General features: G+C 31.5%; 2 protein-coding genes across 2 annotated transcripts; one reads left to right on the plus strand and one right to left on the minus strand.

Annotated features, from left to right (window-relative positions):
• Positions 1 to 62,161: 62,161 nt before the first annotated feature.
• LOC130895337 (inhibin beta chain) lies at positions 62,162 to 174,294 on the minus strand. The gene is made up of 4 exons (XM_057802571.1): positions 173,350 to 174,294; positions 67,212 to 67,435; positions 65,336 to 65,712; positions 62,162 to 62,571 (listed from the first exon to the last, which is right to left on the minus strand). The coding sequence occupies exons 1-4, from the start codon at positions 173,867 to 173,869 to the stop codon at positions 62,334 to 62,336; spliced, it is 1,359 nt and encodes a 452-aa protein (XP_057658554.1). The 5' UTR covers positions 173,870 to 174,294; the 3' UTR covers positions 62,162 to 62,333.
• Positions 69,043 to 86,460, plus strand: LOC130895336 (myrosinase 1-like). Its single transcript, XM_057802570.1, has 9 exons — positions 69,043 to 69,163; positions 74,379 to 74,473; positions 75,751 to 76,005; positions 77,445 to 77,753; positions 78,375 to 78,469; positions 78,528 to 78,827; positions 82,169 to 82,303; positions 85,810 to 85,916; positions 86,134 to 86,460. Exons 1-9 carry the CDS (start codon positions 69,090 to 69,092, stop codon positions 86,276 to 86,278), a joined length of 1,515 nt encoding a protein of 504 aa, XP_057658553.1. The 5' UTR covers positions 69,043 to 69,089; the 3' UTR covers positions 86,279 to 86,460.
• Positions 174,295 to 263,640: the final 89,346 nt, after the last annotated feature.

Here is a 263,640-nt window from a genome sequence, read left to right on the forward strand (position 1 = left end):
CCAGAACATTAATTTTCTGTGATCCGCATAGAAATGCGTTTATTTTCCTATGCTCAATATTTGGTGGATGGCGTATGTTTATGATCTATCTAAAAGTAGATTCGATTTTAAATTTTCAATCATAATTTAAAGAAATTTGTTTATTTTTTGTTGCAACGTTTCTAAATGTGTCGAGTAGATTTCGATCTAATTCGATTTTAACCAGAACATTAATTTTCTGTGATCCGCATAGAAATGCGTTTATTTTCCTATGCTCAATATTTGGTGGATGGCGTATGTTTATGATCTATCTAAAAGTAGATTCGATTTTAAATTTTCAATCATAATTTGAAGAAATTTGTTTATTCTTTGTTGCAACGTTTCTAAACGTGTCGAGTAGATTTCGATCTATTTCGATTTTAGCCTAATTAGTTTATGATTGTATTGAAATTTGAAACTGTGGATTAAATTTAGTTGGAGCCCTTCCTTTTTTTCTACATCACTCTAGCTATCACTACATCTTAGTTCTACGATGATTGTTCCAGTAGTACCTGGCACAACAAATAAAAAAAAATTGTGAAAAATATATTTAACGTAATCTCCTTTTAGCACCAAACACTCTTCCCAGCGATGTTCAATAAGTTCGATTGTTGGAAAATATTTAACAACCGAGCTATTTTTTCAAGTCTAGAAATATAAACAAATCCGAGGGAACTAAATCTGGCTAAACTAATTTATCAATTTTGGCCATTGCAATAACGGATGTGTGAGTTGGTGCATTGTCTTAATGAAACAACACTTTCTTCTTAGCCAGAAGTGGCCGTTTTTGCTTGATTTCTTCGCTCAAATGTTACACTAAGCTCGTTGATAGTTTTTTCTTTTTCAAGATAGTCAATGAAAATTATCCCACGCGCTTTCCAGAAAACTGACTCCATGACCTTGCCTACAGAACGGTCTTTAACTTTTTTGGAGCCCTTTTCAGTTCGTTGTTTTGATTGTTTTTTTGTTTCGGGTGTGAAATATACCCACGTTTCATTCAACGGCGCAAAAATTCGACTTTGTTTCTGTTAAACTTTGGCAAGCACTAGTTGGAAATATCTTCACGACACTCTTTTTGTTCCATTGTGAGCAAACGTGACACCCATTATTTCCATAAGTAATATTAGAGGCACAGACGATGTGTTTTTGATTTTGCAAAACGATTAATAACATTTGATATCTGATATCGTGATGAATGTGCAAAAGTTCAAGTCCAACCTATCTTCTCTGCACAATCGTTGTTTTGGTCTATGACTTTGAGCGTCGCAATTAAGAACTTCTATATTTTTAGAGCTTTATGGTATATAGGCTGTAGAGCAGAGACCCTTGACAGTGATACAACAAAACATATTCAATGCATCCAATCTAATTTATTGTTTGTTTTGTTTTTAACATTTATATCTTTACTAAACTCAAAATAGTATCTATTACAATTTATAGACCTATCTAATTAGTATTTCATTTCAAAAATTCTTAGTATTGTCTTCTATTGTAAAATTGTGAATATTATGAATTTTTTACTGAAATTGTGTAATTTCTTTGAAAAGACATTCGTTGAAGAGGATATTTAGAGAAAATCATTTGTTTGAAGAGATTTCCAAACAAATATGTGAATATGTGGATTGGGTATATTTAAAAATTATTAAAATTGACATAAGTTTTATAAATATTTCATAAATAAGAGGCAAAAGAAAAATTCAGAGATGTACAAGTACAATCAAGTACATCTGTATCTTTATAAATATGTTCATTAGCAACATTAGTGGGCGTAAAATCATTTTTAATAGTTAACAATTATCAACATAAAACTTAAACACTTGATAAAATTTTCTTACTCGGTTCAATTTTCAACGACTTTCCTTTGGTATCAAAAATAATTTACAATATTGTTTGAAACATCGAAAAACTGCATCGAGATCATAAAATAATAGTAGTCACGAAAACAATGCTTCCGTCACATAAAAAACGAAAACAGAATATTTGTAATAGACTGAAAGCTATAGTAGTTGTTGTAGTACTAATGTAATGATCCATATTTAATGTATATAAAGGTCTATCGTAGTGAGTGATGTGGCTACGAGACGCCAGTGTGACGTCACGAGACGTCTCCGGCGACGCTTAGTCCGGACGGACGCCGATGCCCCTCCTCCAGACGCAAGACTGTCGTTCCCGCAGCTCGACATGCTTCTCGCACTGTGCCAAACGCCACGATGCCAATGTTACACAACCCTAACCCTGTCTCTATGAGAAAGTGCGGATTTAACGGCTCTTTCCGCTGTTTCCGCTTTATCAATTCGACAGCTTATATGTTTGTAGGTTTACAAATTGATGGTATAGGTAAATTGTTATTTGTTGTATGAATAATTTTCTGTGAACTAACTACGACCTATAAAAAATAACTTTTGATTTTTATATATCAAATTACAAGTTAAAATTAATTTCTTTTAGCAGATTATTAATGAGAGTAGCATTTAAAGTACTTTTTATGATAATTATATTGATTAAGATCAATAATAATAATGATCATACTAAGACAACGAATTGTAAAAAATATGTAACAAGATAAACAGGTAATATAGAATGCGTTAAATAGATTAGGCTAGGCATTACATTGTAGTCCTGGGGCTAGCTGGAATTTTGAGTGAGTCATTTTAAGAAAGCTAAGATTGTCTGAAAAGTTTCCAACCTCTACTTGAAGCTATCAGCACCTATCAATTTTTTTTGAATCCACGTTTTCACGACGGATTTATGAAAAAAATATGGGAATAAAAAAAATTAAAACTTATATTGGTTAGGTTAGGTTAGGTTAAGGGGGTGTGCTAAAAATACATAACAAATGTCCACATTTAATCTGCTTTTCAAGTAAACCCCCCGGCTCCCCATCCCACTCGAAATTCTCTTTAACAGTCAACCTTAATAAGATACCACTTTTTTAATGCTCAATTTTTCGAGAAGTTAACTTCTAATATTGTACTTGCGATTACAATAAGTGATTTTAAGAATGTTTTTGATCATATAACTTTAATGATTACTTAATAATAAATGTACAAACGATTATATGTAAAAAAAAGTCAATTTTAAGAAAAATTGTTATTATTTTTAATTTTAAAAGCATGATAAATCGACATTTTTGTATAAACTTTTTCTTCAATTTGTTCCTTTTTTGTGTAAATTTTGAAAAAAATATTACAACTTCATTTGATCATTTGGAGAAAAGTTATCAACAATTATACGTGAATAAGTGCATTTTCATGAACATTTAAGGCCCTGAAACCAAAAAATTTCCATTTTTTGTTATTCCCATATTTTTTTTTTCGTAAACTCGCCGTAAAAACGAAGTTTTAAAAAAAATTATGTAATCCGATGATTTTTCGTTTTTCTAGAGCCAAAAAAACGAGGGAACCGCGAAAGTATAAAATTACCAAATATTTTTACATTCATTAGGAAATTCTTACTAAAATTTCGGCCGTTATGGATACTTAGCTTCGGTTTGAAAATCGTACACGTGAGCATCAGACCGTGAAATTTTGAGCAGCTGTATTAAAACACCCATAGTGATCCATATGGCTAGAAATCACTAATTGGATTTCAAATTGATTGATCACTCTCTGTTTTTTAGAAAAAATATTTTGTTTCTCTGTTTTAGATTGGGAACTTTTTAAGCAACTCTTGTGAGAAGTCGTTCGGGCATCGGAGTTAATAATTGAACAACCGCAAGAATGTACAAGGTGTATCATTTACAAAAATATAAAGAGGATTTTTGGCACTTCCATATCTCTTCTAACATAAAAAATGACAGTTCTCAATTAATATAGCGTAGATAAAATATTACCAAATGAGTCGTCTGACTAACTAGAAAAACACATTTGTTTGATAGAAATCGATTTCTTTTATCAATGTTAATCTCCTTCAAAAGCAATACAATCATTCTAACGCTTCTCTAACTTCTCGATGCCGTGCTTGTAGAAGGATTTGTCTATTGCCTCAAAATAGCCTTCATCAGCGAATAGCTAGTAGTCACTGGGAGCGAGATCTGGGCCATACGGAAGCAATTCGAAGTGTAATTTGTTCAATTTAACCATCAATGCCATAGACTTGTGCATCACTGAATTGTCTTGGTGAAATAGTGGTTCTTTCTTCGACATATGAGAACAATCCAACAAGCATATATTCGCTATTGATTATGTCTTCCCTTTGGGAGATAGTTGATGAACAATATTCCGTGCTCATCCCAAAATACTGAAGCCACAACCTTCTCAGCTGACTGTTGTGCATTTGGACGCTTAGGACGGGGTTTGCCTGCTGCAGTTCTTTCAGATGTTCCATCCATTGTTACGTATCGACACAAGAAATCTGATTTATTACGTGTAAACATGGCCAAACACTGCTCTGAATCAAAAAACGCGGCACCCATTTTTAAAAAAGCTTTTTTATAGTCAAATGGTCATGCATAATATTGTGAACACAATGTCTTCTAATATCACCACGGCCTCAGTTATCTCACTCAATTTCAATTTACGATTAGATATAAACAATTTCTGGAGTGACTACCTCAATTGGATGACCAGAACTTTCATCATCATCGGAGTCTGTATGGCCACGTTTAAAATTAGTAAGCCAATAACAAATGATTCTTTTCGATGTAGCAGAGTCCGGATAACCATGAACCATTGTTGAACTTGTACAATATTTTTTTATCAAGAAGCAATGATAAATTTACACAGAAGATATATTTTTCTTGAATCCATTGTTATGAAAATAACGGAAGTAGCTTTACTTAAATGAGTGTCACTTTTTTCCAACTAATCAAAATGCGATAAAATTTCACACATAGTCTCAAAGTTAGTACTCCTCAAACGTCATATGGATTTGAGAATGGCAGCGTCATTTTTGTGTGAACCACAAGACTTACTGAGTGATGTAATAATTATCATTGAAATACTCTTTATACCAAAACTATCAAAGTTATTTAAAAAGTTTCTGTTCTCGTAATTTGCGAAGGAAATAGAAGATTTTACGAGCCTATGCTTCGTGAAACAGTAGAAGGAATGAGAACGATAATTTTAAATTCCCATCTAGAAACGGATATAGTGAGAAATCTAACAGAACGATATCTCGATATATTTTTGCATAAATTACACTGAAGTGATTATGGGGTCATTGGAATTATTTCAAAAAGGAAGACAAAATATTTCATGATGAATATTAAAAAAAATTATATTGATCATCTATATAACACATTACAATGTGCAGAATGAACGAGTTACCTGGTTTATAAAAAAATACTGTATTGAAAATATTGAAGATCTATCTATACTCTCCAAATTCAACATTTAGTTCAGTCTCTCCATATATCAAGGAAGAGAAGGATTTTCATAAGTTACAGCAATGTACTTTTTATACGTTGTTTCCTTAAGCTAATGAGGAAAATATCCACAATGTAAACAATCTTATATGAACAATGCACTGTGCTGTGCTGTGCTGAATTTCTTACCACCAAAATCACTATTGCATAGATGAACATTAATGTCATCGTGCTACAAAATGTGAGGATCGAGTTGTCCTGTAATCAAGAAAGCAGGCATAAAATATTTATTGAATATGATGTGGTTATATGTATATATCAATCACTACAAACGAAGACTGTAAGTTTCGTTCATTAACAGAAATCATGGATAATCTTTATAGAACTTTATACTCAACTTCTGATATCTCTCCAAAATCCATTGTTAATTAATAACATACTATACTGAACGCACTGCTCACACAAACAGTCACAATTACACTGTCTGATTATCGACTGAAGTTTGTAATTATTAGTACTGATTTAGTGATAGTGTGAACAATTCAGTATGAGTATCACCAATGGTTGCAGGAACTTCAATTCAATAACAATAATCTATCTCGTCACAGTGACGATATTTGCAATATCACCAAAGGCAAATCTCCAACCACTCAATGCATTTCATCCGCACCTCAAACCTGTAGCACACATTATATGTCCGAAAAATTGTACGTGATTATTGATTTCGACCGATTATAGATTTCAGTAGGATTTTTACCAACTTGCACTCAAAAATCAATTCAGTGTAGTCTCATTCTACTATGAAACAATCACTGGTTGTGCCAGGCGTATTTTCAACAGACCAATCCATTCTATATACTGTCTGAAATCATCCTGAAACCATGGTAATTGAGTGCCTTCATGGAACTATCAATATTACTAGTAATATGTTCATGTTATTTTCTCCTTTGAAATCGTTATTAATGTTAATCGATCTCTATTCTGAGATTAGCGATCTTGTCTATTCTATTATCATCGATATGTCGATTTCATTTCGTCGAATTTCATAGTAATGAACCCGCCAAGTCACCTACAAATCGATCTAAAGCAGCAACCAATAAATCCTTCATAGTGATATCTCATAATTAGAATCCATTTATTATAAATACGGTTCCCATTTCATTATTTCATTGGAACGTTTACTCCAACTTTCGCTTTTAGCGCGTTTCGGAACTCCACCGTTAATATTTGTAATATTTCAGAAAATCAACACGAGAGACGTTGTTTCAAAATTTAGCAAAAATTTCTCAAAAACATTTCTAAAAAATTGATTATCATGTCCATAGTAAAATTAAACCAGTATGCAGCATGCCCGGAATCAAATATTATTTTTAGAATAGATTTATTAGAATTATTTAGAATTTTTACTTTTTCCAGTAAATATGCCCTCAAATGCGGGAAAAAATTATATTGACTTGATTTCAATTTGCAAATGATTGTGCATTTTTTCGTATTATAAAATATTGAGCTCTTTACGAATTCTGAAGGTAAAGGTTGTGCTCCGCGTTCCTGAGTGGATAGCCGTGCAACGACCTTCCTGAAATTGGAGAAGCGTGCTTACGATTTAGGCAAACGGATTTAAAGATGTAGGAAGGAAGAAATAGTCAGAGAAATGCGAATCAATAAGGGCATAATAAACTGTTAAGGAAGATAGATTAGGCGGCAATATGTAACTCTCATTTCAAGGAATAGTCCACAACAAGCCCTAAGAATTTAACAGACTCAACGACGTCAATGGTGGTGTTATTTAATAAAAAAAGCTGCAATGTATTTTTATATTGATAAAACTTCAGTTTTAGAAACGTTGAAACAGAAAAAATTAGAATCGTACCATGATTTCAGGGTGATTAGGTCACTAGATATGGTCCTATGAAGTGCCGGGAGATCATGGTTACTCCAATTTTCTGTGGCAGATTGTGTGAAACCACAAATTTTTAGTTCTTGACTAAACAGTTTTAAGTAATCTTTCACACCAACATGTTTTATGGACGTTGAAAGTTGAAATATTGATTAGGGTTATTAATTGATATAACAGGGTGATAATGGTATATTATCAGGTATTGAAAATGTCATGATATAGTGCCAATAATTTATTTTCACTTATAGTTGTTTTTCTGTTATTGTTTGAAACATTCGTGTAATTGCTTCTAATTTGGCACATCAAGGACATTGTGTTAAATTACTCATTCTACTTTGACATGGGATATAATTTATCTTTACTCGCTGTGCTTATAATCATTGATCTTTCGTTACAAGAATATTGGATAATCAATTCGTGGTGAGTTGAGATAACTTTTATATTAAAAAATTCGAGTAGAACTTATATTTATATAAGAAGCATCCTTCTTATGCCAATAAGTCGTTTCCCTCCAGGAATAAATTTTCTCTTGGTAATTTGTCAAACAAAAGGCAATAAAAATGAAATACGGGAACCTTTAAAAATGATAAATAACAGATCCCGCAGAAAATATTAGGATAAAAATACATAAAGATAAACAATATCCAAATTAGTTTTTAGGTACGCTATGGGCTAGATTTAAAATCTTTTTCTCAGTCACTTTGTTTTAGTATGTGAGAATATGGCAGTGCTTGAAAGTATTTGATTTGGAAATGAAATTCTACCAGAACTTTTGTTTAAAAAAATGATCTTGTCTGTTTTGACAATATAAACGGAAGAATATTTGCCCAACGACACTAAGACCTAATTTTATAAAACTGTTCTTTCCTATCAACATTCCGGAAAAATAGTGGATTTTCAGTTCCGAGCTGAAAATTTATGTCAAGTTGGAGGTGACCAAATCTCTGAGTGAGTCAGTATTTTACTAGAATATATAAAGGAAACACCATCCCAACCGCAAAGCTATTGTTTCACTTTTCCCATGCATCATCTATTTTATGCGATATATCGTTTGTAAATATATTCATAAAGGCTTTGTGAACCTCCTAGGATATATTTGTGTCTCCTTTTTTTATTTATAATACCCTATCTGACCAATAATAAACATCAGATCGATTCAAACTGCATTTCTTTCGACCCACAACAGTATTTTGACACCTGTGTCTAATAGCATTTCACATATATCTGACAAACAGATTAATTTTAATACCCATAACTCGTTGACTGAATATGAATTTAGAAGGTTAATAAAACGTTATTATTAATATGGAAATACATTTAAGGATATCAAGAAAAAGTTTGAACTAATTTATAGAAAATAGCAGAGTAGGCATTTAAAACATAACAGGAACAGAATATGGAGTCCAGCAACGTGAATAAGCATTATAATAGTGTGTAAGCTGACCAAGAACATGGTCTCAGATGCAAAGGTTGCGATATTATTTAAAAATTATGAAATAACGAAATCGGCTGCAATGGAATGACTCGAATTTGGAAAGAGGAGAAATGGAGGCAGACATATATGATCCAAGCTCGCTATCCCAAGGCAAATTTTAATTGCGGACAACACAACGATTACAATGCAAAGATATTCATGTTATCAAACAGCTAAGCGGCTCTCCAAGCCAAGAGAAAATCTAAAGTAAAGCCCTAGGCCTGCAATTATACTAACTGGATCCAAAAATCTTTTCATTTATTAAAAAAAAGGGGGGTTATTTGATTATTGGACATTCAACTAAGAGACCCATCCATACCTTCCCTACTGGAAGAAAGAATTTGGACATTCACTTAACTATACCCTGATCTAGTAAAAAATTCCTTCATCTTCAGTGCCAAATTATTCAATCAGATACCTTCAGAATTAAAAACGACAAATTCATTTAATAATTTCTGAAGATTGACAAAGGCATTTCTGCTTGAAAGACCTTATTATTCTGTGGCAAAATTCTACAATTTACCATACACTCGATAGAATGACAAATTTAATTTAGTGTGAAGTAAGATATTATATTTATTATAATTACTATTATTAAGCCAAATTGTTATTTTATATTTTTATATTATTTATTAGAAGATTGTGTCTCTTTGTCTATGAAATTGTGAAATTTTCTAATGACAATGAAGCTTATCTCTCTCATTATCCGTTGAATTATCACATGAAGAACATTGGACCCCTAGTTATTGTAGTTTTCTGAAAGAAAACAAAAGAAATAGCCAAGAACCTACTCGATACGTGCGAGGGTATATATCAAAAGACTAGGGTACTTAGATTCACTATTCTTAAAACCAGAAGAGGTAACACGTATTGCTCCCAGACATGTAGATCTGGATTCTCTGCTTTTACTGTAGCTACTCAAAGCAAAACTGGTAAAATCCTTGCCATTCAACCTTCCTGATATGTACTATACTGAAGAAAAATTTACACGCGAAGAAGCAGGTTGCCGAGATTGCTCAATTTTTCTCAGCTCACAATATAACCAATTCAACTGAATATTTGGGTATCTTCAACGTAATCCAATCTATCGGATAATGTCACAATAGATTAAACGATGAAAAGAAACATAAATATAGTTGGAATAATGGACTTCATCCAAGGAAGCAAAAGCCGTCTTTTCGGCCAATTATGTCATATTAACAGTGTTTCTAAATGTTGAATATTAATTGTTTATTTGGAGGTAATATGATAACTGGACAATATCATGATGGACACGTTTTGTTTGGATTGGTGGCAAGTGATTATAAAACAATGAAGAGGTATTTATATTTGTTATGGTTGGAAAAAATTAGATACTAACTGTCTGTAAAAAGGAGATGGTTTTCCATTGAATATTGCAATATAAAGATAATAATAAAATTTTATCCTGACTTAAAGTATAAAACATGGAATATGCAAACGTTGTGTTGTTTATTTACGTGGAGGAACTACTGTATTGCTAGATATAAACAGATATGGCGATGCCATTTACTTCATACGTACATTGGTTATATAATAGGAGAAATTTTATATCAACATAAAAAGTGTTTTATTGCGAACACGTTGATAAAGGTTGGTACTAACAGAGGATTGCGTATTTTAAAGATTTAAATTTCACCGCGTGTGTTTTCATGAGTATCGATTTCTGAAATTTTTGTGGCATTGAGTTTCCAATTAAGTACAAAAAAACCTTATTATTCCGATAATATTGGTGGGTTCAACCATTTCTATTTGAGATTTTAAACTGAAATTTTATTCTTTATAATAATAGCCAGGAGTCCTTATGGATTGTTTCATTTTTGGAGAAACTTTTTTATTTTTGACTTTAGTCGAATATTGATAAGTGAAATTTACGATTTTGTTGCGTTTAATTGGTTTTTCAAATCTATCGGGAGTTGACATCCAGAAGAAAATCAGTAACTTGCGGCGATGTAGCTTTACTAATAGACACAACAATTTTTTATCGGTGTCATCTTCGAAAGGGTCTACCGCTTATTTGATCTTTTATTTAGACTATAGAGTCTTTATCTATCTTTTTCAATTTTGCTCCTCTGCAAGGAGTGCCTTCTTATGAGTCCAATATCTTTTTTAATTATTTCTTTAATTATTGTCTATATTTTCGTCCTCATACTGTGGCTGAGCGCCCATCGTTGACATGCAGATATTCAGTAATCGTTGATGGCCTGTTCATGTGTCAAGTTTTTTTATTCATCTATCGAAGACAAGTTTTTATTATACAATTCGATCAAATTACTTGAGTAATTCGGCTAGTTAAGCGAAAAAAATAAATCAGTAATGTTATAGATTAAGTCCAGGGTGTCCAGTGGCAAAATTTTAAATCTATCTATAATCTAGAACAAAAAAACTACGCATACATATGCATTTCTAGTTCCAATCAATATAAGGTAGACAAATGCGGGTGTTATTTTTTAAAAATTACATCATCTAAAAGGCCGTTACGTCACACACGTTACGACACATTCTTGGAATCTCGCTTCAGTATTTTTTGCACCTCGCTGGAGAAGTGCCGCCGAGATGCCATTGACTTCGCGAACTATATTTTCTTTCAATTCAGAGTTTGTTGCCGGAGTTGTTCCGTCCGTTTTACTTTTGAGATACCCCCTCAGAAAAAAGTCCATTGGGGTAAGATCGGCGGACCTGCATGTCACCGAACCGGCTTATCAATTTGCTTGTTGGAAATAAATAATCGTTAAGCATCGCCCTAGAAACAACACCGTCTACAGAAATTGATTGCCTTTGACGTTTTTCAAAAAAATAGTGTCCAATTATTCCCCTGTTTGAAAACGCACACCAACCAAACCGTCACTTTGGGACTGTAATTTGGCTGCTGATGTCGTAAGCGGGGTTTTGTCTTTTAGGGGACCAATAACGACAATTTTGCTTGTTTAAATTTCCATTCAAATGAAAATGGGCTTCGTCACTCCAAAAAGATAGTGGCCACTGTGCGAAATCGCTCCAACATTGTCTCACAAAAAATTTTACGCATTTTGTGATCATTAGGCTTAAACGCTTGCATAATTTGAATTTTAAATGGATGAAATTTAAGACCCTTCTTCAATATTTCGTATTTTTGGAAGCCAAAAGGCCGCCGCTCTCTTGCGAACGAACTGACGCGGATTAAGCGCGAGGTTGCCGCGACGAGTTCAATGTTTTCATTCGTTCTGCTGGGCTGTTTTCTGCTGAACTGGTTGCTCGGAACCTTCGCACCCATGATCGTATCAAATCTTCACTTCACTCCAAATTACTGCCGCGGATACTTCTTGAAACCCGAAAGAATACATTAATTAGCTCACAATACTAATAGTAGAATTGAGCGCTGATTTTAAGATCGAATTTTTTGCAGACAAGCCTAGATCAATGTGTTTGCATTAAAACACTGCTTATGTTGATAAAAATTTTTTCTATCATTCATTCAAGTGAAATTAAGTGGAATAGAAATATCTGTTTATAGCTGGTAACCCAGTAGTTCGTACATGTAAATAATAAACAACCCAACGCTGCTCATTCTATATGTTTCATACTTTAAGTCCTGATAAAATTCTTTTATCATCTTGATGTTGCAGCATTTATTGAAAAATCATTTGTTTAAAATAAATTGAAAATGTATCGTCCAGGATTTTTTTTGCAAATCCATTTTTAATATATTTTTTAATAGATCTATCCAAATATCAGATCCTGATTTAGATGCTTAGCTATTCAAAAAGCAAAAACTGTATTGAAAGAAAATAATTATCCGGAAAAAATGATGAATAACATATATGTACAAGAAAAAGATAAACAGACACTATAATCAATTTAAAAACAAAACTGAAACGAAACATCAAAACATAAAACATTTTTCCTTACCATATGTACAAGGAGTTTCCCAACAATTATCGAATTATTTCAATAAATTTGATATAAGTATAGTATAGTCATAGAAGACATGATACATTATCCAAAAATTTCACTAAATTAAAATCTAAAACACCAAAAACCAAAAGAAGTAATATTATATATCAAGTACCTTGTACTAATTGTGACGCTGTCTACTTAGGACAAACATCTCAGTATTTAGAATACGACTAAGAGGTCATCAATACGATAAAATAATAGAACTGCATTAACGAACTATAAAATATCAAAAAAACATAAATTCAATTATAAAAATTCAAAAATTCTTGAAACGGAGTCTAATACACGGAAAAGAGAATTTTTAGAAATGTTTCACATTCATAAGAACGGAAAAAGCTATAAATGATAAAAAAGATCTATATAATTCAAGTGAAATTTATAGCTCTATTTGATAAATTCCAATAAATTTAATATATTTGAGATGTGGAAACCAAGGAAAAATTAATTTTTCTTATTGGAACAAAGTTCTAAGTTGATTTTACTATTATTTTGATATTCATGATGAAGGTGATCTATAGATCAATATAAATAATCAAATTGTCAGTGTCAATATCATATTTTGGATAAAGAATGAAAAGTCGAAACGTAAAAATTTATCTTTCTTTTAAAAACTATCAAAAAAAACTAATTTTGAAACAAAAGAGAGCTAAAATCAAGAACATTTAGATTCATTAATATATCAAAAGGTCTAAGAAATTGAAAAATTTTATATTTTTTAATATACTAAATTTGTTACAAAATATATTTTTTATATTATTTACTGCATTCAAGTCGATTTAGGTTCGTGTCTTGAACTAAATTAAAAATATATATGACTAGAGATTTTTTTTAGTGTGTTACTGTAGAAGAAGTCTTCGCACAATTAAATGCAATTAAATTCTATTAAACTCAAGTCTACAGAACTATTGAAAAAATTTATGTAACTACTAAATATTTTTACATCTCTATCTGAAGCAATTGGGTCAACGAAAATCGTATGTGACATAAATCTAGAGAAGCAATCTCGTTAAGATAGATAAATAGAAATACTACATTGTCGATGCACATGTTATTTGTACTATGTAAATCGGCACTGAAAAATTCTGTTTTAAACTAAATATTTATGTGGTTTAGGTGTAATCGATTACATTCGAAATTGTGATTCTTTTTAAAAGTAAATGTAAATTATTTCTGTTATTTTTTATCGAACTTAATGTGTTATTGTCAACATTTTTTTAATTTTTATTATCAATGAAATGATAACATTATAACAATTATGACCAAGACGATAAACATATAATTGAAGAGGTAAGCCACAATCGATTATTTGAGAAATTGGTAAAGAAAACTCGAAACGAATTAATAACAAACGAGAATCCTCATTCGTTGGTTGAAATCCTGCATGAAAAAAGTGAATAACAACTAAAGTAGGAGGAGATATTGGAGAAGGTACTTCGACAGATATTCACAGTGTGTTCTAAATAGATAACTGCTTTATTATAAAGTTAAGAAAAAAAGACTCCGCATATTCTTAATCTATTTATCAACTGTATCATTTTTCTCAATCGTATACAAAATATGAATTTTATTGGAGAATAAAGGATCCTAATCATAGATATTTGAGCTTCTGATAACAACAGAAGATATCTACTTCTACTTTAGGGAAATTTCTATTTAATTTTTAATTTAATACATAAATGATAATTTTGAAATTTTGATAGTTATTCGTCCATTTCATTATGTTGAAGAGTATACAGGTTCAAATGTTGTTCATAAACATTGGTGGAAATCTCACAAATAAGAGTCTTCCTCAGGAAATGGCATTTGACCTCAGTTAAAGTACGTAAATAACTGATACACAAATGGGGTCCATAATTAATATTAAATTGGACGCCACCAAATTTTTAACGAGCGATATTAGAAGTGAATAAAAAAGGAGAATATTCATTACTGTGAACAATAAAAAAAGTTTCAGTAACAAATAAATTTATTGCAATATTGCAATAATTAATTCGCATTAATTGCGTATCCAAAAGAGCACAGCGAATAAAAAGCAGATATAAATTAAAAACAAATTATTGGTATATATTAAAAATGAAATTGCGACTAATCTATAGAAATCCGGATTGGTTGCAACCCTCAACTGAATTCCCAGTTGTTAGAGTGGAGTTGGATTTGATGTTTGTGATGCACCAGATTCCTGAAAAAAAATTGCAATTTCAATTGTATCAAAATTTAATCATAATTCTATTTTTTGATCACAGTAAAAGCATAGATTCATAAATATGAAAATAATGCTCTATTGGAAAGAAAATAACTTTTTTTTCTATAATGAAATTAACCAGGTAGCTGGTAAAAAAGAGAGTTACCCAAAACAACTCCTTTTCACCAGGAGTCACTTGATATTGTCAACCAAACTACCTCTCCTTTTTGTACCTTCATTTTTTTAACATTAAACTTTTCTTGAAAACTGAAAAATTCTTATTCTTAGAAAATTGCAACTTTTCATGCACCTTTAGTTGCATTTGTCACTTATTGGTTAATTATATATTGTGAACAATTTTGATGTAGAACCATTTCCAATATGAAAATAAATTTCAATATTTGTATTATTGTGTGGTTTTCAAACTTATTCTAATAATTCTTGAGAACAAGTTATGTAGATCCTCTCTATTTCGACGATAAAAAAGATGTTTATTTGTGAACATAACGTACAGAAAAACAGATTTCTGTTAAATTTAAACATTGTAAATTCAGTTTCTTGGCGGGTGCTCCTTTTTACTAAGACCTGTTTCGTTCTTCAGATGTTCCCATTTGTAAACGCGTTTTTTATATAAAATATACATTAAAAGTAAATTCAAAAAAAATATAAGACAAAGCTTACTAGTATTAATAAATAAGTATCGCTTTAAACTATTCGAACTGGATGGGAAGTCAACAAAGTGATTTCTTTCAGATATCGGAGGTTATACAACACAAATCACTCTGATGTTACAAATTAATCAGAAATATGGGAAACTATCTGACAAAAAATGTGACAGACCTAATGAAATGGAATATATATTTCTTAATCTTGTATATAATAAATATGATTCAAAATAAAATGGATGGACCAAATAAGACAGAAAGACGATGAGAAGAGAAAATTCCTGATTGGAATGAAAAGATTAACAGGAGACACGAAAAACTGGAAGCAAGAGAATCCTTCTCGGGCACAAGAAAAGGAAGAAAATAAAATCTTTATTGCACTATAGCAATGTAGGAAAACCAAATTAATTATAATTATCTTGGTTTCATTTTCATTCTTTTAGTTTGTGGACTCGTGCCAAATTATTTTGGCAAAAAGTTTTGTAGTAGATTTATTAAATATATGTCAAACGTAGGTCTAATGAATCTAAAGAATGAAATGACCGTGAAGTGACGGGTCAGTATCTGGGAAATGCGTTTCTCTTGTTTTGTATTTTACTAGACATGATATAAATGTCTTGAAAATGCATTTTCATGATTTCAATTGTAGATAAAGAAAAAAATAAAAAAAACTTGTTTTTGGCATTCTCTCATGTTACATGAAATATGTAGCAGCCGAAGTTATTCTACGAGGGCTATTAAGGAAGTTGTTGGTTCAATGAAAATTTATCGGCAAGTAAGGAAAGTAACCTAAAATAAAGTGATTAATGAGATCTGTCACAAAATAGCGCATTTATTTTAGGAGTGATGCTTAAGGTGAAGCTTTTTCGCAACAGTTGAATTTTTGTTGATATTTCTAGCAAATTATCGAAGAAAGGTTACGCAATCACGAATATGGTGCAAGCTTTTGGTCGCATGTAAACATAAATCAAGTGATCAAATGGAAATATTCTTGACATGTCTGGATGTCTATCCTACAAGGTGATCCATTACTGAATCGAATCATTGTGACGATACGTAGATAAACATGTCAATTTTGAACATAATTAGAGTCCATGATGTGTGATGAAAATGAAAATATTTGCAAACATTTCCAAATTAAAATCAAAGTTGCTGTCTTTTGGTATAGGTAGGGTGGTTTTTAATGGATTTTCCTGAACGTCGGGCCATAATTCTCTCACAGAAACTGGCACTCAAACTCAATTCAGATCTCTTTCGTTTCCTTTCGGATTATTGTCCCTATCTTACACCCCGTGATTTCTACTTGTTTCCAACGATTCAGTAGAAGAGATCAAAATAATTTTTACAGCGATAGGTCTACTTACCAGAATACAAACTGTAGGATTTCCAATGCTTTGTTGTCTACGGATATGAATCACAACATAATTATTAAGCAAAAGTTACTCAAAGTCGGTCGTACAAAAATGAAAGCTGATTGTTTGCAATCAACTATCGAACGAAGGCTAAAGAACAAAGATATAAATGTTCATACAGAGTATGACCAGCTCGAAAAAAACCAAATTCATTTGATGTAACCTACCTCAGCTAGCTGTTTGATTAATTGAGATTGCCGCAATGAAGATCACCAACAGTCGTACCTACTCTGTTCACTCAACTTACAAACCTTCATGAAAATAGAAGAAAGTTTACTGTCAGAAAGTTCGAAGAACTGCATTATTTAAAGAGATCATTGACTGAAGATTATTGAACTTTCTAAGACAATTTACCCCACGAGTCTGTTTTGAATTCATAAAAACAGCTTATACAACAGTATAAAATCAGTTGTTTTCCTTAATTTGTAGGTTCTCATCTAAAATTTTTCTAAATACACCAACTACTTATTCTTATCCTAAGTAACAATTAAAAATTGTACGAAGTTTTTTCTCTTTCCTGTAAAAGCAATTTGAAGTACATTCAGGTTCACGGGAAGCTTTAAAACAAGAGTGTACTTGAATTTCCATAGTTAGATCTGATTCTTCGACATTATTTAAACTTGGATGAATATCCACGAATATATTATGTAAATTGCTTAGTACTATTTACTTATTTGCTTAGTACTATTTTCTTATCTTGTGAAATGTGGATTTATGGAAAAATGTTCTCGCAATATAAGCTGAGCCGATCAATGGATCGTTGTGGATATTTTTGAAAAACATAGCATATAATCTGATGTAAAAACTTATAAATTTTATTTCAAAATTTGTATTAGTCCTTCATTTTATCCCACACTTCGTCATATTAAGTAATTATGGAATATTAAAGTTAGGTAGGTATTGTATGTTGAACAAAAACTAGTTTATGACTCTTTAAATGTTAAAGTTGCAGCATGTATGTAATCGAGACATCATTTTCCACTCATTTTGTGCCACGATGGCCACCTGTTGCTTATTACTTTACCAAGCGTTTTATCAAATCTGATGTATTCATTGAATGAACTATTATATTACAACAGTTTGTTACAGGATGCAGAATTATTAATGAAACAGCTTAATAGATTTTTGAAGCCAGACTAGAGGTAAATATTTTTATTACAATATGCAATATAGAAGTCGTGCGTAGGTGTTCTTATTTAAGTATGTAAGTTAATCATCTTATTAATTGGAATTAGTCTTGATTACTCTTACTAATTAGTTTCATCATAATTCCAACAAAATTTGTGTTTCTTTTCCTTTCGAATGCTATGGTCAATTTTATCATTTTTTTTAATACGCTTATATTAGCTTCACCTGTATGTGAGTTTTTTTTGAGAACTTGATTATTTGCTTCCTTTGTGTCGTCTATCGTGAGTTCAAAAATGGTTAATGCCGCAAATTTTTTCTTTACATCGAAACAAACTTCACAACTGTCTGCCCTCTGTTGGAGATTTACAATACTAATGACTACAACTTGAAAAAAAATTTATTTTTTATATTAAATCGATAGAAAAACTGGTTAATATAGTTATGACGCTAAACATTTTTTAATTTGATGAACTTAAGAAGCGTGTTTTTTAGTTTTTTAAATTATATTTTTAAAATTGTCACTTGACTCCTAGAGAACATAAATGTTTAGAAATATTCTATTATTTCGTTTTTTATTATATATAAGAATAAATAAAAAAATGGGAATCAAGCTTCTATTGAGAACACGGGAATAAGTAATAGACAACAATGTGTACGAGCACTCATATGTTGCCTGATTCTATCTGAATATTGCCTTCGTCAGACTAGAAGACAACTGGTTATTGTTGTTCTATAAATGAGAGTCAATTTACTATTAATTCATTTGGAAGATAGAAATATATCGTTAATGAGGATAAAATAGTGAACATTTCATTGATGAAGATTCAGTAATGGTTTGGCGTGGGAAGTTGCATGCACAGAGATAGATTGAAGATATTCTACAATAGTATTCAACTACAGAGTTGTTCCATTTGTGCAATACTACCTCTACCGTAAACCAATAAATTGTGTTAATACGTTGACAGGAATAGATGGTAATAATTTAGTAGGTCCATATATTTTTAATAATAACCTAAATGGTCAGCGATACTTAGAATTTCGTCAATATGATTTCCCACATATGTTTTGTGATATTCCTCTAAATATTTGCCGACACATGTGGTTCTAGCTCGATGGAACCTGTACCCATGTCGTAAATGATGATAATAATCATCTTAATAACATGTTCCTAATAAGTGATTGGTAGGGTATGCCCATTAGCATAGCCTCTACGTTCCCAAGAATTAAATACAATGAATTCATTTTTTTGAGGATATCTTATAAGTTTGGTATATGCAACTCTAGTAACAACAAAGAACGAAATGATAGATATAATAAAATTTCATTGTGATACTATAAAGCAGAATGCACTTCCAAATATCCTCCGTAGATTCTGGAAGAGTGTAGAAGTACAAGGAGCCTACTTCGAACATTTGTGTTTTAATACCTCATGTAAATATTTTCAATAAATAATTTAAATTTGTTATAATTGTCTCTTGATGGCGAAAGGTTTCCTTGGAATGTATAACGAAACAAAAATCTACATATCTCTTAAACCATAAATTTATTATTGAGTAATTCAATATACGCATTCATCCATAAAAAATTCATAATGGTCAAATGTATAATTTAGAAAATATACTTAAAAATAAGTTCTGATTTTGCAACTTTAAGGGCATATAAATCAATAAAATGAGTCGTATTAGATAATTATTTCACGTCATCTACTCACTCCCGAATTTTTTGTATTGAATCCTGGAACACTCTGTATAATTAGTTGATAAAAAATATACATATTTTGATAAAAGCCTCAAATATTTTCTTGACAAAAAAGTATCTAGAAAATAAACGAGGTTTGATTTAGATTATAGTGAGAAGCAATCACTATGTTTGTAATAGCCATTTTGTTTTACACCATTATCTCTCTAATGGCAGCTTTTCAGTCTTATTAATCGATTATAATGAAATGAAGTATTGTCAATTGGCTGTTTTTCCAGACGAATGTTTCAACTAAATTTTGCAATTGATCTCCGAATCAGCCTCTGCATGAGATCCATTACGGATAAATTCTACAAGTCATCTTTATACTAAAGCACATTCAGTATCTGTAATGTTTACTACCCAAAAACTCAAAGTCACGCCGAAAAATTATTACAGTCTATTGTATTTCCGGAAGTAACGCTAAGATTACGCAGCTATTGATTATGGGCACTGCTTTTTATACGGCTTAATTACCTTTCTTTGTGTTTAAATATTTTTGCGTTTTCAAACATATAATAAAATACACACATTTAGAATTTCATTTTTAATGCACATAAGAATCCTAACTTAAAAACAGAAACCATCTATTCTTATAATTACCTAATTCTTAAATCAAATCTGATTTTCTTTGAAGACTTCATCTACTTAGACTCTTTTAGGAATGGATAAAATCTGTGTTAGGCATAGATGCCAAATAAAATATGATTCGACCTGTCCAAAAAGACAAACATGAAATATTTGGATTGAATGTGATTTCACGACGATTTACTCATAACATATTGATTACAGTTTTTGGATGATAATGATAATTCAAACGATTGCATTAAATACAAAACTGTCTGAATCAATTTCACTATAAACACTTGAATTATTTGTATGAAAACTGTACTGAATGTTCTGTAATGACATTGTAGAACGATCAATTATTCTGATGTTTACAGTCAACAATTGATGAAACTGAATGAAGGAAAACGATAATAATTGTCAAATTGGAAAGGTTCAGTGTCCCACCATGATAATGCAAGGTCTTACACATCTTTGGCGGAATGGTCAAACTTTCCAAAATGAGAAGCTTCAATCGCACCTGGTTCAGTTTTTTCTAAGGACCGGAAATTTTATGAGCGCGGAATCGTTAAGCTGAAAGAAAGTTGGCAAAATGGAAAATATATAATTCATTGAAAACGATTCTTTGTTAAAAAAAGTGTTTCATTAAATACTACAAAGCCGAAAGTACTTTGTCACCAAACAATATATTGCAATGATGGTTCCGAAGAAGACTGGATGCTTAAGAATTAATAGGTTTAGATGAATTTCGCTATTCAATTGATTTGTGAAACAATGTCCAATCCAATTAAACTAAAAACTTTGGTAATAACTCTAAAAATGTAAATGCTTTCACTATCCTCATTTTAACTAGTTTAAAATAGCAATACTATTTAAACAGGAACAAGCTCTCAATCCATATGAATCACAAATAAAAATTAAAATTTTATGCATTTTTTTGAGGTCAATATAGAAATAGACTAGCATACCAAAAATGTAACAGAAAGCTATAATACGGTTGCAGTAACGCGGTGACTGTCATTAATTTACTACCAAAAAAATGGGTGTGTTATAAAGTCAGTAGTTCAATTCGAAATTGAAATTACGCAAAGTAAAGTCCCGTGTACAAATAACTAATAAAACAAAGAATAAGTCACTTCTAATTGACATCACCATTTGCTTACTAGTATTGAAATACCTGCATGTACTACATATTCGAAGAAAGCAGTGAAACATTTTAATTTATTACCCTATATGTGAAGAAGCACGACCGAGAAAGAATATATCAAGCACACTGGTGGATACTAGTGATAATTATTTATTAGTATTTTGAAGGATAGACACTTCTCCGGACAGAGTAATCCATCAAAAGGTTTAAGAAACTGTTACTTTTCATATTCGACTTTAATTATAAAATTTTCCAGCCTATTAAAAGAGAATAACATAATATTTTCAGCTTTTATATATAGGATGGTGAAATATTTCCATACTTTTAGTGCTTCAAGGTACGAGAGCACAAAAATGACAGAAAAATATGGACGTTCTGGACGTTTAATTATTGGACTAAATTCCATCAAAGAAATGAAATGCTCAGCATTTTCTAAAGAACATAATAGGAGTAACTATAGATATATAGCATATGCCGCTAATAATTCTGTGGAAACAATGTGCTTTCATGTTATCCTAATTTTTATTTATTTTTTTGAATCACTTTTCCAGGACTAAAGAAGCTGTACCACGTGGATTCTGTTAAATTTTTATGCATAGGATTCAATGAATGCTCTGGCATATTATCGGAGTGAATTTTTCAATCACTACATGTTCAAAGCTCTTTCTTCTGACTTCGTCACGTAATATTACCAAAACTTCAACGCATTATTATATATCGTGTGATATCTTAGAGTATATGAGTGGGACCCCACCTTCTTATCCGAGTCAATTGTCAAAATTGTTTCCACTTCTCCTCAGTTATGACGTTCTTTTTTTGTTATTTGCAATTCAAAATTTTCTCTATGTTTCTAGTCCTAGCCTCAAACCTATGATAGTTTTGATATAAGCAAAATACAATCTGGTTTTTCTAATTTTTCAGTCTTCACAAAAAATATATACTATATATTGTTCACGAATTATGAGTTATTGTGAAGACCAACCAGTAGGGGAAGACTTACTGCTGACGCTTATAAGCCACAGAGCTCACTCGGAAGTTTTTAAGTGATGATATGAAGGTACATTCAATAATTTTGGAATAAAGCAATATGCTTTGCCGATAATGAGTTTCAAAGATCATTAAATACCTCCAATTTCACAGGAAAACAATATAGTATGACCTTCTCCGCTTAAAAAATCATATACATGATAACATCAAAAGATGCAAATTAGAAGTAGAAGGTCAATAGGATAACAGAATAATATTCAAGTATCTAGAAATTGATAGACCAGTTTGGAGACGTAGAAGACAAGGTAAGAGGACAAATTACAGAAATGAAAATTCGCGGGTGTATTTCGAGAAAAATACTATTACGCCGATAAAGAAGCAAAAATTCAGTCGATCATGTGACTTGAATAACATTATCTAGTTGAATGACAGACGGTAGACTGGTAAAAATAGTAAGCATAAGTCTCCAAGTGGAACACGAAGCAGAGGTTGACAACGAAAGAGGTGAAGTGACAAGTGAAGTTGTGATGGTTACTGTTAATATTATAAAGTTCATTCAAAAAGTTGGAGGTATATCTTATAACTGAATACTGAGCGCCGTTATAAATTATAATAAATAGTTCGCATAGGTAGATTTTCTTGAGCAAAAAAAGGTAATAGACTAACAGGACTGCCTTTAGACAATCGTTACTAATAAGCACCAAATCTATAAAGCACGCTGTCTCGAACCGAACAAAAAAGTATCAACTATGTTTGAATGTAGTTTCAAAAATTCAATACTATACACCAACATCAATAGATAATCGAATAGTTAGTTAGTGTGTTATTAACAGTTTCCAGAAACAAAGAGACAAACTACGTTGAAATGTGACAATCACCCAACTTCCAGTTCACATAAATGTTTATTATTTATCTGTAATTTTACTATCAAAAATTGGCACCACTGGTTTTATTCAATCTAGAGCGTTTATAACCGTATTGATAAAAGCCCTGGCAAATCCTAAATTTGGCATTAAGCCTAAAGTTTATGAATATTTCTAGCTTTTCTCTTTGTTCTGTCAAAATTTAGAATTATTTCTGTATTATTCTACATCACATGGGAGATTGTGAATGAAATCAAATTTAAGTTATAGAATCAACTTTTCATATTGAATGAATTACTAGGTATACGTACAGTAAACTCCATTGAGAATTTTTTAGTTTTTCAATTTTTATAAGATAGATACTTCCCCTGCTTCAGATTTTAAGTACAGCATACTGAAAACACTGTTCACATTACCACTACACCAACACTCATAATTACACTACCTGATGCGCGTTTCGATAACCAAATTCTCGTCTTTAGAGACTTAAGGTAAACTGTTCACCTTGAGCTGTTTACAGATACTTGAATCATTTATCTTGCACAAAAAATTGAATCGGGAACGTTTTTGTGCGATTATTTTCGACGTGGATTAATCCAACAGCAGTGTGCCAATAAACTCGCTAAGAGCTGATATTGCAAGTTCGTCAAGTGACATACAGTGAAATTGAAGCATATTTCTGCATTACTTTCACTTGCATACATTGAAAAAACTCGTGCCGATTTATGCAAAGAAATTCTGAGCAAATTCAATTGCAGTGATTCAAAAGACGACTATAAGATCATGACAGGTGACGAATCATGGATTTATGCATATGGACCCAAAACTAAACTGACTGTATGAGTCGAGTCAAATCCAACAAAAGTTGTTCGCGCACTCCTGCAGATGGTTATAGAATGGTTAGTTCTGAATGATACACTACCATTTGTTTGCTAGAATTTTTCGAAAAAAATCAGTCACACATCAGTTTAAACCAAAACGTTTCTGAACAGTCAAAATATTGAATTGGTCATCCGCCGTACAGTCTTTATTTTGCACCAAATGATTTCTTCTTATTCCCGCAGATTACAAATAAATTGCGATGTTAACGTTTTTCTACACCCAAGGAAATGTTTGATACGTTAAAATCATATATTTTGGAGGCACCTCAATCAAGATGGAAAAAATACTTCGACAAAAATTGAGGCACAATTATGTAGGTACTGGAGTATTATTAAAGGATAAGTAACGTCTTTGTAATATTGAGGAGTTAGTCTTGCAGTATTGGTTTGGAATTGATCTTGAATTCAAAGATCAAAACTAAGACCTACTGGTAAAAAATTCACGCCAAGACCTGCGTTATTGCATTCTTCAATTGATTTTCGCGAATAAACATTCCTTTCAAAAACCCTGGTTTTTTATATATAGGAATCATTTTAAGGCATGTGTGAATTAATAAATATAATATAGTCAAAGTTCGATATACAGACTCTTTCCGGAATGACTGGTTTGACCAAAGCCTTCGACTAAACTCGAAGTAAATTATAATTCTATTCTGCAATACTTTTTGGTCACTATATTGTGAATTTTGTCAAATCATAAGAGATATTATCTGATTATTCGTCTGTTTTTTCTGTAGGAACCTTTTCTGTATTTGTATCATATTCCCTGTCTGCCTTCAATGTAGTTAATTTTCTGCTTTGATTTTTTTAAATCTTTGTAAATTAATATTTATAAAACTTTTGGTAAATTTTCGTTAAACATATATTGCTATATATAAGATCTATGATAAGTTGTCTGAAAATATTACAGTACATGCTAATAATTTTTTTCTGTTTAAAAAAAAATGATATTGAATACATCAGCAAATGAAATGATGAGAATATTTATTTGAGCTAAAAAATGTTTCATCTATCAGATAGTTTTAATAATTATTTGATTACAATATATTAGACATTTTCTTAATTTGTACTTAAGCCATGATATTAATATATCGTCTCAAATATATTACTTCCATAAAGTCCGTAACCCCCATTAGACAGATTATAGCTGCTAAATATTCTTTATTATACCAGACATATTTAAACATGAATTTGTCTGGGAAAGACATACCAGACAAACTCATTTAGTACCCTGGTATTTTCTCATATCCATTTTTACACAATATCTATTTTAGCGCGTTGGTTTGTTGCCAAAAACGGGTCAGCTCGCAGAATAAATTATTGGTTACAAATCTTTTATATGGAGAACTTACAATAGTTACTGTAGTTTGTCGCCCTCAAAGAAAAATAGGAAATACTAGGAATGGGAAGCAGTAGCGTTCTACTAAAATTTAAACGGTATTAGAAAATCGATTGAAAATAGGTCCCTTATTTATATTTGTTAATTTTACGTAACCGGAAGAATTACTAAAATTAATGACATGATTTTAAGCAGTCATGGAAGTCCTCATTATAGTCAAGATTGATAAAGTGAATGATAAAATCGTTTGAGTCTTGAAAGATATAAAAGTAGGACAAGTTTCAGTGAGGCAAAGATGTATGAATGGCTGTGAGTATGGATTGTTTTCCAAAAACCGTATATGACGAATCCATCATATATTTTTTTACAAATATAGTTAAAAACCAAAAATATAACAATTTTGACCTAAGGGTACTAACCAACATATTGAAGCAGCAGAATAGGGACAAATGGCCAATTCCTTACAGCCCACGCTTTAGTTTAGTAGTCAAAGAATAAACATAAATATTCCCGTCAAGGAGTTTTTTCCCGTTGGAATTAATTTTCACAGGAGGTGACTTATTGGTGGGAAAATTTAGTATAAAACAGGTATGTCAAGTTATTAGATTTCAGTCTACCTTCAGTCTCTGAAGACGATAATTTGGTTAATAATTAATTGTTAGTATTGCTATAGTGGTGGTGTAAACAGTATATTCTCCTTATATTTGTTTGTAAAAAAATTGTATTTTTGGCAAAAATACTGAAAATGTGAATTTTAGTTAATATTAGAAAAAGTAATTAGTTAATAAAGGAAAAATTTATGCTAGTATTTTCTTCCTTCTTTTTAGTTTCAAAGGCGTGAAACGGAACGGAAAACGGAATAGAGATACATAATATTGTAGTTTTCCGTTTTAAATATTGGTGTGAAATAAGGAGCAAATAAGAGGCTATCAGAGAGTCCTATTCATAAAGACTTTCCAATGGACTAAACATCCTTCCAGTAATTGTATACTTTTTATCTTACGCATAGGATCAGTAGATGGTTTTATCAATAATGGCTTGGATGCTCTTAGAATAAAAACGGAGAGAGGTGGAGATGGAGTACATTTTACTATAGTAAGCGATTGAATAAATATCCAAGAACGGCAGATAAGAAGCTATAATTTTAAAATGGCTACCTTAGAGTAATAGAGAACTTGATTTAGAAATGTCGCAAGTAGATCTACTGATCCTAATCAAATCTTTTGGAGTAGTAGAAAAACACTTCATAGAGAAAATGGTGGCACTAACATCGCACAGTATTAAGTTTGTCACCTTAATATTGTAAATTAAATCCAATAGAATTAATTGGTCTCAAATTAGGGGTGAGGTGGAAAGAAATAATACTATACACAAAATGAAAGAAATTATTTATGAGTTATGGTTGATAAAATATGTGAATAAAAGGGAAAACAGTATGAGATGGTTAAAATCATGCACGATACAGAACCCCGCGATTATTAATATTCGGGAATCTAAATCAAATAATATTCCAAATCCTACCTTAACCAAAGTGGTGTCATAAGCTAGTGACTTGACTAAGTAAATGATAGAAAATGCCGTTAATTAATTATAGAATTCATCAGGATTTTTTGAATTGAGCTAATATAAATTATTCATAAAATATTATTTTTGTACCTAAATTCAAGTACGCTCATGGTTGCTGGATGCTAACTTTGTGGAATATTCTACAAATTGGTTGAAAAAGGTTCATCCTAATCTGCGCGATTACTCCACGTACTTTCCAATTGAACTGTTATGTCGAAGAAGATTCCGGCGAAAATTCCGTGGTAGGTTTGTTAATATTAACATTATACTATTGATACCATATAATCACATATAGAGAATAGAGAATCACACTTAAATGACACTATTAAAATTATTATTAAAAATATAAGTTACTATTTCTTTTGATATTTCCACTATGAATGAAAGTCGGGGTTACGCATCTTTAGCACTTCTTTCGAGACAGAATTTTAAAGATTCTTGCATTGGTAAAGCTGGACATAAGAGCTTTGAACTGCACGCCATGACATGACGCCGAGATAAAGTGTGCAGAAACCTGAAACTTTTTGCTCTATTAGCGTGATATATTATTTTTTTTGTATGTACATGTATACATTCAAATTTTACACAGTCTACGTAGTTTTTTATTGTTCTTTCGAATAAATATTGTTTAATTTAAAATTTGTACATTAAACAAGAAACATGATGAGGAGTATCTAATTTACACCACTTTCCACAGATTCAGGCGCAATTTATAAACGAAGTGAAATAAATGTTATTATCACATTCTTGATAAACGGCTATCACATTACAAAAAATCGATGTCGATAACTAACATCGATTTACCGATACAAATACTTCTAGATTGCCTCGAGTAGAATTTTTATTGCCAGCAGTATAATGGCCAAAAGCTCACCGAATCATATTATATATATATATATATATATATATATATATATAATCATATCAGAGTGAGAAACCTATAAAAAAATTATGTTTAATATATTTCAGGTCACTATACTGTGTGATTCAATGTTTAAAATATTTCACTGCTTACATAGAATATGAAGTATTAAATCAATACACTCAAATAAATTATCGCCGTTCAACGAAACTGTTTTTTAGGTCGAAATATAAAAGTGGCTTTGTTCGTTTCTTCAAGACTATTGGATTTTTTGGATCATAATTGGCAATGAATATCAGCTTACGAAATACAGGATGTTTCTCTCTTTTCCTATTTATCACCATTATCGGCCATTACAGATGTTTGTTAATTTTGCGAATTTGAAAAAATAAGACCATTTTGGATAAAATAACTTTACACCTGTTCAAAGATAATTACCAAAGGATCATTCTGTGGAATCCAATTTGGTGTGGAGTTGTCGGAAAAAGTTTGTTTGCGGATTAGAATTAACCACAAAATTTTAATATGTGCTGTTATTTGCAGCTTCAAGTTAACATTGAAAATATCAGTTGCTGATCAAACAACTTGACAAACATTTCATTGCAATGCATTCATTCATTTGTATGTATAAGATCAATTTATAATTAATATTGTACATTTTAATTCAGTTCGTTTCGCTATATCAATAAAGTATCTGTTTCTAAAGTTATTTTTGAGGCAATAACCCTTAATATTTGTTGAATGGGTCTCCACATTATCATGTAACTATTTAAACGATTGATTTCCGACTCATTGGATTGGCAGAGGAAACAAATTTCTTTAGTTTAAGCGTAGTTCAAGATATAATAATTCAGATTTTCATTTTTGAGGACATATGATATCTGACAATATAATCTGACAATTACGGGACCGATTTGTCGGATTACCAAAAAACGTCGGATTATCAAATATTTTATCTCTGACCGATTTCAGCCGCGCATACGCATTTACATTGTACATACTCAAGGAAAAATCTACTATCTTTCATTATTAATACCTAGCCTATGAAAAAGTGAAAAACATACACACATAATTAGTTTAGGCATTCTTTTTAACATGTTTTATTTTAAGCATTATGAAAGTTTGTTATTTTTATTGTGGTGAGTGTTAGTCAAGGTTTTTTCTTGAAGAGATTTTAGAACCAAGTTCCCACTCTTCGCATCAGCGTTTTAAAACATTTGCAGCCGATATAGCTTCGTCACAGCTGACAAAATGTTTAGCGTTCAGAAGCTCCTCTAATGTTTCATCTTCATTCGATGTGATTTCTTTCTTTCTCTTCGTTTGTAAAGTCGGCGTTCAAGTTATCTTCTATAATCCATATTCTAAGGTCTTCTGAAGATTCTGAAGGAGCGTTAATTTTATGTCTCATGAGGGTCTCATTTATAACTTCGTTGCTGTCATGAGCATTCTCTTTACCGTTTTCTTTTTGTTTGCGCATTGGATTTTCTGGCCCAATATTTTCCTAGGATTTAATTAGAGTTTACGGATTCACTTGTTGTCATACAAATGCTGCATTAATAACCCCGTCTTTAATGCTAAATATCTTCAAAAATGAAGTGATGTCTGCGTCTGGTTGGTACACAAAATCCATCAGTAGATACTTTTTATAATACATAACCAAAAACGTTCGAAACATTGAAAAAAGTGCTATAAACCAAAGAAAAATTACCTATATGTATGTCCAGAAGTGTTATCTAGCAGTAAAAGGGCTATAAACTTTCGACTCAACAGCAGATAATTTCTCACCGCTCATATGTATGAAACGAATACCATGGCGCTTCTTAAAATTTTCGAACTACCTAACCCTAAACGCGAAAATCATCTTTTTTCGTGATTTGTTGATAAAAATACTTGGCTTTTCTTTTAGAATGTCTCCAGAAATGAGGGCATGTCTTTTTCTCTGTTGTTGGAGCTTCCTCAACTTTTTGTATTTTCGCTAGTTTTGAGAGTTTTTGCTTTGGAATCGCTTTCAACTGATTTTACGAATTTCAGATATGGCTGTAGGATTTTCACCACGATCGTATCTTTCGATTATTTCCAATTTTTTAGAAAGAGTTAAGGTTTCATAATTGCGTTTTATGATAGTATTTTTGCTCAATATTATAAAAACTTAAAAAACGCTACCGAGCTAAACACTTGATGTTAATGTCACCTATTTCCTTCCATTGTTATTGTGTTATATTTACAGCTAGAATAAAGAAATAATCATAAAACTAAGAAAAAACAAAAACTTTTGACTCAATTGGGGTGACGTCTTATTACTGAGTGTGTCAGACTAACACGTTGTCGGATTATGAAGTTTCAACTGTAGTTGCCAGGAGTTATGTATTTTTTTTAATTTCAGTTTAACGTGCCTCGACAGCGCTGGTCATTGGTACACAAAAACAATCATAAGTTGAATACAAGACTGTTACAAAATCTATTACAATGTATAAATTAAATTATATTTTCTTATACAGCTTGGCGGCTTTAAGAAACTCCACGATTTTCCTCATTTCCGTCGGGCAGTTAAGTGTTTCCTTGAGGTTGGTTTTCATATCAAACTGTTGATATGCGGTAGATAATTCTCTGCAGTCGGTGAAGATGTGCTTAACAGTCACAGAAACTTGACAAGTTCGGCAGACTTTGTCCGACTTTCTGACGACATCAAATGGCCGTGAGTGAGTTTCGTGTGGTTGATGCGAAGTCTTCTTATTGTCACAGCTTCTCTCTGTAATACTCTTGCTCCATGTATCGCACCAAGATTTTTTAATGAGGTGTTTGAAGTTAATCTTCAGATTATTGGCTAGCTGTACTGGGATTTCAGGATGATTCTTTGTGGCTTCTTTGGCATGACGATCGGCACATTCGTTTTCAGCAATTCCAGTGTGCGATGGAAGCCAGATGAAAGAGACTGTTATATCAAGAGCACTGAGAGTTTGGTGGATGTCATGAATGTTTTGGACTGTTGAATGATCGGTAAATATGGTTGTGATTGACTGTATGGATGGAAGAGAGTCGGTACATACGGCGATATATGGGGAGGAGAAATATATTTGAAAGCTTGAAGGATACTGTGTAGTTCACCAGTGTAATATTTGGATTGGTTTTTGGTAGTGAGGGAAGTATACACATATTGCTGTGATCTTGGTTGCCAAAATCACAGCCAATAGTTGAAAAAAAGAGAAACGGATCAAATATATAAATAAATTTCAGCTCGAGAAAAACCAAACAGTCTGTGTCTCAGTAATTAGCCTATTGATTTCCGGATACGTAAATAATTTTAAAGTATATTTACCAAATTTTATGATAAAAACGCTGCTTCAACAATTTGTGGTATCACATTTAAATTATAACAAAAAGCGAAGAATTTATTATTGTTGGGATTTAACTTAACGATCTGAACTTGACGAGGTATACAGAAAGAATGACCCTGTATTTGTTTTGTTTCAAAATGTTTATTCCAGACTGTAGCTAATTACTATTTAACAGATTATATTACATTGATTTACTGTGAAAATTGTCTTGTTTAGAAGTGTATTTATCGAAATTGTCCGATGTGGTTTGTATTCATCAAATGCAATGTTATGATGACAATAAGTCTTGCTATGTAACGTCCATATTAAACACCGATTATCTTGTGAATGTGTGAATGGAAATATCACGAAATAGTAAGTCAAGACCAAGTAAATTTTAAGTAACAATTCTGTCAATGTCGTGGAACTTCATTATATTTTTATATGCTCAAATCGATAGCTAAGTGCGATAGAAGGATATTAAATGACAATTGTCTTTAGATGGCTATAATTATACCTCTGTATAAAGGAGGACATAAAAATTACAAAAAAGTACAATTGCACTCCTTCCTACGTTATCTAAGGTCCTGGAGACATTGATCAAAAAGAAGCTTTTATCATTTCTGTTGAAATATAAAATAGTTACTAGTCATCAATTTAGGTTTTTAAGTAAAAATCTACAAATGACTCTATATTCTTCCTCTTAAATAATATCTACTCTAGCTTAAACAGCCATCATTCCACTGCAACAACTTTTTGTGATTTTTCTGTGGCTTTCGATTGTGTTAATCATATTTTAATCAGCAAATTGCAGTATTACGGTTTAAGTCATACTTTACAACAGAAGTCAGCTTGTTAGTGTTGATACAACAATGTGCAAGCCAATAGAATGTGGAGTGCCGCAGGGCTCAGTACTAGGCTATATTTTGTTTCTTCTGTTTCTCACGGTAATTCGTAAGACCATATCTATTGACCTAATAAACCTTAAATAAAGGTGCGATTATAATCTTCTCTGTCTTTTCTAAAACTAAATTATATCATATAAAAATACCTTGCAGCCCTTTCTATTGGACAACACCACCATTGATGTCGTTGAATTTGTAAAATTATTACGGCTTGCTGTGGTCAATTCCTTGAACGCCCTTATTGAGTTGCATCTCCGATGTGCTCTTCCCTTCTGGAGTACGTGTGGCGCGACTCAATTTGAGCGAATTTTCAAACAACAGAAAAGAGCTGTTGGATATTTACTCAGACTAAACAGTAGGGCTCATTGCTAGGACTTCTTTAGAATATTAATAATTCTGACTCTTCCTGCCTTATTTATCTTTGAATCCGTTTGTCTAATTCGTAAGCACGCTTCTCCAATTTCAGATAGATCGTTACACGGCTATCCACTCAATATTTTACAATGCAAGAAAAATGCACAATCAGTTGCCTATTGAAATCAAATCGATATCATCTTTTCTCACACTCCGCAATAATTTGAGGGCAGTTTTACCTTCTACTCTGTAAACGACTTCTATTCTAATGATAATATTTAATTCCGAACATGCTACATAATGGTTTAATTTTTATATAGACTTATATACGACTTATATACTAATGATTACCTATTACTATTACCTATCATTTTATTACTCATTGTGGTTTCCTACTTATTTTATTTACATCTGTATTTAGTAATTGTTATGTTTGTTTAACAATTATTACATACTTTTGTCTACAAATTTTAACAATAACAATTTTTCGACAATAAAGCATTTCACTCCCCCTCTCTCTCTCATTGAGTGAAGGAACAAAACCGATTACTATAATTTTATTTAAAATACCCTGTACAACAGATTGGAATATTTTATTCAGTACAAAACTTCATAGATTGTGGATCTTCTTTCTGTAAATCTAACTTTGGAACTTTGATTGAAATACAATCACACTTAAAAACTTAAGACTATACATTTTCAACACGCTATTTAGCTCAATTGTGACCAGCGCTCCTCATGTCTACTATTTGTATAGAAAGACTTAGCATTACAAGCTAACGACCACGAAACTCACGAGCAATATAATAATAAGAAAAACTACTTCCAAACATAATGTAGCAGTTCTACAAAATAAGGCATTTTCCATTTAAGGCAGAATTCGCGTGGTATGGTTTTATTTCTTTAGGTACTAGGTTTTTATAATAAATGTGGGAGGAGGAGAAAAACTAAATAGTATTAGATAAATAATTCTAACACTTTTTCCTCTGATTTGTGAAACCGATTTATTTGAAACCACTCCAAAATATCAGCACTTAAGATTTCATGAACTATAAATTCGAAGGTTGTGATGATTAGTAAATTGAGGAATTCCATGATATTGGAAATAAGTGTATAGTAAATTATTCCAAGTAGTTGTAGCCTACTTGAGCGTACCATAACACTTGTATATACCAAATATTTAGTAACGATATCAGTATAGCAAAGCACTCAAACACTCAAAATGTTCGAATTAATATACTTAGCAAGTTCAGAGGTAAATTCTAAATGTAGTACTATTTATTTATACTTTGTAATTAAATTCAAACACAGAAAGTATAATTTATAATGAATATACAAAGTTTTTCAATAAGATTCATCACTAGGTTCCTTTTTACGATTGCCTCGTCCCCTTAGCTTCCGATAGTACTGGTTCCTATCCCTCTTTAGTGGTCAAGCTTACTATAATCCCTCCAATTGTGAGCTGGGATGCATAACTCTTCTACAACTATTTCAAAAATTCAAGTCTTCAACTACCCACCGTAGATTTCTTTTCTTTCTTTTCGAGAAGTGAAGGTATGATTAGGTGAATATAGCGTCGTTACCAACGAAGAAATTCGAGATACCTTAAAAACTTACCTAAAATCAGTGGTGGCAAAATTTATTGAAAAGAGTATAGAAAATCTGGTTACTTTTCAAGATAAATGTGTAAATCTTCATTGGGGTAATTGTTGGAAAGAAAGTATGAATGTACAAATCCTTTGGTAATAAAATCATCCTATCTGTTAAACGTCTCTTATTTTGATTATTTGTAGAAATATTTCAAATTTTTGTTTAAACGTTCAACTAATTGTTTTTCTGATTTTTCAATAAAACTATCATGAAAAATAGTGTGAATCGTATAAATGCTTGCACATGTTGCAAAGTACTTATTTTAAAGTTTTCGTGGAAATCATAAATCATCTTCACATTTTCCAAGAGAGAAATTTTGGGTTAATAAAAAGCGGGTTAGAAATTTTCCATGTTTTTTTTATTAATGGCATTATTTTTACAATTTATCAGGAACATTTTGTTTGTCTCTTTTTAATAAAAATTGCGTATCCTCTATACCTAATGAGCTATTATTATCAAATGATTTATATTTTTATATTGCACAAGCTAGTTCATTTATTGTACATTATTGCAATTTTCAGAGAACAAATCTCAAAAGAACTTTATTTCAAAGATAAATTGATCTTTTCAATATGTAAGTGAAGCATTGACGACGAAATTGAACACATTAAAATATGGGATTATGAAATTAACACAAAATCAAAACAAGTTACATGCAAACTACTGGATAGAAACCAAAATTTATCATTATAAGCCCACATTACAATATTTGTATAAGAAACAATGTTTACGGATTATGAAGAGTACGATTAATTAATTTGATAATCATCCAAAAACATTAAAACGCAGAGTTTCTTTTAATTAACATGAGATAAGATTACAGTGTTTTGTTGAGCAATTTTATAAATATATAAAACAATTTTGGAAAAAGTTAATTGAATGCGTTGTTATGGAAGAAATATAGAAGTACCAAAATTATTTGTGAATGAAACGGTTTACGGAGGTCAGAAATATTGTTCCAATTCCAGACTCAGGCGATAAGAGAAATTTCAAAGATAAGCAATAGTTGATTTGGTATCGTATGGTTAAATGAAAATGAGAAAATAATTGTGAAAGGAAGTTATTTGTGAGTTGATTAGTAGATAGTATAGAAACAGTTGTCACCAAACAGATCAAGCTCCGTTATTAAAAAAATATAGAAAAGTGTGTGGAAAAAAGATTTGAAGCGAGGCTTCATTAAATTATACAAATTAAAATTTGAAGTAATTAGACTAGAGGTTGGCGAAAGGAAGCCCAGCAATTAAAGTGGTGCAAATGATGTGGAAATTAAAGAACATCATCATTGCCAAGCTTTCAGTAAATAGATTGGTAATCCAACCTCTTGTATTGTATGGATGCGAATTTTGTGTAAATGTAGGAAAAAGATAGAACGGTATGAGTTTTGAGGTATTGAAAGAACTTTATGGATGTGTAGAAGACGTAAGAATTTCATAAAATATGATTATATTTATCTAACAGCGCACAAAACACGACTATGAAAAGTAGATTTACAAATAAACCTGCGAATAGTTTAGGTAAGGAAATTCGTTCAAATCATATCAACATAAATTTATGTCAAAACATAAACTTTGAAATCATTCTGCCAAAATACAATCTATAAACCCCATTGGTTGAGAGTTTTCTAGCAATTTGTAGCCTAGAATAATATTTTTGGTCTCCTCCTAAAAGTGGATACATTGTGTTCACTTTATAATATCATGTATTCGAATAAACAACATCCTTTATTTTTATGTGTTTAATAACGTCACATTTTCTACTTTCAATGCTTGCTCTAACTGATTGTGGATATTAATCATGAATATACTTTAAATAGTTAAAAAAAAATGTCAACGGGGACATCTCCTAAAACAAACAAAAATGCGATTTTCCTAAAAAATACACCAAACAAACGGCATGTTTCAAAAACACTATATTAAAAGCTTCTATTATTTCCAAAACTTATCCCAAGAACATCGTTTATTGTTAAATATATTTATATACCGTTTTTTTTTTTAATTAATGAATCATTGAATGGAGTATTGGAAAAATATAATATAAAATATATTATAACAGTTACATTGCGACAAAATATAAAGTTTGGCGACAAATTTCATTATATATAAGATCTTGATAATATGAAAATCCAGGAAACTTCCCCATTATTTTAAATTTTCTATACTGACTGTCAACTGTTGAAATAATATATTAAATAGTAATTCGTCAACTCTCAGTATAGTAACTAGACTCATATGGCTAAAATTTTATATTCCATTCAAATATATACATTAAATTTAAAATTTTTCTTCGATGCTATTAAAATTTTGGTTAGAAAATTTTAACCATACAATATTTGTTAATTTAGAATATAATACTTCGAGGCAGAATAAATAGAGATGCATAGGTAAGTGCAGGAATATTTACTCAACAGATTTATAGTAACTTACACTAAAATATTTTTGAAATACTAGAATATGAAAGTCATCTTTTGACGATTAGTAATTGCCACAAAATCTACAAAATTAATTATCTATTTAAATTATAATCAATCTAATCATTATTACTAACCAAATAGAGATTTTTATACTGTGTAACAAAACAAAGAAAAGAGAAGAGTGGACAGATGTACGGAAAATAATTCCTGGAATTTTCCCACATATTTATCTTTCAAAAAATATGCCCCTAAGATAATCTGTTCAGCAAATTTCCATATTTATTATTCACTTGTATTAAAAAGCTATTTCATTATATAGGAATATTATGGGAGTAGTCGACTAGTATAGAATACTTACAAGTTATTTTTTGCAAGGTTTTTATGATAATATTATATTATAAATACTAAGTTTGACATAAGGGATTAAGCATATCTATAAAACGGAAACAAATATCAAAGTTTCAATTTGAATATCTTAATGTACGTATTGAGTTTGGTTTAAAATTAAAGACAGTCGTAGCATTGAATTTAGTAAGTAAGTAAGAATATTTCGTTCATAATGATTTACCAATCTCAAATCAGTGAAACAGAAAGAAATTTCAACGGTTACTAACACTAGATCAATACTCAAAATTTCATTGTCTGCACTATCGCATCTTCTTCAGATCACTAGGTCAACTAAATTGCTCATTTTCAAGACAAAAGAAATGCATAATTAACAATACAGCTAGAGGAAAAATGGGACGATGTTATCTGACGGACATAATAGAAGATTTTGATAAGAGAATTAGATAATATTGAAGAGTGATTAACAATATTGAGAGAAATGCACAGTTTATAAAAACCAAAATCACAATTATATGATAGTAAATAAGAAGTGATAACATCTTTGAAATTGAGTTGTTTACTGAATTATAGAAATTTGAGAGGACAATTGTAAATAAAACAAAAACAAATTCATAATGCGCTGATTAAAACGTGGAAATTTTCGATTGAAAAATAAAATTAACAACAAGAATGAAAAATAAAACACATATTTGAATATATGAGATCAATTCCGAGACAATTGAAGATTCGAGCTTGAAGTTTGTGGAGTTTTCACATCATAAAAATAAAAATATGGAGCACAATGAAAAAAAAATCCTATTTGTACTTGGAAAATGTACTAGTCAATTCTATTAAAAATTTTGCACATGGATCTATGATGCCAGTTTCATATACAGATCTTTACAAGCAAATAATGTAGACCGAGAGAAAGTACAGTAGTAGGTATAACAAAAATATTAAGAATGAGAAATGATAGAACAACTACAATAGTTGAAAACCTACTTGTGGATATTGGTGTAGATGATCAAATATTCAGTCATGAGAAGTACTTATCTCCATATTATCGCTATATTGCCTGGAACAATTTAAAGAGAAGCAAAAGTATTTTTTCAATTCCTATCATGGAGAATATAGACACACAAAGTCATTTGATAATTGGTTGATTTTGATTCCAATGCATAGTAATCTTTTTTATATAAGTAAAGAGCTGACGAGAACATTTCTTCAAGACTTATTTAGAACATTTATGTTGAATCTTCAGAGGGTCAGAGATGTTGTGTGTTGAACCTATATTTTTAAATTTCCAAGACATGTTTTGCTGTAACTTTTTGTGAAATATGTGAATTAAAAACATGAAATTTCCAAAATATTTCACTTGTCTTTTACTAAAATGATAATAATAACAATAATAAAGAATATTATCATAAAAACCATATTTTCAAAATATGAAATCAATTTTTTTTTCATATTTTTATTATTGTCAGTTTTTCAATTGTCATTTTTTTTTCTATCAAACGAGGCAGTGAAAATAACATGAAATATTTCAAATACATACTTACGTAAAATCTAAAACATATTCATCTAAAAATTTAACGCTATTTCGTTAGAAAATCACAGAAATTGGTAAACTGTCTTAAAACTACTAACACAACTCATCACTGATACAAAAAAATATAATAGCTAGAATATTATAATTATTATAGTCAAAAGTAAATGGAATATACGGGAATGTTTATTTCATACCCCAGTCCAAAACATTTTATAAAACAACAAAAAAGTATCTAATTTATCTCTGTCCATATTAGAGAAAATAATTTTGATTAAATAATAAATTAATTGGTAACGAGTGATAATTCAGCACATTTAAAAAATTTTAATAAGAATAGTCAATATTTGAGTCTAGAAGTTATGAAAGCTTGATATACTTTGAGACATTTGTAAGAAAATTGAAGCACACGTCGGAAGAGTCATCACAAAGAATAGAAGTGAGCTTCAACGGACAGACATTTTTTGACTTGTTTCTTCTCAATACTTTCAGTGGAATTATGCTTCATACGCAATCGCTTCATAAATTTGTACCTCTTATTTATCTGTATATATCTGTATTTACGAAGTCCATTATAGACTAAAAATTCTTGGAATCAGTTATTAGCAATTTTTTGTAAAAGGATTTTCAATTGAATTAATCATTCCAAGGACCAACTGACATTTTTTGATTATTTGATAGATTTTATCAAACAATGAAAAGAACAAGACTTATATGACCCCTCGCCGCAAATTTGAATTGAATACGTTCAAACTTCCTAAGCAGAAGCTATTGGACTGTAAAACAGCAATATAGGGGTGTTGCTAAATACTAGTTTTGGTTGAACTTCCATGTAACAGTTATAAGATTGATTGTTGCATGTTTGGAGTACAGAAAACGAAACACACAGTTGGACATTTCAAAACTTAACCTCTTAGCTCTCCATCTAAATATTTTACAAAGTATAAATTGTTTATTAATTGAATGGTTTGAGTTCAATTTGTGAATTTTAGAATCCCTAGAGATGAGTCAAAATATTTTGTCTACTTCTTACTATAGGCTTGATCGTTGATTTATTTCAGTGAAATGAATAATTCTGCTGTCAAATTGTGTCCAATGTTTTTTGCTGCACTATGCAATAATATAGGTTACAACAGAGACAAATCTTGGAAATTAAAGTCGCAATAACGAGCTCAAGTACTTTTTGACAGTAGTAGGTGACAGTGAGGAATAACTAAAACAAAGGTGATAGATAGTTTAATTGCGAATAATTTCGAAAATCAAGAGAATAAATCAAAAGAAACAGGTCCTACTTGTCGTACTTGAGTCTAAAAAGAGCAGTCGAAGTCTATTATAGTTACAGATTATATAGTACTCTTATTTATTTTCATAAAACCTACAATTCAAAAAATTTTTTCTGTAAACGCTCAACAGTCGGAAATAAGGAGCAGAAATAACTTCACTTTGAATAAATTGGGGAAATTATTTTCTAAAATATGCCCTTTTGCAAAGATGTCAGTCAATGTTATTGTTCGGAGTAAAGATAGTCCATTTCGATGCTTGTGTTTAGTGATAGAAGCAGTTGATTATGACGTAGAAGGTTCAAACAAACCCTCAAAATATGTTAAACAAATACCAAGTCTATTCTGAGATTTTCGACGTACTTGACTAATTATCAATTTTTCGCACATTCTTTCGCTATTTTTTGCATGAATTGATCAATATTGGGGTGTTTTATTTAAAAAAAAATATAGTCATTTCACGCTATTTCCGGCTATTGACTAATGCATTGATGTCTTTGTCCTATCCAACGATTAAAAGAAGTATCATTCAAGTGTTATTCAATGGATCGTTTAAAAGAGATATATATCTATCCTGCTGAAACTAAATAACATTCTCATCAGTTAGTTTTAATTGCAGGTTTGATATTATTTTCTAATGATCCTATATATGTTCTCCCTTAATAAAGAAAGGACGTATGATATCTGGATCCAATATACTATTCCTGATGTCAAAACCCCACGATGTTGAGAACTCTTAATGAAACTTAAATTGCATAATTCGAAAATTTTCTGCTAGATGTACTTTCTTCGAAAAATCCGATAAAATTAAGGTCTAAGTTAAGCTGATTTGAAATACTGAAAAAGTTGCAGAAAAAACCATTTTGAACTTATATTTCTCAGAAATTTATAGACGTACCGACGGTATTACAATTTGTGATTTTGCATTTTCGATATTTCAAAGAAAATACATTAGTATGTTGGATACTCGACTCGAAACTCAGTTGTCTTGGACAATTGTAAGACCGTAATTCACAGCATTGAGTACATTTCCTGCTCGCGGTTCTTTTGGTTTTTTTATGGGACAAATATCGAGCTATATTTGATTTTGAATAACTTCTGTTCTATAATTGCTAAACTAGTGGAAAAATCTATTTCATAGTTTTTTAATATTAATAAGTTATAATAACTTTGATTTCGAAATTGAACCTTCTGCGTCAAAATTAACCATTTCCATCAGTGCGATATATTTATCGCAATTCTGTCAGAGATAAAGTAATTCACATCCATAGAAAATTTCGTTTTTTTCCTAAGAAGCCAATATTTAAGATTCTCTGATATCCCATGATAAAATTTTCTAGTTCTAAGATCCAATCACCATTCGGTATGTCAGATTATTTTAATTATTTGTTAGACATAAAAATGACATTTATACATGATTTATCTTTCCTAATCTTTCAAAAAACTACATAAACTATTCAAACATATTCATAAAATGCACTATTTTTAAGTAAATGTACAAAAAAAACTTACTTACGGATAGATAATTGAGCAGATTTAAATACAGTTTCAGTATAACATTACGGATAATCAAAATTATATGAAAACAAACGAAGAAATGATATATGTATTATAATGAATGTATCACTAAAAAGGAACAAATCTTCAGTACGTTCCATAATATTTATAAAAATTTCTTAAGACGTGCACAGAATGAACGCGAACATGACGTGCTCTAGACGTTACGAATGTCAAAAATACACCCCAATATAGTTACACAGAATGAATGCGAATATGACGCTGATTCGCTAGTAAACATAACCACAAATGTATATAAAGAAATTTGAACGGTGATCAAGGATTTTGAATTATTTGTAATGAATTATTTACTTAGTTTACTGTATGAAATGTGTAGAGAAATATATACAAAGCGACACTTGATACGGTGTTGGTGGGTGAGACCCCTAAATTTGAATGAAAATACCTACAGTTACCCTACCACAACATATTTTAGAATCAATAAAATAGATCCAGACGATTTTTTTTCACCATAGATGAATATATCGGGTTTTATATGAACTTATTGAGCAGAGACTTAACAAAATCAATGAGAAAACTGTATTCTGTATTATATATAATTTTTTTTTGCATCTAGCTGACTGTTTGTTATTTTTTCCAGAGTATCTGCAACTACAAACTACACTAGAAACGTGAGGCTAAGTTTTTGACGTTCAGCGACGATCAGTTCGTAAAAGCTAGAAAGTTGGCTAACTTTAACGTCAAGAACGCTTACAAGCGGAATCATGGTGTGCGTTATTATAGTTTCCCAACAAGTTGAACCATCTTGACATTTATGAAGGTTCGGAGCTCGAGTTCAATTCTGTGTACCGCTTTATACCGTTAATGCCAAAAGTATTTGTATATAGAATCAAGGAATACTGATTGGTTTTCAGCATATTCACTAATTCTGTTATATCTTTTTAAATTCTAATAGATAATATAGATAACGTCTTTTTTGTTGATTAAAAATGTTTTGACATGATTCGTTATGACAGCGTTCTCGATGAATTAAAATATATAAAAGATGATGTTCGAATTTGTTGTTTTATTTCTCATCACTGGTTTTTTATGATTGTACTTGAAATTTGTACTTCCAAATTTGACGTTTATTTTAATTGACTACGCGATCTTTGAGAATTGACATATGTATTAAAAATTACTAGGATTTTCATCAACGTTTTTGACAAACGCTTTTATATACTATAATCGGAAGAAGTTTTATTTCTGTATTAGATTGGCTAATACTAATACATCGAAAGAAAAATAAGACAATAATTCACCTATCATGTAACTACGAATATTAATAGATGTCTGAAATAATTTAGAAAATCAATTTTAGATAGAAAAATTACTTAGAAAAAAACCTAAAGCTCAGTGGAAAGACACACTTATCCTGCAGAACAATTAATTGAAGAAACTTTCTCAATATTAACCTTAAAAATGGGTTAAATTATGGAAATAATCTGAGGGTTAACTCCACATTGTACGTCAAATCTGCTTACAATTATGTGGTAATTTGCAAAACAAACTTTCTCGATAGAAAGAATGGACTATAAGGGAGAGAGGTTACCAATCCATCGTGTTGTTCGAAAATGTCACGTCTCTTAGTTGCCGAGATATTCTTGGGAAACCTCTTTGTGCTGTATAATAATTGATTCATTTTTCTATTGGAAATAGTCAAATTAGCATAAAACGATTGCGCTCAATCAAATTATGAGGTAGGAAATTTTAATTTATGCAAAACATTTATTGTTTCCCAATTTACCAGAAATAATTACTTTTACTGATAGTGTAGCTGATACAGCGTCTATCGCATTCGCAGCACATCACGGCAGAGCCCAAACTAATGCAAAACATTTTTATTCAAAAGTTTGTTCAAATTCAGCAGCAACGAACGAACTTTATGTCTATTTATTCTACAATTCATTATTCATTTTTATTATTAGAATCCGGGCATATGCATTTGCCCTACGCTGTATCAGCTGTGATGACGGCAGAAAGTAATTTTTTTTCTTAATTCCAAAACAGGGAGCGTTCTGCATGATATAAAATTTTGTCCTTCATAATTTGAATGAGGTTTTTCAACAATATCACGGCAAATAGGAGACCCAGTTTTTTTTGATGATAGATTCATAACGAGCAGTTCACGCGGAATTTTTTGACACACACAAATGCTATGAGATCACGGAATGGTAATATACATGTCTAGTTACAAATAAACACCAGTTATGCTGAATTTCTGATTATAATTTGAAAATAGATTCGAAATTCTGAAATTGAATGAATATACACTGAATATATATTATGTTTAACAGCTGACTGAAATTGTATAGGAGTATACGGGCACAGAACCAAACACTTTGAAAGCCAAGCAGAAGAAGAAATCTATACAATTGAAAAATGTGTTCAGGTCAATTTAGAGAGGAGCTATCGCCAATAGGAGATCATCATCCTGTCCGATAGTCAAGCAGCCATTAGACTGTCGTTTGGGATAGTGTAAAAAAATTAAACGAGAAGAAAAATAAAATTAACCTACAATGGATTCCGGGACGCACCGAAGCGAAAGGAAATGAAATAGCTAATAAGCTCGCTAAAGCGGGGAACATGTGTTCTAAGGTGTCAGATACAGAACAATGGGAAAGAAGGTAAATAGGAACAAAACCAATTATTAGGACAACCTATAGGGACTGAGACAGGCAAAAAATCATGTACATCAAAATAAGAGTAAAATCAAAATAGAAATTTGATCAGGGATAGTTAATGTTGAATAAACGCATCTGTGCAAGAAGCATTTTGATTTAATAACTGTACAATTTAATTCTTTTGATTTCAAGAAAGAAAATCTTCAAATTCTTTTATTATACTTTGGTTAATATATTAATTCATCGAGAGCATTAATGTTGATATAAATTGTTTTTTATGAATACCTTATATCAATGTGAAAACGAGTGAGTCAGTTATAAACTAATTATTCATAAATTCACATCACTACTATTTGTATAATTTATTTTTAATTTTGTCCATAAAATGGCTGGACACTAACTGATTTGTAAATATGATACTTTTTTCGACATTATTGATAGCAAATATAATTCTTAAGAAACTTTAAAAACTAAATTTATAACCGCCACACTATCTTCAGAATCAATGATTTTTCAGATGAATTTTCTCTAAGCTTAATACTTATTATAAATACGGAATTTGACAATATTTGGATTATTTATTATTGCTATAAATATGGACATGCAAAAAGTATAAATCAAACTAAAATTTTCATCATAATAATATAAGTTTTTTTAAGTAACCTTGTTTATATTATTCTATATATAATTTTATATAATTTTAACAGAGTTCAAATAAATTTATTTTTGTGAGAGAATAAAGCGAGCAGATTAGCCTTCATAAACCCTCTTATTTAAAGCGATACAATCTAAAATAGTAGTGGAATGTAATCTACTACATATAGTTAACAAAAACTAGGGGAATAGAAAAAACTCTGTTGTAGTTCCATAACAACTATAATATACAATAATAATTGATCATAGAATTATTTGTTTTCTCTTGAATATCTTTCAAATGAACTGAAATCTAGTCCTTTAATATTTAGAGCGTTTTTCAAGTAATGAAAGTCATAGATATATTTACCCTGTCTTCTTTCAATGAGTGAAAGCAATAAATACATAATGGGAAATGGAAAACTTAAGAAACTATCGGAGTCAATAAGAAACTTAGGAAGAGTTTATGAAAATCAGGAATTTGTGGAACAGATAAATTGACTTTATTATAAGAAACGTTTTCAAAGTTTGGCTTTTGTTATTATTTATAACCTAATATACATGCAGGTTACCTCTTCGGTATTATATCGACTCCAAAAATTATACATGTACGTTATTGATAAATATTTCATTGCAGTGTTGTTGTTAAGTTTCTGTCATTATTGCCATTTATTAATAAACTTGCTATTCAAGGGTGTTGCGCGACCGCTCCGCCCCGCAAACGCTCGCAAACCGCTAGCATGATAAAACTGTAAATGCTATGGGAAAAAGGTTCTGATGAAATTTTTAAGAAATTTCATTCTCTACACATTCAGTTACTTCTATTTTCAATTTATCACGAACCGTTAACTATTTATTTATTTAAAAAAACCATTTTGTACAAAGTTTGAAGCGCTATAATAGAAAACTATGCGTTATAGAAAAAGTTGGCAAAAATCATTATCTATAAAGATGAGCGGTTCGCGAGATATTCTTCGATAAAACGAGTTTTTCAAGATGGCGGCTGACGCGGGCGCCCTCATGACTCCCACTTAGATTTACATTCAGGGGACACCCCTGAACATATTCCAAAGAAAAAATCCGCTCCTTGCATTATGAACTTACATTTTTTGATCTGGAGCTTGGACAGGGAAAATTTGCAATATTCAAATTAATAGCCAAGTCAATCCAAGTTCGATTTGTGATTTTGGACTACAGTTTCATGAATAATGTTTTTGTGTCTTATTCTTTATTTAAATTTGCACACTGACTACTGATTCTGGTAAGATGAAATGTATTCGCATTAGGTAGTAATTTGCATATTGAACTTCTTTTGGAACTATAAATGAGAAGTCACCATTTGGGTGGGTTGGTGTGAAGAAAGAGCCATTAAATTAAATCACTTTGGAATATCCAAATGATATCGTTTATTGCATTATCGATATAATATGAAAGAATGTCACTCTCTCTAGTTCCATAAGTGATAATTGATATGCTCCAGTAATTCATTTGATAAATACAGGGTGTTTCTGTATTCGATCGACAACGCTCTACCACAGAGAGTAACCCTGACAACGCGCCACTGCTTAAATTTTTCTAAAGGTTGATCATGTCAAAATATTACTTTTTTAAGTCACCAAATTTGAAAACAAAATTGGATGGTGTTCTTGATTTATAGCAAATTTTTTATTTGGATTTAAAATTATGAACACCTTATATCTCAGCAACTAGGCCCCGTAAGGGTTTGTACTCCTATATCAAAAATAATTATTCATTGAGATCTCTCTGTGGTAGAGCGTTGTCTGTCGTATATAGAAACACCGTGTATAAATTAGGCACTACATCGTTGAGCTAATTTTGATAAAAAAATCTTCACGTATAGCGTTGCTTTTTTCACTATCAGTACTTTGACTAAATAGCAAACCTCGTAAGTATTTGGCGATAAGGAGGTTAACACAGGTATTGTTATTATTTGAGTGAGCGGCGTTGATGACTTAGTAGATAGTACATTAGAGTGAACCCTATACTTTCACAGTATAAAAATTTTTTCCTCACTTTGAAGGTAAGCTTTCATAGTCTTGATATGAGATGCTCTTTTTATAAATATAAATTTCGAGGTATAGTAGATTAGATTTTTTGTGGCGTCGTTTGGCATTTTTAACCGCTCTACACCTACACATAAAAAGATATTTTGCGCATGACGTTGTATCTCATTGCTCTGCTTCCAAAATAAGATAACTCCCTCAAAAGGTTGCTACTTTTGAGAATTTTTTCATCCTATTTCTCAAAGTGAAAGCACTGCTCTCCTCCGAGGTAGCCTAAGCCTTTACGGAAATGGGCAAAGTAGATGCTCTACTGCTTCTGTCGTTATCAAGGTGTTATTGAAGACTTGAACTGAATCGGTGAATTCGTTAAGATAAAGAAATTACAAAATTCTCGCAAAAATTATGCAATAAGAAGGTAAATCCAGGTATTGGTACTATTTGATAATACAGTAAGTCCCATAATATTTTTTTGTCATTTCATAACTTTGGTTTTATGAAGACAGTTGGTTTCTTGGGTCTCCCTATATTGTAGGCATTTCATACCAAAGCTTTTCAGGACATTCCTTGACATCAAATTCGGAGCTTTTGTTTTTTTAATTTAAACAAAATGTATTATTTTTTCGCAAAATTTAACAGATATGTTGCAAAATGCTTGAGGTATAATCACAAATTTTGTTTTGAATTGTATCAAGTACAGATATTATTTTCGAAATATTCTTATTATGCCAATTTAAAGTTGCAGCAAAGAGCAGCAAATTCAAGTGCATTATGCAGATATGATAAATTTCACATTTATTTTTAATTTTACCAGTTAGTTATAAAATAATCGATTTCATAATAGATTTTAAGCGAATGGTATGAAACTCAAGATTATAATCAATGGGTGTTACCAATAATAAAAATATTTCAATATGTTCTTGAGTTTATTTTATGTAGATTTGTTAATTTAATCCAAGAGGTAGATACTCCATATTATGTGTTGTAACTTTTTTTTCCGTATAACTGTGACTTTCGAGTCAATTGAAAAACAAATAATTTATGAACATTGTATACCAATCGAATAAGTAAACCAAAAAATATGTGTTGACTTGTTTTAAAACTACGACTTGCCCGATTTCCCAGACAATGTAGATTGATAGGGGAGAAGAAACTAATGAGTTTGAGAGATGGAATAACAAAACGTTAACTTTACGTGACTAGCAAAAATAATGATGGATATTTATTTTGGCTTAAGAATGCCCGACTGGCTTTTTTACCAAAAGATGATCTAGTCATGATAAGATGTTTTGAAATGAGTCCATATTATTTTAGCTCTAATAAATATTAATTAATACAATTTTATTATTGAGTAGTAAAGCTTATAACAGCTTTGAAATATACAATTCACGTAAAAATATCATAGATATATTTACTGCTTTACAGTCTAACTAATAATTTTTTATTTTAATATTCAGACATTTAAATGCGAAACATAAATAAAACAGTTTTTCGAAAATACTGAATTTCCTGATATAATCAGGCTACATACACATTTTATCTATAAGGCCGAATATAAAAATAATTCATTTCCTAAATTACATTTGAAAATGATGAATATTTTTCATTACATTTTACTCATATCATCGCTCAGAATGTGATCGAATTCAATTACTTACAATCATCATTTAAAGTAAATAATAAAATAGTTAAATATACCAAATAGGTTAAACTATGATTAATGTATATGTTACGGTGAAACATCGAAATCTGGAGAATGTCGACTTTCAACGATGAATGTCAACATTCACATTGTCGCTTGGTGTATGTCCGAAATAATTGCTAAATACACTTATTTCTGATCTAAATGATTCACCATGCACTAATGGGGAATATTGGGAATATGTTCGAGTTCTATATTTTCTTCTCCGTAATTAATTCGCATCTCTTTTTAAGAGGAATAATAAAGAACTCAAAACACACAGTGCATTTAAAATTAGAAAGGAACATAATGGAAGTTAAAAAGTTACACTATGTTCTAAATGAGAAAATAAAATAATAGTAAAAAATCTTTATAAATAATGTGATTCAAATCTTATTTATTGAAACAACTCAAACTATTATGGCACTTTGAATTGCATAAGGGCATTTGCTGTTACAACTGTATTTATTTGTGGAGCTCTTCCATTTGCAATGACAGCGTGTATAGCCTTGCCTACCGCTTCTCGAATTAGCTGCATCTGTTTCTCTTAGCGACATTTCATGAAAATAATTCTTATTTATGGAAAATAACGTTTGTTTACGAATTACGAACTGATTACGTGTGTAAAGCTGTTTGCGGGTACTCGTGTTCTTCAGTCATAACTTGATCTGAAGACGTGGTAGATAACAATATTTTTATTTGGAATATAGTCTTCGGTATGACTACCCTCAAATTTTTTCTAGAAGTATTACCATTTCATTTCAGCTGTGCTTCGGTTGGAAAGTACTAACAAGTTGTTCTTCGGTTTCAATATTTGCGATTTATTCGCTATGCAAAAAATACGCCCCTTTTTTGGCTCTAATGCCAAACATGGCTTCATAAGGAGTTTGGCATATTCCTTCGGGGTATGTAGTATTCTTGATAAATTGAACAATATGTAAACCTTAAAACCATTTCTTTGTATCGTTATCTTTCATCCATATTCTGGACATCGTGGAACTATTTTAACATCTTTTCACATAGCGCATATTTTGGATATGATTTGATTACTGAATTCTCCACCATTATCTGATTGCAACCTTGCTGGAGCCCCAAATGTTAAAAATATTGTAAGAAAGTGATACGCTTCTTCTTTCGCCCCCTTAGTTCTCAATGTTTGTAGCTGGACAAACTAAGTTTGATGATGTTAATACACCATTATGAACTTATATTCGCCATCTCTGTTTGCCTGCAGATCTATAAGATAAAATTTTTATCATCCACATCCCAAGTTTAACTCCAAACTTATTGTTTCACAACAATACTTTTCTTAGGTGCACTGTGCTTCGTTTGGCACTGTCTGCATAAATTTGAATACATCACAAGTTGTGTTGCACTTAGTTCTGGCAGACACCATTTCAGAAAGTTTTTAGAGTACCTGAAGTGTCTATTCTGTATAAATTAGGGTATTCGAAAGAAAATTAAAGAAACGTTGCTCTCATCATCAAACTTTGCATAACACTGACAAAGCTGAATGACTCCAAGCAGAACAAAGGATTTGGCAAGAAATAGCCAATAGCATCTTTGTCGGTTCCGAATGGCATAGAATGGAAGGAAATATTCGATCTTCCACGAAAACGTATTTGATGTTTGTCGACATTCTCCAATTTCGGTCTTTCACGGTAACATATACACAAGATTATCCAGAGTTCTATCGCGTAATCTAACTAAAAGCTGCACCTGTTGATATTTCGATTTTTATTAAAAAAAAAGAGTCAACTACAGTCCAAACTGTGGCGGTTTGTAGTAGCGTAGTCTAATGATTCTTTTCTAACCCAGCTAGTATTTTCAACCACTCCTTTAAGAATCTTAAATGGTGTTTCGTCTAGAACTGAAATTATTTTCCTCAAGCTATTCATATTCTATAAGAATATTTGCTGTAGCTCCTTGCAAATCAAATATATTCTTTATAAATTAGAAATATTGTTATGAATCTAGGAATCACGTACATTTGACTTACTTTTTAAATAATCTTTTTATTGCTCTTTCCTATCATTGAAAGCACTAGAATTATGGAAAAAGAAGATTGAAACCACTAATGAAAGCCCTTCTAGGATGAAATTGCGACATGGTGGTGAAAATTTTACAATTGATCCAGCAAATACCTATATCGAAATATGTGTACAGATAAGTTATGGCAGCGTTTTGCAAAATATGTGTCATGCCCTCTGAGATAGGGGCTCCACACGGAAGTCAGGTCAATACTGCTTGTTTTTTATGATATTGGTATTGTTTGAATTGTAACTATAAATGGATTTCGTCAAGAATCGCAATGTTTGGATATTGCACTTTATCATAGTTTTTGACAAGAGTATCTAGGCTCGAATATAAGTTATAATAATGAGTACAAACATGTCCTTTTAGTGTGCCGCCGCGCCACGAAGAGAGCTTAAAACCTCTTTTTTCAGCTCTTCATCGGTTGTGAAATTTGTTCCTCCTAAGTGATTCTTTAATTCAGGAAAGAGATGGACAGTATTCCCTCCAAATCTGTACGTTCATCTTTGAATTCTCTGCACCTACTCCGCACATATTGCATACTCATACATTTTTCCCCTTTACACCTGAGACAGTTGGAAATAAATGTCCAACAGAAAAACGTTATTTGTACAGATAAAACGAATCACAGTGTATTAATCACACCAATCATCCTGCTTATTTTTCGGGCAACCCTCGTATTTTCGGGTATAAAAACACTAAAAGATAAACATACAGTACAATAATTAGTGAAATAAAGTTATAGTTAGAAAATTCTCATATATTACATGGACTCCGCAACGAAATCGGTACCAACAATTCTTTTCTGGAGTTCTGAAAATGAAGAGAGGACGATCAATCCCACCGCCTGCCTCCAGACAACACGTTCTACACCTAGTGCTACTATGAGACCCATGGCATACGGATTATTACAACTTTTATACTTGAAAGCCGGTCAGTAATTTGAAATCTTCACCGACATCATGAAGCTTCCAGATTTCCTAGGTAAGTACAATTGTTTCATAGATCGGCGATAATTTCCCATTCAATCAAATTCAGCATATTTTTTCCTCAAAATTTTCTGACCATATTATACAGTGGTTGTTCTGATGAATTCTAGGGAATAAAAAATGATATCAAATAGGTAGTTATCGTAAACCCGACATTTGATTTTGTTCTTTTTGCTAGTTTCTGTACCGAATATTTTCCAATGATAATTTTAAAACTGCCAGAATCATGCATACGAGGAAGTATATACTGCGAGGGAAGCTACATGATTACCTTTGCTCAGATAACATAACCTCGTTTATTGAGTATTAGATTCATGGACTAAAAACTGTTAAAATTCTAATTTCAATACGTTGTCAAATTTGAAATGAGTCTGTTGAATTGAAGAAGTGCAAGAAGAGCTTACGAAATTAAAATTATTATTATAATAGTAGGATATCTGAAACATAAGCACAAACAAGACCGCGAAACTGTCATCAAAATAAAAATCTAGCTCAATAGTTAAGAAAACAATTAGGTATCTTCATACAAGATAGGATTTAATGTGAGAAATTATTTGATACTAAACTATATTTTTACTCGATGATAATGAATTTTGATTGTGAGAAACAGATAATATAAATATTTTAATTGAATTATTGTTGAATGAATATTGTTTCTTTCAACAGACATTGTAATACCAGCTTTGAAATATGAATACTGTATTGCTGTAACATTTTATTCGGGAAAAACATCTTTACATAAAACATATTATTGATTGAAATTGGCTAGAAATTATATCCATTCATTCAAGAAGAATTAATAGCCTATCTAAAAAGCATCAATTATTATAATATATGGTGTTGATAAAAATATAAAGAGAAGTATTAGGCTAACTTTGCCAATTTTCCACACGTTTCACATGTAGAGGGAGGTTATATTTTTATGAATGGAGTTTTGTTGATCAGTATGTTTATCAAAAATTCTACACCCTTTAACGTGAGTTGTAGTTTTGTAGAAGTAAACGGTTCTTTCCGAAAAAGGCTATAACGCATTATGCAGAAAACGTCCTTCAGAGCTTCAAGACGCATAAAGCATAAACTTTAATGTCTTCCATAATCTACCATGGATGTATATTCCTTTTATCACTTATAACAACTTTAACACCTTCAGTATCGTTCCATCTAAGATCCGAGGTCGCATCAAGTATTATTCAGATGTCATCAGTTTAAGTGAAAGTTCTGATGAAATCTTCTTTATTCTGTATTATAGGAAAGGCTAACGTACCACAAACATGTGGATAAATTTAAACTATGTAAGATGAAGATACTGAAAGTAATCGAATTATATATTCAGCTTTTCAAGCGATCTCTGACAAATTAGACATCAATTTCCAAATTGATCAGAATCTTCCGAAAAAGGCTACATAATAAAAAAGATGTTAAAGTGCTGCATATATTGACTGCAGTAAATTGAATTGATTGTGTCCAAAATTTGGATACTTACCTGGCCAAACGGTTGATTTAGACGTATACTGTCAACAATCAAATAGATTACAAAAGAAAAGTCCAAAAAAGTGCCGGGAAAGAAAACAAATATAATGTCAGGTGACATACATCGTTGATGACTCTCCAAATTTTGATTAAACTTAGTTGAGAATTTTCAATAGAACCATCGCATAGCTTGGATATTATACCGTCTGAATATCATTTGTTTTGGTCTTTTTTATTAGAGAAAATAGGCTATGATTAAAAGGTCGAAAATCATGAAATTAATTCATAGCAGTTCTACACCAATGAAATTGGAATATCATCCGAAAAGAGAATAATACTACGTAATTAACATCTTTTTTTAGCAGAACAATATTCTCAAAAATTAAGGATAAATCGGACATTACTTTCTAGAGGAATATTTGGATATTGTTAGTCTTTCTTTTCAATAAAAATTATAGAGGGGCATTAGCTTTTCTAAATAAATTATAGTTCTATTGACAATCAAGTTTAGATGATTTTATGAAGGGGTAAAACTTCAAAAATTACATGAAAAAAATTATATTCACACTATATTATATGTTCCTAATAAAATATTTACTGTTATTGATGTAGAAATTTGATATTTCATAAGAAACAAGAAGTTATTCTGCACTTTATTTGTTGAACTGCAGGAATTTTATGGACTATATAACTTTCGCTCATCGATATTTATACGCTTTTGATTGATATTATGGTAGAAATATAATAAATCTTTGCGAAATATATTTTATGAAATCATATTTTTATGTTGATATAAATATAAATGTAAGGTGTGTTCATTAAACTAGTTTAATGTTTTTTTAGTTAATTGTCTTATGAGTCCAGATCTAAACCAGATCAGTCTTTGTCGGAAGATTCCCCAAATATGGGGATGAACATATTGAACTATGAAGCAATTATAATCTATTTCCTATAAAATATTCCACTCTAGTTATCTAATATTGTTATTTAAAAAATACAATCTCCATAGTACATGATCTGAAATGTAATATAATTTTCTTAAATTTCACTCAGTTTCCCGAAGAAACTAGGGAATTTAGGAAGAAAACACTCGATCTCAAGCCCATGAAGCTAGAAAGGCAAGTCATTGAATGGAAAATAAAGCAGAAATATCTGGAACTTGCACCAGGTAGTGAACTTCTCTGGAACAAACACGACAAGGAGATAACCACAAAAGACTAGCTTGCATATTACTGGAAATCAAGGCAAATAATGCGGCGTGCAGATTCTGTTGCACAGAGGATCCTTTATCAACATTCTCTCGAAGTGTGAAACACTATGGAACTCCAGAGCACTACACCTGGGAACGTATGGAATAGAAGACGAAGATCTCTAGCAGCTACAGCCATCCCACATTCTGAACTTTCTAAAAGGAGTAAAATTAACAGATTAGATGTAAACACTAGGTTCCCCAGTATCACATCAAGAAAGGGGGACACAATAGATCCTTTGGGTCGCAGTGTATATAATACCCCAATAATACCCACATACATACATACAACATTAATATTTTTTGACCAACCTGGTGTATTGCTCAAAAAAATTCATATCTGTTATGTTCCTAGTTTGAGAACAAGCGAAGCTTTTCATTAAGAATAATTTTTTCATGGTTTCGACTTAGTTGGATAAAGTATATTTTTTGTATAAATCAAATTCAGCAAAAGTTTGAGAGTTAAGCAGGTCAAATAATATAAATAAAATTCTATCTTTGAATTCAATTTTTGCATAGTTTTGTAATAATATTAGTAGAAAAATAACAAGGAACATTGTAGAAAGAGTGAGTCATTTGAACTAAGTTGTCTGTATACAAAAACATACGAAGGAATATATTCCTAATTTATGATCACTATAAGTTTAGAAGCGGATTGCTGTTCGACGAAGTGTTGTATGTTTATCGTCGCACAAATTATGTTTCCTCAATTGAACAATCTACAAAACGGCTATATCGTAAAACCACTCAGAATCTTGCAATTAAAACTGCATTATTACAATATCAAGAACTAGGCAACAAGCCAAACATATCACATTTCATATATATAACTGCTCATAAAATAAGTACTAATGACACTATTAATTTTGGTAAGTATAAAAGGCTGCTAAATATTTTGAACATACGTTTAAATTTAAATTCATATTCTCATTAGAATTAAAATTTTCATTCATCTTTCTTAACATAAGAGTGTTTTCATACAATTGTATTTGATTCCGATCTAAAAATGTGTACTATGTAAAAACTTCACGTAACTGTTCAATTTCAAAGAATAATTTAATAATTACTGTAAAGAGTGACGATTATTCCATTATTTAAACTGACAATTAACTCTATTTTAATTCAATAGTATTTAAAGATGTATAAAGATTCAAAACAACACTATAAGTGACGCAGTTATTGAACTAGAATATCTGTGTATCCTTTAACATTCGGTAGACCCAGCTACTGATCAACCTTTGCTGCTAATTTTCTAATGGTATTTAGGCCCACCGGTTGTATGCCACATTTTCCATTATATCACACAAAAATCTGTCGTGCTTCACAGCAGAAGGTCTAATATTTCTATATTTTTGAGGAGGTCAACAAGATTGCCACCAGCAATATTTTCAGCAATCTCTATTATCATTGCACCCTAAGGAATAGATTTATTTGGTAATAAATTATAAACATATCGTACTTTTGCTAATAAAACTATTTCGTCTTCTATCTTCCTACATTTTCCTTTGTCCAAATCTCTGATTTTTTGCACAGTATCCTGCTGACCGTCTCTTCAACCAAGCCAAAAACATAGTGTAGTCTTGATATCGATATTTTTGCGCACGGCAAGTTCAGATTTTAACATTAAATATGTAGTTCACAAAGTCGACGCCTTTAATGTTTGGTAGTTTTTAAAATAAGCAAGTAGTAACTTTTGGTTGATGTTCTTTATATTTTTCATATCGCAGCATTTTTCCAATTGTTGATAGGCCAGGGCGTATCTATTTTTTAAGTTTTTAGGTATTAAACTACTCACTACAGCATTTTCAGTCTCTCTTACTTCAATTGGAATGTCTGATTCGCTATCTGAAGACATTTCAAGTAATTACTTCTGACTTGTTTTGATTTATTTTGAAAAATCGTTGTTTGTAACAATACTTCTAACACCATTTTGTTTTTGTTTTCACATTAATATATTCATTGTAACTGAAGATTCTATTAAATATTATGAAAGCGTGGAACTAGATAAAACATTGTACGTAAACAATTTATGATAAGATCGACATTGTTCAAATCGTAATTTCTTTAACTCGCTGGCCCTCATTTTTGCAAATATCACGCTTGCTGAACAACATCTTCCTTTTAATAACTAATTATGTAAATAGTTATTTCATAATTATAATATTCAATATTGAAAGCTGAATCAGTTAAAGTAGCTGTACAAATGACAAAATCTATTTTCCTTTAAGTTTTTTTCGAGTATATTATTGAACGTATTGTGCGAAGAGATGTCTGAGCTCATTTTGTAGATTTAGACAATGTTTAAAAAAATATTCATCATTTTCCGTTAACCTCCACCACTACTAACAATTTTCAACGATAAGTTTCAGTAAAAATACTGTTCAGTCCTCAATCGAACGAAATGGTAACACAATATCAGAAACTAAAATCACCACAATATTTTCTTAATTCAATATATAGTTCTATTCATTATTTTGATCTTAACTACATTTGTTTAAATTCATATTTAGACTTGAAAAAATGCGGCAGTTGAAGGTTTGTTAAAATTCAGTTCCTGTCATATTTGTTATATTAAAGCAAGTGTAAAAATAGCATGCAATTTACCTGTACCATATTTTCTTCAAATTTCAATTTTCTGTAGGGAAACTAGAGGTTCCTCAATTGTAACAATGTGATGTAGAAGAAAATTAGAAAATATATATCAAAAATTAGTCAAATAGCAAACTATAGAAACATTGTTCTTGTAAATATTGTTCCCCATTATTACTTACATTTTTTTAATCGAGAATATTATGAGTATATTGTTTTAGAATGAGTGAGAATTTATAGAAATTGAGTTTATCTTTAAGAAACGTAGTTTATATATCTTCAATGTTAGTTTGTGATTGGTTGATGTTCTGTTAATTATCACATTGGTATGAATGTATGATATTAAATTAGAATTGAACTTCAAATATGTATTCCCATTTCCCATCTTTTCATTCCATGAATCCTATTTGGTATTTGATAATTTCGCGTTTTGTTTGCATTAAGATTGTCAATTTGGACTCTAATTTAGCATTGCCATAAGAAGACGCTAGTTATGGTTATTTGTGTGCAGTAAGTACGCCGAACTAGGAAAAAAAACTATAAAAACATAATAAAAAGCGTAAAAAATTTCTTAAGTCATGTATAAGAAATTAAATGAATTAAAGTTTCACTAAAATAATATCTTTCTCAAAATAATGAATTCATAAACAAAAATTAAAAAACTATAATTTCCAAGTGGACCCATGTGTGAGAATAAAACTTATTATTATTATTCATATTATTTGATATTAATAAGAGTGAGTGTTATATTGGTTTGAGTTCTTGAAAAGTAAGTAATAGGCAAGGGTAATCAATATTTATCAAATAATAGCTAGGCAAAACGATTTTCTCAATAATTAGACTAGCGATAATGTATATAAATAAAATTTTGAACAAATAATAACAACATTATCATTAATTACTTAGAGCCTCCAGGACTATACCAGTTGATAGTCTACAGTGGGAATTATGAAAGTTACCCTTAAGTCTAATTCGAGAACTATACGGTAGAAATACAGTTACTATTCTTACCAATAAACCAAACTCAACATTTGAGTATACTTATTCGAATAAATTAGGATGATTAAATACTGGAGATCTGAGGGTAACAAAACCGTTTTATGATAAAATTAAAAAGCTCTTTCAACAAATTTACTTATGTTCACCAACAGTTTACTCAATTGTCACGTATAACATAGAACTTTGATTAGTAAAGATTCCAAATAGCGACGAAAGCCAAATAGCGACGAAAACTCAACAATTCATGATAAACAAAGCACAAACCCAGATTATATGCGAGCCAAATTTATCAAAACTCTAGAAAATTAGCTGAACTACCCAGAAAGAGAGAGAGCAGCTGTCGTAAATGATTCAAAGAAACTTCTAACTAAACTTCCTTCCAATAGAATGATTCTCTTAGCAAAACTATGCGCTATATAACAATCGTCAACACATGTAAGCCAAAAAAATTTCGCCATTCTCACATACTCACTCAATTTCTTCCTATCTATACAAATAATTCATTCAAAACACTCTTATATTCATCACTTTAAGAACGAGTTCTACATTACCATAGAAGAGGCAATCTTTCTATTAATCTCATCCTCTATTGGTATTAGTTGAAACAAAGAAGCATGCGTAATGCATGCAATTACAGTTGTGCTGTGTTAATTTCTAAAATGATTAGTTCGGATCTAGAAGTATTTGGAATAAAAAAACAATCTTATTATGACAATCTCAGTGGACCGTAAGTGAAATCTACGTGAAATCAAACCTCGGCTTCCCTTTTACAATAACAAACAGCACCAAGTGCATATTTCAAGTTTTCAGCTAGGGCATACAATCTTACCCATAGTTAGCTGATAATGAATAAAACCCTATATGTGATCTATGTAATGTGAAAATATGCGCACAGAATGTTTAAAGGAACATATAAAAGAAAAAACTGTGAACATTCGGGGACCTATTTAAGGATAATAGCTTCCATAAACTGATGTTTTGTCGCTAACAACTTTCCACGGTTAGTACGACTTCTTTAAATAAAAAAAAATAATGAGTTTGAAGTATTGCAGCCCAATATAAATTGCTAAGCTCTCTTTTCTATCTTCAGGATTTCAATTTTCAAATATATTTTCTTAGAGCACAGTCACATCACGTGGACAATTCCATAGTTCTGGACGATCAGCTATTCACTTATCTCCTTCATACAGATGAAAATGAATTATTTCGATTTGATGAATCATAAAAATCACGAAAAAAATGGATCCCAGGTCAGCTCATTCCTAATTTCCCAGCCAACAGATTGTGGTCATTAACAAGGTGTCGTATCACAAAGTCTCACATTCACTACAACCAAAAATATGATGCAATATTGGTTGTTGAGCAGAAATATACCCTTTTCGACAGATGGAACCCTGATCATATAATCAATTATTGAGAAACTTTTCCATAACGTCTTAAGATTGTCGTCTAACCACCGATCTTAATCCTAGTGTGGACCTCCATTTAAAGTTAAGTGTGATCTATAAACACTCAGCTGAACGTAAATGGTGTAATAAAACTGATGGATGCATTTTTTCGACTTTTTCCAGAGAAGCAGTGAATCGCATTATGCGGAAGTAAAACAGTTTAAAAGGGAATTCATGTAGAGTGGTTCAGGACTTCGATTCTTCCAACGATGATTTTAGTTATGGTAGTTATGTATTATTTTTCCATTTTATTGCAGCATTTGTTTTCAAAACAAATAATACATAGATGATAGAAACCCAATTATGTATATTTCTTCGATTATTCATTGTTTTCTCTCTTCTACACAACGCTATGTACCAACCAACACTGAATTTTACTGCAGAAGTCACTAGGTAATAGTAAAACGGTTTGTGTAAGAACAACAGACCTGATAGGTGAAGATGAGATGGGGTTCACGGAAAAATTTTTATGCAAAACTTGTTGATCAGAAAAATAAATTACGGAGCGTATTCTATATTTCAATGATAGTTCAACAAATGTATTATCATCGGTACTTGGTATAGCAAAGCAACTGGCTAGGAATTAAATGGAATAGTCGGTCTTTGAGGTGATAGACTTTATAAGAAAGAAATAAGTTGAAATTATAATTTATATTAAGAGAACCACTATAGATTTGAGAAGATCGCAGTGGGGTAGGCCACAAAGTACCTATACAAAATTCTTGTGATATTAAACAAGTGAGAAATGCATCTCCTACCCTCAGGTAGTCATAAGCACGAGAATATGTAACAGTTTTAATTAGATAGTTAGAAATATTCGTAATAAAGAGTAAAAACTAACAGACCTTATCATTTTGTACCTATCGGTCCTTTGAATACAAACAACATTTGGTCCGTTTCTAGCCGGATTGAATCTACTTATAAGTGAAAGTTAAACATATCAGAAACATCAGTGAGAACAACTCTATTAACAACAAGGTGACGGCGATGAAACCTTTTCGTTAGAATCGCGAGTTTGATACCTTAAAACTTATAATTCGGTACAAACTGATAGTTAATGGTTGATGTTTACACCTACACAAAAACAAGAGGAAGCCATTGCTTTGGAAGAAGAAGCTAATTTATAGAGACAAGAGGTTGAAAATCAATATTATACAATAGTTTCAAACATAAAGTCGATTCTCTCTCGAACTAATCGCAGGATAAGCCTCTAGTCAAAATTCAATCGTTGTAAATATGAACATAAATGGTACTGAACTAGAAAGCAGCACATTCTTATAACCTTTGCTACTACTTATCTTTTCTAGTAATTAGAGCGATTGGTTCTCTTTCTATGATTCATTTAAGGCCTTAATATATGGTGATATAAATCCGTCAAACACGCAAATTCCATTATTCCATTGTTTTAAGGACGAAGCAGCACGCGCCATAGAATCATTAACCATTTCGAATGATAACCAAGAAAATGCTATCAGTTTGTTGAAAAAACATTTTAAGAATAAACGATTGATAGTGAACCAACACGATCAAACACATTTAAACATTCAACCCGTAAGTTAATCCACGTACATTGAATTACGTCAATTATTGGATATGATTAATAATAATTCAGCTGCACCGAGTATATTAAATCTACCAGTAGATTCATCCATTATTACAGAACAAAATCAACTAAGCTACAAAAAAGAGTTGCAATTTACTCTTCAAAAGAATTTACCTTAATTTAATTCATTGAATAACTTTATCAAATATTACATCATCATCATACAAAATTCAAAACCCGCTAATCTCAAAGCTTCAAATTAAACTTACCATCAACCCAAAAGAACTAACAACCGCAACAACAATAATCATTATAGATTTTCCACAAATTTAATTACAAAAAATAATTGCGTATTCTGTAAAAAATCACGCAGCAGTTTTCAGTGTAACGAATTTTCACAATTAGCGGTAACAGAAAGATTGAAACAGCTAGAAACTCAAAAATTGTGTAGTAATTGTTTAAGATCCAGCTACACCACAGATCAATGTAAATCAAATTCGTTTTGTGAGGAATGTAACAGCAAACATCATATACTGCTGCTACTTTACATGTCTCTTATCCAAATCAAGTTATCCTATCTACTGCAAAATAATGGACGGCTTTGGTAACTTTTACACTTGTGCTTTATTAGATCAAGGTTCAAAAACAAACAACAAAACTCAGCTTAAAGGGGAAGCAAATCAATAGTACAATTATTACTGGCGTTAATCTAACCGAAAGTCATGTTTCCGAAAAGGTTAACTTAACTATTAAATCTCGTGTCACAGATTTCACGACTAATCTTAGTTGCATAGTTTTAAACCAAATCAAACCACGAACAACACCTTCCATTACCTTCAATAAATCTTTGATCGAGCTCTCGTCCACTATAAATTTGGCTAATGAACAATTTTCCGTGACTCAAAATGTGGACTTATTAATTGGAGCCAACCTATTTAATAAATTCTTTGTAGGCTGTCCGATTCAATTAAATCAAAACCAAAACACTAAAATAGGCTGTATCTTAGGTAGTGAATCATCTCTGGAAAAGAAATCAATTAATTTATCCACAAACTTAATAAATACTTAGTCAGAATCCAATTTAATAATTATACCGCAATTTGCATTGAAACCTATGGATATTGGTCCGGATTCATGTTGTAATTCGTCTCTGAATTTTGTTTATCACATATTTTAATTTTTTTACTGTTTCTATCAAATATTTTATTTTTTTTATTCTACTGTTTATTGAAGTTCTTATCATTTTTTAACAAATAGTTCCTAAACCTAGGTAGTAGAATGTTTTCCTACAAAAAGTCAACTTACACTAACTCAGTAGTATACTTTCTCTAGTTACAGTCAATTCTAATAGTTTTCACTTTTTTTCCTACAAAAAAAAAACTATAATAGTCGACTTTACTAAAGTCGAGTTGACTTTGTTGTGAATATACTATTTCAATATATGCAGCTTTTTGAACAACCACAAACATTTCCATTAGTGGAATTATGGGGCATATCATGATCTTAAATTTGATACCTATGATATCTATAAAGGAATATTGAATATAAAAAATACCCGTCTGAAATTTGTTATTTTTACACTTTGCCAAAATATCAAATGTTACGTACAAACTAATAACATATGATTTAATACTTCAACTGTCACTATTTTTCTAAGAGCAATACTTTTCTGGAATCGCTCCTCAGTAAATGAAACTCAAAAACCAAGTTCACTTGATTAATTTATTTACGGACAACCGCATTCGTCCACTACCATCTTAGGTAAGTCTCTTTTGATGATGGTCGAGTCCGGTCCGTAATATATTAAACTCATGCTGGAAAATTTCAAGGGAGCGCAACATGGTGTCATACCTGAAAGATGCTGCGTTTTGCGCACTTCCTCAATGACGTGCGTATGGTACGTGACGTACGTGTCTGGGGTACGATGATGTCCACAGTCACCACGACAGTAATTTGCATAGTACCTGGAACAATTAAAAATTTTATTGAATTTTCTATTAGGTCCGCTATAGTAATAGTATGGAAACCACTTATGCAAATAATGTATTATGCATATATTTGTATCCTTATTCCAGAGATGTGAGCCTTAAATTGGAGAACGCGTATTTATCTTTCTTCTACATTCAGCTCGTAAAATAAGGAGTGTAATAAAAATTAATAAACAACAAAATAAAATGTCCATAAATAGAAACTGTGAATTTAACGTAAAATAAGAAATGTGACATAAAATCGGATGTAGATAATTTAGTGATAAAACCTGTTGACAACGGTAAGGTTGAGAGATAACAGCTGTTTATACCGGAACGAGGCGCTGACCGAAAAATAAACGGTGTTAAATTTGAAAGAAATAAATAAAAGAACTTGCAGTTTGAACACAAGTGAGTTCGACTCCGAGAGATTGAATCGGTCGTCTCAGTTACTCATTTACAAGCTAATTTTTCACTACCACTACACCTGCAAAACACGATTTATGAAATTGGCTCTAGTAATTGTGGCAAAAATATGGTCGCACCGCAAAATTGAGTATTGCTGAGCACATTGTCGTAATGATGAAATATGATATTGACACTGACAATTTGTCTATGTAGCTAGCAACCAGTTGCCACCATTCTTCTTTATGCAGCATCACCTTTATCAGTGTTTATACTGCCAACAGTTTTATCAACTTCCTCTCTCGAACCCCTCTAGTGGTTACACACGAAGAACGTGTGTTCGGCGGCATTATCTGAGTCGTGTTCACAATACGTACATTCAGTTGTACTTTCATCATTTTTTGGAGATATCGTCGGAAGTGGTCATGCCCCGTCAGTAGCTGGTAATATAGAGGTTAATAACTGCGAACATTCTTTCGGTCCACAGTCGCGTCCATTCACCCGATTTTTCTTCTGTCCACCACTGTTACCATATTGTTCTAGTGCATTCGATGGTTGCCGCATCTTATCGTGTTATATCTGAGTTGCTTCTGCATATCATCTTACCCTAAAAAGCCACGAGGTCTACGAGGATCATACCCGCCACCACTAGGACAGTCTGTCCAGAGACAGTCCGGTAGGAGCTGGCCATTCTAAGTGCACCTTGTCTCTGTACCATCGTCATCGCTTCGCAGTAATTGTTTATTCTCGGAGCGTCTGACAGGACCTCCGCCCCATACAGAAGAAATGAGTGAGTCGTTGAAATCAGCAGTGATAAAAGAGCACTTTGTATCAATAGTTGACATGGGAAATAAAGCTTTATTTTTTGTATTTGAATTGAATTTATAAAGTCAGCTATTGGTGAAGCTTTAGCGAACGAATTCACTTAATAATAAAGTTAATAGCAAAGTATCTAAATATTACAATTAATTTGAATTTACGATTCTAGTTTTCTCTTGCATTTTCATCTCATATTTCATTTTAGATATTTGTCGTAGCAACGTAGCAAATACGAATATTTTTACTAACATTAGGAAAATCACAATCTTAAGTATAATTAATGCACTTCACTGTAAATTTCTTGCACAGTTTGTTTATATCGCTTGAGCAAATTTTGTAAACTTTTTGCGAAATTACTCCATGAAAAATTTATCTCCATTTATCGTGTTGAACATTGTTCGTTCAGTTATAATGAAGTGAGTGCTCATCTAACTGGCCAGGACCGGATTTAGCACCCTGTATTTTTTGACAATTCTATACAGCCTATTTATTATAACATAAATCATAAATAAAAAACTGGTTTATTATTATTTATCTCAAAAAAAGTGTCAATAATTCTTTGGTTTAATGAGTAATTCTATGCATCTTCAGTAAACATAACTTCATTAGTGAACAGCAAGGAGAAAGAATGTTGTGCAGCTCATGTATCAAATTTTCGTTAAAGTATTTTTGTTTCAATCAATTTTCAAACATCTTTTAATATGTCAGTGAAATGAATCAAGATTTATTTAAATTAAAATCGATTTTAAACATTTGATATATAACAATTGTCAAATGTAAAAGGCTCAATATGAAGCATTAAGAAAAAAGTACATCCAGTTTAAATTAATGCTTTGGGATTGAAAAGAATTTATGGTGTTACAGTACCTTAAAGTTCAATTCAAAATTGTGTCAAGAGATTGCGGATTCCCTCAATTAAACTACGAAGAATAGAAAATAATTTAACATAATTACAATGGTAACTATTAATAGTGGGTGTTATTTTGGTGCAGTTATTTTTAGCCAACAAATAATAATTTTAGTGTCATTACAATTGGTAGTATGTGTGGCCCTTCTCACCTGCAGGAATATCGCATAGTACGTATTCCTTTAAGTCGCCTCCGTCTGATAAAACTACGGTGAATATATAGCTTAATATTCTAAAAAGAACGATGAGATGAGGAATCGGATTGCCCATATTGAATATGCATTAGTGAATAGGGCATTTAAAATGAGAATAAGTTGTATAATATCGAAGTGTGTAGCAAATGACGTTGACAGATGAAGAGAATCAGAAATATAATCGGGAGAATGGGAGGAAAGATTCATTTTTGTTATACACATTCCAGCTCAATCATCGAAAGAATAGAAGATACTTTGTTTACAAAAAACTTTAAGATGAAGAACACTTCCAACGAAGGACCGCAAGGAGAAAAGTTTCTTTCAGTTTCAGTCACATACAAAAATTGTTAGTTCTTAGTGATAATCAGTTGAGGATAATTTTACGAAAAATAAAAACACTAATTTCATGTCCATTAATTTATAAGTATCAACTTACCCTTGAGGTGCTATTACCCAGTCGTCCCAACCTAATGCTCTAAAACTAACATAAAATCGTTGTTTGCAACAAGTGTTGCCAGAATCTTCGGCACAATCTATTGCTCTTCGTCTAACTCTTTTCGCTGTACTGGGATCGGTATGTATAACTAGAAACGGCCTATTGATGTTCGTTTTTCGATTTTTCTCGTTTTTATTGTTAAAAAGATGGATGTGCCAATTTGAACAACAGCTACAGTCAACAAAAAGTTTTAATTTTTGATCTTTGGACTTAGCTAACCATTCACGAACAATTTCTGTGAGGTCGACTTTCTGCCAGCCAGTGTGCGACTCCTCTAAGGCTATAGAAATGGGGTCTGACGTAAGGCGATCGAAATCCTGGAAAAAAAAATTTCTTACACATAATTATATAGTGACTTGTGAATATTCTACTTAATATCACGTTAAAATTTAGGAATTTGGTTATAGTATTATTCCTAGTATCTAGTAGTATTCCTATATTGATGTACTATCTTGATGTTGATTGCGAATCTCGGACATAGGAATTCGTTTAACACAGAAATGATTTACATGATTTACATAGAAAAAATCTACACTACTAGTGTAGTACTACTAAGCACTAGTGCGGTAAAGTAAAATTATGCAAATTTTGACCTTGTTACTACAGGTAAATAAATATTTACGAAGTAGACCATCAAATAAAATTTAAACCTTTTCTAGCTTTTTGTAGCATTTTCAATTTTTTTAAAATATAAAATAATAAAGATATTTTTTATATAACCTTGTACATTCTTCAAAGGAGTGTCACAAAACAACCCAGGCGTGTAATTGTTATTAAAACGTCAAAGTTGTTCAAAACGTCTTGGAAGTGGAAGTGAAAGAAAATAATGTTCCTAACTAATGCGTAAAGTGTCTTTCCGCACTTGACCGCTTGCCCGAACTCCGCTCCGCGTCGTTTGGGACAACTGCAGTCGCATGCGAGAAAGTATCACTTTTCGTACGTTAGGAAAATAACTATTCTAGAGAGGGCATCATAAAATACGAGGCTTTTAATTCTAATTCTATTTATAGTCCAGTCATTTGGTAGTTGTATCTGGAAACTTCGAAAATTGTTGATTTGTAGATTTCAGTGTGTTCTTTTCGAATTTTCACTTTGGCACCTTATATGGTGGTATGTTCTGTTATTTGAGCTCTGTCAATCGATACATACATTGTAGAAAGTTTTCTCTATATATAGTTTAATTTATTAAATAACTATTTTCATCGTAAATTGAATTGGAAAGCAGTTATTGTGAAAAAACTGGCACGCCATTTTTCCAATTCAAAGATACAAGATGGCAAAGTAAAAATTCGAATAGATCACTTCCAAATCTTTTAATGCACTAATTTTCGAAACTTTTCCAGCACAAAATGACTGTATTATAATTCAAGACAAAATTTTTTGATAACAAATTATGCAATATCCACAATCATGTTTTGAAAGTATTGTTATTAGAGAAATTATTTCGAAAAAATTATTGAATTTCACTATCTATGGAATATAAATGAATTAATTGAAAATTTTGAATGGAAAATCTGTCCTTTATTGAGTTATGCTTGGAACAACCTAGTAGATTCTTTCAATTGGTACCCTTTGTATCGGATGTCACTTCACAAGACAAGTTGATTCAAAATTATAGAGAAAAACAGTAACAAAAGTTTTTTAGAACATTCTGTAATTTTACGACCTTCTATTCTTTTCACCCATATCATGTTTTAATGAACTTTTCCCATTTTATCAGTATTAAATAATATTTACAAGTATTCGATAGATTAATATAAATGTTAACTTCCCCAATAGTATTTTATCAATGGAGTATTGAATAAAAAACACTTACTCTCGAACTAAGGGTGATAGATTCAGGCAACGTCCTCGATATGACTTTAAAGACGAACAAATCGGTTGTACGACACATGTTCGTCGATGTAGTTCCGTAGCGATGTTGCACGTCCGCCTTCAGCCACAGCGTCGCCGACCTCACCTGGAATTCCTGACCCACTTGATTGGATTCCTGAATGGTGGCACGAAATTCCAATAATCGGTTGTGGTTGACCTTTGGACCTGTAACAGATGAGAGTTCGTTGGATAATTGAGTTGAGTACAGGGAACACATAATATAGTAATCGTTTGTATGTATAGTACAGGCGAATTTGCTTTTGAAATATTTTCACCATTTGATAATTTCATTAAATAAACTCCTGAGAAGAGTTCAGCAGTTTTCACTTGAAATATGATCAGTGTCAATTTGTATGTGTGAAATTCTTGTTGGTTATTCGAATCTTAAATTTACTAATACAATAAGCCTCTCTATAGATAGAAATAGATATAAAAACTTTGATGCCTTAGATATAAAATACATATGAAGTTACTAGTTATTTCACTTTGACTAGATTGATTATATTTACTTGAAGTGTAGAGCTCTACTTTTTAGTCCCGTCTGTGTCACCCAATTTTTACGTTTCAATATGCTGACTCAAAGTCCATATTCATAGTTAACAAATCTTAAGCTAGGATAAACAATTTACAAAAACACTTGTACGTGATATATTTCAGAGTAATCATATAACTAATTAAGCCGGTACTACACGATGCGTACAACATTTGCGCCAACATTCACCTTCCAACGTATGGCTGAATACTGTGAGGAAGGCTGGATGCAGTGCTGCAACTACACTATGCGTCCAGTGCTTGCGCCAACATTCACCTTCCAACGTTGACTGAATATTAGACGAAGGCTAGAACCTTAACTAACCTTACCTAAATAAATGAGAACGTGGCAAAAAGTGATAAACAGATATAAATTCTTTTTTCCATAGAAAACGCGTAGTGTTCACGCGTAAGAGGACAAGAAGAATTGGTAGTTGTATCATAAGTATTGGTTGCAATTTCGTTTCGATGTTGGGTACTCCTTCAGCGCGGTTCGAAAAAACCTACATTTCTTGGTCAACTTTCTAATGCTAACGTTAAAAGCAAAACATTCGTCGAATGACATGCGCACTTCGACCACACGACGCCTCCAATCATACTCCAAACTTAACTAAAGAAATGAAAACGTGGCAAAAAAGTGAGAAACAGCATACAACAGATATAAAATAAACTGGATGATAGTGGCATACAAAATTTTGGGTACTTCTTTGACACTGGTCAGAAAAACCGATTTTCTATGGCCAATGAATCTTCTCCTGACGATTCCTATCCAAATATTAGATTTTTTTGTGGCGTTGGGCTGGTTTTGTTTTGTTTGAATCAAGTGGGGACTATTGTGTCGATTTACTGTACAACTTGGAGAGTTGCCTCGTCTGAAAATAATACACTATAAAAAATTGGGATTCACATCACCATGTCTCCTAATGATTCCACAAAATTCCAAACGTCTGTCCCGATCATATCGTGGGAGATCGTGAACAAGTTGAAATTAGTATGGGTGCAGTTTTCCTTCAATACAAACGGATGACTAACATTTTGTTGCAATGCCATTTCTGTTCTATCAACTTGAGGGGGGCAAAATATCTATCTTTGCATCGTCGTTTCCAGATTTTGGAGCATCATCATTCTAGCAAATTAATTGTATATTTTTGGCTGAATAATATATTATGAAAGTGATATTTCATTTTCATGTTGCGATAATGTTATTGGTAATATTAATTACATTATTTTGTAAGAGATTTGTTAGTTAGTGATAAGAAGTTGAAGTGATAACATTATGCTCTTGTAAATGTATACATATAGGAAAATTATGAAGATATTATTGGGAACAGCATGTGTCTTGTGTTTATTATTCAGAGCAAGGTAATTTGACAATTGTTATGGTAGTGCCATTTTATGAATGAGATATTTTGCTAAGTAGATCGCATTTATAAAAATAAAACGAATTAAAAAATTGATCACGTTATTAGGAATTGTATATTATAGTTGGAACTATAGCGAAAAAGACATTTAAAATAGACGAAATAAACTACAATTTTCATGTACAGATATATAAAGTTTTATATTTGCAATTATATTAAGAAAACACAATATATTGAAGATTTCTGGAAATTGAAAAAGTATATTCGCCCCTTTTAGACTCTATAAAAGCATGGTTTTTACACTTTTTGCTCTTGTCTAAAGATTTGGCCAACTCGTTCATTTTTCCGTTGTAGTACTCCGTCTACTAATTGATTCAACTTACAAAATCTCATTTCCTTATTTATTACGTAAAAAAATAAAAACAATGCAATTTGTTTTTAAAAATGAAATACTTATTCTTTTTAAATTTAATCACAAAAGATTTCACACTTTCAATCATTTGATTTTTTCTTTCATACTTTTTGATTTTGATGTTTTTGTTTGCAAAACGAAGTTTAATGGTTTTGTAAGATTAGAATTTAACAAACCGAGCAATGTACATATGGCTGGCTCATTATATTCAAAATGTTTGTCGTCATTGAATGGAATGGATATTGAATTTTTAGGTAGTAGAAGTGTAGTGTGAAAAGTTTTAGCTTAAACCTATCATCGAAAATGCTTAAAAACTTCGTATCAAACTGGCTACGTTTTCCTTGCAAGCAAATACTTTGTAAAAGGATACTGTTGGGTCTGATGTGCAATTTCTTGGAAACCAGATAGTTATATGAAGAGATGTACAATTTTATAATGTGAATATAATATTGTACAATACTGATTATTGAGTAAAAAAATATTAAAATTGCTTATTTCAACGCAGAAGTGTGTGTGAAAGTGTATTCAAAAGGGGATGATTGCAGGAACCAAAAAGAAAAAGGAAGACAAGAAAGTTGATGCACTAAGTAAATAGTTTTTACTCAAGGAAAGTAGGTAAAGTAAAAATAGGGAAGCAAGATTTCATGAGTTTGACGATTTTGAATATTTGAGCATTCATAAAGAGTAAAGATCAATGTAGAGATAGACTTGAAATAGGAAGTTTATCAAATGGATTAAAATATAGTGCGAAATTAATAATTAAGGTTGGCTTGCTCTTTATAATATTATAATGGTATATAATAAATGAAGGAAAAAGGTTGAGGAAGTTAGTTTTACTATTTTCTGTACAACTACCATCAAAAGTGACACATTTAATGACAGCCAATAGTTTATGTGGTGGTGTTCATATTAGCTGTTAATACAGTGTTGGGACTATTTGAATTTGAAAATGAACTTTTAGCTTTATTGTCAATACAAATTCGCCTAATCAATTATCAAAATCGGGCAGTTACACAAAAAATATTGTATGACATTTGTGTTAAAAGTGATTTCATTTTGCTCATGAAACTTTTCCAGCATTGTAAATAACTATTACTGTTTCACATTGTACAGACCATAGATTGGGTAACTTTAACAATCTATCAGAGAAAGTCAAGTGTCACATGCTTCGATCGGAGACGGAAATACTACTCAAACCTAAGAATTCGAAATATTTAGCGAACTATACTTCTAAACGTATTCTTGATTCTCTCAGTTTTTTTATCAACTCGACTTCTGACCTTATCACAGTCCAAAATACACTTTTACATTATCTTTTAAACTAGACTTTAAATTAATTTATTCCAAAAACAATAATTGAACAAAAAAATTTAGCGGATTTACAAACATAAATAATGAAAGAATAATTTGTTACGATCAACACTATTGTTTTTTAAAATATTCCATCCGTTTGAATAGATTTTCAAGGTTTTTTTGAAGTAACAAAAAGAAGTATTGAAACAGTTCAATATGGTGGATAGATGATCAACTTGAACCTCTTGCTATTTAAAAATTCAATTGTTTGAGCAAAGATGCGAGAACTTGCAACGGCATGATAAAGAATGATTCGGCTCTTCTGTTTTCAAACTTCTTCAAAGAATCCTGGCAAACAAATAGATCTGTCTCATTCAGAGTCGATATCGTTATTTGATTTACTCTATGTTACCCTACCATAGGGTAATACCAAAGGAACAGTCAACCATTTATTTCTATATTCCTTTTCCATCAGTAATGTTTGCTATTTTTGCCTCGCATTCAAATACATACCAATTGATTCTTGGTTAACTAGTACAATAAGGAACTGTTTTTCTATGTCTAAGCTATGGAGTGTAGAGAAGGAGGAACATCTATTATGGACGGTACGTTTAAAATATGGTCTGAATTCTGTAGGGATAATACGTGGCGCTGATTGTACTATGGGATTGAGATCTGAAGTTAAACACTTACTGTATAAGAAATTATCAAAGTTGTGACTGACGTTTGATTATATTCATGTGAAAAGCTGTGCAATCCTCAATATCTTATTAGATTTTTATTTTTTATTAAGAACTTGATATATTTCTGTACCTGCTTGCATAAGCTAATTACCAATGATATTTTAACAAAACTATAATTATTATATTTGTTGCGGATAAAGTTCAATATTTTATTTCTAGGAACCAAAATGTTTTATTTTCAATTATTTTATTATTCTTATTGATATTTTTATATGACTATAACTATTATATTAGTTGCTAATGAAGTTCAATATTTTATTTTTATGAACCGAAATATTTTTTTTTATTATTCTATTATTTTTATTGATCTAATTATATCGCTATAATTATTATATTAGTTACGGATAAAATTCAATATTTTATTTTAATCAACCAAAATGTTTTTTCATACTATTTCATTATTGTTACATGATTCTACTTTTTTTTCATATTAGAATATATGTATTATCTAAACCAAATAAATAGCTAAATAATAAAGTTAATTTAACGAGATTCTGTTTTGTTAATCGTTTCATTATTTTAATACTACTTATTTCATTATCACGGTGCATTATTTAAAGCATTACTATACAGTTATTTTCAAATCAGCGCGTAAAATTCAAACGAATACCCTCTATAATTAGCGCCACCTATTTTCCCATCAAAAATCAGCTCACATTTTTTAACCCAGAGATGTTCCTCCTTCTCTACACTCCATAGTCTAAGCCTCAACAAGAATTTACTCTAGTAATACTTGATAGAAGTCTAGCTTAGTATTATCGGCGACTACGCTAGATTTCTACTTGATCAATGCTGGAAGTGAGGATGGCGCCACTTAGCGTTCTCTAGGAAATGTTCAACTACATGTACCAACTACCATGTACTGGTAGGTAACCTGTGTAGATTAAATACAATACAATTAAATACAATTCCGTGATGAATTCCAGATGAGGTTGGATAGAGTGTGTTATTGTATTTTACAGGCAAAGATCTATTGGTAAGGTATTATTTTAGTAATTCGTAGTGAGTATAAGGTAGATATTTTTTCAGTTTGTAATATAATCTTTCGTGCCTTACTTTGTCGAAGGCTTGTCAGATGTCCAGGAAGGCTGCCGCAATATTTTTTAGCTTCAAAATCATTATTTATTTCGTTGATTAGTCGATGTATCTATCCTAATGTGCGATTTGTGTTGTGGTATAACTTTTGTTTCTTTTATAATGCTATTTAGTCTTTTTATGTATATACCTTGAACAATATGCAAGCTAATAGGTCTATAAGTTGTCATAGTTATTTGAGCTACTATCCAGGTACTTGGATAGTAGTTAATCCGAAGTATATTTACATTTACATTTTGAGCATTTGCTTTGAAGTTTTTCATTTTTGTTTACAAATTTGTTATTGTTACATATTTAAGGAATAATAAATTTTTTTATGAAAAAATTAAAATTTATTGAACAAATAACTCGATAACCGATTGAATTACACGAATCAAAGAAGAGTAACTTTCTTTTGTAGAATTTAACGCTTTTTAATATTTTAGTTGTAAGTTTAGCCCAAAAAAAGTTTACTTTGATTTAATTAACACAAACAAGTGTAACTAGCGCCTTCTATTAGCAATATTAAATTAGAGTGCAAATTATGATTCCTCATGCCAAAAATTATAAAACTGCCAATTTTCAAAGAGAAATTGTGAAAACATGAAAAATTATTGCGAAAATCAAAATTTAAACTTTAAACAACCCGTATCTCGGAAACTAGCAATATTTGCATAAGGCATGTTGAACAGAATCATCATATTTTGAGGTCTAGAATCTACAGTCCAGAGATTGGACATTCTTAATGATTCACCCTGTATATTTCGATGGTATTTGATATGTACAAAATGTATCAAAATAAATGATTTCTACTATTCACTTCTGAAATAATTTCGAAAATCAATATTTCGAAAATGTATTTCGCCATTCTTCAAAAGGAAAAACATATACCCTTTTGTCGATATTAACATCCCCAATGGCTCGCAATTGCAAGAAGTGGATGTAACTACTGACTAGCTTCGACGTTATTACGTCTCATCATAGCAGTTTAACACCCCTCGGCTTGAGATCTGAACTAAAGACAAAGTCGCATTTGGTACATATAGTTAAACAAGAGATGCACTGTTGAATGCTCCCTAGAGCTATCGTCAGACCACACATCAGTTATAATCATATACACTGAAAATTTGCGTATTTATATTAATCCATAAATCACGTTTTATTAGATTATACAAAATAGATCTATTAAAAAGATTATATTTTTATAAAGATTTAAAATTAGTCAAAACATCAATATTTATCTTTCTTTTAAAAAATTATACCAAAAAAACCAATTTTGAAACAGAAGAGACCTAACATCAAGAACATTTTTGAAACATAAACATATCAAAAGGTCTAAGAAATATATATATATATATATATATATATATATATATATATATATATATATATATAAATTTCTTAAATTTTCTATTTCTTATTTATACTACTATATATATATATATATATATATATCAATAACGATGGAAGACGTGCTTCATTTCATAGAAGCTCTTTTTAAATTGCGACTAATTGAAGCAGAGATATTTGGTATCCATATTATAAATATTATAATACTCTCAATAGAAACTAATATATCCCTTAAAATTTCAGGGAAAAATGGTATTTTTCTGATTAAATATATTTTCATAGATTAAAAAAAGTTTTTCGAGGAAGTTATTGACAAAACTTTCTTAATATTTGAATTTTTACAGAGCTGATGGCATTGGTAAATATAAATTTACCGAAGATTTCTTGTTTGGGATTGCATCTAGTGCTTATCAAATTGAGGGAGGATATAAAGAGAATGGTAAGATTCGTATTAGCCCAGTCGATGGAAGCAATTTTTCACCAAAAGAAAAAAAAATATAAGCAAAAAGGTTGTTATATATATGTACTCCAAACTATACTTATTGATTTAGGAAAAATCCTAGAGGTCTGTCGATTTCTCAAACTCAAAAAAATTCAAAAATCATTTTCAAAATTTTCCATTATTCCAATCTGTGATAAAAATACAAGACAATAAAAAGTACCAAGTGTTAGGGTAAATTTTGCTCGATAATAAAAGGTTTTCACACTTTTTTTGTAAAAGTTATAGTTTTCTCGGAAAAAACTCGTAAATCTATCAAATCGTTTTTCTAAGACAATCAAGCTTATCAATTTTTATTGAATAATTCATAAAATTACTTTCGTAGAAATGAATATTTCTGTCTTTTTAAGCAAACAATTGAAAATAGAAAAAAATTTCAAAAACTTTTCCGATAAAATCGAAAAGATTTCCAGTTTCAAAATCCATGGTTTCAACATTCCATTCAATTTACATACTATGCTTCTATGCGGGATTCGTATTTTACGTAGCCAGTACGTCTCTTGTGCGCGGGATGCATTAATACTTTTTAGAATTTTCTCGGAGAAAACTATAGCTTTTACAAAAAAGTGTAAGAGACCTTTTTAACGAGAAAAACTTACCCTACAACGTAGTGTTTTTTATTTTCTTCTATATTCAAACTGAAATAATGGGAAATTTTTTTTACTTTGAAAAGTCTATCGACCTCTGAAGTTTTTCTTATATCAATTAGCCTACTTTGAAATAGGAAAATTTCAGCCTATTTGCTTCTAAATGTGCCAGTGGTCTCCAGCAACTGGGTTATATTATTATTAGATGACTATGATAGGGTATGAAAAGGGATAATGCTAATCAACTAAAGATCTAGGTAATAGCCCCGCACTGTTTAGCAATTAGACTAACATCTCAATAAACCCTATCCCCTTCCTGTATATTAGATACTTCACTTGCCTTTTTTAATAAACACGAACTATGATCTCATATTCTCATAAAAAGAATAATGTTAGTGTGAATACAATACATATACAAGAATTTCGATTCAAAATTATTGAAATATAGCAGATACCCCATACACTTCTTTCTCTCGTTCAAAAGAACGTTCATTTGAAAATAATATGAGGTATGAATACATTTCAATATATTATACATCTTTGAAATATTAGGAATAACTTGGAATAATTAATTTCCGAAAGCTTCTTAAAGGCATGAACGCATTATATTAATCTATAACATGGTTTCAGGTAAAGGTGAAAATATATACGATCACTATACTAAAACTGATCATAAGAAATTTTATAACGGTAGTAATGGAAATATAGCATGCGATTCTTTTCGTAAATGGAGAACTGATGTGAAGCTTCTTAAAGAATTAGGAGTTCACTTTTACAGATTTTCGATTTCTTGGTCCAGAATACTACCAAGCGGGTACGCCAACAATATTAATGGGGATGGTTTGAGATATTATAATGATCTGATCAACGAATTAATTGAGCATGGTAAGTTATATTATTTGGGTTTCGAGGGTATTTGTTTCACAAATGTATTGTTGCTCTATTCAGTTCCATTTCATCATCTATTATTTTTTAAGTTCGTGAACACATAGTTCTGTAACTTGTGATGCTATTTCATTTTGAATGTTATCTATGCATTAGTTCGATTTGTGAATAGAAAACAGTTGTAGTCCACATGGAGTGGTTTTTATCTAAAAAATCCTGTTTCATTGAAAATATCAAATTTGTCAAAAGTGCAAGTAAATGAAGAGATAAAATTATTTTGATGAATAATTTATGATAACTTTCATAATAAAATTGTTTATTTATTTATCAAATATCATTTTTTTCCTGGAGATTATAAATTATTCATGATTCTAAGAGGATCATATAATGTATCGTTAAATACGAGAGGTTGAGAAATTTTTTCACAGGAACAAAACATGTAAAAACAGAAAAAAACTACTTTGAGTCATTAGAAATTTTATAGAAAAGCAACAAAGTACTGTCAAAATAATTTCAAAATAGACAAGAGCGGGGAATCTTGAATTTTTTTCAACAAATGGATTGATTGTAATTGAGGCATTAGTTTCTTCGGATAGAATTTCGTTGATAATTAATTTTTGATATTATAAAAATAAAAAATGAAGGTACTTTACTTTTAGATATAATTCATATTTTCACCTCGCATGCGTTATTGAAAGCATCACCACATCTGAAGCATGGAAAATTAATAAAATAGAAACATCGTGTGGCTTTTTTGGAATGTTGGTTTCTCGCTTGAAAGTTACTTCTAGAAAAGTTCGTCGGTTAATTGGTTCGCATATTGGAAACACTAAATGCCAAAGGTTGCCTTCTGATATTTGAATAAAAACAAAACCGCGGTAACAATTTCATGGAGAAATGAATTTAATTACCAAGAAATACTCCTAATATTATCCTAAATTAATTTTGAAAAGTAAATAGTTCGACAGTTCGATGCAAAGCAAATACTATTGTGTAGTACGAGAAAGATTCATTTGCTCAGTTTGCCTCTCTTATTGCTTGTTAGGTCCAGTATTTTAGAAGTATATATTGCCTGGAAAAATGGGATCAAAAATGTCGTAAATAGATTTTTCAATTTATAATCATGTAAATTAATTAGTATCACAAAAAGTGGAATGAGTGAAAAACATTAAACATTAATATTTTTGTGGACCATTATATTTTAGTTTTTTTTTTTTAATTAAAAATTGAATCTATTCTAAACTACGTCAGTCCACTAGACACATTTTAACGATTGCCCCTCATTGAGTATTCCATTCTATCGACCCATGTTATCTTTTTTCTTTTTCATTTATAACGAATTTATATAGGATTGTTTATATTTAATCCTAGTACATCTTAAGGACTTTCTTCGTATGATTGAACAAGATCGAGTTTAAAATCTTAAACTGATATTATAGATATTCAACCTATGGTAACAATGTATTACAATGATCTACCAATGACTCTTCAACAACTTGGAGGATGGACTAACCCATATATGGCTTACTACTTTGAAGATTATGCCAGAATCTTATTCAGCTACTTTGGAGATAGAGTGAAACTTTGGATAACGATGGATACTTCCCAAAAAGGATACGGAGACGATAATTATCCTCCATATTTGAATCAACCCGGCATTGCCAATTATCTATGTCAACATGTTATGCTTTTAGCACATGCGAAAGCTTACCACTTGTATGATGATGAATTTCGGACTATTCAAAAAGGTATTTGTTTTATATTTTGGTTTTTGCTATATTATCTGTATGAACTGTAAATCGGTTCAGTTTCTAAATCAGCTGTAGTTGAAATACTACTAATATAAGTGTGAAAATAAAAAATATTGTATCATTTCTTGAAACTTCATTATATATTAAATTAAGAAATTTCCTTCATATGTTATTTTTCTACAGCCGCATATCTGTAACATTAAACTACTCTCTACTGTAAGTGTCTATGATGCTTGAACATCCCGTGTCTAGTTGCAGCTAACAACTTCTTCCAGAAACATCTAGAATAATAATTAATTTCCTACCAAATAGATGGAGCCACCATTACTTCTACAGTTTCCCTTTTATTATGACCAGCGAAGTCAAGTGTGTCTCGTCACAATATCAAATAACATAAATTTCCAGTTTTCGAAGAAATTAGGTCGTTTATTAAGTTGTTGAAGAGATATAGTAGAGTAAATAAATTTTTTCATCTAGTGAATCTGTGAAGTATGGGAAATATTCAAAAATATGTATTTCTGAACGGATAATCTGAAAATATTTGATTCATATTTTAAATAATTTTGTACAAATGTTAAAAAAACTTACAGAGAAACTTTAAATGGAGAAAATTTCTAGGAAAAGTTGGTATCGCTATCAATTCAACATGGTACGAACCTGGAAGTTTCTCTCCCGAAGATATTGCAGCCGCTGAGACAGCTCGTGAATTCAAGGTAACTATTCACTTTCTCGTAAGTTTGCGATATATTAGTAACAGTATATATCTCTTAGATTGGATCTTTGATGAACCCTATTTTCCATACTGATGGAAACTATCCAAAAATTGTATCAGAGCGGGTAGACAATGTAAGTAAAAGTGAAGGTTACCTTCAATCTAGGATGCCCAGTTTACTGCCTCAAGAAGCAGATTACATACAAGGCACATACGATTTTGCTGGTTTGAATATATATACTACTTATTTGGTCAAGCAAGGTTATACTGGAAATAACATCACTTCCTTAAATAAAGATGCAAATGTTACGTTCTATCAAGATCCGGAATGGACTAAAACCAATTCTGATTGGTTGAGAGTAAGTATTTATTCCTTTACGTGGTATCTAGTTTATCGAACGACATTAGTATATATTCAGTTATTTGAGAATCCACTTTATGTTACTAATGCAAACCCAGGAGTTGCAAAGACCGGTGTGAAAGCTCAAAATGATTAGCAAGCTTTATATATCAAAATAGAAATTGGTTTTTGGAATGAAGTTGCAAGTGGAATAATAGATGAATTGTGCACCCCCACTTCTAGATAAGATACTAGAAACACTACATAGTTAGCTACAACATCCTTGGAAAGTCTATAACGACAAACCTATTGCGTATGTACGAAGTTGTATCTAACCCAATTGGATCTTCAAAAGACCATCGATACAACTCATCAGTCCTCATACCTCTTTAACCCTTTCTCATAATACCAAAAGTCAGATCACAATATACTCAGTACAGACTTGTAAGTTTTAATACGACTTAAATTAAGGAACTATTGTCTTCGTAGTCTAGTACAATTGCTGCCGAATGAAAAATACCTTGATGTACCATTTACTACAACGTGAGAAATATGCATCCACCAGGAGCTTTGGCGATAGAAAACATCCAGCCTCGAAAAACCCCAACCGCTGAAAATATAAGTATTGTGTTGATTATCAAAGGCTCACGAGCCCAGGGATAGCAGTTCAGATCAATAAATCTAGGGATCTGATTATGAGTATTTCTACGGTGAAAAGAAGGAGGGGAGCTTGCCTTTTCAGAAGGGTTGTAGAGAAGAAACTTTTTTTAAGATGTCAAAATGAAATTAAGAAGTTGCAGTGGGCTAAAGAACATATAAACTGGACTCTTGAGTGGGAGAGAGTTTTATGAAGTGACGAGTCAAAATTTGAGGATTTTTGGTTTAAGAGAAAAGTGTTTGTGGTGAAACATGGCGAAGGCTGAGTGATGGAATGTGGAAGAAAGACAACTGGAGACCTGGTAAAAACTAGAAGATTTTGAAGAGAGGCTATACAAATATTAAATATAGTGCGTTCCGACCAGCGACTGATCGGCAAAAAATTTATCTTCCAGTATGACAACGATCCCAAGCATTCCTCGAAGCTGTGCAAAGGGTATTTTCAAGGATTGGAAAGGAAGAATGTACTGAATGTAATGATTTGGCCGCCACAGTCGCCCAACGTCAACCCGACTGAGTTGTGGGATAAATTGGATAGGAAAGGGAAATCACAAAGCAGTGTCCTTCTAGCACTTCTATATCCTGTAAAATGGATTTAATCAAGTTTACAACAATTATTTGTCGAAACATATAATACCAAAATTGTGCAGCAAAAAAATATAAGCTGGAGGGGGTTACATCTATGATTCAAAAATCAACAAATCACAGACTGTAGTTTTATTACTACTGTATTCTTATTAATATATGTTTTTTCAGATGTAAATATCAAAATTATTTTTTTATATGTTATGTATCACGCAAACTATAGGGGGAGCAAAACGTTTTGACCCGTAGTGTATATTCGATTTACTCATGGTACACAGTCAATTAAACATATTTTCGTAGGCTGAAATTTCAAGAAGAAAGAAAAAAAAACAAAATCTTAAGTGATGTCAACAAAAATATTTATAACCACTTCAAACAATAAGTACCTATAAGACATCACCTCATATAATATACCAAAAATGTCATATACAAAGTACATGAACATAGTTTGTGATATTTTTGAATGTGAATGTTCCTTAACGGTTGAAGTTATAAAAAATGTGTAACTGATGAGAATTGTAATGTGAGAATTGAATGATTATCATAATTGTTTAGAGAGGTTAACTAATTCATCAAATTGGTATGCAGTGGAAGGAAACCGTTGGAATGATAGAGGATATAATAATGGCAAGTAGAGAAGCTGTGTCAATAAAAAAATTTCTAATGAATTGAATGGAAATGTGAAGGGTTCTAATAAACCCTTAATTCTTTAATCGATCGATGACTTGATGGTTATCAGAATGAATGACTAGCTGTTGGGTACCTACAGTAAACAGAAGCTTGAGGATTGTAAATTGTTTGGTGAATTGTTTGGGCTTTTCAACCACTCTTCACTTATATCCAAAATATATATTGTACAATACTTTGCTTCTCATTGTTCTGTTTGAAAAAAACAAGATCCACTCAAAGAAAGGTATTTTTCTGGAACTATTGTGCTCCAAGGTGTTAGCCTACTTCTTCAAGGTACCTAAACCGTTTATTGAAATGGGCAGAATAAATGTTTTACGGTAGAAACGTGAGGAAATAAAAGATTTAAAAAAAATTATTTTAAGTTATTGAAGGTTATCTGTGTAGGAAAAAAATAATAAATCCCAAATAAATATGATCAGAGAAAATGGACAATGTACCGCTAGACAAGACTCCGAAAGAACCGCTCTCATCAATGGATTATATACAGTTTGGCATCTAGTTAGAGTGATTTAATGAACTGAGAGGTCTTGTTCTTATAAGTTTCTTATCCAAAGTATTTATCGCGTTGAATTTGATTGTAAGCTAAGCTCGAGTCTTTTCCTACCATGAACTAGCCATTTTCTGCTGAATTAGTCTCATCAAGTGCGTCCTGTTAGACATTTAGTGGCATAATTTGACTTAGGTCTTGGAGTATCAAATTTCCGTAGAAACTTTTTGGAGTTAATTACCCCTGAAAGATGTGCATTAACCTATAGACATGAAAAGTCTAAAGTTTCTTGAGTCAGTAAAATAATTTGCTCTTTCTGACGAGTAAATTCACCTCCTTGTTCTTACGGCATATCTAAATCATCCTAGCACCGAAGAGCAGTCTGTAAAAATGTATCACTACGTAATATTTATGATTTTATCAGTTTTACGTATTTGTTAGAAAATATTTGTCGAAGGTACTTCCATAGAATCCTTGTACCAGTTCGTGTATCATTTGATAGTATTTATTCGAAAATTTACTATTTAATATCGTCAACAAATCGTTTTTTTACATAACGCAATTAATGAAAACTTATTCATTTTATTACGGCAATAATTATTAATCGATTGTGGTTGCTAGAAGGATCACATTCACTGCTCTCTCATTACCGTGAACTTCTACAAATTCTGAAGATTAAATATTCACTGGAAGTAACTATCTCTTAAGAAAACAAATAAACTATAATAATACTTTCCAAATAAATTTGAATACGAGTAATTCGACTTTCATTTTATTTTGATCAAAGCTACTCCTATTTTTTCATAAATGTATTCCATTTGTTTTTCTCAAAATTTTATTCATATGAAGTGGAAACGGATAGTTTAACACATTAAAAGGTGTCGACACGATCCAGTTCCAAAATATGAGTTGAAATGTAATATTAATGGCTTGTTTATTAGGTTGTGCCCGAAGGAGCTAGAAAGGTATTGAAGTGGGTCAAGGACAAATATGATGATCCAGAAATTTTCATTACCGAAAATGGTTTCCCTGACACGGGAGAGATAAATGATGTTAAGAGAATACAATATCTCCAAGTAAGTCTATAATATTTCATAAAAGCGTTTGTTTGTTTGTGCATTAGTGTAAATTATAGTTGAATATTGTTATTATGCAGAAATGAAAATTAAGATACGTAATACCGTATTTATTTATATAGTTTAACGTGTATATGATTTCATTTCTGTTGATGAATTTGTTATTATACAGAGTGATTTTTAGGTATGGGACGCCTCAATTTTCTTGGAAACGGCTTGTACGATTTTTATATGCAAGGGTTTTGTGATACCACAGTATTATGGTGGTATCTACTAAATGTTGTCATATCTTCACTTTTTCCGAAAAAAATAATGAACTTTGTTATTCGTTACTAACTTAGTCACACTAGACCTTGTTTCGAGATTTGGATTAGCACATAAATTATAAAAGACCATTGAAATTAATAAAGTTTACTCAATCGTAGCCATCTAAATGTATAATATTTATTGTAGCTTTGGTATAGATACTGTAAATGTGGATATTACTCCGAAATTATGGCATTTACTTATAGAGAATATTGCATGAAAAATATTTCTTAGGGATCTTTAGAAACACAAAATATTTTTCCGGAAAAAGTAGAGATCTGACAACAATGTATGTACCAATATAATACCGGCGGTATCACAAGATGCGCACAAAAATTTATAAAAATCGTACAATCCACTTCCGAGATATTTGAGACGTTCCATACATAAAACTTACTCTGCATGGATCTTCAACTCCCAAATATAATAGAACCATGAATGTTCACAAAAAATGGTACTGAGCTATCGCGAAGCACTCCCTTGATTCGTGATATCAGAATAAGCCTTTGCTGAGTACCTAGATAAAAAGAAGTGTAGGAAAACTCTTAAGCCGAACGGGCCGAAGTGAAAGAATACGAAAAGACAGTTACAGTGTACCATCGATAGATTTATTGGAAGATGATACAGAATTTACAGATAAACTACAGGATATATGGACTAGCAACATTACGCGCTGCTTCAAATTTTATTCCTCATATTTATAGAGAACATTTTATGAATTGATTTGTACTTGATCCTTGGATTTGATAGCTTCACAGTATCTATTAGCAGATACCGTTGTGGGCTTACAGATAATACAACATAATTGCATACTTAATATAGCTATTTTGTTTGATGAAGTGAATTATCGCTACTTAATGATATGTTATCCCATCAAAATTTATTGCAAGAATTTGACACGATGGAATAGTCTAGTACATGAAATAAAGTGAACACTTTAGAAAAGTAGATAATAAATAGTTTCCCTAGAAACTGGAATACCCAAGTACCTAGCACAAAGTGATTACTTTCTAAAGACAAAACTTTCAATACACAAAATTCTTCGAAATGAATGTGCTCTGTTTTACTAGCATGGTTAAATAAAGGAGGAAATCATCTTGATCTCAAAGACAGTTGAACTTATATTCAAATTTGTAAAACAGCATAGTATGAAAATATTCTAAAGTTTAATAGTAAATCACTAGAACGTACAGTTCTTAATAATAACATAATTTTTCAGTCATAAATGAATAGTGATAGTTCCAAAGCACCAGTACTTTCACTTCTATCTTGTAAAGTGATAGAGGTGAATAGAGAAGTTAACTCAATAAGTGTTACTACGACTGTCACTAAGAATGGAGAGGCCTTGTAGATCCTAATCACCAAACAAATCCTTCTGCAGTTTCCTTTCTGCCCATCGTCCTATCCTTATGGAAGCTCTTCATAATTGTAGATCCTAATTACCAAAGTAATTCTTCTGTAGTCTGGAATTAGTATATAAAGATAGCAGGAAACCGACGATAAAAAGATATAAACTAATATCATAACAACCTGTACGTAGTAGTGATTATATTTTATACAGAAAGTATCTTGTGCTTATATTATGGAAAAACTTAAATCACTTACAGTAAATTTTAAGTGCTGAGTACTTTCTAGATCAAAGTCTTGAGTATTGCATTTTTTTCATAGATACATGTAATACCTTCATGAACTGACATTGTGTTAGTATCTCAGCAACTACATCGACCCTGTTTTCTTATTTCCTTCTAATTATGTCTCTATTTTTCATCTCTATCTATCGACGATTCATCTTCTTTTGTTTGAGAAATTAGTGATGTAAATTCTCACAACCTTTCCGGATTTTTTCTTCTAAGGTGATCAAATTTTAGACATATAAGATGTGACTCATGTCCTTAAACTCTAAATGGCAATATATACATGTTCACCTTGTTAACCTTCTCTATGTTCTCTAGATATGTAGTAACCGTTTCACTTTCTGAAACTTGGTCAACCAATAGCTCATGTCAACATTGGTTTTCTCTTCATCTATTGTTTCCCGATGCTAATTAGTGGTTTCAGTTAATTGTACTCACTCTTTACCACTGTTCGAGCTCTTATATTGGTAGAAATCCAACTCCATTTGTTAATCATTACCGCCGTGTTCTTTACCGTCCTGCAGATGTAGAAAACAGAATATTAGTCACTATCTAGCATAGCGCCTCACGACCATTGTCTTCACAATAGGCTGGATTCTAGCATACATTTCTGTTATGTGCTAAACGATTTTTTTTGGACAGTTCGTGATAGGAATTTGGACTCTACCAACTCCGCAGGCACGCAATAATCACAAACACTACCTTCTCATTTCAATCATACTGGTCTAGAAATTCGAAGCAAGAATCTCAACGTAGTTAACGCTCCATACGTTCGCCTTTAGAACTGAGCCTTGAGTCTCTTTAAAGGTTGTCAAATTTATCAACATTTTTTCACAGCTTTCCATCGAAGCAAATGGACATATTATCTCGAAATATTTTGAAGATGTATATTGAGGCCTAGAAATCTTTTTAAGTGCATTTAATCAGCACATTCTCTCATCTTGCTAAGAGTGACTGTCACGCAAAGGTCGTAATTAGTTATTCATAATCCTCACTATCTTTGCTGACTTCAATACGTCCTTCATCACATCTACAATCGACCTGAGCGTTCAACGATTCTCAATCTGAAAGTTCTGAAGAAATTTACTCAAAGTATAAGAGTACTGAGAATTAAATTAATTATAGTCATGTTTCCTTTGTAGCTTTAGGAACAACCTTATCTACCTATACGACATTTTGACATAAATATCACCGATACAAATTCTTGATTTTTGGGGGAGACAAGCAAATTCTTGTTAAATAATTTTCTTGTCTCACATAGTGGTTGCATATAATTTATAATAAATTTTCAAATACAATCATATAAATATACTTATTCCCCCACAAATACGCATATGTGGCAATATTTTTTAATAGTTCAAAACTTCACAATACTTTTATGTCTATTATTTACTTACTAACATAAAATGCGACAAATAAACATTGTAGGAGAAGTTATACAGCTTTTGAGTTATATGTTAGCTGCTCTCGTTTGCACTCGAAAAGTTATTTTCGTTTAGTAAAACTTTGCTTTCCTAAACTTGTTCTTTAGTGAATCGTTCATGTACGATTTTGATTGTATTCCAGAAATATTTGAAAGCCATATTAGAGTCCATACATGAAGATGAAGTTAATATTAAAGGATATACGGTATGGAGTTTCATGGATAGTTTTGAATGGACGGCAGGATATAGGTAATAACAAATTTCCAAATAAATCAATTCGTTTACTGTTAAATATTTGAATCAATGATAACTCAATAATAAGTATTATATATATTATTATATATTCACACAAAACTTGAGCTTTTGAACACGTGAATATAATATGAGAGTATTATTCGGAATTTTATTACTAGTTTGAGTTTGTTTACTATTCAGTTAAACTGAAATATATATTGAATAATTTTAGTGAAAAATTCGGCTTGTATAGTGTAGATTTCTCCGACCCTGACAGGAAGAGAAAACCCAAGAAGTCGGCCTCTTGGTATAAGAAAGTGATAAAAGAAAGACGTGTCGTGGACTTGAAGGAGGTGACAAGCAGTCTTAAAGGATGATTATAAGAGCATTTTTGTGTCCTCCCGGAACACGTACTTTAACGAAAGGTAGGTCAGGAATGACATTTTTAATGCCATTGTTCCAGTTATTTGGTATTGAAAAAATTTAATATGTATTATAAATTGTAAGTTATTTGATGAAAAACATTCTGTATTCTTGTAAATAAAAAGATGAATCATGATGTGTTTATTATAAAGATTCTATTTAAACTCACTATAAAAAATATACTTATGTAGATTGAGATTGTAAGTTTTATTGAAAAAGTAAAAAGTCCAATTCGATTGTAATCTATTGTAACATCGGGGTCAGTTGTTTTTATTTATATTGAGATAAAGTAATTGTTGACATTTGTTTAATATTGCGTTTATTAATCTGAACATTTGCATATACGAGTACTAGTATTTGTCTCTTGGCAATTTAACAGAATGCTGTTCTCCGTCTCCACTCAAATATTTCAATAGATCAGTTATATTACAACCAATTTTTTTCTTCAAAGAAAGGTAGTAAGTCTCGATAGCAATACCATGAAAAAAATATACCTGGGTCAAAGGTTTTTCTTATTTCAATTTTGAACCAAGAACTTCAGATTCGTATTTCGAAAGGCTTAAATCTTCAACCAAATCATTAAATTCTGCTTAGGTAAACAGTTGTGCTTCATTGCGTCTTTCTGGAGTAAATGTATCCTTAGATAAATTGCCCTCACTCTCAGATTTAACATGTAAATCAATAAAAATGCCAGGTGGATATGGAATCGGTAAATCTGACCCATGGAGCACAGGTTGTATTGCTGTATGGAATGCTGCAGTAAACAATGCTCTTTTTATATTTAGAACTGTATCCACTGGTCTTAATCATAAAAAAATAGCAGTCGTTTCCATGATTCTCGGGTTCTCGCCATACCATAGGGATAACAAAGGGCATTTGATTCTTTTTTCCTTTTTTCTACACAGGTGTGACACACTTTTTGGGGAAACAAGGATTTGTCTTGATTTCTAAGTATTAAGTAGGGAAAATATAGATTCAATGCTAACCCATTAATGTCGTCACTCCTGTAGTCCAATATTTGAAGGAGGATATATATATATATATATATATATATATATATATATATATATATATATATATATATATATCACATATTTTTCAAGATAATAATATATTTTAACAGTATATCGACATGTAATATATGTTTCTCTATTCCTAAATTGATGTAAGTTTGTGAAATTTTGGAATAAATTATATTTAGAATATACCAAAGCATTTTAATTGTGTAGACTCAGATTTTTCGTATTATACTAGCTCCTTCAGTAAAGGACGTACAAATGAATACTAATGGCGACTTTCTTATTGAATTGTTTTTTGAAAATATATAATATAAAATGGCTACTGATATATCAGTCCCCTCTCATTTTTCTATCTGTCGTGTGGTTGATTTCGAGCAACACGATTTCATATATATATATATATATATATATATATATATATATATATATATATATATATATATATATATATAGATTGTTGTAGCCTGCCTATCTTGTGCTGTAAGATTTATTATGGGTACTATAAATATGTTTATTTACGAACACCATTAAAATAAAGCATTTGAAAATTTATATAAGTACGTGAAATCACATATTATACATACGTCCAAAAATGTGCGAAAAAGAACAATGATTTTTGAATGAAAGTTTTATTATAACACCCAAAAGAGTACGAAAAAATACAATGCTTTATCAAGTTATTAAGAAATTTCATCGTCATTTAGCGAAAATTTTTCAAATTTTGATTGATAGAATACTGGTTGTTAAGATAAATAAATATGGAAGAAGAATCTGAGTGCAAAAATATACATGGAGTCATATGGCGATTTTTTGGATTGGTGCAACACTAAAAAAGTAAAAAATCACAAAAGTATTCTTACTGCATATTTCTCGGAAAAGTTAAGACAAAATCAATGGATATCATTAACGTTATTGTTCCATTATGCAATGTTCAGAACAACCATAAATTTAAATTATAATTCTGTTTTCAACAAAAGTATTTTTTAAGTGGTCGTGGATAAAATATTGTAGGATACTCGTGCGTGAAGTACTTTTGCACACACGTTGTAAAAAAAGACACGAGTCTTCTATTCGTAAGTCGTGCGCCTGGTACATAAAACGAACTAGTTTTATTCATTTGAAATCACTAAATCGAATAATTAACCTCTAAATCAATTGTGTTAGAGTTTCTTGGAGTATGAAATGTGGAAATTTCCGGATATATGCACACAAATAGATTTCATACCAATTGATTTAATACACGAGTGCACAATTTATAAATGCTCTGCAATGACTATCGATTCAAATATTTTATTCAATAGATCGAATGCAACAGTTATTCATATGCGTTATGGACAATATTTGAAGTTTAATTTATATTTGAATAACAGTTTACTTGTAGAAATTTTGTCTCTTATCAATTTCCCTATATATATATATATATATATATATATATATATATATATATATATATATATATATATATATATATATATATATATCAGATTTTCAACATTTCCAAAAGAGATCATTCTAGTTTAGCCGTAGTTCTTGAGAATTTTCGGATTCGCTGCAGTGTGCTCTGGCAAAGTCTACATAATCATTGTTCTTACTATCAACTTTTCAGGATATTCCGTATTTCTCTCGTCCATTGAGGATTCTCATTAGACCAATAGCGACAATTTTTATGACGATTAACATGACAGTGAAGTGTAAATGTGCACTCATCAGAAAATAACAGTTTTTAATTGGATCACATTGTTAACTAACATTGTTTATTGATTCACAAAAATACGTTCTTCTATTGAAATCGTCTTCCATGAACCCTTCTCAGTTGGAATCATTTTATAGTGATGCATTTTATTTTCAAGTAATATTTGGAAATCTAATAAATGGGTAGCGTTGAACAGTGGAGTGGGGCTGATTTTCGACCTGAATTATGTGAGTTTTCTGGAAATCATTTGTAGAATGTGTATTTCTTCAAATAAACCATTTTTCTGATAATATTACGTACAGTTAACTATCTCTTACGTTCTTAATTTATTTAAACACTACACTTACTAATTAATATAATAATAACTAACTGGAATAATTCATTAAAATATTTTGATTACTTTCTATTTCGGTCTGTTCACTACGACTATTTATTATAAACTAACTGAACTGCCATACATATATCCTTATATATTCTAAAAGAATTCTAAAAACTTCTGGAAAATAAAGAAACAAAACAAATGAATAATTAGACATTTCTAGAAATCATTCAAAAGAAACAACGTAAATAAACCGCCTGCTTTACTAAAAAGTTATATAAAAAGCAAACATCAAACGGGGGACGTCCGGCGAATTCTAGAATTCCTCACATTTCAATTGTACATAGCCTTCGTCGAATTTTAGAATTCCATAATAGCCAGACAGGGCCGGCTTAAGGACCTTTTTTCCGAACTTGTTAAAGTTAAAGTGTATTAAAAAAGTGATCGAGAGTTCATTTCAACAGGTAAATGTTGTTATGGATACAACTTTGTTTTTCCATGGCAGTCTCTGTTACAAATACTGGTCTTTGATTTGAGAAATGTAAATAAAAATTTAAATATCATAGATGCCCAACTTATCTTTATACATTTTTTTCATATTAGCTACATCTAAGGTACTCTATTTAATGAAAAAAGTAGATATCAATTTCCAGACACAGAATTTTTCAAAACTATGTTGAAAATTAGTATTTAATCATGTACAATTGGACTCTATAAAATGAAAATTTGAATCGAAAATATTTTATTTTTTACAAGAGTGATTTCATCTATCTGGGTACGCAGTATAGACAATAAATACAATACCTATTCAAGCTATGTTTATCTTTTTTTCTTTCACGTATATCCAAAGTTCCATCTAACATATTCTAGTGAAGTTCAGAGGAAAATGATGAACAATTTTCATTACAAATATCTTTGCACGTCGGAATAGACGAGAAATCCAGAAAGTTTACTTTTACTATTCCAAGCAAGTCACTAGTTTCGAATGTTCTTGAAAAAAATTTATGCAGAAGTGAAGTAAAACTTACCAGTTATATTTTCCACTATAAATGAAACTACAACTTCAAGAAAAAAATTGAACTACTATACGTACAACTTTTAACTCTACCATCTTATTTCACGATAAATTAATATTTATGACAAGAAATGGTGTAAGAAATAATAAAGAATACCAGACCTATATCTTTTTTTCCTAGTTTTTGATAATAATAATAATGTTCAAATGTTATGTTTCTTTAAAAGTTTATCGAATACCACAAGTGAAGCTACATTAGTACACTGACAAATCTTTCCATAAAATGAATTTCTTGGAAATGATATCAATTCTCAATCTCATATCTTTATATGGAAAATTTGCTATTCCTCAATAACTTTTAATTTCACAAGTTAACTTTCTCTCTCGAATGAAAATTCATAATTTCAATAGACCCGGTGATCTCGAAACCTCTTGTTCAATTCCAATTAACAACAAAAAAAAATTGTCATAAAGACAAGAAATTTCGAAAATGGGAAGTAAAAAAAATCACCCTAGCAACGATCATACTCGTATTATTCATTAAATAGGAAGCGGTCCAGTTCAACAATTACAACGATCAAAATGATTTCGGGCGTTTTGTGCTAGAAGAACTGAAGAAGAAAACTTTGAACTTGAGAAAGACAATTCTTCAACATCACCCCTACTTGCATGCGAAGTTCGAACCCTCTAGTTAAACTTTTTCTGGCCAAAAAATAAGAAAATATAACAAAAATGACCATAAAATGGAGAGGGGTGGAGATGGAAAGTTTCGACCTTAGACAGAAAATCATCTCGCAACTAATTGAACCTACATGTGAAATTTTATTTTTTAGTCGCTTTTCGTTTGACCTACAGAGGTGAGCAAAGGTCAAAAACCACTTTTTTTGCATTGGGACCCCTCGAAATATTCATTTGTTTTCAACCAAACTCTAATTCAATCCGCCGCCGAAAAAGCTAATTTTCAACCAAATCGTACCCATAGCAATTGCTCGAAAGACGAAAATAAGAATTGTAGCTTAAACAGTTATATATATATATATATATATATATATATATATATATATATATATATATATATATATATATATATATATATATATATATAAACTACAGACATTTGAAAAACCATCATAATCGTGTTCAGGAGGTCTCAAAACATGGGAAAAATGATGTGCCCCCCATTTTTCTTCTAGTCATGCCTACCGTAATAGTCTAATTTTTCCTTGAAAAATTCGACTAAAAAATGGTATTTTAGAGGTTATGATTCCTTTAACAAAATATAAATTGGTTCTGAATTTTGTAAGGGCCGAAATATAGAGGGTGGCACGTTTTCAACTCGACATGTTGTATACGGAATTTCATAAATACATTTACTTGTTTCAATGTATGAATATATATGAATACAACTGCCGCAAGATGAAAATGTTATGGGTTCGAACAAAAATTTTATGGCTCTTTAAGTTGATTTTATGAATAATTCATGGATTCTGCAACTTTGTGCATCACAATAAATAAATCATCTTGATGTACCATCGGCTATATTCCAATAACTTTCAAAGTCATATGGAATAACTCTCATAAAACCGAGAATCCGAAATTTAAGGAAATTAAAATTGATCTTATTATTTCGAAAATTTTCATCTTACCACAATAATTCATATACAAAAAATAATTGATGATTGGAAATTGGAAAAAAAGTGTACAAATGTGGTTTGACGTAACTATTTCACTATATAATATATAATAATACATAAGTATAATAACTCATTATACACGAGTGGAATACTATACTAAATATTTTTGCTGAAGTTTTTACTTAATTAATATTTCCATAATAATCAACATAGAAATCTAACTAATGTAACAAGAGGATGGTATATATTTATAGTTAATAATAATCCCTGTTGCCAGTTCAAACTTTAAATACTTTCCTTGACTTTTCCGGCAATAAATTTGATAAGGTAACTTCATCAGCTTCTCTAATTTCCGGTGGTTTAAGGATAAGTCACTTTCATATTCATTATCAATTCATTTTTAATTGGTTTTTCAACATATTTTAACATAAAATAATAAAACAGTGAGAAATATAAATACACTAGAATGTTGACAGGTTTGAGTCAATTTTATTTTGTTTTAAAATATACATCATTCTTTAAATTGTTTCAAAAACCATAATACACTAAGAAACAGGCATACGACAATGAGATTTATGTCGCTAACAGCTGAGTGCTAATGCTTCGTGCAGTCATACTGGAGATTCAGGGTTCGAATTTGGTCTAGGAAGAATCACTTTTTTAATTATTTTAATTTGTACAGAACTAAATTAGGAATATTTGTTGGTTTTTCACTTGATAAAATTATTAAAACCAGTTTTTGTGTATGCGAAACTGCTCGAAACTGCTCAAGAGCTGGCATATATCTTTGTAAGCTTTGTAGCTTCAGAGCATGCTTAAAATTGCTTCATTTTCAATAATTTAATTCGAACTATCATAATTTTCTATCTAAGTTTCTAGAATTCTAGAAAGTAAACAAACTAAGAAATGAAAATACCTTCCTAGAAATAAGTAAAAAAGAATATAAACAACTCCGCTGTTCTAAATTATCGATTTCCATTATAACCAAACAGGACCAGGGTTAAAGGGAAATGCTGTAACATCCTTTAGCAAGCTACATAGATATATCTTGTATTTCAAATAATATTTGAGCATAGATAATATATTTCGAGAATAAGTGATTACTTTCAAAGTAGCTCCAGGATTAGAAAAAAAATTCCGTATCAACCATATCAATATATAATTAGAAACTAACAAGGTCTTCGATGATTTTGACGTTTTTAAATGAGATCATGTCAAATAGGATATTGTTACCATAACAGAAAATACTGCCCGAAAATTCGAGAAGCAAACATAAAGATGTAAATTTTCTAGATCGATGTAGCAGTAAGAAAATAGCATTAAATATAAATTATCGTCTGTATGGTCGTTCTACACCATGCTAAAAGGCACACTCAACATAAATAATGGAAGCAATGTAGATGTTGAAATTACGAACATTTTTGAAATACCAATCTGAAAAACATGAAGCCAAAAAAATTAATCTTTCACGCCAGAACAACTAAACAATTTCATAAACGAAGATCATGATGAGAAATATCTGGCGACAAAGGTAGTAGATCTCATAATAATCCACCTGTGTCTATCATCTTAATTTATTGTAGCTTCTGATAATCGGCATTATAGGTGCTTGTCGTGCAGCAAAATTTCACTTTAAGTAAATGATTGATTCAGATAATCATATTTAAGAATATTTCAATTTTGGAAATCTTCGTTCCTCTGGTATATCTTTAAATTTCGAAATGAAAATTATCACGCATATATAACTAACATTGAGGAGCAATAGGAAAAGGTATTGCTACATCTTTGAAATTTTGTATACAGGCCATTATTTTCACCGGTCAACGGCAACTGGCGACTAACTGCAGTAAGCGCTATGGCGGTTGTCTACCAACCATGTGGCTAAGCGAGAATAGGATGATTTCGAAAGGAATGAGGAGAGGAATACCGTAAATAATATATATATATATATATATATATATATATATATATATATATATATATAATATACTATAAAGGATGTTTCAAATTAAGTGCTAACTTTTTTAATATTCTAGATACGAAGTCGGTTAAATCAGCAAAGTAGTAGTATTTTTCACGCTGATTAAGATGGTGAAAACAGAAAAACAATGACTTGTACCGTTTTCGAGTAAATCGGAAAAAAAGAATATTTTTTAATAGAACACCCTGTATATTATTGGCTCAAACTTTTCCAAATTATTCACAAAATATAAAAGCTCTTATACAGCATTAGGTAGTCTAAATTTAAAAATATCCAACTTATTAACTTATTCATCTCTCAACTTATTCAACAAGTTGGCTGTGGATATTTATTTTTTTAACAAGTTGGCTGATATAAAACTCAAATATAATCTAAATATTTCTTTACAGTATAAAAAACAAATACAAACTAGATTAAATGTGCAAAAATATCGCCGTTTTGTACAATACATTTTCGAAGATTCTTTAGTACACGTTGCGTAGCTTTTAAAACGGTTCTGCCGTCGATGGACCTCGTTCTTGAAATAATCTCAAAAGTAAAAGTCTAGGGGAGTTATGTCAGGAGATCTAGGGGGCCAACGTGTAAGACCATTTGTAGTAATCCTCCTATCTTGGAAAAGTCTTTCCAACTATATTCCGACCTCGCGTGCCTGAGGGGGAGAAGCTCCATCTTGTTGAAAATTAATTTGGTAACGTTATTCTTAATTGACATTATCCAAATATTCTTCCAGTACCTCTAATAGCATATCAATATATCTCCTGCCTGTCAAAGAACCTTCATGAAAAACTGGCGTAACTATTTTGCTCCTTATTAAACCACACCATACATTTATACTGAATTGTCTTTGCGGATTTCTTGGATAAGCAATAAATAAATTTTATAGACACCAATAGTGCATATTCTTACGATTAATCATACCTCTATTTGAACAATTTGCTTCGTCGGTCCATTATATTTTAAAAATTTACAGTTCTGCCTACACATACTTACAAACCATTGAAAAAAGATCCATCTTCTTTCATTATCACTGGGTAGTTTGCACTAGTCGGTACTTGTAGGGCACAAACTTAAATTTAGTGAAAATTCTCCAAATTGCAGATAAACTTAAACCACTATCCCTGGCCAAATCTCTGGTTGAATTATTTTTGTGCGCTTCAAAATACGTTTACTTCTACTTGTTCACTTATTATGAATTTTTTTCTCAGTTCTCACCTTTACAAAAACAGTTTCAGTATTTCTGAATTTTCTATACAATTTTAGAAAATTTCTTATGTCTGGTTGATCACGTTTGGGATACACTTGACCATATCGTTCCAATGCTTGAAAACTATTTTTTCTACACATGATATACTCTTCTAATAGACCGCATTTCTCTAAATGCGAAACACCATTTTATAAACTTATAGTTTTAAATCTTCATCCATAAATACTAATATAAATTACATATTCTTTGACAGCAGTGTAATCCTCTGATACATAAAATGATGTTTTTTGTTTGACGTACACCGCCAACTTAATAAATATCGACAGCGAACTTGTTAGAAAGATGAATAGGCTAATATCTTGGTTATTTTTAAATTTACACTACTTTGGAAAAGTTTGATCCAAAAATATACAGGGTGTTCTATTGAAAAATATTCTATTTTTCTGATTTACTCGAAAACGGTACAAGCAATTGTTTATCTGTTTTCACCATCTTAATTCTCGTGAAAAATACTACTACTTGGCCAATTTAACCGACTTCTAATCTAGAATATTAAAAAAGTTAGCAATAGTGCACACTTAATTTGAAACACCCAGTCTGTTTATCAACATATATGCAACAAACACACAAAAAACTGAAATCATCAGTTGAAATTTCATAAATAATTAGAGTAAGTGATTATAATCGGAATTTTTATGCTGAATAACATGTTCTCTCCTCTGAGAAAAGTGGAAAATGTGAGGAATTGTTTTTGTAATTATTTTTTTTGTGAGAAATTTTTATCTAAAACTGCTTAAAACAGAAGGAAATTAATAGACTTGAATTTTGTGAGCATTATATAAGAAGTAACGATATGAGAAAAACTTATTACCGAATATAAAGAATAGTATCAACACTTGTCTTGTCTTGTTAAAAACTCAATCGAAAAATTCATTTTTGCTATTTTTAGATTGTACAGGTTGTCCCTGTAAAAGTTACGCATTGTTAACTATTTGGCATGAGCCGCCCCTGGCCTTCAAATAGTAATGTAGGATTATTTATTCCGTCAAACACACTACATGACATACCAAATCATCTATGGAGATTGATGAAAAATGCTTCAATTTCCAAACTCACTACATTCCATTTGTGTAGATATTAGAGTGAATGATAAATCCTAATGTCATTATAATCTTAGTTTGTATATTTTACTCCACTGACCATCAACTTACACAAAACACTTAAAAAAGGTCGTTCCTGAAAACAAAGCTTCAAATACTGCAAGATGATGCCTTATAAGTAAAGATGACGACATGGCATAGTTGTGGTTTATTTGCTAGTAACTGCCACGTGTTGAGAAATTATTCAAGTAATTTTGAGGTTCACATGGAATGCACATTTAGTAACGTCAGCAATGCTTTGAACAGTGTAGCGTCTTTTAGTATTGCTCTTTCAAAAGTTATTTGGTGAATCCATTATTATATTTGGCTTTTCACCGCTGTAGGTTGTGAATCCATTATTTTCGCTGAGTTCAGTTGAAAATTAAGTGGCAAATAATCCTAGTGGCAAATAGTGTGGATTAGTCGACCACTGCTTATTGCCATTTTCTGGCAATCCAATACTTTTCACAGCACGGATGTTGTCGTGAATTTGTCGAAGATACTTTAGTATGAGTTATTTCTGCTCTTTTTCTTCTTCTGTTTCTCAATTGACGGATCTTAACGGTCCCAACCTACAACCTCTGTTACAACAGCAGTAGTGATGATGAAGATAAAAGTAACAACGAGAATAAACGATTCGGGAGAGATCTTGAAGAAATATCACTGTTATCAAAGAAAAATCAAAATCCAGATGGTCCTTCGTTTTCTCGTAGAGCGTCAATAGCCTAGAAAGCAGTGAAAATAACATACAGCCTCTATAAATCACAGTTAGACAGAATAAACTAGAAAAAATTATTCTACCAAATTTTGACAAAATTCCGAAACACAAAATAATTAACAATAGTGGTTCATGGTTTTGTACATTGTGTGAAGAAACCCAGAAAGAATATATCATGCAATGTATGAAAAGTCACACGTGGATTCATACTAGCTAATGATCCTATTTAGGAAGCTAGCGGTCCAAATGAGAAAACCGGTTTTCTATATTAGACAGATGACAAGATTTCTTTTAATTCACTTTTTACTTTTATAAATCGTATATAAAATTTAATAAACGTTTTTATTTTGAAGGTACACTTAGTTAGTTTCTTTTCCACTACATAAATTTTATTGAAACTTCTTCCGTGCTTTTATATAGTGAATATTATAAAATTGGTCCAAAGTATATATTGCAATCCAAGTGCAGAAAGGTTTCTTAAGTGTTTCCAACATCTTTTGGGATGTTAAGTGGAAATACAAAAGTCTTTGGTATACACAAATTCACTGACAGGTTGAATTATTATGATAATTTGCATTGATCTTCTACTAATGTCGATTTCTTACAACATTGAGAATTTGGACAGTGAAATAAAAAATATTTCATGCGGAGAATGTGCTGGTGTTATAGTATTCATGAAAATGCTTATTACCAAATTCAAGTAGCCCGCCGGTGAAGCCTAACCTTATTATTCAGAGCTCAGAATATTCAATAGTGGGAATATTTTTCAATGTTTTTCCACTCTACTTTTGCATGTATGATTTGTGGAGAATTCTGATCAAAAAATGGGTTGATTATATACAACTTAAGATTGAGAAATTATGAGCCTCATTTCATCGTTCATAATAGTTTTGGTAAGAGGCACTTCACAGTTAAAGCTTCTATTTAAATTGACTCACATGATCAAACGTAGTAAATATTTCCAACAACACATAAATAATGGAAATGGAAAAACTGTTTATTTTTTGTGGAGTAGTGAAGATATGTTAGAGTATTTACATTTCCATTTTGTCGAAATGAAAGAGGTGTGGAAAATGAGTGATGAGACGCAACGTAGCGTTTGATACAGCAATACTGGAATATCGGAAGCTCAACAAGCGATAGAGTTATAACACAGTTTAACTTGATCAAGTCTGTAGTTTTTTTAACCATGTTATTAAGTGCCTTCTACATTATATTTCTCTTTAGACTTGAGATAAACAAACCTTTGTAATACTTTAGCAAGCTTATGGAAAAAGTATTTTGTCACGAGCCCAGGTATTAAGGTTGTTCTAAGGATTTTCAAAAGGATAAAAGTTGACAGAAGATATTCCAGAAACCTTTGCAAAGCTTCAGAAGACTTAAGGAAAAAGTGATTTGTCCAGATGCTTTGATCACTTGAGGCATTTTTCGGATAAAAGTCAATAAAAGATGAAAGCACGCATTAGGCCTGCAACTGCTAAAACTGATAAAATTTTAAATCATGCGAAGGTCCAACAATAATGCACTAAGCGAGTTATTACTGAATTCAAACATTACTGTGACTTCTCAATCTCCTCACTGATCTTACATAAAACCTCTTGACTTTCGTCTTTCTCCAAAAATTGGAAAATTACCTGGAGGTAGATCATTTTGTGATGTAACGGAACATTTATACGTTGTAACTGACCAGATGAAGTTTACCCTAGTATCATAGTTCCAGCATAAAGAAGCGTCTCTTACACTACATGGTGGCTTTTCAAGAAAATTATTTTGAAGGAAACAATATGCAATTAAAAGTTCACTAGAATAAAACTATTTAGTCTCACTTTACTTCCACTTATAACAATTGGGATTTTTTTCAATCCGTAAATACGTAAATTAGTCTATATTGAATAACAACACATATAAAAATGTGATACTGTTCATTATTATTATGATTATTATCATTACCAATTGTCTGTATAACATACGAGTACTAATCATTAACATAGTTACATATCAAGATCTGTTTCAGTCTGGATTCAGACAAAATATCGATACTCTAGTTTTTTTTTTTGTTAAATCCAATACACTTATCCCAGTCTCTCCACAACATTTTTTACCATTCTATTACGTATATTATTTGTTTTTGTTTACATTAAAGCATGTTTGTCGATTTCCAAAAGTGGATCGATTTGTATTTATCAACGATAGTTTTCTTTTCAATCGTTAGATATCTCAGATTAAGTTCTAGTTTTCATACACACTTGATGAATTTCCATGTTCAATTTAAAATATTTTTATTCTATTATGTTTGTATTATGTTTCAATAATTCATTTTATACCAGAAATGAAGATAAAAAGCTATGAACCACATAATGAGTGAACGGAGAAATGAGAATATCCGTGAGAAATACTAAATAAGATTTGTTGTCCATACATCTATTTTGAGATAAAGTTTCTGATTTTAAATAATACGTATAAATTATAGTATTGGAGACCAAGAAAATCCAAATACGGTGCGACCACTTTGGTAATGGCTAGACGAGTTACTTATATATAGAAGCTCTACCTAGCATCAAGTATACAGGTAGATGTAGAAATTTCTTGATAAGATTCGAAGAAAACCAAGAACATTTAGATGCATTAATATATCAGAAGGTCTAAGTAATAAGAAATTGAAGATAATTTTTTATTCGAGTTTTAGGCGAAGGTGCTTTCCATTGCCCACAATTTCAAAACTTAGACTCGAAATTCATACGATTTCCTATTAATTATTACTATCTACAATATTTGCTTAGCCACCTAATCGATGGGATATGATATATCCTTATCTTTGGAACCGTACAGAGACTTAATAGATTCAATTAAAAAATCTTTAACAACGTATATGCGAAAAACTACAAATGAGAATTGAGTAGAAACAAATGAAACTAAAATTGCTTAGTAGTTAGTTATTATGAACCCTGAACCTAAGGAAATGAAAACCTGTTACTTGGAATAATGATTGATATTTGGTCCATTAAAAAGAAGAAAACAAAATGCGTGACGAAGAGGCATACTAATGTTATAGTAGAAACAGAAAATTTATTAATTAGTAAATCACAGACAGTAATTTTGAGATATTAGTTGGTAGTAGAACAACAGCTCGACCAAAAAAAGGAGTAGATATGCAATTTACTGCTTTATTCTACAGGGTCATTTACGGGAACCGAAATTTTTGAAGTAGGTAGTACACGGGCGCTCATGGTGGGAGGAGCACGTGACTGGTATCTAACGTTTTCTTTATTCATAGCATTTACATTTCATTCCTTGAGATAGAGCCGTGGACGCTAGACCAACGCTTGTACGCGTATGACAAATCCGTAAATGCTGTTCAGTATCAATATTTATGGAAGTGTCCCTTCTCGTAACATAATATTGCGATGGGTAAACAACCTTCGAACAAGTGGATCAATGTTGAAGAAAAAACCACCGGGTCCCCAACGAACTGCTAACACTCCGGAGAACATTGAACGAGTGAGGGAAGCCTTTATCAGAAGCCCACGCCGCTCTCTATTCAGAGGCATTCAGCAGCACGCACGGTACGGTAAGACGAATTCTGCATACATATCTAAATTTCCATCCTCACAATATAGTCGTCGTGCAGCAGTTAAAAGAGCAAGATTCCCAGCAGCGATTACAATTTTGTCGACAAATGCTTATCATTTTTGAAGAAAATGAAAATTTAATATTTTTAATGAGTGACGAAGTCCATTTTCATCTGAATGTACTTTGGAGGACCTAAAGATGGCAATTCGTCGATATGTCACCACATTATCGTTAAAAATGTTTTTAGCCCATTGGCGCTGTCAATTACAATTTTAAGTAAAATGATACAAATGAATAATATAATATTCACTATGCTTTTACGAGTAATTTTTGACCAAATTTTGAATACATATACACAACGCAACCGTAAAAAAAGTATATTGTGCGACACGTGAGAAACCAACATATTTCTGATTATTTGTGGCCTTTTCAAAGAAATTGTCTAGTCTATTTTTCCACCAGACATACAGCGATGAATAAATTCCAAAAGTAGTATATAGATATCAATATTTTGATTCGGAGATATATTTTACAGTCTGTTTATAGGTTTTTTTATTATATCACTATTGTCTAGTGATGTGCTTCATATTTTTCATTCCTCTTTATAAAAATAACATATTTTAGATTCTTTGCAAATTATCGGTTGTATATATGTGAAAGATCGTTTATTTAAAACATATCCTAGTGGGGAAGTTTGCAAACTTTATGTATGAGAATAGATCCGAAGCCATCAAGAAGATATCGCATAAAATAAGTTGTAAACTTCTTGTTTATTAGTTTATACTAACATAAACGGGAATATTGAGTTTGAAGTTGGATGTGGATTTAGATATAAATATTTTGAAAGAACTCGTTGTATCTGGAATGCTGTGGAAATTATAGTAAACCACCATAACATTAAACCACCATATGTTATTTTGAAGCTGTTTTCTATTAAGACAAGCCATTCAAATATTTCCATTTTGAATTGCCTGATCTGGCCACTTGCACAGGTGCCATTACAATTTATTATTATATACTCACATTGACACATTATAAATATACAATCGCTCTATATTTTATGGTATTTTACATCTTAAAAGAATTGTAGTAAGTAGGTAATTTGTTCCGAGTAGGTAGGTAATTAGGCTTAAATTGAATCAGCTGTATTTCATTCAATTAAAATATGCTTGATTGATAAACTGCAACTAGTATAACTGGGTCTGGAGATAAAAGATATAATGTGTTGATTCCAGATAAGGGTTTTCTAATCTGTGGTAACGTAATAAAACCATGTCTTCAAAATCACTGGCATATTTTTTACTTACACATTTAATAACAAGTAATAGAACGTCATCAGTTCAGAATAATGTAACAAATCGTGCTCTTAGTTTATGCTATGATGTACGAGAATGGTCCCAGAAGTACCTGAGCCAACAAAGAAAACACAATAATTTTGGGAAAAAATATATTTATTTTTTGGAGTAATCTTCTTTTAGCTCTATACGCTTTTCATAGCGATGCTCAATAAGTTAGATAACTTTTTACAATAAGAATTGTGAAGCTTCTCAAAATAGTCAATAACTGTCGACATCACCTCTTAATTTTTGGAAAATCTTTTACCACCGAGCCATTTTTTCAAGTCTGGGTACAGAAAATAATCAAAGGGGACTAACTTTGGCCAATAGGGTGCACTTTCTTGCACCGACGCCATGACCGTGTCTGCAGATAAAACGGTCTTTGCCTTCATTGGTGCCGGTTCTACCTTGATTCGGTCCATTGATTCGATTCTTCTTTTGTTTCAGATGTGAAGAGATGAACCCACGTTTCATCCATGGTCATGGAACCACGCAAAAATTCAAATAAAAGTAGTGTAACTCATAACGATGATCAATTTTTGCCATCTTTACAAATTCACTGAATACATTCATTGTTGATGGCTGCCAAACAAATAATAAACAACGTGGGGTCTTCAAACTCGAAACATTTGCTGTATTTTGTACTTTCTAATACAGTGGTATTTTTCAAGCAACTAACGCCTTCTCTAGATCAGGCCGGGTACTTCTGGGACTATCCTCATACGTAATTATCCTTTAGATATAGCTAATTCGAATAACAACAGATCGTTTTCAGATCAAGTTCAATCTTACTGAGCCGTTCGCATTAAAGAACCAGTATCTGCTGCACATAAAGCATTGAAGAAAACCCAAATCAATCAATTCTTCGCAATTCTCAGGACTGGGGTTATATTGTTCCATGTTATGAAAGATTGTACAAAAGGATCTTGGCTTGAAGGCTTTCGAGATTCAACTTGTGCAGGGATAAAAGCCAAGCGATCATCGTATGCGCAGAGAACTTATAAATTTATTTTGATATTTTCATTTAAAAATTTTCTTATCTGAAGAAGCTCATTTATCGTATTTGGATTGAGAATCACATACACATGCTTTTGCCAAAACAAAATTATATACACAGAAAATTATATTTTGGTACCTTTCACAAACTGGCGAAGTTATCGGTCTGTATATATTCAAAGACTTGCCGTCGATGGTGAACTTCATAATGATTGAAGTTATTTTCGGTGTATATGAAGTACTATAAATAACAATGAATGGTTGAGAAACTAATAAAATCAGAAATAGGATAGTATAAAAAACTATTTGAAAAGAAATATCAAAAGTAGAGGCTATATATATCGTAAATCAAATGTTATGAAGACAATATTGGAGTTCACATGCTATCCATAAGTAGACACTCTGAAATGGTAGAAAATTATTAGGATAAAGGAACAAACGACAATACAAGAGGTGTATTGTCAAAACAATCACTATCCGATTGACTTCAAATAAATGTTGGGGTAAGGCAAAGGAATGGACTCTTCTTTAACATTGATGATATAATCAACACTGATAATAATAATGAAGTATAATGATCTAATTTCAATAATTAGGGACCAGAAGAGTCTTGAAGAAATATTAGGAGTCATTGTGAAGAATTTAGGAAAAGTAAGATCAAAAAAATCAGCATAAGACAAAGCGTATTTCATTAAAATAAAAAGAGGGGTTACCAACCAGAAACAGTGGCAACAAATGACTTCAGTTCAAATTATACAAAAGTCTTCTGATCGGGGTTGGCAAGTTGGATAATAAGCCATCTATACTCTGTAGTCAGGTCAATGGAATCTTATTTCAAGAGTATTTTTGTTCAAATGATATTTGGACAATCCCCTACAATCTATAATCGTTATGTCACTAACCTATTTTTGAATCAATTCTCTTTCTGTCTCTTATCTAGAAAATATATTCAATTCTAGAAACATTGGATATAGCAAGATAACTCAATTTTTATCTCATATCTTCACCCCGTTCATTTTTACGTAACTCACGTTTCAGTTCCTTTTAACCTTGATCTTCCTCACGTACTATGAAGTTGGTATTCGATTGCGTGAGTTGTTTCCACATATTTTATATCCGGTCGCGTGCAATTATTTATCCTATAGGCGCTATGCACCGTTTGGAAATTTGATTCCTGTTGTTTTACAAGGCAAATTCCCCTTTCGTAGGCATCGTATTCCATCGGTTTATTAGGGGAATAAATACAAGTATTTAGAACGTATTGTGTAAAATCAGTATCGATTTCAAGTAGTAGAAGCGTGAGGTATCAATTTACGTTAGAAGTTGTGTATAATTTATTCTGGATTTTATATTAAGTTTAGCTAGACATGAACGTAGTTTATTCTATAGTTATTCTACATACTATATGTATTAACATGGTTATAGTCTTGGAAAGTGGAGGGTCGTTTCGGGAACGATTTTTTGCATAGGTCAAATATGCAAAAGTGAGGTGTCAGAATTGTAATATATTGTAAACCACGTTCAAATACCCTATTCAGTTCAATGTTTCAATTGAAATTTCTAATTTATCCTGATTTCGGAATACAAGATAAGTTTCATTATTATTATGATCTCTTTTATTTTTATTAAGAAGTTGAAATAAGTTTGGGATGGATTATTACGTGGTGGAATTTTCCGAATTAAAAATGGTTTTCTGATGTCGCATTGGGTCAGAAATATAAGAAAGAAAGTTCCTATATTCGTATGGAATATTCAATTATTCCCTTATCAGAAGGAATCCTAGCAGAGGATCATGCGGTTGTATTGGTTGTTTTTATAATTTAAAAGTTTAAGAATAACTGAGAGTTTTTATAAACATTCTACTTCGTAGACTCTTATTTATTTATCATGATAATTTTGTTTGCTTTTAGGTGTCTTTTCTATGAAAAAAATTTATCAATACTTTATATCAGTTATTACTTAAAAATATTATGAAGACGGTACACAATATCGAGTTTTATCAGTACCCTATTGGTGTAAAATTGAATAATGTTTAAGTTTACTTGAAATTTTGTTTCATAAATCTAATATTGAAAAAAATAGGCTCAATACTACTAGGTACGAACCGCCCTCAATAGAAGTTAGATATAAAAACAAATTCATTGGATATATCAGCTTCCAAAACATATTCATATTAAATTTCAATACAATTTTGCTAGTAGTACAATACAATCTTTTCTTTCTTTTTCTTGAATACGGATGGCGTTACGAAAACTTTTTACTGAGCTAACCTCAAATAATTTTCAGTTTTCTATCTATCCTAGAAACAGAAATCATTTTTTTTGAAACTCCTTAAATTTCTAAAAATTATTTTTTTTGTGTATTTGATTCCATTTCAAGAATTTTCCAATTTTTCTTAATGAATGTATATTTTTTTAATATCTCATTGTTTTTTTACTAAGTTTTATTTTTATGATTGTATTGATGACCTTCTAATCTATTTTCTAAATAGTAAGATGTCTGCCCTATAGACAGCGTCACTATCATCATTACAAGGTACTTGATATATAATATTAGTTCTTTTGTTTCTAGGTGTTTTAGATTTTAATTTAGTGAAATATTTGGATGTAGTATGTCCTTTATAACTTATTCACTTCCACTCTTTGCTTTTTGAATAGTTAAGCATCCAAATTCAGGATTCGATAGTTGGTTAGATCTGTCAGCTAAACTAATAGCTAATCACTGATCTTTTTTGTGACATAGGATGACACGAATTGAAGTTCAAATATCTTGAGGACCAAGTTGGTTTTGTATACTATTTTGTTATCATTTTATTACTGATTTTATATAATGTGATATTAAGGACATGAAGATATTTATATTAAGCTTGCTCAATACAGTTTCCTCCAGATCTAATTGTCTTGTAACAAAGTGAACTTCTTCAAAATAGTATGTTCTCTAAAATTGGAGTTTTCGTGCTTCCTGTAAACTTCTAATTTACATTTTTTATATTTAACAGGTCTGGAATTATTAACAAGTAATGTTATTTGATGCATAATCAGACTGTATTTGTATCCGATTATGTCCAAATTGTCTTTGTTCTTGGCTATGTATTATAAAAATAGAGAAAATATTCAATTATTGAAAATAATTGTGATGGAAAGTGAAATTATACGAATAACAGGCTATAAAATGTATAACAATGGAATTCGACTTCGATATTTCAAGAGAATAATCAATTGACCTTGACTATTATCAAACTTTTTCTTTGCCACCTATTTTCAACAATGTAAAAATGAGTGTTTGAACTCTATTCCACGTAATAAGTTGAAAATAGAAATCATTGCCATATAGTTCGACAACCTTTTCTCATTTGATTTATGGGCCTTGGTGAAATCGAGAGTTACGTATCAAAGAACCTTTTACAAGAATTCGCAATTAATTTTTAGAACTTCAACCTACGCATATAATCCATTAATTACATTTGTGATATTCGATAGAATTTTAGGGTGGAACTGTTTCGAATGAGTGATTTAATTTGATAGGAAATACATATTATCGTTTTCTTTTTCATTTGATTCTGTTTTTAACGGAAAGTATGATTGATTGCACTGAAATAATTCGTTAGGGCAACAAATTATCCATTGTTCTAAGTTGACAGATGAATCATAAATGCCGCTGATAATAATTGACGACTATACTTCCTTGTGTGTCCTAGTCAATCAATCTCGAGGAAATCTTGTCTACATTGCTGACGAAATTTGTATTTATACAAATCTTTTGGATGTTTTCCTCTATTAACATATCGTCAATCTGGTTTTTAGTTCTCTCGTCTGGTGAAATCCATGTATTTCTCTATGGTCAAATCTCGTACTAGCTATCTTAATTTTATGATCCATAGCTAATTCAATCGGTATCTTCCCATTTTCGTAGCTTTGCTCGCTCTTACTCTTCCCTTCCGATACTTTCATATACGAGTATATCATTTCCATTCCCACCTTACCACCAATTTAATATCGCACCTTAGGGTTTTTTCCAGTGCGTTTGCCATATCTTTATAAAACTCTTACTTCTGTGTTAATTCCTCATTTTCTAGAGGTAAATGTTCGATTATTATTGTCTTGTATTTGCCCTGTAACCTCATTTTATACAGTATTTCCGACATTAATGACTCCATTATTATCATTTCCGCTGTTGAAATAACCATACCCGTCTATACTAGTTGTGAGCCTACCTCTTTGCTCTGTTCCTACGTCTATTTTCTACTAGATTCTACAACGCCTCTTCTTCAGCAGTCGACAGGAACTCTCAAATACCGACTCCTATTATATCAGCTCGTATCTTTCATTTCATCCTTTTGTAAGTTCCACATTTTCTTATACTTTTTTCAATATACATATTATCATCGTCATCATTCCTTTCAGTCATTCCCGCCTTACTGTCATTACTGCTCTTATTAATATCTGTCAGTTTTTTGAGCGACTCTCTTCAGGTTCTTCTTGTATTCGTTCTTACTATTCACTGCACTTCCATACTATTTATACGTTTATTATCTGCTTTCTGTTCCAAACTTTCGCTTGTTTACCTTTTCTCTTTCCTCCTTTGTTATCGCTCTTATTTGATTCCGGATTATTTGTCCCTTCTTTGCGAGTTCCGAATCTATAAATATTTTTTGGGGTAGCATTCTTATTTTATTACAATACCTCGAAAGGAAAAACAACCCAGATCAACTCTTCAGAGGTTATATTTATCCTATCGGCAACACCGCTTTTCGAATGAACAGGTTTCTATTGTTTGCTTATAACTTAATTACTTACATATAACATAAAACTTTGTTTCGTGTTATCGTATGTTTTTAATTAATCTCGTTAATTGTTTATTCACTTATTTTGCACGGTTTTTGATCGTATTAGTCCGAAATTTCACACACCATTAAAATCTGTTATGGTGTCTCCAAGGTTCCTACTTTACAAAATCTTCTACGTTATTTCCGTGATTGTACTGTCTCTGCAACTCTCGCAATTAGATATTAATTACAGATGAAAACTCTATCGCTTGATATGCGTTATAAATTAAAATCTTTGTTTTATTTGAAAATATTTTTTATTATTATTTTTTCCCAAAACCAATAGCTGTAGAGAAAAATATTAAATGGTTACCAAGGATCCGTTGAATCGTTAAAATCGTTGTTTAGAGCTTATTTAAGGGTTGTGTGAGGTTTGATACTTTTGATTCAATAATTAATCAAATAAAACTCAGATTAACTGGAATATTAAAAGTGAATCTTATTTTCTTGGTCATTCGTGATTATTTCTGCTGGAATTCGTTTTAAAGTTTTGCGGAGTTGTTTCCTCTTATTAAATGTGAATATAAATAACAAAAAAGGCTCCATGGTACAATGACAACCTTAAAAGTCGAAAGCCCTTATTTAATCAAGTTCTATATGACCAAAAGAAGTGGATGTTTCCACTAAACGAATTTCAATAGAATTCTATTTTCAGCAATTATCTTATTATCAGAACAACATGATTTCCATCAAATTCTTGATATTCCCAATAACATTATCCATAGTAGATTGGGACAGTAAAGTTGTTTGAAAATATAATGTTTCTAGCTGTCGTGTTTAGCGTTGTCTTATAAATCACAGAATGAATAGAATAATAGATTTATTCTTCTTGGCCGGCTCACCCTTGATAGTTGTTTCATTTCGGTCTTTTCAAACAGCACAACCAATTTCTATCAAAAGACGTATCGTAGTTCAATATTTCGCTATTACGAATTCCATGCACTGCCGTTTCATTGCCAGACCGATTTAAATAATTTATATTCACTTCCTTCAATTCAGACAGAAGTATAGCTAGAAACTTAATATATTCTATCCATTCTTTATGCCACTAAAAACCAATTAAATAGAAAAAATTATCCATAAAAATTAATGGCGTGAAATAAACATTCTACTTAAATAATGATTTGAAGGTGACAAGTAAAATTTATTACTTCCATTACCGTTAGTAGGAGCAAGTTTTTCTTCAAAAATTATGAAAAATAGAACGTGTCCAAATATTTTCCAATACCTATGGTACTGCTTTATCGATAAATGATTCTATCATTATAATGTACAAACATATGACTAAGCCACCGACAAAGCGAATGATCAACCTTATAGATTTAGGAAGTGCTTAACAAAATATCGCGGGCGACTTATGCAGCACGGAAGTTCAAAAATTGCAAATAAAATCTGAAAAGCAGATGAGGCAACTCCAGCTTTTCTTCGGATGACTGACCTCGACAAAGGATAAACCATAAACAGTATAAACGTAAAAATATTTATCCGTAGAAAATGCTAATTGTAAGGTTGTTTGAGACATATAGTAAAATTTATTAGATGAATCACTAAATTGAAAGCGAAAATATAGTAATCCAGGCTACCAAGGTTTTCACCTCCGATTTCCATGAACCTGAATCGATTTTAATGAAATTTTAATAGAATGTAGGGGTGACAGTTTTTATGTTGAAAATAACCGCGCAATTTGATATTTGATCCTTAGCAATAATACCCAATGATTTATTTTATTCACGTCCTAATAATGATTTCTGGTTTGAACGATCTAGAATGCATAATTTGGAAAAAATTATGCATTATGCAAAAAATGCAAAAAATCATTTTCGAAATTTTTAAAAATTTCTCCTCTTTTTTTTAAATTTCTGAAAAACTATAGGATATACATGAATATTAAATAATTGAGATATGACCTTACAAATTGTACACTACCATATTATTGATACCATTTTCGAACCTTTTACATATTCCCCTTTGGAAAATAGAGGTCTTAAGGAATTTGAAACGTTTATTAACTTATAGATTATAAAACTCCCTATAAATCTACATTTTGAGCGACTAATTTGCTAGAAAATTAACCGAGATATGGCCAAAAAACTAAATACACTTTTTTTTTTAATTTTGGAGTATAAGTGAAAGTATGCATCGGAGATGTAAATAATTTTTTCATTTTTTTGTCGTGAAGAATGATTTATAGGGATTGGAAATTTAAAAAAAAATATCATTTTGTAATAAATAAACCAAAAATTATATAAGTACGTCTGTAAATATGTTTTTAAACTTTTTCCGAAATAGGGGATGATTTATAGGGGTTGAAAATTGAAAATACAAAATATTCAAGTCAAAATAGATGAAAATATGTCCGTTTAAAATGAATGAATAGTCAAAAAGAATAAATACGAATAAATACGGGGTGCTTTATGAGAAATGAAATACATCAAGCAGGGTTAAAAACTTATAAATACTACATTGCATTGAAATACTTTTATTTAAACCTTAAAAGTATTTTTCTACTCAGTAAATGCTTATACTTATAATTTTATTGGTTTTTTTTTCAATAAGAGGTAGTTTTCACCACTAACACTGATAAGCACCTATCGACAGACTAGATTTTGAAGATAAGGGCGAGTCAAGCTTAATTCCTAATTTTCATGCGAAACGATGCAGGTTCGAGGAAAACGGAGGTAATACTTCATTTTTACCTTGTTAGCCTGGACTATAGCATATAGGCTAATTTATAGGTCAAATTAAAAAAATATAGGTCAGATTAGAATTAGTTTGACATAGACTATTCCAAGACAATACCATTTTTGTTCGTTTTTAAGATGGGCGTTTGTTTTAATTATCTCTTAACCGCGAAATTATTTATGTAGTCCATAACCAAGTAAAATCTACGAATTTCATCGAGAAATTTGAGCGTACAAGGGGATTAATTTGAAGGATTACATAGAACTATACAATCAATGTTTGACCGATAGGTACATATTTACGATGAACGATGCCGTGAATATCGTAACGTTGCCTTCTGTAACGACTTGGTTCTCTTTGCTTTTGTTGACGGTTCTATCCACTATGTTCAAAGACCTCGCTCCCATATCTACTGATTAACTGACTGATTCCTTAACATCTTAGCGATTAGTTCATTGCTAGACGCCGGTCAGATCTAATCAGGTTGAGCAAAAGGAAGAATTTCGCCTTGGTACTAGTGGCAACTGGAGCTGTTTTCGGTGCATCGACTTCTGCTAATGCACAATCCTCTGTGAATCGCTACAAACACGAATACTTTTTTAATACACATGTCTCATTTGTCTTTATAAATTAACTGCAATTTATGAAGGTTTTCCAAGGGGTTTTTGCTAGATTTCTCTAAAAATTGAATCACAACACGTTTTTTGTAATGTGAGTCGATCATTCTCACGATAACATTGAAACAGTTTTTTTCAAAAAACTCTCTGGAAAATAAAAACCGAGCATACTACTAGTCTTAGAATGAAAATGAACCTCTTTCCTTGGCAAATATAGACGAAATGATTCAATTGCCACATCTTTCATGTTTTCCACCACCCATTTGCGGTGACTCCATTGTAAATATTGTTCTCGGAATATTTGTGTTACTTTCTTCATTTTATCTAGCATAGATGGCGTGATTCTTACTTGAGCTTCAAGTTTCTCGCCTCTTGTTCTTTCATTTATCACCACAATTATCAATTACCTTTCTTCTTTCTATTCACATATATTCATTTCGGTTTTTATTTATTAGTAGATCAAATTTGACAGCTTCCTTTCGTTATTATTATCACTTAATTTGAAAAATTACTAAAAACTACTGTTCCCACATCTTATCTGATTTCGCTTATTATGTTAATTCTGTTATTCTGTACATGAAACATTCAGCATTATTGATAATATAAAAGGCGAATCATCAAATTCAAAATGTAAAAAATAATCTATCTCAAACAGAAATCAGTTGAACTCATATTTCACATGAATGTTCCACGTTCTTGTGTATATTTTTCAATCAGATATTTATCTGTAATATTATAGACAATTTAAAAAGTCTAATCCATTGAGCGCTCAGAATTGACCTCTTTGATATATTATATACCATACTATAATGTTCTGTGTGATTTCTTCTGCTTTTTTATCTCTAGTCAACTTTCTATTTTCGCGTAAATCAATCTTGAACTACTAGGGGAGTCTAACTTATTGGTAATATCTGTTCTGTCAGGAGACCCAATTTCAGAACAATGCAATTGATGTTATCTCTACATTTTGTGAGTAGTCAGTGCCATTTATCATATTTTGAATTATTAAAAAGTTTTAAAATTTTCTGTAGAAGTTTTCTTCAACTGTATTCCATACGAAACTTGAAATATTGGTTCCGTTATAGTGATTGGGTTATTCTCATCAACTGATGCGGAAAAAATAAAAGATTGGTAAACGTCGAGAATTAATTTTTGTAGCATTTTTTGAGATGATTTTGCTTGAAAGTTTTTCAAAGGGATTTTTGTTAAGTCAAATACGTGAAATATATTGTTGGGAAATAAATATATTTGCTTCATTTACTACAATGGCGTTCAAAATTTTTTTACTACATTTCAAACAATTATCTTTATTATGTTAGTACCTTACAAATAATAGAAAAAATATCTTTGAAATATTTATCCATAAAAGTTCTCAATATGTTCTTCAGATACTTCTTGGTTTGCAGTATAAAATTCTTTATGTTAAATGGAATATACTGCATACTTTTTAATAATGGTACTGTTCACGATATAATAATTTTTCAATAATTTATTAACTTTCCTAAGAACTATTTGTGTCTGTCACCAAACAGAAGTCGATGATCCTTTCCCTTATTGGTATAATTTTCATCCAGTTACCTCTTTTTCAGGTTTCCATTCTTGAATTTTGCACGAATTTCACATAGAGCCGTTCCTTAGAAATTCTACTTGTATAAATAGACTTGTCGGATTGTATTGCCTGCTTAGTTCAGTTTTTTTATATATATGGTTAATAAACAACTGATTCTAGATTCTTTCGCGCTTATTCCCCTTCGAATGATATTAATCAGTGGCTATTCACTTATCTCACTTCCTGTCCGATTCAATAATGATTGATAAAATTTCCATCTATATCCAGAGATTTCTCATTTCACTGGTATATTATCATTTTTCATCTTGTATTCATATAAACTAATCATAATCAAATGTTCAGGCTTCATGCTCTTTTGAAAAAGTAAAGAGTAAAGAGTTACTTAGTATTTTTTTCCGCCAATACTTCACATCTAATTCAAATCTTTTGAGCTAGGAAGTAAACTGAAAACAAGTTTTTTCAAAGTAAGTTTTCCCTCTTGCATTCTTAGTGCCGAGAGGTTTATTGGAGAAGAAGTTTTGTATAAGAGAGCTGCTAGTTAAGTTTTGAGATATGGCAACACTAATCTGAATATGTCAAATCTGACATTGTCATTTCAAAGTTTGACATTTTTAATGGTAAACCTACAAAGAGTTTGTATCATACAAGTGCAATTTGAGTTTTTTACATTTACTTGAAACATTCGTCTTCGTAGTACGATTTTCTATGACTTCCGACGTGGATTAAATCAACTTGCTTCTACTTTTGGAGATGAAGCACCATCTCGAACCACCGTGTTTCGCTGGTTTTCCGAATTCAATAGTAGTCGCACTTCTCTACAGGATGAATTTCGTGAAGGTCGTGCAAATGAAGATTTGACTGAGAATTTGTATGCGTTGGATACCACATAATTTGACAATCGCTCGAACGAATATCGTGTTGATTAGTGCAAAGAAATGCTGTAAAAAAGACGATTATAAGATCATGATAGGCTACGAATCATGAATCTATGCACATGAACCTGAAACTAAAAAACAATCGATTGTATAGGTCTTTCAAGACGAGCCAAATCCAACAAAATAGGTCGCGCACGAAGCACTTTGAAGCAAATGGTCGTCAGTTTTTTTCTGAATAACAGGACATATCGCCACCGTTCCATTATAGCAACGTAGAATGGTCAATTCTGAATGGTAGACCAACGTTTGTTTGTCAGAAGTATTCGAAAAAATCATGGAAACCAATCCTAGAAGACAAATCATTCTCCAACACAATGCGAGCTCTCACACATCAGTTCAAACAAAATCGTTTTTGAACAGTCAAAACAAGGAATTGATGGGTCATCATACTTGCTTTGCACCCAATGATTTCTTCTTATTCCCGCAGACCAAAATTAAATTGCGAGGTCAACGTTTTTCTACACCTGAAGAAACGGTTGATGTGTTCAAATCACATGTTTTGGAGGTACCTTAATCGAAATGGAAAAACGCTTCTACAAACGCCCGCAGAAGTGTAGTGATATCATTGAAGAATATTTTGAAAAACAAAAAAGTCAAATGAATGCAAAGATTATAAATATTTGTAATCATTTGTATATGTCAAAACCTATGTAGCAGCTGTCGTATATAGTTAGTTCTCCAAATATTCTACAAGATGGTTTTTCTACCACGCTTTTCAGTACTATGTGTAGAGGTGGTAGGTTTAAAATCACTTCTAGTGCAGTTGTTTGGCAAGATTTCATGGCCCCAGTTGCACATAAGCAAGCCAGTCTTTGTACCTTTGAGAGATTGTTCCTCGTGGTATTCAGACTAAGTCTAGTACCCCAAACCACTGCCCCATATGTTTGGTCTCACAATTATATATATAATGGTATAACGTAACGTTAAGAAAAATAAATATATATTTCAAATAATTACTGATAGAAGCTTCTATGAAATGATCCGAAACTTACAAGAATTATCACAATAAAAAAAGAAAACTTATATTGACAATTATCCAATTTCGACGTAACATGAGAGTTTTTCAAAGTTATAAGAACATCGGGAATTAAGAAGATGATTATAACGTTATAAATACTTGTACAGGTCTAGGCAAGAACTATTTCTAAAGCCCATCAAGAAAGTTCTAGACTTCCAGAACTTTCCAGACTAACCTTCATGTTCAGTTTTACAACAGAAAGGTGAAATGTGAATAACTTTGTATTGAGAGAATGATAACCTCGTTTTTTTTCGAATGGAATTATAAGAATATGAGTAAAATCACTTAAATTATTAACGAAAACTTTGATAATCCTGTTAAAATGAGATTGTCGTGTAACTAAATCTGGCAGAAATATCGAAACTTAGTTAAAAGTGATGATCATGTTGAAAATGAATAGTTTCCACGCTAAAAGAAAATATTTGAGATTTATAATAATAGGTCAGTTCCAACAGTAAAAAATACTACGATACCGTCCAAAGAATGTACATATCCCTATATAAACCCAAAAGAAACAATTTCTCAATATTTAGGTGACAATTTTCAGGATAAGTATTTCCAAGTAGTTTTATTATTATTAATAATAATAATAATAAAAACATAGAAATATCTAGGATTTCAACATGCTAAGTTGCTGGACCACAAGCAGGCAAAAGCTAGAATCCAGGATGAATAACCTAATCTAACCAAAAGAGTGAAGTCACTTATGAAATCCGAATTAAATGCATACAACTTAGTCCAGGCAATCAACACCTATGTCACACCTGTTTTAACGTACTCTTTTGGAATCCTGAAATGGACGAAAACAGAGCTAGAGGATATTCAGAGGTTGACACGAGCAATGATAACGAAGAACAACAACCACCAACCGAAGTAATCCACGATTAGAAGAACATTACCCCGAAAGAGTATGAAATAGGCTTGATTGACCTTCTTAACCTGCACTCTTGACAGATAATGAAACTACGTGAATCTTCTCATACTAAATCGGAAATCTCTGATTTGCACCGGATATTATCCAAGGAGAATGAGGATTATCAACCCCTCAACCTCTCATCGCCAGAATCTGACTTAAATATGGTATTGGACACCGAGAGGCTGGAACAGTGGTCACGAAAGGCACTACACGGTAGAAATCACGACGACCTCAACCAACCGCATGTTGACAAAGGAGTTTCAAACAGATTGTTACTAGCGATAATCTCTTGCTAGAGACCAAAGGCTTCATGATGGCTATTCAGGATCAAGTTATTAACACGAATAATTACAAGAAAAATATTATTAAGGATCCGAAAACTCAATCTAACAAATGCAGAAAGTGCCAACCAACATCAGAGACCATCCAACATATAACATCTGCTTGTAGTGTGTTAGCTAATACCGTCTATCTACACCGGCATAACCAAGTGTGCAACATCATCCATCAGAAACTCGGTCTTCTCAATACGTATACACCATATTACAAGTACCATCCGCAGAATGTGCTCGAAAATCACGATTTTAGACTCTACTACGATAGATCCATTATCACTAATAGATAGGTGACGAATAACAGACCTGACATCGTAGTGGTTGATAGAAGAGTCAATTTAGTCTTTATTGTTGATGTACCTATACCGAACACTCATAACAAACACCAGGAGAAACTGGCGAAATACATGGATCTCGCAATTGAGATTAAACAGATGTGGCACAGCGAAAATGTGGAAATAGTCCCAGTTATTATGTCAGCAGCTGGCGTCGTGCCTAAGATCCTGCACGATAGCATCGCCAAACTGGGATTACCAAAAAACACCTTCGCCGACATCCAGAAGGCTGTAATATTGAATACTTGCCACACAGTACGCAAGTACCTTGATGCATCTCTGCACAAGTCAAATAATCGGCAAAAGGAAATAGCCGATACCTCGTTTTAAGCAAATATGAACAAATTGGTGTTTTAACTTCAGAGACGCTCATTAAGATAACGTAATAAACTAGTTTGGAGATTATCAACGTAACACTCAGCTGTAGTACTGCCTCTAATAAATACAAATTTAAAAATGCTACCATAAATAAAAGTGCTATTAGAAATTAGGAGATAGCAGAAAAAAAAAATAAACGGAGTCCTGCTCTGGACGTATAAGTGATTCACACTGTTCTTCCAGCTCCGTATTATTGAAGTCAAAAGTTACTACCGAAACAAAAGTTATTGTTGAAATCTGTACCGAGACAATCCAAACCCAAAAGTAATAAGTGGAAAATTTGTTTACATCAATTACCAATTGTAAAATTCATCAATTGAATCAATCTGATACGAACAAAAACCGATAGAAGGTCAAGATAAAAATCGCATTCAGGACAACTTACCTATATTTTGTCTTAATCTATAACAATGTTAAACTCAAACCAGGGGTTTCCGACTACAGGAACCCCCAAAGCTTTCACCAATCGCAGCATCAATAGACAGATAATCTCAATCAGAATATGTTGAAGAAGCAATACTCAGCAGTATTAAACCAACCAGTCACAACAACTTTTCCAGAAAAAACCAATATTCAATGCTATTAATGGAACAAAAATTCACGAATATATTCTAGCTATTGGTTCACTTATCGGCCCCAAAAATGTCATCTTCTGCTCAAGAATATCCAACAACAGAGTGTGGATGTCCCTATCAAGTCCAGAAATTGTCGATCTGTTTCTAAGTGAACATGGGCACATCATTGTCAATAATGAAATTCTGCGAGCACGAATGTTAGCCCAACTATACCTCACTCTATATTAGAAAATAAATTACAAGAAATAAAATTGAAGCTGATGTCCTCACCTACAGATCAAATTACAATTCCCGATTCGATGCTGATGACACATGATAATACTCAGTATCGCATATTCCTGTCGAAAGACATCCTCACATGTCACGGATGCAAACAACTGGGCTACATAGTATCGCAATGCCCAACGGTTCAAACTGAATTACGCCCACGAGAAGATAATAACATTCCAAGTCAAGAAGTCAAACAAAAGAAGTATAGCAGAAATCCAAACACCTCCACCAAACAATGAAGATGACTGCCAATCAAAGTTTGATGATTTCTGCAAACCCGAAAACACAAAAAAATACCTTGAGCAAAATTTATTGAGGAAAACAGAGAATCGATGTTCCTCACATACCAAAAATTGAAAGAGTTTCTAGCAAATGTACAAGGATCCAGCGACCCTCTGAGTGTACCAAAACAATAAACAGTTGACACACATGCACTCATCAATATGATTACCAAGGTCTACCCGTACTTTACAGAAAGAAGAATAAAGACGAGATGCACCAAATTAAAAAAACGATTAATAAAACAACTACTTGTGATTCAGAATCCTCCATTATCTACTCTTTCGGATACAGATAGTGATATTTCATCCCAGGATACATTCTAGACCTTAATATTTACCAATTTCTATATTCTTCCTTTTTCCTTCCCTCTTTCTCGAAGACATGTTTATTTTACAATGGAACCTAAATGGATTCCATACTCAATTGAAAATGTTGAAATTACTTCAATCTGAATATCAACCCATTGTAATATGCCTTCAACGATAATAATTCTTGTAAACTAAGAAACTATACCTCGTTTTACAAAAACAGAATAAAACAAAACAGGGCTAGTGGAGGCGTTGCCACATATGTACACAACTCTATTGACGCGAGAGAAATCAACAAACCGAGATTAATTACAATGAGCTGAATGACCTCATTCAACAAATCCCAAAACCCAGAATAATTATCGGGGATCTCAATTGTCACAATGTGATGTGGGCATGTGAGGCAACAAATGTAAAGGGTCGAATACTAGAACAAATCCTAGAAGACCATCATGTTGTGATCTTGAATAATGGTGAAATAACCCGATTTAATGATAGAGGAATTTCAAGCGTAATAGATCTGAGTATATTCGACCCTTTACTGAAATTACATCTTTGTTTTGAAGTACTATAGATGACCTTTATGGAAGCGATCACTACCCTATTAAAATAAAAATAGGGAAGACTAGAGAAAGTTCGAAGCCTCTCCCAAAGTGGAATCTCAAGGAAGCCAACTGGACCTTGTTTGAGAAAGAAATACAGTCTAAGGTTCTCCAAATATTCGATGATGTGAATGAATCAGTGAAGGTATTCACAAAAATGATAATTGATGCAGCTGAAGTAGCAATGGGAGAAACAAAAACCATAAGGCGCAAAAAGCATCCAAAAAAGTATTCAATAGATAGAAGAGACACAGAACAGTAGAAAACCTTGTAGCTTTCAAAGAGCTTAGAGCTAAATTGAGATGAACAATGAAAAACAGCAGAATAGAGTTTTGGAAGAATTACGTATCGACTATAAATTGTTCAACCCCAATTAATGAAGTCTGGAAGAAAATCCAACGAGTAATGGGCAGAAATACAGACATTGACATAAAACGTATTATACAGCAGGGAGAAGAAATATCCAACATAGGAGAGATATCCAACATATTTGCAAAGTCCTACCAAGAGTACGCAAGCAACCAAAATTATACGGAAGAATTTCAAATATTGAAAACCACAGAAGAAGCCAAACCCCTTGCAGTGATGAACGAAAATGACCCAATGAATATCCCCATTACCATGGAAGAACTAGACGATACAATAAAAAAAAAACAAGCCCAGGACCAGATGATATGCTTATCATTCTCATTCAGAACTTACCACTTAATGCAAAGACTCATTTGCTACAAAATCAAATATACCTAGATAATCAATTTCTGATGGCGTGGACCCAAGCGATTATAATACCAATATTGAAGCCAAAAAATGATAAATTGAAATTAGAATCATACCGTCCAATTTCCTTAATATACTCAATGTGCAAACTACTCGAGAAAATAATAAACAGAAGGCTCACATGGTATTTAGAGAAGAATGAAATACTGACACCAAAACAAAGTGGATTTAGAAAACAACGCTTTTTTGATGTGAGCAAAGCATATGATACGGTATGGAGACTATATATAATAAAGAAACTAGAGCTCTGGGGCATAAATGGACACATGCTGCAGTTCATACACAATTTTTTTAAAGAAAGATCATTTCGAGCAAGAGCCAATGGAATATTATCAGACACATACCAACAGAAAAATGGAACCCCACCAGGATCAGTTCTCAGCCCCACATTGTTTTTAATAGTAATGAACGACATCGTACTGAATAGTCACTCCCCTGTACAGGCCAGGCTCTATGCGGATGATCTAGTTATATACACCAGAGGCAAGAACTTCAGCACTATGCAACAAAGCATACAGCAAGCCATAAATATCGAGAACTGGCTCAAAAACACAGGTTAGAAACTTAATATTTATAAAACAAAATGCATACATTTCTAAAGAACGTCGGATCCACCTGTCCCCGTACTCAAAATAAATAATATCGACATACAGTCAGTGAGTGAAATAAATACCTCGGTTTAACGTTGGACCAAAAGCTCAATTGGGAAAACACATCAAGCATCTGAGAGCTTCAAGCCAAAATGGAATCAACCTGATGAAAGTAGTGAGTAACCACCATTGGGGTTCAGATAGTAAATCATTATTATCATTGTACAAAGCTCTCATCAGATCTCGAATATATTATGGATTCATTGTTCACGCATCTGCACGCAACAGAACATTAGACGCTGTACACAATTCAGGAATAAGATTATCTCTAGGAGCATATAGAACGAGCCCAGTTGAAAGCCTGCACAGCGAATCTGGTAAACTTTCTCTATCCTTGAGAAGACAATACCTCAGCCTGTCTTACGCTGTGAACATTCTAAATACGAAAACGAAAATAAAAAACGAAAATAATCCTGTACATCAAAACGTTCACGCTCAACGATTCCAAAACATATATCAGAACAAACCACGAACGACGGCATCTTTCTATGAAAGAATTGATAGATACAAGCATGAACTAAAAATTACCTTTCCACGAGTGTACCCTATAAATAAATCCAATATACCGCCTTGGTTGATCGACATCCCTCAATTCGATACAAATTTAGCATATTTTAGCAAAGTCGAAACTCTGTCCAAAATCATACTCAATAACTTTATGCAAATATTATCCGAACACCTAGGCTACACCCAAATCTACACGGTTGCATCTAAATCGGAAGACGCTGTATCGGCAGCAATTGTAACACCCACCTCAAATACTGGCTTCAGACTACCAGAACAGAGTACAGTTTATACAGGAGAGACACACGCCATTCTGTACAGTGAAAAGCAAGGTCTAACTAAAACATTGATTATTAGTGATTCTTTGAGCGTAATCAACCGTCTACGAGGACCGATTGCTAAGTATCCAGAATTCAGAAGAGACACATGGAGACTTGAAAGCTCACGTAAAGAAAGCAGTCCATGAAAATTAGCAAAATGTTTGGCGACGGAGCAGATCCAAATTAGCAGAGTTTAAGATATCAGTCACTCCTTGAAAGAACAACCCGAAACAACGGAGGGACCAGGTGATCTTGTCACGTTTGCGAATGGGACATACCAAGTATACCCATGAACAATTTTGGAAAGGGCAGGTAAACAATGTATGTGATATGTGCCGAGTTGAAGTGTCGGTAGAAGATGTGCTACTGGAGTGTCCTAAGTTCGCAGAAAAAAGACAGGAACATGGTCTATGTCAGTCTTTGGAGCGAATGGTGGGGAACAACTGTGACATTAGAAGTATTATTTCCTATTTAACAGAGATTGATATTATCAGCAAAATTTAGCAAGAAATGAAATGTTACGTTGCTAATAACCCTGTGTGAATGATGCAACTATAATCTGAACTAAAAAAAAATAAACAGGAAAAGCAGGAAGCTCGGTGGCTCTCTTGCATATTTCCATTCTTGTTCAGGGCACATGTCAATTTGATTGATTTAATCACAGGGAAATGCCTTGGTCGAAAAAACACATAACGTGTGCAGTTTAACAGTTCATTCTATGTTTAGTCAAATAATCCAAACACAAAAATGGGAGATGTATACATCATTCGTATATACCATCCCTACCTTGAATGGCGTTGAGAAATTTAGTCTTCTTGTAGATGCTCTTATGGGCTATGCTGCAAAATTAATCGAATGTATTTAAATTACTGACAACAACTATCAAACTATCAAACATTTGAGAGACAAAACAAATCAGTAATCATTCTAAACATGTAAACTGGAAGGAACGGATATTATTTAGTAGTTTTATATGTATTGAAATAAAGGACTTAGGTGAATAGAAAATTTAGGAGTGTTAAAGATTTTGAGAAAATTATCCATTAAACCAATAATCAAAAGATCTTTGCGGATGCTTCTCTACAGCAACCCCAATACCACTGCTATGCTATACTGAATCCCACTAAAAATTTCGTCTTCGTTTCTTAGTTACACCACTTGTCGCCAATAGCGCTACACAAATAAGAAGCTGTAAGCTTTTAAAAAGACCGCCATTGCGCCGCAGATCAGCAATTGTCAATCACTACTTCCGTTCTTGAATTATACAATTATCACCATATGAATATAAACGGACATTCTTGTTTCCATTTTAAAAAAAAAACAACTGAGGATACTAGAATGGATCGTCTGAATATCACGAGATAAGTAGTAAATGAAATTTGTTTAATTCACAGAGGTGGCATGAAAACGTATTAATAATAATTTGGTTAATATATTAGTAAAGCATAATATATGAGGCACATGCAGAAAGTATTTCCCTATTAGAAAAAAAGTATACTTCTAGAAGCATATTGATTGACAACAAAAAATATATTGTATCGTGAGATCAACTTTCGTATCCCTGTGTCGTAGAAATTTGTTGCTGTCAATAGAACCAGCGAGTGACACACGTTCTTATCGGAGGGCAAGAATTTCTCGAGGTGCAATAAAACGTGAAATTCACTGGGAGCAAGATCGCGTATGTAGGGTGGATGTACTCCCTGACTAATACTATCAAAAAACTTCTTTTGTTTGCTGATAAGAATTATCATGGAAGATGGAAACATCTGCAATAATCATTCCACGCCTGTTGACTAGCACGTTGCATCGACCAAACTTCGCAGTTTCTGTTGAAATAAGTTGTATTTTTTTTTAATATCATGGAGGTAAATGTTACCAATTTCCACCAAATAATTTGATTGCATCCAAACATTTTTTTGAGTTCACCTTCGATTGGGCGGGTAGAAAAACGTATAATATGTTACTTGAATTGTAATAACAACACGCATTCGTGACTTTCACGCACTGCTGCTGCAGAGTTTCGTGAACTTGTTCACTTCGTGCAGTTACTTACAGCTCTTGTTACGTAATGATGGCTCTTATCATATGTGAAGTAGTACCTCATGTAGTAGTTATACTTGAATATTATTCTACTTATTAATTATCTTTAACATGATATTTATATTATCGTTAATGTAACCTTCGGCAACTAGACTTGATTTCCACCCCCCTAGTATATTTGTCAAAAGCACTAAAAAGATATTCGTAAGTCCAATAACTACGTAAGTCTAAAAAACGAGACATACCTTTGCATTTGAAAAGTTAGTAACGCTGCAGCTAAGGGGTGAGAGAGAAAAATTTATTCTCTTGATAACAAATATGTCGAACACGAAATGAATTAAAATTTTTCAGCAGTTTTGAAGTTGAATGGTAATAATTTCACACTATCGCGGAACTCTGTATCACGAAACATGGACAATAAGCAATAATATCAATTCAATTTTTAGATGAAGGCATTACGTTAACTGAATGTATCCATTTTACTTGAAAATACTATTTAATGACATATATACCAACTCCGAAAATGATTAAAAATGCATGGGAACACTGCGTAATTTAAGTATCCACAAAGTCTAGTCCATCGTCGTCCTCAATGTCCTTTCCATGTATCCCGAATTTTTCCATTTGGAAAGCATCGCCGTCGTATTCGACGTCGACGGCGACTCTTCTCGACGGCATGGCAATAGTAAACCAGTCGTCGGGCGTCCAACGACAAACCGATCGATGGTGTCGGCTCCAACCTGACGGCTCATTCACAGCGTCCCGAACAGGAACGAAGTTAAAGGGGGTTAACGGGATATTTTAAAAATTATACATGGAACTATTCAGGCCACAATTTTCAGGTTAACAGTCACCTTATGTTTTAAATTATGTGTAAGAGTACGAGTCAACGAACATTGTTTTAATGGCTTTGGAGGAATGGAAAAATATAGACACATATCCAATTGGAAATTATATGATTGCAGAGTTTTTTTCTTGGTAACGTTGGTTATTAGTATATAATTACGAAGACATTAACCTTCACAGTATTTTCAAGTACTCGATACTATTTTTTCCTGTAAGTACTTTACCTCTTTTTTCTGTAATTCACGTTTGAGAGCTAGTTGAGTGGAAATGCCATCTATTTGAAAATTTAAAAATACTTGACGTTTTTTCTTTTATCTCGACCAAAAATGATACTCATAAATATTGGTTTCAATACTCGTAGCTATTTTTATACATGACAGAACCATTATTTTAACTGCATTCTTTATCATTTGGAATGGTATATCCATTTAACTCGTTTTACTTTCAATTTCACGACATTCTACCGTTGATGAAAAATTGCTGCAATGTAAGTTCTTACTACACTATAATACTACCTATACCAATACCTTTCAACTTATATTCCTATTAAGGTTCCAGAATATGTTGATAATTGTATTGTAGAATCGAACCATTATTTTGGTTATGGATATTTCTATTTAACCAAGGTTTCATCGTACATACAAAGTTATACAAGACAGATTAATATCATCCATCAGCGTATCTAAGAGCGTACCATTTGATGTGTGAAGGTATTGAACTTTGAAATAGAGTCAAGGAAATTTATACATTCCAACAATTCAAGTACAAATTTCTAAATCAAATATTGGAAGATAAAAGCTGGAAAAACCTCGAAAAAGTTTTTCAGAGCAATTCAATACATAAACAAAATATTGTCATTTGAAAAAGGCCTTATGAAGACAAGAAGTTTTTTAATTGTGGTATATCTTTTTTCCTCATATATATTCTGGATTTATCTTAAAAATAAAGTTTCCAATGAGATGTTTAGTACACTATCACATTCGTAGTGTGAAATTGTTCTCATATTGTAATAAATATAATTGGATTACAGGATATCTGACATTATAATTTACTGATATCTTTTCTCAATATTTTTAGTATAGAATACTTCTGCTGAATATGTTTAGTTTAATTAGTTAAATGAATAACTAAATTCATTTCTAAATTATCTCTACTAATAATTGTTATTCGTCAATCATTCATCATAATTTATTGTTGTTGGGAATCACAACAATTTATAATCACTTATAAGTTAAAATTATTTCTCATGTAATCTATTGAAAAATTCTTTGGACAGCACTGATCCCGTCGCCTAGTCAAGCTTCCCATCATGTTAACAGGCCTCTCAAAAAACTGATAACATCGCCACATAGTCTAAGATCTTTGCAGACGGGATTTTTCACCAAGGACGCAACGCGTCAAGAGGATGTTCTATATAACAGCGACGACGTCACATAATAATCGAGTTCAGGTGGGAATCACTCGTGGTTTATAACAGTGTGAGATTTCATACGTTGTAAATTGATTTAGTTTTTATACAGTTAACTTCGAAATCAATGTCAAACTTTCTCAAAGTTACAACGTTCTTGAACTACTATTTGTGATAATTCGCTTGTTACTAATAGATATTAAAACTTTATAAATTATCTTATATATGTCGTGTTGTTTTAGAGAAAAATTGTATCAAATGTATACAGTATCACATTACAATATATAAAAAAATAGATTTTGGAAATATAATCTAGAATAATAACATACCAAGGTTATTTATTTGAACATTTGGAACATTTGGAAATAAAGAAATTGTTTTCTTTAAATTTAGAAGAAGTTTCCTGCACCACCAGATGGTTAAAAATGCTTCTCAATTGAATAACATCAACGTTCTAGAAGAGATAGATACAAATTTTGAGATCACAATCACAATTTTGTGATCTAAGATTTGCAATGAAGCATGAATGAATATAATATAAGAAAAATTTCATTGAATTTTCGAAGTGTTGTACATTATTTTCTAATCTATATTGGAACTGATCTAAAACTAGTCTGAAACATTGCTTAAAACTTCTTGATGTAACTCATTACAAACGTTTGTTATTCTTCAAATTTTCCAATTCACGAGGCTGTGTAAATAAATCGATCGATTTTTGATCGTGATGAACATGAGATGTGGATAAGATCTTAGAAAATAATGTCAACAGTGTCATCAATTTGATCTAACATATTCCTTGAGGCAAATTTGAGTAGTAGTTCCAAGGACACCAGCCTAAGCGTTTCGCGTTTCTTCGGATAGAATGTATAAACTTCTAGTAGTGAACATCCAAAGACAAAAAATCGTACAGTCATCAGTCAAGATAATATATAGCATATTACTTTGATTTTAAGATATAAAAGCTGCTTTTATTTCACAAAATTTCAGCATAATCATTGTCAAAGAGCAGTTGAATATATTAATCTGTTATATGTTCTTATTCATTCAATTGTAGTGCTTTCGTACTGTTTAGTAGTTGGCGACTCACAATGAGAAGTAGTGTACAAGAATGCTATAACTGGGCTCGTTTTTCTATTCATAACCATGACAACTACAAAAAGCCCTTATTTTATTCATTTTATTATTTTTTATTACTATTATTATTAGTATTGCACTCCTATATCAATCTTTCAGATTTTTGGACTAAAATGCGGTTCCAGTGCTTTCAATTCATTTCAGTATTTGTAATAACTGAAACGTGTTCATAGTTTTCAGAATTTCCGCAGAATGATGAAAGGAGTATTTAAGAAAAAGTTCCTCCATTTATATTTAAGAGTTTCATCACCCCCGCTAGCGAGTTGATGAATTTAGTTGAAAACCGAGGTATAAAAGATAGTAAGTTTACAAATCGACACCTCATATGATTCAAAATTTTCATTTTCATTGACTCTAAATTGATACAGATATGAGTCTTCTCTGTTTACTGTTAAAAAGATTCATATTTAATGGGTTTTGATCAAATATTTACTTAAAATATAGCAGTAGTAGTAGTAGTTGTATTGATATTAAAAATGAGTAATAACATTGGCATGCAAAAATCGAAAAATAACAAAATTTTATCAAGGAAAATATAACATGTCTGTCCGTTCGAAATTGTAGTATGTTGACCGTGAAAAAGTGATATGATATTGTTACTAACGTGTCTCCGCCCTAGATGCAGTCCTGTCTAGATGTATTGAAATTCTAAAATTGGACGAAGGCGCGTGCGATGCATTTTACTTACTTTTTATAAACCGCGGAACCAATTTGATGCTTGTTTTTTATATTCGCTTAGCAAGCAGTTTATTTACATAATTTCTTTTGAATAATTTCTAGAAAGGTTTATTTATATATTTGTTCTGTTCTTTTTTTTTCCAGATTTTCCGGATTTGGAGAATCCTATTTGTGGAACATAATTAAGTTATGTAGCCCAGTTGAGTTCAGTTTATAATAAATAGTCGTAGTGCACAGACCGAAATAGAAAGTAATCGAAGAATTTGAATAAATTATTTAAGATTGTTAAGTGATAGTGAATAAGTGAATTATTATAAGTTAATTAAATGTAGTGTATAGTATTTAAATAAATTAAAAAGTAAAAGACAGTATATATTAAATAACACCACGAATTGAAATCATATAAATAAATAAGAAAAACATTACAATATCATTGGTAAGAGAAAAGTCATTCTAGTAGTTAGATAGCAAGAATAACGTACGACGATTTGAGAAGTTTTTCATTGATGCGCCGTATAGTGCGGCGAACCTATGCATTTGGTGGATATAGAACCAATATCTGAAATTTCGATTTTGCCCATATTTTTTGGTTAATCTGTTCTTTTTAATTTCTATTGTCTATCGTCAATTTTTTTCAATTTAAAATTTCCACATAAAATACTTTATTAGAACGACCGTCATGGAAAATATCCTTTTCTTAAAAAAAGTACCACAACTTTTTTAATTAAATAAAATTAATGGATCATAATTATTATGATAATTAAATTTTATTATCAAAATCAAGTTTATGCAGGTTGAACTATTAGAGACTCTTGAAGCTTATTTCAATGAAAAACATAAAAATAACATTAGAAAATTCATAAACAAAATCGCTCAGAAATCTACCTTGGCAGAAATTAACTATAAGGTCTATAGTTTACTTTCCATTGATAATCACCTGCTGGCTCCTGTCGGTTGATGAGAAAAAAAGAACACGCATAGTCATTAACCATACGTATGCATTTTGAATTTCATCCTCACTCACAGGGGCTCTATAATTTGAACTAGTAATTCTATCTTCTTCTATGTGATAAACTTTTTTTCTGCCTATCTCTATTAAAAGTATATATTTCATGGTCTCACTGTAGGGACCTCTCTAGGGAGGAAAAGTACTTTTCCACTCTGAGAGGTGAAGTGAAGGAATGGCTCTAATTATAGAAAATATATCTCTTCGCCGTAAACCAGATTAGATACGTTTGTTTGTCTGCTATACAGCAGCAACCAAATTGTTCAAATTCCTTAAAAGATTTCGGAATTTTTGAAACTATCTAATGCCATAAATTATACCAGGCATACTTTCAGATGAACCTCGGAATATTCACTTGCAAATTCTGGAGAAGACATTCTTGCTAAAGCAACACGGAGGTTGGAAGTCTACGAATATAGCTAAAGGATATGTACAGCAAACTTTAGCAAAAAGCGAAAAATTTCGAACCAAATTATGTTCACTGAAGTTAATGAAAGTGATTGTAATCAGCCAGGTTCGAGTATTTCCGGAGGATACCAGCAAAATAATAATTTTAATGAAAATATCAAGAAAACTGCGTTTACTTCAGCTCTTCATTCTGGTGGTATTCAAATAACCCCTTCTCAATATTGCTTATTTAATATTAGTATAAATAATTACTCTACCACAAATATGCGGGATACAAGAATGAAAATAACGTGCCTGCTTTGTTTGTTAGTTCATAAATAAATTATTTAAAAATTATTTTTTATTTGAGAGGAAGAGGAAAATCGTATGTATAACATGGGAGTAAAGTGCCTTTTCCTTCCTTTAATGATTACTGCCCGACATGTTGCAGTTTTAGCCTTATTATTATTTTTCAAATTATGATATTTAAATCAAAGCCAAGTATAAGGAAAATTATGAAGATCGTTTTCCAACACACGTTTTCTACAAAATTTCTTGCGTGAACTTAATAGGTTTTGAAAAAGAATCCCAAGTATTATATCTTTAATCTTTTTGTGTCGTTCAAATGCAGTATGTAATTGTATATGATAACATCACTAATTTCGAAATAACATCTTTGCAGTTCACGATTATCGATCGAATACTAAGTTAAAATTCTAGAATTCTGTTTAGGCCAATGTACTCGCGGATTATACTATATCGAAGCGGACACTTACCCTCTTTTTTGGTTGAAAAACACGACTAAGAAGGAACAATGTCTATTATTCTTACTTCAACAATGATAATGAAAGATAAGGAGTCAAAGGAGATCCAGAGGGGGAGAAAATTTATAGACATGAATACAAAGCGTTGATGAGATTGAAAAGAACTGTTAAGTAGACAACTCCAGTAAGCTTGGGAGCAAAACTTGAAAAAATAATGGGAACTTTTTTGGGTGAATTTCACTCCAAATTATACAACTGATGAAATATTTTCACTTTTTTCCTAAAAAGCTAACTAAGTGTATAGCAGTCGATAGCAATAAATGAATTTAATGAAAAAAATTGTATTGTATTTAGTTTGAAGATTTGTTTCATTGAAATACCATTAAAACGAGACTAATAATTCATCATTGTTTACAATAAGTCAGTAACAAATCAGAACTTCAATCAAAAATTATGATAATTTTATTTGAGAGCTTCTATCGGTAAGAAATTAATTCTGGCCAATGATCTAGATTCTAGAACCATTGCAGATCATTATTGGAGTGGAAATTGGAGTTTGATGGCGAATGGTAATAATTAAAAATGACAATCGAATACTAAGTACTTGCTCAAAGAGCAAAGGAGACAAAAAATATTTTTATTGGTGCTCAAAAATGCATTTGACAATCAATAGTCTAATGTGGATTACACTTTTAAGTTCGTGCATATCATGATAAGAACACAATCTTAAATAATTCAATATAGGATATTGAAGAAATATAAGCATACCATATAACTGTTAGGTGTGGAAATTCCCAATTATAATTGATTGAAATCTCCACCAGACGTCAGCCCGGAGACAGTTAGAAGCACAATAGAAAGTTTTATGGGAACCGATGTCTCTAAGCCAAAGCAAGAATCGGATATGGAAATTTCATCAAAATTCACAAAATATCCTTGCGCTCCCAGCTGCGCAACAACTAAAAATAAGTCGATAGTGCCTTTTCGAGAAAAAGTTTGCCTAATTTCATTAGATTCTCACACTTAACTTTGTCTTATTTACATTATTTTTATATTTAGACCTATCACAATGAGATTCTAATATATTTTGTCGAAAACATTAGGAGTGAGTTCATACGTGCAAAAATCATGTAGATACAATAAGCATAAATATGGAAAATGTGTTGGTCATAAAAAAATTCATAAATTAGAATGTGTTTTTTCTTGTTTCATCCTTTTGTCTTTTCAGCCGTTGAATTAGGACTTTTCTATCCCTGGTAAGTAATCCATTTCCTTAACAGCTTATTCTTGATTTTTTCTTCTTTGTCATGCTGCTTGCTTTGCCTATCACCAATAATATCCTGGTAGTTCTTTGTAAAATCATCATCCCTATATTTCTTTACCCATTTAACAGTATCATTAGTAGTTTATTGCTGTTCACTACGTTCTTTATGGATTTGTGTCTGATTTGTCCTGCTTTTCCTATTTTATCAAATATTTCAATTGTATCAGTTTCGTTTTCCTACTGTATCACTCAATTCTCTGTTATATTGTTATATTATTATATAGTATTACATTATATATTCTTCGTTGATATAGAATCTAATTGATTATGACCTGAATAATGTTTTATGATCTGCTGACTCTGTTTTGCTCCTGTGATGATTGTGCATAGATATTCGTATGTCGATACTTTTCCTAAAATGTTTTTTTTCATTTGAATCTAGTTTCATAAGAACTTTCCTCTAAGCATTTTCATATTTCCTATTTATCTATTGTGTCGAAAGCTGCCTCTAGATTCATATGTTGAAAGTAAGTATTCCTTTTTTTTTAAATTTCCTTTATTATCAGTCTTCTGCATACCTGCATGTTCAATTGTCCATGCGCTCTTCTTATAAACTACGCTCCACAGATTCTCTTTACCGTGTTCCCAAAATTATAGAATAAAAATCTATTGACGTTTGAACAAAATATATTGATCTATGATTCTCGTAATTTAAATAAAAATGAAATTTTGATCCTCATATGAAATTTGTGATATTGAACATGTTACGATAGTGTTTTTGTACATAATAAATACAGAGATATTAACAGACCTCAAACAACTGATGATGAACATCCTCCACATACACATGTAAAAGAGCAACTGACAACATACAAGATGCATTGTTGAACGCATAGCTGTTGTTAATCTTGCCAGGTCTTCATACAAAGTTTTATATCATAAGAATTATAACCATAGATGACAATATGATTTGATTTGAACATTTATATTCAAATATTTTGTTCAGTAATGGTATAAATTCAAAAGAACGTCTTTACCAAATACTGTTATACCTTGATTCTAAATATTCTCTATTCAATTCGGCACACTGCCGATATAAAGTGATAAATATCACTACTGAGCACTCTGTTCACAAGTACCTCTATACCAATAATGAAAATCACTCTGATATGGGTAAATAGTGTTTTTCATATGAATGTCGCCACGGAACGGTTGCAAAAATATCTACAGAGCAGAGACTACCTGAAAGATCGGATAACAAAAAAAAAGCATTAGGAGGAAACCAATAAGTGACAAAGGGAAAGGGAGACTAACGAAGATATATAATACTTTTATTATGAAAATGATTGTTACTTTTAAAATTGAGAAGAAAGAATGAACAACGGGCTTATGTATTTCAATTAGAAATAGCCAACATTTTATTACTTAGAAATGCTTTTTAGTGATATTTCAATTCTTGCCCCAGACCTTCATAGCCTATATCATATACTAATTATAATAAGTCAGTATATTTACCCAATTTTCATTTTAGCGTTTAAATTCACTAACAACAAATGTCTGAGTTTATTTATTGGTACTGCTACTTTTGATGCAGCATAAAAATTCAGTAAATAAATATACTCCCACTATTTTTTATGGAATTCATCATACATTTAATACCCTTATTTCAACGTTAAGGGTTATAAAAACAATTAAACATATCCCAGATAAGGGCGCCATGAAGTCGGATTTCTTCCTAAACTTGTGCGTTAATTCAAGGGACCATGCTTGTTAATTTTATTATCTAGACACAATTTACTGCATCACCAAAAGTTTTATTATACTAAGCCCATATAGTCGTTTAATTGACAGTATTGAATAAGATATACATTAACGCCTAATATTGATATCACATATTTTTGAGAAATTTAGCTGTCATCATAATTATTTTTTATTATAATTTCCAGTAACGTCGTAGTGAGATATTTGCGCTGGGGAGTTACCTAGAAGTGAAAAATAAAGATTGGTTCTCATTGGATTATGAACATCAGTGTAACGAAGTAATTCAGTGCTTTGTTGATAGGCAGGATGTCTAGTTAAAAATTTTGCCAGTCTAGAATGTTTGAGAAGTCAATACGAGAAGCAGTATCAGTTATGGCACCTATAAACCTGTTGTTTGTTCATGCCTCTGGAATCTTTTGTATACTCGTACATATCAGAAATAGTTTAAACTGGAAAAAAGTGTATAGTCCTGTTTCTGTTCTTGATCTATATAAATCAATAAATGTACAGTATTTTGGTGAATAGTCTGTAGATACCTTGAACTGAAAGTGAGTTATCTAGTGCCTAGTATAAGTTCAATAACCATTGATTGATTTGATTTTTGAAGATTTTTCCTGCTCTCAATGATCAAGAAACAAGAATGGTTTTTTCCAACTAATTCATCCTACTTCATTCAATCAATTGGATATAGCATATTTTCGGCATCTTGGAATAAAAGTGGATAGAAGCAATCAGCTGCAGGTGAAAAAATCAGTTCACTTCCAAAGAATCTATTTGACAGTTCCGAACTGTTTTGGAAGAAATCGGATCCAACATCTAAATCAATCTAAATATTCGCTTCAAGAAATCTTATGGATAAAAATCATTCATTAGCAGTTTACAAACCAAGGCAAAACCAAAATAAAGAGCAGAATAGTCTTTGATCGAGGATATATTCCTTTAATGACTGCAGAAGAAGTGGGACATCTCGCAATTCTAAGAAAAAAAGGTTCGAGGCGCAAATGGGCAGTGTAGAGTATAGAGTATATTCGAATTATGTCCCATCAGTGCCTTTACCAGTCAACCCAGTGTCAAACTCCAAACAAGAAATGCTTCATAAAATACCTTAGTCCAAAATTTCTGAAAAACTAGTCTTTGAAGACTCCACATCAGAGGAGATGATAGTTAGCTTTTTCAAAAAACTACATAAATAGTTGACTTAGCATGTCAGACATTCTATAAATGATACACAGGATAATTAGAATGAGTATGTTCTTTTTTCAATTTATGTACGGGAAAAAATCTAAGTTCTCAGAATATTTCAACACTGGAATAAAGTCGCGTAACGATTTGAAACCTAACAAAACAAATTTAGGTATATACTTCAATTCATACACGAATGATCTCGAAAATTTAATATCTATCAAAACAACAGAGATAATTCGAGACTATCCTCAACAATTAATAAAATTTGAAACATGCCTCAGGACGAAATACCGTAAAAAAGTTTGAGAACAAATTCATCTCAAAACCCAGCTTTAAAATATCAAAACACCATATAAAAAATGCTATCAAATGCTAGGCCGATGGCTCCAAAACACCAAATAGAACTGAAATATGAATGTACGGGCCCAGAATGAAAATTGGGGCAATACGCCAAGTATTTTTTGAGCCGAAATATTGTAATTCAATTTGGAAACAAGGGATTATCTTGTTTTATAGCCAGCGTTATAGGTGAGCTCCAATTTCAAAATGAAGAATAAAGTTACTTTCCAATGGGTTCCGAAGCATACTTGAGTGAAGGAAAATGAAACCAGACGGACTTGCTAAAGTAGGGGGGATAAACTTTTTGTAGAGCCCAAATCCTTTAGTGAAATAGGCTTCAGGACTATGAACAAGACACTAGAAAAGGAGGCGGGTAGGAAAAATTCAGTTACTGAAATAATCTATCTAGGTTGAACAGGTGAATATAATTGGAAACCTATAACCAAAGAAGATGTATTAAATGTATCAAGTCAAGTAATAACAATGTATGAATATTCAACGTACTATTGTCAGGGCAACGAGGGACACCTGAAGAGGCTAAGTTTACTAAATAATACAATGTGCAAATTCCTCTAGATAGAAAAAAAAACCCAAATCCATATTCTCTCAAAGTGTAAGTAACCACAGATATATACAAAACATTAAACCTGGTGTTTTATGAAACAGATAGTGAAGATTTTTGACAGCTAGAGCCGTCCCATATTCTGAATTTCCTGGATAAAGTGGATTCAATAATTCAGCTGTAAACATTAACCATGCCCAGGGCCACAGCAAGAAAGAGAGAAGCGATAGAATCTGTAATGTATGGTTTATTTGAATATTTACCAGATCATTAGGAAGAAATGAAACATTTGTTTATGTCACTGGGAATTACTACTACTGGTCACTAAGAATACATCTTAACTTACACTATGTTCTAACATTACTAATTATATATACAATATACATGACTAAACTCGTTCAGGAGTATACGAATTCTTGTTGCAATAATTTTGTCTGTTTCTAATGAATAAGTAATTAATATATTAATCATTATTCCATATTTAAATGATTTATTTTAAGTTTCTCTTTGGAATAATTACTATTTCCGGTATCCTTCCTTGGTTCATAGACTCAATATCTACTACTTTGTGTTAGATCACAGTATATATTACATCTTAAACTATATATACACACAGGGTGTTTCCAAATTCATACGACAAAATTCAGGAGGTGATTCGTCGAATGAAATTAAGATGGGTCTCTCAGATAACAAAATTTCCTCACGCCACCCTTTTCCGAGATATTACCCTTGAAATGTGATGATTAGAATTAAGTTTCTATTTTTTTTCTAGTATTCCAATAATGCTAGAAATTCTGTTCGCAAAGGACTGACCACAACAGCAATATTGTTGTTATATTATATGATAGTTTATTTCATATTGAAACTTTATTCCAAGATGAAGTTTATAAAATAAAACTATAACTCAAAGTATTTGTTTCAATTTGAGATATATGAATTTACTAACGAAGTTCTCTTAATTTAAAGCGTGAAATCCTAAGGTAAAGAGAAAAATGGGGGTTGCCTTTTGAAAAAGTTAAGTTTTCAAAGTTTTTAGATAGTGAAATTTATCACCATTTTCTGAACACCCTATATAAATTTTTGTCAAGGTTGTCACAGATTTTGGAAGCTGTAAGTGTTATTTGTCCAAATCCTAAAAATATTAGACCTGACTCACTTATAATTTTTTTAGTGGAAGGCTGCATGTGTCCAAAAATTTCGAAAATGTGAAATAATTAAAAAATGATGCACTCAAGGCATACTAGCCATATAAAGTTATATTGAAATTTCGCGTATATTTCAAAAATTTAATAAAAACCATAGTATTCTGTTTAAAATAACGAAGCTTAGATCAAAATTCATGCGACAAAATTCAGGAGGTGGTTGCTCCAATAAAATTAGAATGGTTCTTTCAAATAATAAAATTTTCGTAGGCCACCCTTTTCCGATATTACCCTTGAAAGGTGATGATTAGAATTAAGTTTCTATTCTTTTTTTTTCTAGTATTTCAGTAATGCTAGAAATTCTGTTCGTAAAGGACTAACCACGGGTATTTTTTTCAATATTGCTGTTATATTATATAGTGGTTTATTTCATATTGAAACTTTATTCCAAGATAAGTGTTACAAAATAAAACTATAACTCAAAATAGAAAAAATATTAACAGCATAATTTATAATTTATTAATAAATTGAGTCTAAAACAATAAATATGTGAAGTGTAATACAATTCATAATAAATGCTGGATATGACCATATCTACTTTGTTTTTAATTACTAATGGCTGATGTCAAACACTACTGTTAATAGTTACCAATCGAAGTTTACTTGTAGGTTTTTATTTTTTCGTTATTTGTGTATTGTAAGATGTTTACAAACGCTAAAATGACATGCATTCTATGTATGGTATTGCAAATGGTAATTTAGACGTAGTTATGCTGAAAAATATCCGCAACGGATGACGCCTCATCATTCCATATTTGCACGTATGCACAACCGCTTGTCGGAAGATGGAATGTTAACACTAGTCGTTTTCGGATAGTTTGAAATGTAATGGTAGAACAAACAATTTTAGACGAAATTGATGTATACCACGGAAATAAGCACTATAACACCCTACATATCAGTCATTCATCTGCGTGGTGAGTTTTAAAAGAGCAGCAGTTATATCCTTATCACTTCCAACAGGTTCAAGCCTCTTTATTCAGAGCTTTTGCTCGACGAATTAGATTTTTTGAATGGTTAACACTCGAAATACGAAATTTTCAAATTATTTATTGTTTACGGACGAGGCACATTTTTCAACAGTATCTATCACAACGGTGAAATTTCCGTGACTTGTAGAGACATGGAAATTTTTATAGAAAAGGATCAGAATTGAGCTTTTTTTGTGTCCCTAAATCTTACCATATGGTCCAAAATCACCACCCTCCACGTAAAAAAACCGTGGTCTAGTTTTAAAACTAAACTAACCTAACCTAACCTAATCATCAGTATCCAATTGCCACGGATATTAGTCACTCGTGTAACGTTGTGCACTATCAGCAAGCATAGAAGAATAATCATAGAATACTCGTAAATTACAAGATATACATAACACTATCATCAATTCATTATAAAAAAATTGATGATTTCCATTCCGAGTTCGTTCAGGAGTTCTACCCAACCGATTTGCTAAATTTTTTTATTTTCAATGAAAGGTATTGATGCACAGATCAGCCATCGACCATCGGATTTCATCTAGTTTTCACCATTCTAAAGTTATACTCAAATGCGATTTGATTGATTTATACATTACTTATGGGAGTTTTTCACATACACACGTTCTATCCTCAATATCTCGGGTTCTATTCAAGATAGAGACTTCGTTTTAGTTTAAGAACCCTCGCTGAAACAACTTCTTTCTTTTGGGTTTTTGAACACTTAAATCGGTTGAGTTGGAGAGGAGCTAGGCGCGGACATTCAATGTGGAATTATGGATTTTTGTAGGTTTTTGGCAATTTTCCTACATTCAAAGATCTATATCTAAGGTTCTAATACAGCTACAGAGTTCGTTCTTTTCTATTATAATGATTTCTGATACTTATTTAATAGATTCGATGCAAGCGAAACCGCGGGTAAAAGCTAGTCAATTCATTATTACTATTATTATTAATAAATTTTTTGTATGATTCGTTCTAAATGAAATATATTAGGATTATAAATGGCATATATGTCAGATTTTATCTGTTGGTGATATTTATCCGAGGATGATATTTATCTGTGGACAGTATTCATCCGTGCAACGCTTATTATTGTGTTTCTATGATTGAAATTAGAGCCACGGATTTTTCCGTGGAGGGTACCAATAGATACTTCGCTATCATGAATTTTAACAATAATCACGTATGGGTTGACGATAATCCCCATAAGATTATAGAGCACCATTTTCAAAATATTTGTTCAGTGAAAGTATGGTTTGGTATTGTAGGGGATAACTTAATTGGCTCGACCATTAAATGGAATTTGTATCACCAGTATTCACAAAAATTATCTCTCTGTACTACTTGCAGACATTGCAATTAATATCAGACAAAACTTGTGGTTTATACACGAGGGTGCTCCAGTACACTTCGGTCGGACTGCTAAGCAGCATTGAGATGCAACATATCCCAATCGTTGAAGTCAAGGAGGGCCCCAGCATTAGCCTCCTAGATCTCAAGAGTTAAATTTTTGTGATCTCTATTCATGAGATTACCTTACATAATTAGTCTACACGACATTCATAGTTGATATAAATGTTTTGAGGAATCGTATTCAAATAGCTTGTGACACCACAAGGTATATACCTTAAATATTTGAACGTGTACGGCTAGAGGTGGATATTACCAGCATTTATTATGAATCATATTACATTTCGAATCTTTATTATTTTACACAAAATTTATAAATAATGGTGTTTATTTCTTTTTCTATGCAGCTATTTTATTTTGGAAAAAATTTCAAGGATAAAAAATATTTTTAAATAAAAAAGTGATTTTTAGTTATAATTTTATTTTATAATTCCAAAAAACTGAATTATATTTACCACCGTTTACTGATTTCAAACCCAGAATTATTGTTAAGAAGAGAAAATAGAACAAAATTCACGAAATTAAAAAGTCCATGAATATCGATAGTATCGTTATAGTAAAGTTTGATTATTCACTATAAACATAGTTTTATAAAATAGGTCAAAATTTCGGAGAAAACAATATGTTGCACCCATTTGATTCTCAAGAGTGTTAAACTTCCAAATTATGGGCTCAAGTGGTCCAGTAAGTTTTTATGGAAAGCCTAAAAAATAAAGGGAATAGTTTGGGAAAATATTATGAAATCACACAAGTGGTGAATTAAAAAAGTGAGACTATGAATTTCGTTTGGATTTATCGCATACTCTGTATGGAATATTTCTCAAAATATGTGATACTGTACTGTTACGTACTCAAAATGTTAGATATGATATATGATAAAGTTACAAAATAATGATGGACTCCACAAATGTCCAGTTAATAGAAATACCTGCCTTGTTTATAACAATTGCTAAATTTTGTGAGGAACATATCGATAAATAACTATTGTATAAGTTCCCAATGATATCAATATATTGGTTAGCTCATACCGAGTGATATTAACGATATGCTAAATTCTTACAAAAATAACTATTAAATGAGTTATTATATGACATCAATATCCAGATGGGCTCTAAATGTCCCTAACTAACGGATTTGTAGTTGAAGTGTCAACAACAAATTTGCACCATCTCAATCACGATCATAAACAGCATTTTTTTCTCACTATTTCTTGGAATGTCACTGAGAAATATTTTCATTCAAGTATTCAAACAAAACTACGTATGTATACCAATCACAAGATATAGGTAATGCGTCAAATATAAGTAGATACGTTAGTGTCTGGGCTCCAAGTAAATCAATCTCCTTCGGACTTTACACAGTTGGAATTTCCAATCCTTTCAAAACATATCGTGGGCTTAGTACAACTTGACTTATTTAAGAAATAATGTTACATACTGGTTTGTAATGTTATGATTCAGTTCTTCCTAAAGCTAGAACTAGATAACTCGTACATTTCAATTGCTGGAGATAATTATATTTTGAGATAGGTATAATAATTCTTGTTACTACAACCAGGTATGTATGGTATATTAAACGGAAGAAACCATATCAGGAGGCAGTTATAGATAAAGAGATAGATAGACAATATAGATAAAGAGAAGGAGCACTGTCGTTATGAAACAGAACAATCTGGTCGTTCATCATCAAAACGTGTTGCTTATTAATTTTACTTCATCCAATTAATGAATAGAAACCTTGTGGCCAAAACAAGGGTTTGTGCCTTCTTGGGGGTAGTTTTTTGAACGAAGTTCATTTTCTCGACAATATTTGGGATTCTGGATATATCCACTTTCATTGTGTATCTAAATATTTCTACAAATTTAAATCGAGACTTTTTCATATCTTGTAGTCATTTCATCTATAGATGCACAAAGTAAACAGAGGATAAGATTGGTCATTGAAACTGTATGAATTGCTTTGGATAGAATTCACTTGAATCGCCATACTTAATTATTTACATCGTACATTTTTGAGAATATAATAAATGAAAAAGTAGCGGATTTTATTCTCATTAAACAAATTTATTTTCCGATAGTTTCAATATGATATAACCAAAATTCCAATTTCTATCGAATAGAAAGAAAATTAATTTCCAATTTCTAAGGTTCTTACTGTTGAAATTGAGAAGTTTAGAAATAGGATTCCATTGTACTTACTGACTATATTGAAAAGTTACAGAAGTCGATAATTTAGGAGCAGTTAAAGGTTCAACGAGTCTCTTTGATATCATATCCACTGCAGTATGAACTTCCAATAAAAATTTTCAAGTTATTATCTAACAGTTTTGTAGAAATAGTATTGTGAGATTATTACAATTCACAACTCATGGAATATGTTGTTGTGAAGATTACATGACTTGAAGATATACTTCAATACAGCATTACTCAATTTATGAGATAACTATAATGTCAAAACCATAAAATGTACTAGTACTGGAGATAACAAAGAGTTTTATGAAAATGGAAATAAGAACACGTGAAATTTTCTATGAGAAGAACGAATTTTCATTCAATAGTTACCTATTTTTTTAATTGTGAGTGTTAGTGAATTTGAAATATATTTATACAATGCGGTCCATAAATATGGAATAAATTCAATTTTAGCGTTATTATGTACTATGTGCAAAAAACATAAAATAGGTCAATTTTTATTCTTAAATTGACAAATTACAGTACAAAAATATTAACCCTTTCAAGTACCCCCTCTGAATTATAAGCACTCCCTCGAAAATTCTAAATAAGAAAGGAGGTCGTGTAGCACTTTGTTGGACAGGGATTTTAGTTTTCTGTTCAGCAATATGAAGTTTTTTCAGAGTTGATGCAATCATAACTAAGAAAACCAATTTTTAAGATGTGAAATATTAATAATGTCTCTATGACAAAACTTTACGTAGAATGAAGATAAAATGTCGCATAATATTTAGAATGTACTTTTGAATGTACTTTACAATTGAATTAAATGTTCAAAATGATCAGCACGTCTTGACAATAACCAAGGCGATTTTGGAATTCTCGTATTAGATTTAATTATATAACTCTAGGAATAGACATTCCAATTATGGTTGGGTTGTTGTAATGAAACAAGAACTTAAGAAGTAGTTTGTGCTATTTTAATAATAAATACTTTGGTGAAGACGTTTCGCAGTGTACAGTGAAATCGTGAAACTGGACATGTAAAAGATGTTTAAAAACCAGGTAGAAATGTTCAATTTACTGTTAAAAAGAAAAATTGAATGTACTTCTAGAGATTGAGAAAAATCCGCCAAAGAAAACTCGAGAACTTGCCGCCGACAATGATGTAAGTGAATCATCTATTTTGAGAGTTTTGCAAAAAGAAGCATACTTACACGGAACCGTTAACAAACAGAACTGTAAATATTGGAGCAGAGAAAATATTCACTGGATGTGTGAGGCTCACATCTCATATCCTAAAAAAGTGAAATTTTGGACTGCTATCATTAACAATAAAATACTGGCCCTCATTTTTTTGAGAGCACAGCTAATTGTGAGGTTTATCTAGATTTTTTTATCAACAGTGCCTACATTACAAAGACTTTTTGTGAGATAGATCAATCTATTTACTACCAACAATACGGAGCTCCACCGCATTTTGCACGTATAATTAGGAATTATTTAAACGAGGTTTTTCCCAATAGGTGGATTGGAAAACGTGGAACGATCGAATGGCCATCTAGATCCCCCGATTTGACTCCTCTCGATTACTTCTTATTAAGTTATTTAAAATTAACAAAATTACCCCTGGAAAATGTTGTACGAGAATTCCAAAATCGCCTCGGCTATTGTCAAGAAGTAGGGTTGTCATTTTGAACATTTAATTCTATTGTTAAGTACATTTAAAGATACAGTTTTGTGACAGACATCAAAATTTTACATCTTAAAAATTAATTTTATCAGTTATGATAGCACCAAATTTAAAACAATTTATAATTGCTGAATAGACTAAAATCTCTTTCCAATAAGATTCCACACCCCTGTTGTTAAAATTTTTGAGGGAGAGCGTATAATTTAGGGGGGTACTGGAGGAGAATAATATTATAATAACGCTAAAATTAAATTTTATCTATACATATGAACCGCATTGTATACGTACACACCATAGAAGTTGAAATCAGTAATAGAACAACGTAACTTGATGAAAGTTCATCATATTAAATTGGTCGGAATGGCCTCCTATGACTTCTATAGATTTCTATAGATGAAATTTAGTTATTTAGTTCATATACCCATCATTGTACACATGAATATAAGTCTATATCAAAGTAGTATTTGTATATGCCAAATGTTCGTATATTTATAGTATGATGCAAATGAAAAGAATGAAATTCATTATTTCTTAAGCCACCAACTTTGATGAAAAATCTAGAAACCCGTCCATTTTTCTTTCAAACGGGCTATTGGAAGGATACCTTTCCATTTTTGAAGTCATCTATGTGAGCGTGATGATGTCATTGCTAAAATTTTTGTAGAGGAGATGTGGGTGTTGTAATAAATTTTACCTTCTACAGCACTAGTGGAATGAACTCATGAATAAAAAATTAAACCTCATTTATTATAATAATTAAACCAAACACCTGTACAATCAGTGATTTTTATTCCAGCTGACGTGGAGGCAATTGAAGAATTGTAGTTTTCAATTTCAATTGAATTATTTGTAGAATCGATTTCTCCTTCACTTTTCCGCTTCAAAAAAGTCAATATTTACTTATGTCCTCATTTTTCTTCACAGATATCATTGTTCTCAGCTTACTATAATGTGTCCATAATGATGATGTTTTATTTTTCAGCTTTCCCAGTAAAATGAGCTAATAAAATTTTCTCACGAACTTTTTTTGAACACCAGTCTTCGAATCGCTTATATTCTTTTTCGTATCTATTGTGGGATTTAGCGGGTACTAGGGTTTGTATTGCGTTATTTGTAGCAAGTTCTATATCAGAATCCACACTTTCATAATCTGAACTCATGTCGATGCAATTATACCAAATTATACCAATATTGACTAATTTTGAGTAAATAATTAACATTATTGGTTGGTAGTAGGTAAAATAATGTACTATATTCGTATCATGAAATCATATTACGATATTCAACGGCCTCGTTTGACAAATATGAATCTTTACGACACTTATATCGTAAATATCTATTATTTGAAAGGTTTTTTAAATACCTATACAGTCATAGCAATATGTCAGAGTAATGAATGTTTGTATTGTTGTGGTATCCATTGAATAGTACTAAACCCAAATTGAATGCTCAAATTTTTAGCCTGCAGCTGTAATTCCATAAGAAAGACGGGCAGTGATCTTTTCTAGAACCTTCTCTTCAACTTTGTTATTTGTGCAACCCCAATACGTATCCATTCTTCGTATTCAATGATATTTTGTTTTCCATTTTGGTAAATTTCATCGGTACTGGGCTACGGACAATATGACCATACTTTTTCGAAGAAACCTTAACGGGTTAACAGTTTCCAAACAGAAATAATACATAGCTGCAGTAGGTAACATGATGTGCTTCCAAACCATGCTGTCTAGAAGCGTAACTACGTGAACAACGTCTCCCCAAATCGGTAGATAGGTCGAAGAGGAACAATAAAATAGTCGCCTAGGTCACATGATTTGACTTGTTACATATCATTCGATTTGATACGTTTTTCTTCAAACATTTTGAATATTCTTTTGTTCATGTATTGTGGCACAGTAGTCACTTCTGATTTATTTATTCCAAAATTCAAGTTTTTGAAGAAATTAATTTGTTATCGACCTTAGACTTCATTTAAGAAATTCAATAAAACCTCAGAATGTATTCGAATTCTTTCTCTACCTATCTACACCACACCTACCGAAAGTGAATTTTAGTATATTTGTGATGATTTTATTCTTTATATTCGCTGGTAAGTTTTTCTTTCTTAGGGATCAGAACGAATAGAATAGATTCTTGTTTAGTTATATTTTAAAAAATATAAATTCAGTTTTTTTATAAGTTGGAGCATGAGCTACTTTTGTTCAAATCTGTTATTTCTACTCGTTCTTTCCTCCGGAATTTCCATCTGTGTTGTTTTTAATTTATATACTGAATAATAAATACACTGTTTGCCCCATCATTACACCTACACTCACGATTAAAATGTCTGATGCGCGTTTCGATAACCAAGTAAACGAGTTCATCTTCAGTTTCTGAAGACGATAAATTGTATGTTTTTTTACCTCTAGTCTCTGAAGACGATAACTTGGTTATCGAAACGCGCGTCAGACAGTATAATTGTGAGTGATGGTTTAGTTTATTCATTATCAAAAATGCGAACTGTGTCAGGCTTAGAGATCAAACAAATTATAAATGTCCAACTAGATATTCTGATGCAACTGACATGAAAAAGATTGATAGATAGTGTATTCGTGAGTGTTGGTGTAGAGATGGTGTATTCAATATAGTTTTAGTTTGTTCCGGTAAAGTGTACCAATATAGATCACAAAGTATAATTTAAGGTATTGAGGTTAGGTCCGTAAGTTATAGAGAAGTATGGATGCAGAGTTATAAAAAAGAACTTTCAAATAATGTGTTACAACATCAACATTTCTGTTTAGCGATGACGTCATCATGCTCACTTAGATGACATCGAAAATTAAAAGGTATTCTTACAAATAATCTGTAAAGAAATCGACAAGTTTTAGTATTTCTATTTAAAGTAACCGGTTTACGAAATATCGAATCAATTCTTACCATTTGCAACTTATTGTATACACTGATATGCACGCTCACAGTCAAAAGACTGTATCAAAAAATCTGTAGCTTCCATTCTTTTTCTGAGTTTAGTACATCAACGCCATTAGTATTAGCTTTATAATAAGTGGTCTGTCTATGTTGTTACTGAGTTATTTTGTGGTTAAGATGATTGTTGCTCATAATTTAACCAATTAAATATTAGACATAATTAATATTATAAACGAGATCCTTACCTTATTGATTAAAGACCAAGCCCCTGATTATCGCACTTTTGATTGGGATAGTTCCAAGATTTTATTGGCTTCTGTTCCGCAAAGTTTTATTATATAGGTCACTATTGCCATGATAATTTATAGAAAAATAATTTAATCTTTGTTGATAGTTTCAATTTTCTTTTTACTTCTCAGTACAACTCAGATGTAAGGTTTATGTTATGTTGCAGTTGTTTTCAAATGTGGGATGTTAGAAATCTTATGGTAACATCACTACTATATTTGAAGGAGGATAATTAGCGTAATAAATAGCCTCAATTTTGAATACGTCAAAATTATTACCATTCGATATTCTAACATGAGTTAAACTGACGATATAGTATAAACTGTACTGCAATGATGACCATATGTATGGATTATCTGTAGGCATGAGAAGGTGAAGGAATACGAAGAAAACCAGTTGGTTACTGAAGTGTATCATGAAGTGTCAAGCTCTTCAGACAGCTAACCTTGCGGGACAATTTTGCTTCGGCACGTCAAATCGATGGCTTATGTTTTGGGGATAAGGAAGAACTGTTACCATACGTACATATTATAGTTGCACACAAGTATTTCCGAGTCTCTTCTTACCATGATTAGTGCTTTTTTTAACTGTAGAAAACTGTCCCGAAGAGTTGAGTTGTTAGAGAATGACAGCACGAATGATATTTTTAATTCGAGGAAAAATGAATGAATGAAATCATTTATTATTCACTATAGTAGTTACGGCCCTAGAGATCAAGTTATTAACCCTAGTTATCTTTAAAATGAATGCTTAGAATATTTGACTATACACCTCCTTTATTCAAACTTGGTAATTTAGTTGTAAATTAGATTCATGTTTATTTTACAGATTAAATAGTAAGTGTCTAGTCAGCTCGGTTACTTCCTTTGGTAAAACTATTAAATATCAGGATATATTTTGACATAATACTTACGTTATGTTTTTTTAGCTTGTTTTTAATAAAGTGATTTGATACTTTTCAATCACCTGGAATGACATTCATGATTATATTTCATACTATCGTTGAAATATTTAGCTATACTACAATTTTTAATAATAATAGAATATTAAAATACTAAAGCATTCTTTATTTATATGAATATAATGAATATATCGGGTATATTTATGCTTAAATTTTTATTTCATGTACCCACTCATAACTTTTGAACAGCTGAAGGTGACGAAGCAATTGTTTCTAAAATGTTGTATATTTCCACTCGTAATATAGATGTGAGAGTTCAAACTTTGACATTTGAGCAAGGTACGTACATAAATAATAATCAGAATAATGAGCTGTCAAAACTCATATTCACACATAATTAATAATATCTAGTTTCCTCACTTTCTGTTGTTCAGTAATCGTTTTATTTATTGCCCTTTCCCAGTTTTCAGGCTTCACATTATTCAGAGCTTCCAAAAACAACTGTTCAAAACCACTTACTCTTAAAGAAATATTCATTCTTTGAGGTACTCCCTTCATATGTGCTCATACCAATTAAATCGGGTTCATTTTGCAATGATATGGCCACCATAATTTCACGATGTTCTTTGAATTTGACAATTCCGTCTTCTTTCACCCACTTGTTTGTAGCATTTTTTTAACAGTCTAACATGATCTATTACCAGTATACAGTTTAAAGGAAGAAAAACTTTAATTTGTTAGAACCATTCTTCAAAGACATCAACATTCATATCCTCATGGTAATCACTAGAACCAATAGAGTCACAAGTCAATAAAACACCTTTAACAAAACCGTAGGAATTTCTGATTTTAAGTGTTATCAGCCTGCACCCCTTTTCTGATGGTGGATTTAAACGAGTTCATAAATTATTGAGAAAAGCCTATCTTCGACTTGTAACAGTTTCATATTGCCAAAATTTATTTGATGTACAATTCTAGTCGATCCATGTTTCATCTAATTTCATTTCTTCTTTGGTTTCTCATTAATTTTGTAGACATTATAAATTTTTTCTTTATACCAAAGTATCGTTTCTTTATATTAAAAAAGAACACTTGGATTGCTTTTTCCAGCAAAAACTTAAAAAACCTAAAAAACCCAAAATTTCTATGGTACGCCTTGACTCGTTTCAGATGAATCCTCATCTCATCGAACCGTGACAAAAACCTTGTCTAATGCTGGACATTTTTTTCTAACAAATAACGCACGCACTTTTCTCCGTATTTCAAATAATTCACCCTTGGAAGTTTTGGGTTTTTTGTAGCTTTACGTGTTATTTGAAATTTGCCTCATTTCCCTTCTTCAACAACTCTATATATCGTATATTTCACAGCATCAACCATACTACTAACTAATTTTTTCTGTTTTAGTAAAATTATTTAACATAATTCTTATAGATAAAACTAATTATTAGATCGGAAAACACATTGAAAGACAAGACCAAGACGTATGCGCGCAGTTTTTTGAAGATTGAAGCATCATGGAGTCAACTTTCACTAAATCAATTTTAACGGATTCTTGTAGATGAGATTTGAATCTTCCTAAGCAGAATAAATTCTTTCCAACATTTACAAAAAAAGAATTAGCTTCAATTGGCTTTATTTTTGTTATAACTTCACTGTAACTATAACTATAACAAGTAGTCAATATTTGTCGAGTAAACAACGGAGAAACTAGAGAATAAAAAAGTTTTCCGAAACATTTGCTTATCGGTTTCTATAAGCCCCGTCTTGTCTGTGAACTGAATAGAATATCTGAACCAGTCTGAATCAATAAAACTTCTAAAACTTTTCCGAATCAGAATGAGAAGAAATCTGACAGATAAAAAGTGTATTGTCTGGACAAATTTGATACTCTTCTTTATTTACAACGTAATTAGATCGTAAAGGATATATTCTATCTACGATGATAGAAAATTACTGCAAAATGCAGCCATTCATCTGAGTTTCATCTCAGACTTACCAATATGATATATCTACTATCTACTAGGAGCTGTATATAAAAGAAGACAGAACTGTTATTTCTACGAGTTTGAGATAACTGTTTTCGAAGTGAAATGCAAACCGCTTTTTTATGGTATAAGGTGCGGAAAAAACAAATTTAAATTTCTCGTGAAATAGCCAGAAATTGTGATTTCGAAAAATCTCGGAAAAGAAACCCTTTCTTTATATACACCTATAACTCGAATATCCTAGCTCATAATCCCAGAGACAGTGGTTTTTTTTTTCAAGGAACTTGATCCCGGCTTCATTTAATACGGGACGCTGTAGACACATTCCTTATCATAAAACTGACCGTCGAGAATTTTCAAAATTTTAACGCAGTTCAACCCGTGAATCTAGTTCTTATGTAATATAGTATTACCTCGTGACTTACATGAGTTCGGAGTAAATCATGAAAAGCTCATTTAAAATTGATACATATTGTTTCAACAAATAGAAATGTGAGAATCATCATCAGTTGATTATTATCTATTGAGGGAGAAGTAGTCAGTCAGTCAATAGAAAATTCCGCGCGTCACCCTGACTGACGGTCTTATCCCTACTAGATAGGCAGCTGACGGTTATTATCATATTTCTATCTACTATATAAAAATAAGTCGGGTTTTCCTTCCTGACGCTAGAACTCCAGAACGCACGAACCGATTTCCACGGTTTTGCATTCGTTGAAAAGGTCTTGGGCTCCCTGAGGTTTATAACAAAGAAAATTCAGGAAAAATTTCAACAGAAAAGCGGGAAAACTTTTTTTTCACATACAGCGCAATCTCTGATGCATAGCATGTACTACAAACCAATATTTTAAGTCGATCAAGATGTGACATAGATTTGGCGTTTGCATCATCTGGAATTGCGGCGACTCTTCTAGATGGCGGTCGTACTGCACATTCTGCGCTTAAGTTGCCACTCAATTTAAACACAATTGATACTCCAGCATGCAATATTTCCCGATCCAGTGCAATGGGAAAATTGTTGATGCAATGCAAGCTCATTGTTTGGGATGAGTGCACAATGGCACATAAGAAATCACTTGAAGCACTTAACTTCACATTGAAGGATCTTCGGCGAAAAAACAACATCTTTGGCGGCTTGATGATATTGTGGCAGCCGATTTCAAGCAGACGTTGCCAGTAATTCCCCGTGGAACGCCTGCAGATGAATTGAATGCTTGCCTGAAGGTATCACCTTTATGGAATAACGTAAAAACGTTATCGCTAACCACTTTTATGAGAGTTCAACTTCAAAATGATCAAAGTGCTGCTCAATTTTCCAAACAATTGTTAGCTGTTGGAAATGGAAATATCCCAGTTGATGCGACATCTGGATTAATTACTCTTACCAACGACTTTTGCCGATTTGTAGACTCTCAATTAGCTTTTATTGAAAATGTTTTCCCAAACATTAGTGAGAATTATCAGAATTATGCTTGGTTAAGTCAACGAGCAATTCTTGCCGTAAAGAATAATGAGGTACACGCACTGAATTTCACCATTCAATCAAAAATTGCTGGCGATTTGGTGACATACAGTTCCGTTGATTCCAGGATTTCCACCACATAACTTGCAACTCAAAGTTGGTACAGTTATTATGATATTGAGTGATTTGAATCCACGCGACTTTGCAACGGTACTCGACTTTCTTATGCCGAATTTGATTGAGGCAACCATTATTAATGGAAAGTACGTAGGTGAAAATGTATGTATTCCTCGAATACCAATGATACCGACTGATCTTCCGTTTGAATTCAAACGATTGCAATTTCCAGTTCGCCTTGCGTTCGCAATGACAATTAACAAGTCGCAAGGCCAATCGCTTAGTGTTTGCGGGATAAATTTAGGAAATCATTGTTTTTCACATGGGCATACGTTGCGTGTTCACGAGTTGGGAAACCATCTGCTTTGTTTGTGTTAACGTCAGACCAAAAAACAAAAAATGTGGTTTACCAAAGGGCACTTCAATGAAACGGATAATTTGCGGACACGTATAACGCTTCGATTCAGTATTTACTTTGGATCCACTTTCATTTACTTAGAGAAGTTCAACTAAAATAACACTTCATTTTTGTGATCGAAATGAATTCATTACTGTTGTGAAATGAAATAAAATTTTTCCTTTTCAAATACAAAACAAAAAATTATTTTTCTTCATCTTTTAATCACCAAACGATATGTTACATAAAACGAAGCCATCTGGTGGCGAGTTCGCCGGGTTTTCTAGTAAATGTATGAAATAATATGTAAGAAATTCAAGTGGGATAAGATAATTTTAAATTTATATTTTTTTTGTTAAGATAACGTGCTTTACTGAAGCAGCATCCCCCGTCTGCCCCACGACTGATGGTTGTTTTCTGCTGCCAATTTTGTATGAGAACAATTTCACCAGGAATAAAATTACTTTAGCAAACTATTTTTTTTCACAAGTACCGCAACCTTCCACGCGCGCACCCACCGCAATTAGACTGACTGAGGGTCGGTTTGGTCATTTCTAATGTGACTATTATAGACAATATTAAATTGAGCCGAAATAAAATAAAAAGAAACAAGCCGCTGCCTTTTGGACTATTATGAGTCGCTTTTGAAAATTTATACATGTTCTCTGAGAAACTTCTGCCATCGAGACCGAGAGGTCATTGGATGTTACTCTTTCTTACTGTTCCCATTTTAGTGAACTTTTCAATTGTCAATTTAGTGTTACTTTCATTTTACTTTAAAGTAAATTTTTTCGTCGATATTCCACAGTAAATGGGTACATCTTCAAACAACAAAAATCAAAATACCAACAAATCAAACACTGTTTTTAGGCCAATAAAGTCATTTTTCCATTGTGTAATCTCTATAAATCATTAGAAAAATGGCTAATATAATTTTGATTTTTTGAAATGTTTTGATATCGCCTCTGCCGAAAGAAATAGTTTTATTCTAACACGACAATATACCTGCCCAATTGTCAGTTATTCTTCAAAAAATAACTGACCTGCATGCCGATTTACTGCCTCATCCTTTATATTCAGCTGATCTCGCTTCTTCGAATTACTGTTGTCACACTTAATAGAATAGCTTGGTGGGAAGCAATTCAGACAAATGAAGAGGTGATGCCATATACGGCGTATTTTGAGTGCCATGAATGATTTTTGCATTGTTTGTGAAACGTGGATACTAGTTGAACTATATCAAATTAGACTTAATGGAATAAAGACTGAAAATGTCCTACCACATTTTTCAATTGGTACCCATTGGTACAATTCACGTTTGATCACCATTTTCCATATAGATTGCTACTCCCACAGTCCTTGTATAATTTTATTTTCAATGAAAACAAAGCCTCCTATTATTCCTTTAACGAATTCCATCTGGTTTATGAGATGAGTATTGATTAGAATATTAGAAAACCTACATTTTTTCTAAGGACAATACTAGAAGTTTTACTTAATAGCAACCTTTCAGTATGTGCAAACAAGATTTTTAAAGTAATCTTGGCAGGCTATATTTCTTACTCTATGAAGGGTTTTGCAAGGAATAATCCATGATTTGATAGAATCTGCACTACAGCAGTCAACAATAAAAATACTGCCTATCGCAACTTTTCAAATGCTTCGATATCAATAAAGCCACTGGGACCAATGGAATACCAAAAATCGTATTGAAGGAATGCGCAGTTGGACTCATTAGTTCGCTATATAAACTCTTCTTTCAATTATATAAAAAAGGTCTCTTCCCTGCTGATTGGAAACTTGCCTAACCACGGCCCAAACCAATAAAAGGGAAAAATGAAGTTTCCAATAACTACAATTCTATCGCTTCAGTCCCAGACATTGCCAACGTCATATAGAAAGTCTTTAGCCCGCAATTCTTGAGATATATTGCGTTTGCCCAGTTATCGACTAAAAATACAACTTTCGTAAACATAAAATGGAGATCTCCTGGCCTATGCCACTCCAGCGTATCGACTGATACTATTCATAAATATATGGTATTCAAAGAAATCAAAGGTTTGGAATCAAATAGATCGTACGGTTTGTCATCTTCACTTTTCGACTGGCTTAGTAGCTTTCTCAAAGACCGATCAATCCAGGTCACTATTGATGTCGGGCCATAAAATAAAACCATCACCGCAAATTCGCTTGTTGGGTGTTGAGGTTGGGAGCCATGTCCTGGCATAGTGAAGAATTCAATTGAGGCAGCTCGACAATTACTTGGAACCTCCTTTAAGACCAAAAAACTATATACTCCACAACCGCTTCTAATCCTCTACATGGCTCAGATTCGTCCTTTAAAGTATTGCACATCTGCAGCTCGGCTCCCAAAATCACCCTGACGATACCGATACTTTCTTTGAAGAAGTACAAGCCTGTGGAATCCAATACACGTCTTTCCCTAACACTACAGTCTACAGAATGAAAGATGAATATCAGGTATCTCCATACGGTAAGCACCACTTGAACTACTACTACTACTTGAATTTATTGAGGTTTACCTCTTGTGTATGATTTTACATGAAAAAATTAATATTTTGGTGAATGTAACTCAATATATGGCGAAGGTGCTAACACCACCAAATTTTCTTATAAATAAACACTTTCTTGTGCAACTTTATCACGGAGTTATATATGTGGATAATCCCGTTCATTTGCTAATGCACCGCAAGAAACAACTCTATTTAGGAGACTACTTCATTAGGAAATGTAACATTTACTCTCCAACTGATAAACTATAAAGTAGATCGTATACAAGAAATATCTGTTGTCCCTATTCGAATATTAATCGTATAGGAAATACATTTGGTTTTTTGTATTAGTTATCCATTTCAATTATCGAATAAAATTCCATGACAATAAGGTAGTTCCATGGTTTAAGAAAAAAATAGTTTTGGATTATTTATTCAGAACTTTTATTATATATTGTTTTCAATTCGATGAGCAATATTTATAGAGAAAAAAAAAACAGAAAATTCGAAAATTTTGTGGGTAATTTAAACATTTCAGTGAGACCGCCATATTGTGTGACGTTATAAACACTAAATATACGATACAACAGTTATTCTCTCGATTATTGAACTTTGATTATTCTGAAAATTTTAGTCGTTTTAACAATCCTGCGAGATGTAATTATTTTTGTTACCAGAATCATTTTAATGTATTCTATTATTTTATGGTAATTAATGTTATTATGCTTTTAATTCTTAATAAGAAATTAAGCCATAAAAGGTTTATCAACCTTATTCTTATAGATGGAAAATGTGTTTTTGATACGTAACTAATAAATAAAAAACTGTATTATAACAGCACACACTACATTGCCGGCAATGATAACGTCGTGATCATCAAGCAGACAAGTGCTCAATGTTTTTATTATATATACGACATCATAACTGAAAACCAATGAGAATCGTTTCCTTATGTAGTTAAAATTTGTGAAATTTTTGCGATTTTAAATTAAATACTAGATATTATTTTCTCAATTTTAAATAAATATTTCATTTTCTGATATTATTTCTTATCAATAAAATAGACAAGAAAATAAATACTTTTTAAAAGATGCAAGTATCCTATTCCTAATTTTTTGGTTCACCTGAACAAATTTTATGATTCATGTACAATTGATATATGATTGTATAGTATAGAATGAACCATAGGAAACCTTAATCTTCGATGAATTTCAACAGGTTTATACTCGAGGATGGACGATCAATCTTGTTCAACCGAACGTAGTCGACAAATTAATGAAGCTTGAGTAATTAATGAGTTGTACCATATGTGATTTGACAATTTTTCATAAATATCAATTCAATTCAAATTCCTTAAAGCATTTTAGTGTGTTGACTCAGTTTTAAACTTATATATATATATATAGGCAGGCTGTTCGCTTGCGTGATTGCTTTATCTTTCAGCCTAATGTCTATGCTCAAAATACGGACTTCCGACAGAAATTATCGGCTTAACGTCTAATACATCACCAAATCCGCTTGGAAAATCAAGAGCTTTACATTTAAAGTTATAGATCGTGATTATTGAAATATATAATATCGAATACTTCTACATATAAAAGTCCAGAGGCGTTGGTTTTGTAACCTCAGAGAATAGGCTACATGAGTTTCAAGATTTTCGTTCTATCTGAATAATTTTGACTTCAACTTTATTCGAAATAACATATGAATTACCTAAAGAATATGGAATAATCATACAAAGCATGATTGAGCTATGAATATTAGAGACAAGTTTTCTCATTTCTCAGAATAAATAAAACGAGAAAATTAGCCAATTTTTCGACGATTATACACTTGACGATGTGGTTTGATCTCTGTGGTTTCTAGTTCGATCAAGTAATATGTATACTGATAATAACCATCTATTGATGTTTCTCAAAATATCAGAAAAGATCTAAAAAGCGCAACGAAGCGCTTCTGAATAGTTCCAAGTTTATAAATAACCCAAGTAATTGAATCTTGAACGCAGTTGAACATATAAAAATGAAGAAAAACATTGGAAAGTTGTTCTTGGCTTTGTATGAAGAATTCATCTCATAATAGTGACGAATACAGCTCAAGCAATTGGAAATAATCTATTATCATTTCCCACTCAACGTTAACTCTTGCAATATGATAATTATTTAACTGAAATTTTTATAACCAACGAAATCCGTATTTTAAGTATAATTAACGTGAATAATAATGTTTATTTACGTTGATAAAATGAACTATTAAAGCTAATGTTTGATTAATTACACTAGGCAACACTCAAAGTTACTCGAACCAAATCTGTCGGGTATTTTATTGGTAGAGCCTCAAAAATTGATATAAGAATATCAATTTCATAAGTCAGTTATTCTAAATTTATAATATCAGTCAAGACTAAAATCGTTCCAATATTTTTTTTATCAAATTGTCACTTTTCAGTTAATATCTGTGAATAGCTAGTTATCGTCAATAATTTTCGCGTAGGCGCCTTTGAAAGTTAGTTCATAGCTGAATCGTATAAAATGTCACGGAAATGTTTTAATTCTTTGGACTTTGATATGTTTGCGGTAGGTGTCTTTCTATAACGAAACCAATCTCTTATTCGGAAAAAGTTTCTGTGCCTTCTCCAGTTCGTGGTGGTGAAGAAAATTCAAGCAATCTGAACACGAAGAAATTGAAACAGAATTCACAGTTCATATGTTGAATTGTTTTCTGAAGAGAACGCGTACTGTGATGACATTGATGACTTGATACTAAAACTGGGTTATGAACATATTCGGGAGGAATAGATCTTCATAACTTTTTGGTCTGGTCAATATCCCCCTTAAAATAAAAAGTTAAGTGACAAGCATGGAGAGCGCTTTAAACAAGATATCGCCACAATTAATCATGGAAGGCATGTGAATCGGTCTAAAAAACATGTTATTCCATTTTTCAGAACAATAAATTTAATTCTCACAAAAATGTGACGCGATATAATTTTTGTTCACCTTTTTTATGTATTTTCTCTATGAGAACTACGAATCACATTATCTCATCCACGAGGAAAGAATTAATAATTTTTTGTCGCCTAGTGTTATTAGAAAATTTTTGTTGTGGCAGTTGTCCTGAAGAAAAATCATTTTATCTCATCACTTGCCTATTTTTATTCTAGTTGTAAGACTTCACTCAATTATCGCGGTCTCAAACAACGTATCGTTCTGACAATATATATTTTAAGTTCAATGCATAATACAAGTGATGTATCATAACTTTTGCTTTTTGATTTGTTTCATACATATTGAGCTACTATATATGAGATTCAAAATTTTAAGGCATTGATTGTACAACTATCACAGTTTATCTTTTTGCTTCTGTCTACATTACTGAAACTTTGTCTTCTTGGTTATTTTTTTGTAGCGCTTCTTTCGAATTTTGCTAGCTTGTTGTTAATTGATTGATAATCAGTTGGACAATCACCCAAAATCAGAGTTTCAAGAGTTACTTCAAGCATATCCTTTCTAACAGCTATGGGCTCGCCATTCATGTCTTCTCCACTTTCACAATGCATCAACTATGTATTTATATATCCAGTCAATCGTTAAAATGAAATTATTATTGTTGGAACGTAACAATAATAATTTCGTTAGCTCGAAGTGACTTTTTAAAAAATATTTGTTATCACACTTATAAAAATTTAGAGACAACAAAACACAAGAAGATCTGTTGTTAGTACAAAGTAAAGTTGAAAACTAAATTAACTTTGGCTTCTCTTAGAAATATCGGCGGTCTTGTTGAGTTTCTAGAAACGTTGGGACGACATCTATTTGGAACAACAAAATCGAGTCAAATTCATTTATTCATATTGATTGACATCTCAATTATCCAAGGAGAATCACTTCTTGATTCTTTTCTTAGGAATAATTAATTGAAATCACTGATTTTTTTCAGTAATTGAAAGCAAACAAGAAAATCGTGCTAGATCACTTTAACGTTAGTCCTAAAAGTTTTGCCACTTTCTTGTCAAAAATTATTATAATCGACTAGTTGGGATCCCGACAAAATATTTCCTCGGTAACATTTCACTAACCTTCGCAAAAAAAAACAATCAATATTAGTGAAATTTCTTGAATATTTAGGTGTTTGGCTTATAGTTTTAATGGTGGTATTCATGAAGAAATTTGAGATATGACACTGGAAAAGAACATCATAAAAACACTGTTTGTGCGTCAGAATCATGAATTTTCTGCTAAAATTTAGAATGAGAAGCTATTCAATATGAAACGTGCAACTGTACAGAATATAAAGAAAGTAACATACCGTGAAACATAATTTTTTGAAAATATAGGAAGTGATGAAATTAACAATTTACAAGTAATTCTCAACATACTCTACTCAGTGGATAATAAAAAAGAAATAACCAAACTTATTTAGTAGAAATGAAGCAATCAACTCAAGACTGGTAAATATTTTCAGCAAATTTAACTGCGTCTTGTGTCAATTCACGTTTCATCCTTATACACTATATTTTTGTTTGCGTGCGTGTATGTTCTAGTACTTCGTAAATATTTTTGTTGAAACCCGATGATTCCATGATATCAATTCTGATGTCAATCTTCGTATGTTTAAAACCACACTCTATCAAAATGTTTCTGAACTTGTCTCTTAACATTTATAATCATAATTACGTAAGTATCTGGCCCGAACCATATCCAATGTTAGCAATAAATTTACTTTATAAAAGTCATACATTATTCGTCCTTTTTCCGTTTGCATATATGATCTATAACATCCTCTACATATACATGAATTTAATTACTTTCACTAAATCTTGCCTTACGGGTGTAAAATGGATCGTAGAGTTTCTTTTTTTACTGAGGTTTACTTCCAAAACTCATTTCTTCGTTTGTTGTAGTACCTAGTGTAATTTCCTATCTACTCTCAGTCGCCTTGTTGTCTATCTAGGCTTTTTTTCCCTCTATTTCTTGATCATTCTTTTCACATATACGCTCCACCTTAGTTGACTTTGGGTAGTACTCTTATTTTCGTAGTTATTGTCCACATATTGTCTAGGGAACAATGAAATATGTTCTCTAGACAATATGTTTTTAATGCGTACACAGTTTTCCTGCATTTGTTGTTCTTTCTGTTATTTCTTTTTCTATTTGACTATTTCCTATTTGGATGTCTTTATTTCCATGCTTCACTTATTATGTTGACTTTACCTATGTTTGTGTTTATTTTTTATTGGTTTTCGATATCTTCTTCATCTGCATGTGACTAAAATAACAGAGTAGTATATTTCTGTTAATGTAGCTCTGTCCATTGCCAGTGTCGTAATTTATAGCTTTTGAAATGTTTTCTTATATTTTATATAATTTGTTTCCTAGCCTCTTCTAGGATAAATGGGTAAAGCAATATGCCACCTTGTCTTATGAAAACTAAAATAAGAACTATAAATTGAAGTTTTCTACTTTTGTCGTGGGAATGAATGTTATAAGCGCTTCTTTAAAACTCCTGCCGGTATATCATTTTCGCGGTCTGAAATCTTTGATACTTTTCACATTTCTTCAAGTAAGAAATAGTAATTTATGCCACAAGTGTATAAAAAGGAATGGAGAAAGCTGGCAATTCCATTTAGATATCTTTCTTTGGATTTTTCCGGCTACAAATTCAATTTTGCCACATTTGCCATTTTTACGATTTCTTAGAAAGTACATATTTCAAACACTTACCATAACAATAATAATAATATTAATATGAAGACACTACTTGATTAAAACAGACCGAATTACTGATTAGAGTCAAATCATTTCATGTCATGTCAAAATCAAAGGTGACTTAATATTCTTTTGTGGACGAATTAAACTAATCAACTGTTACGTTATGGCAAGCGTGAAATGAAGGATCCCTGGCTCATTTTTGATAATTATCTAAATTATTCGCGAAAAATTTTGTCCTACAAAATATTGATCAAATATATACTATAAATATACTGTTGTAATTAAAAACAAAATATCCTTTCTGGAAAAATTTAAAAATTGCCCCACAGAACTGGGCGATATAGATACGGAAAATTAATTATTGATTCATTATTCATTATTATATGATTTATTCAATTTTTCCACGATATTGCAGAGTCAGATTTCACAAATAAGGTCAATGAACTAGATGAAGATGGCAGCGATGTTAGTAGCGAAGATTCATTTTTTCAAATAAATACAAATATTTTTTTACCCATCTCACTAAAAAAGAAAGTTATTTAAATTTTGAAGAAGATGGGCTCACTGTATTTTATGTTACAAATTGGAAAACGAAAAAATGTCAATTCTTGTCGGACTAATGATACATACCTGTTTTATTAGGACATTGCTCCATTTGGGCAGAGATAACACAAACAAATTATGTAATATTTTTATTCTATAGTTAGTAATGAAAAAAATGGTTTTGTGGTATTAGCCATTTCTGAGCGTAAGTCCGGGATAATGTACCATTCTATGTGTAGGACAATGATAAATTATATAAATTGAATTATATAAATATCAACTAAGTAGAACAAAGTCAACTGGATAGTTGACAAAATTTTTTGACCTTGTTATCGATACATGCTTGAAGAAGGGGGATTTTTTGATCAAACCATACATTTTGAAGTAAAAACGATTTTTCGTATAATTTAGATAATTATTATCAGATTTAACAAAAAAGTCCAGTTAGTGGTAAATTTTTGAGAATTATCAAATCAACATATTTTATCCCTGCTACCCCTATTACCTATCACAATTGAGAATTTTCGCACAGAAAAAAATTGGATGTCTCATCGAAACGAATTAGCTTGATAGTAATCAAGTGCAAAAATGAGCCAGGAATCCTGAACTATTGATGTTATGGCATTTTTTTCAATACAAACTAACGCTTTCAGCGCTATAAACCGATGAAATACAAGGTAAATTGAAGGGCGAAGAAGCAAATTGTTTAACAACAATATAAATACGTAAAACCGCAATACACAAATATTTATCATAATAATTCTGTCAATATATAAACTAGAGAATAGACGATACAGTTCAATTATATGAAACACTCGACGTACAATTACTCTCTTGACTCTATAGTGGAATATTGTTTATGCTCTTATGATATTGTAACTGGAAATGGAGACATACTCGTAACATCTCAATCATTGACTGTATTGTTTGATTCGTGATGAAATTGTGGCATGCAGATTTGTATTAGTGTGTTGGCAACTAAGTTCTTTCGCTTTTTTACTGAGAGCCTCGCTTCATTTTTGATTAACTTATGTTAGTGCTCTACTTTGATCACATTGAAGTAACTCTAGAAGAAAGTAGGGTGTGATTCTTATTAAAGCTATTAGTTGTGGGTTAATTTTAAATGGAGTACATAAACGAATATATTCGGCATATTTTACTTTTTTATGTCCGTAAAGGAAAGGAAGTTGATGCAGCTCAAAAAAAATATGTGTTTGTGGTGCACATTTCTTAACAGAGCAGGAGTAACAAAATTGGTATGAAAAACTCCATTCTGGAGATTTTTCCTCTCAAAGATGAGCAGCGTTCTGGTCGGCCTACTGAAGATGATGATAAACAAATCAAAAATTGAAAAACTTAAAATGTCACTTAAAACCTCACGAATTAAAAGAAATTTATTCGACACAAAGAATCAACATTTGCGATATGGACGTTAAACGGAATGAAACCGCCCCTTTTTTGTAAAGAATCCTCACTGGTTGTGAAAATGGGTTTTGTACAGTAACATAGTTCGAAAAACAACAAAAAAATCTCATGCTGTCAGTTGAGTGGGATTACAAAGGTGTTGTGGTTTTTCAGCCGCTTCCAAGGAGCCAAAGGATCAATTCTGATGTTTACTGTCAATAATTGATGAAACTGGATGAAAAAATCGAAGAAAAATGCACAGAACTGTCAAATCAAGAAAGTTTAGTGTTCCACCATGATAATGCAAGGCCTCACACATCTTTTGCAGGTCGTAGTAAACTATTGGAGTTTGGCTGGGAATTGGATTCCAAGCCCCCCATACAACGCTGATCTGGCACCATATGATTAACATTTATTTCGAAGTTTGCAGAATTTTTAGAATGGTCAAACTTTCACAAATGGCTATGACCTTCAATTGCACCCGATCCAGTTTTTTGCTGATAAGGTACAGAAATTTTATGAGCGCGGTATTATGAAGTTGAAAGAAATATGACCAAAGGTCATTGAACAAAATGGAGAAAAAAATAATTGATAAAAAATTATTGTTGAAAAAAATTTTCTATTTAATACTACAAAACCGAAATTCCTTTGTCGCCAACCAATATATACAGTGGGATAAAAATCATGTTTTTTCGTAGTTTCTAAAAAGGCATAGGTTTTCTACATACAAGATTCTATTCTTCAATTACTAATATCGACTTTTACTTGTACTATTTGTGTGATTCACTTTCTAGATTACTTCTGGTCATTCAATCGTAGAATTCTAGATTAAATAAATATAATATATGAATCAGTGAAAGTTCCATAATTTCATTTATTTGGATTATTCTTATTAAACCGACATCATCGGAGAATTCACGAGGTGTGGCTAATGAGTAACGATGTCTATTGAAATTTATGATTTATGGAACAAGTGGGTGGCAATTGATGTTTGTCGCGTTCACGTGATTTTGAGTAGTTTAAGGAATCCTACATGGCCGAGAGAATGTTGAAGATTATTTACGTTCAGGTCGCCCTTCCACATTAGAAACGGACGAAAATATCGAAAAAGTACGTATTTTTGTTCGATATAACCGTCAGCTAAATATTTGAGCGATTGCTGAATCTATAGGAATTGACAAACAAATTGTTACATACGAAAAGTGAGTGCAAAACTGGAGCCTCATTCTGCACTAGTCAAATCTCCATTTGGAGGAACATGAACTGACAGAAAAATACTTCTTGCACTGTTTCTAAGAAAGGACGATTCACATATTTCATCCCCTCAGTTTCGTTATTTATTAGCCACACCGTGTATACAAAAATGCGTCATTTCAGCACTATCACAACATTCGTCGACTGAAATGTATCTCTTATATCTTGGTATTAATGTGTTGAAAGATTGATGAGAAAGTTGACATATGAAGATAGAGCTTGTTCAAATGTTGATAGAGAGAAAAACGAAACAAAAAACGAAAAAAACTCTTAGAGTGGATAGAGACATATACCTTATTCTGATTGGGTCATCGAGACGTTGAAGTTTTGTGTGGTGGGAACGGCAAACATGCAAAATAACAAGTTATGATATTAGTAGGGAATGATGAACCTATCCTTTTTCTTGCTCTTCTGATAGAACAATTCTACTCACTATCTCTATATTTTATATCAACTCTATGAGATATATTCAAATTATTTGCCTGTTCTAAATGTTTTAGAGCCGATCCCAAGTCAAATAAAAGTCGAAATAAATTCCACTAACAATCCTGATTAAGGATCTATTTATAAAAATTCTGCATTGAATGCCAAACTACTCTAAATTCCACAAACTTTAAGAAAGCGCTTCCATACTACACATATTCACTTCACACAATCGAATATTGGGAGCATATTTATAATTTTTTGATGTCTTTATTGATTGTAATGATATCTGAATAGGTTAGGGTGTGAATTTCAGTTGTGTTAATGAAACATCATGTAATTATGACAGAAAAGGAAGTATTGAATTCAGTTACCTAGATATATAGTATCTGATTTATGATAAAAACCACTGAAATGTGTAGACAATCTCCTTATTTCTGATTCTCTGAAAAAACACCCATATTAAGGGTACTGAATGTGATCTTGCTAATGAGGAGACAATTTTCGCCCTTTGGCTACTTGATGTAATAATAATTTTATTTAATAGAATCTAATGTAGCAAATAGAAAACAATTATCACTTCAAATAGAAAATTATACAATAATGGAATAGATCAAACTATGTTTATATTGTTTATGTACGTTGTATGATTATTCTTATTAAATTCTTGAGTTTAATTTGTGGCAACATCATTTAGTCCGGTCAAATTAGACCAATAAATAAGTGTGAAGCTACATAAATTCCCACCAAGCTGAAAATCGGTAAGATTGGGGTTGGAAGTTGGTCAACAATTCATTAGCACCAGTGCAAACTTTACTTGCGCCGAAGAAATTGTTAAACACGATTTTTTGCAACTGCAAAAAGGGCTGCAGTTCTAAATGTAGTTGCAAAAAAGTCGGACTGTTTTGTTCTCTGGCATGTACACATTGTCAAGGCCGGTCGTGTTCTAAAATCGAATAACCAACAGGAGAGGATCCATTTGATTCCCACGAGGCGACATGCGATACATCACCATTAACGTAGTTTACATGCACTCATGATGAAGATAAAAAAGAACAAGAAAAACAAGAACAAGAAGATAAAGAAGAAGAATATCGAAAATTATGACTCGAACGATTAAATTGCACTACTTTTTTTCAACTTCAATTGTTTTTATCTTTTCATTCTCTGTTAATATCCATTAGTTTGGAATAGTTTCAAATTAAACAGGATCACAACTAACCCGTGGAATAGGCCTACTGCCTCACTACCTCATAGGTGGCGTTTAAACGTGTGCTTTTTTTTGACCTTGAATAAAAATTTTTCCTTACAGGGGAATGATGGGGAACTTTCAAATTTTATTTTTCGTTGTATTCTAAACAATCTTACCGATTTTCAGCTTGGTGCGAATTTATGTAGCTTCGAATGTCTAAATTGACCGGACTATTTATAACGTGCTATGATTATAATATCCACGTAAGATCTTAATCTTTTCGAAAGAACTAAACCTGCAGGTTACTACCATATCTTTGATTTTGAGGAAAAATTGTGGTATATCGCAAATTTGCTTATTATGTTAACTTGACTGCATTTACGGTCATACGTGTGTGTCTTGTATTAGAGCGTAAGGCATAAGATAAGCTACTTAACTGAGACGTACCACCGAGAGTAGGCACTTCAAATCATTAGGTTTGTGAGACCATTTTCTACTACACGTTAACCAATGGTTTTAAAAAACAGATTGTCCTGTTTCTATGTGTACTTTGGCTTTGTCTTATACCTTCTACGATTTGTCCTTCCTTTGACTACATCTGTTGAGCTTGTGTAGAGAATGAAAGCTATGGAAACGATTTTCTTTATATCCACATGACGGCGTGGCAGGATAAAACGCAGCATAAATATTGATATTATATTGGTCTAGGCATATACACATGACTATTGTGATGATAGTTTGGATTGCTTTACTCATAATAGATAATCAGAATAGTATAATAGCTGGGTGTTGTATTCACCCTTTCACTGCTTATTTTATAAGTGGTGTCCATAATTCCGTTTTCAGCAATACAACAAATGTTCACTTATTGCATGTCAAACTATGCAGTTTCTTCAATATTATGATATTATTTACCGTAGCCAGATTTAAATATCATATTTTGAGTCGAGAAATGTCCAGTATGTTTTCAATAATTGAAAACAAACACCTACGGGCCGCTAAGAATATTATATATGATATTGAACACGTTGTTATTGGAGAGCATACTTTCAAAAAGTAAAGGTCGATTTTTCTTCTAGCTTTCAAATCAGCATAATAAGTGCAAGATTGAGATAAAGGAGAATTAGTTTTATTATACATTCAATGTTATATATTTGGTTAACTATCAATAATCTAAAATAAGAGGAAATAATTGGGATAATTCATGTAATACTCCTCTTCTCGTGATCTAGCTTCATTTCTGTGAATCAGTTGTGCACAATGTTAAAACGATATCACCTTGTAGGTATCGATAAATTCAAGACTTAACGTACTAACTGTGATTAAATTAAAAAGCCAGAAGTCAGAAACTATAATACAAAAGCAAGGTACGCACGACATTCAACATCTTTGACCTCTACTTAACACTGAAAGTTTGTTTTCATCAAATTATTATAATTGTTGGGTGCCTTGAATGTATATAAATTTGAAGTCATCTTCAAAATGTATCTGAAAAGTTTGATCACTTTCTACGTGCTCTTGAGTATAAAGTATAGTTTTGTTCAAGTTAAGACTGTCTAATTTCCACCACATTTCACAGATTTGGTAGCATTATTTTTTTGTTAATGTTCATATTTAGCAATAGATCGCCAAACAAATTCATTACTATTATGTAAATTCATCCATAAAACCATAAAACGTATATTATAATCTATCTTAGGTTGTTTTTCCATCTAGTTATTCTCAAATAAAAATGTCGCGAAAATTCCGATTTTATCACTCAATAACCACTGCCTATGGTTGGAAAATTATTGTCTTCTTCTTGCCCTAACAAATTAGCTGGGTACACAAGGTACTCGTAACCACGGTCTTACATACAGGTCCTGATACCGCCATGGCACGACGCTGCAATCTAAGGATGACAATTTTGACATAAAGCATACAACCTAACATCGGCGAGTGCATTATATAGATTCACTTTTGCTCAATTTAAGTTATTTCGTGTTATATTTATTATGATTGATTTAGAGTTGAATATTCAATTTTTCCACCCTTTGATCACAATGCTGAACTGGTAGTGTGATAATTCAACGCCTGTGAAAGAACAACCTTCACTATCTACGTTTTCATACCTGTATGTAAAACTGACAAGGCCATCACCAAAATATTAAAATTGATGAAGCAATGAATTTTCAAACATTAAATGCTAAATTCATTTTAATGTTTAAGCTGTTTACTCCTTGCTCACTTTTTTTGCAGCCATTAAATATCACACTTGGAGGAAGAAAAGGAGATGAAGCAAAGACAAACTTTGTGATAATATGGACTATGGACTTATTTAGTTTTAAAATGCGTAAATTGTACTTCCGTTCAATTTAATATTCTATAAGGTATATCGTTATGGCATAAAATTGAAGAGTTTAAGAATAGGTTGTAATAATACAATATCAAACTTGCTTTATAAGAAAAAAAATGTTTATTTTCTTGATATTAGCTAGATCATCTTTTTCATGTCTTCAGAGATTGAAGGTAAACAGTTTACTTTCAGTCTCTGAAGATAACTTCGTTATCGAAATGCGCCTCAAACAATGTAATTGTGAGTTATGGGGTAGTAGTTGTATAAGCAGTGTATTTAGTATGGATATCGCCAACGGTTCCAAAAGTTCCAGCTTAGTTGCATTTTTAAAATTCAAAATATTTCACGTTGAAGCATTTAGCGTACTATAACCGAATGGGAGGGTGCAATACTATGTCTCAAACTCCTAATAAGTGGAAAACCAAGATTCCTTACCCATAAAATAATTAAAATTGCCGTTTGAATACCATACTTCAAAGTTTACCGCGAGAATTGACGAGAAATGGTCCAAACTACCAAAAAAGACAAAAGTGTCTTCAATATGCCCCATACATTTTGCGAATAAGGGAGATTGTTATGGACGGTGGAAAATATTTCACAATTGTTAATTGGGAAATCGAAGGAAACTATGATTTTTATACCGAGAATATAGGAGAGTACTTTAAGCATATAAAATATGAAAAAAAGCAGAATTTGCTGATACAGTTTTGGACTGGTAAGCTATTTCGACAAGAGGTATATCCAGACATTTTGTGAATGGATTAAGGGAAGAATCTGTAGATTCTGAAAGATATATTAACAGCTTTCTCACTAAATTAGTTGATTTCGTACGTTAACTCCACGTTAGAGATGATATGATGTTTTGGCCGAATTTAACGTCTTGCCATTATTCAAGGGCTACATCAAAATAACATACCCAAACAAGATAATCCCCCTAATTTACCTCAGGTTCTAGAATTGAAAATTTTTCGATAATTTTTCTTGCAAAGTGTATGATAAAGAAGAGTAAGATGAAAATGAGGCCGAATGGCAAAATAGCGAAAAAAAATCAATATCTCGAATATGAATTAACAAAAAAACTTGGGGTTGATTTCATTCGTATCAAAGCAAAGAAATACAAGTTAAACTGTTTTTATCCTTATAAGGTCAAGAATTGCAAGCTGAAAATGAGGAACAATTACGCCCTACAGTTAGGCCGAATGGCCAAATATCGAAAAAAAAAATCAATATCTCGAGAATGGATTAATATAGAAACTTGGCCGATTTTATTCGATTGAGAGCAAATAAATACATCAAATTAAACTGTTTCCATCCTCTTAAGGTAGGGATTGAAATACTTTTGGCAAAATAAAAATTTATGAAATTTTCGTGATAGATAGTTCTCATCGAAGCAATTGGCAACAAGTATTTGGAGTTTTTAATTAAAATAAATAATCTTTAAAATTCAGTGAAGCTTGTAAAACAGAGACTTCTGTGAATAATAAAACTAAGGATTCAAAGCCAAAAGTTGTTCAATTTGAAAAGAAACTTCAAATTCAAGTAAATTAGGTTAACAGTTCTTTCATTGCATCAGTGGTTTCCAGATGCATTTTTTTGGTTCGAGTCCCATGTTCGTAATAAAAGGATTCGAAGTCTCTAGTAGCTTGTGTAACAGGTCTTTTCTGAGAGATTTTGATCCTAAAAATCTTGTAAGCCATATTCCTACTTCGTGTGCCTTTTCCGACAATATTTCGACTGACAGAATCTACTTCTGTACTATTTTAGCACCATGCAACATAATTTTATGCATCGTGGATGGCATTTAGTCCCATGGATATTTCTCAATAGCCACTTCTGCTGTTTCTTTTAAGAAGAGCTGGAATTTTTATGAGTAGATCATTGCATTGCTATTTATGAGGCGTACTCTAATCCTTCCATTTTTTACGGTGTTGTGAGCGCAAGCCGGATGATTTTTGTTCTGATCTTTACTTCAACACGTCTAGTTTGAAAAGTGACCTTCCACATCTCGGAGAAAGCCAGAGCTTTTTTTGTAATCTCAGCTGTTCTCTATGCTTATTTAAAATTCATAACTTATAACGTTGTGAAGCACTCTAATTTTTTGTAGTTCAGTATGACTGACTCATGACTTTGTTGACCATCGTCGAGCAGGGAAAAAATTTATAATTTTGTTCTCTCTCTTTCACAATTATATATTACTCATTAAATGTGGAGTGTAATTTGATAAAACTTCTATTATTCTGGCAGTGGGCCTAAAATATTGGAAATACCTTTGAAACAGGGAAAAAGATATGCTGTTCCTAGATTCTATAGCTAATACAGGGTGTTTCTATATCCAACCGATAATGCTACCTTAGAGAGATCTCAATAAATGATTCATTATGATATAGGAATACGAAGCCTTACGGGGTCTGATTGCTGAGATATAGGGTGATCGAAATTTTAAACCAAGTAAATGTCATAAATCAAGAACTCTATTTTTTTTTCCAAATTTGATGATCAATATGCTCCTTGACTAAGTAATATTTGGACCCAAACAAACTTTGGGAAAATTTAACCAGTGGCGCACTGTCAGGGTTTGTTTCACTTTTATCCCCCTATTTTCACGCCACTGGAACAAATTATTCTTTTAATTTTGTCTTAAATTGCCTGACTATCATTAGTTAAAAAATTAATAACATTTTTTGGAGCTAAAATGAACGGTGTTGTAGAAATTTTACTCCAAACAAAAGTCTGCAGGTAATTAAATAATACTCAATATTTCTAAATTATATTGTATTAGGCACGTGTGCGTATGGAATTTTCAAACTAGTATTTACAATAATGTCGTGAAAATCGAAATTTTCAAAATATGGGTTATATACCGACGAGGCTAGATTTACTACGGAAGGAATTTTCAACTCTAGAAATAGTTACGTTTGGGATTTCAGAATAAATATTTGGTAATATGTGTGGGTGGGTATGGTTGAAGATTGCTTAATCGGGCTTTAGATTTTACTAAATGAATTAAATGGAGAAGTGTATACGCGCTTTCTGGAAGAAATGTTGGAGGCTGTACCGTAAAATATTAGACAACACAAGTGATTTCAACACGATGGGGCATCTGTTCATTATGCTGCAGCGGCAAGAAATTACTTAAACAGACGTTTTAGAGGAAAATGGATTGGTAGGGGTGGACCCAATTGCTGGCCTCCAAGATCACCTGACTTAAATCCTATCGATTTTTTCATACGGGGCTATATGAAGTCCTTATTTTATGAAACAATCATCGAGTTTGAACAGGATCTAATAGATAGAATTTAAGCTGCGACAGAAATCATTCAATCCCATCCAGATTCATTCTCAAAGACACGTTTCTCAATGACAAAGAGGTGTAATGAGTGTATTGAAGTAGGCGGTCAACAGATTGAACAACTATTATTGTATTATTGTATTATTGTTGTAATACAGTGTTGTTTGAATTTAATTTGTGCTATTATTATTTTTATTTTCATTGCCAATTTTATTATGATTGTAATACATTTTTGTTTGAAATTTTGTTTCAAATTGAGATTATGAATAATTTTTATTTGTTTTGAACCACTTACGCTAATTCATTATTCTAAATTGAATGAATAATTAATTAATTTGTAAATTACTTACTTGCTTGTAGACTTTTCTTTAGAGGCAAATTTCTACTACACCTATCATTTTAGCTCTATAAAAGGTTATTAGTTTTCTAACCAAAAATATTCAGAAAATTTAAAACTAAACTGAAAAAAGAATTTGTACCAGTGGCATAAAAAATAGGGGGATAAAAGTGACAACTAACCCTGACAGCGCGCCAATCCTTAAATATTTCCAAATATTTCCAAAGTTTGCTTATATATTGGTGATCAAATTTGACAAAAAATATTTAAAGGAGTTCTTGATTTATGGCAAATTTTCTATTTGTGCGTAGAAACCCCTCCATTTTGTTACTAAGCCGTTAAGCAAAGCAAATAGAAATGGTTTCATTGAAAATACTTATCACTGAAATATATTGTTTAATATTTTGTGACTTAATTTAATTGGAAAATTTTTTCTCATCATATAAATTTCCTACTTTTATATCATGAAATTTCATTTACTTTGATGGATAATAGATACTGAAAGATTCATTGATATTGTACTAATACATCGCCGTCGAGTATTAGAGAAAGAAACTCCAAATAATTAAATTTTGGAAACTTAGGTTTGCTTAACGAAAAATACATTGGACTGAAAACTTTCTAACTATCACCTCGATACCAATAATTCGTCTCATTCGTTCAGGATCTAAAGTTTGGTTATATTCATGACATGTATAAAAGTAATTTTAACGTATTGGTTACCTTCATAAACCCGTGGATAATTATTATACAAGTCGTGTTTATACACATATGTATGTCATAAGAATACTTCGTCACTTTTATATGGAAAAAATGTATGACAAATCAGTCGAAGAAACGTTCATTTTACAAAAGCGAAAAAAACATCAATTATATTTTGATTGTAACAATATTAATCAATTATTTATGCTATTCATATACTTCGAATGAATTCCGTGGAATATTTCCTGAATACTTTACTCTTCTTCACACTTTTTGACAACTTTGCCATGATTATATGTGATAAGAGTTTATTCATGAATTCGACGGAACAATAATTCAATCAATTGCCTAATTCTATAATCATCAAGAGTATAATAAATACTTAATATTAGTTCAAGAAAGAATTTTATAGTTAATTTTATTGTTACTTTTTATGTGTGTGATAGTTGCAATGGTATCAGCTCTCAGTATATTGTCAAATTATATATAAATATTGATTGTCTTAACAAACTTCATTATCAAATTATTATATTGTCATTTTCTGTAACTGTATATTAAATTGATGTAGCTGTCGTAGAAAATGCTTTGTCGTCATTTTCATTATTCTTCCAATTCAATTAACGAATGGTTTTATTTGCCATTTCATCATCATCACCTTAAATGTAATTGTGTGATTTCGCCTCAACAATTTTTTGAAGATTTTCCTCGGCCATATTCCAATTTTAAACTAGACCTAATGAAATGTAAGCTTTGCTGACATAAGAATAGAATAATGTGAAATGTCTTAGAATATCTTTGTTAATTTTTGTTAGAAGTATTTGCCTCGTGAAAGAATCATATTCAAACTTAATCCCAAGTATTCTTTCTACTATTATATTGAATAAATGCGTCATTAATACAAACCATTTGTCCCTTCTACAATTTCCCATTTCAGTTTACCTATTCCTCCAAATGTGTTCAAAAATGCAAAACATTTATTTCAATCAGCCCACGTTACACAGCTCTTCAACACAAATGAAGGGATATCAGTAACAATTGTAATTTTCAGGAAATAACTCTATTAGAACTATTAATATTCTTTTTAATTCTTACTGGACTCTTCAATATCTCTTATAGTAGCAGATTATGTAATATTTTGAACTTTGTTATATCTGTTTTGCATAAATATTTATGTTTATTGTCATTTTCGAGGTTGTCTTTTACATAATATGGTATAGAAAACTTGTGATACCGCTTAATTGATTCCTTGATGACGACAGCTTGTGATACATATTAAAAAAGATACACTTTGGTATATTATTATGACAACCCTACAACAATTGCACATAAGAAATCATGAGCAAGTTGGCAAATATTTCCTCTGAATATATACATATAGATTTAATTATTTATTGAAACGAATTCTTTGCCAAATAATTTATGAACATCATATTTGTGGGAATATACCGATCAAACACAAGGAAAGAGGTTAGAGAAAAATTTGTAATGAACTATATAAATTCATCTAATTTTTATGTAAACAAAAATGAAATATATCTTCATAAAATGTTTAAAATTTTGCACCTTCATATTCATTTCAATATTTCTAAATCAAATTTCTGGATCAAACGTGGATATATTACAATAATTATGTAACTGCTGATATAAAAATTTTTTTTTCAGAATAGCATATTCCTAGATTCAAGCGTACTCAACATAATAATAGATGGGGAGCCGGTAACAGTGAAATTCCTGTCATAGCGGAATCAAAAAATTTTTTTTTCAAATAAATAGAACATAAGTATAGGAATAAATTAAGTTCGGTTTGCGTGGATTCCTATTGCCGAAACAATGTGAAAGAAATTATTGAAAAAATGTTTTATCGTGATCGATATTTATTTTTTAATGTATTCGACAGTAAATATTATTGGTTTTTAGAAAAAAAATCACTCAAAACACTTTTTTCACCGGAAGGGTCTATTTGAAATATACGATGTTCAATACATTTATTTTGGAGTAAATGCTTTTTGTCGAATTGCCGTTGTTACATAACTATAATGAACTCATATATTACATAAATATTAATTATGTTTCTTGTAAAATTAATCTTGTTGATTAATGTTTTTTTACATACATAATATAGTTTAGTACAGAGTACTGTTTTAGAGGTGAATCACAAGAGCTGCAATAGTTGCAATAGTTTTTATCATGAAGAATAGACCATATAGTCTCCGTTTTTATGTATATATTCTAGAAGGTAGAAGCTATTCTGTCCCTTCAGTCTGCTTCACCTTCAAGTTTCGAATGTTTCGTCATCTCCTTTTCTATTTTGGAAAGAAGTATTGCACCTTTATATTTTTAGAAATTATCAACTTATATTGCTTTTTTTCTACTATGTCGTAGTGACAATTAATTCAGTGAGTTGTAGTTTGTGATGAAATATTTATGTATCTGTGTCAATTTTTTCCTATTTCCTTATTTTAATTGCAAAATGAAGTGTTTTAATTGCAATACAACTACTAAGGAGAAGATAACACCGTTCTACTCGAAAGAAAAATCTTTTAAAAAATGAGCTACGCTTGAGACGAATGAAAAACTTGCGGATTTAAGTTTGAATTTAAAAGATTTGAATGATAACGGCTATCATTTCTCATGCTACAGGAAATTCACGCCTATACCAGTTAATTGTAGAGAAGAATATGTCTTGTGGATGCAAGCTGCGAGTAGAAAATATTTTTTATATTTTAATTAATGTTCAATGTTCAATAATAGTGCATGTATAACTGAATAAAATTTTTTTTAAATGAATTCTTGTCAACAATTAATGTATTTTCATGTGTGATATATATGAAATTAATTTCGATGATTATCAATAAATATACAAGTTAGAGAATAAACTCCTATCAATTATTTCAATTTTATTTCATCATTTCAATTATCTAAAATAAAAATTCTCATATTATTCCTTGAATCACATTAATCCTTTATTAATCTTTTAAATCTAAGCAGAGGAAAAGAAATCTTATTCGATAAAAAGCATTTACTCCAAAGTAAATTTATTGAACATCGTACATTTTGGAGTAGATGCTAATATAGTTCATGCACTTCAAGGTGGTATGCAGGATTTTCCGGTAGTTTTTGAGCGCGCAAGATATTTTTAAAAATTACATAAAAATAAATAAAATGAAAAAAGTTTCCCGCACGAAGGAGAAATTTTAGCCCTCATCACATATTTCAAATAGGTATTCCAGATCCTTCTGGCAAAAAAAAATTATTTTCATGATATTTAGTCTAAAAGCAAATAAAATTTACTGTCGATTACATTAAAAAACTTTATAACCGCGATGAAACTTTTTTCATTTTTTCAATATTTTTTTATATTGTTTCGGCAATAGAAATCCAGCACGGGCTCCTGGACTATAATATGTTAATTTAAAAATCTAGTATTAATTTAATCATTGAAATGATAAATTCTAACGTTTTTTTTCCAAAAAAATTTCCATATTTTGAAATATATATATATTTCCACAATATATTGTATTCACTGCAATGAACTATGTCCTTTCGAAATTAGGAAATGAACTTCTCAAAATATATATGTTTCAAATGATGTAGTAATTCTTGATACTCGAAATAGGTAGTTAGTAAATGAATATACTTTCAATAAAACATTGGAAAAAAGCTGTTCAAAACTTTGCTTCTCAATTTTAAGTAGTTTTACGAAAATAGAACCGTAATGCGGATTTTTAGGTACTGTCGAAATTTTTATAGAGAATAATATATACTTGTACCTAGTGCGCATTCGTGTGTATTAATTATTAATTTTATCATCATAATTTGTAAGCTATTTATACATATTGAAATTAGAGACTGTCACAATTAATGTAGTTATTAAAATTTGTACGAGAAAATAAAACTTTCATAAGACTTACCTTCCTCTGCAAAGGATATAATCTCAGATGTTCTCCCATAAAAATCGTCGACATCAACTGTTTCCATGATGTTATTCCTAGAGCTAGTCGTAGAAAACTTTTCTCTATCAAAATTTCTTAGAAATACATTCTCTTCATCTTCAGCTCTATAAAGCGTTTCCAAAATAACATCTTTTGGAAGACTGTGAGTCACATTTGGCTTTTGCCTCAAACCTAATTTTTGTAAAATTTGCTTTTTTATCGCTTCTAATCTAAGTCTGTCTGTCTCTTTTTTCTCTCTATCTAACTCGTTTTCGAAAAGGCAATTTGGGCAATTGAGGATGGAGTTTTTTGAACTATCTTCTATTCTAGATTTTTCTAATTGAGACCAACTTGGTTCACCGCTTCGCTTCATATGGGGGTGCCTTAACCTTTCAGCGTTAACTATGGTACAAGAAATGGTACTACAAAGAAGGTACAAACAGGATACTGTGATAGTCCAATGGGCTTTACGGTTATAGTAGTTTTTATAAACAGCCATTTTGTTTTTTGCTAATTATGGACGGTAATTATTTTTTTTAATTAGAAAAATTTCCTATTACCTCGAATTTTTATATTTTCTATCTAAAACTTTACAAACGCTTTCTTCTAACATCTTTATTAATTTTTACCGCTTACTGCAGTCATATTTTTTTGCCGTCGCCGTTTTCGTAAATGTCTGTTTTTCGGAAACTAAAAATTCGCACATTTTTTCTAGGGCACTATTTTCACAGCTCCACTAAAAAAGAAAACAACTAGTCAGTCTTCTTTCACTCTCAAAAACACCCCAAAAATATAAGCGAATAACTTTCGAATTGTCATCTACATTTTTCTAAAAACTATTTCAAAAAGTTTCCCCCGTGTCTAGCTGGCTTTGGCGCACGCTTCGCGATCATTTGTTACCAATGCGGCGTTCGGATGGCAACTGACTAACTCCATGCTTCCATGGCTTGCTGGACTCACTTGCATGTGTCAATTTTATTGTAGCTTGACTGTCGTAACTTAGTTGATTCCTGAGAGCATGGCTTCTCTGCTGCTGTTGTAAACGGTTTCGGTAGCGAACCAACTATGATTTATCGATAGAGATTAGTCGAGTTGTATGCATCAAAATTTGAAACTCTAATGGTTTTAATTGCTCTTTACGCTCTATAAAATGCTGCATCGAAATAAATCAATTTCAACGAATATTGTTTGTATGTTAAATATTATTTGAATATCTATATTTTAAGAAAAATCACAGCACAATTAAATAAAATATAAGTTAACTCACTTTGATATCAATAAGTATATGAATCTGAAATATAATACGAGGGTCATGATGAAATTTTTGAGGGTGAAACAATTAACGAATTTTTTTATATAATCTCAATCAAACTGTATACACTCGTTAATCTAATGAAACCATTAAGCAAAAGCCCTGCCCAGCCCTTGTTTCAAATCTGTCGAGTTTTCTCTTCGTAGCTCTTCAATGCTTCATTGTCCCTATGAAATATTCAACGACTTATCTTTTCCTCTACGGTCGGAAATAAAGAAGTCACTCAGACCTAGATCTTGACTATAAGCAGGATAAGATTATAATTCAACTCAATGTTCGTTGAAAAAATTTATAACTCCTACAGTAGCATGGACAGGATCATTCTCAGTCAGTTCCTCTTGAATCTGTTTTTGGATAGAAGTCACGTGCTTCGATTTTCTAGTATAATGGTCCTATTATACACCCGTTGTTTCCAAAAAAATACAATAAAAATTTTCCCTTAGAACAAGTGCAGTGTTGATCGACTAGGACAACTTTTATCCTCTTCAATTCTCTATACCAATTAATTACTGTTGCCAGACATTTTATCAAAAAATGAAAAAATTCATATTTTTTTTTAGTACAAAATTTCATAATCTCAGTTATTTTGCAACTGCAGTAGCGGGGCTCGAACTGAACTTATCGAAGACTTTATCCCGGGTGTAACAATAACATATGTCAACAATTTTACCTAGACATAACTGCAAGATTGTTTTGGAAAGTGGTGTTGCCATGTGTTTGAAAATATCCCTCATGATAGCCGTATGCACAATTTCGTAAGCGTACACCAGGTAGACGTACTGTCAAAACATATTGTTAATTCTTAAGCCGTATCCGCATTCGCACGCGAATCGTGAACCACCCACGAAGTGTGGATCCTATTTGCGTATTCTTCACGGCTTAACGGCATGTTCCCCGAAAATTATCGGTTTTTGTCCAGCGATAAAGCTTGCGCGAACACGACAAGACTTCACATTCGCAAATTGCTCAGTAGCTCAGTAGCCATTGCCACGGATGGTTGGGTTTTCGACTCCACGATTTTGTATACAAAATGCGTACCTAGTAGAATAACGAATTAGAACAATCACTTGAATGTTTTCGTGCTTTGGGGACGTTAATTTAAAAAACTATAAAAATAAACTCAGAAAACACGATGCTTGAATACGGAGAAGTACTATGATGGAAATACTAATAGATGAATTAAGAAGAAAAAATATTCGCTCATGTTAAGTTATAGGAGCTACAAGGGGAAAGTAAAGAAGTCTACTCAATAGGGAACTGGTGCCGATGTGATATGAATGCTTTTTTAGAAGATACGCTAGCGTGTAAAGAAACTAGGTGAAAAAATTACAAGACGTCCATACGCGTCAAGAGCCAAACTATACTTTGAGCCCGGTGCGAACCTGCGAGTGTAAACTGTTGGCAATGTTATCCACGATTCGCGTTGCCATTAACACAGTGGTTCGCGTGCGGCCATTAGGATTCTTGTATAAATATCAGGGTGGTTTAAGTAAGACCAACTTTTCTATGAAAAAATTACTTTAACGCAGAAAATTTTCTCAGTCTCTGAAGAAGATTCCGAAAAACACGTCACGTGTAATTGTGAGTATTGATGTGGTGATAATGTAAAAAGTATGTTCAATATAATCTTATTCAGTTCAGCGAGTCTCAATTCTTCCAAATCCTTCACAAAATATTTCATAAAATAGGCATTTGAAATATTTGTCATCACCTCTACATTTGTCTGAAATTGCTTTACATCGAGCCATTCTTTCGAAACAGGTAGTAATCAAAGAGAGTGGACGAGGTGGTTATGAGAGACCAAATAGAACATAAAATATTTTGGCAAATGCCCACTGAAACCAGAATTTTCTGAATCACTTTAACATTAGAAATAGAAGAAGGTAGCTGAACCGTTTTTTGCGGAAGAATTTGAGCAAATAATTTAGCAATTATGAGAAGCATGAAGACATGGAGTCTTAGGGGTTGCAATAAGTTTGAGTGATATTTGATCTGCGTATTATCATGGCTATCAAATATTCGATTCGAAAACACTTGATGATTTTTGTGGTTGTTCTTGACTGAAAATAATTAATTTGGCTATAATGAAAGTACTGAAATTATCAAGAACAAAATTAAAACATAATTAATGAGCAAAACCATAATAATATTATCTACGATATATCAACCAACTCCACGGCACGATATGTACACTGGATATGAAATAATTGTTTCTAGTATTTCATAGTTAGTACTTTTTATTCTATGCCACCATATTTACTTACTGTTTATCATATTCAATGGATATCGAGAATTAATATATGGAAAGAGATACTTATATGTACCATTCGAAATAGAGCTACTAAAAATAATATCGTGTTTTATTAGTAAAAATGAAGTTCATAATACATTGGTAGGAAAAAAACCACCAACTAATTGACCAGATCATCAAAATTAGTTGAACCGCTGTTAGCAAAGAGTAAATGGTATATAAGATTACAAGCTCGGTTCAAGTTAACGGCCACAATACGCATTTGATGATGAGAGTCTTTAACGAGCAATTGGGTTTTGCTGGAATAGCAAATTTGAAAGAGGACTTCTATCGTTCTATTATGAAGCACGTGCTGTTGAAAACATTTAGACAGCGATGAGTGCAACTCTTGCTGCTGGATACGAAATGTGAATTTAATTTAAAAAAAATGTAAAATATAGAGAACTTCTATTTCAATACTTGCATCTTGTCTTTTTTCCACTTTTCATTATTCAGAGAGTAGAGACGAAGAAACAGATGAAGAAGTATTCTTGCTTCCATTCTTGTCTATCCTGAAAGTAAAATATTAGCATCACTTTTTTAGGTGTGAAATTATGATATTTGATAATTTGATTCACTAGCATCAAGCTGAGAACTCACTGAAACAGATATGACATGCTGCTCAACAACTTAGCACACGTGGATCTAAACACAGCGACCATCTTGAATATGGAACAACTCATATCAAAGATAGAGTTCAAAGAATTTGATAAACTTCTTGATCTAGATTGCTGGCATACATTTTATCCTTGAGGAAGCTCCCATTCCTGACTTCACCTGAGAATGAATTACTATTCAAGACATATATAGCTTAGCTTTAAGTAAAAAAATGCAATGTATAGAGAGTTTCTTATAAACGAAGTATAGCCCGGACTAAATGCTGGATGTGAAAGGAGCTTAAAACCCCAAGTTTTTGATCTTATTTCTTGTAACATTTACAGTATGTGGCTTATCATTATCTTACCATATGAAAACCCGCTTTCGGTTAACTAAATATAGATATTCTGCGAATTGATCCCTCTTAGGTATTGGTATTGGTAGTTTTCTTAATCTAACTACTGATTTCCCATTTTCGAGTTGTTGAGATATATTCATTGTTCATCGTGAGCAACAATGCATCTAGGCATCTAATAAAACGATCATATTGCAGGGCTGTTGTAAACATCTCTACTCGACGTTAGCTTGAACCTCGGTTGTACGGTATCTTTAGAAGGTACGAGGGAGTCTAATAAGCGACGAGTGGCTAGACTGATTTGCACGATGAAGGGAATCAAGGATGCAAGTCTATCACTACAGACGACATAGTTCAATGAATTGACCAAATTTGGAAAGCAAATTATATTTGAAGTTTGCAGATATTTCCTATCGTTTTTTGTTACTGGATAATTGCGCTAAAGAGAAGTTTGTACTTGATGATTCCCACTGGTTTCGACAGGTAACCATACGACTCGCTAAATGACTGCAGTGTTACAGTACAGAACCATAACAATGCAGATAAAGAAGATCATTTGAAATCCATTATGATGAGATATGTGTTCAATATGAGACGTCCGAAATAAATCCAATCAACAATTTCAATTTTATAGCACTCACCATATAGTCTCGATATAATGTCTCGTCTTTTTCTCCGAACTGAGGCAGGCTTCTTACAGACACAGAGCTTGAAGAGAACGTCACATCTCACTTCCAATCAGGAATGTTTCATCGAGAGCGTATTGAACAGATTCCTAACAGATATAACAAATTCCACGATTATCGAGGTAATTATCTATTTCATTTTTTCTAGTAATAAAACATTTCTTGTATATTCACAAACTTCTTCTTTATACTTTAAAAATAAAATAGCTCTCATATAACCAATGATAAATTGTTTATTATAAACCGGCATTTTATTGCCATCCATAGCATTTGACATAGGAGGGTAAATTTTGTTTCAGTTAATTTCTATTATAATTGAAACTGACTTGTTTCAAATAACATATCTAAAAACCCAAGACGTCAAATATTTCAATTAAGTCAACGATTTTAACGATAAAGATCATTCAATTCCTCATAAGTACAATTTCACTCATTTTCTGGTCCTGATCTACCATAATTACACAAATAAATTTTTTTGTAGAATTTAACCGTTTTGTTATCCGTTGTCTTTACGATAGTCATAACGTTGGAACTGACGAGTTCAGCAATAGAACTGTCTGCATGTTTACAAGTTCTTGGATTATTTTTATGATTCCTGGAACGTTATAAGTTACAATAAAAGATATATTTCCGGTACAAAGTGCTTTTGTGTTCAATTAGAAAATATTATGACAGGTTCTAGTCTGAAATCTATATTTTGTTGTAAGTTAAGTAACGAATCATTTGTTGATTGGATAAAGATGCGCGTCCACATAGTGAATACAGTAATTATAGAGAAAAAAGGTCGAATATATAATATTCCAGCAATTTGACACTGTAGAAAAAAATGTATATTCTTTTTTAACGAAAATAAATACAACTTAGTCTTACAAGAAAAATAACGTTGATTTCAAATTATTACAAACGGTCGAAGTTACCTCAACTTATTCTCAAAATTTAAATGGGTGAGATCTCCGGCTTGCTCGAACTTGTGAAGCCGCGAGACTTGAATCAGAGTACAAACTGGGCCATTTTTGGTGAGTACAAGCATCAAATCAACACTTGTGGGATACCATTAAAGGCGTTGGTAACTTGAGATAGCAGAACGGTAGCCATGGAATTCGGAATCCGAAGTTACTAGCCCAGATAATGGATGGTGCTGAAGCGTCGTGCTTATACTCGACCGCCAGCTGCATGTGTGGTTTGCGTTGTGCGCGCGACCATGTAGTTCTGACAAAATTTAGAATTCTGAATACATTTTATCCGTTCCAAATAGATTTCCTTCAAATGAATAGTTTTTTTGCAACAAATAACAGTTTTATGACTGCTAAAATCCCCCGGATGAACCATATGAACGGCAACATCGATAGAATGATATATTCATGGAGCAAAAATAAGAAAATTTTATGTCCACGGAATCTCTTAATTTTGAGATACTCACTGTTGGAAGTTTATTACGTTATATTACATTTAATTTGAAGCAAATTCGACTTTTTGTAGATTTTGTTGAACTTATGCCCTGATAACTAGCAAAATGTGTTAACTAACTAACTTAAGAAATGTAGTTTTATAAAAGGTTTTTTAGAAAAAGAATATTTTTGTACCACATTTTGACGAGTTCGTCATGAAAATCAGACCGATTTTATTTTTTACTTAAAATAAATACTCTAGGAGTCAAATTTGCATGTTAAACGTGAAATTTAAAAATTGTTTTTTTAGAAAAATCATTGGTGCCCATTTTTTTCTTTAACAATATTGATGAATATTGTTAAATATTGTTAATTATTTCATTGAATACCTATTGTTAATATCAATAATGATTGTTACCAAATACGTCAAGCTACCCTGTGTGGTAAGTTTTAAGTTTGGAATGTGCTATTTAAAAACGTACCTATTTACCTCAAAATTATCTTCGCAATAAAACCTATTACTTGTATTTGATAAAACAGTATTTCTTTCACAGTTCTTTGCATTGCATCACACCATTATTTCCGAAATTTTAATCCTTCAGAAATACTTAAAAATACTTTATTTGGTGCAGTAATAGTATCGGTAGATTTTGGTACAATAAAATATTTATAACGAACCTTTGTCGATCTAGACTTCGACATCCTAATAAAAATAAACTAATGGGATGGTAAAACAAAAGAACGGGGTGTGGATGCTACTTGAGCTTGTAGGGCAAATCTCAATCGGCGCTGGTGACGTTAGCAAACGATTGACACATTGCATGAAGAAATTAGGGCGGAGTAAAAATATTACTTACAATTACAAATTTACATCAGCGCTCTTATGACTGTTAGAGACGTGGTACACTGCAAAATTTATGTAACGGTGTGTCCGATCATCTGAAAACTTAAACCCGACATTGTTTTCAGACCCATTCTGTATTCAGTTGACAACAGAAAATCTAAAAATTGAAAAAAAGTTAGATTTTTCATTTGAAATAAGTGGTGATGTCAACATAATCAATATCATGAATCACACAATGTATGAGTTACATTTTGGTTATTATTTCAAAACGCCCAAATAGGTACAATTTCCATCCATATGCACAATTGATTTTTAGTGGAAAATGCTACGCGTTATTACTTTCCCTCTTTTATTTCGATTTTAAAAATTTGAGAACCTGATCTTTTGTTCAGCGAAAGAGGAATTGAATTAAATCTTCTGCGAAAATGTGACGTTGGTCAACATTTTTGTCAATATTGACAATAAGTCGCAATTGCAAGAAGAAATTTTTATTCGTTAACCGGTTCCAATATTGTTAAATGTTTTGAAAACTTTTAACAACCTTGGAAGCTCTAATCCGACAGTAGCGGCTAGCGTTTGGATGTTTGAACGCGCACCAGCAGAAGCTGACCAACGCCATATTCACTTCCAATTGCTATTGATGCCCAATACTCTTGCTTACGTCAATGTGCATTCATGTTGCTTCTGATGAAGTGTAAAGGTGTCATTGATCCATAAGCAATCAATAGGTACCACTGTGCGATGTACATGCGCTAAACAGAAAAAGTGATCCCCTTGTCTCATTCTTAAATTGGCTCATCCATCATATATGTATATGAAGAAACAGGATTCGTGAAGATGATAGTGTTTCATTCCTAATTTTCAGCTAGTTGCTCTTAGCATAAGTTGAGTCGATTTAATCGATGTCCCAAACTGAAATTTACTGAGTTCGCCACGAAAAAGTTAATTTTCCACCGTTAGTTAAACATTTGAATGTATTCCGAAGATCTATCTCCATTTTGCAAACTATTGAGGTGCTATTTTCCTTATCGATGAGAAACAATCTCTGTGCTTGTGATTCGACGAATGCGAATGACCTGATTTTATACTTAGTAACATTTTATATCAGTATCAAAACTAGTTTTTCAAGAAATTTGTCTTGAACTAACAGACTATCTTTCCGAATACCAATAATTGGAGGATTTCTATGTGAATATCGAACCTAGAGAGTAGTAAATTATTAATTACTCAAAGTTAGTCCACGTTAGAACTATTTGCACCTATCAATTGTATCTTCCAATGAATTGAGAAATAATAATTATCATTAATAAATATTTAATATTGATGTAACTATTTGATAAAAATACACTGCCTCATCATACCACTGCCGAAAATGCATTCTTTGTAATTTATGCTCAGTATTCACTTAATAAAATTCCGAAACTTGAAAATATGATAGAAAGATGTTCTAGACTATCCAAAACTTTATCAACAGATCCCTAAGAGTTATCTGCTAATTTTTTTGGCCAAACCGCTTAAGTAATGAACACGTTTGGAACAGAAATTAAGAAAAGAAAATTGGCTTTACGATTACAGAGCAAAAATTGAGATAGATAGGTTATACACTACGAAAATCTCCAGCAAACTTAACCAGACAAACATTAAATTAGAATACATGCTGTATGCTATCAAGAAGAAACTGTAACAGATGACTTGAACATGGAAAAAAACCCTCAGTGCTTACAGCTAATCTATTAATTTATCTTTTCCTAGAATTTTCAGAGTATGGGATGGCTCTAGCAGCCATATATCTTCGTCTCCTATTTCATACGCTCTCAGGTGTAGTGCTCTGGAATGTTTCCAACTTCAAGAGAATGTGGATAGAGGTTTCGTTCTTTGCGCAACAGAATCTGCACGCCGCATTATCTGCTAAGTCTAACATCTTCAGATTGTCATATTTTCAAATCTCTAGTTATGATGCTCATAAAATTGGACCGGTATAGTCAGACAGTCCTTAACTCGGCATCAGAAAGATGAGTTAACCTAAAATTAACATAATTAACCAACACTATCCTTTTCTATTGAATTATATAGAATAGATAATATGGACAGTAAATATATATATCTTTATGTTTAATTTCTCTGACCACAATTTGCGATTAAAGACTTTTATACACCTATTTCATAATAACTCTGTACGTGAATAAAACCTTTTCAACTGAAAATGTGCTACAATGAGATTAAAAAGTTGTTCTTGGTAGGCATCCACCCCAGATTAACCACGCATTCACTATATTATGTCAACTGTTCTGTGATTGGTTCGACATCAGAGCCCCTAGTGTTTACCTAGCGTCAAATCTATAAACGTATTATTTGTGCTCATGAACCCAGAGAGGACGCTATTGGTTCATTTTTCCTCTTGCTCCAGCGTCTTTTCATACCCTGGTTAGAGCCACGTTTTAATAGGTAAATAGGATTAAGCATTAGTTGGAAGAGAATGTTATATAAAATCTTGGAATTTTGATGTTTTTGATTTTTGCATACAGGTAACAATTGATTATTGTACTGAGGTAAGTGGTTTTATATTGTGAGTTTTATTATGAGTTTTTATTTTGTAATATAATATAAACTTCCATGGTAAGTATAACGTTCTCTCGTTCTGTTGAAGTTCCGTGTGATAAAAGCATTTATTATGATGATAACTCTATTACTAGGCAGATGAATTACATGATAATTAAACGGATTCTGAGCAAGAGATGTCATAAACAGAACAACAGGTCGAGAGAAACTGAACGAGCGATTTTGTTGCCTTGGAAAATAAAGGACCAAAAAATAATTTTCGGAAGAAGATCGAACCTAGAACAAAATCACTCACTAGGACTGGACAACTCTAAGAAGTATCACCTCAAGAAGAATCTGATGTGACTGGTTCCAACAGAAATTGACGAGGGCACATTCCATAGAAAAAGCAAAAAACTACGGATTATTTAGTTACAAAATACCTTACACGTTGAAGTCAACGCAAAAAATGCTTTGAGGGAGAAATGATAGATCTAACTGCTCTTTGGAACTTAAAACAAGATGAAAGTGTTTAGGGCATTTCCATTAAGTGAAAGTTATAGTTGAAACCTCAATTTGAGTATTCTTTATAGCTACTCGCAAAATATATCACAGAATTTCAAATTTAAATAAAATTGCTTTAGATGCTCTATGTATTTATTGTGAAAATAGATGAGTTCAGCTTTTAAAAAAATCTTATCATGTTTTAAAAATACATTCGCATAGTATATTTAGGTGCATATTTGTTGAATTATTAAAATTCAAGTGGTTTTGTTTTTTGTTGGTCGTAAACATTCCTGAAGAACTGCACTGGTCGACCTCACACAATTGCAGCACATCAGTATAGTTTACCAACAACCTACCTCTCGGACTGCCACACACAGTACTTGTAACCATAACTCAACAATAATTAAGATGTAACAGTTAACTATTTAAATTTATGTTTGGATGGACATACAGAGAGTAGCACATCATTTTTTCAAATAACTATAAGAAAAGTTGAGGAATCTGCCGATCGTTTCGTGGTCAAAGAACTTACCGAGATAAGAAAAAACAATTGAAAGTAAAGACAGGACCGGTAGTAGTACTTTTAGAAACTTTTAAAACATATAGGAATTTATTTATATAGATAAGATTTTTATTAGCCTGTGCATAAAATTTTATTTGAATCACTAGCAGCATATATATATATATATATATATATATATATATATATATATATATATATATATAATGGTGACATATGAAATGTAATAGAAAATATGGAATGATGAAAAATTGAGAAAAGACTATTCTTCTATTCAGTTGGATTGGAGATGCGGAAATATTAGGGCTACTACTTTAGTGGCAAAAGTGATGTGAATATGTCAAAACTGATATTGCCATCTTAAAGTTGAACGTACTCAGTAAGTGTTGTCATACCAGTGCTATTCGATTGAATACTAGCGATGAATTTCTATGACTTTCGACGTGGATTAAAACAACAATAGTTTGCCGATCAACTCGCTTAGATTTAGATTTAGGAATAAAGCACTATCTCGAGCTACCGTCTTACGCTGGTTGTGCGAATTTAATTGTTGCATGAATTACTTAGAAGCAAATGGTCGCCTTCCTTTTCGGGATAACTGGACCTGTTGCCACCGTTCTACTAGAGCAACGTAGAACGATCAATTCTTAGTGGTACATCGGTATTTGTTTGCCAGAAGTGTTCGAAAAAATCAGGGAAAAAATTCTTCGAAAATTGGTTCAAATGCATGGAAAAATGTATTTATCTTATTAGAGAATATTTTGAAAAACAATGAGATCCTTTAAAACTATGAATATTTTTTATTCTCTGTCTGTTTCAAAAATTAAGTAGCAATCCTCTTATTGCTGAGATATTTTAGTTCTAAAGATTCATTCAACAGGAAGTAGCAACTATTTTATACATTATCTATTCATCCTCTAAACATCAAGTTCAATATAATCTCATTTCGTCAGTGAACAGAAACTTTCTGATGACAGATCTGAATCTCTCCTCAACTGGATCTTCGTGGTGCTTGCCAATACTAGAATAGATGCTACCCGTTAAAAAAATACATTACAATCATTCCTTGTAGAACTGCTCAATCTCCCAAGATATCTATACAATCAACTCCCCCCATTGGTCATGATCATCATTGTCATTCTCAACTCCATTTTTTTTGTCATAAACTGCGTTTTCACTTACCTATTACATAATATTTCTTCAATCTTTGTCCTTGTTGCCCTCTCAAAACGTTCCCTTCCATTGCTCTTCTCGATGATAGGTACTTTGAGAATCTCACCGGAATCCAAACGTCAAACTACCTCTGTACCAATCAAAATGTGACACTTCAATTCAGTCCTTTCATTACGACCACTATTTCCGTTTATTCTTGGGTAGTACAGTTGACTGTTAATATTAAAAATTAACTTGTTTTCTTGGTGGATGTATATATTTCTTTTCAGAAAAAAAACTAGCTATTAACAGCACACAAGACAGCAATCTGAATCTCATTAGGTGTTCTACATTATTTAAAGAAATGAAGGCTAACTTTGGAATCATTTTTTTCTACATTTTTCCAAACTCTATCAAGCAATTACTTATGCAGTGCTATTATATACAACTCGAGGCCATAGATAAAGTTTTAAAACATTTATAGCACACGAAAGAAAATATACGGTAACTGCATAATCTTGTAGAGAAAAGGAGAACAATTTCAACTTAAGCTTTTAGGTATACTTTACTGTTCTAAGTTTTCTTCTCATGTTTATGAAGTTGACTGAAGCTGATATCGAGCTCAAGGAAGCAGTTGATAAGAATTTATAAAAATGGAAAGCTTTTTATTTACTGTCATCGCTTCGCTTTATTATAAATTTTTGTTGAACTTCCGCCTTCTTTTTCTTCTTATTTTTCCTTTTGATCTCTCTGAGGCATTGGAAATGTACTTATCATTCAATTACTCATTTCTTTCATTCATTTTTTTTGTCTTGTGCATTTGTTATCTTATATCTGCTATATATTAGTTTTTTGTTTTGCTTGGTCTGCCTCTTCTCCTTCTTCAAACTAGTTTAAGATTCTCTTATTTATTTTTTTATTGTTTCTTATTTTATTTTTTATTCTATCCATCCCAGTTTTGCCTTTTAATTTTAATATATTTTAGTACTAATAACCACCTACTTCTAATTTGTGCACATAGATTTTAAGTTGCCTGTCATTGGTTCCTTCCTGTCGACGTACTAAAGACCCTGTATATTTAGCGTCACTCAATATTTTTACCTCATTCTCAATGAAAGATATATTGTTCCAGATGCCATTTCAATATTCATTTCCTTCTAAATTATTCCCATTTCCATTTAACGAGTTTTCGTACGGTCCTGGAGTTTACCAGACACTGATATATGAAACAGAATTCAGGACAAGTGAAGAATATGAAGAAATTTTAGTTTAGAGAAACCGAAATGTTAAATATGTTACATGTGGCGCCATGTTGTTTTATCTACTATGAGATCTAATTGCTGTCATCTCAGACTTAAATAAAATATGTATTTGTTCTGGTAATTATTCACTGGAATAACATTCTTTATTTATTTATAGAGAAGTATTACGTACACCATAATTCCATAGCTTTCTTAACTACTAGTACAATATTCAATATTAATAACGTAGTTCAATGGATTTGTACATTTTCAGCTATAATATAGGATTTTTAAAACAACCAAAAATGAAAGATTCTAACTAACTATGATTCATTTCTTTTCTTGGGTTTTCCCTTGTTGTTCTCTCACCTTCTCCTTCTTCCAAGCATCAATCTCACATTTCTCTGTTGGTACGATCCGACATGTACCGTAATCATTTTCCTCTTCGTGCTCTATTTGTGTTATTTTCAGCTTCTTGAATATCATCGTTAGTTCGCTTTTTACACGTCTTTTGAATATACTTTTGCCATTTGAAAACCATATATTTATCTGATGATTTTTCTTTTCCATTTTACTTCTCATCTCTCTTTGTCATTGACCAGGTTTTTGATGCATATAGAAGTGCTGATCAAATACTCCCTCATTTTGACTGTCATTGATAGGTGTACTTTTGTAAATATTGAGGTTAATCTTAAATGTTCTTTTCTTGCTGCTCTATTCTCTATCTTGTTCTCAAATCACTATTTTTGATATAATATAATATAAAGACCGAACCGACTGAGCTCTTTTATCACTATAAAATCATCCCATAAGTTTTCCTCTGAAATTTTATGGCTTTTGTTGGTCAAGGTCACTGAGTTTTCTCATTTTTTCCAGGTATTTCTTTTCTAAAAACTTCTTGGTATTCTTCAATTATGTTGTCTTCACAAATGTCTTCCATATTACTTTGGCGATTACCGTATCAAGTAATGCGATACCTCCATAATTTTCGCAGTTGATCTTAACTCCTCATTATAAATTGGGTATATTGGAAAAGTTACGTTAAAATTTTTCTAGAGTATTTCTTTTCATGAAATAATTTGTTCCGTGCTTTTGATGTGTATGATTAAGGATGATACTGAACAGTTATTTCAGACAAATGAGGAGGTAATGTGCGAAACGAATGCGTATTTTGCTAAATTTGAAAAAGATTCTTTTCCAGTTGTTTTCAGTGGACTCAAAACAAGATTTTGCTGAAAGATAATATATTGTATTCAGTAGAGCAGCTCCCGTCGATCAAACCTTGTCACTGTTTACAATTGAAGCAGAATATGACGACTTTAATAATTTGCAAAGTGAAACTAAGATTAATCTGTAATTTCAGGTTATATTTTGTTTTTCGTAATTTTATAATCTAACGATATCAAGGATGAAACGATAACATTGGCAAGAAACTTTATAAATATGTATTGGGAAAAAATAATAATTTGTTTAGCTACCCCTTAGCTGAATACACTACTGTATATGTCAAAGGAAATTGGTCGATGTTTGCATATGCATATTTTTTAATTTTTTATAGCTCTTATTCTCCTGACACATACAAACATTTCTAATTGTTTGTGAATACACAGTTTCACAGGAACCAACTGGTAAAGCTGGAAGGTGTTATATTCCAGAATGAAAGGGTATTAAACCGTCCTTAAAAGATAGAACAAGATCAAAATCGGCCAAATATTAAAGATATCGATACTTATCAAAAAGTCTTTGGGTCATGATTTTAGAAGCAATATTCATATTGCTATTTCTCGGGAAAGTTAATTTTTTTCTTCGATGGAAAGGACATCTGATTTCCAAATATTTTATATTCCTAGCAATCAGATGCAATGAAATTTTGCAAAGAGGGTCGCATCTACCACTGAGGTAATTAGCGGCATGATTTATAAATATGTTATATTCTTGTTGAGATGTTAATTATATTTAAATATTTGAAAAAATTCTAAGCATTGCAATTTTTGCAAAGTATTTTTTTTATATTGTTATTAAGGCTGTTGCTTAATTGTTTAGGCACTCAGTTATTAGATGTTTTATATTGAGTAGTTTCTTACATAGTTCACATTTTGAGGGTTCTCTTAAGTAATAAAACAACTGCTGCCCCGCTTATTCTACGCTGATTATTATAGTTTGACTAAATTGTTGGGTTCAGTACAGGGGGTTTCTTGGAAAACCTAATTATTTTTGAAAATTCAAATTATGTTCGAAATTGGAGTTGTATTCAGGACAAAGTACTCCACTATTGAGCAAGTGGACCGAGTTGTAGAAATAATTCAACAGACTTTAAAAAAAAGTTATTGCAATGCTGCATTTTTATATGTTATTTAGCTTTCGACAAGGTGTAGCACCCTGGACCATATTATTTAAACTGAATTTCTCATACACTGTAGGTTGTCTTAAAGTCGTGCTTCGAAGAAAGACACTTTCAAGTAACATATGTTGACTGACACTTCCCCAAGGAAGTGTCCTTGGCCCAATTTTATACACGCTCTTCGCCGCTTTTCCAATAAATGATGGTACATTAACGACCACCTTCGCAGATGATACTACCATACTAGCTAAAGACCAGAAACCGGATCTATCCTCTACATTACTTCAGCATAGCCTACACAAAACACAATAAACAAAAGCCCTATAATGTTCTCTTTACCAAATGCCATAGTGAAATGCCTAATATCTTTATGAACAACAAATTAGAGCCAAAGGCAAACAGTACTAAATATCTAGGTTCACATCTCGATACCAAATTAACGTGGATAACACATGTATGGAAAAAAAAGGAAACAAGTGGGCTTAAAGTTCATCAAACACTATTGGCTGCTTGGTCGTAGATCGCAATTATCCCTTCAAAACAAGCTCCCAGTATACAATGCTATCATCCGACCTATATGGGCTTACGGAATTCAACTTTGGGAATCAGATAGGAAACATCGCAATTATTGAACGGTTCCAATCCAAGGTACTAAAAGCAGTTACAAATGCTCCTAGATTTATTCCAAACAGGGACATTTATCGTGACTCAAAGACGTCTACAGTGGAACAAACTATTCTACAGTTCGGTGAAAATTATATAAAATAGGAAATAATCCTAATACTTACCATACAGTCAATAAATATTAGCACTTAAGTAGTATATGACAATCTGTTAGTAGATCATGAGATTTTAAATTCCTACCACTTGCAACATCCAGGTCAAATTCCATGTTTAGTTTTAACCTTTTCACTGCGACGCCCTTCTATAGTCGGGACTAGCGTTGCTAGGCGTCTGGATAAAGCCGGACATTGGTAGGCTTTTTGATTGCGTGTCCGGCCAAAATAAACAGTGTCCGGCTTATCGGGTTTTTGTTGGGCTTTTTAAATTACATAAGAACTCAAAGGTAAACAAATACTTTATTATTAAAAGACGCGCCTGGTTGAGTCTTTGTATCTCTTGAATTGTATTTCCTAAAAAAGGAAAAGTATGATACATCCAGAATTTTGAGAGATTTTACAGAATTTTTTTTGGAAATTACCTTAACTAATGCTATTTGTGGGCTGGGCTGTTCATTCTTTCTTGACCATTTATCAAAACTACATCAAAGATACAGAGAAGGCTGTTGTTTCTGTGAATGAGGTTCTGGAAAAGTGTTTTAAGATAATGAATAACATAAATGCATAAATTGAACAACATTTCTGTACACTGATAGTGACAACGAGAATTCTTTACAGATAATTGTGTTCAAAGAGGATATTGAAAAATAAATTATTGAAGTAGAATATTAACTGTCTTGGACTGAAAACTCATACAAAGTCAAAAAACATTTCACATTAATGACTATAAAAGATGTTCCTGATTGGAATCAAATTTCCTATCACAATACAACGTCAAAATTGATGTTAGCTAATGCTTTGACCAGCTGCAAAATCTTAAAAGTTTTCTGAACGCTAACAAAGAGAATGTTGGGAAGCCTATTTTAAATCGATGATAAGTCAAGATTGCTTTCCAGAATTTCTCACTATTTGTCAGTATTACTTTGCTATCCCAGGACCTAAATCAAACGTTGAAACAGCTGATTCTTTGATAGGTCAGCAATAGACGAAAGATCCGATTACATGTTACCACTGTTGCTAAAATTTTGATTGTAGAATTTAATTCAATATAATTTAATTTTGACTGATTAATAATAATGTTCTGTACTTGCGGACCATCCACAAAGTAACTGGCTAAAATAGTTCCGTGAACGCTTTCTAATAAATTTCAGATATTATTGATAAAATCATATTAGCAGTAAAAAAGTTAAGTTGGCATTTAATAGACTTTAAAGAGAAATGTTCGAAATGATACTTTTGTAAAGCAGGGTTTTAACCTCAATAAATAATAATTGGAATCTAGAATGTTTGATTTTTTGCCAGAGAGTTTCACCTATTCGGAGACACATTGCACATTAGAGATAAGGAAAGAAGAGCAACCAAAAAATAGAGGAGCTAGATTGATATATTGATCCCTGAATATTTCATTTTCTCATATCATTTTGAAGAAATTTAGTTTATGTCTTTATAAAGCCTATCTATTCTTGTTATGAATAAACTGAAAGGTGTGATAAATTTATATAGTAAAAAACTCGCTACATCTACTTGCGTTCAATAAATTCAAACATAAAAATCGACAATTTATTGAAAAGTTGATACAAGATAATGTTATTAAAATTGTTCTAAGATCTCCTTGCTCACGTAATGACACATGACCTAGATAGAAATGAGTCATAATCATGTGTTATATACACTGTCAAGGGTCAAACCCGTTCCTGAGTCTCGTATTATTTCTTCGGTATCGATATCTTGGCGCCTGTTATTATATTTCTTGTTTCCTATTATAGAAACCTTCGAATATTCATAAACAGGCGATGGCATTCAAAATGAGTAACTGTTATCCCGTAAAGACATAGTAACATGTAAAGTATTGCGGTGGATTAAAAAGGTATATTGCAGTACGGGGTGGTACCTACTCGAAAAGAGGGATGCATACAATTCTTATACTTATTTAAAGCGAAATAGAGAATTCTCCAACAGTTAACCCAACGTAACAGTCATACTAATGTTATTTTTTAATGATATGGCAAAGAAAGCAAGAATACCACATTCAACAGTTAAAAAGCTATATTTCAAAGAATATATATGATTTTTTATTAGTTTTGTAACTAAACTGCTTTTGGATACCTTCAGATGGAAAATGTTTTTTTTTTAATACAGATAAAATATTTTTGGAGTTTTAGCTACATTTACAGTATCTCCACCAAAGTTACAATATAAATTGTACATTTAAATGGCTACTATTGAATAAACTCTAATAGAAATCTCGTAACAAGGTCTAGTATCAGTAAGTAAGTAAAAAATTAAACGAAACTGCTGCAGTCAAATATTTATCCGAATCAACTGACGACAAATCTTTAAATGTTTGTGTCATGTTAGAAGTAGATCCACATTTGTGAAGTAGAAAAATTACGAATTTTAGAAAACATACAGTAAAAGCAATTACAGCAGATACTCAAAATGTTATCCATTTACTTCAATTCAACATGCCATGCGATTTTTAAAACTTTGCAATACATTTGGCAGCATCCCTTACATTACTTAGAAAATTTGGATCGTTTTGATTTTAACATTTTTCCATCATTAGGTCTGCGCTTTGATTTGGAAAAATCTTTTTCTGAAGCAGTTTCAATAAACTTTTTCACTAATTTATTGATAGTATATCTTCTTACGGGATTTCGGTTAGGATACCAATAATTAAAGATATTACACATTTCTTGTTGACTTCTACGTATATCACCATATCTTAATATCATTAAAATATCAATTTTTTCTTTTTCAGATAAACGATCCATTGTGATTTTCAATAAAATTCAACAATAATAATTTATTGAAACGTCAAATTTGTTATTGTAGCAGTCATAGCCACCTAAATGTAATATTTTAACTAGCAAATGTAGCTATAACTCCGAAATTATGGCATTTAGGTAAATAGTTTATCAGATAAAAAATAATGACTATTTCTTAAGAATTTCGAAAAGCGAAAAATATATAGGGTGATCCATTTGAAATAATAAAGTTCATTATTTTTTCGGAAAAACTTATCACAACACCCTTGTACACAAAAATTTATAAAAATCGTACAAACCGTTTCCCAGATAATTGAGTCGTTCCATAAATAAAACTCAATCTGTATAGATAAACCTTTTTCTATGACATGTGTTTTCGATTCTCCCTCCACAATTGTTAGGATTCTGTTGCTAAAATTATATAAAAAAAACGATTTCTCATATTTTTGAATGCTAATACTTAATAATAACAAAAAATATAGAAAATTCGAAAGACATTTAATAAGTCTGATTTGTTCAAAAAATATACAATGACCCAAACAAATTTTAACAACAATTAATCAAATAATTGAGGTTAGATATTTCAAACAATCAAATATTCATGATATTTATCCAACAACTGTTTGACAATTTGACATTATCCATTTATAATGATTTGGAGCTGAATTAATCTACATTATTTACTTTCCTCTTCGAAATTTGAGAGTATGGTCTTAAAAACTTTGAAGTGTGCTTTTCACGTGCTTTCATATAGAAAATTCAGAAAGTGACATCAAAGAATTTAGATGGCCTCTCATTAGATCTATTCATCCATCTACATGGATATACAGCATCGAGATAACCTCAGATCTTGCAAAATTGGAAGGCGCACCAATATGTTCAAACCAGAAGTCTATTAGGGATTAGGAAATAAATAGAGCAAATGCAGTACTAATTTTCCACTCTGTTGAAGAATATTGGTACTTCAACTCAGTTTCATTGAGAGATCATTATGGTCCTTACTTATTCAGCGAAAAAATGTTATTCGCTCAATATCGACAATGTTTTGGCGACTCATCAAAGAACAGAAGTAAAAGTATCTTGTATATCATCTTTAACGAATTCATTTCCATGAAATCAACTATGCATTATTACATTATTTTATTAAAACACCTTGTATTGGAAATACTGATCGATATAAAAAAATAGTATTTGAACTATCAAGATTATTCCAAATCTCAAATTATATTGTATATATGTCTCTGATTGCAGAGATTCATTTGAATCAGTTAATGGAAAAATTATGATGATTTATTTTCTATTTAATTGAGCAAATTTATTTAGTGAGAAACAGCAGCATATCTTAATAATTTAATTCAAAAAGCACGTACAAAAAAAGTGTAATTCAATTTTTTAATTATTATTATTTCCCGATAGAAAAATGTGTGTCATTATGAAAAATAGTAGTAAGTTTTGATTTATTATTCTGAGGCAATGTAGTGGATGAGAATAGAATTCTTTTGAATAAACTCTCTCATACTTTTTCTTTTTCATTCATTCTTTGTTTATAAGTAACTTGAAAATATTTGACATAAAATTGTGCTTGGTTAAAAAGTATATTTCCGTCTACTTTGACCATCGAGGAGAGTTAAAAATCATATTATTTCCAACTAACATAGTTTTATTATTTTGACAAACAAATTCCCTCCCATAGAACAAATCTACAAAGCCGATCTACAGTTTATATGTACCTAAACGTACGCTAGTAATTTCGAACCCCTCATGACGATACTTCGCCTAAACGAGACCAGAAGGTCTGAAGACGAGATACCTTCTAAAGACAACAGAGATGCGGCTGAGAAAAATTAAACGAGTTGGGCAAGAAAAATGAAATTACCCTACATGGATTCTAAAACCACCCTAAAACGTGGACAGACAAGTTATTCATGCACCCTTCTGTGGTATCAGCTACAGAACAATAGAAAATCAATAGAAAAGAAGGTAGATAGGAGCAAAACCAATTATAGGCAGAACCTACAAGGGCTGAGACGGACGAAGACTTTTCTGGGAAACTGATAATGCGGGGTAGATTTTGTTGCACAGAAGAGGAAACTTCTATCCACATTCTCTCGAAGTGTGAAGCACTAATGAAGTCCAGAGCACTACACCTAGGTGCGTATGAAATAGAAGACAAAGATCTCTGGCAATTAACACCATTCCACATTCTAGACTTGTTAAAAGGAGTGAAGCAAGACAATTAGAACAGTTGGATGAAGTGAAAATATGGATAGTGAATAATAAGATCGAACGTAAACTGCTTGTTATGATTCACTCTGGAGTCGGATGAGAAAAAAATGGAGTGACAAACTAGAACTTGACTAGACATGAAGCCAGAGGAATGGTACATAACCTTGCTTGAATCGGAGAAGAACAACAATGTTATATCCACCTGAAAAAAGTCTCATACAAATTATACAAGATGGTAATAGCAATGTCATCATCCAAAATCACGCTTTTATACTTATTTTTAAGTAGTAATGCCTACAAAAACGAACGAAGTACATTGCCAGTAATTTGTTTCTCCTAGGTGGGTGTTTCTTTTTTCTTCTAGGATGTACACAAATATTGAATGCTTAGAATTTCAACATGTGTTGTTTTGATAATGGTTTTTTCATTATATTATTATAAAATGGAATTTTAGGGAGAGAATGGAATCAATTGAATCACGAATCCCGCTTTCGAATTTGAAGTCATAGGATGCTGCAGCTATCACCTAATGGGTTATTTTTAACAATTGCAGTCTTTAGTCCCAGAATGACAAACTGAATTTAACGATTGGCATGTTTGAGACTTTTATATAAAAATGTAGCCAATGAATTCGTTCCTTTTTGCTTTTTAATACTGTATTTATATAATGGAAAATAATTTATATAGTAATTTATTTTCATAGAAATGTCAAGTGAATAATATAAAACAATGATTATAAATGTATTATAATCTGATCGATACTAGACCATTTCAATAATTTTGACAAAATTAGTAAATTTCTTCAGCAGTGTAACCCTGTAAATTAAACCAAGCCCCCGAGTCTTGGTCCATTAGTTATACACTTAAAAAATGCGAATAAACACCACAACAGGTATATGTATATCAACCTTTGTTCAAACAATAGAGAAATGTATTTTTTAATATTAAAGTTGTTGCTATGGGCTTCAGCGAGACGATTTTAGAGAAAGTTTAACGTTACCTATTGGATTTATATGGACATTCAACTTTTTCACACTGAGAAAACTTGATAATATGTAGTTGAATACTTCCTTAGAAGTAGTTAGTAGGTATGTAAATATCTTAACCTATGAAATCAACTTTTTAATACAACAGGTGTATATCAAAGAGATACATACTCTTACCGAACTCAACTCGTAAATTATTCTAAATTTAATAGTTCGATATATTTTTGTATACTATTCAAAAGTACATGATAGATGTCAATCTCTGGTACTAACAAAGGTATTATGGAAATGCAGTTAACTCCATCAGAATTCATAAGAAAAATTAATAAAACAGATCAAATTGTTACAAAAAGCTTATGGGATTGCAGCTTTGATGGAAAAGATTTTACTGGTATCCATATTCTGAGGGATTTCCATAATAACAGAAAACTTTGTATTTATTGACATATCACTTGATGCTCAAATAATCTTTTAATTAAACGAACAATTTATTTAGGTAAATATAACAAAATATGCTTGAAACATTTCTCCGCTGCAACTCAGAGAGGTTAGGCGTAAGATTTCAAAAACTTCAATCGTTAAAAAATGGAATCTTTTTAATCTTCAAGTGTTTTATTTGTATGATTCAATTTCAGTATTCAAAATTCGACAGTAAACAATTTTCAGTTGGATCTGATATTTTTAATGTTCTCAACAACTCTCCAATTAATTTTATTTCAAATGCAAATAAACAGAACTATGTCATGTCAATAGTGTGTGGGGAGTTTATCAGAAATCATATCTTTGGAACAGTAGAGCTACATAAGAGCATTAGGTAAGAAGAAAATGGTCCTTGAAAGAAAATATGGAGTTTGTAATTCAGGTATGACTTGAGAGGATTGTCGACCAAGAGCTTAACTAGGGTAGTTTAGCTTAGCTCATGTAGCTGTGCATATTTTCTACGTGTAGTTGTGTCGACTACGAACAGAGCTAAACCAATTGAACTATCTCAAGACGGGTTAGTTGTGTACTCGTTCCGCTTCTAACTAATCTAAGTTGTTAGCTCCTTCATCCTACTTTTGTCGCATCCATGGCTTACCTTTTCTTCACTTCCCTTGTTATTTTGTACTTTAGTAGTTGGTGAAAAATATGATGGAACTCATTGAAATAGTGAAAGAATCACTCTCTGACACGGAATGCTTCTTTAGTGGCTCTTATGTTGTCATGTACACGTAGTACAGATGTAAATTTGCTTTGTTTATTCAATTCTTAAGATTTTTCATTAAAAATGATGTGATTATATTAAACAAAATAACAATAATAAGTGAATGAAAATTCGACAATAGTCAAAAATCAACAGTGTTTCGATGTAGTATCTATCCTAAACATTCTACTAGATATTTTTTGAACGTACTTTCACACAGTCGGTTGCAAACATTAGTAGTTGTTGCTCACCGACTATTCTATAGTAGGTAATTGGAACCAGACTTTAATTTGGATACGATACGACGCAAAAATGCCGTTTTGCAAATGCCATCAACATAATACTTGAAATGTATTATAACCATCATTATGTAATTGTATTATATATTACACTTTGTGAGTGCAAGGCAAGATTATGTTTAGATTTAATTTAGGTTTAATTCAATTTGCCGTGGTATTCGATAAATTTCAACGTATGTTCTGGTATTTTATTATTGTTGAAATTTTTAGTCATTTTATTTTGCTCATATTTGTGATGATATGAAGAATTATCTGTTTATTGTAATACATCTCTATTAAAATATAATAATTGGTATTTGGAATAAAATAAATAACCCTCAATAATTCATTTTTCCTAGTCAAAATATAAAGTTACTTTTTAGAGCATATTTATGTACCGATTCCATTACCGATATAATTTAAACACGTTCAAACAACCTAGTAATACTTACTAAAGTATCAATTTAAATTTTAATCAAACCCATCGTCATAATTTGCTGACCAATATCTAAAATTCGATTCGCAGCGAATGTGATAACATCCAAACAACAAAAGCCTCTCTCTTGTTTATTCCAAAACTAGTAAATTCGAAAAATGTGCCTGGTATATGAAATATCCTCCCAATATCACAAACTTTACTCAAGTACAGTTACAAAGAAAAGAACTATATTGTCTTGATATCAATATGGTAAGAATTAAAATATTTATATATTTTAAAAATATTCAATATCTTTCACAGTTCATCACAGTTTTAACAAAGTAATAAATTATATTAGGCTTATCTGGGATGCTTCCGACCTCACCCTGGAGATGGCAGCACTCATCAACATATATTGGGAAATATATTTGCGCATGCGTAGACAGATTCCAACCATTTTGGACGCGTAGTTTCTGTTGTCAATCATGTAAGTGAAACAATATGAAGATTTTCATTATAATGGAAAATATTGAGTATCGAGCTGTTATTCAATATTTTGCCTACAGCAATGGCAGAGGAGTTAGACACTGTGTACGGGCACCAGACCATCATTTATGACTATAATATGTTCGGCATGTGAATTCAAACATGGCCATTTTAGCTTGACTGGTGACGAGCGTTCAAGACGACCAAAGAACGCGTTTTCCACTAACTGACTGAATAATTATGAATGCGTAAGTTATCATTTATTCAAAATTGTCTACATCGATTCATAACTTAATCGAACCTGGATCCACCACTACATTCTTGAAAGGAAAAACTGACAAAACAGGCAATTACAAAGGGCGAATCTGCTCCGCAAAAACGGTTTCATTAGTCGGAAATCTTTCAATAGGTAAAGCAACAAAAAACATGCATCATTGCTAGATAAAGTGTAAACTGCAAAGGGACGACCGCATTTCAAGAAAAAAAAGCTCGTTTCAAACAGCCTACGGATCTTTTTACACTTTTGTGACCGCTATGGCTAAAATTTACGAATAATACTGGTGGACCACCTACTGTATCTACCAGATCTGACTCCTTGCGCTTTTTTCCTAACAAGTGTCACTTGGAGGAGAGAGATTTTCATTATTCAACTATTATTTAGGAGGGTTAAAAAGGCTCGACCAAGTATATAGACTTGAAATTAGCTCTGATGAAAGCGTTACGATCCTAAAAATTTATACTAATAATTTCTGTACGCAGAGACTCTGCATAGAATTGCATAATCATTGTATTTATTACCTTGAAATTCTTGCAAATTTCTAAACAGAAAAGCAAACTGGACTAGCAGTGACACCTACTAAACACCTTACATACTTACTCACATGCTAATAAAAAGATGGAAGTAATCTGCGATTTGTGGTAGTGTATGTTTGGTTGCCAGTGTTTTGAAATAGTAAAATTAAGTTTTATCTCATGAGATCTAAAACAAAATTCAAGTATTTCAAACAACACAAAAGTAGCTATCAAGTTATAGGGTGTATTTATTTGAATAGTCATCTAAGTAACTCATTTCCAGTGTAGATCAACATAAATTAATTGATATTTTATTATCGGTTAAGGTGTGTAGCGTTATCTTATCTTAAATTTTTAACATGTCTTGCGTATATTTTTCTAAATATTTCACCACAATACTACAATTTTAAATTTTACATTTTACAAACTATTTCGAGTATTACAAGTGTTAAAGCAGAATCATAATTTGTAGCTGAAATGGTAGGGGTATATTCGTCAAAGATTTCATGTTTCATGTAAAAAGATATTAATAGTATTTTATATTTTTATTATATTTCTTTGAGTCTATTTAGACTGACAATTTTCAGTAATTATTCATTAAAGGAAATCTTTTGAGATGTACTCAAATTTTATTCAAGAAATAGTAGACTATTCAAAACAAATTGACGTGGCTGGTGATTTTGCAAGTATCTCCTACTCACTCATAGCAAGTTGGAGCTCCACTAGATCACTTTCTTCCAGTCAGACAATTGCTTAATAATATATATATAGAAGTGGAGCAATAAAATGGCCTAAATTGCCCGACTGAACACCTTTATTCTATGGAAGGTACATGATACGAGACAGTAGTGAAACTGCTATCAAAGCATTGAGCCTAACCACACAATTTAATGACTAAATAAAGAAGATTCTTTTTGTTGTGGGGCTCCGGTCTCTATGAAATGAAAGGTGTGAAGGCATATACACTTGTTAAGTAAAGAAGAACAAAATTATAAAATTTATAAGGTATAAGAGAGTGTACTGACAAAAATAAGTTCCATGAGAAAGAAGAGAATTACACTGGTGGATTATTCCATGAAGGAATTATGCCAAAAATTTTTATGGAAATTTAATTGCTGTGAAATCTAGGGAAAAAATTCCAAATTAAATTATTCCACACATTAGAAAAAATATTGTTGTCAAAGTTTCTTAATATTTATGATTTATTATTTATTATTTATAATTGAATCTTGTGAGAATATCAACATACATAGAAGATTGGAAAGCTGCATTGTAGACTCTAATTTGAGCATCAACTGTGGTAACATGTTAATGAATTCCAATTTTTGTTTCATCTCAACACGCTTTTATTTAATAAAAAAACCTGCGAAACATTTGTTAGTTGTTTTTATGTTACTTATAGAAAAAAATAGGTATCGCCGAATTAATTTCAGAAAGACCTTAACTTTTCCCGAAAATGATCCCACATAACCACTGTTGGCTCTATAATGAAACTCACTACATGAATTTTCAGAAAATTCTCAATTTATATTTTTTGTGTGATATACGTGACTTTCTCCAGGCTTCAATAATTTTTCTGAATCCTTAAAAATAATTGAAAACTGATCATAAGTAAAGTTTTGCGAAGGGAAATAGTACGGAAATTAATTATAAATAAATGCAACCCCTTTTTATGTACAGAATATTAGCTTACAGTGTTAATTTCTGCATTTTATAGGCTTTTTAGGATTATTGGTGTATTATTACATATTTTAATCAAGGCACTGGATAAATGACACATGTGAAAGTGAAAACGATTGAAACAAAATATACTATTACATTCATATTATACAACAGCCTAATTTAGAGGGAAGTGATTTAGTTTCACATGAAAATTTAGGAATTTCCCATAGTGAAAAATGATCCATCAACTGTGTCAATAAAACCTTATATTAATATAGTGCCTATTATAAATGTATATATCGTCGTTGTTCCTGAGAAGTGGCGTTACTCGAAAAAATTACATGCGCATGTTTGTAACCAAACTTCGCAGAAAAATTTAGCTCATCTTTCTAGATAAAAAGCCTAACTATTAAAAAATTTTCCGTCCAGGAGGAAACGATTAAATGAATAGGCGTATCTTAAATGGTTCTAGAATGTTCCAGAAGGCGCGTAAGTCGTTCAGTCCTATGCATTTCCTTATGAAGGAAGGATCTCTCAATCCAGATGAGTAATTTTCAGTTTTCTGTTACATTTAGTTGGTTACCCTCGTGATGATAACAACTATATTTGTATTTAGTCATCATCAGCTTCATTCGCATAAATTACATAGATCATAAACTGATCTAGGATTTGACTTTATCACGAACGATCGTAGGAAAAGTTTATCTATTCGACGTCCCTTACTACTTACCAGTGTTATATTTTTTCTCATTAACTGCCAAATATTTTCTGTGAAGCTAACAAGCTATATTATACTCAGTTTCTTCTTCTTCTTCTTGTAGTAGGACGAGGTCCTGTCAGGTCTGTCATCTGCCCTCTTGTGACGCCGATGTCCAGCTATCGTACCAGTGTTTTGGGGGCCTACCGATTGGGCGTCTTGTGTCTGGTTTCTGTGTTTTGGCCCATTTGGCAATCCGTTCTGGAGCTATTCGTTCTACATGGTCTCTCCATTGTCGGCGTCTTGCTCTTACCCATCTAACGACATCTTGTACTCCCAGTTCTCTTAAGGTATCTGTGTTGGGTATTCTATCGTGGAGTGTGGTACCCTTTATTGTTCGTAATATCTTCATCTCTGCTGTTCTCATTTTTCTCTTTGTTTGTGTTGTGTCTGCCCTTGTTTCTGCGGCATAGGTTAGTATGGGTCTGATACAGGTCTTGTAGATTCGCGTCTTACTTTCTATGCTCATATATTTATTTCTCCATATAATGTCCCGTAAATATCCCGATATTCTAGTTGCTTTCTTGATCTGCTTATCTACCTCGTCCGTTATGTTTCTGCTGCTCGTTGTTTCTACGCCCAAGTAGTTGAAATTCATTACTTGCTCTATAATGCGCTCATTTACTACCAACTTGCATCTTATTGGGTCTTTGGATATTACCATGCTTTGTGTTTTCTCGCATGAGATTTGCATGTTAAGTCTCTGTGCCGTCAGGTTAAATTTATGAAGGAGGCGTTGTAGATCGTCTTCATTTTCAGCTATAAGTATAGCGTCATCTGCGTAGCAAAGGATTCTCAGGCGACGGTTATTCATTTCGAATCCTGCATTAACTTCGTTTACGCTCTCAATTATTTGGTCCATTATTACGTTGAAAAGGCATGGGCTGAGGCTATCTCCCTGTCTTATGCCGGATGAGACTTTGAGTTCTCTTGTTAGCCCACAGTCTGTTTTTATTCTTGTTTTGGTGTTGATGTTAAGTTGCCTTACTAGATTTGTATAATGCTTCTTGACGCCTTTTTGGTTTAGTCGGTGGATTACATCGTTGAGTTTTACTCTATCGAATGCTTGCTTTAGATCTACGAAACATGTGTACATGGGTTTATTGTATTCTATGGATTTCTCTATCAACTGTGCCATCGCACAATTCATTTATTTCTTTGAATGATAAGCCAATTAGCAATAGCCTCGAAACATATAATCATTTGCAGCAGTTGAAGGCTGTTATCCCAGTTGACGTGCTTTCTTTTTATGATGATCTGTCCCATAAGCTTATAGATTTTTACTCCAATGTTTACCAATTGGTCTCGTAAGCCATTATCTAACTTTTCTTTTTACTCTATTTGATTTACTATTATTATTTTTTTATCAATTTTTTTAACTGTTCAGTATTGTATTACCTACTATAAAAAAGTAATTTATATCTAGTGAAATCCATGATATTTTATGTACTCGTATTTCTCTATGGTCAAAGGTCATGCTAACTATCTTCATTTCATGTTCCATGGCGAATTCAATTAGTAACTTCCTATTTTCGTTACTTTCCTTGTGTTTACTCTTCCCTCCTGTTACTTTCTTGTATATCGTTTCCATTCCCACCTCACCATTCATATCTCCTATCATCCATCTTAATACCGTACCTTGAGGTTTTCTCTAGAGCGCTTTCCATTTCTTTATGAAACTCGTACTTCTGTGTCAATGCTTTATTTTCTGTAAGTGCATGTCCATCTACTATTATTATTTTCCTGTACTTATTTGCCCTGTAACCTTATTTCACATAGTCTTTCCGAAATAGCGTCAAAATGGATGATTTTGTTCATTAATTCTCTTCTAATTATCAATCCGACTCCAAAAACTCTGTTATTATAATTTCCGCGTATAATCGTTGTGAGCCTACCTCTTTGCTTTGTTTATTGCAAGGCTAAAACGTCTATGTTGTACCTCTTAGTTGCTTCTTCTAGATTCCGCAAAAGTCGACATAAGATTCCAGGTACTGACTTTTATTACATCAGCTCCTTATTAATTGCTTTATATCTTGATTGCCGCTCTTAGTAATGTTTATTTTCTTGTTTTTGTACTCGTTCTTGCTTTTCATTCCATTTCCATACTCTACCGTTTATTACTAGCTTTCTCTACCCAGCTTTCACCTGTTCACCTTTCCTCTTGTGTTATTGTTCTTATTTGATTATAGATTATTTTTCCCCCTTTGCGAGTTCCGAATCTATAAATGTTTTTTGTGTAGTATTCTTAGTTGGCTTTTGTTGCGTAATATATCTAGTTTCTCCTTGAAAGTTTCTCTCTCTACTATACCCAGGGGAGATTGCATGGAAATGAAATTAGTCAGGTTAATATTTGATAAGGGTGAGACAAGGCCTGACCCTTGAGACAGCATAATGTGACAAACGAAGAAGGCATACACCACCAAGAACCATGCCTAACTTTTGAATCGAAACCTTTGACTCAAACAGCAAATCAGTTCTTACAGATCACATAAATCTTAGTAACTATATTAAGTAGCGTAATAAGTAACAACTAATACTGACAGCAATTTATTAATAAATTTTATCTAATTCCGCTATCAAATGGGACACTTTAAATCACTCCTTGACATTAAGAAAAGTCACATTTTTCATACCTTTCATATATCAGTCATGGAAAGTAGTTATGTAAAAACTTTACGCAACTGTTTAAGTTTCAAAGAATAATTTATCAATTACTATAAAAATTGACAATTATTCCATTATTTTAATTCAATAATATTTTGAGATCTATAAACATCAAAAATAATGAAAACAGAGTTATTTAAAGTAAGTTGATTTTCTGGGTTAATATTCTCTTGAACTTCTGGAATAATGTTAATCTCATTTGAAGCTGTGATATCTACATGTATGCCAGGGGCTTGCCCAAAATGTTTTCTGAAATTCTTTTCTTATTTTCTAATGAGCTCTCAACAGCCACCCAGCGTTTGGCTACACTGTTGGATTTCCATCCTCCGTGTTGCTTTATTTCCAGAATGTCCGCTCCTGAGTCTGCCAGGAGAGGCGCTGACCAGCTTCTGAAACAATGTCCTGTGTATTCTTTTACTAATAATCGCGTTGAATAGATAGAAACACTTATCAGTTGACAATTGTCATTGTTAGATATTAATCATCTGCTTACCAGATGCGAGGCTATATGTCTAATTATGCTGTCGTTTATTTGGATTCTCAGTTGTTTGCTGCTGAACAAACTTTTGTAGTAGCACTTAGCCGCACCCTTAGATGATACACAAATAGAAGAAATTGATTGTTAAAATTAATTAGTGAAATGCCATATAACTGTAAATCATAAGATGGAACTATTGAATTATAACTCATTCACAATCAGATATTCTAGACCTATATGACGGCACAAAGAAAACTACTTATAAAGAAAACCTTATGACACATTTCTATAATTAATCGAAATAAAAAAGTAGAAAATAATTTTTAATATAAGAAAAATAAGTGTTGTTGAAGCGTGGAATGCTTTTGTACATATTTTTCTTCAAAAAATAACTCTGTATACAAAGTACCTACATAATTTTCAGATATTTCATTTTTCTTGAAATTTTTTTTTTGAAATATTTATAGCTACATTTACAGTATCTCCACCAAAATTACAATAAATATTGTATATTTAGATGGCTTCTTTATTAACTTATAGGCTAATATAAATTTCGTCTAGTGTCAGTAAGTAAGTAGAAAGTTTAACGAAACTGGTGCAGTAAAATATGTATCCAAATCATGGCGCAGAAAAACTACAGCAACTGAAGACAAATCTTTGAATGTTTGTGACATGTTAAAAGTAGATCCATATTTATGAAATAGGAAAATTACGACTTTTAAAAAACATACAGCCATGCGATTTTTAAAACCTCGCAATACATTTTGCAGCATCAATTCTTCTTATCTCTGTAGTAATCCTATCATTTAATTCCTGAATATTGGCAGGTTTTCTGTCAAAAACGATGTTTTTTATAAGTGACTCTAGAGGAAATAATCTAAAGGATTCGGGTCGGTTGATCGTGGGAGCCATTCGATAAAACCACGCCTTCCAATCCATGTTCTGGGAAACACAGTCTTTAGGTATTTCATCACCACACACGCATAGTGAGGTGGGGCACCATCTTGTTGTAGCCAAATATTGTCCTTTGGGATAATGTTATTGTCAGAAAGTTTCTAATAAGTTTTTTTTAATGTAATTGCAAACAATTATTTGGATCTGGAAATATCCGAGCCAACGCAGGTATAGTAATATTTTCCAATAAATCTAAATAAGCCGTATCATTTAAGTTACCCTTAATTAAAAAGGGGACCAATTATTTTGTCGCCTATTATTCATACATTCAGTTTTTCGAGATATTGGGGTGGGGTTCAGGTATCACCAGGATTGTTACGTGACCAGTATCTACAATTATGCCGATTTACGTTTCCATTAATACAAAAAGTAAACTCATTGCAAAACATAACATTACTTTGAAAATTTGGATCATTTTGATTGTAACATTTTTCCAAACTCTTCGCGTCTATCAAAATCGTCATTTGACATCTCTTGAAACAACGTTACTTTGTATGGATGAAATTTATTATCATATAAAAATTTTCATTACGGATATTTACGAAATATCAAGTTCCCTGGATATTTGTCTAGTACTCTAGCGTGGATCGTCTTCTAGCAGCACACAAAGATCTGAAGATTTGTTTTCAGTTGATGCAGTTTTTCTGCGCCCTGATTTGGATAAATCTTTTACTGAACCAGTTTCGTTGAACTTTTTTACTCATTTACTAACGGTAGATCTTGTTATAAGATTTTGGTTAGGATATAAATTATTAAAGATATTACACGCTTCTTATTGACTGCAACGCCTATCACCATATCCTAATAACATTAAAATGTCAATTCGTTCTTTTTCAGATAAACGATCCATTGTGACTTTCAATGAAGTTCATCAATAATAATTTATTGAAATGTCAAATTTGTTATTGTAGAAGTCATATTCACCTAAATATGTTATTCTATCTTCGGCGGAGATAACGCTATATCTCAGAAATTATGGCATAGGGAACATTAGATGAAAAATAATGAGTATTTCTTAAGGATTTCTAAAAACACAAAATATATAGAGTGATCTATTTGAAATAACAATGTTCATTATTTTGCTGAAAAAAGCAAAGATCTTACAACAATGTAAATACCACCATAATACCGACCGTATCACAAGACTGTTGTACACAAAAATTTATGAAAATCGAACAAGCTGTTTCCGAGATAATTAAGGCGATTCATAGATAAAAATCACTCTGTAGATGAATAAAACAATATTCATATTAATTTTCTTAGTCTGTCAGTAATTTTATCCGTTTTTATTTCTAGTTTGTATTTGTTTTGTATTGAAAGTCATAATGGAACTACCATATTACTAGAGAATGAGAAAGTGAACCAATATTAGAAATAAAAGAGACAAGACCTCAAAAAAATCAAAATACAAAATCATTACCGCTTTCCCAAAAATTTGATGGAACGTCATAACTCTGTAATGCATTATGAAAAATATGAATTGCAATATTCAATAAGCCGGTTGGAAAGTTATATGTTCCAGGAAAAAGTTGGTATAAGGAGACGTTGCATAGATACCCTTCACGCGTTTTCAATTTAAAAATAAAGTATCATATTCATATAGTTTTTAATGGCTTCAAAGATTGATTTTTTTTACCACCTTTTCTTGTATCATAATGTAGGCGTTACAAAACATGATTTGTGAAGCCTACCACTTCTTCTCGGAAAGAAATTCAATTTTAGTCAGAAAAGATATGTCTAACTAATTTATTAAAAAGTGCGCGATATTAAAATTTTGATTCTAAGGACTGAATAACTTGTGTGAAGTGAACAGGCTTTATCAAATGAAAATGTCATAAATACGTATGAGGTTAATGATAATGTACCAAACAGCAAACAGCAAACAACCAGAGTTCAAAGTAGAAAGCCCTCTGAAAGGAAAGTTCTTTTTACGTAATCGATTGACCATGATTTGAAATTTTTTCAATGACGAATTGTTTGTTAAATTATACTCACTAACAGCAGATTCCTGTTATTTAGAATATACAAAAATATATAATATTAATAAGTGAAAATAATTTTCAGTTGTGTATATCATTTGAAAAAAAAAACCTCTACTGCTTAAAATTTTTGTATAACATTTTTGAGATAAATAAAAAAAACTTGTTAACTTTGATTTGAGTTCTTATGACCCTAGTTAATCTGTTAAACTGCTTTTAGTTTTAACTGTAAATGTTTAACATTGCTTGTAAATTACGTTTATTGTCGAATATCTTTCCTATATCGTTCATTATTGTGTAGTCACTTCCGTCGCAAAATGCCTCCGAAACCATGAATAAATTAAATCAATTCTTACATGGTATTTCACCAACACTTCCTAAGTGAAGGCACTAATCAATAAATTGATAATATTTAGTCATACCAATAATTTGATAATCTGCAGCCGCTAAGTCATACACAGCTTATATTGATTATCAGTTCTATCGTCTCATCTCTATTGCGATGAAAGTTGAGAATGTAGCAGACCCTATACTTCGGCCTCCAAAGAAAATTGAAATATACGCACAGTGACTCACTTTTATTCAAGTGGGGAAGTTGGTAGACTAGTTTCCATTTATAATACATCAATTCTTTAGTGGTGGCCGTCATAACCTTAGGGAAATTTTGTAGTGGATAGTTTTTCAAAAATAGCACATAGTTAATCTTTAAATTCAGCTTTTGGAAAAACGTGATTAACAATGAAACATTTCTGAAAATATTGTCTATTATCATCTAAATAGTCTTATATTACAATATCTCGAATTTTTGATGATTTATTAAATTTAGATGCACTCAAAGGAAAAAATATAGAGATGCTCAGACATGACCATAGTGGTGACAATTATAGTGCTCCATTTCAAACAATTCATCTGCTTAATTTCTCTTTTAGCTTCTTTATTTCTTGAAGAAAATTCAAGTAAAGCTCATTAGTTAGATTATCCGTGATAAACAAAGGATTCAGTGATACTATTGATAACTAAGATAATAGCCCAAACTTTCACTTTCTTTAAGTCCTGTTCATGACTGGAAAAATTTTGCTTATTAACTTGCACATAACAAAACGTAAACTTATAAGTGATATTGTAAAAAATATTCAATATTATCAATTCAAAAGTGAAAATTGTTTCACAAATTTCAATCCTACATAATAGTCATTAAAAAGCTTTTGAAGTATATGCTATCATTCAATATCAATAGTAGTGTTATATTTGCTCTTTCGTGAGATATTCCTATTTTGCACGACACTGTCAAATAGTATTGAGGCTTTTATAATAAAGGTAAAAAAAACTTCCATCCAAAACAGAACGATTATTCCTTTTTTTAGTAATAACTGAACTAAACTTAATTCGTAAAAATAGTTAAACCAAAAGAAATCCTTAATATTCTATCGGTTTAACCCAATGTTCAGCAAGTTGAGACCTTGATAAAAAAGTTGTCGACCTGCATTTTTAACATCTCCTTTGGATTCGGACAAGTGCTGGATATGATAGGAGTAGTACCACTAAGCTCTTCGATCTTATTCCGCGTAACTTTCGCAGTAAGTGGTTTAATATTGTCTTTTTATAAGAGAGTCCGCTTTCGATTAAGTAAACCTGGCTATTTCTTCGATAAAATCTTACACATCGCATCAACTGTCTACTATATACCTCAGCATTGATAAATCGACCATCTGGGATGATTTCAAAGTACACTAAAATTTCATAATGTCATCAGACACACAACACAAGACTTTCTGATCGAATCGACTTCTCTTTAAGACGGATTTAGGTGATAATCCTTTGTCTATCCATTGATTTCTCATGTTCGGGTTGTTTAGATAGATCCTCTATTCATTGTAAAGATCATTTTTCGACAGAGCAAGGAGCTGTTTCCACACCTTTACACGAGGTTTCGGTTGAATCTGGTTAATTTGTAAGGCACTATTCGACAACTTTTCAGATCTTACCAATGACTTTAAATGGGTGATGTATCGTATTTTGCTGGTACTAGGTTCGTTTTTTACTCCTTGTATTGTAACGTCAATATCACGACCTGATCGCGAACGATCTTCAAGCGTCTATTCTCCACTATTAACATGATTAACAAAACGCTGTACCGTTTGTATATTAACTGTATCTTATTCTTCAATTTTACTGTTCTCTACGGCTACGGCTGCTTCAAATTTTTGTTTCCAATATCTTGAGAATAGACGAATTTCATGTTTATCGCACTGTATTATTAATTTTTGTTTTCACTTCTATTTGCTCTTTGTTTGTTAGTTAATCCGTAATTTCGCAATAGTATATATTTTATTTCGATTAAAGAAGCTCACTCGAGCAACAATTTTTAAGTTGAATTAGCACTATAATTTCCTTCGCGAAATGCTTATTTTCTATGTGACACTCGATATATATATATATATATATATATATATATATATATATATATATATATATATATATATATATTTCTACTGTGACTACGAAACAAATATCAAGAATAATAAATAAAAGTAGCTAGCATATAGTGAAGCTTTTCCATGTCGGTAGGCCTATACCTTAATAGTAATTATGTTTGTACTTGGACCAGAATAATTGTGTTTAATAACGAAGAATTATCAATTAATATTTTAACAATTTAGACTATTCAACTGACATGTAACTATTGACAGTCTTGTTGATACCAAAAATTTGCTTACACACCCGCGAGAGGTTTATTTTCAAATTGACACCTTTAATAAGTCTCGAGTTAATACTTTCCTCATATTCCTGCGTTCTATTGGTTCTATCTTTTGAATTCGCAATCAATGTGAGTTTTTACTTTATATTTTCTTCGCTAATTGTTTTCAATATCAATAATTTGATATAAGTTCTCTCTAGTATTTTCTTCTTATTCAGTTTCCATTCTGTTGAAAATCTGGTACGTGTGTCATCGTTAACTTTTCACCCCATCCCATTGGTAGTTTAATTAAGAAAAAATACTTATGGGTGAGTTTCCAGTCGGATTCTTTGAAAATATATGGCATGATGTTTCCGTGTTACGGTTACGCAATCGTGTACAGCAGCAATTCTTCGAGTGACCGCTACATACGATTATAATGAACCGTTTTTCAAATATTTATTGATAATTTTTAAAATTGTCGATACTTCCACGATCGAAAATTTTGCATGTAGTTGCAGACTAACTTTTATAATAGTTTTCCAAAATAATAACGAGCTGTTCAATTTTCAACGCTGATACTAACTGTTAGTTTCAGATTTGTAGCTTCAAAAAATAGCAAAAACCTTAATTATGTACTTTTATTTGAACATTTGAATATTAAAATGACTACCATGTTGGATAATGTGGAAAAATTAAGCTATTTATATGAATGTTCCATTCATGTATATTAAATAATAACATATTTACTAAAATTACAATGAAATTTAGTATCTCAAAGCTTATTCTGATATTAACTCTGTTTATTCCAACATTTCCATACAATTTGAGGTATATCATTATATAAAGCTTTGAAAAAATGTTGGTAATAGATGTATATTGTTTTCATTTCAGTTAATCCTAAATTGACGGTCTGTAAAAAATTTGTCTGACAAATATTAGAATTCTATTCATAGCCAGAAATTGGGGCATAAATATTTTTGTGAGACGGTATCCTAGCCGTCTGGTCCCCAGGAGTTTCAGGTTGCTCTTGGTGACTAAAATTCTCGCAGAATGTCGTCTACTTGTCTCAGTTTCTGATAACGTACATTACAATTACGCAGAGGAAGAGCAAGGCTGTTATACTTTGTAGGTCAGACGGACCCGCAAATAATGTGAAAAATATAATCGATACGTTTGAATTTGTTCAAGGTTGTATGTGAAGGGTATATAATAATATATAGGATGTACTAATCTTAGGCAAGTTGCAAGTTATATTAAGATATATTAAAATATGTGAGAAAAATCTATATTTTGAAATTATCTCGAACTATACAAAATATTGCATAACTCACTCAGTTACAAACCATGCTTATGAATTTATAAATAAGGATCCCTGTATTTTATACCGAATTCGAATCGCTTATATATTAGCTCTCTAACTTACCGTACAATGAAGAAAAAAACATTTATTTTACCTAACGTTCGTATACAGGGTGGATGGAAACTCGAACCTCTCATTTTCTTTTATCTTTTTAATGAAGCGCCCTATATTTTGAAGTAGAAATAGAATCTTGGGTTTATAACTTCAATCTTTGTCACGCCGTTATTTTGTCATATTTATTGTAGAAGATAATTAATATTAATTTATAACATTTTCTCAGTAGGCGTTAACACAATTTGACATAACGTCAGTCATTTTATTTTCGAAAAGCAGCAGTAATTGTCGTCTGCATCTTGTAGTTTTTTCCAATGAAGTAAAATTTTTTTTAAATGAATATAGTAAATTTTGGTTTTTAAGAAATGGACATGTTTTGGGTACTGAGTGAATATAATACCCTATTATGAAAAGTGATGTATTTTTGAATTAGAAGTATAAAATTATTGGTGAAGTCTTGACAAACCAATACGCGTATAACAACATAAAAAAATTCACAAAATATTTGATGTTAAATTAAGGACCGGCTAGTTTTTTTTCAATTTTCCGAAAGTTCACTTTTACACATAGTTGTTCATTTTTTTCTCGAAAATATATATTTTATAAATCAAGTATAATGAAATACGAATATTTGGAGTTTGAAAATACACCTTCAGGTATTGTCCAGAAAGTATCCGATGTCTGCAATTTGTTACTAAGCGCATCAAGTCAAAAATATGAAATCGCTTTCAGTGAAGTAATGGATGGAAGAATTAATTTTCTGAAAATACTTAAAATTCTCTACAAAAATGGTATGAATAATTTTTTTCTTAAGAGTTACCATTCCCGAGATATCGCAATTCTAAGAGTCAAATTATACGAGTACATGATATGCACACATTTCCACGCCACCTGTGAGGTAGTCTACTCGGCCCGTTTTTTATTGTGGTTTCCCCTGTACGCATACTCCACGGAGTTTCGGAGTTTAAGGGAACAATATACGTCAAGTTCTAGATATTACATTATTATTGATTATTGATACTGCTATTAATTATAGAGTTAACTACTTCAACGGACATGTCTTCTTCGATTTCTTCTTCTTCTTCTTCCTCTTCGTCTTGCTGGATGTTCATGAATTGCTCAAATGTGGCTGAGTCATTGGTTTCTTCATTAAAATCACAGGAATCTCCAGCATGCAAGCTAGGTACTGACTATATTTTGAATGAATGTTTTCAGCATGGTATAATATATATAAAAGAGACAAAATTAGGTATTTATACTTGTCTTAAGTGCCTGATATGTATAAACATGTCTAATATGTACATATCGTGTACTTATACATACATACAAGGATGTATTGATATCTAGTTAGCCTAAACCACTTCTATGCATAAACAAAATATTATCATAGCAGCGAACAATAACTTATCAGAAGTGTCAGTGTAAAATTTGACGTCAAAAAAGTAAACCAGAGTTTACGAAATAAATTAAAAGAAAAAAGAAGTCCCACCGAATTAGTAAAAATCGCAAAATTGGATTGAATATTATTTTTTAAAATTGTCTATTTTTCACTACCAAAAAGTATTGTAGTATGTAATTCAAATAAATATATAAAATCTCTTCCCGAAAGAATTAATCGAATCAGTGATTATTTTCACATATAGTTCCTTAATCTAAATATGTTGTACTGTATATAAAAAACATAGTTGCAATTTTAATATAGATTCACTGGTTTTAATAATATTTCTATAGATTTTTACTGTATTTAAGTGTCAAATATATATTTCAGTCATCAGTGTATCATTGAAAATGATCCCAAGATAATAAGAAAACATAAAGTTATCCTATATCATAAATAAATGTGATAAAAAATACTAATTTGTCAGAAATCTGTCTAAACATTACATTTTATCAGCTAATGTAATTAATAATGTGAAATATTTTGGCCTTTGACATCATGAATTATCTAAATGCAAATAAATATTGCAAGAATGTAATACTGGACACATTTTTGAATAGTTTCCAATGAATAGTGAGATGAGGTAGGTACTCACATTAAAATATCTGCCAGAAATAAATCTAATAAATGGTATACCTACATACATGTGTATGATTGTTTGAGATCATTCGACCTAATAGTTTTTCTATACTTTTTGATATTATATAGATTGAACTCGATTTTACATAGAAATTCCGGATATTATATGGTTGTGTGATAATTTTATTATTTTTTATAAAAAGTTTACTATTTTTCAAATGATTTTATACAAGTAGTTATCATACTATTGGGCTCTTAGGAAAAAATTGTTTTTGATTGTATATTGTTTTTTAGAATATAAAATATTTTCCATTTTTCAATATGGTTACTATCAGCATTTAAACCTTTGTGAAGTCTTTAAAATATTCAAAATATTAACTCTTTCTTGCTAATCCATCTTTGAAAACGTTTGCCTAATTTAACGAAGATTTAACGAAGATCAATGCAGAGCAATCCAACCGTTATATACCTACTACACGTTCAGAATTAGTTAAGGGCTCAATACTTGCAAAAAAATGCACAATCATTTGCAAATTGAAATCAAATCTATAATATGTTTTACAGTATTTAACCATATATTAGAGGCATATTTACTGGAAGGTGCTTCCTACTCTATAAATGAGTTTTATTCTAATACTAATATCTCTAATTGGGAACATAATAACACTCGTTTAATGTTATTGATTCTTAATTCGAATTATTACCTATTTTAGGATGGATGTATAGCTAGTCTTATCAACTGGCTTGATTTTGACAAAATAAACATGTGATATTCATTACACATAAAAATTTTCACTTGTACATTTTAAAAGGTGATTTTGTAATTCATGTAGTTTTCTTGTGTATACTTCATAATTAGATTTTATTCCATTTTTGTCTTTATTTAGTTATTTGTATTATTGCTGCTTAGTTTTGACAAGCGTTTGTCTACAGATTGTAAGCAATTTCTTGACAACAAGCATTTCTCTCCCCCCCTCTCTCGTAACACCAGCTTTTTGATTTTTCTGTAAAGCATTCTGGAGCCTGACCGTTAAACCATTTAGTAACACCCAAGCAACTCCCACCCAGAAATTCCTTAAGTTCTAGAAGCAGTACTAAGTCAGGACAGAATGAGGTATGCTATAATATTTCCCAATGGAAATTTTTTATGCAAAGCTGTAGATTTTTGTGAAGCAAATGAATGATTCTATAGAACAGTTCTCCTATGATTTTTAATAGCAATAATAACGTTTCACAATATCGTTACATAATATCTCTTATTTTGTGATTATTCTTCACAAAAACCCGATGCTATTATTTTTTCTATTCTTTGACTTTTCGCGGTCGAGTCGGAGAGACTTAATGAAATCAAAATAATTTACGTTTGCTATCTGGAGTGTAGTACGCACTTGACATCTCATCTCCGATCACAATTTGACTTAACATTGGTGGTCAGTCTTTTAATAGTTCTTCAAAAACGACAGTTTGCCGTTTTTACCATACTTTAGTCTACTCAGATTTTGTCTGTTTCTATGGTACAAATTTTGTGAACAATATTTAACTTTCTGTTAACCAATCGCCTTGGAATTTTTCATGCTTATTCACTGCCTATGACAATACATGAATTGAGTTTGTATTTTTTCATGAATTCAGGAATTGATAGCGATTGTAACAATTATACTTTCTATATAGATTGCAATAGATGGCGCTAATAATCTAAATAATTGAAATACAAATTTCGGATTGCTCGAAGCTAACAGGAAAAAAAGCGCGCAACAACAAAAGATTAGCTATGGAAAGTTTTAGAACTTTGGTGCAAAATTTAAAGACCCTGACCAATTGTCAAGTATAAATTGTGTATTGTTTTCAGTCAAATAACGGACAAGACACGACCAAATTAATATAGTGCACTCTAAAAGGTCCATTGATAGTACATAGGATCTATTTTCTGACAATTTGATTTTAGAAGTAAGCAATCAAAAGAACATGGGACTAAGAATATTTAGATAAGCCTTAAAATTGAAGAAAAACACACAGAAAAAGTGAAAATAATGAGAGGAGATCGTTGATGTTGTATATTATCCCTATATGAGAAAAAAAAGGTATACTGCTAAATGGATATAGTCTAAACAATATCAGATATTTAGATGACACCAATGTTTTTGGCGACAATATAGAAGGTTTACAAAACCTGATATATAGTATCACCCGTCACAGTCAGCAATACGGCCAGATTTCAATGTCCAAAAATTAAAAATCAAGATTCTAAATGCAAATAAGATCACAGGAAGTCATCTCTAAATCAATCAAAATTCATTAGAAAAATCCAAACAATATGAATACATTAATAGTAGGTATTATAAACGAGAATAGCCTAACCAGGAAAGAAAGGGCACAGCATTGAAAAGGCAAGATCTACCTTCAACCGAATGAGTGCCTTCTTCAAGAGTCACAATCTTTCTCTCGAAATAAAAATAAGAATGCTCAGATTCTACGTTTCCTCTATTCTGTTTTATAGAGTTGAGTCCTGGACCTTGAAGAATATGAGCAAAAAATTCCAATTCCATTTCCAATGTGGCTTTATATATTCAAGATTCCGTCCTCAGAAAAAAGAAAAAACAAGAAGTAATGATAACCATATCTCGCAAACAACGTTATTTCGGTCGCATAATGAGAAACGAATCCAGATATGAATTACTACATACCATCCTTCAAGGCACAATATTTAGAAAAAAAGGTATAGACGAATAATCTGGCTCAGGCAACTTGGAATAAACCTCCCTTAACTAAATTCTAAATTATGAGGATTTGTTTTCGTAATAATTTATGCACATTTCCATCATTCATTACACCACCACAAGAACTTCAACATGTTGGTAACGAATTTCAAGAGATTTTTTGTATTCAATATATATATATATATATATATATATATATATATATATATATATATATATATATATATATATATATATATATCCAATATATATATATATATATATATATATATATATATATATATATATATATATATATATATATATATTGGAATTGGAATGAAATAACGAAAATCGAAGTAGAAACCGATCAAGACCTGGAACTGACATCACTTGAGAGGATGCGCGGAACACGATAAGTTATCGTATCTTATTTTAAAATTACCCTCGTATTAAAATATGTTAATCCAGTTTCAGGTTATTTCAAAACAAGCTATTACATTTTATAATATGAATAAAATCAATTTATGAATTGATAAATAATTCTTGGCGCCAGTATTTGTGCCAACGAAACAACGTGAACGAGATATCGAAAACTGACTGCTAGGAGCGATATTTGAAATATACTGCAGACACCGGGGTTAGGTGAAATGTAGTAATTGTGAGTCTTCAATCCTCACAATATATTTTCTGGTATATAGTTATGAAATTAAAGTCTTTGAAGATAAAATACAAATTTCGAAATAAAATAAGTAATACGAAATGCATTGATGACAGAAGTTTATTATAACCAGGGAATACTTGTGTTTTAAGCAGTAAACTAAAGTATCAATTAACATATTTTAATCAATTTTTCTTACCTTCAGCATAACGCTAATTTGTCTTTAGGGCTGTTGGCTTCTCTCATGTTCGTGTTCTATTCTCATCTTAAATCTAAGAAGATCTAAGAAAATCGTTGAATGAAACTATGGATATCTAAAAATAATGTTTCGATATGTCGCAATTGCCTGATTAGAATTTTGAACGTCCGTAAATGATGTTGTCTCACAAGTGGATATAACAAGTATCTTCTCTATATACAAAATAATGAGTTTATACGCGACCATACTTTTGAGAGGTTGATTTTGATATTAAGATTTCCTATTTCCATTCTTTCCTATTATTTTAGTTATTGAAGATGTCATGGATAGGCGGACGCATTCAGTTTTCTCATATTAGTTTCAACAGAACGTAAGCGAAAATTACCAGCACTTGCTAAGTGTAATGAAGATATACCAAGATTTGGAATATTAAAATATAGAGCAATTAATGGAAGAAGAATGCATGAGGATAGAATACAAACTAATAAAATCGATGAAAATTTGTATGCGAGAATATTGAATAGTAGAACGTTTTATCGGGTAATGTCAGAGAACAAATAATAGAAGAGATAATCATAGTTGAAATAGTAAATGGACGAAATAAAGCAGTCAGTGACTTGAATACAACACGGATTTTAGAATGAAAAATAATTAAAACTTTTGTCTTTGTCCTTTTTTAGTCTATAGAATTCAATTCAATTCTTTTATTCTTTGAAAATAAGATTTGTGGAGCTTATTAAAATAGATTTTTTTGCGTGATGATCGTTGAAATCCTAAAAAAAAAAGATGGATAAGGAATGATGAATATACTTTTTTCTGAGAGAGTTAATTTCTTCTTAATTATTTTTTAAGGTATCCAATGTGTATAATCAACAAAACGGACGTCATGACTTTATTTACCGAGAAAACCACCTAAGCTATATTGATGTCTGCTACTCCAAGAAACCAATCCACCGTTTCGACTTTCATTTGGTATATTATGGTGAATCTATGCTGCTTCAACAGAAAAAGTTTGTTAATCTGTGAAAAACGCTACACATTTCTTTAAACTTATGACACGATACAGTGAAGCCAATTGCTGAATTTTCTTCTTTTAAATTCGATCTGAAATAACCTTACTAATAACGTGATGACATGCTTTACCGTTTTACGAAAACTCTGGTTGAAAATATAGAAGTAGTGAATGCACAGTATGCAAAAGATATTCTTATTCTCACATCCTAAAATAATATTAACGATTTGGAACTCTAACGATAGAAAGACTCATTAGATTGTGCTATTTGAAATACGTTTCATAGTATATTACATAATATACGTTGTAAGTAATCAACTACGCACAAAATGAAATAGTTTAAGTAAATTTAAGAGTGCGTATGGGACTTATAACATACTGTACTTTTTCTACTTCCACCTATTTGTAGTTGAAGTGAAGAAAATATTTGGATACAGCTATATTTTGTAGATACTTGACAACATACATTTGTTTCAACAATTTCCAAAAATCACGACTAATTTCATAGGGCATTGTGCAGTTTAATGTGTTGCCCACTTCTAAGGGCACCATTCGCTCAATCCAAAATGTATCTTGCTAATGCTCAAAGATTTTATGGTTTTTAAATGAATATATTGCTATTAACATTAGTAGTTTACGTAACAAATCATGAAAGTGGTCTTACTGAACGATTGGACAAATTGCAGGGCGAGCCGCAGGCTAATATCCATTTTATAATAAATGTCACGTTTTCAACTAAACGTCAAAATATGTCAAATTATTTCATAGTTTTGAATAATACAAAACTATAGAAAATTATAGAAACCAATTGATCACTATCTCAGACTCGGTCCGACAAAATGAGATTTTCTGACCTAAAAATAAACCGGAAAGTATTAATTTCTAGCCCGTTTTAAAAAAAATGAATAACATCATATATAGTTAAACGTTTGATAACTTTTCAATTAAACCAAGAAATTTGAGTTTTATTATAATAAATCCCGTGTAGGTACGTTATGAGATGCCATACGTTTATGTTATTATCATTTAACAAAGAATATCGACTTTGCGATTTTTGGCTTAGGTACACTAGCATAAGAGAAGAGAACATTTTCTCTTTAGAAAGCTTCCCCGACAAAATAACTTATTTCAAATCATTACTTCTAAGTTTAAGATGAAAATTGGCATCACTGACACATTTGTGTCACTCACCTTGCGTAAAGCGTACTCATAACATAAGATGATAATAATCCATAATTGAATTCACAGAACCATATTAGATGATTTCGAAATATGTTACATTTTTACTCTTCAATTAGTCAAAATGATTCAAATTTTTTTTTTATTGTTTTCGATGTAGAGATCTCATCTAGGATCCTATTTGTACAGCCTCAACGAAATTCAGTCTTTTACCAATAAAATTGGTGGTATAGATCTTTGGTAGTATTTACCAAGCTCAGCCTTGATTCCAGAACCGAACACACTGTTCACATTATCACTATACCAACATTCATAATTAGAGTAGGTTACGCGCGTTTCGTTAACCATTTTATCGTTTTCAGATACTGAAGGTGAAGTAAAGCCTATGAACTTTGTATGGAAACTTGACATTATATTTATTGTGAGGAACATTTTTTAACAATTTTACATTATTTATATTTCTTTCATGATTATGATTGACATCATACTCTGCAATATTCGATTTTTTTGGTCTGTTCATATTGTGAATGAGCTATGTGATCTTTAAACCTGACATTAACAGACCTTTTAGCCCGCCTAACATTTCTTATCATAATCATTACAGCTGATTATGATTTTTTTCAAGATCTGGTATTATATAGAAGCTCTCTCCTTATTGTATCTTTCGATGTTAAGTGAAAAATGAATCAAACTATGTACCAGGAAATGGAGGCTAGCTATCTAATGTTGGATACGTGAGTGTTGGTGTAGTGGTAGTATAAACAAAGTGTTCAGTATGAATATCACCAACGGTTCCAGAAATTCCAACTTACTTGGTCAAGTGAGGTTTTTTTATCACGCATAAAGAGTACACAAGATTTTTAGATTTTTTTCTCTCTCCACACTCCACATTACGTGTAAACTCAAATGACAGATAGACAGTAGCAATTTTCTTCTTGCATTCTAGAGACAGGAATTGTTTATTTATTCTAATCATGCAAATCTAATTTCTCTTATTTCTCCAAAATTTACAATTCAATGGGTACATAATATTGGAAAACTATCATATATTTTTATACATAAACATAAACTCTTGTTGGGCTCTAATTTTTTCAAAAATGCTTCCCAGAATTATACTTTTATCGTAATCGAATATGTCTTGGACTGATAATAAGAAACAAAATTTATACGTATTTTAATACAAATTCCCTTCAAAACAGGCTCCCTTCAAGTCAATACAAGCATACCAATGCTCAATTCAATTTTCCATACACTAGTTGTAAACCTCGGCTGGAATGGCTTTGAGCACCTCAATTACTTTTTGAGTTTGGAAAAGTGAAAAAAGTCGTAGGGAGCTGAATCTTGTGAATACGATGACTGAACGATGTCTGTGTAAATCCTAAAACTCCATTCCAATCATGGTGAAATATGACCTGATCCTTTGATTTTGTGAAATAAGTTTATAGTAAATTAGACCACGGTAATCAAGGAAAACGATTAGCATAATATTAATTTTCGACTGACTGTGTTTCGGTGTCATATTCATAAGCCCACGCCACGTTTCGTCACCTAAAAAGATCGAGTCGATACATAAGAGATGTTGAGAGTCTCTGCTACCTCTAGGATGCTGACGCGACAATTCTGGAACACCATTTTTTAAACCTTTTTGATATTATTGTGGTTAATACAGGTGGAAGGGCGACTCGCGTGAGGCAAGTTTCTGACGACTTACATAACATACACTGAATGCTTTATGCCATTCAAATATTTGCGTGGGCGATAGAGAAAACTTCTCAAAACATTTCTGCGAAATTCCCAATGATTCCGTAGCCGTAACTTCATTACAAGCAGATACTTATTAAGAAAAGGCACTCAAACTTCACAATAACATCGGAGTAAATTTTACTAATTTAGGAAATAAAAATGTTACCGCTTTTATTTTCAAGAGGAGTTTAAATGCATCAGTTCGGGTCAAATTAGTACAGATTATATATTTATGGAATACTGCGTATATGTATTGAAATAAATACACAAATATAGTATTAGTTCTATTTACATTTCATTATTACTGCTTCTTGTTTAATGGATGCAGAAATCATGTTGGCAACAGAGGCAGTTTGTGCATCGACTACTTATTTTTAATAATAGATTTTAGGTTCTCACGTGAGATCGGTGTTTATATATTCAACAATACATAACATAGATAAGTTACTACTTCAGAGCAAGAGAATTTAGGGTTTTGTTTCAACCTTATCAGTGACGTAGTGTTATTTGTTTTGTTATTGAACTGAAAGAATCCAATCATAATTCTTTAGAAGAGTATAACTTTGGAATACGGAATGACCTAGGGTAAGTAATTTGCAAATATTTGGAATAAATATTTATTAAGTTAAAATTTCAGTTTTGAAAAATGAAATATCCTGGTTCTGGTGCTGAAAGAGAAGGAAGATAAGGAAGGGGAATAAATATAAGAGAAATAAAAAGGGTAGATCCGAACAATTAGTAATGAAATATCGAATCACTAGGAGTCAGTGGTAGTTTAACCAGCACAGCAATTAATATCTTATTTTAAAATAATTGAAATTTGCTTCCAATATTTGAGCTATTCTATTCTGCCAATAATATGAATTCCATCAACTTATAACTCGATAAAACTATTACTACTACTACTTTTTATAGATATTGCCAATACTATGAAACATGACCTTCACAGTCTTATTCATATCATGAAGTACTATCTCTACAAAATATTTTGTAAGATTCTATGAATGGAAAGTATCACTTGGATACTTAATATGGTAGGGAACAATTTCGTCAAGATTCAATTTACTTTTATGAATAAACTCATAGAATTGATTACACAAAAATCAACAGAACTAATTGGAAGCAATTTATAAAGTATGAATAGCGATAAAAAAATTCATTCTTAAATATTTTTAGTCATTTTGCCAGTTTTTGACTAGAGAAAAATAATGATGTGGGTGAAACCGACTATAAATGAAAGTAAAAAATAAAGACATCAATTTGAAGCATATTGCTTTAATGTGAGGAATGAATTTATATAACTACACCAAGGTCACAATCTGACATCACAATTTATCAAAGACCAGATGATGCAATTGAAGTTAGTAGTATGCTCAGTATAATTTAGTGATATCAGGAACGATCAGAAAGATTCAAATTTAGTCATGATTACTGAACATAATAGTAAAATAGGAGAGGGAATGAAAACGTTCGTTACATAGATATAAAGAAGAGTGAGCAGAAGAAGTTTTCATAAATAAGGCTAGCATTTGAAATCAAATTTATAAATAATTGATGATAAAAAAGTGATGCTAGATCAAGTATAAAAAGGACAGAAAATAATATGAGCTTCTGTGCATAGAAACAACTATCATATTATACTATACATTTTGTGAAGACCATATTCCATGCTCTCTACATGATATGTAGAAATCAAGCTGTCAGTGACAGTGAAATTCATAAATGTGTTAAATGATTGAAATATTTCAATAGTTCTAATTCATGGAATCGAAGAATAGACAGAATGTTAGCTTTACTTGCGGTAGAGAATCTGATCAAGTTCTGTCATAAGATTCATGCGCATTTTGGAATATTGCGCTAACGGTGCTAATAAAACACCTTTGGGATCTTGTGATATTTAATACAAACTAACCTGTGTTTTTCAGCGTACTTGTAATTAAAACAAACATGTTAGTTGACTTTGTACTCCAAAATGTCAAAAATAAATCAATCTATGGCCAGTTAATCCTTCAGTTAGGCGAATATATTATTTTATTTTCCTGGCTAGCTTTAAGGTCAAATTTAAATTTTAGGAAGAACTAAGCAAACTTTCAATAATAGGTTATTGTGCGATATCAGATCATATTAAAACGAAGCAAGTGCATTATAAAACATTTAGAAGATATTCCGAATTTATTCCAAATGCTCAAATGAACTACCGCGAAAAAGCTAATAATACCTTGAGAGTAATATAAACGGTGCTAAGCCTTCACGGCTCTGCTAACATATATTGATAATTGTTTTTCAAGCCATTCTATAAAGCAGACATACTAAGACCATATTCAGAGCAAATTTTGATTGGAATAGAGATTTTTCCAAGGAAAATTTTTGGCATATTGTCTTCGAGATCTAAGTTAGCTTCTATTTTGTTTCTTCTGTTCATAAACGATATTGCCTATCTAGACATCAGTGGTAAAATATATCTATTTGCAGACGATGTTTCTTTTGGAGCAGCCCTGATCTCACGGCACTTCATAGGACTATATCTAGTGTCCTAATCACCTTTAAATCATGGTGAGATTCTAGCTTTGTCTCAATGTTTATAAAACCAAAACTTTATCCTATAAAAATACAATAAGCGGAACTTATCCACCTCCTTAACATTCTATTATGCCCTTATTGAGTCGCATCTCCGATATTCACTTCCCTTCTGGGGTACGTGTGGTCAATTTGAGCGAATCTTCAAATTACAAAATAGAGCTGTTATATATGTACTCGGACTAAACAGCAGTACTCACTACAGGGACTTATTTAGAAGACTAAAAGTTCTGACTCTTCCTTCCTTGTTCAGATTTAAATCCGTTTGCCTCATTCTTAAGCACGCTTCTCCAATTTCAGAAAGATCGTTGCACGATCTTTTCCTACCTACTCTTCTTTCAGAATTAGTGGGATTAATATTTTACAATGCAAAAAATGTACAATCACTTGCCAATTGAAATTAAATCGATACCATCTTTTCCCGCATTCCGCAATAATTTGAGGGCATATTTACTGGAATGTGCCTTCTACTCTGTAAACAAATCCTATTCTAATAATAATATTAAATTCTGAACATGCTGCATACTGCTTTAATTTTTCCTATGGACTTATTAACTAATTATTACCTATTACTATTACCTAAAAATTAATTAATCATTATTATTCTTTATATTGAAATTTTATTTCATTTGTTTTTTCTTTATTTAGTTATTATTATGATTGTTTTTTAGTTTTTACAAGCTCCCTCTATATATATTTTGTCCAGTTTATTTTCGCTTGAATCCAATATAATGAGATTTGTCGAGATAATCGAAAGACAAATATATCTTTTCATCAAATTATTTTGTTAATCTAGATAACAAAAAATAATCAATACAGCTTAAACCTAATGAAAATACCATACTCACATTATCTTGACCAAATTCAAACGCTTTTTTTTAAATCTTCCTTACATCGACCCAATATAATAGCATGTTATTGGCATGTAATTGTTTCAGCCTTTTCGTTGTAGTTAATGAGGATTATACCACAATTGTTTTGAGAAAGGTTCGTAATGATGCATAGTGTCTTTCCTTCCATGGTTTTTAGACACCACAAAATCATTCTTCAGTACTTGTACGGCAAGAACGAAATTGAGTAATCCATTTTTTTGAACTTGATCATGTCAGGAATCATTACTATTTGATTGGGAAGAAGATCCATCAATATGCATGAAATCACTCACATTCACAACTTATAATAATAATAATATAAGAATAAAAAAAAAGTTAAAAATGAGTATCAAACACTGAAATGCTTAGGATGTCTTTGTTTTTCAAATGTACTTACTCTCTAATTCAAGTGTGATATTTGAAACAGTGATAAGGTTTCATCGTTGGAAATTATTTTGTTTTTCTTTTCAAACATCTATTTGTTTAAATTGGAATTCTAGCAAACAAAATTATTCTCTGTCCGTGGTTATTGTGTATGGAAGCTTGAAAGTATTAAATTTTGTGGGCGTAAAGAAGCAGGTCTTTACGCTCCAGTCAACTTTTGCATTGTATTTTGCTGACAATTTGAAATTTGGAATATTATTATTTAATTATGAGGACATAATATGTTCCTTATATAAATAGTCTGTGAAGTAGTCAATTTCATTGATTGAGAGTTTGTCCTATATTAAAAAATACTGTTTTACTTGACGCCAACAACTAATTATTTGAACTCTCCCACAACATTATGTTTGGAAACAAATTCTAGACGTATGTAAATATTACTTCTCACTAGCTACGACACTGGATATTGTTTTCGAAAAGATCAGCACCCTGCGAAAGCGGCTTAGAGGTTAGATATTTGACCCTAAGTGACTCTATAAAAGAAAAGGGTTGATGCCTTATTAAGATAATATGTCGGGTATCACATATTTTTTATTTTTTGTAACTCTTTTTACCTGTTCTTTCGGGTACAAGCAGGTAGAGTACATAATGCGATGCAAATTTATGCAGCTTAGAAGTTGAGCGGAATGTTTGATTTTCTTTTATTTTTGTTGTGAGGATTGTTTATAGCTACTAACGAGTTCAGGATCGGTATCAAATTAAATATCATCACATGTTTCAAATTCTAATTGTACCTATAAAGAAAGATAAAATCTATAGCGGCACCAATTCGCCTGTATGTTAATTTATTGAGTACAAAGATTCCGAATATCAGTTTAATCACGACGAGCAAATCATTTAAAATGAAATTATTGCGCAATATTGAAAAAATGAATATATGGAACAATTTTAATTTCTAGTATTTTATATAAAAAACAATGTTAATACATAATAATATTTATGAAAATCATGCAAATCTTTTCCGAGATAATTCAGGCGTTTCCTATTCAAATATCTTCTCCTATGATACAATAAATTTGCATGAACTACAAGAATATTTGAAATTTTACAAACGAAGTGAAGATTTTGTGTGTTTTTACTCACTCCAATCTAAATGCATCCATGTAAATATCAGCCATAGAAAACATTAATTGGCAACATATAAATCAGATATAGAGGCGTCAAGAATCAATCTACAAGAAGTAGGTGGACGAAAACGATATTGAAAAAGTTTCTTATTTAGCTATAATGCAATAAATCAATACAAAAATCATGCAAAGCAAAGTAGTGAGTCAAAAAAACAACCGAATGAGTAGAAGTATATAAATATAATTCAAAATATAGTAGTAGAATAAAATATAGTCAAAATCAAAAGAGAAATTTTCCTCATAGCATAAATGTTAACATTGAAAAGATGATTGATTTGCTTGTATAATGTGATGCTAAAATTAATGGATACTTAACCAATGAAAGATATTTTGATTTTTTGTTCAATATACTTCGATTAAATCTAACACATGCATTTAAGCTGCGAGCGGGGATAGAATCGGTAATATTTTTTCTAAATAACCTTTTTTGATGTATTCATGAAGTTTAAAACTACTGATTATGGAAAAAAAGAGTGCAGCATTGGGTTTGCATAAAATTGGGTATAATAGAATGACCGCTACAAAACTATTACACATGTCGTAAAACTGTTTTGGGAGGTCTACTTTATCTCGAACGTAAGAGCTTTTATGGCACAAAGCATTCAGTGAAGATGACAACAAAAACTCTCAATATCTCTTATCAATCGACTCAACATAATCCAGTTGATATTTCGAATCTCATTTTGAATTTTCCTCAAAAACAACGTTTCTTCAAAATTGGACCGAAACTGAAGAAACCACATCAAAGTCTCTGGATTATCAAGATGATGCTCATAATTTTCTTTGCTTATCATGGTGTAGCTTACCATGAATCCTTCCAAAGGATTGACGGTCAATAAAGAAAACTACCGTGGGGACTGTGATGGTGCAAACAAAAATCATTTACCCGTGATATTTTCGGTGCATTCGCTATCATATTCTTTAATTAATTTGGCCTTATTAACTCTGACCACTTTCTAGATATCGATGAACTAATAAGGCACTCAATTTGAACAACAAGTTAGACATAGGTGATCCTCACCAATTGTCTTTTGCTGCCAATCCTGTATATTTTGTCAGTGGATCTTCTTTCACCAGCTGTTGCACAGATTTTATTTTTTTAAATAAATTGCAGCACGCGAACAGCCAGGACAAGGCCCCTTTTCTAATGTTGTCCGTCCCGTCTTAAATTCGGCTAACAAGAATATTTGATCAAAGATTCATGACATTCCTTTTGTTTAAGAAATTTTCAAAATTTTGCAAAAAATAAAGTTTTATTTCAACGTGAAATTCATGTTAATTTGTTGCGTCGTAACGTACTGAACTTATCACAATCATATACATAACAAATACCTAACATTCCACCTACAAGTACAAATTTGTAACAAATTTGTCACAAACTTTTCCTAATCGAGACTAATGGCTCAAAACAACCAAACGTTTTCTTAAGTAAATATAATAGAGAAACAACAAAAAAGTACATAATTCAAGTATTATTATCTATATAATATAAACAATAATGAAAACAATGCATAAAGAGATGTCTACAAGTAAAATGAGTAAAAAATTAAAGGAATTGCTATTATTCTGCATAAACTTGAGGAAATTTTAAAATATTGAAAACTTTTATAATCGTATTGACATTACATGAACATAACGAGAGTTTTGTAATATTTTTTTTTTCAATATCTCAATTTATGTGTATTTCATTGAAATGATGATATTGAATATCATGAGGTATAAGAAGCAATTCGCTCTCAGTACAGATGGACACCCTAGCGACGTGGATTTTTTGCGTGAGTTATATTACCGCTTTCACAACGCGTATGGTATTGGTTCAGCCGAAGCTGAAACAGATTTTTCCGCTTTTAGGTGTTTTTTTTTTCAACGGAGAAACAGGTAAAGCCATATCAAATATTTTTTTATTACCTCTAGAGGTAAAAGTAAAATTTTTATTTAAAATGACGCGATCAGAGAAGCAAGTACCGTCTCAAAGACTGAACGATAGCATTCTAGGATTTTCCAAAAATTGTTGCCATCACTGAACATTGGTTAGATAATAATAAGCCTGTTTTTGTCAAGAAACTATACCACAGTAGTCGGATTTAATAGAACTAATTTATCTCACGGAGGTACTATGATCAATGATAATATCCACAAATAACAACTTCTCCGTAATAACACAAGACTTATGACCTCTATATTGTATGGCATTTACCTGACGCTGACGTGCATACTTTCTGTCACAAACTCCTGACCTTACTGGAGTCATTACCTCTAAAAAGCAAACTAATTGCATTTGGCGATCTCAATATTGATTATTCCAGTATGTGTGCTGATCAAGAATGTCAATTTTTAATTCTCTTGGTATGGTCTTGCATATAACGGCACAAACCCGAATAACTAAGACCAGTTCTAGTACTATAGACTAGGTCATTACATCGTAAGATTCAGATTCCACCGACTGTACTGTCTTTAATTCAGGCGTCTCCTATCATGAAGCAGTGTTAACAAAATTTTTGGTAAAATCCAATACTAAGAATGCTTCTTGCCAATTATACCGTATCTTTAAAAAAAGTTTTTAAAACTTCAAGCACCGTTGTCAAACATGCTCTTTGGTGATGACTTCCAATTTCAATGGTTATGACACTACTACTAAACACAATTCGACTCTTCCTCCCTCAGGCGTATCCAAAATAAGCATAATAAGCCCTGGTCGATCTTTATCTCATCTACGGAAATTCGGATAGTATTTTCTTCATAATACAATAACAGCTGCCAAAGATATTTGTAACAATAGGAGACTCGCCAGTTCTCGTACTGTTTCTAAAGAAACATGGTTCATTGTGAATTATCTAAGAAATAAGGCTTCTCTATCGAGTATAATTTCTACTTCACTGATAACCTTAATAATTACGTTGGGACTGTATCCAAAAATTTATCAAATTATATAACTCCTTCTCATGATCCGCTTTCATATATCCCTGATGCTAGTGCTAACTCACAAATTTTCTTCTTTATGCCCGTAGTTTCAGCAGAACTTCGCAGTTCCATTAATGACATTAAAAATAAATAATCAGTTTCCAAAGAACTAAATTTATCCTCCTCCTTAACAGTTTATGATGCCTTTATTGAGTCGAATCTCCGATATGCCCCTCCCTTTTTTATGTTTATTTTCTAGTTTTTACAAGCTTTAGTCTACAAATTGTAACATTTTTTTTACAATAAAGCATTTCTCTCTATATTGTTAGTTGTTATTATAATTTGCAAATTTTTGTTTAGTGGAAACTCCATCATCACAATAAATTTTTTTTCCAAATTACATCAGCTTTTTGACATTAGGTCATTAAAACATTTCCACAAATCATGGATTAAAATATGAGCAATATAAGTAAATGAACAAATTCCGTCATTGACAAGAAGTTGACTAAGAAAATATTTGAAATAAATAACAAAACTTATCATTTTCAAAATATTTATTTTTCTCTATTTTGAGGAGTCATGTTGAAATAATACTAATAATTTGCTTAAATTTGACACATCCTTTAGTTCCAGTTTGAATTTTCTCTGTTTCGGTATTAGAACAACGTTATTCTCGCACAAATTTTCCTTAAGAATGAATTCCTTTCTCAAATTTCTATGGTGAGTTGGTGCTCCTGAATAAAAGTTTCCATATAACAGCTGACTGAACGATGCATAATATTTTGATGAATATTTAACGTTAACTTTAACATGGAATAAGTCTCCCACATGGTTGAGTATCATGGCATCAAAGAAAGCAATTAACACATTTTCTAATTTGAACCCCAAGCCATACATTTTTTATATTTTTCATAATAGTTTTTTGATTGAACAGGTAGTAAATTATTTATGGCGGTAGAGGCTACGTCCAATATCGGTGTAATTTCCCTAATGTATATTTTTAACACTTTCCAAAAGTAAATAATGTGAATGTAAGCCGAAACAGAGAAAATAGTATTAAATACTCGAACAGAAGGCCATTCCAACATTCGTTCCTTGGACCACTTGCAGGATTGAAAAGCTTTTTGTTATTTGTATGTCAATATACTATTTTGATATTGTTCCTTTTTAAACAGTTTGTTTCTCAATTGTCTTCTCCCTGGAGGTACTACTACTATATCGTCATTTGCTTCCTGATTATTTATTAGATTTTTTCACTTCTCTGTATTATTTTAATGTTTTTTTTCGAAATTTTTCTATGATCTTCCTCCTATCGTTTGGTCATAGAAGTAGTTTTTTTCCACTTTATTTTCTTCCTATTTCTTTCAATAATATCCCTGTCATTAGATTGCATAATTTCTTTGTGTTCTCGAATCATCTCATCTAAATACTTTCTTTGCCCATTATTGATTTTTCTATTAGGTACCAATAAGCTGCACTATACTTTTTAAGCTCTATTCAGAGATCTCTATTTTTTTTCTTTATAAATCAATCATTACGTTTGGGAACGTTTTCGAAATGATCCTAGACGAAACGACGGTTTCAAATTAGCGCAATCAAACTTTGTCAATAGTAAAATATTAAAGTTAGTTTGTTATCTTGGACGTTTGATGTATGGTCTATGTATCATCAATTGGTACTTACCATTATGGAGGGTAGGTTGAAGAACAATGTGTGGTGTAGTTAAATAAAGGTGGCGCCACATTAACATCAAGGTAAATTTCTTCTAGGTTAAATTCACTACTTTATTTTGTATAATACAAGTCGTTTAAGTTTCTAATAATGGACTACTCGAGTCAAAAATCATATTAAATTTTCAACTCCGCATACTTGGTTGTTAGATCTCATTATTATTACGCGGCTTAGTTTTTTTTTAATTTCGACTGCGCAGTGGTGTTGTGATGAGTGTAGATGAGCGATAAATATAGTCTAAAAAGCGAGTATTTTGAAAATTAGTAGAAAATGAGTAATATTCTGACTAAAGCTCTTTTGATTCGATGAAAAAGGGGTTAACTCCACGTGAAGCTTGAGTGCTACTACTGGCACTTTGCCACCTTAATATGTTCTTACTCGTGTTTATAGCAAAAGCGGAAATTAATTTTCAAAAGCGTTATGTATTCTAAATTCAGTGATTTGTGCCAAAGCTTACTTGTTGTTCTTGCTGTATCAATTTCAATAAAACAGGTCTTCAAAGTATCTGGTCTTCTCAACAATACAAAATAACCGAGAAAATGAAAAAAAAGTTAACACGGGTAGATAACAAAAAAGTCTATTGTTTACGCCGCCATTTCTATTGTAGATTGCCTAATTAACTTACAATCACTACATTCATATCAAAAATTTCGTATACATGTGCGTCAATCTAGAAAGATTTTGAACTGTTAGTTATATACATTTATATATATTTAAATACAGCTGGACTATTTTTCAACTTCTCTCCCATAAAAAAATTCCTCTTTCTCTCTACCCTCCATCTTATCACTTAGATATAATTTATTGTCACACTAACAGCCGGCTCTCTTTTTTTGCCGCCACTACTGAAGTTTGACACCGAATGGCTGCTTTCAATTAAAATTATTTTTGTTCGATTAACGATACGTTCGCTGAAGTGACAAACTATGTTGGCATTTTTTAATTTAATATTTCAGCTGCCCTCGTTATATTGTGTAATGACATGTGTTACCTATCTCAAATTTTTTTATTGATTTTTTGGTCTTGATGCTGAAGACTATACCGGAGAAGGTGTTCCTGAAATGACTTTCTCTGTATATTGATTTCATTTGAAATGTACCTAGGTAATAAATTGTATTTTGTTATGTACAGATAATACAGATTATTTGTAGTATTTCATATTTTTCTTATTTCAATGAAGTCAAGTGTTATGCATTAAATTGCTAGGAAAACCAATTCTGCACCTTAACTATTTTGAGTTTAATAGTTTCTTCACCACGTTAGTCTATGAAACCTCTAACAAATATATGTTTTTAATTGAATAATTGGAAATTACAATCATATTTATTTTACTTAACAATTAAAATCATACAATTCCAGTAGTGAAACAGAATCCTTTTGCCGCGGCCTTGAAAAATGCATTCGAAGTCAAAAATTTCATATTAATCATGACATACTTAAAAATGAAATTTCAATATGGAAAAAATAAAACAAAGCTTTCGGCGATATAGCAAACTAGTTTTTTTAAATAACGAAATCGACGCAGGTCCAAATCGTTCACTATCGAGAGCGTCTGTGTCATGAATGTCTTATTTAGCTGGTCCACAACAATGCACGATTTTTTGCAATTTAATAATAAGGTATCATGAATTGCAATTGACTGCATTTTAAAAAGACCTTAAATCCTCTGTTCTTTTTAAAATGCCGCTGAATTATTTCTCAGTGTCGTACCCCCAGCTGCCACACACGAACACTGACAGTGTAACATATCATGTTTATTTAATTGAATTTCTCTTTAAAATATCATTAAACATCGGTATAGGCATTTATTTCATAGGTATAATACTACCCAATTTTGTCATGTTATTTTCTAAAATAAAAATGATGAATTTAAAGGAAGTAGTTTCCAAGAAAGTATATTCGATATTATTGTATAAGGCATTACAATATACCAATATGACAAAAAAATATAAACAGATGATAATTCCTACCTTTGTTGCTATTTCAAATTTTTGTTGTTGCTGAATTTCGTTTCAAAAAAGGTGATTTTTATGTTGCAATTTGTACCATTTTATATGCTTGTACAATACCTTCTTCCAGGGACTATCTATACTCACATATGAGTCTTTTGAATTGGTGTTCTTTACTATCTTCGTTATTCATTGAAATTATCTCAATAGTTTTCTTTGACTGTACAACAAGGTGGCGCAAAAAGTATAACTTGTTCTATTTTGATTAAATACAAAATGGTATCACGTGAATACAATATTTAGATTATCCAATTTATGACTTTGTTTATTGGAATATCGATATGCACTTTTTATATTGAACTGATCACTTTTAGAAGACAGATGGCGTCCTTCCGCGTCGATACACATAAAAAGTCTTCATTTGAATTTTCCATTAATTTTGATATCATCGTTCAGGATGCGCTGCAGCGAGCGTGGAGACAAGTTCAGAGTTGGAGCGCGCCGCCTAGTTGAACGGCGATGACTTTGAAGAGCCGACACCCTAACTCTGTTGACATTTTGTGGAGTTCGCTTCGTGCGAGAGCGACCTGCTTCATAACTGATCCAGTTGTACGAAAAGAGGCAGCCCAACGAAGTATTGTGTGGAATATTGAACTCTGTGCGGAAAAGACGTTCTACAGTAATAACAGATTCATTACTTTTGAAGAAATGTTCAACATCGAAAACGCGATGCGCCATGGTCTACTGCGCCATTGCTACTAAAACTGGACGCCCTAACCTACAGAACAACCAGCCCCCGCCGCTACGTTCCTTCCACGCCCACTTCTAGACTCAAATTCAATAATTCTTTTTACGCCACCCCTTACTTCTATTACCCTTAATCGATATTTTAGGTTTCTAGTATTTATGGTATAGTTTTGTTGATAGGTACATGCAGCAAAGAAATCAATTGAGAAGATTTTTTCTCAGAAACATGTTGAAATACTTCCCCAGTCATTTTCAGAATATCCCCAGTGCAATTTGTGATGGATCTTTTCTTGCTCTTCGTTGTTGCCCAATATTTTCTTATAAATTTTTTATGGCTTATCTACAATAAGCTCATAATTCTTGTGGGATGGCTTACTGTTATCAACTCAATTAACTTTTTAAAAATATTGAAAATTAAGAAGATTGAACTTAAAAAAAACATTGCAGTCCCACAGTTGTAATGATGCATCAAATTTGGTAAGAATTATGGTTTGCCTCATACCTGTAACAAACCACAATAGCTTGGTATGGAATCTTTCTAGTTTTTTTTGTTCATGCGTAAATAAGTGATGTACATTTCCACTAAGTTTGATTACCACTGCAATCTGATTCAACTGTCTATAAAAAACAGTTTTTCTTACAAAGTGTGATGTTGTCGACTTGTTTGCGTTTGTGTTAACAGATGACTTAATCTTATTTCCAGTGATAACAATTTATGTATACAAATGGGATGTCGTACATACCTACCTCTCATCAATTTAAAATATTAATATTGTCTAGTGATTTCTTGGTTGTAATTTCATATTTTAGTCTGTGTCTCTCACAGTAATTTAATTTTTTTTAGAACGTATTTTGTTTAAGTAATTTAAAAGCTATCCACATAAAGTTCTCTATAAGGTTTAGAGAGGGTAGGTTAGGTTAGTATGGGCAACCTCAATATAGACTGGTCGTGGTTTACTCGAGTCACAGTTAGGAATAAAAAAAACAAAACAATACCCGACAATATCATCTGCTGCAATCAAAGTCCTAACTAGGGTCCCCCAATTGACTTTATCTGTCGAAAAGCCGGCTCAAATTGAAGAGTCCATACGGGTTGTACCTCTTAAATCGCAGATTAGACTACTTTCTTACTCACAGACATTCACTGGACAGGGATCTTATACTTATACCAAAAGACTTTTAACCTGTACGGTGTCCAAGATACACCAGAGTACACCGTATTGGTATTAAAAGCAACAATCAAAACGAGGATAGAAATGAAAATAAGAAAGAGAAACGCTGACAAAACAAAATATGATCTCGACCATGACAAAGAAAGTTGAGTTGATATTTAGTGGGTATTATTCTTCTAGAAGACAGAAGAGTTAAGTCCCGCAATAGCTGGGACCCTTCTCCAGGGGTACGTAATGTATGTTAGTAACTTTAAAAAACATTCCAGGTTTGAGGGCTCATGCGGTGAGCTTGTATCTCATCATTAGTGCAAAGTTTTAATTTTAAGAAATCTAGCGGACAAACTTATATACACGATTCAGGATTTATCATAATCATAAATACATTCCTTATGACCATATACAATAATCAAAGGTCCAAACAAAAACAACACGAAGTCAAGTTTTTGGAGAAATCGAGAAGATGGAAATGAACATATGAACTCTAATCATTTGAGATAATAGCTAGTAGGAAAATAGCTCTAGCTATCAATATTTTTCGAAATTTATCTGTAAAATTTTGGACAATCGTTGAGGGATTAAGCCCCATCAGAGACGCTTATGTGCTTTACACAGATTCAAACTGTATAACGTGGGTGTCCTGGTTTTTCTTTTGTTTTTGATGACGGACCGTTGCTAACAAGATTTCTCGAGATATGAAGAGACATTGAATTTGCGTTGAATACCAGTTGTCTGTATGAAAATTCTTTTTTGTTCGATGAACGTATGATGAATGTATCACTAACTACGAGTACAATGTCATATATTAACCGCTTCTAAAAATAAAAAGGAATTGGAAAGTACCGAAAACTCACATTATCGAATCTTGTTTCTCCAGTTGTATTATTATAAAATATGATTGAACCAATGAGCAATATTATTATTTTATCCAGATGTGTATAACGAACTACTTGCAAAAAATAGTTTGTCCATATCATAATTTTATGTTCATCAGCTATGCCTCTGCTAATGAATAACTTCTTTTCTATTTTCCACTAATTCATTCAATATGTGATCAAAATTTTTGATCATATGTTTATGTAGGTATTTTTGGTAAATCAATGAGGTTTTCGAACAAGTAAATATCACGAGAGAGATTCATGCTATTTCGTTGGATGAGAAATTTTCATATGGGATATACAAGGTGATCCTGTTTTTTAGGATAAAACGGATACATTTAAAAGCATTGGGACCGAGGGCTTTCGTTTCTTGTAATGTTTTATAAAAATACAGTCTAATCAATATAGGATCTCGTTTTTCAGAATTAAATATATATGAACACTGAGCTATTAGAGGCATTATTATGAAACAAACAACAATTTGATGATCATGTATTTTGCCCTGGAAAATTGTCATTCAGTGATAGTTATGACGTTGAGTCAATAATAATTACATTTCTGAAACCTTGTTATTTGTTAAATTAGATATTAATCAAAATGTACTCAAATTTTGAATACACTAACACGTTGTCAACCTTAGTGCAGCTGATACGTGTTGTGCAAAAAAATTTCCAATTTGAAAATTGACGCAGAAGATTTTAGGATTTGATCATTTCTCAGAGGTATCGAGGTATATGTATAAATGATGTAAGGAAAAGGGGCTAGTATGAGGTCTTGTGAGACTCCATTAAGGGCGTGAATGGTTGAGATTATTAAGTGGAAGTAAGATATGAATATATAAATTTTATTAATGGATATGGCAGATGACTACTCAGTCAACATTTCTTGGAAGTCCGGAATCCCACAGTTTAACGAAAGCTCAGTTGTTTGCTTGTAGACTAAACTTATTTTGAACTTTTCAAAATTTGAACAGAGCTCGTTGTTTAAAACTCAATTGAATTGAATAAATAAAAAATCTTCCATCACATTTACACGTAATAATGACAATTACATAAATACTAGTGGCTTCATAAGTGTTTAAGAAGATTTGACAACAAAAGACTTGAATAATATATTGTCTTGAGAGCTTAACATCGAAGAAACATATATGGATAGACAAACATGTGTTCTTGTGTGCTCTTTTCGTCGATGATAATTATATAGTAAACAATACTAGAAATACAGACTTTTTGTAGAAGAATCTTTCTTCAATTAACTTTGAACAAAGTATAAAATCGTTATATTATGGATTGCATTTCGAAAGCTTCGAAATAATATTGAATTTACATTAGTTATGACAGAACGGCTTACGTTTTCAATTGCTCGAGTATGAAAGACCATAAAGTTTAAATCAGAGAATCTAACTTTCAACTAGATTGGACAACTACAATAAATAGCAATTTTCTTAGAAGAAAATTAATCATTTATTTAATAAACAAGAATATGATCTATTATTCTAAAAAAAGAAAATTGATTGTCTAATCATAAAAAGGATAATTTTATTATGAATTTCTTGCGCTCGGTACTATATCTTTCATAACCAATACGATTTCAATGATAAGGCGTATTTACTATATTGTGTGCAATATTAGTGTCATTGGAATTGAAATTGAGATATTGCATAGATATACGGTATTTCCTTCAGACTCGTATTTCTTGCATATCTGATAAGCTTAATATTACAAAAACTCCTTTGCAATCATGATCTTATGTTTCGCATTCAATACAACACTTCAAAGTGATTTGAGCTCGAATAGTGTCTGAAAAATGAAACTACCACGAAATATTGATAACATAATAATAATAAATAATTGTTTCCATATTGATTAGTACAGTAAATAACCTTATGAGCTATTAAAAAAAAGTAGCACTTAAAGTCATACTGTTTCATGATCAGAAAACTTATTCAATGTTTTTTCACAATTTAAATAAATTATTCCACAGGTCAGATTCAAAGTTATCGGTCTTTTTCCCTTGTATTTGCAACCATTTTATGAATAATCATTATTCCACTTCATCCTTGCTAAAAACTGAAATATATATTGATTTGTATATTTGGATTTTTTCAATAAATATTGAGTCCACTTCCAGACATTTTCTGTACATTATGAGAACGAAAAGAGGTTACTAAATAAATCGAAAGAAATCAAACTAGAGATATATAGAAGAAGTAATAAGGATTAGAAGGAGAAGGCTATTAATAGGAAAAAAGTAGGGAGACATATGGAACAGAAGGACATACCAGAAAATAAAGAACCTGTATGATGAAAAGAAATTGTCAAAAATATAAGATACTGAAGACTAGGATGGTTGGAATATTTCGAAAAAATGACGGTATCAGAAACGACAAAAAATGACTGATACAAGTGTGGTAGGAATACGAAAAAAAGGCAGACTCCACAAGAGATGGTATGGGGAGACACAAAGATCTAATGGAAAGGCGAGTTCGGAATTGTAAGACCAAGACACGAAATAGAAAAGAATAGGAAAAAATTATTACCATGATAGGAATAATCTTTTTCTTCTTCAATGTAAGTTTGTTCCTGTGCATTTTGAAAGTTCAAAAACGTAGATAGATAAGCTTTACGTAGGACTAGTATTTATTAAAAACATATTTTAAGTTTTACGAGAATTCATACTTTTTAAAGATCAGAATCCAATGTTTTTTCACACATATATCCTTGCTAAATAATAAAAGATATATTAATTTGAATATTTGGTTTATTTCTATTTTTTCTAAAAATCTTATCTCTTTTATCTCTTTTTTTACAACTGCTATCTTCATCCCACAATTATGTAGGTACTCTTTCTAATTATTACTTATTATTATACTTATTAAAAAATAATTTTTATTCTAGCTGATGTTTTTACTTCCCTTTTCTCTTGAAAGACAATGGCTATTTCCATATCAGAGATTCATCATACTGACAGTACCTTAAGCGAAAAATGGATACTAAGTAAAACGAATTGGATATATGGGAGAGAAAATTACTTGGAATGATATTAGGAGGAAAAAAGTAGAAACACATATAGAGAAGAAGGACATACTAGGAAACAAAGAACCTTTATGATGAATAAGAGATTAGCAAAATTATAGGTTCCAGAAAACTAAAAAATAATGCCCGAATCAAGAACGACAGAAAAAATTATTGATATGAATATGACAGAAACAGGAAGAAACGGAAACCGAAAAAGAAATGGAACGCGGAGGCACAAGGAGATTAATGGAGAGAGGAGTTCAAGATTGGAAGGCTGAGATAAGAAATAGAGAAGAATGGAAAAAATACTACCACGCTATGGGCCTAGATGCCCTGTATGTAGTGCGATATAATTGATTAAAATAATCTTTTTCTTCTTGAATGTAAGTTTGCTCCCATGCACAATTAAAGATCAAAAACGTAGATATACTGTGCTCAGTGCTGCCTTGATATTTCCATAAACTTACGTAGGACTAGTATCCACTCCAAACATATTTCAAATGTTTTTTCGTTTTTGTTTTTATTTTTCAAACTTGTATAATTAAATGTTTGAACTGGAGTAACTTTCCGAGACACCATTTTCTTGTATTTCTTCAATATTTGTGAAGTTATTTATAAGCTCTGCTTCAGCAGTTATAATAATGTCGGAGAACTTCTCTACCATCTTCTTAATCTCAGATATCGATGAAATTGTCGTTGGGTATTTGTGAAGCTAATGATAGATCAATGATCGCTAGACTAGAGATATTGCAAGACAATCCATTTGAAAATCAGTGATGGAGAAGGATCACAGAAGGAGAAATCTATTATCATATCTGTATCAGTGACTCTATCTTATCTTGATGGTCGCTCAACATTGAAAAAATGTATATTTCTTTTATTAATTATTTATTTTGGTGTATAACGAAATAGTAGATTCATTTTTGAGCCCCAGATCATTTAATGGAAATTGAAATTAGTATCAGTTTATATGTGGCTGTGTCATTTCACAGTTTCCGTGAAAAACCATTAATTTGACATTATCCAGTAAATAGATGACGAACGCACAGCAGGATCATATCTCATCTATAGTGACGCTCCACTAGTGTCAGTAATATCAACTCTCCACCAACTCTTCTTCAGGCGTAAAAGTTGTCTTTGCTAAAATAAATTGATCATAAGTGCCTCTAAAATGAAGTAGTACTTATTTCGTAGGAAAAATTGCTCAATGGAATAGCAGATACGTACCAATGATACTATTGTGATATGCAGCTTTCCAATAGAATTATCAATTCTATCTTAGCATATGCTGCTGCAATAAACTACAAACAGAATCCAAATATAGTTTCCACCTTATTGGGTGGTACGAAAAAAGTGCAATTATATATCAGTCGTTCTACAGAAGCACATAATCAAATTGCCAAAATCTCCAAAGTACTGGGTGTATGGATATAAAATATTTTTAGATTTATTGCAAAATTGTGGCATTATAATTCATAGAAAAAAATGAATAGAAGAGGATACACAGTCCAAAGTTGTTACACAAAATGCATAACGATTGAACAAGAAGTAGCAGAAGAAGAAGGGATAGAAGCTGGAGAGATACTGATTTCATTTATTCCTATTTTTTATCAACTCATCAATTCTTTCAAGAAATTTAATGTTGGTCTGCATTTCTGCTAATTTTTTCCATATCTTCTTTTTTCTCCTTTCACATTTTGACCTCCCAATGGATTAACCATGTTTTTCAATTAGAGGAAATGGATTCTTCATATTCAACAATGTTATTTGTTTAATAGTTATCTACCAACTTTTTGTTTCCCTTTCATTCTACAGTGTATTCTTCCTCTAAAAAGATGTAACAATGGTTTCTGGAATGCTTTGTTCTATTCTTGATTTGTTTCATTCCTCAGACGTTAAGAAATTTTTGTTCTTATATCAATGGAAAAAGTTATTATTCTTATAGTGTTTGAAGCAGTAATAAAATGAACAATTATGATTTTTTGAAAAATATAAACTCGTATTGTGGATACATATTATTTTTTTTCTAAAAATACTTTGATTTTCTTGGGATGTCGATCGACTGTTTTCAAGCAAAATTCGAAACGGACCTGTTCTACGAGTGCATCCGTTCGCGTGCCGCGAAGAATTTTTATTTCAATCAAGGGTAAACCTGATGTTAATAAAATCAACATACTAGGTGAATAACACGGTTAAAAGTGCAAACACTTATGCAAAATTTATTGTGTAAATAAAAAAACAACTCAATGAATTTATTCGATCGTGTCATTTGTTATTCCCACTTTTATCCAAATACTGAATTTTTAATAAGTTTCGAATGTCAAGTGTACGAGAGTTGAAGAAAAAGTTTTCTATTCATTTATAACCGTAACGTATTTAGGTAGAAATATGTGTTAAAGGAGGGGTGGAAAATATAAAAACAAAACGTTTTCCTTAAAGTCTAGTGCAATAATCTAGGTTAGTAAGGAATTTACTCTTTTATGATTGGATTGAAATTCTACAAAAATAATATCATTATGTAATATAAATGTATTTATTATGATTTGTTTGAAGAAAGGACAGTCGTTTAGTACATTAAAAGATGCTAGAATCTAGCAATAACAGATCCCCTCAATATAATTAGCTTGACATTTAACTAATTATTGTAAGTCAATTTTACTATCGCTATAGTTTTATATATATTTTTATATTGTAATTGATCATAATTTACAATGAATAAATAAGTATTCGGAAGCTCTTAATATATTAGAGTTAGTACACTTTGGTGTTTAATTTTGGTACATTCCCATTAGGAAAACGTAGGAGAAAATAATCTTGAAAGCTAAAGCTGAAATGAAACACTCTAGTTCGGTTTAATATACATGTGACAGTTATAGCCAATAGCACAAATTACTAAATATAATTGAAGATTGTTATAGATAAATATAGTTGAAACAGTTTTGTGAAAGTTATGAATTAAACTAGAATTAATGTGAGTAAAGTTATATTTTGTAAATAAGCTACTTTTCGTTCTGGAACTGAATCACTTGATTGGCTCATTTTAAAATATGACATATTTTTAACGTGTGCTTCGTGTGACAATATGTGAGATACTGATATTAGATAAACATATGTCGAGTATTACCAATACGTAATCTGCGAAATATTTTGCATGGAAAGACAAAAACTGATAAATCATTAACCCAGTTATTGGGATGTTAAATATGTTGGCGAGATAACTCTTGAGCTAAAGGATGAAATTAATGGCTAATAGGGAATCTATGCATGTCACTTTGCGAGGATTTGTATGTTGCTTTGTATATTTGAACGCTTATAAGATAACGAATAATTCATTAACATAAACACTAAAAGATGAGATTTTATAGGATTCGATGTGTTTATCCAGCTTTAGACGTTTAGATCTATATCTACAAATCCCTACTCTCTATAGAAGGTTTGGCAAATAAGTTCCGGGAATTGAGTCCTAGCTCGGAAAGAGGAACTCTTTTTTAGCTTAAGTCACAGTCGGTAACACGTTTGGTTTGTGTTTTGTACGATATTTCCGAAGAAACTGTTTTAGTGGTTAGGTTAGGTTAGGTTTTAGTGGTGTCGCGAAACAACTCACTTGTCGCGGTTCAATTTTCAGTGAAATCTGTCAGTCAGAGCGAAACGGTTCAAAGAGGAACGTGAGTTGGTAAAAGAATATACGAGTACAAGCTAAAGTACTTTCGTTACCGATCCTAATCACATATAATAGGCGACGAATCATTCGTGCATTGCATCTTGAGTTGAATATCGACAGTAGCAGGTAATTACTAATGATGAGAAGATGTCCAAATCATTAACAAACTGCATCTTAAACCACGATAACACTCTAGCCCAATTTGGTCAAAAAGGCATTGCAACGATATTACCCCCATCTTATAGTCCAGTTAATGTCCCCTGGGCAATAACAGAAACTTTGTTTCTTAATTTTTTGTTCAATAACACTTAGTTGCCGCACTTCGTATAAAAATATTTTTTAAAAGACCTCATACAGTATGTCCTTAAAATAAAAACTGAAGATACCAGATGTGATTTAATTTATACCTAACCTAATTTACTTTTATTCAAAAACTTCTTCTTAAGCTCGTTGATACTAACATCAATGTTTTTACATAGTAAAAACCTATAGTGAATATACACTCCACGTGGCAACAATGTAATGTAAGACATATATTCAATTGTTTCTGTGAAGATAGTATAACAAGCATATGAATGAAGATTTTGTATGTATAAAGTAAAATGATTTGTAGAATTACAAAAATCAAATGGATTGAAATCGATAAATCCTGCAGGCTTCCTCAAATATCGTTAATAAATGGACAAACTACTAAACTATAATAAGTAAAACAACGAGCTTGCATGAACCATATAGTTCAGTCATCTTCTAAGACCTACAACCGGTCAATAATTAGTATTTCACAAAAAAACTGTCCCGTTGAAGAGTCAGGTAGCTCTACTAATCCTAGTAGTTGATTAGCAATTATATCTATCAATTACTAACCAAATAATTTTTTTGAGTATAGTATATACTGATTCCCATGTTAACATGAAATTTATTATAAAATGAATACACAAATTCAGGCATTTCGGGAAATTTACCTGAGATGATTCTCACTTTGATTACTTGTGACAGCAATAAAACAAGTCAGTGTGCATCATATTGCATTATGAAGGATATCATCTACTAGTCGCCAATTAATGAAAGATCATGTTTAGTTTTTCAGTGAAATGGGTGTTCAGTTAATAATTACAGAGCTGTATTGAATACACTGTTTACACCACCACTTCACCAACCCTCACATTTACACTGCTTGATGCGCGTTTCGATAACCAAGTAATCGTCTTCAGAGACTTAGGTAAACTGAGACGTTAGACAGTGCATTTGTGAGTGTCGATGTAAACAGTGTATTAAGTATGAATATCACTTACCAGCTTAATTCCAGAGTTGTGAAAGAATTCCTTAACAAGATGCAAGCCGGAATAGACCTTGGTATTCTGTTCATAGATTGCTAACCCATATCTCCAAATCTATTAATGTTGGATTTCGTTCTCTGGGGACTAATTATATGAAATATTTACAAATCTACTCAATGAGCAGCGAGGGAGCAAAAATATGCAGTATAAGATATATGCAGAAAGATCCCCATAAGAATTGAATAATGTACTACAAACTATGGAAGGATTTAGTGAAATGAGATCTTAAGTGAAATGAAGAGTTTTTGAAATATTTCCTTTTAAAACTGACTAAAAAGTGTTATCTCTAAACGGCTCTAACATCCTTAGGAGGAACTTTTGTTGAGAGGTAAAAGGATATAAAATCAACTCTAGTAGCTGTAGTTTGCGATTGACACGATAGTTTCTAAAAATATTTTACTTTATACGAGGTCTGGCTATTAAATAACGAGACTGGTTACGAAAAAGAGTTTTTTTTATACCTTGGTCGAAAGAACGTTCTTTCGACCCTAGTAGCAGGGATAAAAGTTCAACATTTACTTCTTATGCGTAATTACACTAGTAACTAGGGAGTATTTATTCTGTTGCTATGACAAATTGTTAATTGTTGTCATTAGTATTGCTATCTCTAACCTTAATAAATAATTATTAATGTCATAAAAAGTGAAATTTATAACGTACTTTCGACCGGCTATGAAGAAAAATCGTATAAACTACACGGGCCAAAAGTTAAAATTTTGATCCTACTCAGCAAGACGAGGAGGGCCAAAAAATTAACTTTCGACACTTGTGTAATATACTATTTATTATAAAAATTATTCTACATTCGAATATACTCCCCATAGGCGTCTTATAACAATTTATAGCACTTTGTCGGAGTTTTTATCAATTTAACGAGAAATTTGAGATTGATACGTTGCTCCCGTTTTTCGCAACACATGGTTTTCGGCACGAGAAAAAAACACGTTCATTTCAAACCGCTAGTGCACATATACTATAATAGTGACAAAAAAGTGTTTTGGAACGTTCATAGACAAGATATATAGATACCCAACGCACCACTCGTTTTTCATCCCACCCGTCTAGGCGCCCTCTAGGCGCACAGTCTCGTTATTTAATAGCTAGACCTCGTACATATAATTGTAATTCCTTTGAGGAATTTCTTGTACTCGTATTAGATTTGATACAGAAAAATATATTAGGACCCTGAAAAAATTCAAGATTATGAAGATTTTATAGAATTCCTCTCATGTAATATGTTATAAAAGATAATCTGATAAGCGGGTTCTGAATAATCTAAAAATTCGGTCACAACTTTGAACTGCAAATTTATTATTGCGACAATTTTGTTCAATACGTTTTATTCGCAGTAGGAATCTATTTCAAATGCACAATTTGAACTTCGTGTCACACAATTCGCATTTCATACAGCACGTGGCTGTAAGTAGTTTTCTAGATTATTTAAATTGCACTACTAAAAGTTAAATGGCATTTGGTTGGCAAATTTTCAGGAAATAATATTAACAAAAACGTTACTGCTGTTTGTTTTTAGACAATAGTAAACAGTATAGATTACGAGGTCAAGTTGAAAAGTTCACACTACCGCTTCATTACAACAAAACTGTAATTCATAAAAAAGCCAAAAATTATTTATAGGTATGTATTTCTACCAATAGAGGGCGACATTGAATTGGTATATTGAGAAAGCTATCTTTCAGAAAATACAAATCACACTTTATAATGGAAATTTGGTAAAGACACGCGATTATCAAATTTCGAGATATATCTATACTACAAAATAACATCATCATTATGCAGTATCTTTTTTAGCAAGCAATTACTCAACCTTTTAAGGGCGGGTGACCTCAATAAGCATTTCCGAAAATTATGCTTAATAACTTATGAAGCCTTGTCGTTTGTAAACTAAACACACTGTGATAAAAAATTCAAAATATAAATAGACAGTTCATAGAATTCGATTACAATTTTTGATTTACATTAAAAATAAGAAATACAAGTGTTAATTAATATTTTTCATGTATTTCTAGGAAAAATTAGAAAGGATAACTCTTTCATAAAATTACTTACTTTCATTGTTATAATCAGGTTATGAGTGTTTTACTAGTTATTTCATGTCTTCGGCTTAAAATTACCAGTATCAATATTTTTTATCAATTTATCGATAATAATTTGAATGACATTGAAAAGATTCTGTCAGTGAAAGTAATACAAAAGTTTGCCAAAAGTCATTTTGACATCAGTTGAAGCCATCTGAATGTCAAGTTTCAATTACAGAAAGTCATATTTAAATTTGGTTCATTGAAGTCCGCGATAAGTTAAGTAGAAATCGTGGAAGTATTTAAGTTCGATGTACAAAGTTGTTATAGCGGTTAGTCGGATAATGAAGTTACATGTGCGTTTATCAATGGTTGGTAGAAGCTGAACAATCTTTCTTTCTATTAAATATACAAAAAATATATAATAGAGAATATATTGACAAATAAAAATAATATATTTTATATAATTTTTTCTTGTGAATGAGTGTAATAACATTTCTAATAAATCAATTCTTCATTATATGTCAGTCGAGTGCTATTTGGGTTGCCTACAGCTACTTGAAACATTCATCTTGTTAAAAAAATTGAATCGCAAGCATTTTGGTGCGATGGTTATCTATGTCCTTCGGCATGGAATGAGCCAACAGCAGTGTGCCGATCATCTCTCTTCGACTTTTGGTGAAGAAGCACCATCTCGAGACACCGCTGCTTTTTCGAATTCAATTATAGTCGCACTTCGCTTCAGAATGAATTTCGTAAAGGTCGTTCAGAATCGGTTTTTGTGCCCGAAAACATCGATGCCGTGCGTAAACTGCTTACTTCACAAGAAGTCTATAAGATCGTGACAGGCGACGAATCATGGATGGAAACTTATAACAATCGACTGTATGGGTCTTTCAAGACGATTCAAATCCAACAAAAGTTGTTCACACACGAAGCACTTCGAAGTAAATGGTCGTCTGTATTTTCGGAATAACTGCTCATGTCGTCACCGTTCCATTAGGGCAACGTGGTAGGGTCAATAATGATACATCAGAATTTGTTTGCTAGTAGTATTCGAAAAAATTTTCCACCATAACACTGCAAGCTTTCACACTTCAGCTCAAACAAAAACAGAATAAGAATTTGTCATTAAACAACCATTAAATTTTTGTTTTTAATTCAAAGTATTAGTAGAAACTTCTAATATTATAGAGAATGCTCAAGAATAGTTATGACAGACAAAACATGAACCAGCACTTGATACAAATTTATAATTTGTGCTTTACAAGCTGATGCGATGTTATATTAGTCACCTAAAATCGTCAACCATTTTTCATTACGTATATTTTAAATTAATCAATTGTTTGATGTCGTTATGCAGGTTCAAATTTCATACCATGTTTTTTCCCCACTTATGAGTGCAAAGTACTGGTGGTTTTTCCAACAGGTAACTTGAAAACTGATTTCGCAGAATTATTTAAAGAGCTTGTTTTCACAGAGATTCACCGGATTTTTATATATTTTTTTCAATCTTGACGTAAGCAAGTAAGCAAACAATTATCATTTAATTTAACAAGAGAAATAAAAACATTTCCTTTGAATTCTTTTATGCAAATTATGGGAAAAAAATTAACAATAAATATGGCAATAAATATCTTATATAGACGTTCTTTTCATACTTCAATCATATTTAAAATTGTCTGTTGAACGTCCAATTATTAAGTATTAGTTTTTTTTGGAAGGAATATTTTTCGTTATGAAGCAATTTTTAAAAGATATCATAGCTTAGAAATTATTTTTATTATCATTAAAAGACGAAGAGTTAATCGGAAGATTTAATGGGGTGAAAAATAAAAAGACTATTTAGAGGTAACGGTACATCAGTATAACGAAAAAGAGTTCATTGAACATTCTATAGTAAGTCGGTCAGTAGTCATTAATAGCAAAGAATAATATTTCTTTCACCAAAGTGATGAGTTTGGTTAATTAAGTCTATTTTACATTACTGGTTTGCTGAACATAGATCAGCATCCAATAGATATGTTGCTGACGGATTCGGTATTGCCCCCAGTACGTTGAGAAGACAGAACTTTTTAAACATTCTGTCTTCCAATGCCATAATCTGGTCAACAATTGAAAAGCAAATGCATATAAGGCAACAGTTTTCAGCCAATGGATTCTGAAGTTATAGGCGCTATATTAATCACAAAAATCGAAAAGATTATGTTTATAGAGTCATCGTTTTGTAGGTTTTCAAATTGACCGATTATTAATCCGTTCGCTGAGCACAAAAATGAGAAATAAGTCATTTCAGAGGTATGGAAAAACATTTTTTAAAAGCTCTCATAGGATTACTGCAAAATATCAAAATATAGAGGTCCACCACGAACCACAGCTACTTATTTTTATATGTATATTTACCTCTAATCTTGGAAATCGAAATCTACATTATCGAAGACTACGCTAGACTTCTACCTGGCCAGTGATTCGCAGTTGGAAGTGAGAATGGCGCCAGAGAGCGTTCTTTGGAAAATGTTTGGATACATGAACTAAATAGCAACGTACTTTCACGTAGTCTTCAGGTCGGGTCTCATGTCCGAACGAAAGTTTGTTATAATACTCTGATGAGACGCAATAACGTCGAAACTAGTCAGTGGTTACAAACATATCCTCGCAATTGCGAGCCATTGGGGACGTGAATATCGACAACAAGGTTGATTGACATTACGCTTTTCAGAGGAGATGTATTTCAATATTCGTCGAGGCATTAGCCAGGAGAGTTGTTGTTTTCTCCTTTGAAGAACAGTATTTCGAAATATTGAATTTCCAAATTATTTCAGAGGTGAATGGTAATAATAGTATAGTAGTAATATTTTCATATATTTGACACACCTTATATACCTTCGAAATCTAATATAATATCAATTTGAATTGATGCTGACTACGAATTATTTATTGATGATTTGATTTTGAGTCATAACATATTATTAGGTGAGTAATACACATATTCTCATAATAAATAGTACCTACTACTACAATGTTTACACAGCGATAATTTCAATACAAACATGATTACTAATATAATTTAAGCATAAATTGAAATCTTGGAATAATGTTTGCTTCCTAATTATGTTTCACGTTGGAATTTGTAAAATCGTTGGTAATATTTATAATATCCACAACCATTAAATCAACACTCACGATTAAACTTTCTGACCCACATTTACCAATTGTTTTTACATATAAACTTGATTTTTCTTTGAAAAACCTACGTAAGCTCCATTGCTAGAGATTATATTGGAGCGTGAAATTCAATATAGATGAGACCTGAAAGATTATATGTAAATTCCAATATAATCTCCATTAGGGTTTTTATTTTGTTTATATTGAAAATTTTCACTATAGACATTCAACCCGTATCTTAATCGCATTTTAAGTGAGACTTTACTTGTTAGTATGCGCTAAACTCTAATAATTCAACTTCTGTAACATTATAATGTACTCTACCAACGTTCTCTGCTCCTATACTAACACAACGTTAAACCAACTCCAAAGGTTCACTTCTATTGAGTCTTCTAGTCAAGTTCACATTGCCGATAAGCTGGATAGGATTGAATGGTATAAGAGCCGTACTCTGTAATTTGCAAAACGGTACCGGCGTCCATTTCCAAGCCCCTTGGAATTTTAGGTCTAATTCTACTTTTTGCTTTTGGTTATGAGCTTTCCAGAGTAGCATTTACCCCATACATAAATATTTTCCTGGCACTTGTCTTATAGTTTATATTGACAGGAAAGTATTGGTTCCATTCGTTTGTAAAATTGACATGCACCGATTTGACTATCTGGCTCCAATACATTACCTTGTTGTACTCTCTAGTCTATACTTGTTTGATTCCAAAAGTTCTATTTGAAATTTATGACTTCGACAGTTCAAAAAACTATTTGGACAAAAGTTTTTTCAATTTGTAATGTACTTCATTTTGTCACACCTCATCAAATGTATACACCATGTTTAGAAAGACAGTTTTTTACTTTTAACGATTTTTCTATTGCATTTGTCATCCTATGGATGTCGTCAAAAATACAGTGATTCTCTTCGAAGACAAATTGATTAACTAGAATTAAATTTTTATTTGCAATGATTGTTTAAGCTTGTTAAGTAATATTTATTGACAACTTATAAATTACAGGAAGTCGTGAGGTAGGTCTCTATGATAGAATTTCATTAATTTGGACTTAAAATCATTGTTAATTCTGCTATTTTGCTTATCTTTGAAACATGTTAAGTCTAAAACATGAATTTCTAAAAAAATTAGTTTTGGAAACGCCTTAACGTGTAGTTAAGATTTTCCGGTTTTATATTTCCTTTAGTTTCTTGCAACTTCCTTGGGGGTAGTAAGTCTAATGTCGCCTTCCTCTCTCCTATAATATTATTCCAATCTAGATTATATTCGCGTTCATACGTTGGAAAGTTGTTTCAAGGGATTCTCTAAATCTATTAGTCTTTCCTAAATTATTTACCGTCCATATACCAAATGCACTCTTAATTGAAGTCGTTTAACAAATTTTTCACGTCGATTTTGATTTTTCAAAGGAATTGACAGTGTGATATATTTCTCAAGCTGAAGTTTATAGATCTGCAAATCAATCAGACCAAAAGTCAATCTACGGAAAGTTTCTTAAGTGTGAGAAGAATTATGGTTACCTTTTCCCATAGATGCTCTAACATTCTCGAAAAAATTTTGACTATTTGACTATGACTTCATTAACCGAAAAAAATTGTTCATCCCGCAAGTTCTTCAAGTTTTAACAATAGCCTGTAATAGCAGCAGGTCGAAGTTGAAAAATATGGTGGATAATCAATTTACCAACAATTCGGGAAAAAAATAACTAGGATACCAATCAGAATAGACCATTTTACGTTGCTCTAATACAACGGTGGCGACATGTCCAGTTATTCCGAAAAATCATGCGACTATTTGCCTCTGAATGCTTCGTGCGCGAACAACTTTTGTTGGATTTGGCTCATCTTGAAAGACCCATACAGTCGATTGTTGTTTATTTTCGGACTCATAAGCATAGATAAATAATTCGACGCCTGTCATGATATTATTTTGAAGAGCTACGATTGAATTTCAGCATTTCTCCCATCAATCGACACGATTGCCAAACTATGCGGTATATAAAGCGAAAAAAAATTTTTTGATCGCCAAATGTTCATACAATATTGAATTTTTCAAGTTTCTGTAAGCTACTCAAATAGAATTCGTATAACAACACGTTCTGAGTAAGCTTCCCATTAAAAATGTGAAACTTTATGATGGCAATATCAGATTTGACATATTCACAACACGTTGAATTTATTTGAAATTTCGTACACTTGGATTGATGAAAATACAATAATTTCATAAATTAATGCTGGTCCTAATCAGGTTCATCAGGATGTCAATATCTATCCACATAAAATATTTACTTCGATGTACATCAAGTACCTCACGTTTTTTTTACAAATACTGTACCCTTACGTGAGTGTTAACATAATTATAAGGTAATTTTTAGATTAGTTTAATATTGAGGCATGTTTTTTTTAAGCTATTACTTATTTATACTGTTAGATTCATAGCAGCAGCAGAACTTGTTAGTAGAATCCAAGATATCGAGTCAGGCACAATAAAACCCACAAGTGAAGCGATTGAACAATTTATATCGAGTACAAAATTTGTGTCAGCAAAAACAGGAACAGAAAATAAACTGCTATACTCATACACATTAACATTTATCTTACTATAAAGACAATACAAACTAACTTTGCAGAATTCGTTAATATGCATGGTTATCACTTATGGCAGGGATATTCCGAAATTCCGGAAATCCCTCAACCAATCGAATAATTTTCTAGTATTCAAGAGAAAGGCTGCAGTATGAACTTCAAAAATATGATAATATGGTGGCTTGAAGAAATCGCTTTAATATAGTATCAGCGATACTGTGAAAATCAGTGAAAATCTAATTAAGAACCTAAATATTAATAAATAAGATGGTTAGGCTATGTAAAAGATCTAAATATCACATTTTTGAGAAAATTGTAGTAGACTAGGATTGATGAGGGGATGTCGCCACAGTATTTAGACTTGGAGTCCACTAATAAGAAATATAATCACAAGATATTAACGAGAGACGACATTGGATGCAATTGAAACTGTGGATCCCCGAAAAAACAAGACTCTTTGATCTTAATGTTCACTCTTGTTTCTATTCAATTATTTTGCCCATTTATCTTAATTCCTGTTGTATATTTGGCTTCTCTTATTTATAATATTTTTTAGCTTCTCTATATATTCCATTATGTGTGTTTATGTTGGGCGTAACGATTACTCCGCTCAACATTTTGTTATAGCTGCTACTTCTCATCGAATATTTCTATTGCAATTCACAGTCGTCAGTACATGTTTGTAGAATAAATTCATTATTTTGCATTATTTCAATCATACAGAATTATTATTCTTTCAAAGTCTTTCATACAGTTCAATCGGAAAACGTTTCATTTTAAAATTGAAAAAAAAAACTATTAATAATTTTAACAAATCAAGTTGTTTCATATAAATAAGTTTCGGAGAAACCATTAGTTAATCGATGCAATGTCAATCATATTATTGTGAAAAATAAATCCCAAGCTGATAAATTTTGAAAGGTAATAAATATCGGCAACAACTTCTAATTATGACTAGCAAGTGCTACAAAAAACTCTTCAAAAAATACTATTATATATTTCATTCCAAAATGTAAGACCCGTAACTCAATGACGGTATTACCTGTCAAATATAAAACTTTATCATCAAAGTTTTTTTGTGCTGAATAAATCACCGATATTTGATAAAGGAATTCATCAGAATATATTTTTTATAATGACGTCAATGAGTTAAACCAGCGTTTCTAATCCTGTAAGGCTCGTCTCAATATGGGGGCCATAGTTCGACGTGGGGGGCTTCAGCACATCGAAATGAATAAAAAACGATTGTTACTATTGAAAAAATTAACACTCTCAAAAAAAATCAGAATGATATTCATTTTAACATTTCCAAATATTGAATGAAATCAATACACTAAAGTATTATTTAAGTTGTGATTTCTGGAACCGTTTATTATATAACTATAACTTAACTAACATTCACAATCACATTGTCTAATTTGCAAGAATTTGATAACCAAGTTTTCGTCTTCAGACAGCGAAGGCGATATCAATGCCCTTATCTCCCGTTTCTGTAGACCATTGGTTCCCAAATTTCCAAAATTATGCTGGATCCGTAGGACTTCCTGCAGCTACATTACTACCAATTTCTAGTTCTTAAAAAAATGAAGAGTAGATCTATGTATGGAAGCTTGCGCTGTTAGTGAGTTTCTACTACGAATTAACAGTTTTCGAAAAATAAGGTTAGAATGGATTGCTTCAAAGGATTAATTATTTGATAATCGAATAAACAAAAATTCCATTGAATTTCAATTCTCCACTCACTTTTATAAGAATTGTGTTTCCCATTTATCATAGATAAACGGACTTACAGTTCGACAGCAGAGACTATAGACACTACTTTTATTTTCGTCCATTGACCAAGACTTTCCTACTTGTTCCAGTCTAAGTGGGTATCATTTAAAGTCCTATTGCGTCTTCTACAACTTATTCCCGTCATTTGTTCTGAGGTCTTTCAATTGGACAACGCTTAGTACTCTGACAAATTCTGAGATCTGTGGATACCCAAATAGCAAAACTGGCCTATCGAAGAAATGACTCCATCCAACTTTACTTTTTTGAAATTTACAGTGACTCACAGCATACGAACCTATCAATTATTACAAATTCTATTTGGATAACCTCTCATTCGGAATAGTGAAAAGAAATATAGTATTTTTTTGTGGGTAGGTTATTTATTGAAATATATAGACCCTCTTGTAATATCACATTCTCCACTTCCGTTTCATCAAATGGATTTATGACCTGTCATTGTATTTCGATCGACAGAATATTGTCCAATGTGATTTTAAAATCAAGATGCAGGGCAATCAAATGTTGTACGTATGTCTGACTATCTTCAACAAGGTATTTTACCTGCGATAAGTTTGAAAGCTGTGAAAATTCGCGTCGACTAATATTTTCATCCACAAACTTTAATTTACCAAGAAAATAAAAAAATACACTCTTTATTTTTATTAAATTAAGGCTCTTCCCTTGTAATTGTAATTGGGGTGATCTAATTTTTTAAAAAAATCTGCCAAAAACGCTTTATCTGCTTCAAATCAGAATCTTTCCAGAAACTTGACAAACGGATCAAAAATAATAAAATATTGAAAAACATGCACCTTTCGACAACCAGTGTACTTCGGAATGTAATAGCAATCATTAGAAGTCTTCATCATTTTCATCGTACAATTATTCCAATAAGCGCGTATTCAATGCATTGTTTCTTATTTTGTTAACTGCATTGATCACAATTTCAAGTGTTTGCTACAATTGCTATCATTCCAATTTTTCACTACTAGATGTTGTCGGATACAGTGAATTGCAGTTACCTTTGGTATAATTCTTTTAAGATGGCTCATAAACCCAGGATATAGCCCGACCATGGCAGGAGCTCCATCTGTTGCCACCTAAATAACGTTTGTGAATGGAATTGATTTTTCTTTAAAAAACCACTAAAGATATTGAATATTGATTCACCTGTAGTGTTCGTCTTCAAAGTTTTCACGAATAGTAGCTCTTCGTGAATTTCTTCGCCCATAACAAATCGAACATATGCCATTCCCAGTTAAAATTGACTCGTCCAGTTGAATAGACAAATGAATTGTTTCCAGATTATCACAAGAAACTTTCAACATCAGAGCTGATGTCATCAATACGTCTTTGTACAGTGCTGTTACTTAAAATATTCTTTTGAGTATGTCAAATGAAGATTTGTACAGAAGAGTATCGGAAACCTCTGCTATAAGTAATTTCAAATCTTCACCTATTTTATTAGAATGACACCTTTCTAGATGATCTTCCTACTTTCCGACACTGGCAATCATTAATATCAATTCACATTTCTTTATGAAATTCCGAAAACAAATTCGTATTCATATTGGTGAAGAATCAAACAAGCTCAAGCAAGATTGCAAGCACATACACCACAAGGCGTATTAATTCGCAAGTGTTGTGGACGGCCGACGAACAAGTTTGGATGCGTTGTACTAAATATGGAATATGCAAGTTTTTAAAAATAACAGTTGCTAAGATTCTTAAATATTATCTGCCTATATTGATACAAGAAATCAAGCTAAGATTTAGTTCTTCACTTTTTGCTATGGCCAACGTAGATCCTCATCGAGTCCGCTGATGGTGCGTCTGGACTACTTTGGGAATCACGATGTAAACATGTAAACATAAATTGTTTATCGAAGCTCGCGTCAGATAATTATGAGTGTTAGTGTATAGATAGTAATAAATAGCGTGTATAATATCCTATTCAATCATAATAAACAATACTGTATAAGTAGGTAATATGAAATACTAAATCAACCAATATTAATATGTTCTTGTGCCATGTCCATGGACGCATGTAACCTCTACCTTTTATAAATATTGTTTTTTCCATTTCCCGCAGTAAAGGGGACCTTAAGTTTAACAACAGAGACTACAGAGGCATTAAACTGTTTTTTTCTTATTCCATTGACCATTACTTCCCTAAGTTTTCTCTCCCAGTAGTTCTAGTCCAAAGCTGCCCTCTACCAATGATGTATCTTCAAAAGACCAATTGCGGCTTCTGTCTGTCGTCTGTTACGAGGTCTTCCAATTGATCATTCTTTGTATTCTAACAAATTCCGAGATCTGTCCTCCATATTGTCATTGTCTAATGCTGTTGTTGGTCTTCCTGATCGACAAGATTCAGAGTTAGAACGAATCTTACTGACTTAGAGAACCATCTGTGGTATTTGCGGGCGTTTAATGCACTTGTATAAATAATATTGTTATTTTTTATATAATGTACATATTTTCATCTTGTACTTCGACCATATTTTTACTCCCCATAAATGAATACATGAGTAATGGAAAGCTCGGAGAATATACATATATATATATATATATATATATATATATATATATATATATATATATATATATATATATATATTAAACAGAGTACACTTTGGTGTTTAGTTGCCACAATATCACAAAAAATAATACGTATATATAATAAAACTATTACTTAGTAAATCCATGATATAACATTTTGCGATGCAGCTCTGAAGCAATTTTACATATACATTATAATTCCATGTCAAAGTATTGTACCTACAGTCATAATAGATATAAAAAAAAATTTAAATTAGTCAGAGATATAAGTGAATAGTTTAAAAGATTCCGATTAACATACACATTCGCATATATAAGTCATCCCAATTAAAAACTGATAATTAATAATTCAAAAAATTTGGAATAATTTATGAAACGTGCCCACTATCTTTAATTTAATTAACCTTATCGATCAAATACTTATTTAACTTCTACGTCCTATTCAAATAAACTGAATTTGTTTTATATTTGAAGATAAATCTGAAATTTTGATACTTTGTAGTGCATTCTAATGATGTTCATACCATGAGTTATTTGTTGAGATTAAACAACAAACACGTTACTATCAGAAAGTAAATAATAATTCACCTCCAGCAAATAAGGTTATTTTTAGCAAAACAAATATTAAATAAAACTGCGATCCTAGAGTAAACTTAAACGATAGTTGGAAATAAAAGTATCATCACAAAAATTTGAAGAAGTGCAAATGTACAGATTGATTGAAATACCATATTCCGAGAAATTATTCAACGTAGAAGTAGTTATAGATCTTACTAAAATTATTGTAATTGTCTTAAACATGTGTTGTTCGTTACTCTTAAATTTTATATACGAGGATTGCAACAAAACTAGGCTCCCTATGAGCTACAGCCTCGAGGGAAAGAACTAAATTTTACAACAGTGCCATGCGCAGTGGTTTCCACACCTTCGAATCTGCTCTTTATGGTTCTCGCCGCTTGGCAGCCGTCAGATATGGAAGTGTCAACTACCGCTCCAGCCAAGTGTTAGTTTATGTATTCTGGTTTCACCAAGCAAAGAAGTTACCACTCGCGTAGAAACAACAGCAAATGACTGAGGCTTAAGGCTAAGAGTGGATGTCCGTTCATCAAATCCTCAAATGGTTAAAGGTTTTTTCTAAAAGTTATGCGAAAGCTCACGATAAAGAAAACAGTGGAAGACTGCCGCTATCGGATGCGATTGTTCAGAAGATCAACAGTGCTCAAAGAGTTTTTGAACTCTATCGTCACGTGGGTGTTTACCCCCAAAAACAAACAAAAATTCGCCAGCGTAATCACTCTAGTTCGCCGCCACCAAAGACATTGCACAAAACGTAATCGGCAGGAATGCTTATGGCTACTGTGTTTTGAGATCAGAAAGAAGTACTTCCAATTGATTTCATGCACCCTGGGACAATATTAGACTCAGAATGATATAGGGAAACATTGATCTAACTTTTGCGAGCAATCCACAATCACCAAATAGGACAACTGACGGAATCAAAGCTCGACCCCACGGCAAACGCATCAAGATCATCGATGAAGTCTAAGCAAAGACCGCAAACAATAATTTGACTGATCTGTAATGAAATCGATAATCAAATAACAAGTTTTGAAATTTCTGGTATAAATTTAAAGAGAATTCAATAAAAAAATACTCAAAAACTATCCCAAGAATTCAATTCACAACACACATCATTGTACTTTCATTTCTAATCAATAAATACATATTCAATTCTATTTATTTATAACGTTTCCAGAACTCTTGAATTCATTCATAACTTTAAAGTTAACGTTAACATAAAGTTAACGCCGTTTTATGAATTCTTTTAGAAATTTATTAATTTTTGACATTGATCAAATCGAAACACCAGATTAAAGGACTATCCACACATATCCGTGATGGGCCGGCACCGTTGCTCTTCGTGTTCCGTGGCCTCCGGAGACATCTGTGATGAATTTTTCTTTGCAATTCCTACAGTACCGTACCTTTGCGGGACAATGTTCTGTAGCGATTGAACGTGTCTGCTCGAGTTATATCAGTTTCAGTACAAAAGACTTAGCAGTGATTACATTAATTTGGGACGAAGGAAAAAACAGAAAGGAGAAGACACTGGGCTCATCCCATAGGTATGCTTCGAGACATGGAAAGAGACTTTTCAACTCTAAAATCCAATAACTCTACAGCCTGAAAGTGAAACCAATTGGTTATAGTTTTTTACAGCTTTACATCATTTTTGAAGCGCCTTAAATAAATAAATTTATTGAAATGGATGGATGGAAGTCCATTAGATACATTGGATGTTTCTGAACTTCCAAATGAAAAATATATCAAACGAGTTTTTGCTTTTGAAGCCAGATGTGGCCAAGCTTTATCCTTAAACCATGTAACTAGATAGCAATCTCTCAATTTCATAGTACTCATTAGCATTTATTGTCCCTTCCTTCTTGAAAAAAGGCAGAAACATCCGTTTCTGGTCGTAAAAAACCTTTTTGACAACTAACTGCATACAATTTTTTGTAATTCAGTTACACTGTGACAAACAACTGATCTCGAAACGAGGAAATTTATAGTCAAGCGTATCGATAGTCTTGTGTTTGGAATAAATTCCTCATTTAATTTTGGTATCAAAACGTACATCCAGACCGTTCTTAGTAATGAAAATTTGTACTTCTTTAATTAGAAAACCTTCACCTTTTACATATATTTCAGTCATTCAATCCCACCTTAATCATAAAATCTAACAAACTTTCGTAAATAATTCGCAACCTAGAAATAATTTACGGATCAGACCTGTACATTCTATAGTTCAATATCTTGTTGCAAAGATATTTCCAACATGTCGCGTTATCCGCCTTATTAGATTTTTAAGTAGCAAAAAAAGTAAAATAAAATGAAAGAGAAATTATATAATATTTGTTCCGTTTGTAAAGAAAATGGGTATATTGGCCTCAATCGCGAGCGAGAAGATTGATTGAAAGGTATGAGTTATATTCCTCTGGAAATAATTTCTTTTTCCATCCATAAATTCAATATTAGGAGGAACAAAATAATACCGAAGTTATACTTTCATTTTATGAAGCACAGACATTTAGTGAACAAAGCCCAGGGCTCATTACTTTATTAGCCGTTGAAGGAAAACGTAGAAATCAAATTTCAAATCAGTTGTAATTTCTAATTGATGTGAATAACATGTATGTAAGAATACCTAAATTTCAAATAAAAATGGAGATGTACTCATAGTAATAGTATATTGAACAACGAGCTTGGAAAGGGATACATTTTGCAAAAAGTTACTATTTTGTTCTAGCCTTGTACACTATTTTCCTACGACCACCTAAAAAATTCATCAATAAAACGTATTTTTTAAATAAGAAAGTCAATTAAACCATATCGCACATGTGTTGAAATCCTTTTCAACACATGTGCTGAAAAGTATACCAACATGTGAGCTGAAAAGTTCAAAAATTCTACAAAATATTTTTTATTTTGTAATAGTAGAAATGACAAAAACGAAAAGAATAATTATGAATTTTATAACTAAAGAACAGAAAAACAACCAACAGAAAAATACATTTTCTGTAACTATATTAGATACTTAACAAGACCAGATTAAGTATTAATGATTTTGTTCTACTTTTTTTCTAAGACGTTATAAAAGTTAAATGTAAAGTTGTTATTATAACAATTACTAAATTGCAGTGGATTTTGCAATTTTTTTGGATTGTGCAGTGTCAGTATGTTGTTCAGCATTTTGTTCAACACTAACTTCAATGTTTCTACTTCTTGGTTTAATGTGCTTGTGTTGCTAATGACATTCATTATTTTATTCGCAGTCACTAATCTTCTAGTTGCAGAGTCATCTATGTACTGCTCAGCTTTCACTATAGAGAATAAATTTTCATTTAACTCCTTTATACGAGTACATTATCCAGTAATAGTAATAACACTTTAAAGTTTACATTATCTTGCAGACACTAGTATGTATTTGAACAACCTCAACAAATCACATTGTCTACTTCTTCAGTCTTCTTAGTTTTGACCTTTTGCCTTTCGATACCCAGTCAGATTCACATTGTATTAGCGTAGTTCCTCTATTGTTCGAGACCATATATAACATAAGAAAAAGAAGCATTTTAATACATATATGAACTGTTATTTGTTAGTACATATGTGAAATAAGCTACTTTCTTAGGTAAAAATGAGTGTGCAAACTATAATTTTCATAAGTGGTCGTAGAAAAAAATATTTTAAGTCTCTTATATTAGGGCATTAGCACGTAACAGCTGTCAAGCCAGGGAAATTGTCACTTATTAATTTTGCAGTTAGTTTCTACAAATTAGTTAATTACTTAGTTAAGGCACTTGATTAGCTTAAAATGAGAGGTATAACATTTTCGTTTAAATACTGAATAACCGACCGAACTTCACAGTCGAGTCGGCAGAAATTAACACAACGACAAATAAATCAGTTAACCAAGTACTATCAACAGGCGTAAAACTTAACGACAGCATAGTAAGAGATTGGCGAAGAGTGACCGTCCTTAATTGGACGTCACTTTACTGGATGTGCTGATGCACAATTGGTTCTTGCTTTGAAAACGGCACCTGTATTGAACATTTCTGCTACTTTTCTATTTATGTAATAATTGTCTACTACAATAACAACAATTCCACTCTTATCTTCAATACTTAATTCTATTCACATTTTCAACCGCGACAAAGATGCATTCATGTAACGTATAAAATAATAACAAAAAAGTATGGATTTGTAAGGCTTCAAAGCATTTTACTCTTCAACATTTATTAAAGTGAACAAACGATTTTGAAATTTACATTTACGGAGGCTGACTGGAATCAAACAGACGCAACGTGTTCGTTTGAATGTATGGGTTTTGGTCAGAGAATTTTTTTTGAAATAGTAAAAGAATAATGTTTGAAAAAAAATATATTATATATATATATATATATATATATATATATATATATATTATATTTTAAATGCATAACACAATATGTTTTATAAGTGCTTCTACAAATAAAATTTATAATAACTCACATTTATTTGATGAATTTTGATTCATGGATAATAGAGAAACTTGTCAAACAATAAAATTTTTCACAAGCACTACATATGTGCTGAGTTTGTGAAGGTTTATCTTGGGCATATTTCCAATTATGACTGTTTGTTTGTCTTTCGTAGAAAGCCTAACATCCCCTTTTCTTCTTATCATCTACTAAAACATGGTTGTCGCTAATTTGATTAGACTTGGGATGTCTTGTCAAACTTTCTTCTAAAAGTTGAGTTACAACTAACTTTTTGAACGGGCATCTTTTTCTCTATTATCGTCTTATGTTTTGCATTTATTACCGTAGTTCCTATGATCTGCTCTAATGCTATTAGTTATCATTTGATCTCTGTGTGTAAACCGGTGGAATATGATTTCAAATGAACAGAAAGATCTATAACGGCTTTATGATATCTCATCTAAAACTATTGTCAGTTTTTCCATTTCATCTCATTGTCTTCTCACAAAAACCATTGATGAGTTTTCCTCTTTTGAAGTATTTATATCACCAGTTTTGTATTTGCCGCACTATACCTTCAAGTCATATGTATAACCGCATTGAAAACACAGTAATTTTATTTGGGCCGCTTATTTGGAATATATGGCTTAGACGGAAAGGAAGTTAGTGTCTTATCAATACAAAATTCTTCTTCTGGTACATAGACGTATTGGAAATTGCATATCTGTCAAGGATGTCTTCATTTACAGCCGAACATTTTCTGGAGGATTGAAGTTGTCACCGAAATGCCATGTTCTTACCAGTATTTCGAACCTATTTCGTGTTAAAATAGTGTTTATTTCATTTGTACATATGTCATTTTTTTACCATTAATCCTTGACTTAAGTTAACCGGATAATTCCCGTCCACAGTATTACGGACAAAAAAATTTTCATTTTATCATAAGGGGTATCATACCAAGTTCTAATGCGAGCATGAGCATGAGTACTTCTTTTTCTTTGATGATGTTCACTATATCTTCAGTTACTGCCTGGTTTTGTAAATATATCCATTTGTTCCATTGTTTTCGTTATATGAATTTTCATTTTCCATATCAAAGTTCCACATCTAAGTTTCCTGATCTACTTACGTTTTCCATGGATTTACCAATATGGGTATTTGAAACTAAAAAAATGGCAGATAAATAATTATAATGTAATGAAAAAGTTAATAATAAGGATGTACTAGAACTGGAACATTTGTTAGGTTTCTGGTCCAACATTCCATCTTCTAATCTATTGGTAATAATTTCCAGAAGTAAAGGGCATATTATATGTCTGGTCAAGTTTTCTAACTTCTGTTGTATCGCCGATATATTTATCAAAATCTAAAAAATACATCTATTTTCTAACAAAGTAAAATTAGGAAACTTACTGGAAGAAACACTCAAATGGGTATTTTTCATATTGGTATTTATTTCCTTTTTATGGTTTTTTGTGGGTCTAGTAAGGCTCCTTTTCTTAACGAGGATATTCTCATCACTTAAACTCTCGTTCCTTGACTCATCTTTCTCATACTCTTGGTCCCCCTCGGCCTTTGTCTAACATGGTAGCGCTAGCGGGTTAAAAACCAAAATAAATTAAGAATTCTACTTAAGAAAACTCATATGTTTTGACAAACCTTGTAAACGACTACATTTTAAGCTTTAGGTCTTGCAAAGATCTGTTTACTGAAATTGATAGAATAAAACGGAAATTAAACAGAAAAAGTCACAACTGTGTCATTACTTTTCTGTATAAAGTTAGCTAATTACGATATTTATTGATAAATATTCTCTAAAAAATGTTTCTTCCAGTTTCTTGATATTTAATTCTATTATGAATGAATGGTTTTAATTTTAGTCATTTTATGAACTTTTTTTTGTTCCAAAAAAAAATATTATATTTTTACTTTCGCTTTTCATCCAAATATAACCTGAATATCAAAAAACATATGAAATTTTCTTAGATGGACAGTTATTGAAACAAGTAAAATTATAAGATTTCTTGTAATAGCTATGATACCATTTTCCTCGTACAGACATTTCTTTATTAAGAAAATAGATTGAGAAATCATCAATACGACAAAATAGAACCGCATCAACAAATAATACAATTTTTAAAAATATATTTAGTTCTTGTAATAGAGTCAAATACAAGAAAAAAATGGTTCGCACACAAAAAAATGAGAAATCTGTTAATGATGAGAAGATCTTAACAATTTAAGTAAAATTCATAATAGTATTCTATAAATTTCAAAGTATTTCAATTGAAAATTACTTCTTTCTTGTATAATACTCGAAATTTAGAAGGTGATTAATAAAAAATACCAAAATTGTCATTATAGGGTTATATTTTGATGATAATAGAAATTAGATTGGAATATGACAAATGTATTCTTTCAGAAAAATTTATTCATTGAAATAAATCTAAAAACAAAATCATTTATTAAGGAGAAAAAAAAATGAGAGTAGCTATTTAACTCATCCTCATGATTTTTTATTAGATTTTCGCCAAATTTTTGTCGACCTATTAACTTCAAAACTTTCTTGCCTTTCATATCAGTATTTAATTTGATGAATGAATTGGTGAAATATTCAATACACAATCAAAGTTTTATTAATGGATGGCGATATAAGAAACAAATAAGACATAATTCACTAAACATGGCGTTATGAACATAAAAGTTGTATTAAGAAAAGAAAACTATGAGAAAAAACTAATTATATGAATAGCAATACATATTTTTGAATGTTAAATATTATTAATTTGATTAATTATGATCACAAAAGCGCGTAGAAGTCTTGTGGTTAGGTTTTGGCTTTAAAGCCTTCGACAGCTCAAATTTGAATGAGAAATGTGGAAATTAACATTTTCGTTATTCTATAATAGTATTTTCGATTAAATTAAATTT

Source organism: Diorhabda carinulata, chromosome 6 (assembly GCF_026250575.1).
Source record: "Diorhabda carinulata isolate Delta chromosome 6, icDioCari1.1, whole genome shotgun sequence".
NCBI classification, from domain to species: Eukaryota; Metazoa; Arthropoda; class Insecta; order Coleoptera; family Chrysomelidae; genus Diorhabda; species Diorhabda carinulata.

Coding starts and splice junctions, on each gene's coding strand:
- LOC130895336 (XM_057802570.1), top strand. CDS start 69,090: ATGTATACATATAGGAAAATTATGAAGATATTATTGGGAACAGCATGT. Junction 78,470..78,527: donor AGACAGCTCGTGAATTCAAG/GTAACTATTCAC, acceptor TATATCTCTTAG/ATTGGATCTTTGATGAACCC. Junction 82,304..85,809: donor AGAGAATACAATATCTCCAA/GTAAGTCTATAA, acceptor ATTGTATTCCAG/AAATATTTGAAAGCCATATT.
- LOC130895337 (XM_057802571.1), bottom strand. CDS start 173,869: ATGGCTGTTTATAAAAACTACTATAACCGTAAAGCCCATTGGACTATC. Junction 65,713..67,211: donor CTATCACCCTTAGTTCGAGA/GTAAGTGTTTTT, acceptor TTTTTTTTCCAG/GATTTCGATCGCCTTACGTC. Junction 62,572..65,335: donor TGGGTAATAGCACCTCAAGG/GTAAGTTGATAC, acceptor TAATTGTTCCAG/GTACTATGCAAATTACTGTC.